At 45.1% G+C, this 288358-nt stretch overlaps 3 protein-coding genes across 9 annotated transcripts in view; 1 reads left to right on the top strand and 2 right to left on the bottom strand.

Annotated features, from left to right (window-relative positions):
- BICD2 (BICD cargo adaptor 2) overlaps nt 1-86898 on the bottom strand; it is a 112305-nt gene extending 25407 nt beyond the window's left edge. For all 4 annotated transcript variants that reach the window (XM_088478687.1, XM_088478688.1, XM_088478689.1 and 1 more), the window contains exons 1-2: nt 86458-86898; nt 11113-11325 (exon numbers count right to left, since the gene is read on the bottom strand). In XM_088478687.1, the coding sequence (XP_088334813.1) occupies nt 11113-11325; nt 86458-86733 (489 nt within the window). In that variant the 5' untranslated portion in view covers nt 86734-86898. The remainder of the gene's footprint in view (nt 1-11112; nt 11326-86457) is intronic.
- Nucleotides 86899-112016: 25118 nt separating this feature from the next.
- TMEM40 (transmembrane protein 40) lies at nt 112017-245497 on the top strand. 4 transcript variants are annotated; one of them, XM_088478685.1, is made up of 13 exons: nt 112018-112104; nt 114572-114613; nt 215488-215544; nt 217108-217247; nt 220744-220894; nt 223102-223203; nt 226404-226496; nt 228040-228102; nt 228952-229011; nt 233703-233774; nt 236822-236896; nt 239137-239196; nt 242486-245497. In XM_088478685.1, the coding sequence occupies exons 3-13, from the start codon at nt 215496-215498 to the stop codon at nt 242503-242505; spliced, it is 885 nt and encodes a 294-aa protein (XP_088334811.1). In that variant the 5' UTR covers nt 112018-112104; nt 114572-114613; nt 215488-215495; the 3' UTR covers nt 242506-245497. The 4 variants fall into 4 exon arrangements, with proteins under 4 accessions (XP_088334812.1, XP_088334811.1, XP_088334809.1 ...); XM_088478683.1 differs by having other exon boundaries at nt 112020-112104; nt 228949-229011; XM_088478686.1 differs by lacking the exon at nt 236822-236896 and having other exon boundaries at nt 112017-112104; nt 228949-229011.
- Nucleotides 244770-279313, bottom strand: TKT (transketolase). The gene is made up of 14 exons (XM_088478682.1): nt 279008-279313; nt 268522-268639; nt 267697-267810; nt 266087-266184; nt 261505-261696; nt 260237-260355; nt 259620-259810; nt 258175-258339; nt 255332-255488; nt 248177-248307; nt 247510-247593; nt 246528-246621; nt 246017-246139; nt 244770-245130 (listed from the first exon to the last, which is right to left on the bottom strand). Exons 1-14 carry the CDS (start codon nt 279112-279114, stop codon nt 244961-244963), a joined length of 1863 nt encoding a protein of 620 aa, XP_088334808.1. The 5' UTR covers nt 279115-279313; the 3' UTR covers nt 244770-244960.
- Between the last annotated feature and the right edge of the window lie 9045 nt (nt 279314-288358).

Genomic DNA, 288358 nt, shown 5'->3' with positions numbered 1-288358 from the left:
ACCGGATACATTTTCTATTTCATTGGCTCCTCCTGCCCCACTATGAGCAGTATTCAATCACAGCGGATCCGTGATACTTTTTCAATATGGAAGTACGCGAAAACGGGGGCCAGCGAAACTTGAACTTGAACAGGCGGAAAGCACTGTCAGATTTGGGGAAATCAGCCTGACACATGGGGGTTCCCTATGGTATTCCCCGATTTGGCTTGCTGAAGGTATTTGGTGTTTTGAAATAGCTGCTAAATAACGTATTTTTATACGAGGTGAAGAATAGTATTCAGGAGTATTTTTTCAAGAAAATTAGTTATCCCAGCAAATTTGGGGTACTTGAAAATGGGGGTCTGCATATTTAAAAGTTGCTAAAGTTAAGTTGAAAAAAATTGTGAAAAAAAAACACCTGCCGCAAACACCTGCAATCAAAAAAACACCCGGGGCATACTTGGGGGCCCCCCAGAATCAAGTTCGCTAGTTTTTAACTTTGCCCCCCAACATTTTTTTTTTTGCCCCCAAATTCAAAGTCATTTTTTGGGGTGTCCTTAAGTGTTTTTTTTAATTTTTTTGACACAGTTTACCTTTGAGGGACTGTCTGAAGGCTGCACGGGGTTCCTGCAACGTTGCACCCCAAAACCGAAAATTCTGTACTTTTTTCCGCCTGCTATTCATAGGCAAAACTTTTTAGCCTATTACACTGCATTGACTTTCAAATTGAATACGGAGTAAAACCCAAACAGGAGAAAATTACATCATCGGCGAAAAGTTTTCGCCAAAAAACACACAAAAACAGCTTTTCGCTTCAAACTGAATACGGCCCTAAATAGTAAAATGTGGATGGTTAAGGGAACCTTGAAACTAATGCCAATTGGGGGTGCAGGAGATTTAAACATATCTAGAATTATTGCACATATCCACAGCTACACATAGAGGTAACAATTGGAATATTCTGAATAATAATTAGTGCAAAGCAGTTGGATTGCTCAGCACATTACAAAACTGCTGTAAAACATCTATTTTCCAGGAGAATTTTCCATGCTTGAAACAGACAAAGACAAATTCACTTTACTCCAAGTACTGAATTAGAAATAATTCAGTCTTCTACATACAATAAAAACTGATTTTTTATACTGTCCGAATAATCTAATACTACTGAAGTACAAAATTAAACAGAATAATGCAATTCATACCCAATAACCTGAGTTTTATCGAATGATAATTATGTATATAATGCCTTTCTACAAAAAAAAAAAAAAAAGTCTCTTTTTTATATTACATTATTGCAGAGGATGACGCAGCCATATAGGCACGCTCACTTGCTGTCCTAAGTAATCTATCATATCAGTCCCTGCCTGTTTGGAGCTTACAGTCTAAATTCCCTATGGAACCAGCAAAAGTAGATTGCCATGCCCATTGCTATGCAAATGTTACACAAAGCAGCATATCTGTATGTAACAGTCACAGCTTAGAGATACAAGTATAGCCTATCCCACAGGTTCCCAAGCTCGGATCTCAAGGCACCCCAACAGTTCAGGTTTTAGAGATATCCATGGTTGAGCACAGGTGGTTAAATCAAACTGACTGAGATACTAATTAAGTCACCTGTGGTCAAGCATGGAGATCCTTAAACCTAGACAGTTAAGCTGGCCACTCATCTAAAGATTATCTGTCCAACCAGCCAACTAGTTGATTGGCTGGAATGAAAATCTGGTATGATATACAATCAGCAATTTGCTCCCAAACACTGGAAAATGGACAAAAACTGTTGTTTGAACAAATAGTTTAGATCAAACATTTAACAAACTTGTCTGACCGACCATTTTCATCTGTTTTCTGGCATTTAGGAGCAAATTGCTGATCATCATTTACTCCCATACCTTACCAGATTTTTATTCCAACCAATCAACAAGTTGGCTGGCTGGATGTAAGTTGGTCTAGTGTGTGGCCAGCTTAAGGATGACTAGATGACTGGGGCAGAACATTTCCAAAATGGAAGGTCTTGTGGGGCCAGCTTTAGGGTGCCTTGAGGACCAAGTTTGGGAACCTCTGGCCCATCCCATAGGGGGACAGTAATCACAGAAAGAAGGTACAAGTAACTAGCATTAGCGCCCTTCGGTCACATGCTACAGAATGCCCGATAATCTGATAGTATCAAATCAGAGAACAATGACTCAACAACATCTGATTAGAAATGAACGCAGGTCAACAGTAAGTAAAATCGTTAGTGTATATTATATGTTTTTTTTATTTTCTATAAAAGCTTGGAACATTCATGTAGCTGGACGTATAACCATAACGTATGAATCAGCAGCAAAACAGGCAGACCAGCTGCTCAGAGACATTTCACTGGCACCACCAAACTTGTCTGGCAGCTGGCTCACAGAACTCCTTCTTGCACTCTCTAGCCCTCTATCCAGGACTCTGCCGTTCTCTCCAGCTCTGCACGGTGGTGATCAAAGACAAGTGAAATAAATCTGTGTAGGATATACAGTATGTATATTAAAACTAAAACACAACCCCAAAGGTATGAAGCGGTGTGGGGTTAGGGGGGATTTTATATTACAAAATCCCTTTTTCATATCAAACCAACTTGTATTTCAGGTTTAGGGATCATTGGCTAAAAAATGTGCAGAAATTACTCGTTAAAGTGAAACCGCAATGGACTAGATCTATTTGACCTTTAAAGTCAGCTACATTTATGCAGCACAGCTGTTTAGTACTGATTATTAAGTCAAAGCTGCACTGCCACCTGCTAAAAGCCAGAAGCTGAACCCACCACCGCTTGCCAGGACACAGCAGTGAGATCATGAGTTAAATTCCTGGTCATTGCTAATTGGTGTGGAGTTTGTATGTTCTCCACGTTTCCTCCAGATGCTCCAGTTTCGCCCACATTCCAAAAGCATACCTGCAGGTGAATTGGCTTTGAAAAAAAACAACCCTAATGTTTATTTGTGTCCATGTGATAGACATCCTAGATTGTAAGCTCCACTGGGCCAGGGACAGATGTGAACGACTGAAATTCTCTGTAAAGCTCTGCCATATCCACCATTAAATGGCATCAGAGTGGGGGTGTAAGGCTGCATAAACAATCAACAGCGGCAGTCTCTTGTTTGCGCTTAGTAATTGCTACTCCTGTTAACACGGCCCCTCCCCCTTCCCATCTGGATTTCAACCAGGTAAAATGCAGTCCTTGTAAAAATGCTAACCACTGTTTACTAGCTACTAGTGCAGCTTTAAACTGTATGGGGGCTCTGCTTATTTTGCTTATACATACGTGTATGTGTAGCTGATGAGTGAAAAGACACATAATAAATATCATAAAAGAAATCTCACTAATCTGGCTTCCCCTTACTGTACAGCCTCTGGAACGCCTGTTTCCTGCATTGTGTGGCTTCCAGGAAAAATAGGATCCAAGCAGGCTGAGGCCAAACGCTACATTGGCACCATCTCCTGTCCCCATTATTCTGCTGTGTTGGGCCGCCAATGCCTTAAGCTGCGCATCCACCAGCAGATAATGGAACGACAGTACGATTACAACATTGTGATCGCACAGTCGCTCCTCTACCCCTGCAGTGCCTATACTGAACGATATGTCATTCAGTGCAGGCACCCTCCCTCATCCCTGAACATGGTCAATCTGTCGTTAACGGCTGATTGACCATGTTCAGGCGATGGTTTATATCGAAAACGACTAGCGGGAGCAAACATCGCTGACAGTTTCATGCACGATTAATGTGCGACTGAATGATAACCATATCATTTTAGTGGATACGGGGCTTTAGTCATAGCACACTGACTGCCCATACATATCAGATGCGGTCTCCTCCAAAACAGGTCCCCTACACTTCAGGTGAGCAAGTGAAAAAGGTTGAATAATCCTTTCATTTCAATCAGGAAATGATTTTTGTTTACATATTAGTAAATGCTTTAAGTGCCTTTTTTTCCTTAAGTGGAGTACACACTATACAATGTATTACACGATATAGATCGTTCTGACGCTGATTGGAACGATATCTTACTCGTATAGTGTGTACGCCCGATCCTTCCTTCATGGCGGTAGTTCTACTGTTCTGCATAGCACAACGTGGTACAGTTACGTGCAGCATGTAACGGCACATTGCGTTGTCATACACTGGATCGTGCAGTGTGTACAGTGCGTGCGATGTATCATTACATTGCATCATCGCTGGGTCGCACCATCGTATGGAGAGTACCCAGCTTTACATAGTATCAACGTCTATTTAGAGCTTAGTTAGACCCCTTCAATAATACAATTAAAAACAAAAAAGTGCATTAAAGCCATTGGGATGAGAATGAATGTATGCAGCCATGATGACATTCTAGCTTGGAGGGTACCAGCTCTAAAACTGATGGAGAGCAGATAAGTACGAGGCTTCTTGTTCTAATTTCTTTGACTGTATAAAAGAGCCGCAGTCTATGTGCCAGTGAATGCAAAGGAAACCACCATTATAATCAGTCTCCTAGACAATTAGCGCAATTATCACACACTGGAATGAAGGAATATTAGTTACATTACAAGTGTTGAATGAGTTATTCAGGGTAAGGGAGGGAATCAGACTAACCATCCAATTATCCGACATTTAAGAAAAAAAAAAAATCCAGAAATGTGAAAGAAGATTTTCATAGTGAAATTTAGAAAGAGGCATTAGCCAGGCAAAAAGCTGGAAAAACATCTGTGGTCTTTTTGTAGCTTTTCAGACAGAACGCATCAAGCTGTGAACCTTTGTTACACTGATATAATCAGGACAGAACTCTACAAAAGGCAATAATTACAGACATCCATACTCCAGTCTGAGGACGACTGAAGTCATTCAATCTGAATTCACTAGCGAGGAAACCTTAAAGTAGCAAATGTGTTCTGTTCGGGCATAGAACGCCTTCCACAGCCTGGAACGTATCACTTATTTTATAAAGGGTTCTTATTTGGATCATTTTATATGCCATGCTTCACAAAACACCTTGAGACCACCCATGCGCTGAATGTGCAGTGTTATTTTAGAAGGCTGGTGGAAGCCAGTCTGGTGTTTAGGATCTCAGCCACCTCCTCAGTAACTAGACTTATTAAATATTAAGTGTGGGGGGGGGGGGGAATTCAATTTTGCATGATGGCCATGAAGTGCCTTCACCAGTATCTTTGCTAGATTTCATAGGCACCCCATAAAGATGCGCAGGAAACTTAGCCAGGGTTGTGCGCCTCACAATTATACCCCTTTTACACCGGAGCTAAAACCCGGGCAGCTCCTTGGTGTAAAAGGAGTGAGGGTTGGATCGCCGGGTCGAGTGACCCGGCAATCCAACCCAGGTAAATAGCAGGGTTTAACACGGGAGTAACCTGTGAAACCCTGATGTGTGTACGGCGCACTCCGGGTCTTGATGACCTGGAGTGCGCCGCAAGCCGGGTGATTGGTCCGGCTTCAGTGGCGCTTGGAGATGACGTCATCTCCAAGCGTCCACTTTCACGCCGGAAAAGCCGGTCTATGCAGACCCGACTGCAGGTGTGAGCGGTGCCGACTCGGTAATATCCCGAGTCGGCACCGGCTAAATTCCGGGTCTGATCCGGATAGGAACCCTGTTCCAACTCCGGGTCAGACCTGGAATTTTGGTGGAAAAGGGGTATTATACACACACAATACCCTATAATGACAACGTGTAAAAAGTTTTTTGTAAGATTTTTGCAAATGTAATAAAAAAAAACCACACACTTAAGCTGCATACACACACACACAATGATTTAGTAAATGAACGATTTTAGCAAACTATTTTTTCATTTTTTCAAGGGAAAATTAACGAAAATAGTTTACTAAAATCGTTCAATTACTAAATATAATGAACAATTTTTTTGAACTACAAACGATTTTTGCATATTCCCTTACTGAAAATCGTTGAGTTGGTCAGTCTGACTGAACTACAAACGTGAACGCGCATGAACGATAGTCGTTCATCGTTTTATCTTAGACAGTGAATGATTTTTTCAACGATTGAATGATAAACGATATTGTTGTTCAAAAAATCGTTGTGTGTGTATGCACCTTAAGAAATCACATGTACATAAATATTCACGGCCTTTGCCATGAAGCTCAAAATTGAGCTCAAGTGCATCCTGTTTCCACTGATCATCCTTGAGATGTTCATACAGCTTAATTGGAGTCCACCTGGGGTAAATTCAGTTGTTTGGACATGATTTTCAAAGGCATACACCTGTCTATATAAAGTCCCACACTTGACAGTGCATGTCAGAGCACAAACCAAGCATGAAGTCCAAGGAATTGTCTGTAGACCTCCGAGACAGGATTGTCTCGAGGCACAAATCTGAGGAAGGTTACAGAAAAATATCTGTTGCTTTGAAGGTCCCAATGAGCACAGTGGCCTCCATCATCCTTAAATGAAAGTAGTTCGGAACCACCAGGACTCTTCCTAGAGTTGGCCGGGCGTCTAAACTGAGCGATCGGGGGAGAAGGGCCCTAGTCAGGGAGATGACCAAGAACCCGATGGTCATTCTGTCAGAGCTACATAGAATAAAAAAAAAAATTCTGGCGCCTGTATCCATTAACAATCCTCTCATTAGGATATAAGAGTTGCAGCAGATTAACAAACTCGGTGTGTGTTTGTAGTATAAGGAAAGCAAGGAAACAATTTAATCCGCGCTCTCTCTATATTAGAATCAGAAAACCAATCTATGTAAATATAAGAACGGATGGAATGTATATATGTTCACAATAAAAAAGTTTATTAACCACTATAAATAACCCATGTTATTGTAAATACTATGACATGAGTTGAAATAACAATAAAAACGCTGACAATAGAATAAAATATGAAATGACACTGTTATATATGAATATATTGATGTTGCTAATTACTGTGATCCATCACAGCTGGATACATATGATGATAGGTAAATAGTGCAGTCCAGAACTGAAAGGCTTTCTAGTAAGCGATGCTTTTCACACTTCCGCAGATATACAGAATATTGAAGCTAATTTATTAGCAGGTGAAAAATAGGATGATGCTGATAATCTATAGAATAGTGGAGAAGTCACGTATTCAAATAAATGTTAGATCATAAACTTCAGCCTTTTGACAAGCATTGATAGCAGTATCCGTATTTGTGATCACAAGCACTTATTTGTTCCCAAAGTTGTTTTAAATAGCCTTTCGCTGTAACATATTGTACATACACACATATTGGTCCATCAGAGTGTTTCTCCCGTGTTTAAGCTTAAACCTCTGTGAGATTGAGCACAGTCTCTGGGCAGAAATATCCAGACAGTGACCACTCAGCCAGGCAAATAACTAACACAGCCACAAGCGGATCTATTATATTTGTATTGTCACCTTTCTATGCAGCCACAGCTGCTCTTACCTTTCTTCCTTCTTATTTCACACTTCTACACTTTTCTCATTATGGTGGTGCCCTGGGGTGACTTGGCTGCGCTGATTTAGGGGTGTCCTGCGCTTTGATTTGAACCCTAGTATGTTAGGGACCTACCCTACAGAGGTTACCTGGATATTGTGGGTAGGCCATGATTATGCTGAAAACCTCTGTTGATTGCAAAATTTTATTGCATAATGTATTTATATATAATTAGTAATTTGGAGTTGTGCACTTGTGATTTGTCTGTTTCTGTGCCTGCAATAAAGTCTCAACAGGTAGCAACTCACACACACACACACACACACACACACACACACACACACACGGTGTGCAGTCCAGGAATCTTTCCTATACACTCCATGTATTATAATGTAGTATTTGGAGAAAGGAGTCTGTTTATATGGCACTGCATAGTGTAATACCCCCTTCACATCGCACACCCGGCTCTGACTCAGGATTTTGAAGCCGGGTCGGATTTGGCTGCGACCCGAGTCAGAACCCTTTCACACTGCACACTCAACTTGGGTTATTGCCGGGTTGGCCCCGTTCACACTGAACCCGGGTCTGCCCTTTAAAACCCTATGGGTGTCATTAAAAATTTACTTTTTCAGGCTCACAAAGAGAACATTACAAAAGGGAACACAAGGGAGGGTTGGGGGCTGCTCCCAGCATTGCAGGAATCATGGCTGATGGATTACCACTGTGAAGCCCTGAGTTCATGAGTATTTGTGCTTTATTGCTGTTTGATTCAGCCAGTGAGAGCATGATGCAGCTTCTGACAGCATAGTGCACAGTTCACTTCTTCATCACTCTGTAATGACAATAGCAATAATAACCCCCTTCAGGCTGCCAGAATACTGCCTCTGCTGTTGTCTGCAGTCTCCTGCCTGTGTCTGGCTGCTGACATCGAGTGAGACCCAGGAACATCCAATCAGTGTTGTTTGTGAAGACCAGGGTTGGATAACCCAGATTGGGCCCGTTCACACTGCACATGAACCTGGCTTGTTTCAGAGTTCAACTGTGGTCGATTGCAGGGTTGAATGCAGAGTCGCCAGACCCAACAAGACCCAGCAATATACCGGGTTACTTTTGCGATGTGAAAGTGGTTTGAGCGTGTATCTCATAACAAAACATGAAAAAAGTACCTATCAGGTGACATGTGAAATAAGGTCCCAGCACAGAGGTAGTGATGGTCTCATTAGGTGACAGGAGAAAGTAACAAGTGGTGACAAGTGTTGACGTTTGGAAGTCAAATTCAGATTAAAGGGCCGGGGTGTAGTCAGCATTATATTCACTCCTGGGAGCATTCACTCAATGCGAGTGTTATGAGGCTGCGGATCTGTGATATAAGGAGATGCTGATCGGAACATGCATAATGCAGACAGGCATTATATAAATCACTCCTAAAACCTAATGAGACAAGTTCACTTTAAGTCTGTGACCTTTACTTTATCATCCTTCTGCTAGCCAGCTGTGTCTGTAGTTATCTCGTACAGGGCAGCATATACACTGGGGCTCGGTGTCTGGGTTATTTGTGGGGTCATGTTCTCTTTTAATCCAGCCGTACCGAGCCCCCACAGCCTTGGAGAGCGTCAGGGCTGTGAGAGCAATGACAAGGAGCAGTAGAGGATTTGGCTGCAGTTTTTAGTAAGTAAACATTTTTAGTTTGCATTTAAATTGAGCTGCACTGTAATTCATGTCAAGCAGTGTTTGTATTTCCAGTTCATTAAGTAATGTCACCTTCCTGTCACTTCCGAGTGCCCCATGTTTGCAGAGTGCCGCGTGGTCAGCGATAGTCAGACAGCACACGTTCAGCCATGATTTGTACAACACAGACACTTCCAGCAAACATGACATAGCGCAGGGACTAAAATCTAAGACTAAATTATTAGCATGAATTAAGGGGCAAATAAACTATCATTTAAGGAAGGTTTATATTCACTTATATAAAACCTCTCAAATGAAATTGTTTTATACGCTGAGGGAAAACGTACAGCGATAACAGTTGTAGTTCTGCTGCAATTAAATTCATAAGTGGGTATTTTCTTTCTATGGGCTCAATTCTATTGATCGCGAAGTAAATAGCACAGGGAGGTAGCTCCCGGCGCTGTTGAGGATTTCTTCTTGCACCCCTCCAGGAGGCACGACCAGAAATCGGACAAAAGTACAGGCGCGATGCTGTTTTCTGCCCTTAGCGCCAGGAAAACAGCATCGCGCCGGGAAGTTTAGTTGCAGAATGCCCGTTCTCACGACTAAGCACCCTGTTTAAGGCACGAGGGTCGGGAGAACGGGCATTCTCCGACCTAACAGCGCGCAGAATTGAATAGCGCCGGGAGCTCCCTCCCGTCACTATTTGCTTCGCGATCAATTGAATCCAGCCCGATATCAGCGGTGCATAGGGTTGCCAGATAATCCCTTTTATGAATTACACAGACATTGTGGCTGTCTGACTGTTTCCTGCATTTCACCTGGTTTTAATCAATCAGCCACAGAAACTGTGTAATTCTATATATATGTCCCATAATAAAGGGATGTGTGTGTTTGGGGAGTCCTGATTGCTATATATGCAATACACTTTATTGAAAGTGATCTGCAGATCGCGTCGTAATGCAGGGGTGGGGAACCTTTTTTTTGCCGAGGGCCATTTTGATATACAAAACATTATTCACGGGTCCAGTGCATGCCACGCCCCTTCTGTGTGATGTTGCACTTGGGCAGGGCCACAATCGCCAGTGATTTACAGCAATGCCCGGAGCATCCTCAGGAGCTGTAAGGGCAACGGTGTGACTGTTTGAAGCAACCTAAGGATGCTCCAGGTAGCACTGCTGCATAGATTCTGGCTGCAGCGTGCAATTCTAGGCACCATGCTAGCCAGATGAGGGTAGCAGAAAAAAGCTCAGAGGGCCAGACCAAATGATTCCGAGGGCCTTATACAGCCCCCGGGCCTGAGGTTCCCCATCCCTGCTGTAATGGTTAGCATTACTGCCTCACAGCACTGAGGTTGTGGGTTTGATTCCCATTACGGCCATAACTGTGTGGAGTTTGTATATTCTCCCTGTGCTTTTTGGGTTTCCTCAGGGTGCTCCAGTTTCCTCCCACACTCAAAAAATATACTGGTAGGTTAACTGGCCCCCAACAAAAATTAACTCTAGAGTGTAGGAGTGAGCATGTGGTAGGGAATATAGATTGTAAGCTCCACTGGAGCAGGAACTGATGCGATTGGCCAAATATTCTCTATAAAGCGCTGCGAAATATGTGTGCGCTAAACTGGTAATAAATAAATGTTTAGGTCCAAGTTGACATGTCACATACACACCCGCACATGCTCAGTGGAGCCGGCCGGGAGGTGAGAGACAGCGCATCAGCACTAGCTCATCAGCTTCTGTCATTTCATAGACTGTGCTAGATAAATAATAGCTAGAAGCTCATTGGCTGCTTGGGCAACTGCTCTACTTTATCTCTCTCCAAGGCTTGATACATCTCCTCTGGACGTTTTATCTGAGTAACATTGGTCACCTTATGCAACTTTATCCTTAAAGTTAACCTTTCACTCGCACACAGAGGAGGCAGACATTTTGTAAGATGAACACTTATGAAAACGGATTCAGTTCACAAAATGTTTTTCTTCAATGTGTAGGTATCAGATACACTAAATAATAATGTGCCCCAGTAAAGTACCATCAATCCCACTAATCGCTCTGTGCGTAGAAATGCAGCGCTCATACCTCTCGCAGTTCTTGTGCCACAGAAACGAGGCGATCGTTCTCAGACAGTGTGTTGGCGACCACATTTCTTGATTGTTTCAGCTCAGTTTGCAGTTCTAGGACCTTTTTCATGTAATATTCTTCCTTGGTTGCAGATTCCTGAATGAGCGTTTCCTCTCGACTTTCCCCATCAGCCGCCACCTTCTTATGGTTACTATGTGCTTGTCCAAATGCCTGCAGGACCGAGATAAGACATGTTACACACTCAGCCATAGACATATAAAATTACCCACTTATTGAGCTAAATGAGAGGCGCAAATTATTTTCCTCATCCATGGTCTAGCTCGGGGCTAATTTACATGGACACATCCTGTGAGAGCAAATGAAAGAAGCATTAAAAATGGAGCTTAGAACTCACTAGCTCACATGTGTCCTATGCATAGCTGCCAGCGGAAAATACTTAAATCACAATAATTTCACACTTAAAGTAATTTGCAAATTTGTATACCCCATGCTTCAATGACTGGCCCTAAAGCAGAATGGCAATGGTATGTAAAGTGAAAATGATAATAGAATTATATAAAATTGTCCACGTCATCTACACATGGCAGAGGCAGCCATTTTGTAAGCCAAACCAAATATATTTGAGGATACAGATAAAGAATTCATTATGAATGTTCTGATGCCTCACAAATGCTAATAGCTCCTACTGAATTAATGGGGACTTACTGGTTCTCAAAGTATTGGCTAAACAATCAAATAAACATGCAAAATGCTTGAAAGGCACTACTAATCCATAACATAGTATTAGGGCCTGAGCTACCACTAGGCCAACCTATGCAGCTGTCTAGGCACCAGGGTTTAGTACATGTCACTCATTCTGTGCCTTTGTCACCGTGGTGCAGCGCATTATGTGCCTGCCGGCAGTTGGTATCTTTTTACTAATGAAGTTGCCATTGCTGCTCCTCCATGTTGGTAATGCCGCACCGGACTGTGATGTCCCAGCCTGGCAGCACATTCCCAAGATGGGGACAGGTTGCTCCCCACTCTCCATGCATGGCAAGTAATGGGATAGGGGCAGGACACCAAGAATTGTGATGGGGCCTGATGTGAAGTAAGGGGGAGGAGGGTTTGCTCCCTAGCGCCCAAACACGCTGGCAGTGTCTAGAAGGCATTTGCCTGCCAATCAATTCACATGTAACTGGGGAGGTAACAGACAAATTAAATTAAAAGGCTGCATTCTCATAACTCTGGTTTAGCATACCAGATTTCTGCATTTAGCAGTGTGACACGTTCAAAAATTCATTTTACCCAGGCTGAATAAGCAAAATGGCTTACTAAATTATTATATATATTATATATATATATATATAAAAACCCAAGGGCGACTTGTATCAACAGTGTATCAATAACCACAGACATGCTATAAAAACAATAAGGTGGTCCCGAACCAAAATGTAAAGTGTGAAGCTTATCTGATAACGCATAACAACTTCATGTAGGGCTTTCCATATACAAAATCTTCTTTAATGATACATAAAAGCTCATAGTGTAATCCCATTTAAATATACAGTCTATAAAATCGTTAATCACACGTGCAATAAATATTTTAGGTTGTGCTCAATAATTGTAATACATAAGCCAATTACACAGCACAGCCAACACATTTCGTCCTGATGCAAAAACAATGGCATCACTTCCTCAGGGGAAGTCCAAGTAACGCCATTTGTAGCGTCAGGATGAAACGCGTTGGAAACACATACAAACTTAAAATTAAATTGTATGTTACCCCCACCGACGCATACACAACATAAACTTTAGATCCTTTGTACCATAAATGTGTACAGAGGAAAAGAACACTGGAGAGTATTGTCAAAGTCAAGGACTCTGAAAAAATCTTATGTCCTGTGTACGCTATCAGCGCCGTGGTATCACATATGTAATAACAATAGGGTAATGATAGGATAGGCTGAGGGACAGAGAGTGTCTGTCCTTTGCTGACATCTAATAGCTAAGACTTAGCTTTTCTAATCAGATTCCATTTGATTTCAGATAAGGAAATCAGTGAAAATGAGATACGAAAACCCCACAGATCCCACCGAGACGCATTTAACAGGGAATACCCCAGGGAAATTAAAAAACATCACATTTCTCGCAAGGAATAAAATACCATCTGTGCAGGGTCTCTACAAATCAGTTACTTATTTACAAAGCAGCTTAAAATGTCTCCTAATACCTTATGTCTGCTTATATGTAAAGATGTATCGAAGTTTCTCTTACTGACATGATCAAAAGAAGAAATGTTTAGCAATACAATTCAGTGGTTGCCTTTGAAACTCCTAAAATGAAGGAATAGACAAATGGGATATAAATATAATGTCTCAGACCACCAGGTAAAGACATGTGAGACCAAATTGTTTAGACCTTATGGTTCCGAGTACGGAACCGGTGGGATTTCAGAGAGTTCGCCACTAAATTTAAGGCGGCAATCAGTTATAAGGGTGGTTTTGCTTCATTGGGGGGGAAGTCAATTGTTTTCACCTGCAGCTGTGAGTAATAGGCGGCTGACGGAACAATTCAATTGTTGCTCAGTTCAGGCCCGAATGCTGTGGATGCAAACATCTCTGCTAGCACTCTCCTGAGCAGAAATAGTCGAAAAGTCCAGTTTTTTGGTGCCCCCAAACTGCTGTTTTGGGCCCGATAACCAGGATTTTAGATGGGTTTAGCCATTTTACATGGCTAAACATGGTCTATTTGGGCGCAACATGCGCGAAAAGGTTTGGGCGTCCAAAACAATTCAATATGGCACCCCTATCTCCCATCACTTTATACGGGGCATTGGGCATTAAAAAACAATTTCCCCCCCCCATATAAGATAACCGCTTTAAAGTTAGCAGCAGACTCGCCGGTTCCATAACCTTGGAGCCTATTGCATAACCACCCCAGGCTTTTAGAATAAAAGCAGTATACTGTAAATTAATGCAAAGAACGAAGCTCTGTAGCATCAATTGTCATCTTCATTTCAAATTATAGATAAAATAGCAAACAGCAATAAATAGCCTTACATATCCACAATTCTGCACCGTGTTCTAGAACCTACAGAAACTTTAGTATAAAGTAAATATAATATCCTGTTTAAGTATAAACTTTTACAACTTACAAGAAGCCATTTTATTTGGAGCAATCCAATCACTTACCTAATTATTCATGCACCTCCAGCTATATGAAATGAGGACTCTCACCAGTAGAATTACACACATTTAGAAGCACAATAAATCTTTTTTTATTCTCATATAGACGAGTGAGTGAAGAGACAGACCGAATGAATTCTGCAAAGCCTACAGGAGAACAGAGTCCTCCAGCATTCTGCTCAATTCCCCCAAGTAGTGAATTTAAAATTAGATTGCAGACTCTGGAGCACAATTATTTTAGGTTGCCTAAAGCAAAGTGCTAAACAGATTATCTAGTTATATTCTGAGTTAATATAGTTCTGGGACTTTCCTACTCAACATTTTTTTCAGGATACCGTACTGGGGGAGATTTATCAAAGCTTACGTAAAGATTTTCTGTCCAACCATCCAACTAGTTGATTGGTAGATTGAAAATCTGGTAGGCTTGCAGGCAGTATGCAGCCCAGCAGAACTGGTCCAATTCATTTTATTTGAGAATGGACTGCCCACGGCACCCAGAGTGTGTGCTGTGGCACCCCAGGGTGCCTCGACACCCAGTTTGGGGCTTGTACATCCAATGCCCCTTATAGACATAATCGAGAATTCTGTGTTTTTGCCGGGGCTCAGGCAAACTACCCGGGTCTCGAGCAGAAACCCAGGTTTTTGCCGAGGTGAAAATCCCGGGTCTGAGCAGGGAAATTCCTGGGTCTTACGTCTATAAGTGGTATAAATATGCTCATTAGCTCATTTAGATAACTTCACAATCCAGCCAGCATCCTAATCACAGCCACGGCCTTCTCCCTGCTCCATGTCAGTGCTCCGTATCGGTGAAAAGCAGGGGCTAGCGAGGAAGAGACAGAGCACTTCTCAGTATGCCAAGCTCTACCTGTACCTTAACAGGGCGAACAGGAGGCAGGGGAATTTGCTTTATCCCATAGGCTGCAAAAAAACCAAACCTGAATTTAACAAAAGACTACGTCACCCAGGAGGTAAATGGACCTAAGGTGAAAGAATACAGATTACTTCAAGAAAAACAGTGATTTGCTCACCCCTATAAGGGTGGAGGGTGAATCAAGGTGGGTGGTCTGTGGGCATGGCGCTACAAATCACAATGATCATGCCATCAACAAGTTCCCCACCTACCCAAAAAAGTCACTTTTCAACCCGGTCATCTCAGATTTTCGCAAAATTTAGTAGGACGGCATAAAGTAACTTTTATATGTAAAATTTTAGTCCTCAGTGATACACAGTGTTCATGCTACAGGGTTGCAAGGTCAACTAAAACGAATCATAACTTTGCTTCTAATTGTGGTAGAACTTTCATGTTGGTCTTGTTTTGAAGCTAAGGGACCAGAGATTTCAGAAAAAATTCTTTGATATTTAAATATTGTCTTTTACATTTCAAGGTCACATGATGTGACATTTGACTTTGAATATCTAAAAAGCGTATGTTTAATGTTTTTGTACATAAAATATGAGATATGGTAAGAACTTACCCTTGTTATCTCTATTTCTACGAAGTCCATAGGGTTCCACAGGATACCTTGGGTATAGGTGTGACGTCAGTCGCTGGGCACCATAGAGTTAAGCTTTTCAGCCTCCCAGGATGCACTAAGGTCCCCCTCCTATACCCCGCCCCCGAGCCAAGGCACCTCAGTTAGTTATCAAGCCATAGGCCGGAGGAGGAGAAGGAAGAGAGAGAAAAAAGATCTGGACACATACAAGAATCACATTCTCACCAGAGGGAGACGGAAAACCGGTGACCAGAGCAAAGCCCATCTGCAGCACAGGTGCGACAGGGCGGGAGTCCTGTGGAACCCTATGGACTTCGTAGAAATAGAGATAACAAGGGTAAGTTCTTACCATATCTCATATTTTCTACTTCAGGGTCCATAGGGTATCCACAGGATACCTTGGGGATGTCCCAAAGCAGTATCCTTTAAGGGTGGGGACGCTCCTGTGCAGAAAGGAGAATCCGCCGCCCGAAGGAAGCATCCTGAGAGGCGAAGGTGTCAAACCTGTAATACCTCACGAAGGTATGGACAGAGGACCACGTAGCAGCCTTGCAGATCTGAACTGCCGAGGCACCACGTCGAGCTGCCCACGAAGGACCCACAGACCTAGTGGAATGAGCCTTCAGAGAAGGAGGGACCGGTATGCCTTCATGAAGATAAGCTTCAGAAATAGCCATACGGATCCAGGCTGCCAAAGTTTGCTTTGAAGCAGGCCAACCCTTTTTACGGAAGCCATAGAGGACAAACAAAGCGTCCGACTTCCTAAACGAAGAAGTGCGGTCCACATAAGTCCTTAAGGCCCGCACAACATCCAAAGAGGCCTCACCCACGGAAAGACCCGGTGAGTTAAAGGCCGGAACAACTATTTCCTCGTTAACATGAAACTGGGAAACAACTTTGGGAAGAAACTCGGGCCGAGTGCGGAGCACTGCCCTGTTCCCATGAAAAACCAAGAAAGGGGGTCTACAAGAAAGAGCCCCTAACTCAGAAACACGTCTGGCCGAAGCAATGGCCAGAAGGAAAACAGTCTTAGCTGTTAGCCATTTAAGATCCACTGAGCCCAGTGGTTCAAACGGCGGTCCTTGGAGAGCCCTCAGGACCACAGCCAAATCCCAAGGCGCCACAGGTGGAACAAAGGGCGGCTGAATGCGGAGAACACCCTGCATAAAGGTGCGCACATCCGGGATTGTAGCAATCCTACGGTGAAACCAGACAGATAGGGCCGAAACCTGTACCTTCAAAGAAGCAAGGCGAAGCCCATGATCTAGTCCCGCTTGCAGGAAGGCGAGAATCCGAGACAGACGAAACTCCCGCGGTGCATAACCTCTCGGTCGACACCACTGGAAGAACGTATGCCACACGCGATGGTATATCCTCGCGGAAGACGGTTTCCGAGCTCGTAACATGGTACGCACCACAGAGCTGGAAAACCCCCGGGACCTCAGCATGGCCGTCTCAACAGCCACGCCGTCAAAGACAGCCGAGTCAGGTCCGGGTGAAGGCAAGGACCCTGAGACAGAAGGTCCGGTCGTAGCGGCAACCGCAGAGGACTGTCCACGGACAGACCCTGAAGGTCTGAGAACCAGTGCCGTCTGGGCCACGCGGGAGCTATCAACAGGAGCGTCCCTCCTTCCTGTTTGAATTTCCGGATTACCCGTGGAAGAAGGGAGACCGGAGGGAACAGGTATGCGAAACGGAACGTCCACCGGACGGACAGAGCATCCACCAGAGACGCCCCTTCGTCTCTTGTGCGAGACCCGTACACCGGCAACTTGTTGTTGTGCCGGGACGCCATGAGGTCGATTTCTGGAAGATCCCACCTGTCCACCAGTAGTTGAAAAACGTCCGGGTGCAGGGACCATTCCCCCGGATGAACGTCCTGGCGACTTAGAAAGTCCGCCTCCCAATTTAGCACTCCCGGGATGAAGACCGCTGATATGGCCGGAAGATTGCGCTCCGCCCAAACCAGGATCCGAGAGACCTCTACGAGAGCCGCCCGACTGCGAGTTCCTCCTTGCCTGTTTATGTAGGCCACGGTGGTAGCGTTGTCCGACTGGACCTGCACCGGGCGACCCTGGAGAAACCGCTGTGCCTGCTGGAGAGCATTGAAGACCGCACGGAGTTCCAAGATATTTATTGGAAGCTCCGCTTCTGTCGGCGTCCACCTGCCCTGGAACAAGTGTGGACCCGAAACTGCTCCCCAGCCCCGAAGACTGGCGTCCGTTGTCAACAGGACCCAATTTGGAACCCAGAACGGACGTCCCTTGTTGAGGTGGGTCGTCTGTAACCACCACGCAAGGGACAGGCGAACCTCCTGGGTGAGCACAATCGTCTGGGACTTCAGAGACTGAGGCAGCCCGTTCCACTTGGACAGGATCAGGTGCTGCAGAGGTCTGGAGTGAAACTGGGCGTATTCCACCATGTCGAACACCGACACCATGGAGCCCAGTAACCTCATCGCCGAGTGTAAGGACACCCGGCGGCTGTGCAGGCAACTGCGCACCCTTGACTGTAAAGCAGAGATCTTGTCCTCCGTCACGAAGATCCTTTGCTGTCCCGAGTCCAATAAGGCTCCAAGATGCAGAATCCTCCGAGACGGGATTAGAGTGGACTTCTGCCAGTTGATTAGCCAGCCGTGCCGTTGCAGCAGTGCAATGGTCAGGTCCAAGTGGCGTAACAGGAGCTCTGGAGATCCTGCCACCAATAACAGGTCGTCCAAATACGGCAACATGCGGACTCCCTGCAGCCGCAGAGAAGCCGCCATGACCGCCATCACCTTGGTGAAAACACGTGGTGCTGTTGCCAGGCCAAAAGGTAACGCCCGAAACTGGAAGTGGTCGCTGCGGATTGCAAACCTGAGGAACTGTTGATGGCGCAAAAGAATAGGGACATGCAGGTAAGCGTCCTGTATGTCCAATGACACCAAGTAGTCCCCAGGTTCCAGCGCCAGAATGATGGACCGTAGGGTCTCCATCCGAAACTTCGGGACCCGCAAAGACTTGTTGAGTGCTTTGAGGTTGAGAATCGGACGATATGACCCATTGGGTTTCTGTACCAAAAATAGATTTGAATAGAAACCCTGGCCCCTCTGGGAGAATGGAACAGCCACTATAACTCCAGCCTGGAGCATAGTGTGCAATACCTTCCGCAGCTCCGTAGCCTTGTTCTGGTATGATGGGAGACCCGTGGTGAAGAAGCGAGCCGGGGGTCTGTGCCGGAAGGAGAGGGCGTATCCGTGGGAAACCACCTCCAGAACCCAAGTGTCTGTCGTAGTGGTCGACCAACACTGGGCGAACTGTAGCAGGCGGCCTCCCACCCTGGGATCCCCCAAAGGGAGGCCCGGACCGTCAGGCCGCAGGCTTGTCATCTGGCTTGGGGGCCGGACGTCTGGTACTCCATGCCTGCTTCCGGGGCTTGACCGATTTCTTAGGGCCAGCCTGTCGAGGAAACGACTGTGGTTTGGGCCTGCCCTGGGCCCTAGATGACCGAAAGGACGATGGTCCCGAACCAGAAGGAGCAGCGGCCGATGGAAGACAAGCAGATTTGGCTGCCGCCAGCGTGGCCACAATCTTATCCAGATCCGGACCGAAGAGAACTTCTCCGGTAAACGGCAACGCTTCCAGACCTTTCTTGGAATCTGCGTCCGCCTTCCAGGATCGCAGCCACAAGGTGCGACGAGCAGCTACCGCTGCTGAAGAAATTCTAGACACCAGAGTACTAATGTCTAGAGCCGCCTCGTTGATGTAGGTGGCCGAATCACGGAGATTGCCAATCAACTCCGCCTGTTCGGCCGGACAGTCGGATTCAAAAGAAGCCTCTAATGAATCCGCCCAGCGCTCCATCGCTCTGGCAACCCAGCAAATGGCCATAGCCGGCCGTGCTGCCCCCCCTGCAAGGGAATAAGCGGACTTCAGGCAGATTTCTACCTTGCGGTCCGTAGCATCCTTAAGGGAGGACATGGATGGCATCGGCAATGTGGCACTACGGACAAGACGGGTCACGTGAGAATCCACCTGTGGAGGGGATTCCCACTTGGCAAAATAATTATCCGCGAACGGATAAGCCACCGCCAGGCGTCTCTGCGGCTGGTATCTTTTGCCAGGTTGTTTCCACGCCTCCTCTAAATGGTCCACCAACTGACCCGAAAGAGGAAAGACTGTGGCATCGCCCTTCACATCTTTGAAAAAGGCATACTTAGATTTAGCCGCTGGGGGAACTTCGTCCTCAATCACCAAGGCTGTGCGGACCGCCCGAATAAGTCCAGGAATATATACTTTGGACTTAGCATCAGCGTCCTTAGTATGGAGAGGTTCCTGATCGTAAGGATCCAGAATCTCCCCATCATCAGACGTCCCTTCGTCATCCTCATAAGGAGCGGACAGAGACGCCACCGGCCTTTTATGAGGCCGCATCACAGACTCCCCTTGCAACACATCCGACAAGTGCTGTACAGAACTCGTCAGGGAGTTAACCCACGCTGGCTCCTGAGAACCCGGGAGCGGGGAAATAGGGAGACTGTGGGGTACCACCAATTGTCGTGGGAACCCCTGCATGGGTGACGACACCACAGACTGCTGGGACAAACCCATCGGAGTAAACGCGGGCTGCGGAGCTAACTGGCCCACTAAAGCTGTTAACGCCTGAGCGAAACAAGCCCAGGGCGGCTCCTGTACCGGTGCTGTAACCGTAATAGGCCGCGCCATGGACAAACACTGCCGGCAAAGGCCCTCCGCGCTACCCTCCCCCTCCGCTAACGGTACTTTGCACGTGGTACACTGTAGCCGGAGGGGAAAATCACTTTCAGACATGATGGCACCACGTATGTGACCTCTCTCACCAATTAAGTATTAAATAGGCGAGAGACCACCCTGCAGCACCGCACCGCACCGCAAGGGCTTTAGCAGAAGACAGGGACAGTAATAAAGCTGACAGTTTAGATGAAGAAAAGTTACAGGCAGCGCTAGCACAGTCACATACAATGCAGAGAAATAACAATTCCTGCACTAACAGCGCTGATCACTCAACTACACAGACACAGGGCCTGGTAGGACACAGCGCTGCATACACAGACCTGAGCCACAGCGGAGGAGAGGTATGCGGGGGGACCCAGACCACGATGCTTCCGTCCAGCGCTTCCAGCAGCGTTCACCATGCGTTCTGGAGAAGATGGCCGCCGAGGAGCAGAGAGGAGGCTGGCCTGGGGGAGGAGCGCTGCCACAGGACCAGTCGGCAGCATGCAGAGAGGGCTGTGTGCAGCGGGGGAGGCGCCGGCTGTGAGACAGGGAAGGCGCGCTCCCCTGGCATGCATTTAACCCCTGGGACGCCGCAGCGCTACCGCTCTGCTGCGGTCCGCTGTCCCAGGGGGTAGTGGAAAGCGCAGGTTGGTCGCCTGGCTCCACGCTGCAGCCAGTCCCCAGGGAGCCCCCTGCCTGGGGACTTAGGACCATGTGACCAGCGGGGACCCACCGCGGGACCCCGCTGCTTACCTTTGTCCCCCTTGGATCCGGCCATGGTCCGGAACATCTGGGGTCACCGCTAGCTGTGACCCCAGGTGCTCACCAGCATCCCCGGATCGGTACCGGCGTTCTGGTACCGGCGGGGGTGTAGGGAAGACAGCATGGACGTCAGGACTGACTGTCCATGCTGTACATCCAGATGTGCAGCCACAGCTGCACTGAAGAAAGCTTCAGGGGCTCTTCTAGCCCCCACTCCGACAGGTGCACCCGACGCCGGCCGGGCACCAAACTAAACTGAGGTGCCTTGGCTCGGGGGCGGGGTATAGGAGGGGGACCCTAGTGCATCCTGGGAGGCTGAAAAGCTTAACTCTATGGTGCCCAGCGACTGACGTCACACCTATACCCAAGGTATCCTGTGGATACCCTATGGACCCTGAAGTAGAAAGTATGTTATACACTTAAATACAATCTCGCTTTGGCACAAGTTTCATTTCGGGAAGCCTTTGAGAACAGGAGTAAAATAAAAATATTAAGTACGGCAACTCAACCCTTCTTGCACCAACTATGCAAATGGCAAAGTTCAGACTTGTCTTGTAGTGTCTCTCTCTGTGTTCTAGGGATGGCTATCGGTAGTTTACCATCGATGGCACCATCGGTGATAACCATCAATGGTAAAGTATCAATCTATTCAATGGTTTGCATCACTTGATGGCTACCACTGCCGTGTGTCTGACAAGCCGCGCGGGCTAAAAAAAAATGGGGTGGGGTGGGGTTTAGTGGCCAGTCAGTGGGCAGGGCTAAGTTCTGTGTCATGAGCAGGAAAAACCATCGAGTTCCACTTTGCCATCGATGGCATAAAAGAAAATAATTGTCTCTCTACCATCGATGGCAAACATCAACCATCGGTAGTAAACAATCAATATTTGTAAACTATTGATGGTCAATGGCCATCCCTACTGTGTTCTTCTCAGTCTGGCTGCAGCTTCTGCATTGAGACCTAGTGATAGAAGGGACTAAGGGGCTAATTCAGCAGATTCCAGATCATCGGGAATCTGCGAATGCGCAGGACCCATTCTGCAAGTGTGCAGAATGGGTCCTGCTAACAAACGCTAGCCCTTAATTGCCTCTGCCTGAATGATGTATCTTCCCCATTTTGCAGGAGTGGCAACCCCAGGATCTGCGTTGATCAACGCAGTATCCTGAGCTCGCAAGCTGGCCAGGCTGAGTAAGCTGAGGCTTACTCAGCTGCCCGGCCTCCCGGCACCGTCCACCATTGTGACCATGGATAAAAATGGATAAAAAGTACATTAAGACTCATTGCTGCAACCCATTTGATATTAAAGGACACAGTAGCAGTAGAAAACAATTATCAGGCACAGGTTCCTCTGCTGGAATATATACTTTAACTTTTGCAATATTTACAGCTTTCTTTTTGCAAGTTTTCTTCTTTCGTTCTTTTCCTCTTGATAGGCGATGCTCCCACACTGCTTACACTTCCATTTAATGATGGCAAAGCTGAATCAGTCCTGCAGGTTGCCACTCCTGTGTCACTTTCCTCATCAATTGATGTGCTTGGTCCTTCCTCTGCAGTTAAAGAATCATTTGATCACTTTGACACATGGCTGTATTTTAATCATCCATAGTAGCATCTTCCTTAATTGTTTTCTACTGCTGCTATGTCCTTTAATATCAAATGGGTTGCAGCACTGAGCCCCAATGTACTTCTTATCCATTTATCACGCTTTTCATCAAATTACTACTATTCACTGAAAACTGTATTAGATAAACCAGACCAGAGGTTCCCAAACACGGTCCTCAAGGCACCCCAACAGTTCAAATTTTAGAGAGATCCATGGTTGAGCCCAGGTGGTTAAATCAAACTGACTAATGTACTAATTTAATCACCTGTGGTCAAGCATGGATATCCTTAAAACCTTGACTGTTAGGGTTCCCTGAGGACTGCGTTTGGGAACCTCTGAGATAAACTGTCTTAGGCCCTCATTCAGACCCACTCGCAAGCGGGCGCACGTACGTTAGGCGTACGTACAAAAATATTTAAATTCAATGGCTCGCTCGTATTTTCGTTCGCATCTAAAATTCCTCCCAAAACTCTGACGACCCCTCCTCTAACTAACGAGCGTACGAAATAGCGAGCGTACATCCCCGAAATGGCTTGAAAGGAACGCACGCACAAGTATAAACAGGAAGTGGCCTTGTCAGATGTCGATTACCTGCTCCTTTATTCTGCCTACCTCCATCAATCGTATCATGCCAATCAATGTATCAATTAGCTTAATTGTTTGTTTTTTTTCAACACAATGAAAGAAACTTTACTCTTGTCTGTGTTTGTGTTTACCCGCAGAATACGTACGGATGAAACATTCGCTTGTATTGTTTAAAAAACATGTGAACCACAATTAAACAATTGTACTATTGCTGTGTATCCCCGCATATTTCCCTGGGTTCATTTCTTTATTTAAATTTGCTTACGCATGTCACTGCATCAAGCCTATCCTAACTCTCCAGAGATTTCTGGCCCTGTCGAACACATGACTCATACACTAACCAATAAAATTGCTCCTGTTAATTTCCAAAATACATTAGCCAATCAGAAAATTTTTACACACTTTATCAAAAATGATTTTTAAGAAAAACACCATTGCCATCATGAGAGCCTCCGCATTCACCAGGCGTGAGCTGCTGGTGCTTACGGAGGTCATGGATCGCCGGATCACCAGCCAGCCAGAACCCATGACCAACCGGCAGAAGCGCTCCGCGTATGCGGAGGTACGGTCCCGCCTGCGGTCCTTTGGATCACGCCGCAACATCGGCCAGCTGGAGCGCAGGTGGTCCGACCTGCAACGGCGAACGCCCCGCTTGCTGGCATGCTTTCGCATGCAGATCCTGGCAAGTAAGTGTTATGTATTGTGGTTTTAATGTTTGTGTTTGTGGGGCAAACTGCGTGTGCATGTTTTCATGTTTGTTCTATTTATTATTTGTACTCATATCTGCGTCTGCATGTTTTCCTGTCTGTTCTATTTATTATTTGTACTCATATCTGCGTCTGCATGTTTTCCCTCTTTTTATGAATTTTTAATTCTACTGCTTTTTTTTTTTTTATTTTTATTTTTTTGTTTGTTTGTTTGGCCGGATTTGTCCATAAACTAAACGCAATTTATTTGACATATTTTAGGGGGACAGCCAAGACTCCGCCGTCAACGTCGGCGTTCCCGCCCACTCTCCCCAACCCCCAGCCAACACTCCACCCCAAATCTTTCCCCTATTCCCCACTCCTCCCCATCCTTCCCAGACCCTCTCCCGGAAATGTCGGGACTCCTTCCCCTCCGTCCCACTTCCCCCTCTCCTCCACCCACCCCTCTTCCAATTACCCCCTCCCCGGAGTCCAGCATAACTCCGCCCCATTCTTTGGGGAATGACGGATCCTCCGAGGAGGATCATGGAGGTTTTGCCGGAGCTCCCGATTTTTTTCCCGGTATGTTTTTTATTATTTTTTTTTAAACCACAAACTGTTTGTATGTAATCATGTGTCGTGCCTTTCTTCGTGTTTTTGTGGCTTGACTTTTGTTGATTGTGAAGGTTTGCCTTTACCTCTTCCTGGTGATTTAAGCATACACATATCATACCTGTGGGAATTTGTACCTAGGCCTTGTATTTTTGCCAGCCCACACTTTTTATTTATGTTTTTGGGTTTAGGAGTGATTTGTTTTTTAATTAATGTTTTTCTGTGGAGTCCCTATTGTTGTATTAACCCACACACTTTTCTCACCCACAGAGGAACAGAGGCGTCGCCAAGAGGTGGCGGATGTTGTGGGGCAGATGCGCCACCATGTAATCGGCCTTCTGGTGGCCCTCGACCGACTGTCTGGCCTCCTTCGGCATTAGATTTTTTTTTTTTGTTGTATTTTCCCAATAAAATTTTAAAGACAAATATACGTTGTGGATCATTTTTAAAAACCAAAACCAAAATAGTTTAGCCTGACATAAGTTCCTGCAAGGATTTCCCTTTTGTAAAAGTTAGATTGTGTTTTGTCTTTGTATGTCAAACAGACACCAGAAACACATAACAGTAACAATGTAATTTCCCTTTTTGGGTGTAGTGTCAATTTCAGATTTCTACATTTTCCAGGTTCCTACTTGGTGCGCAAGCTGCTTAGGCCAATCTTACAAATCCCAAGGTTGGGCCAGGCTTCCTTTTGGTGTGGATTGGAAAGCTGAAAACATATTTCAGTTTTGCTCATCTGGCGTCAGTACTGGTTTACCCCTTAGTCAAATGTAACTTGTGTTAACCTGGTTACACTTGCTGTTAACGTCCCAAAAAAGGAAGACCATTTCACTCTTCAAACATTTATTCACCACATAACAGAGCAAACAAAGTGGTCACTCCCCAAAAAAATACACAGTGATAAATTCAAATACAACACATACCAAGAAAAAAATAAATAAAAACACAAAATCAAGAACTGGTTGACGAAGGACCATGCCAACATGATTCCACAAACATGGCGTTGCGATATGGGTTCCAGAATATATGCCCAAAAGGACCAGATCCAGGTTTGGTAAGGGTAGCAGGAAGTAGTGAGCGTTGGAGTGCCAAAGATTATGTGAACAAACAGAAGATGGTGAGAAAAATAAAAATAAATTAGATGTTTGCCCCAAAAAAAAAACACATTAGGTATAAACACTGGAGTTTTGAACAAACTTACCTAAAAAATCTGGCCACAACATCATCGCGTATGGCCCCCCCACATACTGACCTTCGACCAACCTCGGGGGGGCCATCCTCAGGTAAGGCATCCTCTGGCTGCATTGGGACACCACTCCTTATGGCAATGTTGTGAAATATCCCACACAGGACCACAATTTTAGACACCATATCCGGCACATACATGAGCTCGCCACCAGAGCGGTGGAGGCATCTGAATCGGCCTTTTAAAAGGCCGATACAGCGCTCCACCACTTGCCTGGTGGCTGTAAGTGCGGAATTATACGCACTTTGTGGCCCTGGTGTGGGAGCCAAATAAGGAGTGAGCAGCCAGGACATGCAAGGGTATCCACTGTCTCCTGTGAACAAAAATAGACCACATCAGGAACACTGTGTATCAAGCTTAACATTGTTATGTACTAAAGGTCTCCACTTACCCAGAAGCCACGCATCACCAGCTTGTAGGTTGGTTAATTTCTGCCATATCCCTGATTGCCGGATGACGAAGGAGTCATGAGCACTTCCGGGTAATTTAGCATTCAGGGACAGGATCTGGAGGGAGGCATCACATACCACCATTACATTCAGGGAGTGATAGTGTTTCCTGTTTCTAAATATGGCCTCCAGCCGTGCTGGAGGCTGAAGTGGTATGTGAGTACCATCCACAACCCCTATGATGTGTGGGAAGCCAGCTATTTGGTAAAAATTGGCCTTGGCCACACTAAGGGCACCCATATCCAAAGGCATTTGAATAAAATGATGGAGGTGCTTGAAAAGTGCCTCCATCACTGCCCTCAGGATCCGGGAAAAGGAGGATTGGGAGATGCCCGCCACTATTCCGACCGTTGTTTGAAACGATCCTGAGGCACAGAAATGTAACACCGCCATAAATTGCGTCAGTGGTGGTATTGCTGTTGGACTGTCAATTTGCCGCTCAAGATCACTTTCTATTAATGAGAGAGTGTCTATGATGATTTTGGGAGGTAGACGGTAGCGTCTTAAAACCTCATCATCGGGCATTCCAAAAAGGGTGACGCGTGTTCGAAATATCTGGGGCCTTGCATGCCTACGATGCCTACGCCTGGGACGAGTTTGAGGTTGGTCGTCTTCCGGGAGCAGGGCCAGAACAATTCGCCCCAGATCTATCTGAAATTCAAAGTTTACAATGTAAGGCTTTTGACCCACCCCAAAAGTAAGAAAAAAAAACTTAGCTTTCTGATACCATCCATAGCTGCTTACATGCCGGGGTATTGTCATGATATGTATAAACTGTAAAAAAGGCAACAATGAGACGTCAAAAATGTAAAGGGTTTTTTTTTAGGTAAAAAATTGTTGCAAGCCAACACAGAAAATAACGGAAAAACACATTTGCCCATCGCTGAAAACTACATTGCACACCGTACGTCAAATAGGGTTCAAATGGACCCAAAAAATGGAAAAGGGAAAAGCAAAACTGGATTATATGATGAATAAGCCGTCCAAAATGCGGTAAATTATTCGCAAATGCAAGTCACTACACCAACAGTCCAAAATGCGGAAAATTATTCGCAAATGCAAGTCACTACACCAACAGTCCAAAATGCGGTAAATTATTCGCAAATGCAACTCACTACACCAACAGTCCAAAATGCGGTAATTCATTCGCAAATGCAAGTCACTACACCAACAGTCCAAAATGCGGTAATTCATTCGCAAATGCAAGACAAAAAATGGACTTACCCAACTCGAATATATAAGATGTCCTCAAAAAACTTCTTTGGGTCCGAAAACCAAAAAAAACTAAAAAATATGAAATGAGTGTTAAACAAATTAACTAACCACAAAACAGAAGAATACAACAATTGGCCACAAATTTGAATGCACAAAACTTACCAAATCAGGAAAGGATGTAGAAAAAATGAAAAAAATGCGAACGTAAAAACCAAAGAAATGTAGCAAAAACAAACAAAAAAACAACTCTCCAAAATCCTCCAAACGCAACCAACCAACCAAATCCAAACCACTTCACCGACAACACTCCAACAACCCCACCTCGAATCCACACACACCAAGCCATAAATAGTGTTTATTTTCCCGCACAAATTAAGGATGAATCATAGGGACGCACAATCAATGATGCGGCCGCAATCTAACGACGCATGTATAAATACGTCACGAAATCACATAGAATTTCTGGATGATTTCATGCTGGAAGCAGAGACATGGCTTCAGACCAGGGAAACAATGGTCAAAATTGCGGCGGTAAGTCCTTCATGCATTTTGTGTCAATGAGTATTTTAAAACATAATATTGTGCAAGTTGTGAAGTGGCTAAATCTGCATATTTACCCAAATAGGTGAGGAGGATGACATGGAAGAGACTGCTGGCCCCAGTCAACCCGCCAAAGCTGCCAAAAAAAAAAGGCAGCCACATTTCACAAGCAAGGAGATGGAGGTTTTGATCCAGAAGTGCGTTGACATCCTGCCCCAGGCAGCCAGGAATATGAGCCAAAGCCAGAAGTGGAGAATGTGGGAGGAGGTCGCCGTTGCTGTCAATAGGGTGGGTGATTATGTCCGTCTAGCCCGGGATGTCAAACGGCGGTAAGTAAACACTTTCCCATCCTATAAACAAACCCCATTGTTAAAAAAAGGATAATGGTTCCAAATTCATTCCACAGATGGGCAGACTTCAAATATCGTCTAAAGCAAAAACTTGCCGACAGGGCTAGGCATGCAAGGGGGACAGGTGGGGGTCCCACCCCTGTGTCATTGGAGTTGACAGACTTAGAAGAGATGGCACAGGGGTGTGTGCAGGCTGTGGAGGTGTTTGGCGTGTCCAACATGGATACGGACATGCCAGACTTTGCGGCTCCTCATGTTGGCCAAGGTAAGTCTTGTCATGTCACCATCTCAGAAATGCTATTGTGCCAATATGTAGATTCTAATGTGAGTCTTTTCTCCAATTTCCTAACAGAGACAGAGGCGGATGAGTCTGCTCCAGAGGGGAGCCTTGGCCGCAGAATTTCTGCTGACTCTGCAGGGGAGGAACCAGTACATCCGGCTGAGGACCCTGCAGAAGCCAGTCCAGGGCGTGCCCCCTCGCAGGCAGTGGGCCTCCTCACAGAACTCAATTTTAAATCGGATTGCCATACGGAGATTCTGCAGAGGATGGACGCCAGTCTGATACGGGTGGCTGAGGCCCTGGAGCAAAATGCTGCGGCCAACGTGACCATTGCTCAGGCCCTGGCGGAAAATACCAGGGCCAACATCCGCATCGCCGATGCCCTGGAGCAGCTTGTTCGCCAGCACATGGTGGAGCCGACCTCCCTTCCTGCCGGAACATCCAGATCCTCCACCTCTGGCACAACATCAGGCAATCCTCCAAATGTGCCTAGCCCTGTGCCTAGTCCAGAGGCCACAACATCTGCCTCTGGACAGGCCAGCCCGATGGCATCCCGGACCCGGTCTGGCGCCCACCCTCACCCATCCAAACGGCCGAGAAAACGGTGACAGCAATGGCGACTTTTCCCACTTTCCTTCTGTGCTTGGCTCATATTCCTTTCTGGTCAAAACTTCCCTCTCCTTTCTTGTGAAATGTTTTTAAATTTTGTATTTACGATTATGTTAGTAGTTATGTTTTTTTTTTTTTTAGATCAAATATCTTGGCCACAAAAAAAGGCAATACAATATTATGCCAATTTGTTTGTGTGTAAACAATAAATTGTACAAAAAAAACAGACATTGTATTGTGACATTATTGTCCAAATGGGTTACATTTAATCCTGGCCTTAAACGCAAAAACTGACCCTCTTATGTTAAAAAAAAGGCCTCTTTAAGGAACGTTTAAAAAAACACATAGCGATGCAAATTCAACAGTAAACCAAAAAAAAGGGGAGCTAATTAAAAGATGATGACATTATTTTTACAATAGGCCATAACCACCAAATTGTAGCCAAAAAAAAAACCCAAAAATGTACGCTAATTGATTATGTAATCATGACATTAGCAGCTCTGATTTCCACCTGCGTACGCTTTTGTGCTATCCCAATAAACTGCTTTCCAAACACATACCAAGCCGGATTTCAATCCAACACTAATTACTTTACTGACCAGCCACGATTAATCGCAGCACCATCGTGGAGTCCCGGGACGGAGGAGAAGGCCATCGCCAATGTGGTCGAGTAATCCTGACCCTAAGCTGTGCGAGCATTTTGAAGGGAAAGCGGATGTTTCAGTGACGTATGAGACGGTCCGAACACATTTGACGTTCGCATCTGCTAATGTATGTACGCCCCAAAAACGCTTCGCCACGCCTGCGTTTTGTCATCTCCACCCCCGTCAACACCCAAAAACGCCCTGTTCTGTCAATCACATTTGACATGTCACTTCCTGTACGCTATTTTAGGAACGAGAGAAAAAAAGCTCGCAATTTGCCGTACGCGCATGCGCGGTGTAACCCCGACGCATGCGCGGTTAGTCAACATCGGAACGCAACGAGCGTACTGTTGTTAACGTGCGGCTCTGAATGAGGGCCTTAGTTCCTTGTATCATACTTGCCTATTCTCCTGAAACAGCTGGGAGTCTCACGAAACGCGAATGGTGCTCCCAGACCCCCAGAAAAGCAGGCAAGTCTCCAGACTGGCAAGGATGTCTTGTATCACTAGTTCTCAATGCAGAAGCTGCAGTCACACTGAGTGGTGCAAACCATCGATGGTTCACTATAGATAGTACAATTACAATTGATGGTCATCACAGATGGTGCCATTGATGGTGACCATCGATGGAAAACTACCGATGACCATCCCTACAACACAGAGAGAGAGACTACAAGAAAAATCTGAACTTGCCAGTTGCCTGGTTAATGCAAGACACCCCAGGCAGGAAAAAGGAACTGCACAGGTTGTGACAGGTGCAGGGTACTAGAATGAAGATTAGTGTTGCTGGTGTTACATGCCTAATGGTGAAAGCACTACTGATGGAATGTGGTGGTGTTACATGCCTAATGGTGAAAGCACTATGATGGAATGTGGTGTTGTTACATGCCTAATGGTGAAAGCACTACTGATGGAATGTGGTGTTGTTACATGCCTAATGGTGAAAGCACTACTGATTGAATGTGGTGTTGTTACATGCCTAATGGTGAAAGCACTATGATGGAATGTGGTGTTATTACATGCCTTATGGTGAAAGCACTACTGATGGAATGTGGTGTTACATGCCTAATGGTGAAAGCACTATGATGGAATGTGGTGGTGTTACATACCTAATGGTGAAAGCACTACTGATGGAATGTATTACCATCCTACAAGCAAACTTTCTTTTCAAGAAACTGAAATGTGTGGATTATAAGATATAATGAACTGGTTTACTGTATATTAAAGGAAAACATCAGTTCTCATCTTATAAATACATATTACTCTTTATAAATGCTTAAATCCTAACCAAAATCACAAACGCTCAAATAATATGCAATAGCGACCAGCTCCGCAGACTGAGGGGTCACCCACCAAGTATATCCATGTACACACTAAATAATGTGTACCCAGCGATGGTGTGATGCAATGTAACGATACATCGTATGCGCCATACACATTACATGATCTGGTGTGCGATGACACAGTGTTGTTGCATGCTGCATGTAACAGCAATGTGTAGTTCATTACATTGTCCCATCTGCTTTGCAGCACAACAGGTGGGATGATGCGATGAACGACCCTCGTGAATGTGCAATCGGGTGTACACGCTGCAGGATCGGTACATTATCTCATTCTGAGACGGAACGATAGATCGTATGACGGATCGTATAGTGTGCACCCAGCTTAAGACGCACACATCTTAATATTGATAGAGTTTATACTGTGCATTTTGCATGGAGTGCAAACAGTTTATTCTATACTCAGAGGGACTTATGACCACTTTGAGCTTGAACTGGTAGAAAGGATGATAGTAGTAGTAACAACAGCAGCAATAATAGAGAGAGCAGGGCTGCTGGAAGACTGAACATGGTAGACAAGGCTGGTGGATGGGTTATAGATTCCCTAACCCTTTCAGGTGCCAACAGGGCAGTATGGAATCTTCTATATTAGGGAGTGTGGCGCTATGTTGTGACATCATATCTAAGAGCCAAACCACCAGTCCATAACAAGCATGGCAAGATGCTGCCAGCTGCTGATTCTCCGCATCAGCAACCAGCGCTAAGTGTGGGGGCGCCGCAGTAACAATCAAGACAATGCACAAGCGAAATATTACTGGTGCTGTGTTTTAGGTGAGCCCCAACACAACAAGGTACCATAATGCAACTGCCTAAGTTCAGGGCCATAACTAGGAGTCCAGCTGTCCAGGGCAGAGGGGGGCAGCACTGTCTCTACCCCCATGGCATCTGCATTTGGCTTGTAGGGTGCCTGAAACTACCCTGCAGCCTAGATAGATGCTGCAGAGTCACTAATCAGGTCTTTAGGACGCTCCGGGTTCTCGGCTTCTTCCTGGTCCTGGCGGCCGCACACCCTTGTCATAACATCATGACGTCAAATGTGCTGGGGCGAGGCGTGCCCAGGGCACATTATCGCCCTGCTAGGTCACTGCCTAGTTTCCGCTTAGTTGCAATGCTTTTGGCAGAGACCATGAATAACAGTTGGCGGTGAAGGTGACAAAGTGTAATCTGCAGCAAGGTGAGAGCCTGAAAGCACTGTGCTGTGAGTGTGTGTAGTTAGTGGTGGGGGGGGGGGGGGGAGGTAGTTCACTGCACAAAATGTAAAAATCAGAAAGGATCCCCTTTACAATGTAAGCTCTCATGAGCAGGGCCCTCCTCCCTCATGTGATTTTCCTTCCCTTACTTATACTATAATCTATTCCATACTCCCTACAACGGCACATAACCCTTGGTTTCTGCCACCCTGCTGCTCATTTGAGTGGCATGACCTGTGATGCAGCAATGGTTATAACCATACTTGTCCTGCATGGTCTTGTACGGTAAAGTTGGATGCACACTATACAATGTGTGACCCAGCCGACGGTGTGACGCGGTGAACAACCACAATCCTGATTGTGCACGCACAATCAGACGTACCCCCTGCACGGTCCGTACAATAAGTCGTTTTAATCCACACTGAAACAGTATATCATAGTGTGTACTACCAGCTTAAGTCACTGTGTTCTTGTTTTGCTCATTAGTTTACGTACTTTGTTAGGCGCTGCGGAGCCCTTGTGGCGCCATATACATAAAGAATAATAATAATAATAATATACAACACCAGTCTACACTAGTTCTGCTGATAGAAGAGATGACATCTTGTTAACTACTGTTTGGGATTAGGCCACTGTTTGCTTAGCCAGGAATGAACAGACATAGGATGCAGATGTTTGTGGCCTATGCAGAACTGGATGGAAGTGAAAACCCCCTAATTTGATGGTGTAGATTTTGCACCTAGTGACTAGTAGCAAACAAGGAGCACATGCAGATGCAGTAACACATCCACGTATGTACTATTATAGGATTGTTCCTGTTTATGCATCTTTTGAGCAAAGGCCTGATTCAGAGCCGCTCGTAAGCGGCCGCTCGTTCGTTCCGACCGATGTTCGCACAACTGCGCATGCGTACAGATTTTAATACACATGCGCGAACCAGTCAGTGCGGCCGAAAATCGTGTGCTCGCTAAATAACGAATGCCTGCTATTTTGAGTGACAGAATGAGGCATTTGTGGGTGGTAACAGGGGAAGGTGCTTGAAAACGGGGAGTGGAGATCAGAACGCAGGCGTGCCTAAAGGTCAAAACGGGCGTTTTAAGGGTGTGCATAATTACTAAAGCAGCGTCATCGATCACGTCACTTGGTTGTTTTATAGTTAGAACTGCTCGCATGATTGTGGTAGGAAAAACCAACAACAAGAATAGCGAGCAGTTCATACGCCGTCCGATGTACTCGATTAATCTAATAAATAGCGGACATGACGTATGATGCGTGCGGCCAGGGGGCATTTTTTTCAAAATTACGTTCGCATGTTTTGTTCGCTCGTTCAGACAGAGGCGTCAACAGACCGCAAAGAGTGGACGGTTAATTTAAATAGCCATCCCCTTTTTCTGGACGAGCGAGCGCAAATAGCGTCCGGCTCTGAATCAGGCCAAAAGTTCACCCAATTAGGTCTAAAGTATACTATTAATTGATATCTGTATAGAAGCGATGTACACGCAGACTGTATATTAATGGCTAATAGAGGATGTGGTCTGTATGTTTAGCTTCATGTATAAATAAAAGCATTACAGAAATATCTGTTAGTAGCAGTGCAATAAGCAGCATTTGTGACTGGTGACTGCAGCTTGTATGACAGATATACACAGAGATACTCCTGATATTGAACTAAAGGATTTATGCTGCCTTTGCAATTGTTATCACCATAAGTGCACGCAGGAGTCTTCCATACAGCCGCGTGTCTGTTAATGTATCTAACCATGTGGGTGGGGGAGAGATGGGGCTTAAGGCCCCCATACATCAGGGAAAAATTGCAGCAATTGTGCAATTTGCAATCGATTGAAAAAAGAAAAGATTTTTATACACAATCGATTGCAAATTGCACAATTGCTGCAATCAATCTCTGATGTATGGGGGCCTTTACATAGGCCCTCATTTAACACTATTATAAGTACATTCTGCTAGAAGGTGCAACTATACATGTTGCACTGAAGTTGGGACAAATGTAAAATGCACAGATTAAAAATTGGGAAACCTGATCTTAACACTAGAGGGGTGGATTCTATTACGGTAGGCAGATTCTGCTCGTACCTCCATAGGCTTCTAGCAGAATCTGCCTTCTTCAGTTAATCACGAGTAAGTCGCTGGAACCAGTTCTGATGGCTTCCGCACATAACTGAACCTGCCCTGAATGCTGGATCCACACTGGCAGATATACTGGCCGATCAACTGAACGACCAATATATCATTAACCGATCGGCGGGTGTGTACAAATGATAGGTCTGAGAACAATTTCATTCACAGACATTTTGCGTGGGCTGAGCTGCACAGCCAATGCCCAATATATCTGCAGGGAAAGCTTCCTGGTATTTGTGGAATAAATACAAAATATATTGTTAAATTACCTTGGCCCCTCCAGATATGGGGGAAGAGCCCCAGCAATTTCCCCTAGGGAAACCCTAGACGATTATGGCCTCCTTGGTATAATAAAAACCAAACAGGAGCTTTAGTTTAATTTTGGTGCTCTGTTGGCCTTTGAATGCAGACTAAAATATAGTGACACTGGGTAGCACGGTGGCACAGTGGATAGCACTGCTGCATCACAGCACTGGGGTCATGGGTTTGATTTCACAACTGGACCATATCTATGTGGAACTTGTATTTTCCCCCCTGTTATTGCTGGTTACCTTTAAGTACTCAGATATTCTCCAACACTCCACAAACATAACAGCAGGTTAAAAAATAAATATTCTGTGTTTAGTATATATAGACTGTAAGCTCCAGGGGCTGGGACTGATATGAAGGATTCAAATATTCTCTGTAAAGCGCTGCATAAAATATATATTTTTTTATTTATTAAGAGCTACAGTAAGTGCTACAGTAAGTGCTACAGTAAGTGCTATAGAAAAGACTTCATAAATATAAAATGGCCCCGTTTCCAGTTTGAATGATTTTAACTCTTCCAAAAGTAATTTAATTGAGCTAATGTCGATACTATGAAGACACAGACAAAATGATCAGGGGAGACAAACCCAGTAATTCCCAAACATTAGATGATGACATAACCAGTGTGGTAACCATAAGGGGAGCCCAGTCCTGTGATCCCCAGTCATTACAGGTTATCGCACCCAGTGTATACTGCAGGCTACCCCAGATCTGGTGCAGCTATCTGTCTGCCGCTGCTGCAGTGCGGCCTGGTGCCGAGACACAGAAAATGGGCCATGCCAGTAATTCATAATTCATAGCAGCCACTGGGTGACTGGTCACTGACAGCCGACACACTGTTTATGAGGAGCTGGAAGTTGCCATAATGACTGAGAGCGGTAAGAGTTGTATACACATTTATAGTGAAGGAATGACAACTATACATTAGCACAGTCTGTGAGTAGTAACTTCTATTGTGTATATAATAACAAACAGCCACTTTCCTATCCAAGGTCATCTGAATGAGAGGTTCTCTCAAGAGCTGATAAAAACATAATTAACTGGGGCTGACTGCAGATCATAGAAACAGCTGGTTACACACTGACAGATATATTGGTCTATCAATTGATCGGCCAATATATCTGGTGCCCGTTGGCCAGTGTGTACCAGCTATATGTCTGTGAACGACGTCGTTCACAGACATATCGCGTCGACTGTGCTGTACAGCAAATGGACAGATATATCTGCAAACATATCTGTACATCAGCAGATCGCCCGTAGACATTCGGCGGCAGCCGCTGGGAGGGGGTCGCGGCGTGACCCCGGCTGACGGGAAGATGATGGTCGTTCAGTGTATATGAACGACCATCATCTACAGATATATCTTTGCAGTGTGTACCCACCTTTGACGGCAGATAAGAACCATATGGCCCATCAGTCTGCCCTTCATGGGGTAGGGATGGGTTAGGTTAGTGTCGGGTAGTTAAGGTAGGTTGTTAGTGGTTAAGGGTTGTTTGGGTATTAGTGTTGGGGCATTAGAGTTAGCACTAGGAATTTAGGGTATTAGGGTTAGGGGCTAGCGCTAGGAAGTTAGGGTATTAGGGGTTTAGATCGACAGATATAAACACAAAGTATCCGTAGAGTGCTGTTTGCATGGCAGAGGTTTGTTAGATTGTGAAAAATAAAATACATTTGGCATTTTCCTTATACAGGGAATTATAGAAAAATCAGCATAACAATATACATTCGATTAGATGATGAAGTATTATATACAAGTTTCCCGCAATTACTCTTGCAATGTGTGCACAGGTCTAAGTATGTATAGACAGCCACATGTGGAGTTGTCTGCTCCTATACATGCCCTTGGTTTGATGTCCATCATCATCATCATCATCATCATCATCATCTGGGGGCAATTGCTCCAACCCTATACTTGGAACTAGGCAAAGTTATGCTTCCATTAAACTCTGCATTGCCCACAATTCCATGAACACGCTCTCTCTAAAGTCTGACTATGAAATAATGCCTGGTTACAGCCCAGTTAGGCCCCTTCAGTCTGCGAATGAAATGCGTAGGTCGCTGGTGTGCGCAGCGTGAAAGCTCGCCAGATACACTTGGGCACTCTCATTACTCTGCATAGGTCTCAGTGGGTTTATACATAAAATGAGTTGGGGCCCCGTAAGGCACAGGCCACAGAAATGTATTGGAAAATAACCGCATAGTAAAACCCACAGGGAAATTGAATCTGCCCGTATGTGCAAGTTTGCTATGATGCTTTCCGTGAAGAAAAATGAATGATCAACACGGATGATATAGCGAATGTCAACTCTATCACTGGGGTGGGATTTTGACAGGAGGAATGCAAAGGTTGCTTTTTACTCAATCAATGTGCTATACAAGTATTGTAGATATGACATACAGTATATAACAGAAAGCATTATTGGTGTGATATACAGCAAGAATAATAAGCTGGGTACACACTGGAGCGATTTAGGTCATATATGTTGTTCCGATTCGTCCGGAAACGACCTATCAGCTGTATCGTTCAGTGTGTACGGCCAATCCGCACACTCCGGTGGTAGATAGCGATATATTTTGGTCAGCCCTGTTGCACTGCCAACTGGACGACATCGCATGCGGCACCGTGGAAGGTAATAAAGGTTGGGACGAGGGATCATTCCGTCCTTTATTGCATCGTTTTGATGTGTACAGCGGATACGATAGGTCGGCCGCCATATCGTCCAGGTACATATCACTCCAGTGTGTACCCAGCTTTAGGTGCACCCTGCTCCAGTATAGTATACAAATAGCATATGGCTGTACAGAGGAGTCATTGCAGTGCAACAGTGTTTTTACATTATTAAACAATCTGGCCTTCAGGGAGTGCGGATGCCAGACACCAGTAATCCCCCTTCCCCCACCTATCCAATATCCACATTACTGGGTTAGATTAACATTAGAATATATCCTGAGATTCTGTGAAGAAACCCATAAATGCTGCAAGGATTAAAGTTGGGGTCTGTATGTAAATAGTTTAAGGTCCGTTTTTACTGTTGAAATCTCTCATGATTATAGTCAGAGAATCTTGCTTAATAATGATATCATGCTTATACTCTGCTTCCATAAATTCAAATGCTACCGTTTATGCACTAATACTAACACATGCTTTAGAGAAGCTTTTTAAATGTGCTGTATTTTTTACCAATACCAATGTCATTGCCCTGGCAGCGTACACTAATGCATGAGAATTGTGGTTGTGCTGGATTCCAAAACTGCAAACGTGGCGTTAACATTTTAGAACGCAATGGTAGGAACAAGCCCATAGGAAGCCATACCACCTATATTAATGCCCTACTCAAGCATTAGATGATGAAAAATACATTACCATCAAATACTTAATGAGCCCTAAATGTAAACTCAGGAATTAAAGTACATACTTAAAATTTAACCCACAAAAAGTTGTTGGGGATGGGGGAGTATTTCCGAAGTTCTAAATGACACCACTACAAATTCCCAGTGAGACTGGACACTTCTATTATACCTCTTTTCCACCAAAAACCAGTCTCCAACCAGGGGCACTGAGCATGGATTAAGCACGGGTCGGAGTCGGGTTTAACCCCTTTTACACCGGCAGCTGGGCCCTGATTATTTGCAGGGTCCAATCGTTCACACCGGACCCAGGTCTCTGGCGTTACAGGGGACGCTTAGAGGTTAAAGGCGGGTATCCACTAGACGATATGCTCAATTAGCGATACAGTCTGGTGTTTCTCCCGGCAGTGATGTGCTCAATGTCATTTTAACGACATTGAGCACCCACACAGCCATGAGTAAAAGAATGGTACAACAACATCCTCCAAGAGCAACTTCTCCCAACCATCCAAGAACAGTTTGGTGATGAACAATGCCTTTTCCAGCATGATGGAGCACCTTGCCATAAGGCAAAAGTGATAACCAAGTGCCTCGGGGAACAAAACATTGATTTTGGGTCCATGGCCAGGAAACTCCCCAGACCTTAATCCCATTGAGAACTTGTGGTCAATCCTCAAGAGGCAGGTGGACAAACAAAAACCCACAAATTCTGACAAACTCCAAGCAGTGATTAGGCAAGAATGGGCGGCCATCAGTCTGTATGTGGCCCAGAATTTGATTGACAGCATGCCAGGGCGAATTGCAGAGCTCTTGAGAAAGAAGGGTCAACACTGCAAATATGACTCTGCATAAACTTAATGTAATTGTCAATAAAAGCCTTTGACACTTACGAAATGCTTGTAATTATATGCCAGTATACCATAGTAACATCTGACACAAAAGATCTAAAAACACTGAAGCAGCAAACTTTGTGAAAACTAATACTTGTGTCATTCTCAAAACTATTGGCCATGGCTGTACACTCTACAGCTACAAAGGTCCTATAAGTGTTCAATCCTGGTAGCGACCGAGGTCGGATTCCCTTGTCACTTGACCTGGGTTTTTTTTTCCCCCAAGGACCCTCTTACACCGAGCCGTGACCCGGGGTATTACTTGAAAATAAAACCTCTCTGTATCTATGCCATCATATACTGCTCATATTCCTCTGGAGAGTTTCTGATTTGTGGGAAAACATCAGATATTCCAGACAGATGTTTCGCAGTTAATTTAGACTGTGTCACATGCATCTGTTGCTGTATTATCCATCTACACATATAATAATGCTTAATAACAACACGATACTAAATACAGGACACATGCAAAGATACAGCGTAGCCCGATGGCAGCCATTCAATTGTTCCTGCCGATGGGCACAATAGCATGCTTCTGCACGCTACCTCCTGAGATGGCAAGCAGAAATCGGAGAAAAGTCCTGGTTTTGGGCGCCCGTGCCCAGGTTAAGCTCCATCAGTTTAGACAGGGGATAAGACGCGATTGGCCATGCAAAAACAATTGAATTCCCCCGTCTGTGCCTTAACGTCACAAATTCTATTTCTGAAGAGGAATCCAAAGGCATTTACTGTACTTTAGATCCTTACAAGAATTATGTATAAAACAACAATATTACAGATGTGTCCCCACATACAGGTATACACATCTTTGCTGCAGTCGTGCTAAAGAGCCCCTCTTGGCTCACCAGGTCCATGAGACTCTGCTGGTGCCGGGTGTCCAAGTCACAATGCGATGGGACTAGGACGCACCAGCAGACACTGCTGATTAATGTGATATGTGACACCTGTATATCTGTGTGCGACTGAGTCTGTATATGAACCACAACAGAACTTGGAATGAAAAGAGCTGCGGCTGCTACATTGTAGCACTCTGTATACAGAATCAGAGACTCGCTCGCACGCAGATATACAAGTGTCACATAGCAGATTAATCACATTTTTGGAATTGTTAAAAAAAAAAAGGGGAAGTAACTGTACAGAACTACACTTATATTAAAAGCTATTTGAAGCCTCAAACCAAAACTGTGGCAAAATATGACAGATCACCAAGCGTGCCTGGGAAGTCTGCTAATTAACCACTTGCATGTCAATGCCGGAAGTGGTTTGCGTTTAATCTGCTTTAACAACCTTCAGGGTTCTCTCCCCCCCCCAACTTGTTTATAAATAGAAAAATAATTTGTCCACACACAAATATGAGACCGAATTAGACGGATTTGCTCTCTAACAAGGGACGGGCAACAGACAGCCTCTTCCCATTTCCTCTTTTCTAATCAGCCCATGACCTCACATGTACAATATCAGTCATTTAAATATTGTATTCTGTCTGATCAAATTCAATCAAGGTTTTACCATTCTGAATGACCGCTGGCTGGCCAGCATTACGCATAAAGCATAAAACCGATCTGGTACAAAGCAAATCCAATTAATTGAATTCTATCTGTAATGTAAAACTCCGGAGTGTGGATTATTATCTTTCAGTCGAGCCCAAACAATATGCAGACAGTAGCAAATGTCAGAGGATGCCTAATGAAGGGCACACTGCCCTTTATTCTGATGCACGGCGCAGAAATCCGATGCCAATTGTCCTTTCCCAGTAGACCCACCAGAGGCTCGGGCTGCCTCCAACAGGCACTTGTGAGGCTTTTGTCAATGCAGGGCTCAGGTTACAACGCCGGGTACTGCAGAGTGAATAGCCAACCCCCCCCCCCCCTCCCCTCCCCAATACCCTCCCCCTTGCCAAACATCTACTGTATAAACCAGCCAACATTACACTACAACAAATAATGGGATAAGTACAGTTTTATGCTCTAAAAAAAAAAAAAAAAAAAGTTAAGAGTCAAACTAAAGTTATACAATTAAAATATATATTTGTTCCGTTAGCTCCCTGGAAAGGTTACTATTTTTTTAAAATGTATAATAAAATGTTCTCTTTTCTTTTTTACATATGTAAGATAATTCAAAAATATACATAAAACTCAAACTCGGCCGCGAGACAGTGTTGTGTGGAAGGGACCGTGATCATATTTTAACATTCTAGCAAATCTGTTTTCCCAGCTCTGCCAGAAGCAGATTCCAGGATAATTTGCAGAGCAAACATATACATGTGTACATACTTCTCCCCCCTATGTAAATGGAGCAGGATGTTAGCTTCGTCAGGTCCTGTTCATACATTCTTAGTAGGGCGCAGAGATGTGTCCACCTACTCTATCCTCCGTGCGCTACACAGAACGCGGAAGCTCCGTGTGACTCGGTGGCGCAGACCGTAATTTCATGCGACCTTTTACCTTCATATGCGCCTTATTTCCACACAGTAATGCAAATAGGGCGCACAAGCAGCTTCTGCTGATTAAAATATGCGGCATGCCTATAGTCTCTGTGCGACTGCCGATGTATCTAACGTAGCATTTCGCCTGCACAGTGTCAGCGGGGGTGATACTGACTTATTTTGCATGCGGATACACCCGTAGTCACACACAGAATATAGGCATGCCGTTTATCATTTTAATCAGCAGAAGCTGCTTGTACGACCTATTGGCATCAATGTGCGAATAAGACACATGTGAAAGTAAAAAGTCGCACAAAAAGACGCTCGGGGCTACAGAGTCACGCCACGGCAGGGCGCGACTAGATGGGTGATTTAAAGTAGGGATGTGCAGGCTCGGTTCTACTCGGTTCCGTTCGTTTTTTTTTACCGAATCTTATTGGCTATCCAAATCTCGTGACAGCTGAAACCCAATAAGATTCGGGAAAAAAAACCGAACGGAACAGAGTAGAACCGAGCCTGCACATCCCTACTTTAAAGTGAAAGGAGGCTAGATGTATGAGGACACTCTGTATACCATAACTATATAACAAGAACAGTGTCCTTCTATTGCTATTGCCGTCTCGGGAAGGTGCTACCAGGGGATGGTTACTGGGAAAATGTTTTATTACTGAAATAAAGTATTTTTCCACATTTAATATAATTAAATTTAGATCTCGCCCCACTCCCCTTAGTTTTTCCTTTAATTTAATAACATTTGTGAACTGGCAAAACCAAGATCTCGCATGTGCAGGGGGTACCAGGTCCGGACGGCAAAGTAATAAGAGCCTTTGAACAGCTGCCAGGCCGTATCCTCGGGATTCAGAGTATCATGGCAGTATTTTTAAGGTTAAATTGGGCTGGAAAAAGATTTCCTATTGCTGCGATAAGCAAGTCTTTTTTTGCAGCCAGGGTTAATAAATATGCCTCTAGATAACAGAGGGTCCTCCAGCAGTACTGAGCAGTGATGTCAGGCTTCTGTCACACAAACCTGTACCGAAACAAGCACCAGCCAATCGCTCTGCTAGAGTTCCCTCCCCTGGTACTCCCACCAGTTCCTGCTCAGGAGCCAAGGCCCTCAGCAAACTGGGCTGTGCTTCTACATTATACTACAGCAGGGATGGGGAACCTCAGGCTCGGGGGCCGTATAAGGCCTGCGCAATCATTTGGACTGGCCCTCTGAGCTTTTTATTACTCGCCTCATCTGGCTAGCAGGGTGCCTAGAATGGCACCCTGCAGCCAGAATCTAGGCAGCAGTGCCACCTGGAGCGTCCTTAGGATGCTTCAGATGGTCACATCACTGCCCTTACAGCTCCTCGTTGCTGTAATCACCGGCAATTGTGACCTGCGCCCCCATGTGACTTCACATGGAGGGGGCGTGGCCTGCACCAGGCCCGCAAATAATGTTATATATATCAAAATGGCCCTCGGCAGAAAAAAAGTTCCCCACCCCAGAATCTATGCAGCAGTGCAACCTGGAGCGTCCTTAGGATGCTTCAGATGGTCACACCACTGCCCTTACAGCTCCCTGGGGCATCCTCAGGTTACTTCGGGCATTGCTGTAATCACCAATGACTGTAGCCCCGCCCACGTGTGACAGCACACTGAGGGGGTGTGGCCTGCACCAGACCCACGAATAAGGTTATATATATCAAAATGGCCCTCGGCAGAAAAAAGGTTCCCCATCCCTATACTACAGTATACTCCTGCAAAATTACAGCAGTCTGCTACACCAAGAATCAAGTTGGTATTCTACATTTCTCACACCACGTAACAGCTGCAAACATTTAAAAACGGGGTCACGCAGTGTTGTAATAACGACAGAAATAATATTAACTGCTATTATTTTATCAGAAATTTAAAAAAAAAAAAACACAGAAAGCAGTAATAAGGTTCCAAATACAAAATAAATCAAAATAACAGTGTCTCCTAATTCCTGGATCATCATTGCAAAAGATTCAAGGCTAGGTTGATCTACCAATCCATAAACTTAAAATAGACTGTCAGTAATGCCCCCTTGGCACGCGAAAGTATTATAAACCTACAGTATTAAGAGAGTAACCATAAGAGCTAAGGAATGAAGACCAGTATCTCAGAGACCCATCTGGAGCACTCACCTTGTCTAATCTGGTACAGCGACACATTTGACAGCTCATACAGGCATTGTCACCTGATTGGCAGCTCAGTCTGTCTTCAATTACTATAATTAAATGAAAGCGCTAGTGGAACAGATTTACAGAGTATTGCATCTTATTAAAGCTACAGCGTGATATAGGTGATAATCTACACAGGCTCATCGCTGCTGACAAATCAGAGCACATGAGCTAATTATCAACACATTTCATTGATGATATCCGTTAGCAATGGGTTATAGTTGTGGGTTTTGGTAAACAAACATGCCGCAATTAATTACAAAAAAAAATAAAAAATCAACCCAAGTGATTCAGACATTTTAAAAAGTGTACTGATCAGAAGGAAGGTTGCCATGGAAACTCCTGACAGGAGATTGATTGAGATGTAACTCTAGCAGATTCCGCACCCCGAGTACTCCGCTCCATCCTTTGCACAGCATAAACCCTTACAGCCATCAGCCTGATTCCATGTCATGTTTTATTGCTCCTGTCTTATACTGAAACAACAGCTCTATGAAAAGCAGAGGCCATACTGTATAAAGACCCAAAACAAGTGACCTGTATACAGGACGACAGCTGCATTTTCAAATACTGTAGACTTGTGTTCTATGTGCCCCCCTTCTAACCTAGCCATAGCAATGATAGGGGGTCATGCAACAGCCTTTAAGATGCAGATTGGGGGGGAGGGGGGAAATTCCGGTGAGCCTGGCCATATTTTATAAAGAGGCAATCACTTAAAAAAAAGACAACACATTTTAAAGTGCCAATCATTTAAAAAATTATTGCTGCTAAAAATACATGCCCACCCAAATCGCTCCCGTGTCTGCATCTCGCAGGCTATTACATAAGCCCCATGAGGTCATATCTCACACCGTATGAGGTCACACTTATCCAATGCCAATACAGGGACTACTGCAAGGGGTCATTACACTTCAATATTATATATATATATATATATATATATATATATATATATATATATATATATATATATATATATATAAGAAGGAGTACTGAGAGAAAGTAATAGAGCGACTTATGGGAGGATAAACGTGACCATAGGTAAATATACACATTTCATATATACACATTAAGATCAGCGTTACGTTATTAGTAGTGAAGTTGTGGGATTCGCACACAGCTGGTGGAATGAAAACAAGAATTACAAAAATAAATAAAAAACAGATTGATCAGAATGGAGACAAAATTCCCAGCGATGACACAAGCTTCCTCTCCTTTATTAGGCAGTCAGAGACTAGAAATCGGAGATACATTTAATTAAATTTTTCTCTAAAATCGACAGACTGATAGATAATATGTTGGCGCTAGAGAGATAAAAGGTCATGCAAACTGGGGTGACGCTTAGAGTCTGCAGTCAGACTGTGCAATTTTTTACACGATTTGGCCATTTTCGATCAATCGTGTAAGAAGTGGCGTTTTTCTGGACGATTACGATGCCAGGCGTCGTGTAACGGCATTGTTGATTAACTGAACCTGCAGAAAGATTTTCGACCTATCGTGCACAATGGGACAGACATCGTTCGGTGTTTTGCTTGATGAACGATGCAATGTACGATGTGTGGACAAAGTCCCTGGCCACGGCCCTCCTTCATTCTGTGACAGACGAGGTGGAGGAAGAGAGCAGCTGGAAGCAGCAGTGTGATCCTCTGTCTGGGGAGATTCGGCTTTTCTCGAATAGTGACATATACATCGCCTGTACACAATGTCTTCTACTACAACACCAATGTACACCCTGCTACCAATATCCACTGCAGCACCAATGAACACCCTGCTACCAATATCCACTGCAGCACCAATGTACACCCTGCTACCAATATCCACTGCAGCACCAATGTACACCCTGCTACCAATATCCACTGCAGCACCAATGTACACCCTGCTACCAATATCTACTCCAGCACCAATGTACACCCTGCTACCAATATCCACTGCAGCACCAATGTACACCCTGCTACCAATATCCACTGCAGCACCAATGTACACCCTGCTACCAATATCTACTACAGCACCAATGTACACCCTGCTACCAATATCTACTACAGCACCAATGTACACCCTGCTACCAATATCTACTACAGCACCAATGTACACCCTGCTACCAATATCCACTGCATCACCAATGTACACCTTGCTACCAATATCTACTCCAGCACCAATGTACACCCTGCTACCAATATCCACTGCAGCACCAATGTACACCCGGCTACCAATATCCACTGCAGCACCAATGTACACCCTGCTACCAATATCCACTGCAGCACCAATGTACACCCTGCTACCAATATCTACTCCAGCACCAATGTACACCCTGCTACCAATATCTACTCCAGCACCAATGTACACCCTGCTACCAATATCTACTCCAGCACCAATGTACACCCTGCTACCAATATCCACTGCAGCACCAATGTACACCCTGCTACCAATATCCACTGCAGCACCAATGTACACCCTGCTACCAATATCTACTACAGCACCAATGTACACCCTGCTACCAATATCCACTGCAGCACCAATGTACACCCTGCTACCAATATCCACTGCAGCACCAATGTACACCCTGCTACCAATATCCACTGCAGCACCAATGTACACCCTGCTACCAATATCCACTGCAGCACCAATGTACACCCTGCTACCAATATCTACTCCAGCACCAATGTACACCCTGCTACCAATATCCACTGCATCACCAATGTACACCCTGCTACCAATATCTACTCCAGCACCAATGTACACCCTGCTACCAATATCTACTCCAGCACCAATGTACACCCTGCTACCAATATCCACTACATCACCAATGTACACCTTGCTACCAATATCTACTCCAGCACCAATGTACACCCTGCTACCAATATCCACTGCAGCACCAATGTACACCCTGCTACCAATATCCACTGCAGCACCAATGTACACCCTGCTACCAATATCCACTGCAGCACCAATGTACACCCTGCTACCAATATCCACTGCAGCACCAATGTACACCCTGCTACCAATATCCACTGCAGCACCAATGTACACCCTGCTACCAATATCCACTGCATCACCAATGTACACCCTGCTACCAATATCTACTCCAGCACCAATGTACACCCTGCTACCAATATCTACTCCAGCACCAATGTACACCCTGCTACCAATATCCACTACATCACCAATGTACACCCTGCTACCAATATCCACTGCATCACCAATGTACACCCTGCTACCAATATCCACTGCATCACCAATGTACACCCTGCTACCAATATCCACTACATCACCAATGTTTACCCCTGCTCTGCCAACGTTAACCACTATGCCACCAATGTGTATTAACCCCTGCCCCACCAATGTTAGCCACCAATGTGTATTAACCCCTATCCCACCAATGTTAGCCACTATGCCACCAATGTGTATTAACCCCTATCCCACCAATGTTAGCCACTATGCCACCAATGTGTATTAACCCCTATCCCACCAATGTTAGCCACTATGCCACCAATGTGTATTAACCCCTGCCCCACCAATGTTAGCCACTATGCCACCAATGTGTATTAACCCCTGCCCCACCAATGTTAGCCACTATGCCACCAATGTGTATTAACCCCTGCCCCGCCAATGTTAGCCACTATGCCACCAATGTGTATTAATCCCTGCCCCACCAATGTTAGCCACTATGCCACCACTGTGTATTAACCCCTGCCCCACCAATGTGAACCACTATGCCACCAATGTGTATTAACCCCTGCCCTGCCAATGTGAACCACTATGCCACCAATGTGTATTAACCCCTGCCCCGCCAATGTTAGCCACTATGCCACCAATGTGTATTAACCCCTGCCCCGTCAATGTTAGCCACTATGCCAATGTGTATTAACCCCTGCCCCGCCAATGTTAGCCACTATGCCACCAATGTGTATTAACCCCTATCCCACCAATGTTAGCCACTATGCCACCAATGTGAATTAACCCCTGCCCCGCCAATGTTATACCCCCTAGATAAGCCCGCTCCTATTGGCATTCCAGTAGATGCATCGTGAGTTGTTTGCTGCATCTATATTGTTGCCTCGTTTGTACAATCACTCCATTTGTTGGCACAAATCGTTCATTCAGAATTTCAAGGGAAATAGTAAATGACATTGGATCGTTTACAAACCACACAGTGTATGGGGGCCTTTAGATATTAACCTGCCAGTCTGCCTATGTAACAGCGCTCCATTACAGCCCAGCTCCACCCTTTCAGCTGTAACTGAAGATGTGACTGAAGTGCGTAGGAATTTGCGTTGCCCATTCTTGCATATGAAGCAAGTTACCCATCGTAGCCAGTGGGGCCGGATTAAGGGCCACATGGGCCTGGGGCTGAAAATGCATCATTTTTGTAAGAAGACTAGGAAACCAATTTTTCGATATATATCCCCAGTTAGTCGGCTGGTTGTCATACAGCTCCAGGTCTATTTTTAAGGAGACGTCTGGAGCTGGAGCTCCATCAGCCCCATTGTTATTCTGGCCCTGGCATCCAGGAATACATCCAACTCCCCATCAGGCCCTGTATAACCTATCATTTCACAAATACCAGCTGTAGAATGACTTCTCTCATCATATGGCTATCTGTGTGTGTGCGCAAGTGACATATTGTATATATATTTCTATAAAATAAAAACTGACACACAGCAGACTTCTCGTCTGTAAGAACAATGAACCAAATTCTATGGTGCTGATGAGAGCTGAATGCAAGTCATCCATAACTGATCTTGCACAGAACTAAAAGCGTATATCTACCCACATTAACTCGTACACACACACACACACACGTACAGAGCTCGCAGCTCCGTCAACGTCCCTCCCTAAACCGTGCCTAGTAGCGAACACCCCAATACTATCCAGTTAAGCCTATTTCGTTTCTTACGGCTTTATATCGCCCCTTCCTTGTATACGCTTGGCGCATGCCCACTGCAAAACCCATATGTTCACCAAACCAACCTGCATTCAACTCTAGCCCTTTTGTATCCTACATAATTAAGCAATTTCAGTTTCATTGCAGCCCCCAGGAAATGACAAATTTCCCACTGTGGCCCTTGGACAAAAAAAAAAGTTTTTAAAAATTATTTGTGCCCAGTTAAGGAGTTTCATTCCAATGTAGTGCACAGCACACAGATTATCAGATGTCTAGCAAAATAACTAATAAAACCTACAGCAAATAAAAGGACTATAATAACTAGAAATAAAGGCCCCTGAGAAACTGGCAAGATGCTCTTACTAAATCAAGGTTGTCCCAAACACAGTACAAGTGATACAGTACACTTACCAGAGAATCAATAAAATAACAGACAACTGAGATGTGTATCATTATTACACAGATATCCAATCTCAGCTTTATTCTTACATAAGGGGCTTAAATTAAGCCACAGTTTTGAGATTGGATATGTGAAACTAGCTCAGATAAAGCTGGCAGCGTTTATAATGCGTGCTATAATGTAAGGTGGTAACCAGCCACCATAAACGCTTATTTTATGTAGGATATCTCACACCTGAGCACAGGCGGCAAAAATCTAATTATCAGCACAGAACTGTTCTAACTATTTCACCTTTTTTTTTTCTCCATTATATGGTGGGAGTAAGAGTTCAGCCTGAGCGTAATCCCCAATTCTAATTATCTAGAAGGATTTTCTCAATAATGAGCACTGCAGTATATGTGTTATTTAAATCTGATGATCTGGATTTGTATGCACTGATTTAGCCTATTCAGATCTAGAACACACATCATAAAATGGGAACACTGCAGGAAAACAAAAAAAAAAATCTTGTCATCAACCATTAATATTTGGGAAACTGAAATGTTTCGGTTGCCATAACAACAATTATGTAGAAAAAAAATCTAGAATATACACAGTATATATGTGTGATAATAAATCAATGCGGGAAAAAAAAAATGACATGTACACTATAAGGATTATGGGCTTGTACACACATGCAAGTGGCACCCACAGTCAAAACATTGTCCCCCCCAGCTAGTGGAGGCTGCAGAACTGACACTTTCAACACTGAACCCTGTGAAGAAAGTGCCAACGACACACATAAATATTCCTTGAACAATGGACACTAGACAGTGCTACATCTATGGAGTGAATCAGTTGCCTGCACACAGTGGAAGCAGCCATTTTGTTTGCTGGACTATCAGTCCAGTCAAGAATGTAGCCCGTCCAGGCACTAGTAACTAGGAACAAAGTACAAAGCAAATAATGGTTTTGGCCAGAAAATGGTTGCATCCACTGTGTGTTGACAGAACAGGACACTCAAAAAAAGAATATAAACTTGAGTATTCGTAGTCGTGTGTCTATTAGTGTACTCTGGCACATTAGATCTGTACCTCTGCTCCAACAGTGCATCAAGCCTGGAAACAGTGTCATGTAATCACTAGAGAATATTCTTTTAGTTTAGTAGCATTTATCAGGACGGCACAGCATAAATAACAATGGCCGATCTTTGCTAATGGAAGATGGCTCTTGGCCATAGTTTTGGGCAGAAGAGTGAAAGGCTAATTAAATGACAAAACTTTTTTCAAACACTAAATTATCTGATGCTTTAAAAACTCTGCAGTGCTTTAATGTAGGGAGAGACACTTAGATAAACCAGTGGTGGGGAGTTGACATTGTGTTCTAATGGGAGATAAGGCCTTTGTGTGAAGCACAGGACTGAAGGAGTTAACGTGGATGTTTAGGCTGCATGAACTAAGTACAGTCGCTCCCTTTATTTCACCTTGGCAGCACTGTGATGGCTAATTAGGACAACCATGATCCAGTGAGGCAGAAAATCTGGACCTCCAGCAGTCACTGCTATATCTGCATGTGAATCCATTTCTGGGACATGACAGCCCCGGAGCTGCATCTCTCAGCTCCCAGCGATTGTCTAGTCAGGGTCAAGGACAACAAGAAAGAGTGATCCACATACACAGACCTTTCATATGTGAGGCTGTGGCCAGAGAAACCCAATACAGGAAGGAGTGACTTCACTGTAACCATAATGGAAGACAATCAGCAGGAAAACTCTCCGTCAGTGTGCGGGTATCTGCCTGCGATGTTCAGCTACACTGAGGCCCTCACCTACTGGCTTCAAGATGATGCTTTTACCAAGCTAGTAAAAAGCATGTATACAGGTATAGGGACAACCCAACGATCCCATAGCCATTTCTGCTTGTAGTAGGGAACATTAATAGGGCAGCTTATATACTGTCCACTCTACTTACCAACAGACATGGGGCCTGATTCAGAGCCGGATGCTCTGACAAGAGCGCTCGCTCTGAATCAGGGCCCTCCTACCTAAAATTGGAGCTCAGCGCTCGCAAGCGGGTCTGAATCAGGCCCATGGTCCGCTCTATTCGTCATAAGTGAACTGCACTGTGGTCAATGTAGCTAAACACAACAGACAGCCTTAGTGGCCAAATAAATAGGAAAGGTGACAGATTACACTGACGCAGGGCCGGACAGAGATAGCAGCACACACTGCGCTACCACACCACGGCGAGGGCGGACATTGGGGACTCAGGGCTCCTATAATTTCTTAGAATTTGTATAGTGCCAGCATACTCTGTAGTGCTCTATAATTGGGAACAATCACAGTAATAAACAAGACTGGGTATTCACAAACTGATAAGAGGTCCTTGCTCGCAAGCTGACAATCTATAACCCGTTTCAGCAGGCATGGCGCTAACAAACACCTTTACCAGAGACAAAAGTGTCCACACGTTTTGTTTTTGTTTTTTCACTTAAAAAAATAAAGAAATAAATATCATCTTAGACTGGGGATAAAGGAGCTCATTCAGACCCGATCGCTAGATGCGTATGCTTGCACCCAGCGTATGCAAATTCGGCTAAGTGACGACATGGCAGGCGATCGCACGCCAAGGCATAACCACGCCCACTAGGTCTTGGCATGTGATCACTTTGTGTATGTAGACGCCCACCAGCCTGTCTTAAGACGCTCACTAGCGCACTTCATCTCCAATAAGTGTATGTAACCATCGGTACATCGGATAGCATCGGAAGCGAACGCAGCGCTTGAGGTCGACTATACCGTACCTCAAGCACTGCGATCATTTGAGTGTAAAAAACAGTCAGGTGACGTGTACAATGACACTTCCCTTTAATTATGCACGCCTTTGAAATGGTGTTGGGACGCTCGGGCACACCTGCGTTCGCACCTCCACTCCCCCGTTTCTAGTGGCCAGCCCCTATTACCACCCACAAACTGCTTCTCCTGTCAGTCGCTCTGACTGTATATGCTCGGCGAGCAAATGCAAACCATCGGCATCTACGAGCGAACGCTTCTTAGCGTCCGGGTCTGAATCAGCTCCAAAGCGCGATTTGGCATGCAAACAATTGAATTCCGCCCAAAGACACTTTGCAGAGAGCATGAAGCAGAGGGTCTGATTGGGAACATGGGCTGGGCTCCTGTCATTGCACTGCAGACTGAAGGCTAAAGCAGTCTCTGTGTAACACAAACACAATCCTGCTGGAGACATGTGAAAAGCACTGTCTGACCTCTAGGACACAGCAGGAAGTGTAGGCTTCCTGCCCCCTTCTCTAACCTCATGTGCCACACACTCATTACCCAGGCCGAGAGGGCATCAGCCCAGCCCGGCACGCCACTGGGCACTGGCTTCTGGCTATTTTTAAAGCAGCTTGATTACAAATGCTTTCTGCTTGGAAGCTTAACACAGTCACTTATAATTTTACAGTCCAGCGGCAGACGAGGAAAGCAGGCAGGGTGACTGTGCTCTTCTAAAGAAGGTTTAAAGCCTTTATCTGCAAACAGACACAGCTTTTATTCTTCTCCCTAGGTCAACATAAAAAAAAATAATTACTGCTGGGCAATTATCTCATCAGAATGAACTTCTTTCTGGTTGTTACATACTGTACTTCACCATACAATATAGACACTCCTGGTCTGTTTTTACAGGAGCATTTTTGTTATACAGCCTTTGAGGGGGGCGGTCTGCATTTATACAGAACAAAAAGGACCTAGGGGTAAATTTACTAAGCGGCAGCTTGCAAAAACCACTGCTTCTCAGCATGTTTAAGCAGGAAATTTAAGACGGCAACATTACACAATGCAAAACTGGGCTTGTAGTGCTATGAATAGTATTGCCGTTATAAATATCTTTCTTAAACACAACGTAATGTACCGGCTATTCTAAGCCATCGCTTAGTAAATTTACCTTCTAAAAGTGATAAAGGCGATATATCATACTTGCCTACTGTCCCGGAATGTCGGGGAGTCACGGATTTTGGGGAGCTCTCCCAGACTACTGAGGGAGTAGGCCAACCTCCCCGACCTCCCCAAAAGAAGTGGTCGGCCCTGTGGCTCACTGATGCAAATCTCAGTGAAACAAGAGGTCATCATGGCACCTCCCTGCTGCATAATGCGATTTGCTGCATTTTAGGTAGGGGGGCCACAAAACACGCCATCCTGCCTTTCGCACCTTCCTCTCCTGCATCTCCCGGGTGGCCTGGATAAAAAGTCAGCAAAGTATTTAGAAAAGTACAGGGGCCACGCCGTTTTATATCTCAGCCTACACTGGCCACTCTAGGGATCTGATAAAAATGGACACAATCATGCACTCACGATGGTTACCTTCCAATTTATGTTTAAACTGGCGTTTGAAAACCTTCTGACACACACATTAGTGACCCCTCTGGCAGCTGGTGGGTTAAATTACTGACAGGGTCTTGTAAAACAAGACAGGGGCAGGAAGTCTCCAGATTTAGCCCACAGACCCCCCTACCCTGCGTCTTCCTTCCTTGCTAACACACAATAACATGGCACCACTCCAGTAGGCTGCACTTATCTGTGCCTTAATGACAGACTGTCCAGTCTCGTCTTGTTAATCCTTCCTTTCACCTCCAGAGGAAAACATGCTGTCTATCCTCTTATTCTCCTCAGCAGTGAGAGGCATGAGGCGGCCCTCTGAGCCTTTACCAATGGCCCCCAGCTCCTTACTGTCACATTTGTTTGTTATCACTTGTGACACTTGTTTAAAATGCCTACTGATATGTTATAGCAGATATCTTTGATTGAATGTATGTTATTAACTTATTACTGAGATTAATGGTAATATGTGGTCCTTTTAGGTGATCGACCATTAGGACCCTAAAGTGGATCTGGATGCCTATCACTGCTCTAAACACGTGGTAATGTAATCTATAATATACAGCCAACCAACATCATTACACAACTAAACATGGATAACATGAAGAGGCTAAAATATAAAGAGAACTGTGGTCAGAAAAGACATTTAAGAGAGAGAAAGGCCGGCCAACAATGCAAATAAATTTATACTAAAATGGGTTTCTTATACTGTACAACCTGAAACCACATGTGTATAGTAAAAGTAAAAAAAAATGTTTTTTACATACTGTATATATTTACATATACAGATAAATATATTATTACATAATATTGAGGATGTGCGCACATCCTTAAGAATGACAGTAGGCCACAGTCACATTTTCCCGTACAGCTCTATGAGGTAGGAGGGAAAACATGCCATGCTGGTGGCCACAATGTGACAGCGTTCTGACCCTTTTCCCCGGCACCTTTTGCCCATCGCCACTAACTGAAGTGCCCCCATAGAATAGAACAATTCATTTTGATGGCCACTGTGTTTCCAAACATTAGATGCAGCCCACATACAGGAAAGAGTGGTGGCTGATAACCGGAGGGTTCCTCCACCTGTGAGCACACAAAGAAATGTAAGTTATCTAGTTGATGTTTCACAGCTACACTATTATACTGGCTAAAAATCATCCCACTGCTGTACACAAATAACACAACAAAGCACTATGAATATTACAATAGTGTACCAGTACAGGTCATCGGCATAAAATACACTGGACAATGGCCCAAAACAATCATCTGTTTTCAGGAAAAAAAAAAAAAACACAGATTCATCCTCTTATGTAACACAGAGAAAGGATTTAGTTTTAAGTTAACTCCATTTAGGAGAGATTACTGTTTAATTGCAGCCGGAGCTGGCACACAGGACGCGACTGAACATCTTTTATGCACAAAGCCTTCTATAGTCAGAGACAACTGTGCGGCAGAATCAGACCAGACCCTAGAGACTGGCAGCTCTAGGGGCCGGCCGGGAATAGATGCTCCCATTAGCCAGACAGAAAACACAGGACTGTGAACGTTAAGACATTGGGGAGGATGGGAAGACGCCTACTAGTGAGACGGGCAGTTGTGCGGGTAGTCACTTACAGCTGTCATCTGCTTTACAGACCCCACAATGGATGGTTCAAAGTACATTTGCGCTGTAACTGCCATTTTAGTAAAAACACACACACACACACACACACACACACCTGCAGGTGTGGCACTAAGGAATGCACAGGTCAATGCACTGGTGTCCACCTGCTACAGGAATTACATGTACACTACAGGTAAAGTAAATGTGCCCCTTTTTGTGTAAAACAAAACCTTATTGTAATAGAATATGTGACCCCCTTCATCATACTAAACTATATAATGTTCCCTTTAGTATACAATTATCCAGTACCCCTACTTTGATTGTATCAACAGTGCAAATAGTTATAAAAATAATCTAATAAAATCAACTACTGATAAAAATGAAGTCATCACATTAAAGTGTAATGACGGTTGGCATGACCTCTGACCCCTTCCACACGTGTGTGTGTGTGTGTGTGTGTGTGTCACACACACACTTGAGCAATGCTGAGAAAAACAAAATCAAAGCAACGCTGGGCATTACGGCAAGTAATTAATCATATTGCCCTCATGTTCACTGTAGTGTGTTGTCTATAATACTTATTTCCCATTTTATCATCTTGATCCAACGTAATCCATTGTTTCAACAAAAAAACTCGCAACTACTCACCTGACTATTTAATTGAGAGCCAATCTGGAGCAATCTCTGATGGTGAATAATTGGCAGTTTTCCAGTGCCAATTATGAACTATAGTAAAATGTCCAGTTTTCAATCCGTCACATGAAGCCGCCATTTTAGTAAATAACTGCATTTTATTAAATATAGCCCTTTATGTTTTAGACTAAAGCTGGGTACACATTAGGACGACCGATAGATTTGCCGTCCTTTCTAACGATTGGCAAGTGCATACACACCTACCAAACTTCGGCCCGAAGTGTCGTGCTTGACATCACAACTTGGCGGGCATTTACATGTGCCCGCTCACTTGTGATATCACTCACAGGCAGCAAGTTTACGGGCAAGCAGCCGACCGCCCGTTCGCACAACTCGACGTGCAGATATCGCTGCAATCAGCTGTGCTGCACAACCACCACTATATGTCTGAACAATGTCGTTCACAGACATATCATCTGTACACACATGATATATTGAACTGCCTATATGTTGGCTAGGGTGTACCAGCATAACAGCTGATAAGTAGGTTGATCCTTATAACTGCACAAGTTTTAACTTCAGTGGCTGTTATGTATTCCATTGTGGAACCCTGTCAGAATAGATCACTTGACTTTAGTGGGCAGCGCTTGTTTATCAAGTATACATGTAGTTAAGCTAAAAGAGGTTTTGTGAGTTGACTAAAAAAAGAGGTTAAACCTGCAATATAAGTGAACTTTAACCAGATCCAAACATTCTAACCAGGACATGGTAACAATAAACAGCACTTCTATTTCATTTAATTGATCCACTCACAAACTTCTCTGAATCGTAAAACATTTAATAGACACATGACAATAAAATAAACATAATCACATATATAATTGATATCACCTAATGAATGTAAAATTGATTGTAATAAATATGACAGCTCTGGATCACTGGAATACAATGTATCTACAGCTAGATACAATTGTGTTTAATTGCTTCACACCACTCAATGTATCAATTGCTTTTAAAATCCAAGGGTTTCCATCCAAATATAGATGTTAAAATCGATACATACAGGTTTCTTTTATAAATGTGCTGTACTTGTTAACTTATGTTACTGAGGGTCCACCAAAGCACCTCTCCACACAGTAGGTTTTTAAATGGTAGCAACCTCCTTTTGATTAAATGTCCAAAATATATTCGTGGCTGGCTGCGATCAGTAGTGCGCCAGAACTTTATGTATAAAAAGAGATAGCACTCTGTGTAATTAGGCACACTTGCTTAGATGGTATCCGCACAGTGTGAACCTACAGGTACAGGTCACTTTATAATAGGAAAGGATAACAATCACTTAGCGGTTGTAGACAGTACACGTACCTGACCGGCACAACAAGCGGGCAGCGGCCTCGTATCCTTGCGGTAGTAGTGATGAGATATCGCTCTCCTTTCCTTTACATTATAGTACGTTGGAAGAACGACTAGAGCGATTAAAACTAGATTCAGGGAGCATAGACGCAATATAATTAATAGATTGCATAGCCATAGTGTTTCCAGACACTTTGCTGTGATACATGGTGGTGACCCGACAGGCCTGAAGCCAACAGTGGTGGAACATTTTGAAGGAACCAAAAGAGGGGGAGACAGGTTTAAAAAGTTAGTCTGGGTGAATCATCATGGATCTTCAAGTTGGACACGCTTCACCCCAAAGGTCTCAACATGGCATTGGATTATTCATGTATAGATTAAATTAGGGGAATTTATGGGGTCATTGGAAGATTAGAACATGATACTATTGCTCCATGCATTTCCCCCTCTCCTTTTTTGAGGTATAGTGTTAGGGTTCAGTGGAGTGGGAGGTACATGTGGAGTGGGGATGGTATCAGAAGTGGATGTCCGTCACTGTGATGGTCTGACACTCCCACGGATGTACCCCCTAATCCAGAGTTTGTCCCGTTGATTTAATGGTTGTTAGATGGATGTATCAGGGCTGGGCATTTTTTTTTTTCAGAACGGCCTCCTGGCCGCTCGCATAGCTGTGGGTGACCACCCACAACTATAGCGAGCGGCCATGATGATGGTCGCGATGGTCAAGACCATCGGGCTTGCGACGAGACCCTTGTGGTAGGGTCTCGTTGCCACAAGCCCCAGAGAGCTTTCGGCTCTAACAGAGCCGAAAGCTCTCCCACTGACATCACTTGTGATGTCAGTGGGGCCGGCCCCAGATGGTAGGCGTTCCCATGGGAACGACTCCGTCTGGGCAGCCCCGCCCCTGGCCCGCCCACCAAAGGGGCCGTGCTGTCACTCAACATCAACAGCACGCCCTCTTTGGTACGAGACCCGGAGCAACGGAGTGCCCGTCGCTATCCGGGTCTTGCGCATGCGCACTGGCCTACCATCGACCCGGTTGCGAGCACACAGCACTTGCGACCGGGTCTGAATCAGGCCCAGAGTGCTATCTCTTTTTATACATAAAGCTCTGGCGCACTACTGATCGCAGCCAGCCACAAATATATTTTGGACATTTAATCAAAAGGAGGTTGCTACCATTTAAAAACCTACTGTGTGGAGAGGTGCTTTGGTGGACCCTCAGTAACATAAGTTAACAAGTACAGCACATTTATAAAAGAAACCTGTATGTATCGATTTTAACATCTATATTTGGATGGAAACCCTTGGATTTTAAAAGCAATTGATACATTGAGTGGTGTGAAGCAATTAAAACACAATTGTATCTAGCTGTAGATACATTGTATTCCAGTGATCCAGAGCAGCCATATTTATTACAATCAATTTTACATTAATTTGGAGATATCAATTATATATGTGATTATGTTGATTTTATGGTCATGTGTCTATTAAATGTTTTACGATTCAGAGAAGTTTGTTAGTGGATCAATTAAGTTTAGTGATTTTTATCAGCAGCAGCGCAACCTAACAGTTTTTTCATTGCAGTTTTCTTTGTGTAGGTCAGACCAGCAGCTGACATTTTAGGCTTGCAGCGCTGCACTTGATCAGGTGTTCATCGGTATTTCTCACTTGATTTTCAATTTATCATAACTGTCCATTCTTGTAATTTTTTGGTACCATTTGTGGAGAGTTGAACTGAGATTTTCCTTAAATCTCAGTTCTTATTTGTAGTTTATGTTGGCTCAATTACTCACCTCTGTCCCCGGATTCAAACCTATCCAACTATCTGTGCCTCAAAAACATGGCTGGTCTGCAGGGTGTGTGTAGATAACTTATGGTGCAATTTAATATGCATAGCTCTGTGGGGTATGATCAATAAAACCAGCACGGTCTTCGTACTGCTCATTTGTATGTGAGCAATTTGTCTCTTCACACTGTTGAATTTAGACATCCTCTCACAGGCCTGAAATCAATCCTCCCTCTGGCTTTTCGCTCAGGCCTGAGATTTTTAATAGCTTCCAACAAACCAGGATCATAAATCTAGATGCACACACACTTGCTGTGAACTCAATCTTCTCCCACAATAAAAGGCACAAGGCACCCTGGTATCTGCAACCTGTGTGTGGCTAAACTTTCACCAGAAAGGGGTCTTTATAGATATGCTAAGGGAAGCCGCTAATTACTTTAGTGTGTGGCTGCCATTGTTCTTCCTCTAGAAAAATCTTTAAAGGGACAATAACTCCATATTTTATAAATATAAAAATGTTTGTATGAGATGACTTTACCTAGCTTCTATATTGGTGCTAGTCACCTTGCAAATCTCAGCAACCAGTACAGTTGCGATTAGTTGGAAGACCCTCCAACATGACCCCTTCCACCCGGTATAAAATACTCCGCTCCTGGATTTTTCCCTTAACCCTGCGTCAGGCGCACCTCTGGGACTCCCAGATTCAGGCACAGTGCGCCTGACATGCGCCTGTTATAAAATAGTCATTAGCACATAATTAACTCAATTCTAACGCTCTTAAAGTGATCAGTGACCTTCATTAGGATGTACAAAGAGAGAAAAAATGGAAATCTGATTCACAAAACCACATTAACCTTAAAGCAAGTAAAACAAAAAATACTAAATTTTAAGAGGCACAGTGTGCCTAAGAGGCCACCCTGGACAAACCTACATATTTCTGCAAAATACCCAAAACCTTTGCAATTTTCATTCACAAAATACACAAAATTGTGAGAAAATAAAAAGAAATACGTACCTTCAAAAGTCGAATGAGTTCGGGAGCAATGAGCCCGAGAGGCGGCGGGAAAATTGACTTGGGGGGTTTCAAACAGCACCTACAGATAGGAAGGTACTAGGAGGGGCAGGCCCCTGCGTCCCCTTGCGACGGAGAGGTGGGCGAGAACAGCTTTGTGGAGCCTGGCAGGCCAGCTGCGCCTGACGCAGGGTTGATTGCAGTCACCTGTGGTGAAATACCAGTCTCATCTATTAACTAGTTCAACACAGGTGGCTGCAATCATTAATTAGGTGGGAAATCCAGGAGCAGAGCATTGTGTATTGGGTGGAAGGGGTCATGTCGGAGGGTAGGAAGTTGCCTTCTCTTCCCCATAATAATTTTATAGGGGGCGATTCAATTGTTTTATAGGGGGCCCAAGCTAATGGGCGCCCGACGGAGCAATTCTATTGTTGTTCAGTTTGGGAACACATAGCAGTGGTTAGACACATTTCAGCTGTTTGAGCACCAAAGCAGAAGGGGGTTAGATGCTGTATACGGCTAACCCCGCGCTTTTGGGTGCGCATATATGGCACTGGCACCCAAAAAACGATTGAACCGCCCCATAATGTACTAGAAAGGGGCATGACTTCCACTGCAATGATATCATACAGAAAGACCAGCGTCTCTAACAATGCTGTGAGCCAGAACATGTCTAGATAGATGGCCAAAGCACTCCAATACTGGGGTTGTATAAATCCCCCATCCATCCTTAATAGTGGACCTTTAGGTTTGACTCTAGGGACGCTGTCTGCCAGGAACTTAGTGCTCATACACACAACTGTTATTTAGAACTAGAGAGATGGACGGAAACCGGGCACACTGTGTATTGCCCCCGAACTGCCCTATTACAACCCAGTTACACTTCTTGCGTTGGGTGGGTACACATTAGACGATCAGCAAACGATGCGATGGTCGTCCAGATTTCCCTTGAACTCCTGGACAAATGATATAGTGCATATACAGTGTGCAATCTACCAAACGATATATATCGTGCGTCGTTCGCTCGTTTCATCATTAACTATCCTCAGATTGAGCAGCATGTAGGGCCAACCTGAAGATTCGGCAGACGACGCGGGAGTGCGCATAATGTGTACACATTTCATGATTTGAACGATTGTCGCTCTGATCCCTTCAAATATCGCCTAATATGTACCCAGCTTAATGTACATGCAATGAAAATATGTACGAATCTGTATCATCCTTATTTACACCCTCAGTATATACATACTGTGCACATTCGGGTCTTTTTTTACAATTTATAATTACACAGAACATGTAAAAATACTGAATATGAACAACTCCTCTCAAAGACGGCCTATGACTGTCACTTGATTATAATTTGCCCTTGAACGTTAATTTGCAGGATACCAATGTGAGTAATGTTACTTGCACACGGCCTGTAACCAGGCAGAGGGCCCCGGCTTCATCTCACGCTATGCTCCCTCCTGACGTGCTGGTCGCAGTGTTAGGGATTGGGAGAACCACTGAACCCAGAATACCAGCTACTAATAAACATTCACCAATATATTAAACAAATGCAAAATAATATATGAGCGGAGATTTATTTCTGGGAAAATATTTTGTTATTGTTACATATACATCACATTTCTCTCTCAGTCTGAAAGGACAAGGGACAGTACAACTAGCACTACAGAGTAAAGTAATACTGTACAATGTATCACCATTTAAGTTAGTTCTGACAAAGTACAGGAAGTTTTATATTTATTTATTCATTCATTCATTGTTGCCAACTGCACCTAATTTCCAGGGACATTGCTAGGTTTAAAAATGCACCTGGAAATATTGGTTTCTGGCAATATCCCTATTTTTCTGTATTGACCAACTGCATAATATATCTATAGTGTTAACTCTAGCCTCGGCGCCGAAAAGGGGGCACGGCCATTGGAAAGGGGGCGTGTCTATAAGACGCATCACCTTTTCGTCACCCTTGGGGGCGTGCCCGGCACTTACGGACACGCCGGGCAGCCCCCGCTGCTGACAGGGAGAATAGATGCCTGGTGCATACGCCCAGCGTCTATTCACGGGCGGTGACCAGGTCACCGCACCTTTCCCCACCCGCGGGACACTGCGACCCGCGGGTGAAGACGGCACCCGCAGGCTGTGAGGGCAGGGCGCTTTTTGCCCTCCAGAAGGAGGACAGGGTGCCGCACTAAAACAGCTTAGCGGGAACGCTATATCCATTTTACTACTAATATATAGATGTATATGAAATTCTTACCATTTAAACTTACTCTACTGACTATAGACAGTAACATGAAAAGGAGTATTTAAAATGCAATAAAGTGCACTATAATCACATTAAGTAAACATGACTTAATGGTGATTGTAATACATGTATGTACTGGCTCAACACATGTTTTAACTTATCTGTAGCGCATATATAAAAGTCTATGGGCCCAATTCGGAGTCGCACACAGCAGCGTCTATTGGTGGTTGCCAGTCTGCAATTTTTTTTTTTTTTTTTTCTACATTGTATAAACATAACAAAAAGAGAAAACTACATATGAAGTTACAAAAGACATGTGAGCGTTGCCGACAAAGAACACATCAGCGAGTAACAGTATACTGTATATGGACAGAGGGTTATCAGTTACAGGCCAAGCCCGGAATCATAGGGGAAGCATATTAGCATCTTGTGCCTGGAGGTAAAGAGAAACAAACAAAAAAGGAAGAGAAAGTAAGAAGGGGCATAATAAAAAAACAAACAAAACACAACAAACACACCTGTATAAGGGAAATGGTAAATTACACGGGAGGACCTTCAACAGGTCTACGAAGGCCCAATGGAGCAAGAGTCCATCTATCCCATAGCTTGTGAAAATTAGGAAGAGCCTTACGACTAGTATAAAACATAACATTCATGGACAATTGTATCACGAACCAGCCCCCACCACTTGTGTATATCTGGAGGGTCTGGAGCACACCAGGAGGGGGCGCCCGTCTGCGACTTTATGCAAATAGCGATACATACAGCTTCCCTTGTGTACATTTGTGCAGCCGAATGTGCAAGGACAGAGACGCCCACTTTTAGCGCCTGTGCACACTGTAATACTGATTGGTGCGTCCTTATGCGTTACCATCGGTCGCAGCAGTCCTAAAGCAGGTGCAGTTTCTCCATCTGACCATAGCCTCCTATGCCTGCAGCGGTGTGTGTGGGGTGTGTGTGTGTGTGTGTGTGTGTGCGCGCATGTCTGAATGTAGCCGCTTGCATTGACACACCCGCGACACTCCCATATCACGCCCACTGAACGGACCATCTTCGGGCCCATTTCTAGCCACCGCCCAGGAACACCCATCACTTTTCCACAGCATTTCTCATACAGTCTGTATCGATCGCAACAGCGCCTTTGTGCGTATATTCTTTATAATGTAGGACTTTTTTTTTTTTTAGAAAATTCCACACATGCGCAGTTGCAAAAAAAAATAAACTATTTTGCTCAACTACGTGAATCTCTCTATTGCAGCAGCTCTGGATCAGGCCCAAAATAGTTTAGATTTCACCACTATTTGCATAAATTATTTCTAAACCAATATTTGCAAAAGTTAAACTAGATACGTAGCTCAAAAAAACAGGGCTGTAACAGGGCACAAATGTGCCCTCTGCCGACCTTGTCCCCTGAGCATGCGACATCAGAAGGGCCGTGTGGCGGAACTGTGCCATCCACATAGCCGTGCGCTATGTGGGCGGCATCGGTCGCACACCCCTATTTACAGTCCCTCCGGCACATACAACTTCCGTGGCATCAATTATAGTGTAATACAGTTTTATAGTTGTGCTTTGTACAGCTTTAAGGTTATGTCTGATGAATGGTGAAAAATAACATACAAGTAAACAACATACGCAAAACGATTTCCCAGTGTTGATCTAATAAAGCTGGACGGGATGGGGGTGGGGGGGACAGGATGGGGTGGGGGGACGGGATTAGTAGAAAGCGGTTTGAGACATGGGAAATATTTACACACAAACTCTGAAATACAACTTTGTACCAGGCCCCCATCCCCCACATGCTGTTGCCCATTTTACAGATATATTTTCACACTCATCCAATCAGTGATAATCCTTTAATTGTTCCATTGTTGTTAAATAGTGTCAAGCCAAATTAGCTTAGAGGGGCTAACAACTGCTCAGAAGGACTGCACAGTGTCCCCATTAAAAAGGTTACATGGTGATCCAGTCAAAGAGATTGTCTGGGACAGTATAGAAGAGGTCAGTGTAATTAGCTTGACCCCTCTGCAGGCAATTAATAGCGCAGACTTCCCTTAAATGCTTCCAAATAATAATAATTGGGTGTGCGGTGTGCTCGCTGTTTGGGAGCAATTAGTCTACATTGTCTAATAATCCTACAGGCAGACTAACCCTGAAAGTATCTGAGGACAGTCATTATTTCATCTTTCTTATGCATAGCACGTTTCCACGTGTCTACCATTGCAGAGAACATACATGATATTAATGAGAGATTAAACTCTATCGTTAGGTCATCTTTCAGCAAGCCTCCATGTTTCCCTCCCATCCCCCATCAGCCCAGACGTGTCAGTCACTCCTATTATTTAAGCGGGTTTCCCCCACCTCACCAGTATCACATAGATCAGCACCACTTGTGTGTTAGAATGAAATATTACAATGAGCACTGAGCACTGCCTCGGCCATTACAAATATTATACCGGTAATGAATGACTATTTTGAAAACCTGCCCCACATATAGAGGCAGAATAGGGTGTGTGATAAATTGTGACAGAACTAATAGCTACTGTATTTCTCCCTGTCCTGATTTTCCCAGTATAATACTTTTATTCCAAGCAGAATAGATAACGTGCGTTACTTAGTTTCTCAATAAATGAAACATTTCTAAGAAGGAGGACAGGATGGAACATTTTTCTATAATGGAAGTGCTTCATTTGAAACCTAATAAGGAAGCTTGGGGAAGAGTTTATGGCCTGCACAAGTTTAAGGTCCCTGTTTAAGGTGTCCCAGATTTTTCAAGTGTAAATGCTGAGAGCCCTTAGCATAGTACAAAGAGGAACAAGTGCAAAAAGAAAAAAAACATGTCGGAAAATAGCTCTAGAACACAGAGCTCCTCTTTTGATCAATTCAGATTGCAAACATCTGCCTGGGACTCCGGTTTCCTGCCCTCAAAAAAATAAAATCCCCCGCTGAGAGCTGGAAGTAAGTGTAAACATGTGTGCTGGCGGCCGGCTGGAGATTGTGTCTGCAACTCGTAATTTCAGTCAGGAGAATGTCTTTCACAAGGAACAGCCATCTTTGTTGTGATCTCTGAAGTGCACGGAGAGATTGAGCGATATCCTACAGCCAGACCCATTGTTCAGAGTCTTTCAGCTTTGCCCACACACCAACCGTCAGTCCCCCACAATTTTATTTCCCTGGAAGACAAATAAATAAGAGCATAGGAAAACTCCCATTGTTCTCCATGTTCACCTGGGCAGAGAGTGCAGGACGTGTAGGTCCAAGTTTATTGCTCATCAATCCATATCATGGGGTGATGACATATAGTTACTAGGCCTGAATTTAAAAAAAAAAAAAGGCCTATAGGCCGAGGACAGCAGAACTGAAGGGATGGCAGGCCTGCACTTATCTCCAGCACACGGTTGCTCAGTATATTCGATAAATGTAATATCTAATTTTATTTGCTTTTGGGGCTATAGAAAAATATGGAGGGCGCAAAATAACAGCCTATCACATCCCATTGGCAGGCCAATTACTGCAATATGGGAGAAAGCTCTTTTACTTCTTCCCCCAGGACTTCTCCTATATACCAGCGGAGAATGATTTGAAGTCCCTGGCTGGTCACACACACCATGCAGCTGCCACTGCTCACCGATTGGCTGCGAGCATGGCATCTTAGTGAGGTCATCATGGCACTACCTGTGCTCGCAGACTATCACTGACCCAGGGCAGCCTGCACGGTGTGCGATACTATCCAGGGACAACATTTCCTCTATTCACTGCTTGTGTACGAGGCAACAAACAGCAGAGGAGGAGGCACAATAAGCGAATGGGAAGATGAAGGGGGCTATCCAATTAGCCGTGATTGGCGAAAAACGGGGATTTTTCACCGATTAGCCCAGTTTTTCGCCAATCTTTTTTTTTTCCCCTTATCCTAGTATTTCGGCTGAAATAATAGGATATTTCTCCCGAAAACACATAGAATCCGCGATAAGGGTGCGGACCGATGTGTTTTCGCCATTTAGGTGGTGAAAAGACGGCACTTATCGTGGATTATTTTTTGGGACACAACAGGTCCTGAGAAATAGCCACGATTAGCGCTGACGTCAGGCAGCACTTTGGGGCTAATTGAATAGCCCCGCCGCGATCAATTAGCAGTGACTTTAGCGCTGCTAATTGGATACTCCTTAAATTATAGTGGGGCGATGGTGGAAAATAAATAAAATAAGAGAAGGAGACTAGTGGAGAGTGGGGTATGGCATGGTACAGGGGTAAAGAATGAATTACAAAAGGAGGGAGAGAGATGGGGGAGAGCGAGAGGTTTAAAGCATATATAAATTAGTAATATTATTTCTATTCTATTATATAGAGCCACCATATTATACAGTACTTTGCAGAGAAGGTTTAGATTTATTCACTTCTAGCCCACAAATACAACTAGCATCAATGTTGCCCAAAGCCACTACCTACTACCTGTAGTATATTTTTGGGAATATGGAAAGAAATACCTGCAAACACGGTGAGAGAACATACAAACTCCATCCAGACAGTAATTAATTCTATTTTTTTTTGTGGTGCAATAAAACAAGATAACATCTCAGCCTGCACTGACAGGCTTGTTCCAGCTTGTGTGTGTGTGTAATACATTTTTAATTGTTTACGGAAAATGTGGAAAAAAGTGATTAACAAAAAAAAAAAAGCACGCCTGTATCACTAGGACCAGCGGCGTTCATTCCTAGCTGTGTCACAGAGAGAACGGACGCCATTAAGGCCAGGACACATGCCATTAGCAGCCATGCATATTCAGGTCTTTCTCAAACCAATCTGACCTTGCAGAGTACACTTGCATCTGATGGCTCTTTGGTTTTAACAGCTAGGAATGCATAGTATGAGCAAGAAGATGAGGTTATGATATATACACACACACACACACACACACACAATTAAATAAAGCAACTTGATTAGCAAATGCCAGAGAGTGCAGACACACACTGTGGCCCTAATAAGAAAAATATGAATGCACAGTCACACTTTCTCAAAGTGTGCACTGCAAATGAGGCAACCAGAAGGGCTTGTGTGTCTGGTGCATCGGTGGGCAAGTCTGCTCATAGGACCAACTCAAAAATAGTAAATGGTAAAGAGAAGGGACGCAAAAAGCCGTCTAAGGGCCATATTCAATTTGAAGTGAAAAGGCGATCATTTATCACCGATGACGTCATTTTCGCCTATTTTCAATATCCCCGTATTCAATTTTCAAAGACTTTTCGGCAGTGCGAAAAGTCTTTGAAAAAAAAAAAACGGGGATAACTTTTCACCACTGAATAGGTGGTCGAAAACAAAAGGGCAGAATCCCTTGATGAAGTCCAGTAATGGATGAAATGCGTTGGGTCAGCTGCCTCTTGCCTGAAATGAACTGATCACAGATAAGCATCATATGAATTCTTTCAAGCTATTCTAATACATTTTAAAGCAATTTTAAAAAACTTTTAGAAACGTTTTTCTTAAAGTTTTTAATTGTTTATCATTTTTCATATGTGTGTACCCTCCTGTGCTTTTATTTATATTTCTATATTTGTACTATTAATTTACTGTAATTGTATATGCTTAAAAGGTTGTCTTTTTAAATATTTATTAGCACTATCCTTGCACTTTATATTGAAAATTTGCACATATGTGCTTATGTATGAATTGTTTGGCTAAATTCCTGTGAACAGGAACAAGATATCTATGAGCATTTATTTGTCTTTGTGTGTTTTCATAGTTTAATATTAAATTGAGGAATTTTTAATATTTTGTCACAGCATATTTCATATATTTTATTTATTAATGCATCATTTTTTGCACGTCTACACAACACTGGTTATAATGTATACGTTAGTCGCTTAAGACCTGGTATATTTAAATCATTCACATACAAGGGCCCTTCCAAAGGCCCATTCTCACTAGGTTTAGCTGACACCCTGTACAATTTGGGAGAACGTAGTACACACCATTATGGTAAAAATCCTCATCTGAGTGGAAAAGTTGGAGGGAGAGAGGGAGAGGGAGAGGGAGAGGGAGAAATAAAGGGGGAGTAGCACTCACCAGTCTTCTTAAAAACATCTCTTTATTGCATCTCAGTAAAAATGTTACATTTGTCAAGGTCTATTCACAGGACCGAAACGTCTGATTTTGAAATGTTGTAACATTTTTACTGAGATGCAATAAAGAGATGTTTTTAAGAAGACTGGTGAGTGCTACCCCCCCTTTGTTTCTACTTTTGCGTGAAGAGGATTATTGTGATCCCATATGGGTGTGTCACCCCAGCAAAAAAAAAAAAAAAAATTATATATATATATATATATATATATATATATATATATATATATATATATATATACACACACACACACACACACACATATATATATATATATACATACACACACACACAACACACACACACACACACTGCACCCCTGGGAGAGTCCCCTAAAGAAAAAAAAACTTTTTTTTAAAAAAAAAAATATAAAAAAAAAATCGGGACCCCCCCCCCCCCCCAAAAAAAAATAAAGTTTAAATATGGGGAACAAGTTTGAAACTAACGAAATTAATTCAGAGGGGATTCCCAAGTATGCGGCAGGTGTTTTCTTCATTGCGGGTAGTAGAATTTTAAAAATGCACCTTAGGGACTTAAAAATATGCTTGCACCCATTTTCATGTACCCCAAATTTGATGCACCTTTTTTTTTTTGTAACCGACATCGTTCAGACACATAACTGGTACACACTGGCCGATGCACACACACACACACACACACACGATATATTGGCCGATCAACTGACCGGCCAATATTAGCTGTCAGTGTGTACCCAGCATTATAGTATAGCGTTCCCGCTAGGCCCTGCCCTCACAGTCTGCGGTCGTAGTGTCCCGCGGGTGGGGAAATGTGCGGTGACCCGGATACCGCCGGAGAATAGACACCAGGCGCATGCGCCCGGCATCTATTCTCCCTGTCGGCAGCACTTGGGGGCTGCCCGACGTGCCCGTAAGTGCCAGGCACGCCCCCAAGAGTGACGAAAAGGGGATGCGTCTTAGACACGCCCCTTTTCCAATTGCCACACCGCCTTTACGGGTGTGCGCACGGAAGTGCCCTCTCTAGCTCCGGCGCCCTGCTTGCCGCTGGAGCTAGAGTGAACAATATGTACCCATCTTTAGTCTATGGATGCTATAGGGTACAGCACATTTGCACACAAAAAAAAGGGGGAGGGGGGGGTGTCACACAAAAACAAACAAGAGGTATATCTACCACGCATCATTTCTTCTAAGACAATTTAGGAGATGTAGAATATTATCCGACCACTGAGATCTATATAATGTTCTGCATGAATAATTCTATAAACATCCAATTGGCATATAGTTATCCGGTACTGTGGTCCTCTAGCCATGATAATCAAATAGAGAGACAGACAGACCTAAATCCTTTATTAATTTTGCCGCTCACCAGAGATACCATGCTTACTATGCAGGTGCACATCATTTTTCTTTTCACCCAAATGCTAAGACCAGTCTTATTCTACCAACGACAAGCCAAGACGCCAGACCACTTATAATGAGCGACACGTCAGGCCGCAGGGGTCACAGCTGACCATAAGAAGTGCTTCCTCTAGGTTCATTACAAGCAAGGGGGAAGGAGTCGACCACCCCTACATTTCATGAAGAACAGGACCACTAAAGGATCCGCTATCCTGTCAGACTGCTCTATAAAGACATTACCTATATGCAAGGGAGCACTAAGCAACACCTTGAAATATACCAATACCCCAAGGGGCGCAAGTCTGGAAACACATTACAGAAAAGGATTCTGGCCACATATGATCTCTGGACCTATCACAAGTAACAGCTAATGAAATAAACATTTTCTATGTACTACACAGTTCTTGCTTCACACTTCTCTATTTTATGAATGTGGTGAGGATTTTATCCATACAAAATGATTGTTTTTATAAGTAAGTGGCCTGGTTGCTTGGCTACCAATGGAAATACTTAGGATATGAATCACACATCATGGGGGTCTCTCTCCCAGCATCCGATTAGTCATTACTTACAATGCTAGATAGCAGGCAACGCATTCACATACAGACAGAACTCGCCAAGCTTCTATAAACCAGGAACAATGACATGTTGCTGTGTTGTCACATGTGCATCAATAATCCCAAAATTAATTCATGGAAATTATTAATGTATCCATTGCTAACATAAACAAAGCTGTAGTAGCCATTTTGTAAGCAGAAGAAATATTGGTGTATGGCCCTCGGAATCATTTGGTCTGGCCCTCTGAGCTTTTTTTTCTTCTAGCCTCATTTGGGTAGCATGGTGCCTAGAATGGTACCCTGCAGCCAGAATCTATGCAGCAGTGCCGCCTGGATCGTCCTTAGGATGCTTCAGACGGTCACACCGCTGCCCTTACAGCTCCCTGGAGCATCCTTAGGATGCTCAGGGCATTGCTGCAAGCACAGACAATTGTGGTCCTGCCCCTGTGTGATCTCACGCGGAGGGGGCATGGCCTGCAGCGGGCCCGTGAGTAATGTTATATATATCAAAATGGCCCTCGGCAGAAAAAAGGCTCCCCACCCCTGGTGTAATGTATTAAGAATCTGTAGTATCACCTGAACTTGTACTTATATGGCATGAGGCACAAACCAAGAAGAACCTCGTGCCTCAGTCACAGGACTTGTTCTTTTGACTATATTGGACGTTGCATTGCTGCTGCCCACTGTATGTAATAGAGTTTGAAAACAAGTGAATCACCTCCTGTGTGTCAATTTCAGAGATGGGCACAAGTCGGAACCAATTGCAGTTACTTTGCACCTAACCAGCCCTGTCCATGGTGCATACGCACACCTCTCCATAAGCCCGTAATTCCAGCGACATACCCTTACTAAATATAGCCTACACACGAATTACCATTACCACCAAGCTACGCCCCTTATAGCTGCAAGTGGAAATGCAACCAAGTCGCGTAAGGACTCTGTATCGCCCTTTGTAACATACGTTCAGCTACCGGGCATACACAGTACAAATAAAAACTACACAAGATCAATCCACAAAACAGACATGCATGCAACTGTACATCAGCCCCTATCGGTGTCATGCATTACATACAATAATCAAAGCACACCGTTCGGTTTTCTAAAGGTTTAGATCAGAACAACATTAACTGGCTTAAATGTATAGACATTTTAAGGGTCCTTATCCTCTGCACATGCTCAGAGTATTAAATAACAAAAGCAAAAAAAAAAAAAAAAACTGGAGACTTAGGGGCCTATGTATCAAGCTGTTTGTCACATAAAGTGATACAGAAACTGCAGTTTCTGCATGATTACATGTATTGATCCTATGTACTAATAACACAATGCAGGAGATTTCACAGAAATTTAGCACTTCAGTTCCCAGTCCCCATTATTATCAATGGGAACTGCGATCTGACCGTTATGTACTAATCTCCAGAACGCAAAGTTTTTCGGAGTTGACACCTTCTTCACATGGTGCAAACTACTGTAAACCTATGGAAGCTCCAGGTGCAGGAGAAAGATCTCCAAATCACTCCCCCGCAGCCCACGGAGACTGACGCTGTACGCATGCGCAATGTCAGCTTCTCCAGGAGAAAGTCTTTCACTTCTGGGAAAGACTTCTACAATTTGCAAGAGATATAACTCGCAGGGACAGCTGTTACCGCAAGCGCTGTCCCTATGAGTTCCCCTTTGAACATAGCAGGGATATCTTCATTAAAAATTTTAATTTCCCCTGCGAGTTGAGTAGATAATAATTTGCGGCAATACAGCGATTATTAGTACATAGACTTCTTAAACAGTTATTACACATTCATGTTGCAGGGTTGTCTTGAACAGCACAGTCCTTCCCCTCCAGGTAGTGTTGTCATAAGACTAGACTCAGATATTTGGCGAGAGCAGAGCTATATAGCTGCTATTAGTATGCTAGATGTTAAAATAAATTCCTAGAGCCCACTGGGTGTGTTTAAAGCTGCATACACACACAACGATTTTTTTAATGATTATCGTTAAACGATATAGTTTAACGATAATCGTTTGAAAAATCGTTCACTTTCTGAGTCAAATGATGAACGATTATCGTTCATGCACATTTGTAGTTTGTAGTTCAGTCAGACTTGTCAACTGAACGATTTTCATTAAGGGAATATGCAAAAATCGTTTGTAGTTCATAAAAATCGTTCATTACACTTTAAAAAATCTGAAACATAATCTGACAGAAAATCGTTCATAAAATCGTTCATAAAATCGTTGGTAACAAAATCGTTGTGTGTATGCAGCTTAATGGTGCATACACACGGTCAGATTTTTCCTTCAGATATGAACGATAACGATTTAAAAATCGTTCAGTCGTTAATATCTGAAGGAAAATCTCACATATCTGACATGCCTGAACGATGGACGATCAACGATGCGCGTTCCCGTTTGTCAGATAACGATATCTGACATCTGATGTGTTTGCAGTCAGACTTGGACGATTCCATTCATTTTAATGCAGTCAAAAATCGTTCAATCGTTCAAATCGTTCATCTGACAAATCTGACAAGTCTGACAAGTCTGACCGTGTGTATGCTCCATTACAAATACCCGGCTCCCTTATTAGGCGCAAAGAGGATTCGTTTTGAATTTTCCATGGCAACATCCACAGCAATTTGTTGGTGTTTGTAAGATGCAGAATTCATTCACTGTATACAACAAGGCAACAGCTTCATACATGAGGTTTTTTCCACTAGAAGACATCAAGCTGATAAGTTGGGAGATGGATATATTTCACTGTAGTTTTTTGCATATGTTGTGTGTGTTCAGTAAAAACCATGGTCTGCCAGTCAGCACAAAGCCAAACACACACAAATATAATGTAGCCTCTATATATTTGCACTTAGTAACATGGAAGTTGGCAGTTTGGTGGAGGTATAAAGAATAGTATTGTCCCTGCAAGGGCGAACGCATACAGTACCCTGCAGGAGAACAAGATCATGTTTCTAGTGTGTGTGTCATGTTATTGTTGTTTCTACGGATCCCCTTCAAATACAGGAACATCCGTACAGTACCAGAGCACAGCGTGCTAGATGGGCGATTTTATATGACACTTGTCTCTCTATGGTATAAATATACAAAGGACAGAAACTTTCACTACATTGTAAGTTGTAAACTTAATAGAAGTCGAGCTTGACCCATAGTCTACAGCAGAGATGGGGAACCTCAGGCCCGGGGGCGTATAAGGTCCGCGGAATCATTTGTTCTGGCCCTCTGAGCTTTTTTCTGCTAGCCTCATCTGGCTATCAGGGTGGCTAGAATGGCACCCTGCAGCCAGATTCTATGCAGCAGTGCAGTCTGGGGTGTGCTTAGGACGCTTCAGACCATCACACTCCGGGCATTGCTGTAATCTCTGGCGTTTGTGGCTCCGCCCCTGTTTGATGTCACACTGAGGGGGCGTGGCTAACACGGGCCGCAAATAATGTTATGTATATCAAAATGGCCTTCGGCAGAAAAAACGTTCCCCAACCCTGGTCTACAGCTAGGAAGAAAAAAAAAAAAAAAAACACATGTCATATTTGAAACATTATTAAACAACAGAACAAAATATTCAGAATATTATCGTCCAGTCTTTCTGGATACACAAAGTCTAAAAGGAAATAAAATAAAACGTACCTGTGCACTCTAATATAAGAACCTTGTGCACAACAACAATATATGTAGTTAAGTGAACCACAACCTCAAAACATGTTCTTAGCTTTTAGAGGTTCTTCACGTATAAGGGCAGCATGGTTGGTGTAGTGATTAGCATTGCAGCCTCACAGCACTAAGGTCTTGCCTATGACTCACCAAGGCCCTAATTGTGTAGAGTTTATATATGCTCCCCGAGTTTCCATGGGATTGCTCTGGATTCCTCCAACAATCCAAAAATATACTGGTAGGTCAACTGGATGCTGACAAAAAATTAGCCCTAGTATATGTGTGTGTGTAACCTCCACTGCGACAGGGACCGATGTGAAGGACTACATATTCTCTATATAGAGCCGCATAATATGCGTGATCTTAATATATAATCTAGAGAAGTGTTCCCATTTCTGGCGGGGATGAGTGGCATTCCTTGGTTCAACATGGAGCCATGAGGGGGATGGTTAGGGATTATGGGTAGGGATTGGAGGAGAGTACTTGCTGAAAGGAATGCCACTCATCCCCGCCAGAACAGCACCTCACGTGACCGCCAGGACCCAGAAATATATTAGTAAAGCCACTGTCTAAGGGTCAGAAAGAGAATGGGAACACTTCTCTAGATTATATATTATGATCACGCATATTATGCGGCGATATATATATATATATATATATATATATATTACACATACACATATATACACATACATACATATACACACACACATATACATAATGAATGTTCACATGGTAACTGTTGACATTCTGACAGGATACCGAATTTGGTTACTCATGGAAATTACTATGTCCGCAGAACTCATCCCGCAAATCACCCCTCTCTTACAGAACCATGGTCATTGAAGGTGGGCGTCTCAGGACTTGCACTGTCTGTTACACGCTAGTACACAAAGGGGTCTATTTACTAAGCAGTGTTAGGAGACAGAGTGAAAAGTGATAAGGTGCCAGCCGATCATCTCCCAACTGTCATTTTTCAAACACAGCCTGTGAGATGACAGTTGGGAGCTGATTGGCTGGCACCTTATCACTTTCTTATCACTGCTTAGTAAATAGACCCCAAAGGGCGGGATTCTCATATGCACCAATCCCCAGAAGGTGATGCATTCCGGAGCTTGGATGCGGTGGGTAACTCCATCTTCTGATGGCATTACCCTATAGACGCCTATGCGCTTCTTCCGCAGAGTCCTGTGAGAGGGATCCAATCGTATCTCTCCCAGCACCCTCCGCAGCACGCGCATCCTGCATAGACCCAGAAGTCTCTCATTCGCAAAGGACAGCTCTTACCGGGAGAGCGGTTCTTTGCCATTTTCTCCATGAATACCGGTGTAACTAAAGCCGGCATGCATGCGAAGGCTGGCGGGATGCATCACATCCTGAATGTGACGCCTCATGCATCCTGCCCAAAGAGAGGGCTGAAACTAGCATATGCATATTAGCGCAGCTGCCAACCCTGGAAAAAAAAAAATAATAATCGCAGCCATGGATGCATTAGCTGAATCAGGCCCTACTATCCAGACATCAGCGCCTGTCTTATGTACATGTCAATTAAAGTACTATATCGAGTACAAGTTGTATACTTTTACATTTTCTTTCAACACAGTCATGCCACATCTGCTGGCATAAAGCAGGTACGGGATGTAGTTATGAGACCGGTGGCCGGCGGTCTAAATCCCGCCATAGGACTTAAGATAGGTGATACTGACGCCTATCTTAATCCTGAGGCCGGAATCCAGAAGGACGCCAGCCTGAATGAGGCAAGTGCGGAGCACCCTTAGTGTTAGCCGCAGGGGGGGGGTGGGGGGAGGGTAGGTTTAGGTAGCATAGCGGTATTACCATTAAGTTTGGCAGGGGGGTTAGGGTTAGGCACCCCTAGGGGGAGGGTTAGGGTAAAACTACAAAAAGAAAGGGTTAGGGGATGGGATATCAACCATCTGGATGCCACGGTCAGTATTTTGACAGGAGGCATTCCGACAGCCGTCTTTACATACCGATTCCAGAAGGTGCATATAACACCGGTTTTACTGGCCTCACTGTTCTCTCCGAGCATGAAACAAACAGACATATATGCTACAGTTTTTAGACCTGGAAACAGCTCTCTGAAAGCTGCACAAAATCTGTATTGGTTTATTTGGGCGTATGGGAGGATAGCATTTTTTTTTTTTTTTTTGGCACGAAATGTGTCAAATTCTACATCAGCCCCACTGTGCAGGCGGTGTGCATATTTTTATACATAGTAACAGAAATGTGAAAGTTACAACAATATGTCACATACCACAGTACAAACCCAACCGATTGTGTCCACTACACCACCTATACAAACTCACAGCCGTGTGGCCGTTCATAGTGTAGATGTACAAAGTCTTTCGCTAGTTTATTATTATTATCCTTTATTTATATGGAGCTACAAAGGTTCTGCAGCGCCTTACACAGTAAATAAATGAGCACACAAGAAAAACAGTTAATAGTAATACAAAACAATGTAGGACAAGGACATGGTTTATAAACATAAGTTTGAGAGAACATATACAGACATGATATACCTGAACTGAAAAAAGGGTTACTGTATAACCGGTAAACACCTCAATGCTTGCCCCAGGGCTTAGTAACGATCTGGCACAAGAAAATATTTGACTTGCGTTACCTTTTCAGACTGCTGAATTCTTGTCACTAAATTGCTTCACATTCCTAAAATACCAACTATTTATCAAAGTCCTAATTATTTGTAGAGGGACACATAAGAGGGGCCTGCGTGAGCGCATGTACTTCAGACAAGACAGAACTGGAAAAATATATATATGATTTCTACAGCAACCAGATATAGCTAAGTAATGATGTGCCACTATGCGGAGAGAAGACCTTGTACTTTCATTTTCAACATTGGAAGTCTAACCAGAGACAACTTGTGATCTAAGTGACCCAATAACTGCCACCTGTAACCCTGACATTTTTACAATCGCTCACCGAGGACTATAATAACTTCATATACACCAGAAATTAAAAATAAATTATATACAGTATTATATCAAATGAAAATGTCCCAATTATGATCTCTTATCTTCCTGCAACTGCAGCACAGGGTATTAATATAATACAATAGAGAAATGCCTAATTACTTTGTATCCATATTAACTAGAGTGAATGCTGCAGTTTGTAGTCAGATCTATTTAGCTGATGGAAATATTACTAATTTTGCATATTAATGTATATGCCAAGAATGTAGTATTATAAATCCAAAAAATTTTTTTGTCCACCATTATATATCAGTAGTTTGGTCACTGAGGCCACCTAAGCAATAAAAACAGCAGCTTCCACTTGTGCATTAAAAAAAAAATAATATATGATATAGATATATATTTATTTATTTATTACACACACACACACACACACACACACACACACACACACCCACACACGGTGCTGTGCAACAATTTGAGACAGGCGTGAAAAAATTACTTCAAAGTAGGAATGCTTTCAAAAACAGAAGTGTTAATTGCATTTTGTTAATTGAGAAAAAAAAAAAAAAAAAGAAGAAATCCATTTGCCAAAATGCTGCCCCAAACTTGCAAGGAACCTCCACCATGCTTCACTGCTGCCTGCAGACTCTCATTATTGTACTCATTTTGACTAATATGTCCACAGCACCAGCTTCCATTTTTCTGCACCCCAGTTCCTATGTTTTCCTACATAATTGAGTCGCTTGGCCTTGCTTCCTTGTCAAGAGTATGACATTTTGGCCACCGTTCTTCCATAAAGACCACTTCTGGCCAGACGTGTAGATGGGTGTATCTGGGTCCCACTGGTTTCTGCCAGTTCTGAGCTGACGGCACTGCTGGAGATCTTCCGATTTTGAAGAAAAGTATGCATGATGTGTCTTTCATCTAATGCACGAAGTTTCCTTGGCCGACCACTGCATCTACAATCAACATTGCCCATTTCTTGATGTCCCCAATGCTGAGAAATACAGGCAGATACTTATCCATCATGCAATATCATCAGTAAGGCATCCGATTGGCTCCAAATTTATTCTGCAGCAGGTCAATAACCCCAAACATATACAGCCAATGTCATTAAGAACAATCTTCAGCGTAAAGAAGAACAAGGAGTCCTGGAAGTGATGATATGGCCCCCACAGAGCCCTGATCTCAACATCAAGCCTGTCTGGGATTAGATCAAGAGACAGAATGATTTGAGCAAGCCTACATCCACAGATCTGTGGTTAGTTCTCCAAGATGTTTGGAACAAGCTCCCTGCAGAGTTCCTTCAAAAACTGTGTGCAAGTGTACCTAAAAGAATTGATGCTGTTTTGAAGGCAAAGTGTGGTCTGGTCACACCAAATATTGATTTGAATTAGATTTCTGTTCATTCACTTTGCATTTTATTAATTGAGGAATAAAAATTATATTATAATATATATATATTTTCTTTTTTTTTCCATTAACACTTCTATTTTTGAAAGCATTCTACTTTGCAGCATTTTTTCCACAACTGCCAAAAACGTTTGCACAGCACTGTATATATGAAATTGTACACTTAAAATTGGATTAGAATTTGCATTTTGTGATGGTTTTTAAAAGAACATTGGTATGACATCTGGTGGCAATTTGGAGTGATTGATCTTTGAACTTTATTCCCTGGCTATGGGCAAATACATTCAGCATTTTGCAAAACTTCTCTGGATTCTTATTGGCTGAAGTTCTGATATGACAGCAGCCAATCACTACAAGATAGATTGCTGCAATTCATTGGCTTCCATCCAGCAGGCAGATCACTGCTTTGCCACTCCAGAGCACTGTACGTCTGCTAGAGCAATGGTGTTCTACTATGGATTTATTACCCTCCCATCAAAGCAAATATGTTTATACAGTATTGTTAATGTTCTTCATCTTTTATCAAACACCCCCTGTTCACAGTCTTGTACTGGTGCTTGGGGTTATGGCTCAAACTATTAACACAAGAATAGAAAAGTAAAATGTTTAAACAATTCCTACTATGTCCCAAGAATGTTGCTGCCCTACTCTGAGGGTATAAACAATCCGAAGGTTTGTGTTTCTACAATACCTTCCGAGGACGGCAAGAGACTACAGTGACCAAGCCAATTCTGTGTGCAGTAAATGATACAAACAACTTCTGCCCTAAGTAAACTTATCCAAGAAAGTGCACACAATCTGTAAGCAGCTACAAAGACCAATGCACAGTGTTTACCATGCAACAGACATTAAAGGGAGAACTCTTAAGGAGAGGGGAGCAATATTTGCTAAAATTGGGTGTAAACGGTGACAGAGGGTCTCATTTAGACCCGCTCGCGAGCGCTGTACGCTCGCAAGCGGGTCGATGTTACCCAAACGCTCACCGGGTCTCGCGCATGCGCACGACGGAGGCGCCTCCGTCGTGCGCATGCGCGAGACCCGGTGAGCGACGGGGAAGCCGTCGCTCGGGCTCTCGCACCAAAGGGGGCGTGCTGTCGATGGTGAGTGACAGCATGCCCCCTTTGTTGGGCGTGCCGGGGGCGGTAGGCGTTCCCATGGGAACGCCTACCGTCTGGGTCCAGCCCCACTGACATCACTAGTGATGTCAGTGGGAGTGTGGTTGGCTCTGATAGAGCAAAAAGCACTCCGGGCTTGCGGCAGATGAGACCCTACCACAAGGGTCTCGTCGCAAGCCCGATGGTCTTGACCATCGCGACCATCTTTTTGGCCGCTCGCATAAGCTGTGGGCGGTCACCCACAGCTATGCGAGCGGCCAGGAGGCCGCTCCATTTTAAGCTAGGCCGGCCCTGATTCAGAGCGAGCGCTCTGGTCAGAGCGTCCGGCTCTGAATCAGGCCCAGAGTTCTACCCACATCAAATATAGGGATCATCATCACCCCAGCTCTGTATATTCCTGAAAATACAAGTTTATAAATACAATGCACAACGGCAACCTGCAAAACGGTTATGCAAAAGCAGACCTTTGGAGACGATCAACTTAACTCTGCACCTCTGCTGCAAAGTTATATACACATCACTCCTCTGTATTCTTCAGGCACAACTTTTAAAAGGATGCTAAAATGAGCTGATTGGACACTGCCATCTACCCATACAGGTATCGAGCGACTTGCTGGAAGAGTGACTGTCAAACACAAACATTCAGTTGCCACTTTATTGGGTACACCCATTTGTTAATGCAAATATCTAAGCAGCCGATCAGGTGGCAGAAACTCAATGTATAAAAGCATGCCGATATGGTCAACAGGTTCAGTTGTTTTTGAGACCAAACACCACAATGGGGGAAGAAAGGTGATCTAATTGACTGACGTGGAATGACCATTTCCATCCACAGCAGTCTGTAGAGCAGGGGTGGGCAATAAGCGGCACTCCAGCTGTTGTTGAACTACAAATCCCAGCATGCACTGCAACAGTTTTAGCATGGCCAAATAGCAAAACTGTGGCAAGGCATGTTGGGATGTGTAGTTCTACAACAGCTTGAGGGCCGCTGAATGCCCACCCATGCTCTAGAGCAAGGGTCTTCAACCTTTTACACAGTGTGGGCCACATTAAAAAATTCAACGAAGCCCGAGGGTCACTAAGCTATACGCCACATAGTAGCACAATATTGATTCTACCAATTCACATTACACCACATAGTCGTGTCCTTTATTCATGTATGACACACAGCAGTGCCCCTTATACACAATGCCCACAGTAGTAGTGCCCCTTATACAATGCCCCCAGCAGTAGTGCCCCTAATGCAATGCCCCTTATGCAGTGCCCCCTGTAGTGGTAATATACCTTATTCAGTCCCCCCAGTAGTGCTGCCCCTTATGTAGAGCCCACAGTGGTAATGCCCCTTATTAAAGTGTCCCCAGTAGTGGTAGTGCCCCTTATGTAGTGCCCACAGGAGTGGTGCCTCTTATGCAGTGCACTCTATGCAATGCCCCCATTAGTGGTGCCCCAGCTGGCGGTGCAGGTAGGGAGCCGGGTGCCCACTGGTAACAAAATCTCAGCACGCCCGGCAAATGGAGCGTGTTAGTTGGCCGCGGGGGAAGAGCTCCCCCCAGTTGGCGGGCCACCCAATAGAGCTCCGTGGGCCATGGGTTGAAGACCCCTGCTCTAGAGTTTACAGAGAATGGTACAGAACGCAAAAAAACATCCAGTAAGCATCAGTTCGGTCTTCAAAAACAGCATGTTAGTGATAGAGGTCAGAGGAGAATTGCAAGACTGGCTTAAGCTGACAGGGAGGCTATGGTTACAGCAGTGGTATGCAGAGGAAGAACTCTGAATGGACAGCATGTTAAACCTTGAAGTGGATGGGCTACACTAGCAGAAGACCACATAGAGTTATTCTTCTCGTGCCATCTAAGAACAGGAAACTCAGGCTACGGTGGGTCCAGGCTCACCAACACTGAACAGCTGAAGAGTAGAAAAACGTCTCCTGGTCTGAGGGATATCAATTTTTGCTGCAACATGCAGATATGAGGGTCAGAATTTGTTGTGAACAACATAAATCCACAGAGCCATCCTACTTTGTGTCAAAAATCCAGGCTGGTGGTGTAAGGGTGCAGGTTTCTTGAAATACATTAGACCCTTTAATACCAATTGAGTGTTGTTCAAATGCCACAACCTACCCTAGTATTGCTGCTGGCCATGCTCATGCCTTTAGGACCAGTCTACCCATCATCTAATGGAAACTTTCAGCAAGATAACACGCTTGTTACAAAGGACAAGTCATCCCAAGGTGGTTCCACAAACACGGCAATGAGTTCAGGGTATTCCAGTGGCATCCACAGTCACCAGATCTCAATCCACTAAAACACCTTTGAGATATGGTGGAATCTGCAGCAACTGCATTACGCGTCATGTCAACCATGGACCAGACTCTCTAAGTAATGACTCCAGCACCTTGCTGAATCCATGCCATGAATAAAAAAATCTAGGGGCAAAAGGAGGGTAAACTAAAATGGTGTACCCCATAAAGGAGGGAATTCAATTAGAAGCGAGGGGATGTTGCTCCTTGGATGAGTGCCTGGAGCTATTCAATGGCCTGCGCTGTAATGCAGCGACTAGCAGATTTCTGCTTCCACCCACCTGAGGTGCCAGCAGAAATCCAAGCTAGCTAATGCCTCGGGGCTAGTCACGGTATTACCACATCAAAATCAGCACTTAAGTTGGAAAACGCAGTTTACTGCAACTCAGACCAAGGCATTAGTCGTAGTAAACTACATCTCCTGACTTAACAGGGTTTAAAATTGCTACATCCCCTCACGTCTAATTAAATTCCCCCCCAAGTGGCCATTGAGTGTAATATATGTATAAATATATATCCATATAATAATCGAGGATGACATGTCCCATCCGTGTCAGTGGGACTGCAGCGATGGAGACAGGACAGACCAGGAGAAGAGAACCCTGCACTGGCATGGCACACACACATATATATATAGTGTTCCTTCTAGCTCCGGCGGGAGGCAGGGCGCCGGAGCTAGAGAGGGCATGCCCGCGCGCGCGTTGCGTCCGAGAAGGGGGCGCGGTCATCGGAAAAGGGGGCATGTCTATAAGACGCGTCCCCTTTTCGTCACTCTTGGGGGCGTGCCCGGCACTTACAGACACGCCGGGCAGCCCCCAAGCCCTGCAGACAGGGAGAATGCGGGTCACCGCATGTTTCACCACCCGCGGGACACTGCGTCCCGCGGGTGAGAACGGCTCCCGCAGGCTGTGAGGGCAGGGCGCTTTTTGCCCTCCTCCTGGAGGGCAGGGTGCTTTTTGCCCTCCAGAAGGAGGGCAGGGCGCCGCGCCCCGCTAAAACAGCCTAGCGGGAACGCTATATATATATATATAACAAATCCGGCACTCAGACCTTGCTTGGGTGCCTTCCTGGCGATAGCACACCCCTAATGCAGCAAAACAAAAAGAAGGTGGCACTCCAGAACTGATAACTTAGTGAAGCAAAATATTATATATATATATATATATATATATATATATATATATATATATATATATATATATATATATATATATATATATATAGCCTATTTCTCTGCAGGTCCCTGGAGAACCAGGGGCATATTTACTAAAATGAGAGTTTTTAGAAATGGAGATGTTGCCCATAGCAACCACTCAGATTCTACTTAACATCCAACTAGCACCGTCTATAAGAAAACAGCTAGAATCTGATAGTCCACCATGGTCCTGCTGCACCACCACTAAACTCTGCACCCTCTCTTTTCTGCAAGTTACCTATCCTTCCCCCCCCCCACACCACACTAAACCTCCACCTTACCCACCACCTGCTGTCACCCTTCCTCATTCAGAAGCCAGCCACATAACCCCACACTCCTTATCCTCCTTCTCTAGATCAATAACACCTCCACACTACATCAACCCTAATAATCTCATTCTCTTCTCGCCTCTTAACTTTGTCCCTCTCTCCTGTTCCCTCTGGAAAGCCAGTTTTGTCTATAATAAACTGGTCTCCGTTCATGAGCACTTCATCTGCAATGCCTTGATTCTCCTTGCCATCACCAAACCCTGGCTATACCCCTCTGACACCACTGCTCCTGCAAAATTCCTCCGTCACTTGGCTTCCTGGCTCTTAATCTTCAAATGGGCCCTCAAGACCCATTTCTTCCTCAATGCTCTCCAGCGCCCATCCTAACCCACTACTCTATGCTCCTTCCTCACTATCTAGCCCATCTGTGTCACCCCTGTTTGTCTGACCCTCCCCTCAGAATGTAAGCTCTCACGAGCAGGGCCCTCTTTCCTCACGTGCTTCTTCTTGCCTTACTTTTACTTTCATTTACAGTGGCACCTAAAACTGATTACTGACACCCTGCTGCTTATTTAGGTGTTATGCAGCATTGTTTATAAATCATGTACTTGTCCTGCATTGTCTGTACTGTTAATAATTGTTGTCCTGTGTGCTCATTTGTTTCTGTACTTTGTAAGGCGCTGCGGAATCCTTGTGGCGCCATATAAATAAATGATAATAATAATAATAATAATAATAATAATAATTTCTAAAAACTCACTTTAGTAAACCTACCCGCCAGTGTCTGCCTCTCGGGAGTATTTATAAAGATATCAAGAAGTATGCATACAATACAATGATTCTCTTCCTGTTTTTCCAAAATTGTAATTTCCTATCTGTTTACTAGCATATTCTAATCTAAACAGCCGCTAAAGGAAGCAGAGAGAGATAAAAACGACACTGTAGATAGGGAATACACAGGAAAACCGAACTTTTATTTACCTCCATAACAATAAAGTGTATAAGCAGACATCTTTCTTACAACCATGTATCTAATTCTAGTTATCCAGTAGATGTTGCATAATGCTGGGACAGAAATTACTTGCATCCATTTCCCGGCCTGTTTATTTTTCCCCCTGCAGCTCCTTATCCATAGGAGGATGGAGGAGGGGAAAGAGGGAGCTGAGCAGATGCCTTGGGAAGGGTAGGCAGGCAGTGTGCGCAGACTCCCAGCACAGGGGATGATGCCACATCTTCTCAACACACTGCAATGAGTATTGCAGCACTGAGCTGGCTTATTCCAAGAGACGCCAAGGATGAGAGCATGGGACAAGAGGAACACAATGCATACCTCATCATAGCCATCAGGAATTTAGACACTTGGCGAACCCCCATTGTTTATCATAACATCTATTTAACAAAGACGTTTTCATACATGACTTCTTCCCACCAAATCACTGCAAGAAATATATTGCAAATTTGGTACGTCCATGTTTTTCCATGACAAGTCAATTGTGCAACATCATAGGGGAACAGTTAACCCTATGACTGCTGGCATGGCTTCCTACACTGGCCAGACGTCTTTTAGATGCTCGTACAGATGTAATTTATACATTGATAAAATCCACAGCACTTATACAAAAGACACAGTTCTGCACAGTACTAAAATGGCAGTAATGTGAAATATGTGCAGTATTGGTGTGAAGGCCAAGTGTAATGGGTGTGAGCTCAGTCACGGATGGTAGTCTGCAGTGCGGAGTCTGTCTGTGCATACAATAGGGAGAAGTCACTGGAGGACACATTGTGATACACTGAGTGGCATATATGTCTTTTTACAGGAGTATGAGGTGTACATTGGGAATGAGGTTACGCCTATTACTCTGTAACAGATAAAGTTGTCTGAAAACTGAGAGGGTGATAATATTTATGCTAGTAGGTGCAGGCTGCAACACTGAGGTTACTACTGAAGGGAGTACAGCTGGCGAAATTAGTGGCCAATGCAGAATCTGGGTGGTAGTGGGGAAAAAGAGTATATGGCAGTATTAATGCCACTGACCTAATATAAATTATGGGTGACTGCATGGATAACAATACCCATGCTAATGAGGGCTGTAAAAAAAAAAAAAAAAAAAAAAAAAAAAAAGGGGGAAGCAAGTGAATGTCAATGAGGCTGGAAATGTGTAGATGGCAATTGCAGTATCAGAAGGTGTCAGTAAGGGCAGTGATGAAACGGTCAGTGTAGGTGTCTGAAAACAGAAAATAACCAAACAACCAGTGTGGCTCATAAGGACAGTGGCAATGTCTAACCAAGAAGTTGCCAGTCTGCGCAGCACCCTCACAGTGATGGTGGCAAGCAGATGCCCATGTGCTGTATGTATTAGATAGAAATGAGGGTGACAGAGAGAAGATAAAAGGTATGTGCAGTCCCATGTGGATGGTAAACGCCAGCGATAGCAGTATGGGCTGTCCCTTGTAGACAGTAGGTGCTAGAGATGCCAGTATGTGCAGCCCCCTACGGATGGTGATGCCAGTATGTGCAGTCCCCTACGGATGGTGATGCCAGTATGTGCTGCCCATTGTGGATGGTGATGCCAGTATGTGCTGCCCCTGCCGATGGGGTTAAGTGACAGCAATGCCAATATATGCAGCCCCCTGTCGATGTGGGCAAGTGCCAGTGATGCAAATATATGCAGCCCCATGTGGATGGTGGTAAGTGCCAATGGTGCTTATTTGTGCAGGACCCTGATGCCTGTGAAGCCAGTATATACAGCCCCCAGTGTATGGTGCCAGTATGTGCAGCCCCCGTGGATGGTGGTACCAGTATCTGCACCCACCTGCAGATGGGGGTAAGTGCCTGTGATGCCAATATATGCAGTCCCCAGTGGATGGTGATGTCAGTATGTGCTGCCAATTGTGGATAGTGGTAGGTGCCAGTAATGCCAATTTGTGCAACACCCTGTGGATGGGGTAGGTGCCAGTGATTCCAGAATGTACAGCCCTTAGTGTATGTGCAGCAATCTGTGGATGGTGGTGCCAGTGGTGCCTGTATGTGCTGTAGATGGTGGTGCGTGCCAGTGATGCCTGTATGTGCTGTGGATGGTGGTGCCAGTGATGCCTGTATGTGCTGTGGATAGTGGTGCCAGTGATGCCTGTATGTGCTGTGGATAGTGGTGCCAGTGATGCCTGTATGTGCTGTGGATGGTGGTGCCAGTGATGCCTGTATGTGCTGTGGATGGTGGTGCCAGTGATGCCTGTATGTGCTGTGGATAGTGGTGCCAGTGATGCCTGTATGTGCAGTGGATGGTGGTGCCAGTGATGCAAGTCTGTGCTCGCTGCTTTCTCACCTCCTTAAGCTGCTCCAGCTCCTGCCGGACGGTCTCGTACTCCAGCTCCAGCTCATCGTACTGCTGCTTCAGCTGCTGCTTCTCATCCAGGACCACCAGCCCGTACTCGGCCGCTTGGATCTTCTCCCGGGTGGTCTCCCCCAGCTCCTGGAACAGCCGCTTAATTTCCGTCCTCAACCAGTCCGACCCCGAGTGCATGACCAGCCTGTCATACTCGTCCTCCTCCATCAGCAGGGCCATCCCTGGGCGGGGTGCAGGGCCCTTCTCTTCTGTCATCCAAATCTGCGAGGTGTCCTCCCTGCACCCCGGTTCTCAGCAGCAGCAGCGAGTCCCCCTCATCCTGCGCCCTGTGCTCGCCGCCGCCGCCGCCGACACTGCCAGGAATGCAGCGAGCCGAACCCTTCTTACAGGGATATGAAGAGGGGAATGTCTGACAACTACCCACACACAAATACGGTGCGGGAGGTGGAGGAGCGGTCGGGAGAGACGGCTTGTGGTGAAGACACTTTGCTAACGTTCCCTAAGTCAGCTATGGGCACTGCGCATGCGCAGTAGTGAGTCAGCGCTGGAAAGGGGCCACATTTATTATAGGCAACACTGGCAGGAGTCAGGACTCTGCAGCAGGGCATGGAAGCAGCAACATTTACTCTTCCCTGCTGAGTAGTGGGGAACGTAAGGTTCTGTAAGAGGGCTTTCCCTCAGCCAGAGCTTAGCTAATGTAAACAGGTTTTCCTGGCTATTGTTTTTCTGCAATAAAAAAACCCACCAGCGATCAATTTTTTAATTTTTTTTTCATTGCACAAATCAGATTCTACTTATCACTTATCCAGCACCTTCTAGAAGATAATAGCTAGAATCTGATTGGTTGCTATGGGCAACGCCTCCACTTCTATAAACCCACACTTTAGTAAATATACCCCATAGTGTCCGCTGAGATCCAGAGGCGTATTTATAATGGGTGCAGTGTGTGCGGGCCCACACCACACACCCTGCACCCATACTTATATTGTTTTTATACTTGCCTCTCCAGGGGCCTGTGTTCACGGGGAGTGAGAACGGGCCCCCTCCTCTCTTAATAGGCCCTGCTGAGATCCGTGTGTAAATTTGCAAAGATGGATATGCAGCCCAGCACATGTGCACAGTAAGCGCAAGATTGCTAGATTTGGCCGCATACGCAGTTGCAAGCGACTCACAATCAGGCAAGATGCCAGTTTAGGGGAATAGCTAATATTTGTACTTTAGTACTGTGTAGTATTAGATATACTTACACATTATTAAAGGAATGAATGTAATTATTGTAGGAATCACCTGTATATAAATGGTGTGAGTTTTTCTTTAGTCTTTTTCCCTACTTTTTCTTTCAATTTAACAATCACCCCTCTCATTTAAGGGGCTAAGAAAATGTGTTTACATGCTATATCATTATTTTATATGTCAGTGGCATCTGAACTAATGATAGATGATAAGGACTGAAACCTACAGGTGTTACTTACGTTTTTCTACGGTTTTTACTACTAGTGCAATGCATGTAAATGGGCTGATAAAGATAAACCATGGTTTTTAATTACCCTTTTACTAACAGATTTTGCTTTGCCTTTTTCCAAATACCACTTGATCCATTCATATGCATATACAGTATATATACACCACAGATACAGAACACGCATTTGGCTAGCCCACAGTGACATCCAAAGAGTCTACTAACAAACAGATGTGATACGTGTTTGCATTGGACTTCTGCCTTCACCGATGTTTTGCCATGCAAAAAAATTAAAGTCAGAGGCTATGAGACCTTACAGTTACTCTAAGGGTGCCTACACACACATAGCGATCTGCACACGATCCCACGATGTGTGCGATTTCCGCTGAACTCTCCCCCAGCAATCCTACACACGATTTGGAGTAAAAAGCATCCAATCTGACTTAAGATCTATCTTGCATCTTAACTTTTTATTTCCAGTGCATTGTGTCCCAGATTGTCAGATCTGCCCTACTGCACGGCAGATCCGATGATGCGATGTGCGACCAGCGGGGACGCGCATCACATCGTGATCGTGAGTGGGGACTCACGATTTTCTCTCAATTTGGCCATATTTTACACGATCTGTTGTTCCAATGTGTCGGAATCGGCCAGATCAGGTAAAATATCGCTATGTGTGTGGCCAGCATAACTGTAGGGTAGAGTCCATGGCTCTCCTCCATATCTTAAGGTGCCTATCCACGAGACGATTAAAATGAGCGATTGAATGACATCGATATCATTCGATAATCGGTCGATAATCATTTGCAGATTGTTTAAAAAATTGGTCTTTTAGATATTTATCATCGTGCAAACGATAAAGTCAGATTCAACATGTTTGCAGATGATTGATTGTGTCTACACTGAACGACTGCTCGTTCAGTGTAGCCACATCACAGACTGACAAACGACTGCACGATTACAGTGTCGTAATCGTGCAGTCTTTTGCCTGTCTTCTAGTGGATAGGCACCTTTAGATTTATGGGCTTACCTGTATGTATGGAAACCCCTGATAATGACATTATTGGGGTTTCGGGAGAGTGCTGTGTAGGAGTGATTTAACAGCTGGGAACCATTTGCCAAGGTGCGCCAAAAGGTTAAAGCTGGCCACACAATATCCATGAACAGCGTAGACCACATTGCCCTTTGTGGGCCCATAACAATCAATAGGTCAGAGAAGATCTGATATGATTAGACAGGATTTTCACCAGGTTGTGTTTTCAGTCCTTTCAGATGAAGCCACAACAAATGTACTAGGCGCTTCAGTAGTGGGGCTGGTAATGTCGGACCTAAAGCAGCTCACCAGAAAAAGGTGACTGATCCCTGGATAAAATAGCAAAAGAAAGGAAGAAAACTGGGAGCGCTAAAATGTCAAAAAAGTAATGGTGATTTAATATCTCAGTGATAATGTTAAACAGATGATATATGACAATACAAAATAAAATGATCAAATGACAAACAGTACAAAGAACAAAACTAGCAGCTGACAATACCCATAGGGCAAAACATAAATATAAAACACTGTGGGCCTGATTCAGAGCCGCTCATAAGCAGCCACTCGTTCGCTCCGAGCGATGTTTGCCCAACTGCGCATGCGTACGGATCGTTATACGCATGCGCGGACCAGTCAGTGCAGTCGAAATTCATGTGCTCACAAAATAGCGAATGCCTGATAATTTGAGTGACAGGAGGAGGCGTATGTGGGTGGTAACAGGGGAAGGTGCTTGAAAACGGGGAGTGGAGATCCGAACGCAGGCGTGCTTAAAGGTCAAAACAGGCGTTTTAAGGGTGTGCATAATTAAAACAGCAGCGTCATTGACCACGTCACTGGGTTATTTTATAGCCAGAACTGCTCACAAAATTGTGGTAGCAAAAACCAACCACAAGAATAGCGAGCAGTTCATACGCTGGTCGATGTACTCGATTAATCTAATAAATAGCGGACATGACGTAGGATGCATGCAGGGGGCGTATTTTTAAAAAAAACGACCGCAAGTTTTGTTCGCTCGTTCAGACCTAGAGGCATGAACAGACCGCAAAGAGCGTACGGTTCATTTGAATAGCCACCCCTATTTTCTGGACGAGCGAGCGCTAATTGCGTCCGGCTCTGAATCAGGCCCAGTGGCCACAGGTAATCAACACATAAATGCAATCCGACTGATATGTAATAGTGGGTATAAAAAAATTATTAGCAGCAGCAGATGATTAGCAATAGAATGTTAGTCCATATGTACAGCCATGATGCTCATAACAATCATACAATCCATACAATACGAAATGAGAGTTGTGAGATATGATCCTTTTAATGGGCAGCAGCAGTGAGTTGGTAGAAGTATTGTAGCAATCCGTGTAAAAAGTCAATTGAAAAAAATATATATAATGTTGCTACAAAACAAAAAGCTGGGTTTGGAACAAAGCAAAAATAAACAAATAAAAAAAGATAGATGAGAATGTCAATGCAGCTAGAGTCTCACATATGTGAGCATAAATGCTGTATTGTACCTGTGCTCGTAATGGAGACTGCTGAGTAAAGCCGTGTTGGTATATAGCCAGGAAGCCAGCGGTCGAAATGCCGACTGCCGGCTTCCCGACTGTCAAATCCCGGCAAGAGATTAATGATAGGCGTCGAAATCCCGACGCCTATCATTATGCCTACGTCGGCATACCGAACGAAGGAAAGCCGTGCACTGGGAGTGGACAGCCCGAGGGGGGAGGAGGGTTAGGTTAGGGGGTCTCGGGGGGGACTTAGTGTTAGGCACCTCCCAGGGAGGATTAGGGTTAGGCTAGGGGAAGGGAGGGTTAGGCACCCCCCCCCCCCTAAGAGGTTTAGGTTGCGGGGAGGGGGGGTTAGGTTAAGGCACTTACAGGAGGGAGGTTAGGGTTAGGCACTGGGGGGGAGGTTAGGCACCCCTAAGGGAGGGTTAGGGGGGAGAGGGTTAGGAATAGTTTAATTACTTACCCCGTCAGGATATTCTCTGGCCAGTTTTCTGGTGTCGGGATTTGTAACACATACCGATTCCACCATGATAACAGGTTACACTGCAAGTCAGTGATCACAGTCCAGGTCCGTGACTAGTGGCACGCCGTTGTGCATGGAGAGGCCTCTCCTAAGATCCAAATGCCATGTGCTTCTAAAGTCCTGTGCACACTACAAAACTACTCCATTGATAGACGGTAAGGATACAAAGTCGGTTGGTGAAAATCCAATCAGCGCAACCTGCTTCAACTAACAAGTGCTATCAGAATACTGTGCACATTAAGATGCTGTTCCATGGTGACTGCTTTTTAGTGAAATTTACTTCGGAATGCATCAGCCCGGGTAGCTAACACCAGTTAAGGATGGTGTTAGCCCATTGTAGCCTCTGGGCTACATTTCACAAAAAGTTCCCAGAGAGGGATCTGTAGGATTCCTCCATGGCACTCTCTACTCATGCATGCAGAACACCACAAATGCACAGCAGTGCGCCCAGCTTCCGACGATGTGTTACAAAAGCAGCAATAATGCAGCGTATCTACTACCCGATTACATAGAGCGATTGCACGATTACGACATCGTAATCGTGCAATCGTTCAGTAATCGGGCACACATAGGGCACACATCAGGGATGCAAATGTTGGAAACGACCAGCGATGCTCACTCCCGCTGGTCGTTTCTGACATCATCACCCGAACATGCTGGTCAGCCTGGCGATAACGTCAGGTTGAGCATGTTAGGGGATGATTGATGTGCCTATACTGAATGACTGATTGTTCAGTGTAGGTACAGCACAGACTGTGAAACACCTGCATGATTACAATGTCATAATCGTGCAGTCGTTTCTATGTCTGCTAGTGGATGTGCCCCTTAAGAAATTATAACTATCGGGTCTGAGACCTGATAATTAGTAATATGCCCCCTAGGAACAGTAGTTGTAGGATTTGTAAATGACTTTTAGGGGCAGCCGCTACAAAGCCCTTCCTTGGTGTACAGCTGGGTGCCTGAATGTGCAAGGACTGAGCCGCCCACTTTGAGCATCTTTAGATGTTTAAATACAACTTGGTGCACCACCATCGATCACACCATCGAAGCTTGCACCATACCCATGGTAGGTGCAGATTCTCCGTCATAGCATGGCCTCCAATGTGTGTTATGTGAGTGACACACCCGCAACACTCACATAACACACCCATAAGACCCAGCATCTCAGTGCATCTGAATAGCCACCTCCAAGTCACCGCCCAGGAATGCCCAATTACATCTATAAACATTTCGCAGACTGTACATCTAAATCAGGGATGGGGAACCTCAGGCCCAGGGGCCTTATAAGGCCCCCTGAGTCATTTGGTCTGGCCCTCTGAGCTTTTTTCTGCTAGCCTCACCTGGATAGCAGGGTTTCTATAATGGCACCCTGCGGCCAGAATCTATGCAGTAGTGCCGCCTGGAGCGTCCTCGCTGCTCTTACAGCTCCCCGAAGCATCCTCAGGATGCTCCAGGCATTGCTGTAATCACCTGCGATTGTGACCCTACCCCCGTGTGACATCACATGGAGGGGGCGTGCCCTGCACCAGGCCCGTGAATAATGTTATATATATCAAAATGACCCTCGGCAGAAAAAAGGTTCCTCACCCCTGATCTGAATCAATACAGCGATTCTGTGCACAATCAGGATGCATGAGTGGGGCCACTTATACCTCTTTTACACCATATTGCCGGGTCTGATTCGGGAGTTGGAACACTGTTCCAATCTAGATCAGAGCCGGCACAGAACCCTTTCATATTGCGGCGCCGACCCAGGATATTCCCGAGATGATGTAATCTCCAAGCACCACTGAAGCCGGCCAATCGGACGGCATTATCCGTGTCATCGTGACCCTGTCGTGCCATTTACACTGTAGGGTGGCACGGGAATGACCTGTGGCCAACCCTGCAAAGTAATCGAGTTGGATCCCAGGACCTTGGTGGATCTCTGTACACTGCCAAAAATCTCGAGATGATGTGGGTTTTTAGGTCAATGTAAAAGGGGTATGAGACATGCAGTAGAAAACCTTCGCTCCACAACGTCTGACATTGACAGTGTGTGCGACTCAGAATCAGACCCTTAATGAGAAGATAAGTAGCATTATTTACTAATTCACTCTGATTTGTTTCCTGCATTCTTTGTTTTCTGATTATAAACTAGCTGTAAGCAGCAAATCTGTTTCTGTCTGTTTATTCTGGCAACGTTTAAAATAACCTTGTAGATTTCCATCCATATTATAATTGTGTCAGCTAAAGTGTGTCAGATAAACCTTTCTGCAGATCCTTTGCCGTGATACGTGTGTGTTCTAAAGATATCTTTCTAAGCAGTTCTGTCAGATGTCCACAGTTGCCCATTTCCTAAGGATGCTTCTGGCATTGGAAGCAATTGGACACCCTTTTATCTCATTATCTTCATTTCAGTGCCATGGTTGCTGACATTGGGAACAACATCCGGAGAGATCAGAAGGACCTGATTATTTATTCAACTCCAGAATTGTCTTCACCTAGCTTAATGTAAAATTAATCAAGTTTAGAGACCTTAAAATATGTAGTAATTGTACATTAAAATTTGTACATAAATATGGCATGTTTAAGTTTGCACCCTGCAAATGTTGTGTCAACTTTGTATTACTGGGGGAGACATACTGTAAGTATACAGAAAGACACCACTTACCAGTTTATTAATCCAGCACTTTCTAACCTTCTGGCTTCTTTGTTTGGCTGTGACTTCCAATTCAAACCACACCTCAGCAGAGAGACAAGGGTTCTTCCCTCAGACACAGTAAATGCACAACCATGCTAGCATGCACAAGAATGGACTATTTAATCTTATTTAATTTAACTGATCTCAGCTGAGAACTGGAATAGGGCATTAAGATGGTTGTAATAAATGAAATGAGATGTACATGTACAATAAATTCACAATAAACTAAATGCAGTCTCATAATTACTGGTAGCTTTATCACTAATGAAAAATTAGCTGAAATCATTTTGGTCTTTATACTGCCAAACACAAGGTAGTGAAGAACCTATTAAATATCTCAGAGAATATTAATATAGAACTACAGACTGTTTTTTAAGAGAAATTCTATAAACCTGGATAGTCACATAAACCTAAAATATGCATTCTACTAGCACTCTATAATTGTCCCTTTAAGTATTATGTGATCCTTTAACCCAAATAGCAATATCCAGAACACTATGAAATCTGATGAAGACTCTCTAATACCCTTTTTCCACCTAAATTCCGGGTCTGACCCGGAGTTGGAACAAAGTTCCTATCCGGATCAGACCCGGAATTTTGCCGGCGCCGACTCGGATATTCCTGAGTCAGCGCCGCTCACACCGCAGTCGGGTCTGCCTAGACCCAGCTTTTGCGGAGTGAAAGTGGACGCTTGGAGATGACGTCATCTCCAAGCGCCACTGAAGCCGGACCAATCGGCCGGCTAGCAGCGCACTCCAGGTCATCGTGACCCGGAGTGCGCTGTTCCCATAGCAGGGTTTCATGGGCTACGCCCGTGTTAAACCCTGCTAGTTACCTGGGTTGGATTGCCGGGTCACTCGACCCGGCGATCCAACCCTCTGCCCTTTTACACCAGGGAGCTGCCCGGGTTAACCCTTCAAAAACCCGGGTTTTAGCTCCGGTGTAAAAGGGGTATAAATGACTTGAATGCTGGTAATCTGGGTCACATCTATGCATGTTGGGGCACTTAAAGTGTATACACAACTAGTTAGTCAGACAGCAATGTTGCAGCACTAATCTCTTTATATATTTGATAAATGAGAATGTCTGTTTGTTTGTCTGATTGTGATAAACTTCGGAACCACTGAACCGATTGTGATGCGTTTTTCACCATTGTATAGGTCATTTTCCCAGGCAGGTTTTAGGCTAAGGATCATCACGATTGGTCATCAGGGCCCTGTGTGCGGAGGTCTTTGGGGAGGGGTTATCTGCACTGCTCTCGGCAAGTCTACATTATTTTCAGCCCTATGCAGTAAAGAGGACAGCTGCCACCTGAGGAAACCCATTAGAAAAGCGCTGATGTACCTGCTGTAGAGGGACCCATTATGTGCAGTGATTGGTGGAGTTCCCTGTCATCTGGGGAAGCTGTAGCATTGTCCTCAGTGACGAGAATACTGGAGGCCAGTGGCTGAAGAGAACAGAGGGGCCGACTCAGTACAAACTTCTAGAGGTGGTTCCTGTGTAGGAAGCGCAGCTAAGTACAATGGAGCTGTTGTCCAAGTGGCAGAGAGAACCAGAGTGCAGCCCACTGAAAGAGGGAACCGACTGCATAGGGAGAGACAGATCACAGACATCCACCCGAGCGGAGCTGGGTATTGCAGCTAGTATGTATACAAAGGTATCACAAACAATGTCTATTCCACAACAATGGACGTTTATGGACATATAAATGAGTTTAGTTCACCAATGAAGTATACTGAGTCAGGACGCTATTTCCACTCCACTCCACTCCAAAAGGTAAGTACAGCTCTCACTTCAGCGGGAATATCTGTGAGGAACCACAAGTCTCAGCCAGTCTGCTCGTTGTAGTCTCTCTCTCAGCTGCTTATTCCTTTACATCACTTAACGCAGCTCAATGACGTCAACCAGCTATCTCAACGAATCCAACTGCTCTTTTGTTTTTTGTTTTTAAATCAATTATCTTTATAATGCCACTGGCCTCTATGTCCTTTTCCAAAATGGCCTAATTGAAGAGGACTCTCACCGGCCATGTGATGACTGTTGTCAGAATCGCCTGAAAAGTAATAGTTTGTGATGGTAGAATATTATCTGTGGGTGGGACAGATCTTTAAGTGATACCTCACAACCGCAGGGTATGTCGAAGCTGGATTAGTGGCTGAGACGGAATCAGCGTAAAAATTTGCGGGCGTGACGCCATCTTGTGAATGGCAGCTAGACTCCATTTTAGAAACAAGAATCTGCAAGAAGCCATTTTGCGACCAGCGCCATGTTAAGTTACAACTCACGAGCTAAGTACAGATGGCAATGTTTTTGATAATCTATCAAGGACAACTGGAAGAACAGCCTCCTGAGAAAAAGTAAATAGAATAGACAATGCACCAGAATACTGTGAGTGTTTTACATACAAATTGGGAATCCCTGTATGTAGACAAGTATAGTTGTGGCAATTGTAATATAACCCAGGCATTGATCTACACAATTGAATTTGTCTGAATCCTAAACAGGTTTTAGTCCCACACCCAGACAGAATGGCCCTGGCTTCACAGCTGGGGGTAACACGTTTGCATTGCAGTTTGAAACTGTGAGTGAGGAATGAGATGTGTGTGTGTATATATGTATGTGTGTGTATATATATATATATATATATATATGTATATACAGTCAGGTGCATAAATATTGGGACATTGACAGAATGTTCATATTTTGGCCTCTATTCACCACCACATTGGCTTTGAAATGAAATAAACAAGATGTGCTTTAACTGCAGACTTTCATATTTAATTTGAGGGTAATTACATCCAAATCAGGTGAACTGTGTAGGAATTACAACGGTTTCTATATGTTCCTCCCACTTTTTAAGGGGCCAAAAGTAATGGAACTATCAACTCAAAAGCTATTTCATGGACAGGTGTGGGCTATTCCCTCATTATTTCATTATCAATTAAGCAGGTAAAAGGTCTGGAGTTGATTCTAGGTGTGACATTTGCATTTGGAATCAGTTGCTGTCGACTCTCAATATGAGATCCAAAGAGCTGTCACTATCAGTGAAGCAAGCCATCATTAGGCTGAAAAATCAAAAGAAACCCATCAGAGAGATAGCAAAAACATTAGGTGTGGCCAAATCAACTGTTTGGAACATTCTTAAAAAGAAAGAATGCTCCGGAGAGCTCAGCAACACCAAAAGACCCGGAAGACCACGGAAAACAACTGTGGTGGATGACAGAAGAATTATTTCCCTGGTGAAGAAAAACCCCTTCACAACAGTTGGCCAAATCAAGAACACTCTCCAGGAGGTAGGTGTATATGTGTCAAAGTCAACAATCAAGAGAAGACTTCACAAGAGTGAATATAGAGGGTTCTCCACAAGATGTAAACCATTGGTGAGCCTCAAAAACAGGAAGACCAGATTAGAGTTTGCCAAACAACATCTAAAAAAGCCATTACAGTTCTGGAACAACATCCTATGGACAGATGCGACAAAGATCAACTTGTACCAGAGTGATGGGAAGAGAAGAGTATGGAGAAGGAAAGGAACTGCTCATGATCCAAAACATACCACCTCATCAGTGAAGCATGGTGGTGGTAGTGTCATGGTGTGGGCATGTATGGCTGCCAATGGAACTGGTTCCCTTGTATTTATTGATGATGTGACTGCTGACAAAAGCAACAGAATGAATTCTGAAGTGTTTCGGGCAATATTATATGCTCATATTCAGTCAAATGCTTCAGAACTCATTGGACGGCGCTTCACAGTGCAGATGGACAATGACCCGAAGCATACTGCAAAAGCAACCAAAGAGTTTGTTAAGGCTAAAAAGTGGAATGTTATGCAATGGCCCAATCAATCCCCTGACCTGAATCCGATTGAGCATGCATTTCACTTGATGAAGACAAAACTGAAGGGAAAATGCCCCAAGAACAAGCAGGAACTGAAGACATTTGCAGTAGAGGCCTGGCAGAGCATCACCAGGGATGAAACCCAGAGTCTGGTGATGTCTATGCGTTTCAGACTTCAGGCTGTAATTGCCTGCAAAGGATTTGCAACAAAGTATTAAAAAGTGAAAGTTAGATTTAGGATTGTTTAGTTTGTCCCATTACTTTTGGCCCCTTAAAAAGTGGGAGGCACATATAGAAACCGTTGTAATTCCTACACCGTTCACCTGATTTGGATGTAATTACCCTCAAATTAAATCTGAAAGTCTGCAGTTAAAGCACATCTTGTTTGTTTCATTTCAAAGCCATTGTAGTGGTGAATAGAGGCTAAAATATGAAAATTCTGTCAATTTCCCAATATTTGTGCACCTGACTGTATATATGTATATGTTAAGTCCATCATAGATGGAATCTCATGCATAAGCACCGCGCATTACGCACAGTTGAGCTGCTAACATTACGCTCAGTAGCGAATGCACAATATCCTGCATGCGAATGCTGTTAGCCTCATGCGCACACATCTGCCCCAAGTTAACTAGCGTCTTTCTATCAAACCCCACATACTTACACATTACATATTTACATACAAGGTTCCATAAGCTTTAAAGTATAAGATTCAAGTTTGTTCATTTATTATAATTGCTGTGAAATAAAGGTTATTTAGCAGCTCAGGTTTAATACATGATAAGTATGCCGTGCTTGGTATTATACTGATCTGCACCCTCTCCACAGCTTCCCGGTATCGTCAGTGGGAAGATCGCAACATGTACTCGCAACTTATGGGCCGCAGAGACTTCAAGCACCGAAATGTACATTATAAAACCAACTGTTAGGATTTGCATGAGGCGGGAAACAGAGGCAACCAGCTGTCGGAGGCTGGACTGTGTCTATTTGAATCAACCTGTTAAATGCTCTGTAACAGATGCGTCCCCCTTGGGAACCAATGGCATCATCAACAAGCCTTTCTATTGTGTTGTCTATTTCTGGGGGGGTATAAATATGTGTGCTCTGACCCTGGGTTTCAAGTCTTCTTGCTGATTGCTGATTGACGGAGGTTATCTTGCTGATGCCGGGATCTGGTCCAGAGCGCCTGTGTATGTATAACTGTACTTGGGTCTGTATAATTTCTTTGCGCTAAATTGTACTTAGTAACTGACTGTACTTTTACTTGAATAATACTTTGTGCTTTGGAACCACAGGTTCAAGGTCTGGAGTCTTTATTTAATGTATGACTGCGTACGCAAATTGCGTCAACCTTAGAGGTTTATAGGCAGGATATTAGAAGGTATAGGCAGGTGTGTATAGAAGTTAGAATCCAGAATCCTTAGGTATCACAAGTGTATCTCAGTTTATACTCTCTTTAGAACACTATGGTTTCCTGTCAGATAATCCCGCATTGTAAAATGTTTACTGGACCTTGACTAGAATCATACTGACCTACTCTCCTGCTGATAGTCCTGCGGAAAAGCTGTGAACCGAGTAAAATGTGAATTATTCCCCACTGTGTAATTCCTCCTGCACCTGCCAGCTGAACCTATCCCCTACGTATCTCCCAGAGGGTTGGGTACGGGATCCTGACGCACCCACTACTGGCGCTCAAAATCCCAACTTGTTTGAAATACTGACAACTGTAGGTAAGTACTCTAACCCTACTTCTAACCCTACCTCTAAACCAGTGGTCGGGGACCAGGGGTAAATTACCCCACATGGGGTAAAAATGAAATTCCTGGGGGTAATGGATGGATAGCCGGACATGCATATGAATCATTCTATAATACAGAATGATTCATATGCATGCCCGGCTGTGCCGCAGGGAGGCTCTAAGCCAGATGCCCGCTGAGATGTTATTACCAGCGGGCGCCCGGGTCCTTCCCTGCAGCGCCGCGTTAGCCGGATGCTGGAGTTCTCTTCTGAACTCCAGCTTCCGGCTCTCTCCATGCTCACTATGGGAGAAACGTCATGATGTCTCTCCTATAGTTCCGAGGAGCAGCTGGGCAGACAGGACGGCGGCGGATGCAGGAGCGGGGATAAAGGTAAGTGTTTTTTTTTTTGTACAAGCGGCACTACAGGGGCATTATATGGGAGCACTACTACACGGGCATTATGTGGGGGCACTACTACAGGGGCACTATATGGGGGCACTACTACACGGCCATTATATGGGGGCACTACTACAGGGGCATTATATGGGGGCACTACTACAGGGGCATTATATGGGGGCACTACATCCCCTATCGGAGGGGCCAGCAAGAAAAAGTAGGTAAGTATGATTTATTTTAAGAGGGGAATTTTGGGAGCAGATACATTTTTACTTGGGTTAAGGGTCATGATAGAAGATTTGCACATGTAATTTCTACTTTTCTATTTGTGCATCGGAGAATGGGCTAACACATATTAGGGCAATCAGATGTCAATTGATAACCCGACCAGAGTCCCTGAGGGCACATGAGGCTAGAATTATCAGCATACTTGATCATTCATTGCTATAAGGAAAGGTACATCAGGATATAACACATGGCCACTCTATCGCCCCCAGATTTCATGGTACTTCATACTGACTAAGCATAGTGTTATAACAACAACTTTTACATTTTCCTAGCAATTGTCTGAAAAATGTATTTGTTTTGAGAACTGTATAGAAGAGAATTAATTTATAGAGAGTATAACAGTCAATTAGAGAAGAATATAACATGTTTAAGAGGGATACGAAAGATAGAAAAGGGGGGTGTTGTGAATATAATTGTTGAGTTTTTTCATCGAGTTGGGAGGTGAGGGAAGCCTGGTGTAATAGTCACATCATCGCTGCCCCGTCACCCACTGTGCAAATGTGCAAATGGTGGCATTGTGCCACAGGGGACAGGGCAACAATGACGCAATTCACAGCAAACAGCATCCTTATGTTCCCAAAGTCCCAAACCCCGGCTCTAACAATCTCAGGGCCTGATTCAGAGCTGCTCGTAAGCGGCCGCTCGTTCGTTCCGAGCGATGTTCGCACATCTGCGCATGCGTATGGGTTGTAATGCGCATGCGCCAACCAGTCAGTGCGGTCGGAAATCGTGTGCTTGCAAAATAGCGAATGCCTGCTCATTTGAGTGACAGAATGAGGCGTTTGTGGGTGATAACAGGGGAAGGTGCTTGAAAACGAGGAGTGGAGATCCGAACGCAGGCGTGCCAAACGGTCAAAACGGCCGTATTAAGGGTGTGCATAATTAAAAAAGCAGCGTCATCGACCACGTCACTTGGTTGCCTTTTAGCCTGAACTGCTCGCATGATTGCGGTAGGAAAATGCTACCACAAGAATAGCGAGCAGTTCATACGCCATTCGATGTACTCGATTAATCTAATAAATAGCGGAGATGACGTATGATGCGAGCGGCCAGGGGGCGTTTTTTCAAAATAGCGAGCGCATGTTTAGTTCGCTCGTTCAGACATAGAGGCGTCAACAGACCGCAAAGAGCAAGCGCTTAATTTAAATATCCGGCCCCTTTTTCAGAACGACCGTCCGCAAATAACGTGCGGCTCTGAATCAGGCCCTCAGTCCGGATCCGGCAACTAGTGCAGGCGCGTCAATGCCCGGGTGCCGGGACTCAGCAGAGGAGACAGCATAACAGTCGGTAAGTTTAGTGCCGGGGCTGGTTGGACACATAAGGGGGCCTGGCAGGACACATAAGGGGGGCCTGGCTGGACACATAAGGGAGGCCTGGCTGGACAGATATGGGGGGCCTGGCTGGACACACACAGAAGGGGGGCTGGTTGGAAACATAATTGGGGCTGGCTGGACACATAAGAGGGGCCTGGCTGGACACATAAGGGGGCCTGGCTGAACACATAAGAGGACTTGGTTGTACACATAAGGGGGCCTGGCTGGACACACACAGAAAGAGGCTGGTTGGACACAAAAGGGTGCCTGACTGGACACATAAGGGAGGCCTGGCTGGACACATAAGTGGGGCCTGGCTGGACACATAAGAGGACTTGGTTGTACACATAAGGGGCCTGGCAGGACGCACATAAGGGGGGTCTTGCTGGACATGCAGAAAGGAGGGCTGGCTGGACACACAGAAAGGGGGGCTAGGTGGACGCACATAATTTGGGGTTAGCTGGACACGCATAGGGCAGGCTTAATATTTATTGTAAAAAAATTTTTTCTCTAGGAATAAGGTAGTGGGGGAAGTGGGGCCCTGCCGATTTTGTTAGTCCCGGGCCCCACAATTTCTGATGGCAGCCATGTATGGTGTATATGTAAAAGACTGCTTGAGACCAGGTGAGAGGTAATATCTCTAATGAGTATGACATTGGATTGGGTAGTGCTGATTGGGGTTTACTGTATAAATCATTTAGCATAAACGATTGTACTGAAATGTAATTATTATCAATAAAGTGAAACTGCCGCAAAAAATATAAAATACATGTTTCTCGATATAGGTGATTTTTAACTATTCAGAAGGGACAAGTAAACTACAGGTAGTAGCACAGCTATTTTGTCTTTTATTTCACACAGCTACCTCTTCTTTTGTATGGGTGAAGAAGCATTTAAGAAATAGTGGAGCTGATTCAGAGCCGCTCACTAGATGCGATCGCTCGCACGATGTGTATGCAAATTGCGTAAGCAGTGCTGCCGCACAGCAATGCATTAGCACGCCCAGTATTGCTTACAGAGCGATCACATAGTGTACGCAGACACCCACCAGCCTGTTTTAAGATGCCTACTTGTGCACGTCATGTCCAGAAAGTGTATACAACCATCGGTACATCAGGTAACATCGGATACTATTGCAGCGCTTGAGGTTGACCATACCCTGCCGCAAGCACTGCGAGCACTTCAGTGTAAAAACAAGCCAGGTGACGTCTACTATGATGCTGTCTAATAATTATGCAAACCTCTAAAACATTGTTGAGATGCTCAGGCACGTCTGTGTTTGCACCTCCACTCCCCCGTTTTTAATGGCCAGCCCCTGTTACCACCTAGAAACGGCTTCCCCTGTCACTCACTCTGCTGGGCTGTCTATGTGCAGCGAGCGAGTGCAATGTGAACTTTCGCTAAGGTATGAGCAAGCACACTGTGATGAATGCGCACAATGCATACCATCGGCAGCAGCAAGCATTTGCATCTTAGCGAGCGGCTCTGAATGAGCTCCAGTGATCATAGCATGCATCTCACCTGCATTATATTAAAAAAAAATTGTAAGGGAAGCTACAAAATCTAGGGATCTTAGACGTGCAAAGTTCAGAGAGAAACAGAAGTTTGTAGATTGGAGAAGTGAGCTAAGGGCATGAATCAACACAGATCGCAAGTCTGCAATCGCACGCACCCACATTCAAAGGAGTGCCGGGTTGCATACTGGGATCCATTCATATACCTCCGCCCCTGCTCGGCTCCTTCCACCAGATGTTGCGCATGCGTGAACCAATGTTTACGCATGCGCAATAGCACTGCTGAGTCAGACTCAGTGGTGCTAATCTTCACTGCTGCGAGAAGCAGGACTGAAGAACATGGCAGAGACAGCTGATATTAAGATCAGCTGTCTCCGCAATGTTGAATTGCTCTGGTGGCTTTGCTGAAGGAACTAAGGGCTTGATTCACAGGTTATAACAGCATTTAAAACATTGGATGCAAGCGCCCGATTTTTTAAATCTGCTCCTGAGTCCCATTAATTATGCGCGAGATGCAAACCAGAATTACATGGAGAGCCATGAAATTCCAATAGGCGTTCCTGGACGGTGACTTGAGGGTGGCTTTTGTCTGAGGACGTGGAGATGGACTTCTTGGTGTCAGGGACTACGGGCCTGATTCAGACCCGCTCACGAGCGCTGAGCGCTCGCAAGCGGGTCGATGGTGCCCAAGTGCGCATGCGCGAGACCCGAATAACAACGGCCAAGCCGTCATTATGGGTCTCGCACCAAAGGGGGCGTGCTGTCGATGTTGATTGACAGCACACCCCCTTTGGTGGGCGTGCCGGGGGCGTGGCTGCCCAGACGGAGGCGCTTCCATGGGAACGCCTACCGTCTGGGTCCGGCCCCACTGACATCACTAGTGATGTCAGTGGGAGTGCTTTTGGCACTCCTGGGCTTGCGGCAGCGAGACCCTACCGCAGGGTCTCGTCGCAAGCACGATGGTCGCGATGGTCTTGACCATCGCGACCATCATCATGGACGCTCGCATAACCCACAGCTATGCGAGCATCCAAGAGGCCGCACTATTAAAAAAAAAAAAAAAAACGCCCTGATTCAGAGCGGGCGCTCGTTCAGAGCGTCTGGCTCTGAATCAGGCCCTACATCCGAAGAAGCAGTTCCACAGGCACCATTGGCCATGTACCGTCAGGGTTGGTGAGAGGGGGGGGGAGCGGGTACCAATTACCCGGGCCCAGGCTTCCTGAAGGGGCCCTTTCGGGAGCCCGGGTCCGGCACAACTCCCCCCTACCTCTTTCATTACAGCAGCCCAGCACACGCTGCTGTGTGCTGGGCTGCACTGAGAGACTGCTCGTGGCGGACGCAATGCCGACTGCCGGCTTCCCGACTGCTTAATCTTGGCGAGGGTTAAATGACAGGTGTCTAAATCTAGACGCCTGTCATTTTACCGACGCCGGGAGACCGGCGCCCGGCATCCCATTCTAAGGGATGCCAGGCGCTGAGCGCGGACAGCCATGGCTGGAGGTTAGGTTTAGGGCTCCCAGGGGGAATTAGGGTTAGGCACCCCCCGGGAGGTTAGGGTCAGGCTAGGGGAAGGGGGGGTTAGGGTTAGGCACCCCTCGGGGGGATTAGGGTTAGGCACAGGGGGGAGGTTAGGGTTAGGCACACTAAAGGAGGGTTAGGGGGGTAGAATTAGGTTAGTTTATACTTACCTTTAGGACGATCGGGATTTCTTCCTCTGTCGGGGTGCAGCTGCCTAGATTTGAACCTCCGGCCATGGGGCTGGTGGTAAATCATACCGCATGCAGCCATTTGACACCTTTTAAGAACCCCCAGTTCTTCCTTATGGCCACTAACAGCCTCCTTTATGGTTCTGCTGTTGCCATTTTTGGGTGTCCAGGATGGTTTCTCCACTTTTTCATGCTTTTCTCATAGGTCACTTTTTGTAGAAGAGTCGCACAACAGCATTTCTAACTGAATATCGTATTTATTGGGTGCGTGCATTCACATGATGTATGTGAGTTTCATGATAAAAACTTACTTTCGCAAACTCTTCTATTTGATTTAATCCTCCAGATTGGTAAAAAAAAAAACAGATGCGGTGATCGCTATCACCATCAACATTTATGATGGCTGGCGCAGTATCTCTTTCTGAACTTTCTCTAATCATGGCCTCAGTGACTCACACATCTGCGTTAGAGAATGCTACCACGTTCACTGATACACCCGATACTCCCATAACACGCCCATTAGACGGACATTTCTTGCAATCACCACAAGCCGCCTCCCAGGAACATCCATGGCTTCCTGCCGCTAGCTCTATTGCAAGCGACTCCATTCGCAACAGAGGTCTCTGCGTACACTCGGTGGTACGCATTCACCATAGGGGGGTTCAGGTCTTTTCCTGCATGTGCAGTAGCCATTAATCACAAATAATAAAAGAGTTAAATTATAAAGAAAGGTAAAGCTGGCCATACACGGGACGATTGATCACACGATTTGGGCAGCTTCTACAGGTTGGACAAACCAATCGTTTGCAAATAGTTGTATTTTGAGTCTTCTGCGACCCCGATGCGCATCCCCGCCATCGTCTAGTTGGATCGCAGATCAGATGGTTTTGAAGAGAGATCTCAACTGATCGTGTACGATGTGATACACTTCTATGCATCTTATCCTATGATCTTAATGATCAATCGTACACCATTTGACCACATCTTATGAAGAATTTCAAGGGAAGAATTTCAAGGGAAATTGTACAACTGATCTTACCAACTTTGAATCTTACCATGTATGGGGCCTTTAGAAACACTAGGTTTGGGAGGTGATTTGAATCTGGGTACTCATTCACTATCTAATGTGTATTTTCCTGCCTTGGTTGAAGGCCCAGTCTGGTATGCGGCCATTTTTTACTATATGTTTCGATTGATGTATGTTTTACTTTGTGTCAAATAAATGTATCAGAGTTACTCTATGGTTGTTCCCCGATACAACTTTTTTTGAGGAATTGGTGATTTGGATAAAATCTGTATGTCCTCCGGTGAAGCAATCATTACTCATAAGAAAAATTTAAGGAGGAAGAAGTCCATATCACTCAGAGGGAGACGGACTACTCAATCCTACATGTACTGTAAGTAGGAGATAAAAATGTCATTATATATACAAAACCACTTTTCCAATAATACATTCTTCTCCTTTGTTTGAGGAACACTGGAACAAGGATCTTCCCAGAAGAAAGGTTTTCTGTGTGAGTCTCGTTTGAAAATTCTGGACTTTACTTCTCATTTGTACTTTGTATATATCTCAGGGAAAGGAGCGCTTTATTTTGTCTGTATGATATGTGGTGGGGACCACATCGTTATCAGGTAGTACTTTCCTCTTTGTGAGCGCAGGAGTCATATCATTTCTTTCTTACTAGGTTTGTTTACTTGATAATATAAGACGCTTTAGAGATCGGTGACCTAATTTACTATGCATAAATATATTTGAGATACAAAAGTTCAAAGTGCACTCACTGTCACATTCATTTACAGATATACCCTGGTACATGTTGAAGAGAGATCACCTGCACAGAGCATAAGGCCAGGTTCCATACAACTTGGCCAAGCTGAGCAGGTTTTTTACTCAAAATGTGCGTCTTACTCGCATAAATAAAACACCTAGAAGAGACAATCTACATTGCTGGCCCCATTACATTTTTTTTGTTGATTGTAGTGTACTCTGGCACTCTACCTTTATATTTATGCAGAGTGACCAACTTCTCTTCATGATTTTAGATGTTGAAAGTTTATATATACTTTCAACATCAGTTTTGATATACCCCTGAAGAAGTCCTGTTAAAAGATGAAACGCATTGGGTTAAGGTGTTTGTGTTCTGGAGAACCATCTGGCTTAACTGTCGTGTGCTCAAACCTTATAGGTGCAACAGGAGAAAAATGTAATCTCTACCCACTATAGTCACAATCCAATATCAGGTTAGATAAATTGATGTAAGCTTGTTTAATTATTCTTTTTATAAATAATTTGTTTTATGCTGAATAAAACAATTTTAGTAATATCTAACAAGTGGCTTTTAGCCTGTTTTGTTTGGGTGAATTTTCTGGTGTGAGGGTTTAATTTCAGAAGCCCCAAGGGGTGTACACATTTCCAAAGAAATGTGATATAATCGTTCTATATAAACAAGTGCCATATGGTGAAGATTTCAAGGATTCCCTTAAAATAATTTGTTCCTTAATTTTTATCAACTATTGACTGTTTTTATATATTGTATTTGAAAAGGTTGTTAATAAAATACACCATATTTTAAGTGTCGACGATCATTGTACTATTTTAACGCCCTGTCTGGTTGTATTTTTTGTGTGTCTTATTTCAGGCCCTACTAACTCTAAAGGGAGGTGCAGCTACTTATGCTTAAGCAGCCTAAATTAGTGTTTAACAGTCAAAAATGAGTGTCACCAACACCCATAGATAGAACCATACGAGAAAAAGGGACTGAAAAAACGGATATAGGTCGCTAATATAAATTAAAGAGTTAGATACAAAATACCATACGTTCCTTTTTCATTGGTCATAAAATAAACCTCTATATACCTATACCTGTTATACTTTGAGTGAGTTGGGGTACACTACTAGTTCCTCATCCTTGATGGGTGTGAGCACATAATGGTTGAAAACCTTGATGCACTTTATACCAAATGTTGAATTGTGAGTGGGGTACGTAACTTTTCACATCACTCTGGTACTATTCAAGCCTTCGGGCAAAATTTACTAAGCGGCGGTTTGATGACGGTTTCTATTCTATTTTAAACCCCGGGGATTTGGTGGCGGGTTCTATTCTGTTCTAAACCCTGGGAGTTTGGTGGCAGTTTTGCAGCAGTTTCTAAATGACAGCCCTGTTCTATTCTATTCTAAAATGTGTTTTGATGGTAGTTTTGCAGCGGTTTTGGCCTTAGTAAATCTGCAGATAGCAAAACCGCCTCCAAACCACAGTCAAAACACATTTTAGAATAGAAAAGAACATGGCTGTCATTTAGAAACTGCTGCAAAATGCCACCAAACCCCCAGGGTTTAGAACAGAATAGAACCCGCCGTCAAACCCCCTGGGTTTAGAATAGAATAGAAACCGCCATCAAACCGCCGCTTAGTAAATTTTGCACTTCTTCAAATAATTGACTTGTTTTTTTATGACAATATTACACATTGTTTTTTCTTTAATGTTTTTATCTTTACATGAGATCAATCATTAAATGAAGCCATGAAAGGAGAAAGATATCACTAACAGATCATAACCATTGAAAAAGGAGCGTATGGTATTTTCTATCTAACGCTTTAATTTATACTAGCGCCTATATCTGTGTTTTTTTTGGTCCCCTTTTTCTCTGTATACTTAAGCACCTATCAAAGTAGATTATTTGGCGAAGAAGCTTTGAGATGCGATAATGTAAGCTAATTGTCTAAATAATTTATGGGTTTCAAAAATGTCAAAAATCACAAACATTTTCTCAATACAACTGGTGCTTTAATGAAACATTGAAGAACAGGTTATTCACAAAAGAATATGTACAACTAAGTGACATAAAAAGAATGAAAAGAATGAAAAGTCCTGAATAATGTGTCAGAATAATGGGCAGCACAGTGGTGCAATGGTTAGCTTTGCTTCCTCATGACATTGGGGTCATGGGTTCGAAAAACATACTGGTCAAAAATGATCCTAGTGTATACACATGGTAATGAATATAGATTGTAAGCTCCACTGGTGCAGGGACTGATGTTAAAGACTAAGGATTCACTGTAAAACCCTGCAGACAAATAACACTGTACAACAAATTAATACTTTTAATTTGTTTCCTTTCTAAAAATAGTCATACATTACTAATTTGAGGTCCAGAAAAACTAAAATGATTTCAGAATGTTTTTACTAGCTCTATTTTTTGTGCTACACTACTTGCACTATACTGTATGTACATTAGTAATATAGTCATAGTGAAAAGCTATTTTAAAATAATCTGATATTTTCTTGATAGAAAATAAATAACAGTTGTTTTAATTCAATCAATCACAAATAAGAACACAAAACTAAACAAACATACAGCATACGAAACAAACATACAGCATACGAAACAAACATACAGCATAGGAAAGTACTATCTAATATAGTGGCCTATTCATGGGGGTGCTTTCTCTTTGCTTGTCGCTTGTACTCCTCTTCTGGGGCATCTCTTGTCACTGTCCAGCAGTAGTGATCACCTACCCTGATATCTTTGTTCCATTGCTGAAATGTCTTGGTGGAATCGCTCACTATGCGTGTCACTCAGTGCACCACAGTTATCTTGTGTGGGTAATCTCGTCAATCGCATGTATTTGAATAGGGGAGGGGACAAATAACTGATTCATTTAATTGGGTTATTAGGCCCCGCCCCCTCTGCGCGGAACACAGATTGCTGGTAAGATTCTCACCATTCTGCCCACTTCACTAGGAATACCCCTACATCGTCATACATGGGCTATATATCGGAACTCAGAGCTAACCGAGAGTTTTAAATGTCATATTCATTCTTTGCATGCTGAAATCAATTAGAAGTAACTATTTTCACATCGGAAACATTTTCATAGTTGTGCAGTGTAAGTGTTGGCTGTATAAATAACTGCATAAATAATATAGTGAGGTTGAATGCCTGCTTTTTTCAGTGTTTTGTAACCCCCGCTAGTTGGGAATAAACTAACCAGCCGCCTGCAAATGATAAACACCTTATGTTAAGCACAGGTTTTCCATTGCCCCAGGCTCCTATGTAGTGGAGAACTGGAAAATAATTTAACAAATGAGAATCATTTGTTAAAAATGTTTCCCTGACAGTGCACATAAAACAGACAGGAAGGAGCAGTACAAAACATTCATTAATAACTGTGGTACATTTAGATATATATCTCGCCGTTATTTTTATTTATTTTGTAATACTTTTATTTGTAGCCTTTGTTTACAGTGTATAAATCAGCCGTCAGAGCCCGGTCCTTTATTACATAACGTCATGGAGCAAATTGCAGGGATTAATAATTCTGTTGTCCGCTTTCATTATAAATGTGCTGCTCTTCATATACATTTCTACTAGTTTAGTAAATGCGATTAAATGAGTTTAATACATGTAGCGTTGCATGCATCTCCAAAGCATTTTGGGAATCTTGCCCAGACTTCATGAACAAGTTCCTGGTAATAGAGATACAAGGAATTTAGTGAAGAGGAGGTTATCTGGCTGCGGCTTAGGAAGCTGCTTGACCATTTGTTTTTACAGTAATCTAACAATTCCCCTTTCCATTTGCTCAGGTCTGATATTCAATTCAAATCCACCCAAAACCTAATATCCTAACAAAAATAAATAAATAAAAAGGATTGAAATATAACAACTTAACTAGTTTTCAGTGATCTAGGAGTCTATTTACTAAGCAGTGTTAGGAGACAGAGTGAAAAGTGATAAGAAAGTGGTAAATTGCCAGCCAATCAGCTTCCAACTGTCATCTCACAGGCTGTGTTTGAAAAATGACAGTTGGGAGCTGATTGGCTGGCACCTTATCACTTTCTTATCACTTTTCACTCTGTCTCCTAACACTGCTTAGTAAATTGACCCCATGGATATGTATCAAGTAGGGATGTGCAGGCTCGGATAGGTTCGAGTTTGCACGTGGAGTTCGGATTTTTCCCTCCAAAAAAACGGAACTCAGAACGAGGCAAAACGTCATCTTACATGGACGAACATCATCATTCCTGGTCTTTTGTCCAGGAATGATGATGTTCGTCCATGTAAGATGACGTTTTGCCTCGTTCTGAGTTCCGTTTTTTTGGAGGGAAAAATCCGAACTCCACGTGCAAACTCGAACCTATCCGAGCCTGCACATCCCTAGTATCAAGCCGTGTAAACAGTTAAGAAATGGACATGTGGAGTACTTGCCCTTAGCATCCCATCAGATTCTGCCTAGCATTTATTAGGTACATATAAAATGGTAGGTAAATACTGATGGTTGCTATGGACAACTTCTCAATTTGTCCACTTCCCCCTTTTTCTCACTGTTGATACACCTCCCCCCAAAGTATTAAACAAGGCGGAAAGTATCTAATTTAAAGTTTTTCCATTTCAACCTGATACACTTTAGGCCGATAGGGGGAGATGTACCAAGTCTTGGAGAGAGATAAAGTGGAGAGAGATAAAGTACCAACCAATCAGCTCCTGTCATTTTTCAAACACAGTCTGTAAGGCAGGGATGGGGAACCTCTTGCCCGGGGGCAGTATAAGGCCCTCGGAATCATTTGGTCTGGCCTCTGAGCTTTTCTCTGCTAGCCTCATCTGGCTAGCATGGTGCCTAGAATGGTACCCTGCAGCCAGAATCTATGTAGCAGTGCCGTCTGGAGCGTCCTCAGGAAGCTTCAGACGATCACACCGCTGCTATTACAGCTCCCCGGAGCATCTGCAGAAATCTTCGGGCGTTAGTTGACACAAAAAAGATTAGTATGTATGAAAGCAGATAACGTAGAGAAAATCATGTTTCTTTATGTTATCTGCAAACTTCTAACATTTTCACAATGGAAAATCATTCAGATGTTATTAAAAAAAAGACAAACGCACCTTTTTGGCTTATGTGTTTTTCGCATATTGGCAGCATTACCTGCCGGTATGCATACAAACTAGCGGTGGCTTCTGTGGGCGGCAGGCTGTGCACAAAATCTCAAAATGCTTGCAGGATCTTGACCCTGCGAAGTGGGGCCGGCCAGGAGGTAAGACACAGCGTATCAGTACTAGGCTGAGGTGCTGTGGGTCTTGCATTATTCTCTCCCCCACTGCGATGGCTGAGATGTTGATACATCTCAGCGTTATTGCTTAATGCTTCGCCTCGATAAGAGGCAAAGCAGACAGAGCCGGCCCTAGGCATAGGCATTACAGGCAAATGCCTAGGGTATTTGCAATGCCTTAGGGGCATCTCGCCGCTCAGCAGCAGGGCCCGCAGCCAGCAGTACTAATAATGAGTCACACTGACTCATTATTACAGTACTCTCTCTGCGCTGCCTGCGGCTGGCCGGGGGCCGTACCGAGGAAGGAGGAGGAGGGGGGGTGCCTTCTCACTATACATGACCAGGCTGTCACACTAGACTGCCTGAGACCCAACCCCTCCCCCCAGTCCACGCCCCCTCCTCTCCGTCTACTCTATTCTACCTGCACTCTCCTTTCCCTGCCTGAGACTCCGCCCCCTAACAACGGGTCCCCGCCCCTTCCTTTCCAGTCTAGCCCTCTCAGTCACTGTGTCACAGCCTCTCCTTTCATTATGTGCCATGGAGAGTGGAGACCAGCCCCAGCAGGGACCAGACATCCTCTTCCAGGAGAGGTAAGTGCCAGTGTCATATAGGGGTGGTATCTGTATGCAATGGGGAGGGGGTGGTGTATTAATGTAGTAGTGTGTGTGTGAGTGGGGGGGTATATTAATGTAGCGTATGTGGGGTGGGTGTTGTATTCTATGTGTATGTGTGAGGGGTTTGTTCATATTATCTGTGCTATAAGTTATATGAGGGTCAGTGATGTGCTCTGTTATATGGTGCTCACTGCAGGTCTCTGCATTATATGGCGCTCATTGTGTTATATAGCGCTCACTGCGACAGTCTATATTATATGTCACTCACTGTGACACTCTCTGCATTATATGGCGCTCATTGTGTTATATAGCGCTCACTGCGATGCTCTCTATATTATATGTCGCTCACTATGACACTCTGCGCATTATATGGCGCTCATTACAACTCTCTGCGTTATATGGCGCACGATATGACGCTCTCTATATTATATGCCGCTTACTGTGACACTCTCTGCATTATATGGCGCTCATTGCAACTCTCTGCGTTATATGGTGCTCACTGCAACGCTCTATATTATATGCCACTCACTGTGACACTCTGCATTAAATGGCGCCTTTGGATTATACGGCGCTCACTGCGGCACTCTCTGCATTATATGGCGCTCTTTGCAACTCTCTGCGTTATATAGCGCTCACTGTGACACTCTCTGCATTATATGGCACCTCTGCGTTGCACTCTGCATTATATGGCACTACTGATAACCTATGTGCTGTGAGGCCACCACTCACTAGTTCCACCACTGGGCTGTGGCAAGTAAAATGGACATGGGAGCACATGCCCAACTGCAGCCACTCCTCACATCTCACGGCTCCGCCTCCATCCATAGCCCAGCTCCCACCGAGGCCAGCTGGAAAAACAATCAGGGGTTCGCGCGACTGACTCCCTGGCCCTAAAGACAGTGAGTCTAAAGCTGGGTACACACTTAACGATGTGTACCCAGCGCGATATCGCTACCAGCGGGACCCAGCAGGGATCCCAGTATCGGCAAGTGCATACACACTTGCCGGTGCCTGGAGCAACAGAGCGACTGCGGGGGCCATGCTGCATTCCGCAGCATAGCCCTCACTGACGATATCACCCGTCGGACCTGCATGTAGGTTCAATGGATGATGCTGCTGTCGATGCGTTGGCTCGTGCTACATTCAGTGACGTAGCGGGTACACACTGGCCGATGTGGACAATATGTTGTACGATCCGCCAGATTGGACGACATAACGTCTAGTGTGTAGCTGGCATAGGGGCCCCATTTATTAACAAAGCTAACCACCCCGAAGCATTTTTATATTTAGAGTGGCAGTGGCACAAATGAAAATGCCCCTCCGGCGAGTTGCAGCAAAGTTCTCCTTGTCGGCCACGTCCTCCACATTAGGCTGCCAGCGATGGGCTTCTGTGTAATGTGCATGCACGACGGTCCAACTGCGCATGTGCATGCCACTTAACCCAGCGGGACCCGGTAGTGCCTGGAAGGCTTCACTGAAGCCAGAAAGGCAGCGCTGGATCCCCGTTGCGGGCAATGGAGACCGCATCGCTCTCGCCATCTAAAGATGGCGAGGACGATGCTGTGACAATAAGCAGTAATCTTAGATTATTGCTGTTTGTTAAATATAGAAAGAATGACATAACCCTTTTAGTGAGCGCTAAAGGGGTTATACATCATTCATAATGGGGCCCTAAGTAAGTCAGCTGAGCTCTCAGCTGGTAGAGGGGTGCTGCTGGATGACTGAGAGGTGCTGACTCTGCTGGGAAAGGGGTGCGTAGAGGCCATCCTGGCCAGGGATGCTGACTGTGCTGAATGACTGACGGGTGCTGTGCTGGGAAAATGGGTGCATAATTAATGAGCACAGGGGTGCTGGGCTGAATGGGTAGTGTATAGATCCCCTTCAATATTTGTACCTGGAAATGACATGCAGTGAGGGTGGAAGTTCCATGCCCATACAGGCCACAAACAGAAGAAATTTGTCCACTTGCGGGCTTGTTTCGCTCGCCACGCTTCGGGCACAGTGGCTCGCTTTGCTCGCTACAGTTTTATATACCCCCTTTATGCTTACGTGGTTAGTAGTGAATGACTTTGGGCAGTACCGGACAACATCAGGGTACAAATACTGAAGGGGATCTATCCACTACCGTTCTGAATGAGGGGTTCTGACTGCTTGATAAGGGGTGCATAATGAGGCATGGGGTGCTGTTCAGGATGTGGGGTGCTGGATGAGCCCAGGGGTGCTGTGCTGGGAAAAGGGTACTGGATGAGGCCAGGGCTGCTGTGTTGAGAGGGGTGCTGTTCTGTGAGGCGGGCAGTGAAGGGGCAGTATGTGGTGCTGTGAGGTGGGCAGCAACTGGATCAGTGTGTGTGCTGTATATATCTATCTATAGAGAGAGAGAGGGAGATGTTATAAATATGTAAAAATGGTGGCAAATGAATCACAATTTTATGTCCTCTGTCAGACTCCTAAAGAAAGAAAGAAGAGAAAAAAAGAAAAGGTAGAGGTAAGTGAAAACTGAGTCTCATGTTTGAAGAGGTGGGGGAGAGTGTCTGTAGAGTGTAGTGTGGTGGGATTATCTGCTAGGGGGCACCAGCCAAAATCTTGCCTAGGGCACCAAATTGGTTAGGGCCGGCTCTGAAAGCAGGAATAGCTATAGAAGCACAATAAGTACCACTATAGCACATTTGAGATTTAACATCACTAGTGATAAACATGCATTGCCAGGCAGGATGAGATGAGCAAGGAGACCCAGACAAGAAGACATATTTCCTATGGCTTGCATGTGTCCAATTGTGTTGCATAAAGTGCTTACACAAAATCATATAATATAGGCACGAGCAATGATGAAAGCACCTATCAGCTTCAGAGGTGAATCTGCAATCAGCGAATCAGAAGAGGCTACATAGTGCTGGCGACCACCATCATCAGCATCAAAAGCATGTACTGTATGTTTTCTCCTCATCCCTCAGGCCCACACAAGTGATACCGCCAGAGTTGGATAAAGATTTTGGGGTCCCTGGGAACTTGAGACATGGGCGTCCCAAAGCTCTAAATTAATAGCATACTGTAATGTCATCATGCAGGAGAGAGAGATATTTAAAAGCAGGTGGTCAGACGAATTCCACCGTAAAAGTAGTATTATGTATGTACTGTATGAATCAGGGGCGTATGTATAATGGATGCAGGGTGTGCGGTGCACACGGGCCCCTGGGTCCACACTGCACACCCTGCACCCATATTTTTTAATACTCACCTAATAGTCCCGTATCGGCTGTCACAACCCTGTATAAAACGCCTGGAAAATGGCCTCCACCTCCATTTTCCCGCTGTCCTGTGCATGCACAGTAGACTCCAGGCACAGACTAGTACACAGGGTCTATGGCTGTGGTCAGTACGCTGCCGGGGAGAGAGGAGGGGGCCCGTGTGCATTCCCTGTCTTAATACGCCCCTGGTATGTACGCATGTATTACAAAAGTAAAATGATCTATTAATATATACACACCTCATGGACAAAAATATGTGGACATCCCTTCTAATTAGGGTGTACGGACATTTCAGCCGCAGCCATTGCTAACAAGTGATAGCATGGAGCATACAGCCACAGTCACTGATCGGCAGTAGGATGGGTCATACAGGACTCAGGCACTGTCACAGGAAGCCAACTCTCCAACAAGTCAGTGCTTCCATTGTCTGCCCTCCTATGAGCAACAACAGCACAGGTGCAGAGTTTTAGGTCACACATGCTCACAGAACGCGGCCACCGTGTAATAAAGCACCTAGTGCCTAAAAATGAGCCATTCTTGGTTTTATCACTCAATACCTGCTACTAGTATGTCAGCCATTTATGTGCACATGCAATTCTTGTATTAAAGATAGAGCCCAATTCATCATAGTATATCCATATTAATATATTTAAATGGCATTTATTTAGACATACCTATCAATAAGGACACCACACATTTGCTTCTGTCCTGCCATTTTAGGGACAATGGAGCACAATAACATATACTGAGTATTCCATTATATAATGAAGCAGTGGCTGATGGGTCAGTGTTGTTGATGCCACCCCCTCCTTTCCCACTCACCGTGGGCATCCCATAAGGCTCTGTCCTTGTTACTTTCTTCCCGTCTTCCTCTAAGCCTCTTATCTGGTAGCGTTTATCAGCTCCTACCGCATCCACAATTGCAATCACCCCAACGATAACCAACTTTACGTCTCTTTCTCTGACCTTACCCCTTCTGCCATCTCCTGTGTCACCTCCAGCTTGTTAGACATAACTTCTTGGATGTCCCGTCACTTCTTAAAACCCAGCATTTCAAAATCTGAAGTCATCGTCTTTTTACCCACTAAGACACCCACTGCTCCCTCCCCACTCTCTCTCCATTGACAATTCCTCTCTCCTCTGTTGTGCAGGTCCACTGTCTGGCTGTCATCCCTGATTCTTCCCTCTCATTTCCACCCACATTCAGTCACCCTCCCAATCCTGCCATTTCTACCTCCATAACATTTCCACATTCAGGCCCTTTCTCACCATGGAAACCAGGGGCCTATTCATCATTACATAATTATCAATATTGATAATTAAGTTTGAATGCGCTGTGAGTTCAAAGAACCTTTCAGAGGTACTCATCATGCTGTATTACCTAAACTATCACTTCTGAGAAACTGCTCTTTCTGCGGAGTCTGCTTTTCGAAAGTGAGAGACTTTTTTCCTGCTGCTCCGATCTTCGTAGAGTCTTCACCGCCTGTCTCCAAACTGCAGATTCACAGCATGAAGACAGGCGGCAAATATTCTCGGAAGACCGGAGTAGCAGGAGAAAAGTGTACCATCGGTCAGAGAAGACAGATGGGAATAGAGGGGCCGTCCGGAGCGAAGACAACCACCACTCTCGCGAAGACTCCTCTCATGCTGCGGTGAGTGCAGTGGAGCGGGAGGATCGGCGGGTTTGGAGTTGGCAGCCACAGACAGCCAGAGGACAGCAGGGACAAGCTGCCTTGTAAACGGGGTCTGTACCCCATCTAAGTTACAGTTAAATGCTTTTTCGGAACTTCAAGAATTACATAATTTCATCGTGGGACATTTGTAACCAGGAGATATGCAGTTAATGAATGGCCCTGACACATAATTTCTACAACACTAGGTGAAAATGTTAATTTCGTAGAAATTAAGGGATGATGAATAGACCCCTTAACCTCACATCCATATACTCATCATATCTCATTAGACTTTTCTACCCTGCTCCTGCATCCTCTGTCTGCCAGTAGCTCCCCTGGCTGCCTTCCTATGCCACTCAGAAACAAGTTCAAACTCCTCTCACAGGGTTGGGTATGAAATCCCGGCTGTCGGGATGCCGCTGGTCAAAATCCCGACACCCATAGGGAAGACAGGTAAGTGTTTTTCTAACCCCGGTGCCTAACCCTAACCTCCCCCCCTAGTGCCTAAACCTAACCGCCCCCTCGCCGCACTCTAAAGCTAACACCCCCTCCCCGTTGCCTAAACCTAACTTCCCCCCTAGTGCCTAAACCTAACCTGCCCCTCCACGCACCCTAAACCTAACACCCCCTCAACGGTGCCTAACCCTCCCCCTAGTATCTAGCTCTAAACCCGCACCCTAAACTCCCTCTAACACACTGATACTTACCTTCAGGATGCCGGCGGTCGGGATACTGGTGCCTGGATCCCGACCTGTCGGGATTTCGGCACCGGTATTCAGACAATCGGCATCCTGCACGCCGGGATGCTGATTGCATCCCCTCTCACACACCTACAAATCCTCAATTATTTTTCTCTTCTACACATCTCTAACCTCATTCCCACAGAATAACAACCAGAAGAGTGCTAGGGTTCATCATGAGGAAGAAGGGCCTTGCTTGTGAGAGTTTAAATACTAAGAGAAGGGGTTAATAGTTGAAGGGTAAAGAAGAGAAGGTCAAGGGGGGAGGAGGAGGAGAAGAAGGAGGAGAAGGAGGAGGATAGGAAATTGAAGAAAATCTGACAGGTGTATCCGCATTTCTGTGCTTGTCTTCTTAAGTTCTCAGTTACACAAACACACTCCTGCTGTACTATGGTATGCCCCTTCCTTTCCCAGGTACACCTATCTAAGCATATGACGGGGCCAGTGCCAATCTGCATATAGGCATTTTGTAAGCATGAACAGTGCAAATTTTCCTATTTTATGCCAAATACCCCTATTGATATCAACAAAATAAAACGCTCTATTAATTTGACCTGTGGTGGACATAAATAGACTTACACTCATGTACTCTCTTCTACTACTCAGAGGACATTTCTTAAGGTGCCCACACACATGCCAATCTGCCCACGATCAGCCGATGTGTACGATTTGTGTACGATTTCCCTTGAAACTCTCCCCGGAAGCTCTGCACACGATCTCCACATGATTTGCACACAATTTGGTGTCCAATCTTCATACGATCTCTCCTGCATGCAGACTTTCACAGTGCATCGCCTCCTAGATTGTCAGATCTGCCCTACTGCACGGCAGATCTGAAGATGCGATATGCGACCAGCGGGGACGAGCATCGCATCGTGATCATGTAATCAGTGGGTTAAATAGTTAATTTCTACATAGGCATATAAGTTTCAAACATATATACCCCTTGCTAGACCTCTTTGAGGTTTGAAAATGAGATTGTACTATAATTGCAGTCTTTGCATAGAATTGTTAGATATAACCTTTTGAGGTCAAATAAGCCATAAATATTGAGGCCTAGCTCCTACCTGCCATTTCTACAACTAGAAGTATAATGAGCCATTCATAGCCTACATGTTCTTATCAGTTAGCTACATTCCATCATAAGCTGTGTAGAGGTGCTAAGCATTATGGGTAATTAGCAGTGATGTCCAGACTCTACACACAAAGGAGCTTTGAAACAGTTCATCTCCATACATACTAGGATACATCATTACTGTATCTCCTTGAGTTTATCTTACTGCTTATGGAGCATGTGCAAGGGAGATAAGTTTGGTCAATGCTACGTTGGACCAGTCAGTGCTTGGTACAGTACCTAGTTTGTAACTAGAATGGGCTTAATATCCAGCAAGCCAACACCGCCTTTTAGGGTATATAAACCAGAGGTACACAAAGGACCCATTAGCTCATGGTAGACCTGAGTCTGCAGTAGGGTGCTGCCAATGTAAATTGAATAACCTGGGTGTTGTGAAACGATGGGCTCCCCAGAGAAGATAAGATGAAGTACATCTTATGCTGAAGATGATGATTTACCTGTGTCATCTGAATACATAGACAAAAGTTGAGTATACAGTATACTTTGTATGTTGTTTGTTTATTGTTTGTTTGTACTTGTAAATAAAGTGTGTTCATTTGTACTCACTCATATTGGTCACATGTGTGTACTATTTCATTTCAATCAGAACAAAACCCACCGTTATGCACTTGGTGTCAGAAGTGGGATCGGAAGGGTTAATTAATTTGTGACCAATTGATTGATTCTGTAAAAAAAAAGTGCAAAATGATGTTTTGCTTTTTCTCTGCTGACCTGTATATTGCATTGTGTATGTTTTCTCTGTCTCATTCTTATGAGAAAAAATTGTGATTTAGCTTAAATAACACTGGATGTTGTTTTGTCTTTTTCTTTAAAAAAAAAAAAAAGAAAATTGAGAAAAATGTTTTACAAACTTTTGAAACATGTGAAAAATGCCAAGGGTAGATTACAGAATAAATTCATGAAATTTCTGAAATGTGTTAAAAAATCTCAGTGTAATCCAACTTGTTTTGGGACGCCTTTACAAAGTTGTAGTGATTTGAGCTTTTTGAAAGCTACCGATTTTGAATCAGATGAAATGCCATTTTGTGTTTCTGAGGATTCTGCCAGTCTGCCTTTGACAAATTCCATAGGGAGGGGGAGAGAATCCCCACACGCAAGAGTTAAAATGTCAACTGGTGATTTATTACACACATCTTGCGTAGAAATTTGTGAGTTTGAGATACAAAGAGAAGTGTATGAAGTTACGCAGAAAGAACTTGAAACAGAAATTAAACAATGTATTCATACTACAGAAAATGTGTTTGATCAGAGCAGTGTGATGAAAATTTCCGATTTCACAAAATGAGAAAATGTTGAAATCCATGAATGCAGGGAATATGTCCAGAAATCAGAATCAAAATTGAATGCAAATGAGGTTTCTGATAACATGCCCATTAGCTCGTGGTAGACCTGAATCTGCAGTAGGGTGCTGCCAATGTAAATTGAATAACCTGGGCGTTGTGAAATGATGGGCTCCCCAGAGAAGATAAGATGAAGTACATCTTATGCTGAAGATGATGATTTACCAGTGTCATCTGAATACATAGACAAAAGTTGAGTATACAGTATACTTTGTATGTTGTTTATTGTTTGTTTGTACTTGTAAATAAAGTGTGTTCATTCGTACTCACTCATATTGGTCACATGTGTGTACTATTTCATTTCGATCAGAACGAAACCCACCGTTATGCAGATCGTGAGTGTGGACTCACGATTTCCTCACGATTTGGCCATATTTTACAAGATCTGTCATTCCAATGCGTCGGAATCGGCCAGATCGTGTAAAATATCGCTATGTGTGTGGGCACCTTTACATACAGTAAAATTTACTTTTCTTGTTTTTGTTCTTTTTCCTCTACTATAACCAAATGAACTGTATTTTGCACTTTAACTGCCGTTCACTGGGACTCATTATTAATGTTCTGTACTATGGACATTTTTTATTAGGGACTTTTTCCTCTACTGTTACCAAATTAACTGTAATTTTCACCTTAACTGCCTTTCACTGGGTGGGACTCATTATTAATGTACTGTACTATGGCCATTTTTTATTAGGGACTTTTTCTTCTGTTGTTAACATGATAACTGTAAAGTGTATTTTGCACGATAATGCCATACAATTTATTTCATGGCTAATTTATGGACATGCAGGTTTACATGTTGTTTTCAGTACACTCTGGTTGCTAGCAGGCAGCTATAAATCACACTGTGTATATAATATATTATTTTATCATATATGGTATAACTTTACATTACAAGAATAGTGACGTCTTGAGTATCTAGGTAACCACTGTTCAGTTGGGAGCAGAGAATGAGACTGACACATCTCACACGCCTATTCGTGAATATGATGCGTAGTGAAAGCCTTTATAACAATAGGAGCGTTTGCGTGTACAGGTAACAGCAGCTCGCACAATAGGTGGGAGTATATGACTCAAACACCTCGTAACACACCAATTCACACAGGTAACACTTGTCCAGGTAAGACTCACAGTATTCTTACTGCATAGAGACAGCTGCTGCATGCTGACATATTGCCAAAAAAAACACTTATATCTAGATAATAACAAGGTATACAATATCAAATTTACAGTACAGTGTCCAATTTCAACTTCTACAATGATAAACTGTAGTAATATTATGCAGCTTTATGTAATCACACAATGATAATTACAAATAGCTGATTGTGTACTGTCTGTAACACAGTTTGGGAAGGCCAAGCATTGAATACAGTACTTTACAAATTGTACACTACATTGTACTGAATAATCCTGTCAAGAATGTGCACATGCATATCACCAAAAAGCCTATTTGTAATATTTGTGGCATATCCCCCCCCAAAACACCCATTTTCGGGGGATAACTGAAAATATTAAGGATCCCCCGAATGTATGAAGGTGGGACCACAGGAGATATTTTGATATGCTAATGTCCCTCCATTTCCAACAACAGCCGCAGCCCCCATAAATTTCTATGGGGGCTGCAAAGCTGTCAGACTTAGCAAGCTCCTGGATACAGGCCCTGATTCAGAGCCGCTCGCAAAAAGTGAACGCTCGCTCTGAATCAGGGCGGCCGCTTTTTTTTTTAAATCCGGCCTCCTGGCCGCTCGTATAACTGTTGGTGACCACCCACAGCTTTTGCGAGCGGCCAAGTGATGTCGCGACCATCGGGCTTGCGACGAGACCCTTGTGGTAGGGTCTCATTCCCGCAAGCCCCAGTGAGCTTCCTGCTCTAATGGAGCAGGAAGCTCACTACTGATATCAGGAGTGATGTCAGTAGGGCCGCCCACAAACGGCAAGCGTTCCTTCGGGAACGCCTCTGTTTGGCCAGCCCCTCCCCCCCTCCCCGCCTACAAACGGGGCGAGCTGTCGATCAACATCGACAGCCGCTCCGTTTGTTGCGAGCCCCGGAGCGAGTGAATTTCTCACTTGCGAGCGGGTCTGAATCAGGTCCACAGAGCTGCTGAAGCCTATGGGCTACATTTTGCAAAACTTATCTTGGGAACCCTCCTTGGCAATCTCTGCAGGCGCATGGTCAGTAGACCGCTCATGAGCAGGAGTCCCTAATGAGGAGTGAAGTGTCTGCTGATGCGATCACTTCACCTCTAACACATTGCAGAGACGGGATCCTTTCAGAGCCGCTGTCCCTGCATGTGTATATTAATAAATTCCGGCAGTATATAATTTCTTATTGTTGGGAATAGAGGCGATACGAAATTACAATTTTCAAGTCTGAAAACCAATAATTGATGAATATGTCGCAAAGTGAAAAGACAAAGGGGCCCATTCATCAACACTAAAATAACGTTTTTAAGGACATTTTCCTTAAATAACATTATTTTGGTATTCATGTAGCCACTTAGCACAGGAGATATCACATATATCTCCTTGCTAAGTTCCTCTGCGTTAATTTCCACACTCCCCATACATTAGTATGGGGATGTGGAAATTGTGGTATTCATCAAATTCCGAAAATTATAAATTTTCGGAATTTGATGCAGTTACTATTCGCCACTGTGAGGTGGCGAATAGCAGGTGAAACTTACCTGTATCCGCGTGTGCAGGTCCCCCGACAAGTCCCTCCGGCGCTCTGCTCCGTCCTCAGTCTCCGGAGGCTGGTCGGACATGTGTGCTTCCCAGCAGAGCACAAGAAAGTTTAGACAAAAAAAAAAAAGTTTTTTTTTTTTTGTAATCTGTCATGTGGTCTGCTGGGAAACTACATGACAGACCAGCAGGACGAAGCGGAGGGGGGTCGGGGGGGTACACAAACTTAACGCATCTGTAGGCAGTGCTGCGCATGCGCTGGTTTTACAGATGTAACAGCGCATGCGCAGCACTGTTTCCAGATGCGATAAGGTAGTGTAGGCAGGGAAAAGTATCTATTTCCCGAAAAGCTGTCATCGCAAAAATGACAGCTTTTCGGAATAGATACTTATGGAGAGGTGGAATGATGAATTCCACCTATAATTAGCTAGAACTCAATGAGAGTTCTAAAGCTAATTATCTCCAGAGAATTTTTAGGTTTAATGAATAGGTCCCAAAGACACAAATATGGGAAACATCAGTATGTACATAAACTTAATTACCTTTGTACAATGTTATATAAAATAAAATTGGAGCCTGATTTAATCGTGGAAAAAGGAGGGGGGTTTAAGCCCCTATTGTTCCTCAGCACACTGAATAATACCTGCAACAATATATGAAGACTATATGGTCATAGAAATTCAGAGATATTAGTTGCATGCATTTGCAAATATATGGGAGGCTGCTAGGCCACGTCACGGCTTCTCTGTTACTAGCAGTCCCTAACACTAAGGGGTTCACGTCCGTGGCGCAGTGCACCCCAAAAAAACATCCAGCCCAGGACCCCCCCAGGGCATCACACAAAAATGGAAAAAGAGTGACAGTGCAGTGTAAAGTATAGATGTGTGCGAGTAATCATTAAGTGTGGAATGAGAGGTTAAAATATATGTGAAAAAATACATGAATAATAAACAAACATAAAAGGTGATGTGAAAAGCAACTATGTGTATTAAGTGGTGTTGCCCTGAGGAGGCCCAGCCAGACCAGTCCCGGGAGCCCTACGCCGAAACGCTCACCCCAAATGTAAAATATACCAATTATAAGGCCTCATGATAAAGCCACATATATAATTTTGTCAAATGTAAGGCCTCATGATAAAGGCACATACATAAATGCATCCAAATTGAGAGCCAGTTTACCTGGGAGTCACCCCTGGGAACTCCAACTAGCACTACTAGAACCAGCATGCCCTACTAATGCTGGCTCCTTCATGCAACTCATAACAAACAAACAAAAATGGCAGCTACTCAATCAATCTAGCAGTACTAATCAGGTGCATGAAAGGGAGGGGTCATACTAAGTAGAAAAAGGAAGGGGGTTTAACACATTATTGTTCCTCAGCACACTGAATAATACCTGCAAAAATTTATGAAGACTATATGGTCATAGAAATTCAGAGATATTAGTTGCATGCATTTGCAAATACATGGGAGGCTGCTAGGCCACATCATGGCTTCTCTGTTACTAGCAGTCCCTAACACTAAAATGAAAAAAGAGTGACAGTGCAGTGTAAAGTATAGATGTGTGCGAGTAATCATTAAGTGTGGAATGAGAGGTTAAAATATATGTGAAAAAATACATGAATAATAAACAAACATAAAAGGTGATGTGAAAAGCAACTATGTGTATTAAGTGGTGATGCCCTGAATAGGTCCAGCCAGACCAGTCCCTGGGGGCCCTTCGCCCAAAAGCTCTATACTTTACACTGCACTGTCACTCTTTTTCCATTTTCGTGTGATGCCCTGGGGGGGTCCTGGGCTGGATGTTTTTTTTGGGGTGCACTGCGCCACGGACGTGAACCCCTTAGTGTTAGGGACTGCTAGTAACAGAGAAGCCGTGACGTGGCCTAGCAGCCTCCCATGTATTTGCAAATGCATGCAACTAATATCTCTGAATTTCTAGACCATATATTTTTGCAGGTATTATTCAGTGTGCTGAGGAACAATAGGGGGTTAAACACCCCTCCTTTTTCTACTTAGTATGACCCCTCCCTTTCATGCACCTGATTAGTACTGCTAGATTGATTGAGCAGCTGCCATTTTTGTTTGCTGATTTAAACGTGGTCATCATGCACATTTGCATGATGATCTAATGGCGATTGTGGCATGTGCATGTCACAGCTAACATGCACCTAGGTGCCCCAGCTCCCACTGAGCACAACGTGCACATTAGGTGTGATGTGCACTCGGGTGCTACTAGAGAAGAGGGCCGGGAACATAGGAGGATATTAGTAATGGGATGGAGTAGGGATGGCCATCGACTATCGATGATTTCAAAACATCGATAATGGCCACCAGATGTTAACTTGTTTTGACCTTGATGGCACAGAAACAATGGTTCTTCACCATCGATAGATGAATGGTATTTTATTTTCTCTTGACAAGACGGTGCTTAGCTCCGCCCCCAGCAGCCGCTAAGCCCCGTCCCAATTTTTGATTGGCCAGCGGCCCGCCGTTCCCCAACAGCGCTGGCCATCGAGGGGGTGCAAATCATCGATGGTTCACCATAGACACACCAATGGACACACCACCAATGGCCATACCTAGATGGGAAGGGGTAGAATGGGAGGAGAGTGGGCTGGGAAGAGGCTGGTGGGACGGGGGGCTGCAGCCTTCTGAGTTTAACACGGAAAATGGTGGGTCCATAACTACTAGTGTATATAAATAAAGTACTTATGTTTTGTTAATTTTCTATAAATAAAGCATAAGAACAAGAAATAGATATTTATTTCTAATTAGCGCATAGTTAAAAGATATACAAGTACTACGATGTGGCCATTAGTCTTGACAGCTGTACAATGTACCTGGCCCAAGAGTGGTTCCCAGTGTATGCTGGGAGCTGATCACATGACACTCACATCTAATCCCGAGGTAATTTATATGAAGCGTATGCCCCACCACAGCTCAGACTCCTGCCAACTGCAATAAATACTAAGATGTGCCCGGGAGGTTCTACCCAGGTGTTTTTTTTTGGAGTAGGAGAAAAATGAAACAATCAGTGGTCATATAGGGATTATATTGAATGGCAAATGTATGCTCAGCATTAGTTAATTGGCAGTGGCAGAGCAGGGGTTAAAGGCGAGCCGGACAACCTGCCCTCAATAACCTCTCAAACTGCTCCAAGCAGTGAGAATGGAACATTCCGAGATGACAATACACCCTGTCTGTGCTTCATTGTGTCACTGGCAGACAACACCCACTTTTCTCTGTATGCAGAAAAACAACTCAGTGTACGATTCTGATTCATTTAAATAATAAAACATTTTGGATGTATCACTGGGAACTTGGAAGATGCCCTAAAGTAAAATAGAACTTGCCTCATGGTAAAAGCTTTGTTTCTTGGCTGTACCACTATGAAATGAAGAATTATTATAGCTGAGCACAAAGGGATCAATTCAGAGTTGCACGCAAGCCTGCCACACTTACACGCGCATTGCGTCCATGCTGCTAAATGTGGATAATAGCCTTTATTGCTAGTTATACACATCACTGCAATTCTCCACTGAGCAGATTCCAAGATGATCGCATGTCAGTTTTGCTTGAGGATTTTACGTAGTATTGCTCGCCGCCTGCTGCGGAGCTGTCGTACACATCTGCGGTGATGCTCAGTCATACGCAATTCAGTCGCAACTCCACTTATGACCCCCGTGTTTTGGTTTTGGATCTAGATTCATCTTTGTGTTTTATTTTTGGATTCGGATAAAAAAATCGATAAAAAACATCTAAAATATCCGAATCCAAAACCCGAGTTCGGTTTTTAAATCCAAGTTCAAGATCAACCGGGACTCGGTTCGAACCTGGTCACAAAAGTGGATCCGAACCTTGACCCGGTTCTACTCAGATCCCCTAAATTCAAGTGTGTTCAGATCTCAAAAATCAAGACCCGCACATCTCTAGCTGAAAGGGTGTAAATGGGTGGTAACAGGCAGTGGCACATCTATAATGGGTGAAGGCCGCCCTCTCTGCAACCATTGCATCACCCAGCGGCCATCTGCACCATGTTTTGGTTGATTTATTTGGAAACAAATAAAATGTAATCACTGGAAATATGGAGCAAGCGCAAAAAGTAGTTATGTGCCATGTCTTCTGCACGTGCACCATGCTTTCAGGGAGAAGGAACCTAAGATTTGCACACAGGCCCCATCATGTCCTGAAATACCCCTGGTAAGTGTGGTGAGAGCGGGTCCAGGACCTGTCAACACACTGCAGGCTATACGGAATTTAACATAGATGTAATACCCCCAGGGGTCTTGTCCAACTTTCCGGGAGGCCAGGAGTGTCACCCAATTTTCAGGTGCCTCCCAGCCATTCCGGGAGGGTAGACAAGTATGCTTATATATCACCTGTCCTTTTGCCCTATCTCACCCTACAGTGGCCTCTGTTTTGATAAAGGGGTTGCTCAATGTTAGAAATTTTACTGTAGGGGCATCAAATTCGTCTTCATGTAATTCATGTTAGTTAGCACGCTCTAAAAATAACATCCTAGGTTTCCAGGAAGCTACAAGCATTTCAGAATTGTGAAACTTAGGAAAAACATTGGTATTCTCATTGATGGGAAACAGTGTAATTACAGAGAGGATAGTTTTATTCTTTTGAAGCCCGTAAAGTACTTTGTGAAAAAGCACAATCATAAATGCAGTCTGATGAGCTTGTACCAACAATATATAGTAACCCTGTATCTCTTACAGGGCAGGCCATGTTATGAGAATTTCCCTTTAGGGTGAACAATTGTAATAACGACTTTCACTTTGTAAATTCCTGTGCATGTTTCTTAAAACACAATCTATTAAGAACCATTGTCTTTGTACGCAGCAGCTGTGTTATAATAGGCAAAAGCAGCAGGAGACGTCTTATGTAGAACGGTGCCCATTGCCGGATCCTCTTATCCACGGCTGTGTCCGAGGACTCGGCACCTCCAGAAAACAAGACACCATGTTTTCTAAAGCTCTCCGTGTTGCAGTCCCTTTCCTGCCCCCAAACAGCCGTGCGGGGCCCCCTCATGCGGGGCCCCCTCCTCTCTCCCTGGTGGCACAAGGCCGACTTACGCGGCTAACCAGCCACCAGAAGATTAGTAGACTCCAGGCAATAGAGTGTGCCCGGAGTCTACTGCGCATGCACAGAACGCCGTAAAATGGCCACGGTGGCCATTTTTCCGGTATTCTGAGCAGCAGTGACAACCGACGCGGGACCTCGGACAGGTAAGTTTAAAAAAGATATGGGTGCAGTGTGCCCCGCACACACTGCACCCATTATAGATACGCCACTGATGTCACTCATGCATAGGTTTAGGGGGCACTGCCACCATCGGGTTTGCATTCAAATTCTGCTTAGAAACTGTAATAGACAACAGGAACAAAGTCGTCCTTCCTCCTGTCTAGCTGCTAAGGTGTCCCTTTGTTATTTTACAAATTTGACGAATGGGGTTACTCACTTGGCTTTCATATGTATCCACCCTTAATCTGTGAGTAGTACCTGAGGCGGAAGGAGCTGGAGGACTAAGCAGTCGGTTGAGAGCCAACACCTGTCTCATAGCTTATGCTGCCCCAGGGCTGTAAGCACCCAGCCTGATGTAACTATTTAAAAGAAAAACGTAAGTGACACTGACAATTGCCTGCAGGGTTCTTCTCAAGTCAGGTAGCATGGATACTTTGTACCTCATTCACAATTATTATCGACACACACCTTAAATTAAACCAACATCAGCATTTTCTTCATATACCATGTATACAGTGAGCACCCAGATTGCTGAGGGTGTGAAGGCAAAGTCCCTAAGAAACATTAATAACATAGCATAATATCTGCTCATGTTAGTTTGCTGCAATGTATGATAGTCGCAGGCACAATTTAAAGGATACATAAGCCAGTTCAGACTCAGAGTTGAATGTAAGTTGGACGTAATTGCTCCCACATTGAATGCGAGTTAAATGCGGATATTTGCCAGTATGCAGAGTTGTACAGATGTCTGCGGCCGGTGCTCCCTGTCCGTGTGCTTGGTTTCCTGACAGTCATCATTATCAGTACATACTTCCCTAAGCACTATACTAAGCAAAATATCCATCAGAAAACAGATGGAAGTACGCGTAGGTACAACACCGCATAGCGCACAATTCCCTCAATGCTCTGTCTCTGAACTTTGCCTATGTGCAAACATCCCATTACGAACCAGTTTCAGCCACACATGGAGACTGAGTTGCGTTAGTACTTTAGTACCCTCGGCTCCACAGCATACGCATTGCGAAAACATGTAAGACATGTCAGCCATGCCAAGTGCAAAATCACGGTGTAGATGCAATTTTGTGAGATCACAAATCTCACTGTGCACAAATGCAGCATTTATATTTTTTTTTGGCAAGGATTTGCGAATCAAGGTGGATGCATCTAAAAGGGAATAATAATTTAGCATCGTCTGATGGGAGGATTTAAGATGGGTACACACTACATGGGGAAGCAGTCAGGAAGCCAATGGACGTAATCCCGAACGCTGGCTTCCCGATTGTCTAATCCTGGCAAGGCACTAATGACAGGCGTCGATATCCCGCCGCCTGTCACTAGACCTATGCCGGGAGCCCGACACCCGACTTACCGATCGAAGGTAAGCCGGGCGACGGTGCAGACAGCTCCCGGGGGGGGACTTAGAGTTAGGCTAGGGGAAGGGGGGGGGGTTAGGGTTAGGCACCCACGGGGGAGGTTAGGATTAGGCACCCCCCCGGGGAGTTAGGTTTAGGCTCCGGGGAAGGGGGGGTTTAGGTTTAGGCACTAAGGGGGGGAAATAGGGTTAGGCACTTGGGGGGAAAGTTAGGGTTAGGCACCCCTAAGGGAGGGTTAGGGATAGGGGGGATTAGGTTAGTTATACTTACCCTAAGGTCGATCAGGATTTCCTCCTCTGTTGGGCTGCCACTGTCGGGATTAGAACCGCTGGCCATGCGGCCGGCGGTAAATCATACTGAATCCCACTAGATGATATATTGGACGATTTGGCGAATCGAAATGACAAATCACTCACATTGTCCAATAAGCACTATTGTGCGCTCTCATGTGTCGTTCATCGCATCTTCAGATCTGCCTGCAGAGCACCATGCTTTAGGTTGCGGCGGAGGACCAATATACATCGGGAAGTCGTATGCCAGATCGTGCTGTTTGTACGAACTTCCTGATATATCGTGCTGTTCCTGGGTACACACATTGTCTAGTGTGTGTGTACCCGGCTTAAGGTGGAACAGCAGTCTTGGATGAGTGCAGATTAGGTGCAGTAACACAGCTAGTTCCTGCTTGCCTCCCGAATATCTGGTGCCGCTCCCGCGCCCCCCCGCAGTATTGATGGAAACCCCCGCTGTGGGGTGAGGGGGTGACGCATTTCACGTAAACCTGTCAAACGCTTAAGATGATAGATGTAATATATACAGGCACAATGTCTCCTCTCTCTCATAACTAATTTAAAATATGAACAAAGTTTCCAAACAGTATTTTAGGAGAATAATGGGAGCATAGAAATTAAGGAAGGATATTGTCCTAGGATGGACTTTAAAAGTAACATTTCCATGACTGAAGTTGGGTACACACTATGCGAACTGTCTTATGATATCGTTCTGATCAGAACAATACAGTGTGTACGCCCTATTGTGCCGGTGTACAATGCATCACACAGTGAGTACGGGCGCTGCAATGTATCGTTCCATCAGTCATATTGTTGGTTGGGTACACAATCGCATAGTGTGTACCCAGCTTTACACATCAGCATTTCTGTTGATTCCACAAATAACTGGACAATTTAATGTTGCTCATTTTCTATAACTTGCAGTGTAATAGGATTAAGCTGGGCTACTCTATATTCCCATACATAAGTGTTTGTAACTATGGGACTTGCAGGAAGCAGGAGATATGAGCATAGCTGTACGGAGAGCAGTTTATTCCAATAGCAGAGAGTTTCCGGCAGGGTTACAGCATGCTGGCAAAGGGAAGCAATCGGGAAGCCGACTGCCTATATACCGGCAGCCGGCTTCCCGACTGTCTTATCCCGGCAAGGGAGAAATGCCGGGCGTCTAGATGTAGACGCCCGCATTTCCCCGACGCCGGGAGACCAGCGCCCGGCATCACGATCGTAGTGATGCCGGGCGCCGCGAGCGGACAGCCGCGGGGGGGAGGGTTAGGTTTAGGGCTCACAGGGGGACTTAGGGTTAGGCACCCCCCCGGGAGGGTTAGGGTTAGGCTAGGGGGAGGGAGGGTTAGGGTTAGGCACCCCCGGGGGGGACTTAGGGTTAGGCACCCCCTCGGGGGACTTAGGTTTAGGTAGCGGGGAAGGGGGTGGTTAGGGTTAGGCACAGAGGGGGGATTAGGGTTAAGCACTTGGGGGGGAAGTTAGGGTTAGGCACCCCTAAGGAGGGTTAGGGTTAGGGGGGTTAGGTTAGGTTAGTGGATACTTACCTATCCACGATCGGGATTTCCAGCGCTGTCGGGCTTCTGCTGCGTCGCACTCTGCTCCTGTCGGGCTGCCGCTGACGGGAATTTCATACCAATTCCCTGGCAAAGGATCAGGGACTACAACCAGGAGACTGGACAAAGCACCTCAGCTATAGGTCCAGTGTAAGTAAAGGGCCTTATGTACAGTTATTCCTATGTCTGCATTTCTGCATGCGCTAAATAAATGTGTATGGTCCACATGCAGATTTGGCAGCATCTTATGGTTGCACCTCCATATAATTGGAGCAGAGTATTGGGGCCTGGAAGGGGCAGCATACAGTAAGAACTTGTTCACGTAATTGCGTGTGAGGTGGCATTTATATGGCAGGTGCTGCTGAAGGACTGGTATAACGAGGCACAATGATGGGAATGATAACAGCATCTGATGTCCCACTGAGCATATACACCTAAATCTTCTTAATAACATTCGGGGTACAAGAGCCCCAAAGTCCGTTTCAGTCAGAACGCTGCCACTGATGCTGGGGCTCACCTCTGACCCTGGGTAGGTGTGGGCAATGACAGGGCAGGGTTAGCTAGTACACAGTATGTTATATTATTTTGTTTAGGGCAGGTGCCCAAGGGAGATAAAAGCGTCCAGTGTTTTCTGCTTAATAACAATAAAGTGGGACAAGAACACTAGACACTGGCACAGTTTCTAACTCTTGAAACTAATTTCCCAAGACACTCTTAATTTTTCCCATTATATTCATCATGACGGGAGCAGGGCCGTAGAGAGCCTGGCCGAGCCCCAGTAAATGAGGGGGCGTGGCCTAATCGCGGGAGGTGTGGTCACGCCCCATTGCCAAAAAATAATAACCAAATCACGCGGCGCTGTGCGCTGGGGAGGGGGGCGCTGTAAGCCCCCCCAGCCCAGTGCTAAGCCGAGGGGGGGGCGCAATCAGTGTGATCGCTCCCGCCCACGGCCATAGGAGCCTGCTCCGGCTGCCACAGCAGCTGCGAGCAGTCTCGCACTGCACCCAGCACAAGCTGTGTGCTGAGCTGCTGTGAGGGAGGGGGGGGAGGCTCCGGACCCGGGCACAGGCCTGGCCCATCTAGCAAGCCCGGGCCTGGGTAAACTGTACCCGCTCCCCCCCCTTCTCGGTGCCCATGGGCGGGAGAGACAGGATCTCCCCAGCATAGACCAAGCAGATGCAAATATAGGGGGAGGGTAGTGATTAGGGTCCATGGGAGCACAGTACTTGGTTCTGGTTTGCAGCATAAATGTGTGATTTTAAGACTTTCAACTATGCATAGGCATGGGAGTCTACTTTTTAAAATGCCTGGGGGTGCTCACATTATATCCATCACATAACTCATAAATGGCATGCATAGACATATCATATACTTACAGTATATGAGGGTAACATAAATGTTGGGGGTGTTCAAACACCCACAGACCCACAGTGCAGGCCCCTATGGTTGTGGGTAAGGTATAATTACTACTCTAGTGTGGGACTGGATTAATATCACTGTAACATGAAAATAGGAGGCACAGTGGCTTGTACAAAGATCATCTAGATATATGTGCAGGCGAGCTGATAGGGAGGTGTGTGGTTGATTGTATGGGCCAGCGGTGGCCAACCTGTGGCTCTTCCATTGTTCTGATGCGGCTCCCCTGACTGACACTGAGAACTGTTCAGAGGAGGCTCGTCCTTTGTTGCAGCAGTCTTCTCCGCTCCGGAGGCATGTACAGTATGGGCGATGTGGTGATGTCACGCCGCAAACAGGAGGCAGTGCTCAACTTGTGACTGAACCTGCAGCCAGAACCTACCTATTTTTTCATTATATTTGTGACATGTGGGGGGCTGGAGTGGCCCGTGGAGTGAGATGACATGTGGGAGAAGTTGGCTGGACTTTATTGGCCCGGGGAGAGGGAGGGTGGGCTGGAGTGGCACATAGGGGGCTGCTGGAGTGACACATGGAGGGCTGCTGGAGTGACACATGGAGGGCTGCTGGAGTGACACATGGGGGGCTGCTGGAGTGGCACATGGAGGGCCTGGAATGACACCAGGGGGTGTTGGTTTGTATTATGTGAATGTTTTTTTTTTTAAGTGGATGTGGCTTTATCAGTGTATTTTATGTGGATCTGTTTTTTAAAAAAAAAAAATTATATTGTTCAGGCATTTTCTTTCCCATTTATAGTTACCTCCACGGTAATTGTATGCATGCGCTTTTACATGCTCCTACAAACATCATGCCACGGGCTTGACATAACTGACCACGCCCCTTTTTGCACATGCGCCTTCGGTGCGCGTATGATCTCGGCTCTTTGCCATACATACAGATGTTTTGGGGTTCTTTGCATCTGACTGGTTGGCCACCCCTGGTATGGGCAATAGGGGCAAACAATACAAATGCGACTATCTGCGCAAGACCTTTTGGGGTAAGCAGTTAAATGTTCAGCAGCCGTATAAGCAACCTGAGGCCCTGTTTCAGAGCCGGACGCTCTGACTGAGCACTTGCTCTGAATCAGGGCCGGGCTATTTTTTTTTAGAACAGCCTCCTGGCTGCTCGCATAGCTATAGCGAGCGGCCTGGAAGATGGTTGCGATGGTCAAGACCATCACGACCATCGGGCTTGCGACAAGACCCTTCTGGTAGGGTCTCGTTGCCGCAAGCCCCAGAGAGATTTCGGCTCTAACAGAGCCGAAATCTCTCCCACTGACATCACTCGTGATGTCAGTGGGGCCGCCCCCAAATGGAGGTGTTCACATGGGAACGCCTCCGTTTGGGCAGCCACTCCCCCGGCCCACCCACCAAAGGGGGTGACCTGTCACTCAACATCGACAGCTCGCCCCCTTTGGTGCGAGACCCGGAGCGATGGTTTGCCCGTCGCTATCCGGGTCTTACGCATGCGCACGAAGGAGCCGGCTCCGTCGTGCGCATGCGATCTGGACCACCATCGACCCAGTTGCGAGCGCTCAGCGCTTGCGACCGGGTCTGAATCAGGCCCTGAGTCCCTTCCCAGTTGACAGGATAAGACAGAGATTTTCAACCTTTTTGAACTCGCGGCACACCGAGCAAATTTTTTTAAGTACCAAGGCACACCATCTGTCCCCCATGAAGAAAAACACGCACATTGGTCCCCACGGGGGGAAATTAAAGCACATTTATTGGCCTCCACGGAAACCAACAAAGCACATTGGATTCCACATAAAACAAAAATAAAACATATTGGCCCCCATTTAAAAAAAACAATCATACTGGTCCCCACAGAAGGGAAAATAATACACCTGGTCCCCACATAAAAATACAATTACACTGGTACCTCCAGAAGGCAAAATAAAACAAACTGGCCCACAAATGAAAAAAAAAAAAAAAAATCACACTATCCAGAAAGCAAAATGATATAAATTGCCCCCACATAAAAAAACACATTTACACTGGCCCCCACAGACAGCAACATAAAACATATAGACCTCATACCTGGAGCTCCCTGTCCCTCGGTAACGTTACTGGGCAGATCCTTCAATCCCTCAGCACCGGTTGGTGCAGGCTTGCAGCAGTCACATTCACTGCTCATCAGCAGTGTGAAGTACTGTGCAGGTGGGACAGCGACGCGGCGTGCGTGACCTATGATGTCACGCCGCTGCGTCTCCATTGGTATGGCCCGGGCAGCGGCTGAGCCACGTGGAAGAGCTCAGCGCTGCCCCGGCACAAAGTTAGGGAAATAAATAGATACAGCTGTGAGGGGCATCTCCCGGCGGCACACTTGGGAACCGCTCGCGGCACACTAGTGTGCCGCGGCACAGCGGTTGAAAATCGCTGGGATAAGAGCTAGAAAAAGCTATAGCTATGCTTATGGTGCTAAAACATTTTAAGATTAGAAAGAAGGAAGATAATTAAAACAAAGATAGTATAAGGAAGAAAAGTAAAAAGAATTAGAAAATTTCCCGCTCTGAGTAAATGGTTAAAAATATATGTATTTATTCTATAGCAAAGTATTCATAAAATTGTTTCACAAATAACAATAAATACCAGGTACCTGGAGATGTATAAACAACAATATATAATAAAAGCACAATTGCAATCAGTGATAAAATAGTATATAATGTGTCTGTTTGTATATATTCACACAACACACAAGGTGCATCTGCTTGTGATGCAAAGAATTAAACCTACCCGGCTTAGATAATGTCCAGGGACCTGTAATCCTTTTAAAACAGAAAATAGCATATATATTATAAACACTTCTGTCTCCTGTTACAATGTTAACCATTAGCCAAATGGCTGAAGTATGTTCCATAAATAATAGGATCGGTTATTCCATTTATATGTGATGTTGCTCCGTCTCCTGTAATACGGAGTGAGGTGGAAAGACCTTAGCACTGACTGGCGTTACCTGGTCTTTTCTTTTTCTAGCGGAGGTCAGATTCCCCATTTCTTCGTCGCCGCCTGTAATCTGGTGTGTAGCACCTCGGCGTCCTTATGCTAATCTCTCTGCGCCTGGTGTCGTCCGCACTATCCCGACTGCTTAGATGCCCGTGGAGCAAATAGAGGCAGCTTCCGGTCTGGCTTGTGCAGCCAATTTAAATGCAGGGGTTCTCTGCTTTCTCCTTAGTGAGCACAAAGTATCACAGTATCCAACCGGTTTCACCCCTCTGGGCTTCGTCAGGGATGCCTCATGTGCTTAAATGCAGCCCAGGCACCAGCGCCAGCCTTATTTAGGACTCGGCTCTTGCAAGCAGAGCCGTAACTAGGGTGGTGCTTCCTCTTCTTTTATCCCCAGCATCTCCTGTCCTGTCCTATCTCCTCCCTGCCCTTCCCCATGAGGCCATGACCCTTTTTCAGGTGCACTATCTTAAGTCCCTATTTAAAAAATGGGGGGGGGGGCGCTAATGCTCTCTCTGGCACAGGGCACAAAAACATCTAGTTATGGCTCTGCTTGCAAGAGAGAGAAGGGTCGGTCTGAAACCACTGTGCCATACATTTCCCAGTTTCCCTACAGAAAAAAATTACTATACTGCTATCAAGCAATGAGTAATATGAATCATTGTAAGTAAAGATGGATTTCATTTCTGAGACAATGGGCCTGATTCAGAGCCGCTCGTAAGCGGCCGCTCGTTCGTTCCGAGCCCTGTGTGTGCCCAACTGCGCATGCGTACGGATCATTATACGCATGCGCGAACCAGTCAGTGCGGCCGAAATTCATGTGCTCGCAAAATAGTGAGTGCCTGCTAATTTGAGTGACAGGATGAGGCATATGTGGGTGGTAACAGGGGAAGGTGCTTGAAAACGGGGAGTGGAGATCCGATCGCAGGCGTGCTTAAAGGTCAAAACGGGCGTTTTATGGGTGTGCATAATTAAAACAGCAGCGTCATTGACCACGTCACTGGGTTTTTTTTTAGCCAGAACTGCTCGCAAGATTGTGGTAGCAAAAACCAACCACAAGAATAGCGAGCAGCTCAGACCCTGTTCGATGTACTCGATTAATCTAATAAATAGCGGACATGACGTAGGATGCGAGTGGCCAGGGGGCGTAGTTTCCCAAAAAACGCAAGTTTTGTTCGCTCGTTCAGACCTAGAGGCATGAACAGACCGCAAACAGCGAACGGTTCATTTGAATAGCCACCCCTATTTTCTGGACGAGCGAGCGCAAATAGCGACCGGCTCTGAATCAGGCCCTATGTCTACTATTTATTTGAATCACCTAATGTACTGGGAAAGTCACTGACCTGTATTTGCTGATCTTTAAGGGGGGCATCCATTTAGCGATATTTGCAGGCGATTACACGATAACGACGTCGTTATCGTCCAATTGCTTGCAAAGCGCGCATGGATCGGGCACATTTAGGTCGGAAACGACAAGAGATGCGCGCGTCCGCTGGTCATTTCCAACATCTATCATCTAACATGCTTGTCTATCATGTCAGGTTCAGTATGTAGAGGATAATGGACGTTCCTACACTGAACGACTAAACGTTCAGTGTAGGCACATCACAGACATAGAAACGACATTACAATGTTGTAATCGTGCTGTCGTTTCTATGTCTGGTAATGGATAGGCACCTTTACTCTAGAGGAACCTGGGGATTTTCTTTTTTATAATATTGTTACACAGTCACTGACACAATAAAGTGAGACAGAGATAAGCAATTTTCAACCGTACAGTAGTGTCATTTTGTCATACAATATTTCAGTGTTGTTTAATCCCTATCTGTATGTTTTAAGGTTCCTTTAAGGTTCCTCTTCACCAGTAAATAATTAGAGCAATAACTGTTGTGAAGATTGCTGTAAAAAAAAAAAAAGGTTAAAAAAAATGTATTCTTAAATGTGTGAGGCTGGGGCCAGGCGTGTATGTGAATTCCATGACCAGGCGGAGGATTAGTCAGCAGCCTCATCATTCACCATTCAGGCACAGCGGTACTTGTGAGACATTTAACATTAGCAGACTCCTGCTTGTCTTGACTATCGCCAAAAGAAGAAGATCCCAGTCTGAGACCACAACCATTATGGTCGTACCCTGCCTCACTGCTACTTCTACCTAAATCGCCAGTTTGTAAATCTACCCCCTTGCTTGACTGGCATGATAACATTCACTGACTTGAGTCAGGTAATGGGATATTTGAAATGAGCTCCTTTACAGCGGGAAGAGTAGGCTCAGCTACATTGGAATCTGACAAGTAGCAAACAAAGTATTCTTGAGTCTATTCAGATAATTAACATTGTTATCCATCCATTTAACGATGCGGGGGACGACGGCACGATTACGACGCCGTCGTCTCCCTTGGGGTGAACTGCATACACTGAACGTTCGGACGTTCAGTGTATGCAGATCAATCATCCCCAAACATGGCAACCTGACAGCGGTCGTCAGGTTGACCTTCATGTTCGGGTGATGATTGATGTTAAAAACGACCAGTGGGCACGTGCATCGCTGGTCGTTTTTAACCTTTTACTGCCCGTTTTGCGGGCGATTACCAAGCGATGGAGCGATAACGACCGTCGTTATCGCTCCATCGCTAGATATAATCGCCTAGTGGATGGGCAGCATTATTCCCGGTGAGCGCCGGAGCAATCCATCATTGCTCTGGCGCGGAGACAGCTGATCCAAAAATCAGCTGTCTCCCTGCTCTTTTCAGAGTAGTGAAACTTATGCTGGCCGTACACTAGTGCGATTTCGGGCAGATTGTCCAATTTTCAACGAGTCGTATGATGAATCACGTGGAGATCGTGTATTTTTTAGGTAGGATACAATCCGATGCGCGCTCCTGCCCCTCTTAAAACTTATCGTATGATCAGATGTGCAGACCATCATATCTATATTAATTGTATGCCGATCGTGCCGTGTATTTGTGCATGCGATGCATCGCGTGTCCGACAGGCGTCATTTCAGTGACATTTTGAAGAAGTGTGTGTTCTGTCAATCACCTTCCCTCCTAAACTGCAGATCGATCGTGTGTCAATCGTGTGGCCGGGGCTGCCAGGGAGCTGCCGGGGAGTTCAAGAGAAATCGTAAGACAAATCTCTTCTTATGCTGGTCGTACTAGTGTATGGTCAGCATTAGCTTTGCCAAGGCTGACTCAACAGTTCTAGTGCGCCTGCAAGAACTAGAGTTCTCACAAGCACACAAAAGCCCCAGCGTCCAGCGGAAGGAGCCGGACTGGGGTGGATGGATCTGAAAGGATCCCCCCTTCACAACCTGGGACCCCTTCCCATAGTGAAGGAGCGGATTGGGGGAGTAAACGCCATCTGAAGATGGAGAATCCTCCCGCAGTCAAGCTCCGAAAATATCCTATTTTTGGAGCATGATGAATTTTGACCCCATACTAGTATATGGGGAGAGCGGGCCACATGGGGAGAGAAAGGTAAGCTGGAGATATCTGTGATACTAGTATATGGGGAGAGCGGGCCACATGGGGAGAGAAAGGTAAGCAGGAGATATCTGTATTACTAGTGTATGGGGATAGCAGACCACATCGGGAGAGAAAGGTAAGCAGGAGATATCTGTGATACTAGTGTATGGGGAGAGTGGTCCACATGGGGAGAGAAAGGTAAGCAGGAGATATCTGTGATACTAGTATATGGGGAGAGCGGGCCACATCGGGAGAGAAAGGTAAGCAGGAGTTATCTGTGATACTAGTGTATGGGGAGAGCGGGCCACATCGGGAGAGAAAGGTAAGCACCTGTTTTACCATTTTCACCTGCTTTTGTAGAAAATTAAGTGATAATGAATAGACCCCTATTTCTATAAATTTAAGTCATGAAAATAAAAATAAGCACCTTTTATAAATAAATATAATGCAACTCTTCCGATGAAGCAATCTGTTACCAGAACAGGGAGTAATACCTTGAGGTGCGATAAATATTCTCAGCTAATGGAGGTTATTATGGTGCAATACTATATAGGACACAGCAAAAGACAAGCCTTTTGACTGATGAATACACCCTTTTCGCCCTTTGGGCCTCATTCAGCAAGGATCGCCGATGCGATGACGGCTGCAATCGCTCACGCCAGTCTGCTGCAAAAGTATGCTAATGCATGCAATCGCAAAGCGCTCGCATGGACAACATTTAGACGCCCATTTCCCCTCTCTCACATCTGTAATACCTTGCAAACCTCCTCAAACATCTGAAACATTGAGTACCATCGACCACTCACGCAGAATGAGATCAACAGTGAGTACTCAGGCTGCGTAGGCAATCACAGAGGCTAATTTATGCACGCCCATGCAACCTCGTTCAAACGGTCAGGCACGCCTGCGTTTCTCCGACCACGCCCCCGTCACCACCCCCAAATGCTCACTGCCTGTCATTCATTCTAATATGGCTCTACGCGGCCTCCAGGATCGCAGTGGTGCCTTCGCACATGTGCACTGCGATGCATGCGCAGTAAGCAAGAATTGGCCATCTGAGTACACTTTAATAGCGATCCTTGCTGAATGAGGCCCATTGATAAATCATCCCCTGTGTTCTATACCTAAAACCACCTTTTAAGGATAGGCCGCTGCTTATGGGACATTGATGTATGCTTGTTCCCCAGGCTAAAATGTACACGCCAGAGCATGCAGGTAGACTGTCTATTATTAGGGGTGCCCTCTCTGGTGCAGGGCCGTCACTAGGGGTGTTCGACCAGTGCGGTCGAACAGGGGCGCCACCCATAGAGGGCGCACCCCTCCCCAACATCCAGAGTACTGTCCCGCTGTTCCACCTGTGGGCCGAAGCAGCCCGCGGGTGGTGAAATCGGGAGGTTCAGGACCCCCACCGCCGCAGCTGTGCAGCGGTGCCGGACCCCCGGAGTGTGAATGGAGGCAGCATGCATGCGCGCGGCATCCATTCACAGACGGGAGAGGGCTGGAGGCGGCCCAGCCAGTGACGGAGGGCTGCGCTTTACCCCCAACCTGACGTTATTTGGAGGCGTGCCATGCGGGCACGCCTCCAAATAACATCACGTAGGGGCGTGGCCTATGGTAATGATGCTAAGCCCCCAATTTTGGTCGCGCGCGATAGCAGGGCGCAGCGTACCGGGCTGGCACAGGGTGCCCAGACTTCTGGAGCCAGCCCTGTCCGGTGTATGTAGTTCTTGTAACTGTCTGTGTTCTGGGAAAGAATACACCGGATCTTATTTTGTGCTGTATATAATTGGTATACAAATCTATTTTCTGTTTACTGTGTTTTTCAGCAGTTCTACAGTAAAGCATGCAGTAATCAATGTGTCATAGTTTATAAAGACTTTTATTGAAATATCACAGACTTCGCATCCTCCACGCCTCACTTTTTTTTTTGAGAGCTGAAAGTTTCTGCTCACCCATAGCCGTAACAAGGGCTCTGAGTGCCCTGTGCTGGCCCCGCTCCTTTGCACATGATGTCATGAAGTTGCACTTAAGGAGGCAGGGCCACCGGCACCCAGAACTGCAGCAGTGCCCAGAGATTCTTGAAGACCCTTGGGGCAGCTGTAATTATGGCAGGGTGTCAGACAGGATTGCCGCAGCTATACTGGCTGCAGGGTGCTGCTCCAAGCACCCAGCTAGCCTGAAGCAAGGGCCGTGGGGTGGTGACGATGATGCCCAGAGCCCTGCGCTCTGCGCTGCCCCACCGGTCGCACACTCCTAGTTACGGCCCTGTGCTCATCGTCGTCCTAATGCAAAGAGAGTGTCTAAACCACAAAACATGGTATAGAGTATAGACCTCAGGCATTTTTGATGTAAGCATTGTGAGGTTAAATATTAAAGTGTTGTCTTTATTTGTAGCAAGCAATAACAGCTTAGTCATACAATATGAAATAAAAATATGTCTGGCCACGTTCTAAAGAATGTTGCTATAAACCCTTCGACCTGGCTAAATTCCAAAGGGAATCCTCTCTGTGGTGCATCCTGCACTGATATATGCAGGGGATAGCTGCTATCAGGATATGAATGAAACGTAGACTGTGTCCTGGCATTGAAGATGGAAATGTCATCTCTTTCTACACGGTGGTTGGGTCCTGCCTGACAGTGACACGTCTCTGTCCTGACAAGCAGAACTAAGGAGACCACGGATTAAGTCTCAGCGCTGGAGAGAGATGACTGCCCATGAAACAGGGAGACACATGGAAAATCTAATAGTGGACTGGCATATGATGTTGTCTGAGAATACCAAGGCAACGGCAGGACACAGAAAGAATCCGATCTAACCATCTGCTGCCTAAATCTAGGAAACAGGTGCTTGATACATGATGCATAAGTCACATATCAAATCCATCAGCAGATGGGACTTCCTTAATAGGAATATATCACAGACTTTAACCCTTACTGGACTGTACATATTAAATCATTTGCCATTCACTCTACAAGATTAATGGGTACTTTCGTATCTTTGCGGCCCCTGGTTACTCTACTTGCGTATCTTCACTATTCAGTGAAGAAACGTAAGTAGCGTAAACTTCTGGAAATACTATTCGGACCCTTGCGGGCTCGATGCGCTCGCCACGTTGCGGGCATGGTGGCTTGCTTCGCTCGCCACACGGATTTATTCCCCCTCCATGCCCACTTGGATGGTAGGGAATGATGTTGGATGGTAGGGAATGACGTTTAACACTGGCTAATAAGCTTGGGGGCCGCAAAGATACGGAAGTACCGATTAATGTGTTTCAGTATCGTAGACCCAGTGATGTATTTAAGATGCAGTCTCCTGGCACTCCTCCTGGGGTTAATCCTCGGTCAAATATTAGAAGAATACACTAAGAAAGAAGGGGATGCATAGTTAATATGTGCTCCTAATTATTTATATTAATGTACACAGTGGTCTATGGGCCTGATTAAGCAAGTAAAGCACGCACCCGCCCGCTGCGAGAATATGCTAATCAATGCATACGCGCGGAGACTGCAGCACAAGATGCAGACACCCAGCGGCTCATTAAGCCGCCCATCTCCATTTACTCAAAACCTGATCCGTACGCAAGATAGCGTAAACATCGGTAACATCGAGAACTATCGGACCCATTGCCATATTAGTGGTTGACCTGACCTGCCGCAGGATTTTGGCCGCTCCCTGTGTATGACGCTGCACTGCCTTAATTATGCACGCCCCTATAATGGCATTGTAATGCCTGCATTCGCCTGAACACCCCCCTTCACCACCCACAAACGGCACTTCCTGTCAATCAATATGGGAGGGGTCTGTGTACACACTTCGTGTAGTCTGTGTACCCTAACCCGATCGCACTGGCTAGTTTGCACACGCGCAGTGCGATGCATATTCATGCGAAGTGCGAAAACATCGGCCAAGTATATGCGTTCTCTTCTCTGCATTCGTTGCTGAATCAGGCTCAATGTAGTAAATCTTGGAGAGAGATAAAGTGGATGGAAATAAAGTACCAACCAATCAGCTCCTGTCATTTTTCAAACTGACAGTAAGGAGCTGATTGGTTGGTAATTTATCTTCATCCACATCATCGCTCTCCAAGGCTTAGTACATAGGGCCTGATTCAGAGCCGGACGCAAGTGGCTGCTCGTTCGCTCCGAGCGATGTTTGCCCAACTGCGCATGCGTACGGATTGTAATACGCATGCGCGAACCAGTCAGTGCGGCCAAAATTCATGTGCTCGCAAAATAGCGAATGCCTGATAATTTGAGTGACAGGATGAGGCGTATGTGGGTGGTAACAGGGGAAGGTGCTTGAAAACGGGGAGTGGAAATCAGAACACAGGCGTGCTTAAAGGTCAAAACGGGCGTTTTATGGGTGTGCATAATTAAAACAGCAGCGTCATTGACCACGTCACTGGGTTTCTTTTAAGCCAGAACTGCTCGCAAAATTGTGGTAGCAAAAACCAACCACAAGAATAGCGAGCAGCTCAGACCCTGTTCGATGTACTCGATTAATCTAATAAATAGCGGACATGACGTAGGATGCGAGCGGCCAGGGGGCGTAGTTATCCAAAAAACGACCGCAAGTTTTGTTCGCTCGTTCAGACCTAGAGGCGTGAACAGACCGCAAACAGCGAACGGTTCATTTGAATAGCCACCCCTATTTTCGGGACGAGCGAGCGCAAATAGCGACCGGCTCTGAATCAGGCCCATAGACCCCTATTTAAAGTGCCCAGATGAGTCTGCAGCCTCATGCCTATCATTTCACTAAGCACTGGCTGGTTTTATCACTGCACACATAAGGGTCTATTTACTAAGCCTTGAAGTGAACAGAGATAAAGTACCAGCCAATCAGCTGCTAACTGCCATGTCACAGGTGTGTCACATACGGTATCAGTCCTTCGACTCTGCGCTGACGTTAGTTTGCCTTTCTGGTCCAGGTTCCTTGTTGGCGAAAGTTGACATTGAGTCCACTTTCAAGTAGTTGCCCCTGCATCCGGAATCATTCCGTTTCATGGGATTTCGGTTACCGGATGTGTTTTAGTTGGACAAATGTCTCCTTATGGGCTGTTTCTTTGAGCGTTTCAGTTCCTTTCTCCATTGGTGTGTCGCAGTGGGGTCTGGTGAGACAGGCATAGCGCATTACCTGGACGGCTTCTTGTGCGTGGGTCCCGCAGGTTCTGATCGCTGCACTCGCCTCCTGTTTTCATTGCAAGCACTCTTCTCGGAATTCGGGGTTCCAATTGCACACGACAAGACAGAGGGCCCCACCACTAATTTAGTTTTCTTGGGTATCGAAATTGATACGTTGGAGGGTTTTTGCTGGTTGCCTCCAGACAAGATACGTCGTTTGCAGGTGGCTATCCTCCTCACGTTTGCAGGGGTAACGCTCCGGCAAGCACAATCCTTGCTCTGGCTGTTTATCCCGATGGGGAGGGTTATTTGTCGCAAGCTGCAGAAGGTCTTTGTGGGGCTACGTCGGCCACATCATTTTCTGCGGCTGTCGGCTGAATTGAAACTGGACTTGGCGGTTTGGGAGACCTTTTTAATTGGGTTTCACGGAGTGCATGTCTGGCCTTCGGATATTCAGCCTTATGCTTGCCTGCAGCTCTTTAATGATTGTGACCGGAAGCCTTTCGTCTAGGCCGGCCCTGGTCACGGGTTAGAGCTTTTGGACTCCCACTCACCGTCAGTGACCGCCTGTCACTGACTCAGCCCACTGCGCCGTGGGCGTTTACTAAAGCTGCCACCACCAAGCTCCTTTCAGCGGCACTTGGAACCACTTTTTACGTACAATCAGGCTCCTACCTCGGCACCTGGAACCGCTTCTGCTGCATATGCGTTTGATTAGCTGCAGACACACCTCCTGTTTGGTGTCGGCTGTTCCCACCTGATCCCTCGCAATGGACCAGGTCTGCACGGTAGCTTGGCAGAGTGCTTGAACTTGGAGATGCTGAGCTCTTACCCAGAACAGCAGGAGAACGGAATGGCATTTTGGCGCAATTCTGTTGGTCGCAGGGTACAGATGTAGTCGAAGTAAAGGCAAGATGTTTATTGCTCAGCGGTCTTTAAAAACACCCGTCCCTTCGGATTGAAGGGGAATAATCAGCATACAGTACAAGATGTTACAGGAATCTTAACAGCAGTTCTCCAAAAAGGATTGTCAAAGATGTACAATTTTACCAGGCACGAGGCCTCCTTTTAAGCCACTCCAATACACATCTCTACAGGGGGTAAGCTCGCCCTGTGGTTTCTAATCAATCATCCTAAGTGCATGACTGACCTGTGCATGTGCTGGCCACATGCACATTTAACATTGTCCCCTATGGACAGTGGGGAGTGGTCACTCCTTGGTGTCCAAGCCTGCCCACAGATCTCGGCACACCTACGGCTCCGACTCGTCTGGAAGGCACAAAGCTTTTGCGCCAAAAACAACTTCCAGGAATCTGCTAAGGGACCAAGCCTGCCATCTCCGCCTCAATCTGAGTTACACAGGTGGGCAAGCAGGGTCCTCAGGCATGGTTTCCTGGCCACGGAAGGGAAGCTCATTTGGAGCTCCCTGCCATGGTTAGCTGGCTGCCTTAGCCAGCTCCCTATGCACCTCCTCATACCACTTCCAGGCATGAGGCTGCATAGGAGAACATTTTATTCCCCTAGGGAAGAGGCTGGGGGACCCAGCAACCCACAGAGAGCTCCGGATCCCCTGGACCTTCACAGACCACAGGTAAGTGCACTCTTTACTTTAAATTATACACTTAAATATACATTTTACATACAATTTAAACACGTATTTGTTTATACACAGCAGCACTGCAGCTCAGGACTGCTCTCCTGGCTCAGTGCTACAGACACCTTCTATTATACATTTTATATGTTTTCTACATTGTACACTGCCCAGCACTCAGCGCTGGGCTCCACTAGCCCTGCAGTCTGGGACTGATGGGGGCTCTCTCCTCTTGCACTGGGGTATCGGGAGCTAGTGCTAGTGCTCCCGACCCCAGCGTGCAGCTATGGCGGTTCTCCCCTTGGTGCCACGCACCGAGGGTTAACTGCCAGCCCTGCTGCGTTGTACAGCTGCAGCGCCGGGAGCAACGCTCCCGGTCCCCAGCGGTCAGCACCACCTGGGGGAGTTGGCTAGCCCGGTGCCCCCCCCCCTGAGCCACTTAGCCCTGCAGCCTCAAGAGGTGGCCCGGGGGCTGTAGCACAACGCCCCCCTGGCGCCTACCACCTTGTCGGGTAGATGGGGTGGCAGCCCCCAGCAGTCGGCATCCCGCCCTGCCCTCCGCTGCCTGGCCGCAGTAAGCAGCCGGCACAGAGGGACCAGCGGTGTCCCTGTGGAGCTGGGACGCCTGGAGTCACACTCCCAGGTCCCAGCGTGGAGCGCATAGCGGCTCCCTGCACTCCGTGTCCTCTGGGGCACCGGGAGCCAGGCTCCTGGTCCCCAGCGTGGAGGTATCACTGCCGCTCTGCCGGAGATGATCCAGGGAATGCGGCGCTGGCAGACAGCCACCATTCCCGTGCATCGCGCCGGGGTTTCAAACTGCCATCGCCGCTCTGCCGTAGCTCACCTCCGGCAGCATGCGGCGCTTCAGACATACCCCCGGTGCAGCGCACCAGGGGTTAAACCACAGCACTGCCATGCCTACAGAGCGGGTCCAGCCGCGGCAGCACAAAACAAATCCCCCCACACACCCAGTGCCTAGTGCCGGTAATACATTCAAACATGGCGCTAGCGCCCTTTGCCTCTTTAAATATGGCGCTGCAGCACAGGGGGTTAACCCTTTCAATGCTGCGGCCGCCATTAGCCTCGTGTGGCCAGCCTCTGGCCACACTGATGCTGCAGGCTCGTCGGGTTTTGGATCTTTTTTGGGTGGCGATTGGTGTTTTTTGGCTTGGCCGGCGGAATGCGTGCAGGCGGGACGGATCAAGAATTTGCTCCTGCTTGAACTGTTTCCCATAGTTGTGGCCTTGGAGCTATGGAGTCCTCGGTTACATGACCAATCCGTCGTGTTTTGGTGCGATAACCTGTGTGTAGTACATGCGATCAACAACCAAAGATCGTCATCGCTGCCAGTGTTGCGTCTTCTTGCTTGGCTGGTGCTGCGCACTTTGCAGTTTAACATTCTGTTTACAGCCCGTCATGTGCTGGGTACTGATAACTCCATGCAAGATTGGCGGAGGTGTCACAAATTGGCGCCGTCCGCGCCATTGATTGGTGAGCCTTGTCCATTTCATTGTTGGCAGATCATCAAGCCGGAATGGAAGATCTCACACGTCAGTCCATGGCCCCATGGACTTTGACTGCTTATCAGGCATTGTGGCGACAGTGGGAGAAGTTTTAGCGAAGGCGGAGTTCGTCAGGTAGATCCCGTTATTCTCATATGGTCGCATTTGTGTGGTATTTGTTTGATTCCGGCAAGTCGTGGTCTTATGTCGCCCAGAGACTTGCCGGTATTTCCTTCTTTTTGCGCTTAGCGGGCCTTAGATACATCACTAAGGGTTTTTTAATACAAACGGCCCTTAGGTGTTGGTCTCGCGCTATGCCTACGGCGGACGATCAGCGTCGTCCTATTGGCTCTGATTTGTTGTTGCGGCTATGTGATAGCTTGTCAGTAATTTGTTCATTGCAGTTCGAGGTTCTGTTATTCCACCTCGCTTTTGCGAAGGCCATTCACAGGCCTTTTAGCCTTAGCGAGCTGGTCGCGGCAAGCCCAACCCCCTCTGCTTCGTTCCCACATTCTTCTGTGCAATATGATGTTGTGCCAGGTTCGGCGATCCAGACCGACCAGATTGGTAAGGGTCGTTGGGTGTCCCTGGGGTCCTGGCCTGATGACAGGGGGCCTGATTCAGACCCGTTCGTGAGCGATGAGCGCTCGCAAGCGGGTCGATGTTGCCCAAGTGCGAATGCACACGACGGAGGCGGCTCCGTCGTGTGCATGCGCGAGACCCGAATAACGACGGCCAAGCCGTCGTCATGGGTCTCGCACCAAAGGGGGCCTGCTGTCGATGATGATTGACAGCACGCCCCCTTTGGTGGGCATGCCGGAGGCGTGGCTGGCCAGACGGAGGCGTTCCCATGGGAACGCCTACCGTCTGGGGCCGGCCCCACTGACATCACTAGTGATGCCAGTGGGAGTGCTTTTGGCTCTGATAGAGCCAAAAGCACTCCAGGGCTTGCGGCAGTGAGACCCTACCGCAAGGGTCTCGTCACAAGCACACACTGTATGCTGGGCTGCTGTGAGGGAGAGAGAAGGGAGGGGGGGCGGCGCTGAACCCGGGCCCCGGCCGGGCCCCTCAGGAAGCCTGGGCCTGGGTAAATAGCACCCACTCGGCGCCCCTGAGGGGCCCTATTTAGTGTTAATTATCCATCTTGGCGGCAATGATTTGGGACAGCCAACCTCTTTAGAGCTGTGTCATGCTATGGTTCATGACTTGAGGGAGATTGTGCAGCTGTGGCCTACATACATGGTGGTGTGGTCCTCAATCATCGCCAGGCTCTCCTGGCGCTGTGGATATAGGGGTCTAGTTACTAAGCAGTGTTAGGAGACAGAGTGAAAAGTGATAAGAAAGTGATAAGGTACCAGCCAATCAGCTCCCAACTGTCATCTCACAGGCTGTGTTTGAAAAATGACAGTTGGGAGCTGATTGGCTGGCACCTTATCACAGACTTATCACTTTTCACTCTGTCTTATAACACTGCTTAGTAACTAGACCCCATAGTGCTATGACGATGGACAAATCCAGGAGGACGGTGAACAAATGGGTGGCCAGGAATGTATTGGAGATGGGTGGGCTGGTGGTGCATCATCCTTTAATTCGGATCCAAGATGCCCATCTTTTTCTTAGGGATGGGGTTCATCTGACTGAGGAGGGTATTTTTTTGTCTATGGAAGGCATTGTTTCAGTTTTGGGAGGTTTAGTTAGGTAGTATGGTGGAGGCAGTGGCGGGCTGGGCCGGGGGGCAGGGTACCATGTGCCCCCTGGGCCGCAGCGTCATGCGGGCCGCGGGCAGTCTGTGTCACTGTGACACAGACTGCACCGCGTGTGTAGAGCTACACAAGTGACAAACACACAGCCGCCGGCTCCGGCAGCTGTGTGTTTGTTTTGATCAGCAGCCAATGAAAGTCTGAGAGACTCTCATTAGCTGCTGCTCCTGCGCCCACTGCAGGAGCCACTCTATCTTCCGGCTCCCGCAGTGGGCAATGGGAGAGGAGTCATGATGTCATATGACGTCTCTCCCATAATGCAGAGCGGCCCGGCCCGGGAAGGACAGACGGAGGAGCGGATGGCGACGGCGGGAGCGGGGATTCAGGTAAGTGGGTTTTTTTTGTTTTTTTCACTACGTGTGTCTACTGGGGGGGAGGATGGTGCTACAAGGGGGAGACCACTACTGGAGGCACCACAAGGGGGGAACCACTACTGGAGACACTGCAAGGGGGGGACTACTACTAATGGTGGCAATACAAGGGGGGGACTACTACTACTGGGGGCACTACAAGGGGGGGGGGGACTACTGGTGGCACTACAAAGGGGCAACCACTACTGGACTGGGGGCACTACAAGAGGGAGACCACTACTGGGGGTACTACAAGGGAGAGATCACTACTGGGGGTACTACAAGGGGGAGATCACTACTGGGGGCACTACAAGGGAGAGATCACTACTGGGGGTACTACAAGGGGGAGATCACTACTGGGGGTACTACAAGGGGGAGATCACTACTGGGGGCACTACAGGGGGGCACTACTATTACAAGGAGGACTACTACTACTAGGGGCACTACAAGGGGAGGGGACAACTACTAGGGGCACTGCATAGGGGGGAGGGGACTACTACTAGGGGCACTACATAGGGGGGAGGGGACTACCACTGGGGGCACTGCATTGAGGGACCACTGCTGGGGGCTCTATAAAAAGGGCAATACTGGGGGTACTGCATAGGGGGGAGACTACAACTGGCGCCACTATTTAAGGGGCACTGCATAAGGGTTACCACTATTGGGAGCACTGCATGGGGTGTGGACTGCTACTGGGGACACTATATAAGGAGCACTGCATAGGGGGTACCACTAATGGGGCACTATATAAAGGGCTTACTACTGGGGGCACAAGGGGCACTGCACAGGGGGGACCACTACTGAGGGCACTGTATAAGGGGCACTGCATAGGGGGATCACTACTGGGGGCACTACTGGAGGACTGCATAATGGGGTCCTCTCCTGGGGCACAAGGGGGCACTGCATATGGGCACCACGACGGGGATGTTCCTAATCTTTATTTTTACTTTACATTAATCCCATATGGACCCACCTCCTCCCTGGAACACTTGAGGGGGGGGCGCCGTAGCATGCACATTCTTCGGGCACCCTGGCTACACGCTACCCCTCTGCCAGGGCCGCCTGCATGCATTTGCCCCTCAGGCTAAACGTTGCCAGCCAGCCCCTGGGTGGCGGGCTAGTTCTTTACTGAGAACCGCTGTGGCGGGAAAGACCGGCAATATTCAAGCGTCCATCTTGCGGCAATATGAGCGGTGCACACCCCTTCAATGCTCTGGTTAGGCTGATTTCACCCTACTGGTACTATGGCACAAAGATGAAGTCAGACCACTATACCACACACTACCATCGCTGAATCCTCTTGGCTGTCAAACATCGGGTTCTGAAACCCGGCACTTCTGATCGCGTCTATACCCGAAATTTAAAAGGGAAATTCTTTTACTAGTCTAATTTTGCTAGTAAAATCATCGCCCTTTTAAATTTCGTTCATACAAACGTCTGGAAGTGCCGGATTTTAGAGCATGACTGTCACGATCAGCCGGTCCTCTGATACCTCATTCATAAACAGCAGGTCGTGTTTATGGTCACTTCAGCTCTCACGGTTAATAACACAATTCAACCTGCCACCACGAAGGGTTCATTTTTGATCCCTTACTTTCTCCTTATGATTACAGTACCACAATTATTATTACTCAAACAATAATGTCACACATAGCCCTTAGCAGTCCTACAGGTATATAGGTTCATGGAAAGAAATTACACTAAAATTAAGGATTTTAATCTGAGTACATAATAACTCCAATGCGTTTCACAAATACAAAAAATTATAAAATAAAGGATTAATATACACAAATAGTTTCAAGAAACTAAAATGAATAACACAGAATCTCTAACGATGGGTTAGGACCCTGCAGTGAAAGAAATTGAAAGACCAGAATAACCTCTGCACCAGTAATGTTGTATTTCTTATTCTATTGTGAATGAAAAAGCCCCTTATTTAAAATAATATGAGTTCCACATATTATATGTTGCTAATATAATTTGGGGGTGCAGCCTCCTGACAACTAATGGCGATATTCAAAACAAAAAAGAAGATAGAAGTTGTCCTGTTTGTGGCGCACTGTTTGTTACATTGTTTCTTAGTAAAAATTTATTATTATCAGCACTACCAATAAAATACTAAGGAGTATTAATAATGGATATGTAATAATAATTAATATAAGAACCTTGTTGCAGTAATGCAATACTCAATTTGAACTCTATAATAAGGATACAAAAAATTGTCATCATAAACTGAAGATAACACCAGTAACATACTTACATGCCCAGCAGTTAAACGTGTATATTTTACCCAATAGAGGGTGATAAAATTTGCAACACATACTTGATTTCCTATGTTGATGACTAATCCTATATTCATGAACAATAATATCTGTTTTGTCAGTTTTGACCAATTGAATTGATTATAGAGATAACCAACATTATAATTTAGTCATAGGAACATCACTGCTGGATTCATACCAATATATAGATTTACATCTAGAGTGGGAATAAACACCAGCGATACATCTTTTTATTTTCAAACACTTAGTTTATTAGGTATTGTCTTCACCATTGTATGTGTGTCTATATGTGAGTTTTTAATATTTCGCTGTATCTTGATCAATATTTTATTTGTAACCAATAAAAGTTAATTTTTACTAAGAAACAATGTAACAAACAGTGCGCCACAAACAGGACAACTTCTATCTTCTTTTTTGTAGTGAAAGAAATTCAAATGAGAAACGTTTGGTGCATCCCAGACTTACAGACTCTCCTTAGGTAATGGACAATAGGTTAGGGGAGAAGTTGAGTCTTCGGGCTATATTTACTAAAGTGCAAGTTTATAGAAGTGGAGATGTTGCCCATAACAACCAATAAAATTCTAGCTATTCTCTTCTAGAAGGTGCTAGATAAATGATAAGTAGAATCTGATTGGTTGCTATGGGCAACATCTCCACTTCTATAAACCAGCACTTTAGTAAATATACCCCTTATGCTCTGCAGACTTGTTCCTAGCCTCTACCTTTCTGGCTACTTTCTGTGAGGAAGCAAATTAGGTCTCACACCAATTCTCTTATCAGAGGGTCAGATTTCTCAGGCAAGGGGAAAAGGTTGCATCACACTTCAAGGAGTTTGTTAGAAGTTTTTCACATAACTTTTAGGACAGGACCTTTGATTTCTAGATCAAGATATGGGACATACAGTATTTGATCATCAAACAGAATGACTGAAGTGTAGGGCCGGTAAAAGTAGGTACAGTTGGAGGATCTGAAAACCCTTTAGAAGTACGCCCTGGACCCTCATGTGTGACTTATATCACTGTCTTTTACAACTAGCCAAAAGAGCTGGAGCCTTGCTGCCCTGCTTTCATTGACAGATAAAATACTGGCCTCTTATGCAAACTGAAATAGGTCACAAGTAGGTTATACAGTTATTACACATTAAGTTATGAAATTTACAATGGCCTATGGTTACTGCCGGGCAGAACCATCACACGGACAATTAGTAAATAAATGCCTGGTGCTTTTACTAAGTGGGTGGGATGTTGAAAACAAAATATTATTTTTTTAGGTTTACTGCTCCTTTAAGAAGCCATATTCCTAATATACCAGTTGTCCCAATAAAAAGGTATAGGGGTAGATTTACTAACAAAGACAGTGCATTCCAAGATATATTGCAATAACCTCAAAACAAACAATCAGAGATAAGCTTTTAATAGTCTAACCTGCTCAGGACAAACCAAAGATAAGATCTAACTCATACTTGTTTACCCTCCCGATTTGGTCGGGAGCCTCCCGAAAATTGTGTGCCGCTCCCGACCTCCCGGGAAGGCAGCAATCCTCCCGGCTGCCGCCCACCCCCCCTAGCCCCCCCGCAGTAACCTTAGAAAGCCCTGCAGCAGGGTGGGGGAGGGGGGGCGGTGACCAAAATGATGTATTATCGGCATTATGTAGCGGGGGCGGGGCCAAAATGATGTGATCATGTGGCCTCGCCCCTCGCTCCGCCCACAAATACACGCCGCCTGGCCAGCCCCGCCTCCTAGCGATGGCCACACCCTCTGTCATGCCGATCTGGCTGCTCCCTCCCGTAAGGGGCAGCCAGAAAGTCGGCAAGCCTGATCTAACTTGGTGATGCACTCTCTGTATTCATGTGATTGGTTATTATGACATTGGGCTGTTGAACTAACAACTTTCCACATTAGTTGTAAGAGTTTGTCTTTATTATTGGGTACATTTATTAAATAATGCAAATTTTCCCTGTTAAATATCACCTCTTAACACCGCTATCTGGGACAACAAGAAATTAAGCTATACTTTTGAAAAAGCATGTCAGGGAGATTGTGATAGCAACACCTATGAGCGCGGCGGTAAAGTGGGCATGTACTGCTACATATGAGAGGCGTGTCATACAACTGACTTACATCCACATGTAAATGAGCCCTAAAGCAGTTAGGAAGATCTACAGTACTTGTTGATGAAAGCACTAATACTTTTCAAAAAATGCATAGGGATCATTGTGCCTTATAACCAATGCAGGGAAATTATACTAATGACTCCATTTGAATGTATATATCTCTGTTTTTTTCTTTTATATAGCATCTACATAATGGGGGTAAGGTGCAATCAGGGAGATCACCCAACTCTTCAGGGAGACAGGGAGATTGCTGCTATTTCAGGGAGTGTTGGCAAGTATGCATACGATGCTGTCCTGGCAAACAGAAACCAGAACAGTGGTATATTTCACTATCACTATACTGCCAGGGTTGGACCACTGCCCATACCCAGCCACTCATGCCAACTTTGCAGTGGGAGAGAGAGGAGCTCCAGCCTCCGCAGGGCTTTTGTCATAGGGAAAGGCGGCTAATGCCATTTAATGACAGCCTTAGTGAATGGGGGCAATCTCCGAAAAGTACAGTTAAATACCCCCATGTACCATTATCCCAAATTATGAGCACGATAGTAGTTAGTGAATGTTTAGGAAATGTCAGAGATATCTTTGATTTCTCCAGTGTCACTGTAATATTATATAGGAAAGTTCATTCTGCCATAATACTGCAAAAATGAACGTTTTTCCAGAAGGTATGTCTTAATATGGTTAAATAAATAGGCCCCTATGTATGATTATATTCAGTGCTGGAGCAGGGCCCTCTGAACACATGATGTCACAACTTCACACCATGGGGCCGGGCTATTAGCACAGGGAAGTACTTCACTAGTCTGGGCGGCTGTGCAAGCTGCAGGGTGCCTGCCCAGAGTCTCCAAAGGACGCTCTGTGCTGCACTGAAGCAGCTATATTGGCAGTGCCAAGCAATATACAGAGGCCATGGGGCAGTGATGGTGCCAACCCTAGGGTCCTGCACCCTCGGCAATGGCACTACTTGCACACCTCTCTCTACAGCCCTAATTATATTGCTATTAAATGGTTACACTTTCCTTTTCTTTCATTCTGAATGAGGTCATACAAATACTTTACGGGAGACATGTTTCACAAGTGTATAGAAAGCCATTGTTAAATATGATCCATACTTATTTGTATATGATCTACTGTGATGGAAATACATATATTTGTTGAGCCACGTTGATTGTCCTATGTTCTGAGTTTCACAGCAAAATCTCACTTGTAATGTCAAATACAATTGTAGGAACATGTCTCAGTGCTGTTTTGAAGTTAAATGAGAAAAACAGAAAGAGGAGTATCCCCTAGATATCCCCCAGCACACTAAATTGTATCTGCAACAATACTTGAAAACTATATGGTAATAGAGATTCAGAGATATTTGTTGCATGCATTTATAAGCACATGGTAAGCTGTCAGGCCACTTCACGGCTTCTCTGATACTGGCAGTCCCTACTCTGCAAGATAACAGTGCCCACTCTGGGCCATGTAATTATCTGTTGTAAGGCCACATGATAAAGACACATACAGAAATACATCCATATTGAGAGCCAGATTATCTGGGAGTCACCCCTGGAAACTCCAACTAGCACTACAAGAGCCAGCATGCCCTCCAAATGCTGGTTCATTCATGCCTCTCAAAACAGCAAACATAAAATGGCAGCTGCTCAATCGAGGTACAATTTAGTGTGCTGGGGGATATCTAGGGGATACTTTCTGTTTTTCTGTTCAGTATGACCCATCCCCTTCATGCACCTGAAGAGTATTGCCAAATTGATTTGAGCAGCTTCTATTTTATGTTTGTTGAAGTTAAATGATTAGGCTTAATCCTTAAATGCAGCCGCACAACAACCATCCTCCACCACGTAAATATCCGCATGTCTGCGATGACACATTGCTGTTTTATAACACATCTTATGCTGCAGGCCAATGGCTCGCTCATTTCATTTTCAACTGGGTAAGCGGAACTATGAGATGCCTTTCAGACTAGCATGATGTGCCTGGCAAACATAGACACAAGCACAACGCTTTCAGGACACGGGTTCTCACATCATGTGGGTAGCCAGGAGCAAACACTATATAATTACTGGGAATACACCCTATATGTACACGAATGCAGACATGCCTAAACCTGGGATGAAATAAACAGCAGCTACACAGATCTGTACACTGCACTAGGCTGTCTCTATTTATAGAAGGACGCCTGCCTGCAGGTATGCCATTATTTGTGTTAAAGGGACAGTATAGTGAAGAATAGATTTTCATAACAAAACATTTTCTTATGCCTATTGTGCTCAATAGAACAAGGATGTCTAACCCTAACCCTCCCGATAGTGCCTAACCCTAACAATAACCCTCCCCTAACCCCCGTTACTTACCTTCAGGATTCCGGCACCGGTATTTTGACCGTCAGCATTCCGCACGCTGGGAACACACACACACACACACACGTGTAACAGTTATAGAAAACTTTCAGGACTCTCCAAGAAAATGGATTTGGACACCAAGGGGTAAATTTACTAAAGTGAAAGTTTTTAGGAGTGGAGATGTTGCCCATAGCAACCAATCAGATTCTAGCTATTATCTTCCAGAAAGTGCTATTTAAATGTTAAGTAGAATCTGATTGGTTGCTATAGGCAACAACTCCACTTCTAAAAACTCTCACTTTAGTAAATTTACCCCCAATCCTCTTATACCACATTCATGCACTTAACTTGAGAGCTCCTTGTCATTCAGTTACATTATCCTTTATTTTAAATCACTTATTTCTTTAGCAATCATACCCAGGACTTGAACCCAGCACCTTTCACATTGACAGGCAGGAAGGCTCCTGTAAGTACAGGAGAATATGGGCACCTTCAATTACAACCTCCTTTATTTAAGGCACACATTTTAAAATAGGAGATGCCAGGGATCAAAGAAGAGGAAGCTACAAGTGAGAATGATTATAAACAGAAAATTAAAAAGCGCCCCAGAACAGCACCCTCTGCCCTGCGGTGCCCAGTGCTGTGGCACATCTGCACCACCCTAGCTATGGACTTGCTCAAGACTTACCTGTTGAGGTAAGGTGCATAGGTGCATTTAATTAACGCACCTATACTTTCATAATACTCACTGGTTAGCTATTTTTTATGTATTATGTTAATCCTTTATATGTTTAGTTTGTATCAAATGTTATTATTCTGCAAAAAAAAAAATGCAATATAGCGCAAAATAAATAAATTATATAGGCAGTAGTTGTAAATCTACAATATGCTGGCACCAAGAGAGAGTGAGAGCTCAAATTTTTAATCCTGGAAGCAGGGCTGGCTTGAAGCACGTTCTTTGCATGCGGCTGCACAAGGGCCCGGCTCCAGAAGAACCCCTCCCTCCACCTACCCGCTGGGATTAGTATAAGCTCAGCGGGGAGCGGGGAGGTAAGGGGCGGAGGGGGAGGGAGATGGGAGGAAAGGGGCGGAGGGGAAGGGTACAGGGAGTGAATGGGTGAAGGGGGAGGGAAGTGGCGACAAGGCAGCACAGGATGGCGCTGGGTGCCGAGAAATCTAGCACCGGCCCTGCCGGAAAGTATTACGTTACATCAACAGAAAAACATAGGGGTAAATTTACTAAAGGTCGATATTAATTGATTTTAATCTATTTTAAATCAAACTAAATTGATGTTGTGTTTTAGGGGCTAAATCACTCATTGACTAACATTTAAAAATCATTATAAAAAATTGTCTGTTAGTCAATGTGCAATTTAACCCCTGAAACACGACATTGATATAGATCATTATTCATCGATTTAGATCGATTTAAAATCGACCTTTAGTAAATTTACTCCCTACTGTATGATTGGGATTTTATTACACACAAAGTGCTACCTCTAGTGGCTGATTATTTAAGTACCATAATAGAGTTCAGTGACTGAAAATACTATTATTACAACAGAAAATTATTAAAATATTGCCCATTGTCTTGAATTTGGGAAGTGTGTGTGCTTTGGGGATGCTGCTGCACAAAGAGGGGTGGGCAGCAGCACCTCTAGTGTAACACATTCCCCTCCCTCACCTCTATGGTAATACATTACCCCTGCTCACCTCCCTTGCCTCTCTTTCCCTCTCTTTCTCTTTCCTATTACCCCTTTCCTCACCTCATAGTAACACATTTGACATCCCCCTCCATCACTTGTGCAGTAACACATTCCCCTCCCATACTTGTGTAGTAATATTCAATATGGGAGCCACACCAACTGCCAGTGATGTTTGGCAGCACTTGGGGTGACAGTTGGTGTTTGAATACTGAACTGTGCTGCAGCCACAATGAGTCATTCAGTCAGGACATTGCACAGGGGGAGGAAACATTTTAGCACTTTTCACCCCCTTAGGAGTCTAATTTAAAAAAAACCCTGCTTAGTGGGCACCTACGTCATAGAAGTAATATACTCGCCGATTTTTCATGTTTTTAGGTCCAAGGGTTTCATGACTCCCGATAAACGGGTGCAACTCCCTGCCCCACGGAAAGGTAGGCAAGTCTCCCGAATGTGGCCGATCCCCCCCCCCTGCGAATACCCGCGATTCACGCTGAATCACATAATTTTGGCCCCGCCCCCTGCTTCGCAATGCCTGTTTTATCGGCATTGTGTTGTGGGGGTGGGGCCAAAATGATGCGGCCCCACCCCAGTCACGCCCACAAATGGCATCTGCCCACCGGCCACACCCCCGTTTGCTGGCCACGCCCCCTGCCCTGCCAATCTGGCTGCTCCCTCCCGGAAGGAGCAGCCAGATCGTCAGCAAGCATGCCTTTTATCCATCCATTCATTAGTGTACTTATATTTTGTTGTTAGATTTATTTGTAGTTATAGGCCCGTGGTAGACTTTATAGTTATGAGGATATGACTTAGGAGATATATAGATATGCATTTTTTAAGACTGATTTAATACTGACGTTTGTATTATACATCAGTTAATATTTATGTTTACCATTGCATAATGTTGATAGTGGCTCCTTTAGTGGACATATAATTAATTTAACACATACTATTGCCAGGCAATGTCCTATATAGCAGTATTATGTTATGTTGGTTTGTATATATACTGTGGTCCCAGAGACAGAACTATGGGAGACAATAGAGGCGTCTGCCGCCGGGCTCCAGCTCTGAAGGGGGCACCTCCTCCATTGTCCACAACATATTCACCCCACTTAGGGCTGTAACTTTGTACCCGGAGTGTACCGTCATGGCCCTTCACGGCACCTGAGAAGCCACCGTACACTAGAGGAGAGCTCCGTGTCAGACCATCGGCTGCTACCTTTGTCTATCTATAGCCTGTCTGCATGTGAATTGCTACATTACAGTGTCAGCGGCTGTGACGAGGGGGCACCAAATTATAACTTGCCTCCGGGCATCTGGGATGAACTTACGCCACTGTGTGGTCCAATTTGTATTCTTGTTTTATTATGATTTTTTAGTTACTATGGTGATGGGCACTGAGCAGTCTGAGTGATGAGGTCACTCATTGTGCGCCATCGGTCTGGGTGAGCAGTCCCGCTTCCGGTCTTGGCGTTCACATGGAGCACTGGGATGTTACTAAAGGTAGGATTGTCTTTGTTGATTTTAGCCTGATGACAGTGCCAGTATAGCAGAGGCCCGAAACTTTGCTGTTTATATTGATTCATTAAATTTGGATACAAGTACCACGAGTGCCACGTCCTGTGGATAAGTATGAGATTTATACATGCGGGCACCGGGTCACTTTAACTTTTACCTGGGCGAGCCGGACCCATTGTGTTGTTATTATGATTGCGGGGTATGCAGATGGTTCTAGCATTGCTCTTTAATTGTCAAGGCTCACCAGAGTTTATATCGTTTTACACAGTGTGTTCTCCAGTTCAGGCTGCTTTCATCAGTGGATGATTTTAGACTGCACTTACTGTATATGTAGGCACGATTGCACTTTGTATTTTGATATTGGACGCTGCTGATATTTTTTTATGCTGCTATTCTTTTATTGCTGTTATTCATGTCTGCTGCTATTTGGACCTCTGTAAGTGTTATTTTTGGTCCTATATGACATAAGGAACCATTATCCTTATGAGATATATCTATTAAGCTATACCAACATACTTATTATTGTTTACAGCAACATTGGTTTACAAAGCACGGACACTTTACCTGAGATATATTTATTTGAAAATTGTTGCCAACTTACTTAGGTATTGCCTATAAGAAATGTACAGTATGTGCCTTTTTAAATATCCATTGTCCATAGAAAATGTACAGTATGTGTCCTTTTAAATATCCATTGTCCATAGAAAATGTACAGTATGTGCCCTTTTAAATATCCATTGTCCATAGAAAATGTGCAGTATGTGCCTTTTTAAATATCCATCTTACCCATTTCCAATAAGCTGTGCAATAACCCACTGCAATATGACTCAAACTAATGATACACAGTGGTTTCTCCTATAATGCATATGAAATAGGAGACCTATTCTGTTATTCGGAACCTGAAGTTGAGAGTATACTGTATAAAGAGAAACTGACCGAACAGAGGGCCTGATTCAGAGCCGGACGCTCTGACCAGAGGGCCCTCCTACCTAAACTTGGAGCGGCCTCTTGGACGCTCGCATAGCTGTGGGTTACCACCCACAGCTTATGCGAGCGTCCATGATGATGGTCGCGATGGTCAATACCATCGCCACCGTCGGGCTTGCAACGAGACCCTGCGGTAGGGTCTCGCTGCCGCAAGCCCAGGAGTGCTTTTGGCTCTATCAGAGCCAAAATCACTCCCACTGACATCACTAGTGATGTCAGTGGGGCCGGACCTAGACGGTAGGCGTTCCCATGGGAATGCCTCACCATCGACAGCACGCCCCCTTTGGTGCGAGTACCCGAGCGACGGCTACCCCGCGAGCGGGTCTGAATGAGACCCACAGTGAAGCAACTAACTGTGAGGAAATTTACTGTGAGCTATTAAAAATGATAAAAAAGAAACAGATGACTATTTCTATTGTTTATCTCTCAGTGACTATTATAGAGCCAAGAAAATTCCTCGGGGTCTCTGAGTAAGGAATTGCCCTACAATAAGTCGTAATGACCCCAACTTTTGCAAGAAGTGGGAAGGCAAATGGAATAAATGCTCCATGGATTACTCATAATCTAACAATGTACTAAAGAAATGGATGGGCTTAAAGAGAAAATCACAGCATTTGCAGTCATACATAAACCAATCTTAGAGACTGACAGTGATATCAACTTGTATGACAAACTTAATAACCAAATACAGGTATATAAAAGGGATCATAATAATCATAGAGTGCATAGATGGGCCGACAATGCACTGAAGTCCGATGCCAGAAAGCCATTTTTCCGTAGAAACGTAGAAAGATAAAAACAGAATGTGACCCTGAGTCCTCATATGAGTTCACATCATCCATCATCCGCTAGTGATCCAGATACACCACAGGGGCCAAAAAACTTGGAGGGCCCAGTGGGAGTTACGACAAGAGCAAAAAATCTAGGAGGAGACGCAACTATACGCGACGCGGGCACCAGTGGCAGAGGCAGAGCATGTGGAGGGAGACCTCCAAGGGGGCGCAAAATGTAGTGATTACTCTTTCTGCATATGAATTGACTCCTTTGGAGGAAGATATACTGTCCAAAGGTTTATCATTCGTACCAACCAATACCCCAGATAAATTTCAATGGCAAATAGAGAAATACCGACTCAATCGTCAGTTGAAACTTAAAGAGCACTTTGCGAAAAATAAAACTAATTCTAATAATATGACCACCTTACCACAGCAATTGATTAAATTGCAACCTAGGCCCACCTTTGACCCAGTATCGGCCAATCCGACCATTAAAACATATATTTGACTTATGGACCAACAAGTGGAGCCGTATCTCGATAAAACACCTACCAGAACATTTTTTACAAAGAAAGAATGGTTAACACTTGAGCAGCTGGCCGATAATAAGAACCTAGTCTTCAGGCCGGCTGACAAAGGGGGAGGCCTGGTGATCTAGAATACGGTTGACTACCTGGCTGAAATAGAGCCACAGCTCAGTAATACCAAGACTTATAGGATATTGGATGGCGATTCAACCAACATCTTTAAGAAAACAACTTAATGACATCTCACAAGGTGCAGTGCTAGAAGGCCGTATCTCTTCAGATCTTATGACTGCTCTAATACCTGCAAACCCCATAGTGCTGATCCTATACACTACACCTGAAGTGCATAAAACACTCCTGAATCCACCCTGGCGACCAATCATCGTGGTGACAAAATCTATTTGGACTCACTGTGCCAACCATGCATACAGGAACATCAGTATTACCTACTCGATACAACTACATTATTACAACATTTAAGGGATCTCCCCACATTCCCGGAGGACATGTTACTACATAATATAGCGTGGACGTCACAAGCCTTTACGCGGTTATCCCGCACTATATGGGTTTACAAGCTGTGAGACGTTTGCTTACCGGTCACCTGAGCTACAAAAGACCTGATGTAGATTTGATTCTTGATCTTTTTTTCCTCATCCTTACTAATATTTTTTTCTTTTTGATGGAAAATTCTTTTTGATGGAAAATTCTTCTTGCAGCGTGTTGGTTGTGCGATGGGGTCCAGTGCGGCCCCATTGTATGCCAACATGTATATGTTTGAGATTGAGAGAGACATATTTTTTTCTGACAATTCCATCAGTAACAGCATTTTATATTACAGAGGTCACAAAGATGACTTGAGGATTAGATAGTGTTAACTGTAGAAATTTTTTAGAGCAGGGGTGCTGAACACTGAGGACGATACATCTGTGCACATCAAAGCAGAGCCATAACTACAGATTTTGATGCCCTGTGTACATAAAGAGCATTGGTGCCGCCATCCACAACTGTAGCAGGGAGAGCACTTAGCGAAGATGTTTGTCAGAAAAAAACAGGTGTGGTCTCGCTGGGAAGGGGAATAGTGCACCCAATTGAAATTATGCCACACAGTAGTGCCCCTTCATCACATTACACTGCACAGTAGTGTCCCTTACTCAAGTTACGCCACACAGTAGTAATCATTATAAACATTATGCCATACAGTATTAGTCCCCTTTATACATTATGCCACACAGTGATGCCCATTATACATTATGCCATACACAGTAATGCCCCGTATAACACATGCCACACACAGTAATGCCCCTTAAACACATTATGCTACACAGTAATGCCCATTATACATTATGCCATACACAGTAATGCCCCTTGTAACACATGCCACACACAGTAATGCCCCTTAAAACACATTATGCCACACAGTGATGCCCATTATACATTATGCCATACAAAGTAATGCCCCTTATAACACATGCCACACACAGCAATGCATCTTAAAACACATTATGCCACACAGTAATGTCCCTTAAAACACATTATGCCACACAGTATTGCCCCTTATAACACAGTAACACCCCTTACACATTATGCCACTCCATCTTTTCCCTCCAGCAGCCTCTTACCTCCGCTCCCCCAGTTGCCATCAGCTGCAGCAGGCGTGTATTTGGTGCCGGGCCGCCAGCGCAATGGCATTCAGCTGCAGCCAAGGAAAGACAGTGCCCCATCTTTTCAAATCTAGCGCCGGTCGTGAGCCAATTGGAGCTCGTGGATGCAGAGCTGCTGCTAGTCCGCGAGTTACGATTGGTTTGCGACCGGTGCCAGATTAAAAAATTATGGCGGTACTGTCTCTTAAAGGCTTCTAATGCTGCATGCCGGTGCGCCAGCTGTAATCAGCTGGCGGCCCCGCACCAAATACACACTGCTACCCCCTGTGCCCCCCTTCGCAACACTAGCTGGATAGACCCATTTGGCCATTGTCTACGCTGCACTGTGCATACATACCAGCAATGGGACCTTGCATACTGTATGTCACAACAGACTAACAATTACCTGCCTCCCCCCGGCCGGCTCGCTTTGCCCCTAAACCCCACCATTTCTCTGACCTGTGAGGTCACCCGGCACATGCACACAAATGACCTCCTTTCTGAATCCACGGTAAAACAGAGGACGGGAGCAGACGATTAGACTGCCGGGGCCCTAATTTTTCAGATCACATCACAGTAAAGTTACTGTAAGTATACATGAATTGCTACTTTACAAAGCCATATATCGCATCAAACTTATGTGATATATAGTGAAATGTAACAATTCATATCCACAGAACTACATGAATAGACCCCTTTATCTCTCTCCACTTTTTTCTGTCTCCAAGGTTTGATACATCTCCCCCAGATACTCTTATAAGTGTAATGAGAGATGGACATAGCGCCTCAGACATCTCTATGATTAGAAAGCATTTCATCGCTCTGCACAGCTGATTTGCAGGATAAGTGACTAATGGGTTTGGTATGGGAATCTTCTGTGATGTGTGGGAGAAGATCTGTTCAGTAATAAATGAGGTCTCTGTGCAATAATAAGCCATATCTCTGTGCAATAATAACCATATCTCTGTGCAATAATAGGGGGAGTTGGACAACAGTGCATTTCAGCTTACGATTTTCCAGTATATATTGGTCCAGGGGTGGTTTAAGAGAGGAGGGGTCCTGTGTCACCTATAGGCTGTGACTGTGCCTGCCACCAGAGTTGTCAAATTAGCGCGGTGGCCGCGGGCAGCTTTAATATGGCCGTGGCTTGTAATTTACACAGAGGCCCATTCGCATTCACTAACGGGCGGCACGCTGCCCTCTACTGGCCGACGCCCATAGGTGACCGCGCCATTTTCAGAGTGATATCTGCAGCACTGGACTTCTGTGAGGTAAGTGTATGGGCGCAGGATTTCCGGTGTGGGCCCCCTGGACTCAGGCCTCCTACACCTTTTATAGATATGCCCATGTATTAGTCTGAGGCTGCAATATAGACTGGTAAATGGAGGAGGTGCAGGCAGACTAAGGAAGTCCTGGGTCCAGGGCCAGTTCTAGACATTGTGGAGCTCAGGGCGAAAGTTCACACTTTTTCTAGATGGCGTTCCTCTGCGCGCTGAAAGCGCACGTGCTTCCGGAACACCCCCAATTCATCACACTGTGGGGCATGCCCAGCACTTACGAAGGTGCTGGGCTTCTCCCAAGCTCTCCCCTCGTGGCGAATAATTGCCATGTGGCAGTAATGCACCTTACACAGTAATGGCCTTTATAACACATTATGCCACATGCAGTAATGCCCTGTATAACACATTATGCCACATGCAGTAATGGCCTCTATAACACATTATGCCACACGCAGTAATAACCTGTATAACACATTATGCCACACACAGTAATGGCCTTTATAACACATTATGCCACATGCAGTAATGCCCTGTATAACACATTATGCCACATGCAGTAATGGCCTTTATAACACATTATGCCACATGCAGTAATGCCCTGTATAACACATTATGTCACATGCAGTAATGCCCTGTATAACACATTATGCCACATGCAGTAATGGCCTTTATAACACATTATGTCACATGCAGTAATGCCCTGTATAACACATTATGTCACATGCAGTGATGGCCTTTATAACACTTATGTCACATGCAGTAATGGCCTTTATAACACATTATGTCACACGCAGTAATGCCCTTTATAACACATTATGTCACATGCAGTAATGCCCTGTATAACACATTATGTCACATGCAGTAATGCCCTGTATAACACATTATGTCACATGCAGTAATGCCCTGTATAACACATTATGCCATATGCAGTAATGCCCTGTATAACACATTATGTCACATGCAGTGATGGCCTTTATAACACTTATGTCACACGCAGTAATGGCCTTTATAACACATTATGTCACACGCAGTAATGCCCTTTATAACACATTATGTCACATGCAGTAATGCCCTGTATAACACATTATGCCATATGCAGTAATGCCCCATATAACACATTATGCCATATGCAGTAATGCCCTGTATAACACATTATGTCACATGCAGTAATGCCCTTTATAACACATTATGCCATACGCAGTAAGAACTTGTATAATACATTATGCCACACGCAGTAATGCCCTGTATAATACATTGTGCCACACACAGAAATTCCCTTTATAATACAGTATCCCCAATTCAAATTACGCCACACATTAGTCCCTTATTCATGTTATGACACACAGTGGTGCCCCTTTTACACAATGCCCAAGTTAGTGCCCCTTATACACAAGGCCCACAGTAGTAGTGCCCTTAATACAATGCTCACAGTAGTAGTGCCCCTAATACAATGGCCCCGGTAGTGGTGCCCCCCATGCAGTGCCCTGATTAGTAGTGCCTGCAGTGGTAATGCCCCCAATAGTAGTGCCCACAGTAGTAATGCCTCTTATAGTAGTGACCAAAGTAGTAATGCCCACTATAGTAGTGCCCACAGTTGTAATGCCCCCATTAGTAATGTCCCCTATAGTAGTGCCTCCAGTAGTAATGCCCCCCTATAGCCATGCTCCAGCAGTAATGCCTCCTATAGCCATGCCCCCAGTAGTAATGCCCCTATAGTAATCCTCCCATAGCCATGCCCCCAGTAGTAATGCCCCTCTATAGCTATGCCCCCAGTAGTAATGGCCCCCTATAGCCATGCCCCCAGTAGTAATGCCCCCCTATAGCCATGCCCCAGTAGTAATGCACCCCTATAGCCATGTCCCCGTAGTAATGCCCCCTATAGCCATGCCCCCAGTAGTAATGCCCCCCTGTAGCCATGCCCCCGTAGTAATGTCCCCTATAGCCATGCCCGCAGGCCTCCCTTCTAAAAAAAAAATAAAAATACAATTAAAATACAAAACACAATACTTACCTTAGGCCCCGCTCCTGCGTCCGCTGCCATCCGGTCCGACCGCGGCTCCACCACGGATCTATGGGAGAGACGTCATGATGTCTCTTCCATAGTGCTCTCTGCTGGAGCCGGAGCTCAGGAGTGAGCTCTGGCACCTTGGATCTATTTGAGAGACGTCATGACATCCCTCCCATAGCTTTTGGCTGCTGCTGCAGGGAGGGAGCCGGGTGCCCGCTGATAACAAATATCAGCGGGCGCCCGACAAATGGAGCCTCCCTACGGCGTCTAGCGTGGGGGGATTGTCACTGGTGTTTTTTTTTTTTTCTTCTGGGATTTTTTTTTTTCTGGGGACTCAGTGGCGCCCTCTAGGGGCCCGGCGCTCCGGGCGACGGCCCTGTTAGCCCGCCCCTAAAACCGCCACTGCCTGGGTCACACATTGTACCAGGTTCCTGGGACTACTGGTTATAACAGATGCCTCCCTGCCCCCACAGTACAGTTGGTCCCTGGATTATACTCAAGTAGCTACAGAAGCAAAAGATTAAGGTTTTAGGAACCCATTTATTAATAATTACCTACTCAATGCGATCTGTGCATGAGCCTGTCCCTGCGATGTGCTCTCTTCACTTTTCTTTCAGGACTCCTGCGCATGTGCGACCTACTCACCACAAATGTGTGGCGGCCATTGCCGGAGACGGTTCTCCCAGGAAATTTTGCGAAATTTATAGCCATTTTCAGATGTTTTCAGGGTGTTTTTGGGAATATGCCACAAATATTTAATGATGAATAGGCTCATACGAGTGGTCTTTACAGTCCCCATGGCTGTCACAGAGGGCGGGAAGTATTAAGCATCGCATCCGTGATTACTGCGGTATGTACCTAGAAATGCGATTTACATGTAAAGCACAGCTCTCTCGATAAGAGTTGTCCTTTGAGATGCCCCCGGATAGAGGGACTTCAGAGTTTAACACCCAGAAGTCCATCTGGCGTCCTTCTGCGCATAAGCAAAAGAACGCGGGCCGCAGGGGGGGGATGGGAGGGATTTGATTGGAACCCTCTCAGGGGACGCATCCCAAAAAGAAGCCTAAGCTCCGGTAACTCCAGCTCTCTCCCCTGAATGCCAGACCAAAGCAGACCGGTGACCAGGGTAGGGGGTCCTTCCGGGTGGGGGGATGTGCTTTCGGTAGGCTGTGTGATGTCACAGCTGTCACCGGGGAGACAGGCAGGGAGAGATTACAGCCTCCCCATATCAAGCGGGGATGAGGTAAAAACCAGAATGGTCCAGACCATACGCGGAGGCTGTATTCTCTCCCTCCCTGGTGACCGCTGTCACAGACAGCTTCCGAATAGTACCGAATCAAGATGCTGTAAACGGGACCCGGTTCGGAAGGCCGAGGTTACCCATTTCCACTGAGTCTGTCCAGGGTTTACCTGCATAAAAACCTGCTCAAGACCCAGGAAGAAATGTCGGGTCAATTGACCCAGGATTTTTTCCTAGGAGCCTTTTCCACTGAGCCGCTACCCGAGTTGACACGGCAATAACCAGGGTATTTTGGCCAGTGGAAAAGGGGTATATGTAGAAAAATATATATTTTCACATTGAGGAGACTAGCACAATAATTGTATATCAACTATATAGGTTTATTTATTAAAAAAAATGTATGTAGCACCAGCACACTGTCCATTGTATGCAATGCTGATTACGCGTGCAGAACGAGCGATTGTTTTCCATTGCGCAGGCGTATAAGCTGCATTGTGATTAGGGATGCACAGAGGAATTCATTGCAAAGTGAGTGACAGGCTGTCACCATTTGGGGGTGGTGGGTGTAAGAAGGCAGGCGTGTCTGTCCATTTGAACGCAAGTTTTTAGTGGCTTTGTATAAATTAGTCACTCTTATTGCCTACACAGCATGAAAGCTCTCTGGCCCTCATTCAGAGTCGATCGCTAGATACAAGCGGTCGCTCTGAATGAGGGCGGCCGCTTGTGGTGTGAAGTGCGGCCTCCTGGTCAGTAGCTAAGCTGTGGTTTACCACCAACAGCTCTAGCAAGCGACCAGGTTGATGGTCGCGATGGTCAGGACCATCGCGACCATCAGGGCTTGCGATGAGACCCTAAGGTTGGGTCTTGGCAAGTGCAAGCCCCAGGGAGCTTCCTGCTCTGATCGAGGAGGAAGCTCCCCACTGACATCTTTGCTGAAGTCAGTGGGGCCGCCCCCAAACGGCAAGCGTTCCGTCAGGAACGCCTCCGTTTGGCCGGCCACCCCCCCTGCCCGCCTCCCAAATGGGGCGAGCTGTCAATCACCATCAGCAGCTTGCCCCCTTTGGTGTGAGACCTGTAGCAATGGAGCGCCCGTCGCTAGCCGGGTCTCGCGCATGCGCACGTCGGAGCCGTGCGCATGCCCATTTGGCAAACATCGACCCGGTTGCGAGCGCTCAGCGCTTGCGACCGGGTCTGAATAAGGCCCTCTGTGTGCAGGGAGACTTGCAGTGTTTGCAACTGGTCAGACTTGTTGTAAATGCTGCGTGATTGACCAATGTGCATTGATGGTACCGATGTTTACGCAGAAGAGCGACATTGGACGGATATGAGAAGGCGGCAGTGGGCGTCTTTATGCCAGGTGATCTTTGGCAGGCATTAGAATACTTTCGCAGCTGCGTTCCATGCAAAATCGCAGCAGCAATCGCATTAACGTATGCTGCTGTATCAGTCCCTTAGACCTCAGAAATACATGTATCCAATACTAACTTTGAACAATAGATGGCAGTAGTACTCTAGGTATAGCATGTGAACAGATTTTTCCTTGACATTGGATCTATGGGCCTGATTCAGAGCCGCTCGTAAGCAGCCGCTCGTTCGTTCCGACCGATGTTCGCACAACTGCGCATGCGTACGGATTTTAATACGCATGCGCAAACCAGTCAGTGCGGCCGAAAATCGTGTGCTCGCTAAATAGCGAATGCCTGCTATTTTGAGTGACAGAATGAGGCGTATGTGGGTGGAAACGGGAAGGTGCTTGAAAACGGGGAGTGGAGATCAGAACGGCAGGCGTGCCTAAAGGTCAAAACGGGCGTTTTAAGGGTGTGCATAATTACTAAAGCAGCGTCATCGACCACGTCACTTGGTTGTTTTATAGTTAGAACTGCTCGCATAATTGTGGTAGGAAAAACCAACCACAAGAATAGCGAGCAGTTCATAAGCCGTCCGATGTACTCGAATAATCTAATATATAGCGGACATGACGTATGATGCGAGCGGCCAGGGGGCGTTTTTTTCAAAATTACGTTCGCATGTTTTGTTCGCTCTTTCAGACATAGAGGTGTGAAAAGAACGCAAAGAGCGAACGGTTAATTTAAATATCCAGCCCCTTTTTCTGGATGAGCGAGCGCAAATAGCGTCCGGCTCTGAATCAGGCCCTATCTTATATTTTCTTAGAGTTTATTATGGTCTGAGGACCTGATTCAGCAAGGAACGCTATTCTAATTATACGCATGCAATGTAGTTGCTAATATCAGCGGTGATATGTAAATGTTTGCAGTCGCAAAGCGATCTCAGCTTAACATGAGGACGCTCACTTCCCCTTACTCACATCCGAACACTTGGGCAACATAGCAAAACAATCGGTAACATCGGATCCATACGCACAGTTAAGGAAGGTCAGACCTCACTCAGGAATTGCTAACTTCAGCGCACGATATGAGCCCTCAGGCGTCTTACCTCTTGCGATCCTTGCTGAATCGGGTGTGGTATAAGAGATAGACAAAAATTAGTTAGACAATGTCTAGATCTACCCCAGTTGTTAGACAGTCAATAGATCGACAGGTACAAAAGGTCGACAGTTACAAAAGGTCGACACACTAAAGGTCGACATGTAAGAAGGTCGACAGGTAGAAATGGTCGACAGGGTCAAAAGGTCGAAATGGAAAAGGTCGACACGAAAATGATCGACACATTTTTTTAAAATGTTTTTTGGCGTAAGTACCATGCGGCCCCTTGCGGGCTCGCTGCGCTCGCCACGCTGCGGGCACGGTGGCTTGCTTCGCTCGCCACATGGATTTATTCCCCCTCCATGCCCACTTGGATGGTAGGGAATGACGTTGGATGGTAGGGAATAACGTTGGACACTGGCTCATCTTAAGTGCCTAACCCTAAACCTAAAAAAAAAAAGTCGATAATTTTTGTGTCGACCATTTTCATGTCGACCTTTTGACCCTGTCGAACATATGTACCTGTCGGTCCTTCTTACATGTCGACCTTTAGTGTGTCAACCTTTTGTACCTGTCGACCTTTTGTACCTGTCGATCTATTGACTGTCTAACAACTGGGGTCGATCTAGACATTGTCTAACTAATTACTATCTATCTACAGTCTGGCACCTGCTGAATCAGGCCCTGATATTGTAATTACATCCAATTATCTTCTGTAATAGCTGAACAACACAAGTGTTCACATCTAAAGTTACAATTCATTATCTCATACATTGATAAATTAAAGTGCTATACCTACTGAATAATCCTGAAATGTATAATATTTTATAGCACCCCATTAGCTCTGACTTTTCATGGGATGTGATAAACAATGTACTCTATGAAATCTACACTTCTCACCTCTACATCAGAAGATAAAGCTATATACACTGTGTGTGTGTGTGTGTGTGTATATATATATATATATATATATATATATATATTGTGATAGGATCACTGGTAAAGTGGTCTGTGGCAGGTACATTTGTCCCAGATTCCTGTCTTATGTGTTTAAACCCCCAGGAGAAAGTCTGCAGTGTAGCAGGCTTGAGTCTCGGCTTTTTTGAAAAGCCGGTTTGGGACCTGGGAGTTGTGGGTGAGAGGAGATGGAGGGCTTCACCCACGGCCACTCCAGGTTTTGGTTCTCGCAGCCAGGTAACAGGCTTGTTAGGGTTTCCACCTGAGAGTGGCCAATATAAGCCTAGTGTGTTTAGGGCTGAGTGTCTCACCTGGGAGAGCAGACAGGGAGTTTGCTCAGAGACACTTGAAAACCTAACTGTGAGTGTTGTGCTGTGCCTTTGTTGCTGGTGAGGGCATTAGGCCCTGCCAGGTTCTGGTAGTGAGGGAACCACCTGTGAAGTTAGTGCCCCGACACGGCTAGGATTTATGTTTATGTTTTCTTTATGTTATTTCTGACATTGTACAATAAAGACTGGCGCCGACCAGCTTGTAGTCGCATCCAGACTGGTGTGCTGCTTCCCTGCTGCTGTGTGTGTGTGTAAGGAAGGAGTCCCCTACCCAGGAGAGGGACCTCCTAATCTGACTGTGTCACAATATGGTGGAGAATGCGGGTACCCACACACACTGAAGTTGCAGCGAGTGGAAAACTTTCCGTTTAAAAATTAAAGGGACAGACACCCAATTGGTGAGTGTGGAAATAACACTGTGTCCTTGGAGTCCCATAGAGGAGGCGTCAGCCAATGCTCAGAGAGGCAAGGTTCAGCTTCCAACCTACACCCCAGGACAAAATGGAGGACATTATTAAGGCCTTGCTCCAAGATACAGCAGCTCAGCAGGAGACAAACAAACTTCAGCAGGAAGCTACCTGGGCTCAGCAGGAATCCACCAGGGTGCAGCTGTTGGCCTTGGAGACAGCCCAGAGGCAACAGGTCGCCGTCGAGGAAACCCGCCAGGCCTTAGCGGAAAACAGCCGGGCCTCAGGGGAAAACAGCCGGGCCATAAAAGAGGTGGTACAGCACCTGGTCGCCCAGCCCAGAGATGTTACTACTGGTCCTCCCACCACCACTCACTCCATACGAGCCAGTCACTTCCTCCAAAAGATGACTTCGGGCGATGATGTGGAGGCCTACCTCACCGCATTTGAAAGAACGGCCGAAAGGGAGAGTTGGCCCAAGGAGCAGTGGGCAAGTCTGGTGGCACCTTTTCTGTCGGGGGAGCCACAAAAGGCCTATTTCGACTTATGCCTGGCTGATGCCAAGGACTATAAAAAACTAAAACAGAAGATCCTAACTCGCTTGGGAGTCACCACCTTTGTTCGTGCCCAACGGGTCCACCACTGGGAGTTCCATATGGACAAGCCTCCACGTTCACAGATGCATGACCTCGTCCATCTGTCCTCAAAATGGCTACAGCCCGAGACGCTGACGGGACCACAGATCGTGGAAAGGGTCGTGATGGACCGGTACCTGCGATCATTACCTGTGACTCTGCGCAAGTGGGTGAGCCATGCAGACCCTAAGTCCGCGGACCAGTTGGTCGAGCTGGTGGAGAGGTACGTGGCGGCTGAGGAGCTGATGAGTATGCCCCACCGAGCCCCGATGGCGCACCGGCGAACTCCCACAGACACTGGTAAGACTGTTCCAGTGGAGAAGGGTGCTGGGCGGTGGAATGTACCTAAGACTGAGGGTGTACAACCTGGAGACAGGCCTGCCAGGCCAGGAAGTTTCTTGCCCCGTAAACGACTAGACATTAATATGACTCAGTGTTTCCGATGTGGTGGCTTCGGCCATATTGCCGCTAATTGTTCACTTACAACTGAACCTATGCAATGTGATACTGCTCATGTCTACCGCAGGGCGTCTTTCTTTGCACAGACAGCCTGTACGGCTGACCGGCAGGCTGAGACTGATAAGCACATGTGTGTACTCACTGTAGATGGCAACCGAGTAGAGGCACTGTTAGACTCTGGTAGCTTGGTGACACTTATGAAAGCTGAGCTGGTGAACCCCTTGAGGCATAAGGGGAAAACTGTTGGTGTGACCTGCATACATGGGGATACTCGATATTATGTTACTGCCGAGGTGAACATCGAGACACCATGTGGTTCTGCTATAGTTTCTGTGGGTTTGGTGCATGGTCTGATGTACGATGCAATATTGGGGAGAGACTTTGCTCACTTCTGGAAGTTGTGGGAAAGCCGTTTTGTTCCAGAAGTGAACAACCCCGATCCATTTGAGAAGGTTGTCTATGTAGTGGAGGAGGGAGTTTCTTCTGAGTCAGAGTTATTCCCTTTTTCTACTATGATTGGCGAACTAGAGAATGCAGAGCGTGACGGTGGCCCGCCAACTGATGTGCCTCCCACTGAGGTGGGAAGTGTTGTTGGGCCAGTGGATCGTCTGCCTGATTTAGAGGTCAGAAGAGAGGTCTTTGCTGTGGAGCAGTTGAATGACCCTACTTTGGTAAAAGCCAGGGAGAATGTAAAAGTAGTTGATGGTAAACCCGTAGACCCTGATAGTCCTTTGTCCTATCCCCACATGGTAATGTGTCAGGATTTGTTATATCAGGTGACTAAGAAGGGGGAAGATATTGTGGAACAACTAATAGTTCCCAAAGCCTACAGAAGAACAGTGTTGGATCTGGCCCATGGTCATATAATGGCAGGCCATCTAGGGGTAGAGAAAACCACTGAGCGAAAAATGCAGAGGTTTTTCTGGCCCAGGCTTCATAAAGAGGTATCTGACTTTTGCGCATCCTGCCCTGAGTGTCAGTATCATGCTCCCAGACCACATTTTAAGGGTCCACTAGTTCCATTGCCTATTATAGAGGTGCCGATAGTGAGAGAGCACCTGGAACAGGCTCAACAGGCACAGCAGAGGGTATACAACCGCAATGCTCGGTTACGCAGCTTTGCTCCTGGGGACAGAGTGTTAGTGTTGGTTCCCACTGTGGAAAATAAACTTTTGGCTAAATGGCAAGGGCCCTTTGAAATCTTAGAAAGAGTGGGGCAGGTCAATTACAAAGTTTACCAGCCGGGGAAAAGAAAGCCGGAACAGATATACCATATAAATCTGTTAAAGCCCTGGAAAGATAGAACGGTACTGTCGGCCGTGTGAGCCCCTCCAGTAAATTCAGGGCCCTTAGTTCCCGAAGTGACAGTGGCAAAAACCCTGTCGGCAATTCAACAACAAGAGGTCAAGGAGTTTCTGATCAGAAATAGGGTGCTGTTCTCTGACGTACCTGGGAAAACCTCGGTCGTTAAACATGACATCATCACTGACCCAGGGGTTAAAGTTAATCTAAAGCCCTATAGGTTACCAGTAGCACAAAGAGAATCGGTGTCGAAAGAAATTAAAAATATGCTAGAGTTAGGGGTTATTGAAGAATCACATAGTGAATGGTCAAGTCCCATTGTGTTGATTCCAAAGCCCGACGGGAGTGTGCGTTTCTGCAATGACTTCCGAAAGTTGAACAGTGTTTCAAAATTCGATGCCTACCCGATGCCACAGTGGAGAAGGAGGCGTTGGCCATAAAGTGGGCGTTAGAGGCTCTCAGGTACTACTTGGTTGGAAGAAAGTTCAAATTCACCACTGGCCAATGCAGACGCGTTGTCACGCGTTCATTGTTTGGGGGCTTCAGTTGTTCCGCCCCACAGGTCGAAACAAAGGGGGGGATATGTGATAGGATCACTGGTAAAGTGGTCTGTGGCAGGTACATTTGTCCCAGATTCCTGTCTTATGTGTTTAAACCCCCAGAAGAAAGTCTGCAGTGTAGCAGGCTTGAGTCTCGGCTTTTTGAAAAGCCGGTTTGGGACCTGGGGGTTGTGGGTGAGAGGAGAGGGAGGGCTCCACCCACGGCCACTCCAGGTTTTGGTTCTCGCAGCCAGGTAACAGGCTTGTTAGGGTTTCCACCTGAGAGTGGCCAATATAAGCCTAGTGTGTTTAGGGCTGAGTGTCTCACCTGGGAGAGCAGACAGGGAGTTTGCTCAGAGACACTTGAAAACCTAACTGTGAGTGTTGTGCTGTGCCTTTGTTGCTGGTGAGGGCATTAGCCCTGCCAGGTTCTGGTAGTGAGGGAACCACCTGTGAAGTTAGTGCCCCGACAGGGCTAGGATTTATGTTTATGTTTTCTTTATGTTATTTCTGACATTGTACAATAAAGACTGGCGCCGACCAGCTTGTACTCGCATCCAGACTGGTGTGCTGCTTCCCTGCTGCTGTGTGTGTGTGTAAGGAAGGAGTCCCCTACCCAGGAGAGGGACCTCCTAATCTGACTGTGTCACAATATATATATATATACACAGTCAGGTCCATAAATATTGGGACATTGACAGAATTTTCATATTTTGGCCTCTATTCACCACCACAATGGCTTTGAAATGAAACAAACAAGATGTGCTTTAACTGCAGACTTTCAGATTTAATTTGAGGGTAATTACATCCAAATCAGGTGAACGGTGTAGGAATTACAACGGTTTCTATATGTGCCTCCCACTTTTTAAGGGGCCAAAAGTAATGGGACAAACTAAACAATCCTAAATCTAACTTTCACTTTTTAATACTTTGTTGCAAATCCTTTGCGGGCAATTACAGCCTGAAGTCTGGAACGCATAGACATCACCAGACGCTGGGTTTCATCCCTGGTGATGCTCTGCCAGGCCTCTACTGCAAATGTCTTCAGTTCCTGCTTGTTCTTGGGGCATTTTCCCTTCAGTTTTGTCTTCATCAAGTGAAATGCATGCTCAATCGGATTCAGGTCAGGGGATTGACTTGGCCATTGCATAACATTCCACTTTTTAGCCTTAAAAACCTCTTTGGTTGCTTTTGCAGTATGCTTCGGGTCATTGTCCATCTGCACTGTGAAGTGCCGTCCAATGAGTTCTGAAGCATTTGACTGAATATGAGCATATAATATTGCCCGAAACACTTAATTCTGCTGCTTTTGTCAGCAGTCACATCATCAATAAATGCAAGGGAACCAGTTCCATTGGCAGCCATACATGCCCACGCCATGACACTACCACCACCATGCTTCACTGATGAGGTGGTATGTTTTGGATCATGAGCAGTTCCTTTCCTTCTCTTCTCTTCCCATCACTCTGGTACAAGTTGATCTTTGTCTCATCTGTCCATAGGATGTTGTTCCAGAACTGTAATGGCTTTTTTAGATGTTGTTTGGCAATCTCTAATCTGGTCTTCCTGTTTTTGTGGCTCACCAATGGTTTGCATCTTGTGGTGAACCCTCTATATTCACTCTTGTGAAGTCTTCTCTTCATTGTTGACTTTGACACAAATACATCTACCTCTTGGAGAGTGTTCTTGATTTGGCCAACTGTCGTAAAGGGGTTTTTCTTCACCAGAGAAATAATTATTTTGTCATCCACCACAGTTGTTTTCCATGGTCTTCTGGGTCTTTTGGTGTTGCTGAGCTCTCCGGTGCGTTCTTTCTTTTTAAGAATGTTCCAAACAGTTGATTTGGCCACACCTAATGTTTTTGCTATCTCTCTGATGGGTTTGTTTTGATTTTTCAGCCTAATGATGGCTTGCTTCACTGATAGTGACAGCTCTTTGGATCTCATATTGAGAGTCGACAGCAACTGATTCCAAATGCAAATATCACACCTAGAATCAACTCCAGACCTTGTACCTGCTTAATTGATAATGAAATAACGAGGGAATAGCCCACACCTGTCCATGAAATAGCTTTTGAGTTGATAGTCCCATTACTTTTGGCCCCTTAAAAAGTGGGAGGCACATATTGAAACTGTTGTAATTCCTACAACGTTCACCCGATTTGGATGTAATTACCCTCAAATTAAATCTGAAAGTCTGCAGTTAAAGCACATCTTGTCTGTTTCATTTCAAAACCATTGTGGTGGTGAATAGAGGCCAAAATTTGAAAATTCTGTCAATGTCCCAATATTTATGGACCTGACTGTATATTAAGGATTCTGGATTCTAACCTCTATACACTCCTGCCTATACCTTCTAATATCCTTCCTATATACCTCTAAGGATGACGCAATTTGCGTACGCAGTCATACATTAAATAAAGACACCAGACCTTGAACCTGTGGTTCCAAAGCACAAAGTATTATTCAAGTAAAAGTACAGTCAGTTACACGCTATGATCTAAGTACAATTTAGCACAAAGAAATTATACAGATCCAAGTACAGTTATACATACACAAGCGCTCTGGACCAGATCCCGGCATCAGCAAGATAACCTCCGTCAATCAGCAATCAGCAAGAAGACTAGAAACCCAGGGTCAGAGCACACATATTTATACCCCCCCAGAAATAGACAACACAATAGAGGAGTTTGTTGCTGATCCCATTGGTTCCCAGTGCGGGTGCATTTGTTACAGGGCATTTAACAGGTTGGTTCAAATGGACACAGAACAGCCTCTAACAGCTTGTTGCCTCCTCTATTTCCCCTGCATGCACAAAAATACATTTTGGTTCTTTATGTCTTTACGGTCCATAAGTTGCGAACGCATGTTCCGATCTTCACAACGTTGATACCGGAAAGCTGTGGATAAAGTGCGGATCAGTATAATATCAAACACAGCTTACTTATCATGTATTAAACCTTAGATACCAAAATAGTCTTTATTTCACAGCATTTGTAATAAATGAATAAAACTTGGATCTTTTACTTTATAGCTATGGAACCTTTTGTGTAAGTGTGCATTATGTAAGTATTAGGGATATGGGAAAAGACGCTAGTTAGGTTTATCTGATTGGGGCAGATGTGCATGCATGCAGCTAATAAACAGCGTTCGCATGCAGGATTACATATATACACACACATACACACACACACATATCTCATTCCTTACTTACAGTTTCAAACTGCAATGCAAATGTGTTACCCCCAGCTGTGAAGCTGGGGCCATTCTGTCTGGGTGTGGGACTAAAACCTGTTTAGGATTCAGACAAATTCAATTGTGTAGATCAATGTCTGGGTTATATTACAGTTGCCACAACTATACTTGTCTATATACAGGGATTCCCAATTTGTATGTAAAACACTCACAGTATTCTGGTGTATTATACTTGTCTATATACAGGGATTCCCAATTTGTATGTAAAACACTCACAGTATTCTGGTGTATTGTCTATTCTATTTACTTTTCTCAGGGGCTGTATTTCTAGTTGTTTTTGGTAGATTATCAAAAACATTGCCATCTGTAAGCTCGTGAGTTGTAACTTAAAATGGCGCTGGTCGGAAAATGGCGTCTTGCAGATTCTTGTTTCTAAAATGGAGTCTAGCTGCCATTCGCAAGATGGCATCGCGCACGCTAATTTTTACGCTGATTCCGTCACAGCCACTAATCCAGCTTCGACAATATATATAATTATAAGGGCACAGTCGTGCCCTTATATTAAGGTTGAATCTAAAAAAACTGAATTCTCCCATAGAGAATTCCGGAGGGGGGGGCAGGGTGTTTAAAGGGCTACACCTCAAAAGCTACTGGAGGTACCAAGCTGAAATTTGGCATGAGCGGATAGAACTGTTGCTCGGTGCTGCATGACAAATTTCAGGGCTAAACATTAAAAATGAGGATTTGGGAGTAATCCTAAATTCCAACTGTCAGTTTTTTCTGGGGTTTGTCTTATGATGTAGCTATTGTTCCAGGGTAGGGCCATTTGGGGTTCGGGTAATTGAGAATGTTACAGCTTTTAAACTCGGTGAGTTCCATCTGTGCTGCTGTGTTTAAGAAAATTAAAGTGTTAGGCTAGAAAAAAAGAAAAACTGGCGGCGTGCCCCCCCCCCCGAAATAAACAACCAGCACTGGGCTTTGTAGACCATCCTGGTGGTTCTAAATACAGGGGACAAACAATGTAGGGGTATTCAGAACTAGTCCTGGTTGCCAAAATACAGAGGGCAAATGACGTAGGGGTCCCCTGTATTCAGCGCAACCAGCACTGAGCTCTGAGCTGTTCCTGGTTCTGGAAATACAGGGGGAAAAAATGCGTAGGGTCCCCCTGTATTTACCAGAACAAGCACCGGACCCTTTCTAGCGGGAGGGTAATGCCACAGCTAGGGGAGCCCTTTCACTGGGTCCCCCAGCTGAAGCATCACCCCTGACCACTAGTCAGCCCAGGCTGGTGGGTGCCGGGTTGATTATGTAAAGTGTGGTGCAAGTAAAGAGTTAAAATATTGTCTTTTTCTGTGGAACTACAGTTCCCAGCAAGCCTCTCCCATATGCTGGTACTTGGAGAACCACAATTACCAGCATGCAGGGCATTACGGGCCCGCTGGTACCTGTAGTGCCAAAGCAAAAGCAATATTAAAAAATCACAGAACACACACACCCTAGTAAAATGTAAACTGTTATTATAACATACATGCACACAAACATATACACAGACTATCTCACAAACTCACCTACTGTATGTATACCTGTAGCCCATCAGTCCTCTTCTCCAGTAGATTATCCATAGGGTGCCTGTAATAAAATATCCATACTCACCTCCTCCTATGCGTGGATCAGGTCCTCTTCATTACAAAGTAGGCAATCCAGGATCTTATTATTTATTTTTGTGAGATTATATATGATCTCTGTGTTTGCTGGGGGATTTGGATGGGAAGTGGATCCTAACAGGTGTTAACAATTTACATGGTTGATACACCACTGTGCTGGTAGCATATAAAAAGAGGTCTGTGTGGAGTTTTTAATCGCTCTTTGATAAAGCCCCAGATTTGTGGAGCGAAACGCGTCAGCAGAAAACATTTGAACCTGCTGGAATAACCTAAATCCATTTGAGAACCTGCTACACAATTACATTCCGAGATGTGAGACCCGCGATCCCAGCAGACACGCGCTGGCAGTCGGAGTGGAGGCCGGAATGACCCGGCTGGAACAACATCAACGCTTCGCAAGGTTAGCCGCTCTACCCCTGGCTCTCCTGGTATATCAGCCTCCTCCGACACCTGCACGCTCCTATATTCACTTGGATGTGGACTTAACATTACGTATTTGAACCCCACATGATGTTGTGTCTCAGAATATGAAGCTCTACGGAGCACGTTACGATTGAGCACAAGACACTTTAATCCCTGGTGAGATCATTGAATTTACAATATATGTAGGTGTGGATTTTTATGGAATAACCCACGTTTTCAATTGGATGATAACAATATCCTGTACAAAAAAATGTTGGGACCCACCTCCTTCAGCGATCCTTTTTTAAATATATTGGTTCATTGTGTTTAACAAACTTTACAACAATTCAGTTTTTGTGATTGTTTTATTTATATTGTTTATTCAACTGAACAAATATTAGTACAATTATATTTTTTATATATTGTGTTAATTGTGTTTCATTCACATCGATCTTCTTGGAAGTATATATTCGCGCAGAGATCTACATTTATTACAATCCAGGATCTTGGCAAAAAAAATAAAAAATGAAGTACCTGGACCCACCAACAATAATACTGTCCTCTAAGGACAGTATTATCTGAATGACAGTACAGAAATCCCTGTGTGGAACCGCTCATTGGCTGAGAGAGGCGAGCCTTCCGTCTCTCAGCAAATGAGCGGTTCTCACCATTAACTTCAATGGTGAGAACCGTGCATGTTCATTTAAAAAATGGCGCCTCAGCGCCATTTTTTAAATTCAAAGATGAGCACAGCGAGCCAATCACTGCTTGTGACGTCATCACCCCACCCCCTCGGCTGGCTTATATAAGCCAGTGTGAGGAAACGGCACGGCAGTCCGTCAACGGAGGGGCAGCAGAGTAGACCTGCCGAAGAAAGAAGATGCCAGGGAAGTCCTGGATGGGCGGCGACCATGCAAAAGAGCTTAAAGGCCGCCGTCCTCCAGGTGAAGACACCGTGGAAATCTTGGGGGAAGCGGCAGCTATGTAAAAGAGGTTAAAGGCTGCAGCCCCAAGGTGAAGGTGCAGGAAAATAAAATATTAAAACAATCGGTGTCCTTGATCTATTTTAATATTTATTTTACTGGGGTACTATATGTACCAGCAGGCCCTTAATCATCCGCTTGCTGGTACTTGTGGTTCTCCAAACACCTGCATGTGGGGGAGGCCTGCTGGGACCTGGAGTCCTACTGCAAAAGACAATATTTTTACTTTCATATGCACCACACTACACTATCAACCTGGCACCCACCGGCCAGGGGTGCTGAGGATAGCCCTGGGCTATCAGTCCAGGCCTGGGGTGCCCTGGAGAAGGGGACCCCTTTATGAGGGGGTCCCCAATTCCCCAAGGATCCCCGGCCTTGGCTGACTAGCGGTCATGGGTGATGCTTTGGCTGGGGAACCCGGTAATAGGGCTCCCCTGGCTGTGGCATTACTCCCCCACTAGAAAGTCTGGTGCTGGTTCTGGGTAATACAGGGAGACCCTAAAAATTTTTATTCCCCTGTATTTCCAGAAACAGGACCGGCTCATAGCCCAGTGCTGGTTGTGCCTGATACAGGGGACCCCTACTTCATTTGTCCCCTGTATTTTGGTAACCAGAACTGGTTCTAAAAGCCCGGTACTGGTTGTGCATCATACGGGGGCCCTTACATCATTTGTCCCCTGTGTATAGCACCACCAGTACTGGGTCTCCAGAGCCCGGGGCTGGTTATTCCTAGGGAGGCAGGAAGTTTTTTTTTAAAATATACTTTTATTAATTTTTTTAACACAGATGCATGGACGGGTCTCATTGATCCGTCCATGCATCTGTGTCTTATTGATTTTTTTCCTAATGCATGCCACACGGATCACACTGATCCGTTCGTGCATCTCTGTTTCATTTATTTTACACAGATCCCTGCATCATGGACCTCACCAGGGGTAGAACTATGGGAGACAATGGAGGCACCTGCTGCCGGGCTTCAGCTCAGAAGGGGCACCTCCTGCATTGTTCGCAACATATTGACCCCAGAGTATACCGTCACGACCCTGGAGTATACCGTCACATGGCATCCCTTCCCGACACCTGAAAAGCCACCATACACTAGTGGAGAGCTCCATGTCTGACCATCAGCTGCTGCCTTTGTCTATCTATAGCCTGTCTGCATGTGAATTGCTACATTACGGTGTCAGCGGCTGTGATGGCGGGGCACCAAATTATAACTTGCCTCCCGGCGTCTGGGATGAACTTACGCCACTGGATCTCACTGATCCGTGTATGCAGTCAGCTATCTTTAGATCTTGCACAATAGTTCCTAAGTCAAAATGTGCTGTTTAAGCACCATATCGTGTCCTGGAGTGTCGGGGGGTGTTCAAGGGAAATTGTTCACGATATTGCATCGTTAGCACATTGTTCCAAGTGTAGGGGTCTTAAGAAGCAGTTCAGGGCTGGTATTATCAGCGCCACTAAGCCTTTCTGTCCACTGCTACTGCCCCTGTGCACTGCCCCACTTCCGCCACTTCCCCGCATGCCTGCAGCCTGCCTCCTCAGCCATCTCTCTATCTGCACCCCCAAAACACCTACTGTGTGCTGTCCCCTTCACCACCAGCGCTAGTGTACCATTTTGTTGCCCTTCTCCCTGCAGGTGGCCCGGTTTGCTGATCCCATCCCTGATGGTTAATAAATTATTTAAAAAAAGCAATGAAATTCCATAGACAAAAACCCTTACAGTTTCACATGTCCCATTAAGGTTTCTTAGACATGATCTGAAATTTCACAAAATCTATAGAATTTCTGCCAATCAAACTTAAAAAAGCAATGAAATTCCAATCATTAAGGCTGACGCCTTAATGGACGTGTTCCTTACGCAATATATATATGGTATGCCATCACACCCTGTGGTTAACTGCAGATTTAGCACTCTCACAGAGTGAGATTGCTGTCACTCACAAATGGTGGAGCTGCTAATTCACAGAATTGTGTTCTCATTGGAACACACATATGCAGTGTATGCAACTGAGGTCTGAGCAGTTATGTGGCACACACATCGCACTCAATGCCCACAATCTTCCCATTCGTTCACCATCCCACTGGGTTCCAACATTCTTCTCACTCCATACATCCATCTCATTCAAAATACACATTCAGCTCCCTAATTTCTAAAACTATCATACTCTGTCTATGCATGTACACTATCTTCGCCTCCATGCTGCTATAACTTCCCCAATCCCTACAGCTGTGTGGTCTCCTAACTGTGCTAGTTCTTTATTCCCTCATCTGCACCAATCTGTCTTTCCCCATCCATGCCACCCTGTCTTCCTGCATCCATGTCACTCTTGTTTCCTTCCATCTGCACCACCACCTTCCCCCAGTCACACCACTCTGTCTTCCCCTCATCTGAGGCACTCTTTCTTCCTCCATCTGCACCACTCTGTCCCCCCCCCCAACTGTGGCAATCTGTCTTCCCGTCTATCCGCACCAATCTGTTTTCCCCAATTTCTACTGATGTGTGTTCTCCTATTGTGCTAGTCTGTATTCCCTCATCCGTACCAGTCTGTCTTTGCCTATCTGCTCTGCTCTGTCTTCCCGCATCCATGCCACTCTGTACCCCCATCCACATTGTTCTGTTCTTACAAACCATGCCACTCTGTCTCCCCTGCATCCGCACCACTGTTTTCCACGCATCTGCATCACTTTGTCCCCCCATCAGCACCACTGTTTTCCAACCATCTGCATCACTTTTGCTCCTTCCCATCAGTGTTGCCTAATCTCCCCCCCCCTCTCCATGCCTATATGTCCCCATCCACATCACTCTGGGCCTGATTCAGACCCACTCGCGAGCGCTGAGCGCTCGTAAGCGGGTCAATGTTGGCCCAGTGCGCATGAGCATGAGGGAGCCGGCTCCGTCATGCACATGCGCGAGACCCGGATAGCGATGGCCATGCCGTCGCTCCGGGTCTCGCTACAAAGGGGGCGTGCTGTCGATGGTGAGTGACAGCACTCCCCCTTTGGTGGGCATGCCAGGGGCGTGGCTGCCCAGACGGAGGCGTTCCCATGGGAACGCCTATCATCTGTGGCCGGCCCCACTGACATCACAAGTGATGTCAGTGGGAGTGCTCTCGGCTCTGATAGAGCCGAAAGCACTCCAGGGCTTGCGGCAATGAGACCCTACCACACGGGTCTCGTCGCAAGCCTGATGGTCAAGACCATCGCGACCATCTTTTTGGCCACTCGCTATAGCTGTGGGTGGTCACCCACAGCTATGCGAGCGGCCAGGAGGCCGCTCTAAAAAAGAGAAGGACGGCCCTGATTCAGAGCGAGCGCTCTGAATCAGGGCCTCTGTCTCTTCCCCAATCCACTCCACTCTTATCCCATCTGTGCAGCTCTATCTTCTGCTCAGGCCTCAGTTACATAGACTGCATGTATGTATTTCAATGAGCACACAAGTCTGTGAATTAGCAGCTCCACCATTTTGTCAGTGACAGCAATCTCTCTGTAAGAGTGCTGAATCTGCAGTTAACCACAGGGTGTGATGGCATACCATACCAGTATTGCGCAAGGAACACGTCCATTAAGGCGTCAGTCTTAATGATCTGAATTTCATTGCTTTTTAAGTTTGATTGGCAGAAATTCTATAGGTTTTGTGAAATTTCAGATCATGTCTAAAAAGCCTTAATGGGACATGTGAAACTGTAAGTTTTTTTGTCTATGGAATATATATATATATATATATATATACACATATATATATATATATATATATATATATTTATAATATATATATATATTATATATAATATGCAAAAAATTTATGAGAAGGGGGCGCATCATAGTAAAAGTTTTATTTATAACAAGAGAAATATCTAATATTGGTATGACAATGCTCGTTCCAAGTTAAAAACTGTGTGGGTTGTTTACCACATAGTTTTATATAATAATGCACTGGTAGGGATTACTGCACCATCCTTGGGTACATACCTCACGCTGACAGCCTCCCTAAAAACTGCTCCGTGCTGGAGCCACACTGACCTGAGCCGCAGGGACATTCCAAACCAGAGCAGGTGTTGTCACAAGGTCACACTTAACACATTTCATCATCGACTTCGTCATGGACTTTCTAATATCTGCTTTTTAAGATGTCTGCTTACTGATTGGTTAGCAGTGACAATAAAGGCAGCCGATTATGTCACAAGTGCCAGCCCTCTGAAAAGGTCATTGGCGAAATGCGTCAAGATTAATTTTGTGTATTACAATCCGCATGATAATATCTGCAATATACTTTGCCATAATGTAATGTTTTGTATATGACTGACTGGCTCAGCTCCCTATCTGTAATCTCCCATATCAGAGGGTGGGTACACTGGCAAACTCAATTCACAAAATGCAGCAGGACTTTGAAATATAGAAGACACTCAGCAGATACGGAACAAAACACCCGTCATGGAATTACTGTAATAAAAAGTATGTGTAAGAATATAAATGCATTACATAACTGCATGAGTTACCATATAATTGCTTCCCTGTGTTTGTGTCATTTTGTCAGATCAGAAGTTCCTGTTCCCTACTAAGAACTTTCCAGTATTTCTTGTTCACAATATATTGTGTTTGATACACCTCAGCTTTTGTAATAGTAATAAAATACAACAAATATGTGTATGAGTAAGTGCTGGACACGGGACTTGTGTATGCACCAATCAGCCAGAACATTAATATCACTGTCTAATATTGTGTATGTCCAACAGTAATATCGCACCACCAAAACAGCTCTGAGACCCGTCGAGGCATGAACTCCACTATGCGGCCCCATCTTCAAGAAAGGGTGCCGAAGAGTTTAGTGGCACTGACCTTTCCGACAGCTGCAGCTATGGATTTCGACAGCTTCACCACAGAGCACTTGCCCTGGCTGTCAGTACCACATTAAAAAAAAATATATATTTTTTTTCTTTTTTTAAGAAAGCTTAGGGTGCTGCTGGGAGAAAATGACCGGAGCACAAAAGAAAATGTGATTCATTAGACCAGGCCACCTTCTTCCATTGCTCCATGATCCGCTTCTGATGCTCATGTGCTTGTTGTAGGCACTTTTGATAGGCACTCTGCCCAGTCTGCGGGTATGCAACCCCATACGCAGCAGGCTGTGATGCTCTGACACCCTCTTATCATAGCTAGCAATACATTTTTCATCAGTTTGTGCTACAGTAGCTCTTTTGTGGGATCAGATGGGTTAGCCTTCGCTCCTCACGCACATCAATGAGCCTTGGCCACCCATGACCCTGTTGCTGGTTCAAACGCTTGCTAGGTACTATATACTACATACTGGGAACCAGAGCCGTAACTTGACTTTTTGGTGCCCTGTGCCAGAAAGAGCATTGGTGCCCCCCATTTTTCAAATAGGGACATATCGCACCCAAAAACGAGGAATGGCCTCATGGGGAAGGGCCAGGACAGAAATAGTGGAGAACAGGAGATGCTGGGGATGAAATAAGAGGAAGCTACAAGTAAGAATGATAATAAACAGAAAATTGACAGGTCTGAACAGCGCTCCCTGACCTGTGGTGCCCTATGCCATGGCACTGGCCGCACTACTCTAGTTATGGCCCTGCTGGGAACAGGGCCATAACTAGAGTAGTCCTGTCATTTTGGAGATGGTCGGACCCAGTCGTGTAGCCATCACAATTTGGCCCGTGTCGTAGTTGCTCAGATCCTGCTTCCAGTACATCAACTGTAAGATACATACACACTTACCAATCGCCGGCCCGATGTTTCGTGCCTGATGTCACAACTGGGTGGGCATTTACATGTGTCCTCCCCAGTTTTGATGTCAGTCACCCGCACCCTCTGCAGCAAGTGTACAGGCGGTCGGCTGACCGCCCATACTCACAGTATGATGAGTCATTATATCTGCAGATATATCGGCCATCGGCTGTGCTGCACAGCCGACGTGATATGCCTGTGAACAATGCAGTTCACAGACATATCGCTTGTACACTGGCTGACGCACACACACGATACTCTATATCGGCCGTTCAATTGAACAACTGATATGTCGGCCAGTGTGTACCCAGCATAACACTTCCCACGTCTCATATCTTGACAGGTTCCATTGTAATGAGATAATCAATGTTGTTCACTTCACCTGTTAGTGGTTGTAATGTTATATACTAGAGGCCCTATGCACCCCTCCCCTTCAGAATCTTTGCCCCTGAGAGACCCCTTACCACTTTTTTACTTTGTATGGAAGGAGTTAGGGGATGGGGCGACAGATGGGGGGATATCAGTAATGTACACTGCAGGTAAGAAATTATTAGACACACTTACTGTAAATAAACAGATTGTGTATGGGACTTAAGTGAAGGGTCCCATACATCTGCGACGGATCGCGGAACATCGATATCCGCCGGTTGGTATTTCCGACCGGCGGAACGGTGTTTCCGATGCCATCGCTACATCGCGACGATCCATCGCAGATGTATGGGGACCTTGACACCACCATATTCCAATCACTACACGGACTGTGCTTTTTAACCCCATGTTCTGTAATTACTTCATACTCTGGTGATAATGCCGGGCCTGTACTTATGATATTGTGTTGTACAGGTTGGGTCTCTCATATCCAAATATTCCGAAATACGGATTTTTTTTTTTTAGCATGACTGAGATAGTGAAACCTTTGCTTTTTGATGGTTCAATGTACACAAATTTTCTTTAAGGCACAAAATAATTGAAAATATTGTATAAAATGACCTGCATGCTGTGTGTATAAGGTGTATATAACACATAAATGCATTCTGTGTTTAGATTTGGGTCCCATTCCCAATATATCTCATTATGATATGCACATATTCCAAAATACAGAATATTCCGTTATCCAAAATACCACTGATCCCAAGCATTTTGGATATGGGAGACTCAACCTGTATTTACAGTTAAGGTTATGTGCTGCCATGTTACAAAACCAGTTGAATATGTACTTTTAATCATCATGTCCCTCTAGAGAGCATACTCTAGCACACATTATAAATGTTCAATATGGGTGGCCTGTACTAAATGGAAAATGTAGTAAAAACCACGTTTTCGGGGGAGTGGCTTGGAAGCCGAAGAAGAAGGCTGCATGGAGTCGGGGCTCTGTCTGACCGGAGCCTGTTAGAGCGGACCCTCCAGTCATATCCTGCTCTTCCTGGCTTCCTTGCAGCTATTTAACATCACTGCCCCCAGGGCGGGTGTTCCTCGGGCATGGCGGGACTCTGACTCCCGGGAACGGGCCGCCGGAACTCGCGGCCTATTGAAGCCGTGGTCTAGAGTTCTGCACACCTAGCCCGCTGACGCAACTCGCAACGCCGGCTCTCAGATCACCTGCCAGCGGATCGCGAGTAGCGAGGGGATCACTCGGGGACGCCGCTGGACGGGTTCCCGCCACCGCCACCGCACAGCAACATAGAGGGCAGACGCTATTGCCCTAAAAGATCTCCCTAAAGACGGCGCTATTTTGCAGCTGCTGTGGATAAGGTAGTGTGTATCACCAGCTATAATACCACATTATAGGAGATAAGAAAAGCTAATTACACACAGAAATTCTTTGAATATATACCCTTCTTAATACGAATGACAGCAGACTGTAAATCTGGCAATACTTCTATACATCTCCTTTTCTCTGGGGAATTACTGCTTTACCAACTTTTAACACCAGATGAAGCTACCACCCCATTTTTCAAGTTACTCCATAATCAATTGAAATGTAAAGGTTCTCCTATTTGTGATTACAGCCATTTCTAAGCAACATACTCCTCAGTAATAATTACCATTCCCTGGTGAAACTTCTGTCCAATCTCTACATGGATAAATTGATGGCTCCACAACCTACCCCTAAGACAAACCGGGCCAGGGGCAACAATAAACGTACAGACCAATCCACAGATTCTGTGGAAGACATGCATCATACACATAGTTCTGAATCCGCTATTACCCATACCCCAGCAAGTTCGGTTCCTGCTCCTCTCTCGTATTCGGAGATCGTCAGAGCTATCAAAGAAACCGTAGAACCATTACTACAACACCAAGCAGACAAATTCATGGGAGCATTGGCCGATATTAAGACACAAATGTCTTCTATCTCACAACAAGTACGTGAAAATGAAAATAGGATCGGGGTCAACTTTCATGAACTTTCAGAACTAAAACAAGTTGCTGCCATGTCGACTACTCAGCAACAATTATTGTCCAAAGTAGACGATCTGGAAAACAGGTCTAGACGCAACAACCTCCGACTTCTGGGTCTCATGGAAACAATTAAAGGCTCCGATCTCACTAAATTTCTTCAAACCGATCTTCCTGAGTTACTCGGCATCTCGGCTGAACTAAATAACTTTGAAATCGAACGAGCACATAGATTAGGTCCTTTTCGAGATTCTAACACCTCACGCCCTAGAGCTGTTATCTTTAAATGCTTACATTTTCGTCACAAAGATCTTATATGGTCGACTGCCCGACAGAAGGGTCCTATTCAGTGGGATGGCCAACGCATTCTCTTATTTCAAGACTACTCTGCAGAGGTTGCCAGAGCCCGTAGAAACATGTCCCCTATCTGCTCTCAACTTATCAAATCAGGGACTCGCTTCGCTCTCCTATTCCCAGCTAGACTTCGCATTTTTTCCCCTCAAGGCCCTAAAGATTTCACAGAGGCTGCTGATGCCCAGGTTTTCCTCAATGAAGAAAAAGAGTCTTCTGGCCACTCCATGATGGATCATAATGACTGACCCAGGGATGATGTCACGTACCCACTTTGATGCTTTTATCAGGTTTTATTCCTACTCTTAAAATATATCTATAGCCTGATTCTGGGTTATAATTACATATTTGTGATGTTGCTTCATAATTACTATTAATATTGCTTTTTTAATTTTCAATTGGCTGAGATCATTGATCACAGTCCAGGTGATATGTTTGCATTTGAATTGCAATTTCTGCGTATATGTATCTGTTTCATTTTCTTTATATTTCTATGTCTGTTTGTTTGTTTGTCCTTTTACATTGTATGAGACACAAAATGTATAACCTGCACAGCCTGTCTACTATTTACTGGTACTATGGGGTGTACACTATTACTTATATTATAGTTTTTTACTACTTGCATTATCTAATTTCCATATCATGCGATGCCTTCCCACCTTAGATTTTGCACCTGGAATGTCAGGGGGATTCACTCGCCAGTGAAAAGAAAACGCATATTGACATATCTTAATAAGCTTAAATCCGATATTACCTATTTGCAGGAGACTCATTTGACTCCCACAGAGCATGCCAAACTCAACACACACCACCACCAGGTATTGGCGTTATCATCGTATGGTTCTAAGTCACGTGTAGTGACAATTTTAATACGTAAGGGTATTCAGTTTGATATTCATTCCACTGATGTAGATCAAGATGGCCGATATATTCTTATGGATGTCACGCTAGATGGCACTAGATACTGCTTATGTAATGTCTACGGTCCCAGTACATATGACAAAACCTTTTTCTTAGGATTGACTAACAAATTATGTTCCTTCGCAGATTCTAAGATTATACTAGGGGGTGATTTCAACCTGGTAGCCTCCCCAATCTTGGATAGAAAAACTTTCTCTCATACCTCTCCCAAACAATCAAAAGTAGGTTTGAATTATATGGCTGCAGAATTGAATTTACTAAACGTGTGGAGAACGTGACACCCCACTAACTTAGAGTACACGTACTATTCAGCCACTCATAATGCCTTTTCTAGGCTTGATTATTTTTACTTATCTAACTCACTATCCCCAATGATTATTGATACATCGATTGAATCTATAGCTATCTCAGACCGCGCACCAGTGTGGGTGGATGTACAGGGGAAATTCCTCTTAGGATCATATTCTCAATGGCGGTTCCCAGCAAAGCTAGCTTCATCCCTTAAATTTAAATCAGTGCTAGAGTCAGCCTGGGCCAAGTACGAAAGGAATAACCAAATACATAAGGATAATCCATGTTTATATTGGCAAACCGCTAAGGCGGTGATAAGAGGAGAAATTATATCTTTTATGACAAAATATAGGGCTGAACAAGACGCCACTTATAGATCTGCACAAACGTCCTTAACATCTGCATTTCAAGCTCTAAAGGCTTCATCCTCACCATTGACTAGAACTACATATAATGAATGCAAATTACACTTTGACCAAATCCTTATTCAAATGGATGAGAAATACATATATTCGGGTAAGCTACATTTCTTTAGATACGGCAATAAACCTAGCCGGCTCCTATCAAATATGCTGAGGGGAACCTAACAATATTGCAGCACCCGATATATATCATTAAAAAAGAAACGTTTTGGGAATCACATATTTTGCCTCAGATTTCCTCTATACAGGCTGACAACCTGATCGACAAAATTACACATGAAGAGGTTGATCAAGCTGTCAGATCCCTCAAGACGTTCAAGTCCCCAGGCCCAGATGGTCTTAGTGGGGAATTTTTCAAAATGTTGCATCCCCAAATCACAGAGACCTTAACCAATGTATTTAACTCCATAATGGATAATAGATTAATTCCTCAATATTTTAATTCGGTCATTGTAAAAGTTTTACCGAAGTCAGGTAGGGACCCCCTTTTGCCTTCCTCATACAGACCCATTTCTCTACTTAACGTAGACTATGGGCCAAATGTAATAGGGTGAGAGTTTAGAAAAGTGAGAGTTTCTGACACTTTTTAAACTTTGCCAATGTAATAGAGTCCAAAAACAAAGTAACAGAGCGAACTTGCATGTTTTTTTAGACTTAAAAAACTCTCACTATTTAAAATCTCATTCAGATGTTTTCCCATTTTGAAGATAAAACTCAACCAATGTGAGAGTTTACTGCTAATCTCTCACATTTTCTAAACTCTCACCCTATTACATTTGGCCCTATAAGTTGTTGACAAAAATTTTAGCAGAACGGTTGAAGGCGATTCTCCCGTCCATCATTCACCCAGATCAAACCGGGTTTATTTGTGGCAGAAACTGCGTCACAAACATTAGGAAGGTCCTTCCAGTACTACAATCTCTACAAGACGGTGAGACGGGTGATCCCAGGTTTTTGTTGTCCTAGATGCAGAAAAAGCGTTTGATATGGTAACCTGGGAACACCTGTTTGAATCTTTGCGTCGTTTTGGCATACCCACCCTTTTTGTTGAGGTCATACGGTCCTTATACACTTCTCCCCTTACCCAGATCCTCACTAATAGATATTTACCTCCTGTATTTTACACACAGAGAGGGACGAGACAGGGTTGCCCGCTATCTCCACTCCTGTTTGCGATTGCGCTAGAACCACTGGCGTTAGCAATAAGACAAAAAACGGACATAAAAGGTATTAATATCAGAAACCAAACATGTAAATTGTCTTTATTTGCAGATGATATGATGCTTTTTATATCTGACCCCCTACAATCCATTCCTGCACTTCTGGATCTAATTATCATGTTTGGCTCATTCGCAGGTTATCGCATCAATGTCAGCAAATCTGAATTACTCCCTATTAATGCATCTACTTTTCTAGCCACATATCCTCATATAGCTTCTCTTTTCACAATTGCAACACATAAATTAAAATATTTAGGTATATTTATACCAGCCCAATTATCATCCCTATGTGCTATTACTTTTTCTCCATTATTGAATAAATTAAACTCCCAACTCCAGAATTGGAAAGATCTTAAACTCTCTCTACTCGGACGAGTAACTGTGATAAAGAGTGTGGTGTTCCCAAAACTAGCCTATCTGTTACAAACTTTACCCATTACTTTAACGAAAGCAGATATATTGAAGTTTACGCAAATCTTCTTTAAATTTATTTGGCAATACAAGAAGCCTAGAATGCCACGTTCTCGAGCTTATTTACCGAAAAAAAATGGAGGGCTGAGCGCCCCAAACATCTCTGCCTTTGCGAAAGCTGCTCTATTCCGATACATAACAGACTGGCTACTACATACTGACCACTATACTAATCCTGCTTTGGAGGAAGCTTTATTCTACCCCTATGCCCCAGCAGCTTTGCTGCACTCCCCAAAAATACACATTCCTATGATGTTTCGCTCTAATATTTTATTCTGGGACACTTACATTACTTGGCTGAAGGTGAACACACATTTAGGGAAGAATCCTTTTTCATCTCCTTATATCCCCTTGTGGGGTAACCCATGTTTTCCCCCTTCACTAGACATTCCTCTCTTTAAACTGTGGAATCAGAAGGGTATCATGTCTATTAGGGATGTATTTGATCCAGGTGGCAATTTGCTCTCCTTCATACAACTACAGGATAAATTTGGTATGCCTCGCTCACAATTTTTATGTTTCTACAAGCACGCCACCTTATTCAGTCATTAGATAACCCTTTATGGATCTCAGTTAACACGGACACAATGGGTCGCATTTTACTCCTATGTCGCTCAACCAAATTTAGAATAGCTCATCTCTATAAACATCTGATAGAAACGCCCACGCATGCTTGGTCGGCAGTTGCGTTTGCTTGGCATACAGAAATACCCGAATTGTGTGATTTGGAGCCAATTATTATGAATTTGGATTATGTTTTACCCTGCCTTAAGTCAGCGAGACTTCAAGAAATTCACCTCAGAATTTTAAATCGTACATATATGTCTCCTGCCCAAAGGAAACATTTTGTGCCATTGGAGGAGGGAAACTGTGTAAAATGTAACTGCTCTAATGCCTCTCTCTTGCATAACCTCTGGTATTGCAGAAAGATCCATAGATTTTGGAACAACATCTAAACACCACGCTGCACCTTAAACTATCCAAAAATGCAGCAGCTTTTATTTTTGCAGAATTTTCAAAATGGGAGACTGAGGACCTCATTCAGAGTCGGTCGTTGCGGCCGCACGGTCGTACGCCACCGATGTTCGCTAAACTGCATATGCGTAAAATTCGCAATGCGCGTGCGCAAACTAGCTATTACGATCAGAAATTGCTCTCTCCTTCAACTTGGCCAGGTCGTTAGTTTGAGTGACAGGATGAGGCGTTTGTGGGTGGTAACAGGGGAAGGTGCTTGTGAACGGGGGAGTGGAGATCCGAATGCAGGCGTGCCTGACTATGCAAACGGCGTTTTATGGGAGTGCATAATTAACTAAGTAGTGTCATGGCACATGTGACATGGGAGGTTTTTACACTGACTTGTTCGTAGTGCTTAAGAGAGGGCATGGTCAGCCTTAAGCTCTACGAGCAACTCCGATGGTTCCCGATGGTCTAGATTAATCCTTGTATGCCCGGAGATGACGTGTAATGGGAACGAGAAGGGGGCGTATTTTTAGTCTTACGGCGGCATCCTCCCCTCGCTCATCCAGCTAACGATCCCATCTTAACGACGCAACTTGCGAGCGCTTCATTTGCATATCCGGCCCCTTTTACCTTACGACCGTGCGGCCGCAACGACCGACTCTGAATGAGGTCCTGAGTCCTTCCTGGATCCGTGGAAACCCGCTCTGAGGGTCATGGTTACAGTGGCTAAACAACTTATTCTTAAGTACTGGATCTTAAGATCAGCACCTACACTAACTGAATGGAAAACTGCGCTGCTGGAGGTTATTTATGCAGAGAGATGTATGGCTATTTTTAATATTGAAAGAGGAGTGCAGGTTTTCTCCAAAAAATGGGAACCATATATACAATGTCTGCCGACTCAGATTCAGAATAACCTATGGAAGGTTTTTGAACATACGGAATGGTTTATGCTAAGACGTATCACTTAAAATAACTTCGGGTATTACTATATATGTGTCTTTCTCTGTGAAATCTCCCCTGGACAATATACCTCTCACCTTTTGCTATTGATTTGCCTTCCCTTCTTTTACTTTCATTTACTCTTTTATTCCCGCCTCCCTTTTTCTCTCAATGTACTCCCCCGTTGACACAGATTAGATTGATATAATAGTAGGCTGATGTATGGATGTTGATGTGATAAAATATTAATTAAAATATTAATCATCGTTTGTACTAGCTATACGGGTTGTGTAGTTTGGAAGACATTGATTATACATTATACTGAGTTACCATATGGTGTATTATTTTGATTCTTCTACAGTATATGTAAATTTATATACTAAACTATATTCAGGTATTTTGTCTTTTATGTATTCTGAAATAACTTCGATTTATGTTTGTTCTAATTTTCAAAAATTTGAAAAAATTAACAGTAATTCTGTATATTGTTTGTTCCAAGAAACAGACTAGTTGTTTATCCGATAATTTTATTCAATTTTTTTTTCTTTCTTGGATTGTACAGTGTATAATTGTACCATTGCTGTTCAATAAAAAGATTTAAAAAAAAAAAAAAAAAACCCGTTTTCGGCGTTTTACAGCATTTTCAATATGTATCATCACCTGGCTGCCGGGCTATTGCTGGCGTTACCCTATAGAAGCCCATGGGCTTCTACCGCATCGTGCTGCTATGAGGGCATGGCCCACGGCCGGCATGTCAATCTGCGCATGCGCAGATTGACTCCCGGGTCATAAAGCCAGGAAGTCCAGGGCACAGCACAAAGCACAGGTCTTATCGGAAGAGCTGTCCTTTGCGTTACTGATCGCATATGTTAGTGCATATGCCATCAGTAGGGATGCGAAGCATGGCGGGATGTACTCCGCAAGGTTAGTCCATCCCGCCCAATGTGTTTTTTCCTATAGCATGTCTCTGCTCACCCCCATACTCTGTTTGAATCAACGTTAATATTGGCAATACATGAGATTGTGTTTTGTTATCTGTTACGCTGTAGGTGAAATATTCATGTTAGCCCTTCAGATTGTTCACTTATGCTAAGGGAATAAGGGCTTGATTCAGACCCGCTTGCGAGCGCACAGCCCCGAAGCGAGTGAGAACTTCTCTCACTCCGGGGCTCGCTATAAAACGGCTGTCGATGTTGATCGACAGCTCGCCCCATTTTGTAGGTGGGGAGGGGGGGTGGATGGACAAACGGAGGCGATCACGAATGATGTCAGTAGTGAACTTCCTAGAACAGGAAGTTTACTCGGGCTTGCGGGAACCAAGACCCTACCACAATGGTCTCGTCGCAAGCCCGATGGTCACGATAATCACGTCCATCGCCAGGCCGTCACGAAAGCTGTGAGTGGTCACCCACAGCTATGCGAGCGGCCTGGAGGCGGATTTTTTATTTAAAAAATCCGCCCTGATTCAGAGCGAGCGCTCGCAAATAGCGAGCGCCTCTGAATCAGGCCCTAAGTCTATGTATATTCTAGATCAGTAGAAATCATACATCAATAATTAGATTATCAAGTTATGTAGACCAGACTATTGTGTAACAGAAGCTACCATAGGCGTCTTTATAATGGGTGCTAGGTGTGGGGTGCACATGGGCCCCTGCTGCTAGGGGGGGCCCACACCACACACCCTGCACCCATAGTTAATAATATACTTACCTCTCCGCAGATTCCAATGTGCTGCTCCGCAGCACCGAACCGGCGCTGCAGACCAACAAAAACTCACTGGGAAAATGGCGGCACCCATTTTACCAGTGATCTGAGCATGTGCAGCAAAGATGCCCCCGGGAAAATAGGCGCGGGTGCCATTTTCCCGGAGACCCATACATGTGCAGTAGATTCTAGCATGAAGCCAGAATCTACAGCGCTTAGTGCTCTGACAGAGAGGAGGGGGCCCAAACAGAGACTGCACACAGCCCCCCCTTCCTCTTAAAATGCCCCTGGAAGCTACCTTTGTTTACCTAAACCACAGGAGATCTAGCTAAAGCCTGGTGCACACTTGGTTGACCCGTTGACCTATCTGACAATTGGTAAATGCATATGCACTTACCAATTGCCTGCCCGATGTTGACAGCTCAACTAGGTGGGCATTTACATTTGCCAGACCAGTTGAGCTGTCAATCACCGCCAAGTGCCTGCAACATGTGTGCTGGGGATCGTTCACATATATCGGCCATCTGCTGTGCTGTCTGTGAATGACGTCCTTAGCAGCCTGCCTTGCTGAGAGTCACTGTCCCTAGGCTAAGAGGTGATACTCTGCCAAAGACTCATTGTCGGAACTATCATGTGGAATTGCTGCATTGTGTTACTGAAGTGTGCTGTGCCTTTTATTACCCATTCTTTTCTATACATCACAACAGATTTTCATCTACTACTGCGCCTGGTTGATCTGCATCCCCGTATCTTCACACCTATCTTACCATTATTATCCAATAAAGGAAAAGGGGGTGTTACATTTATATCGTCAGGAAAAGTAAGACCACTTAATAGGTGAAATGATGATATTCATTATGGGCTCTATTTATTAACATAATTTTCACACCCTTTTCACATTATTTTAGTATCACCTATAGTTATTACAGGGCAATTGGACCAGAATTTATTAAATTCTACTCCAACCCCTAAGTATCACTTATTTTTAGTAATCAGATCGCATGTAATGGGAAATGTGATCTGACCAAAGTTACTAAAAATAAAACTGTAAAAAAATATCGGGGAAAGCCCTGTGGTAATAACGCCACCTGGAGGTGGCATTATCCAGGGTCTCCCCTGGTTACCAGGCTCCTGCTCTGCTCTACCGGGCAGAGCAGAGCCGGGAGTCGGTCCCAGTAATCAGCTGTGTGGTCTAAACAGACCGCAAGCTGATTGCTGTAAAAAAAAAGGAAAAAAAAAATTGTCAATTTTTTTTTTACTTACCTGACTCCAGGGACCGGTGATCAGGCCTCCAGTGATGTCTCCCCTCTGGTCAGCTGGTCTCCCATAGAGCACTGCAGCCCGGTCATCAGGTGATCGGGTCCCAGTGTAGTATGGGAGATCACCTGATCGGAGGCATGGAGGACATCACCGGAGGCCCGGATCATGCAGGTAAGTGTAATTAAGGAAGAGGGTGGGTAGCGGGGGAGGAAGGGGGGTTGCGTGGAGTCCGCAATCGCGGGGGGTGGGGCTTAGCACCGGGGGAGGGGCCAGCAGCGGCAGCCGGATGGCGCATGCGCGGGCACTTTGTCATGGTATATTTTGTGTAGTAAATCCCTGTGATATTGCCTGAATTCAGTCGATAATATCACACTACAATCTGCATTCAATATGCGGATTGTAGTAAATAGAGCCCTAAGTGTTGTAGGCTCCCCCAAACTGTTGTCCCTGTAGGGGACCACTGATAGGTCATTTAATGGTAATGTCAGTCATGCCCTGCAATATATGCTGTTTACTCTCAATATGTTCTCCTTAAGTCAGCTAGCCATGATTTCAGCAATACAACATCTTCACAGGTTAATGTAACAAACAGCAAACAGATCGAAAATACATTGACTAATCGAATCATAGCTTTTATTAATGTACATTCCAGCAGAATTCCTGATCTCTGGTTGATAAGGATCACATCATTATTCACAGCTCTGGACACAAGAAAAACTATATCACTGGTTTATATACATGATTGGTGTGGGCAGAGCCGTAACCAGACTTTTTGGTGCCCTGTGCCAGAGAGAGCATTGGCGCCCCACCCCCCACACACATTTTTTAAATAGGGACATAAGATAGTGCACTTGAAAAAGAACCATGGCCTCATGGGGAAGGGCCAGGGAAGAGATAGGGGAGGCCAGGAAATGCTGGGGATAAAAGAAGAGGAAGCTACAAGTGAGAATGATAATAAACAGGAAAATTGACAGGCCCAAACAGCACCCCTTGACATTCGGTGCCCTGTGCCATGTCACTGGTCGCGCTACCCTAGTTACGGCCCTGGGTGTGGGATGGGTATGGGATGCCGGTGCTCGGGATCCTGGCAGTCAGAACCCAAAGCCAGCTTCCAGACAGGGTTATGATAACGACACCTGTTGGTAAGTATCCTAACCCCACTCCTACCCCTAAACCTAGCCCTTAATCTCCCATACCTCTCAAGATGACCCTCTCCAGGAGGGACACGATGCTCTAGTCCTGGACTTCCCTGGTAAGAGGTGGGGCTGCAGCGCAGTTCAAAATTCAAATAGGGGAGCCACACCAACTGTCACTTCACACACTGCCATACATCATTGGCTGGGGCTCACTGGCAGTTGGTGTGACTCTCCTATTTGAATTTTGGACTCTACTGCAGCCCCGCCTCTGGAGCCGCCACCAATCATAAGTTACCAGGGAAGTCCAGGACCAGAGCAATGTGTACCTCCTGGAGAGGGTCATGTTGGGAGGTATGCTCTCCGCACTCTAAACCTAACCTCCGCCCCCAGTGTCTAACCCTAATCCTCCCCCTAGTGCCTAATCACTAACCCTCCCTCTAACCCCACTACTTACCATCAGGCTGCCGGCGGTCGGGATGCCAGCGTCGGGATTCTGACTGGTGGCGAGATCCGGCACCGGCATTCTGAGTGCGGGCATCCCGACAGCCTAGATAATAACTACATCCCATTATGATTCATTGCTACTTGCTAGTGTAAGAGACAGCATTGGCAAGGGGATGGTAGGTTTAGTATGGTGCAATGTAGCAGGGGAGCGAGTGTGTGGGTTAGATATTGTATAGAATGCAGTAGGGAGCTAATAATAAGCCCAGATAGGACATATGGCTGTGGAGAGGGGGATATGTGTTAGATGGTGGAGGGGAGAAAGTTGTATATTTAGCTGATGAAGGTATATAATAGAGTGTGTAATAGGGGATGTGTGTTACACAGCAGGTGGGTGTTATGTGATTAAACAGATATGGGGGAGATGTATCAAATCTTCTAAAGAGTAAATGTGGAGAAATAAGCCTTAGCAACCAATCAGCTTTTAGCCATCATATTTCAAGTAGATTCTATTGAATGATAGCTAGAAGCTGATTGGTTGCTAGGGGTAATTTCTCCACTTGTCCTCATTATAAGGTTGGATACATCTCCCCCATAGTAGTGAAGATGTAAGTGGTGTGTGGTAGATCATGGTAGTGGTTATGCAGGTATATGTGTACGCACCAGAGTGAAGCGATGCAGGAATATGATGGTGCGTGTGGTTAGTAAGAAAGGGTACATGATACAAAGATTAGGGGCGAAAGACAAATATTCAGAAGAATGTAAGATGTCAAATATATATTTTTTTTAAATAGTCATTTAGTGAAGGTTAGAAAGAAGAATAGTAGAGTAATGAATAGATGTCATGGATAGTAAAATGATGGTAAATGAGAGAATAAATAAAATACATAAATAATAAATATTTCAATAAATAAATGATTAAATAACAATATACAGTATATATCAAAAGTAACCAAACGCGTTTCACTCCCAGCCTTCATCAGGCATCTGTCATCTTTCTGGGGTGGGGTCACCTGGTATAGTGGAGCCTCTTAGAACTACTATATCTATGCAACTGGTATCACCTTCCTTATTAATGACAACTTTTCCTATATTTTTTCCTAATTATTGCATATATGACCCTTATTTTTGTATTGAATAAATCAGATGAATGTATTTCCCTATTATGTGATGTGCAGATATCCACATCCATTATAATTGTGCCTAAAGAGAACAGAAGTCATCACATAGAATTGACCTGCTGAGTATAGATTACCTCCAACCTCCTCTTTAATGTCATTTTGTACAGTTTGTGTGAAATCCTCACTTGCCACTCCGCGCAGTTTATTATAACATCTCCTATAAAAGAAATGAGATCTAAAATAGATCATTTGGGGAAAACATGAATCATGTGCTTTTTAGCATTTAATCCACTGAAGTGAATTTCCAATCAGCATTTGTTTACAGAAAAACAGGCGCTATCCACATTCAGCGCCATTTCATCATACAATTATATAATTACATAATACATGTGTTCCAACTTCCTACATGTGCCGATAGCTGAAGAAGATGTCTTTCTGCTTTATATGAAATTCTGCTATCAACCTGTCCAGACAGGACGTCACTGGTAGAATGTGGTCTGGTTGCATTTTACAAAACTATGATTCAGTATGATCTCTCGTCTCCCCGCCCTGACACATTTAACCCTGCCAATGCAATCCAGTGTTAATAAACACAAACATTTACAACATGTTGTTGTCCTTAATCCCTTTGGTACTGCAGTTGTGTAAGGACATGTCTTTCCTGCCGAGGGTACTTTAAGAGGAAAAAAATGGATCTTTAAATAATAATCTTATTTCATAAGAGTTATCAGGAAATTCCATGGTAGTGCCAATGAGTGCAACACCCAGAGGCAGGGCCATAACTTGGGTGGTGAGACCTGTGCCATGGCACAGGGCACCGCAGGGCAGGGGGTGCTGTTTGGGCCTGTCAATTTTCTTGTTTATTATCATTCTCACTTGTAGCTTCCTCTTCTTTTATCCCCAGGATCTCCTGGCCTCCCCTATCTCTTCCATGACCCTTCCCCATGAGGCCATGGCCCTTTTTTGGGTGCACTATTTTATGTATCTATTTGAAAATATTGTGGGGGGGGCACCAATGCAAAAAATAAGCGAATTATTGCAATGCCATTGCAGCCTAACATAAGGACACCCACATCCCCTTACACACATCTGTAATACTTAGCAAATAGCAAAACCATCGGTAACGTAGAGTACCATCGGTCCCTCACGCAGAATTACAGCAGCCCTGACCTTACTTAGAAATTGCTAGCTTCATTGCACGCAGTGGGAGCTCAAGCTGCTTATACCATCGCAATGGCTAATTTATGCAACTGCGTTCAATCGCACTAACATGCCTGCGCTTCTCCAACCAACCCCCATCACCACCCCCAAATGGTCACTTCCTGTCAATCACTCTGCGAGGGGTCTGCGAAAACACTGCCATTGCAGTGTGATCGCAGTGAGCTCTTCTCGAACGCGCATTGAGATGCATACGCGTATGCAGAACTCAACAATAGGCCGATTGCGTGCGTATTCGCTGTTGCCATCGGTAATGAATCAGGCCAGAGTTCTTTAGCAATTCAATTACAGTCCAGCTGATGGACCAAGAGTGTTAAACTGTCCCTATGCATACATGCCGATATCCTGGCTGCCCCTTCCGGGAGGGAGCAGCCAGGTCGGCTTAGCAGGGAAGGCGGGGCTGGCAAAAGGGGGCGTGGCCGCGACAAGCCGTGCCATTTTGGGGCGGAGCCACTTACTTGCATCATTTTGGCCCTGCTCCCGCTACACAATACCGATATTTCCGCCATTGTGGAGCAGGGGCAAGGTCATGATGACGCGATTCAGTGAGAATCGCATCATCAGCCCCCCCACTGCGGGTTTTTGGGTAAGTATTGCAGGGGGGACTTCAGGGGCCGGGAGACATGTCTACTTTTCCGGGGGGCCGGGAGCAGCACCCGATTTTCGGGAGGCTCCCAACCAAATCGGGAAAACTGAAGTACAGTTGACACGATCGTTGGGCCACTGATAGCTATGTGGTATGTCTGTTCACATGCCTTGTGAATAAACCTGTGGATTCATCTAAACCCCATCACCACTGTATGTGAGTACCTCTGGGGCTGAAAGGAAAAAGGAATTTGGATGAGCAAACAAGGATATTAATCTATACATTCATACAAGAATATATTGGGTACACATAACCACTAATACGAGGTTCCCTATATTGGAAATACTACACTATATTATTTTTCTTTTCCATCTGGCTCTGTCAAGAGCCTCTTCTCATCAAGGTCCTCTCTGGCACCAGCAACCCGGGTCCTGCCTTGTTCATTCATCCACCAACAGGATTTTCAGATAAGCCTTAAAGAATTTTCTTTTGGTACGCACATTATTATTTGAGCACGGGCACATTTATTTTTAATTTATCACACTATTTGACGCTTGTCCTTTCCACCCCATTCTCCAGATTATTATTTCGTCTGACTGCCATACAGACATACGGAAGGGACCACTGCCTCCTCTTATTTGAAGGATTCAAGTGGTTGATTGATCATCCATACATATGACACTTGCACTTTAAAGTCACATTCAGGACAGTACACCGTGCGCGATCCAAGAACCATCATCCTCATATATATATATATATATATATATATATATATATACACAGACACATATATATAGGCTGCACCCACAGGACTGATAAAGATTCTATAATTCATAGTCTTAAATGCCAATGTTTCAATCTCTTTATTAGAGATTTTTCTCAGGGAAAGAGATTGAAACATTGGCATTCAAGACGACCTGTGAATTATAGATTCTTTATAGGTCCTGTGAGTAATATATAGGTTGAAGACTGGACCCTGAAGTACAGCTGTAGCCTTTATTTGTTTACATTATTCCTTTGCTATAACCACATTCCATTGATCCTGAAAAGGACCCCACTGTTTGCTAACATTCATGCAAACAATGGCACAACTACTGTGGGTGCAAGGGGTGTGGGTGCTATGGTGCCCGAGCTGCCTCTGTGGCCCACTGCTCCCCCTGCACCTAGTCACGCACAGAAGGTGGGTTGGTCCAGTCAGGGCCACCGAGGTGGGCCTAGGTGTCAGCGGTGTTGATTTGGTACCGTCCCACCAGATGATTACAGCTGGTGCACTGGCAGGCAGACATGGAGAAACAGTGCGGATGTCGCAAAGCAATCAGAGCTCGCGGACCAACAGCCAATCACTAGTGGCAGCTCCTGATTGGCTGCCGGTATGCGAGCTCCAATTGGCTGGCGACCAGTGCCAGATTTGAATTGCGGCGCTGCTGCCTGTACTTGCAGCCACTTTTAGGGATTTTGTGACAGTGTGTGGCCCTGACAAAGTTCAAACCTAGGCAAAAACCTAATCCTGGCCAAACTACACCACCCTGTTAAATTAGGTGGAGCTATGTACAAAACTCTGCTTGTGTATAAAGGACAGACAGACACGCTTTTTCGCTTATTATATAGTGTGCTCCTGTGGACTATATATATATATATGTACCTCTTCTAAGGATTGTTGAAGGCACCGGACAAATTATACGTCTGGAACCGTGAGTGCATACATTAGTACATATTTGATATATAAATATTATATCTTATATATACTGTATAATTTGCTTAGTGCCTTTGAATTTGAATAGACTAATTAAGATATTAATGTTTTTCTTTTGAGACGGATTTCAATCAGAAATAAATTACAGAATTTTGAATAAAACTGTTTGATGAGAAAAAAAATCGATAAAAACCATAATAAATGCTTTAGTATAGCTAACCTGAAAGAAAACTACCAGAACACAGAGCTGGCACAATGACCCGGGGGAAGCGGGATAGAGGGGCGACCACCGCGAGCTGCTGTTCTCACGCACATCTGGTGGTCTGTGCTCTCACATGGACCCGGCACCCTAGCCATGTTCGGACACTGTTTATGTTCTGCCCAGTTCAGCTCCTGATTGGCCGCCTGGCTGCGTGATGCAGCTATTATATAACGAGGGAGGGCGCCACAACATGTGAGGCTGCTGCTGTAGGGGGCGCTCTTCACTCACCTACCTTCTCCAACACATCGATTCCAGGCTCGCAACTCCCAATCCAATCAGTACTGGGTTTGCGCCTCGAAAGCTACGCCTCTTTTTCTGCTTTCCACTAGAGCTGCCGGCAGTCGCTGATTGGCGGGAGGCTGGGAGACGGTGAGGCGGAGTAACTGTACATTATCATTTGTATCTATAGGGGCTCAGCATGCAATACCCCTGGAAACAGTCCATATTGCTTCTGTGTCCATGGCCAAATATATCAACAAGTCGATTCCAGACTCACAACTCCCAGCCAATCAGCGCCGTGTTTGCTCCTCGAAACCAACGCCTCTTTTTTCTGCTTTCCACAAGAGCTGCCGGCAGCCACTGATTGGCGGGAGGCTGGGATACGGTGAGGGGGGTAACAATGCATTATCATTTGTATCTATAGGGGCTCAGCTTGCAATATCCCCTGGAAACGGCCCATTTTACTTCATAGTCCATGGCCAAAAAATATCATCGCACTTACAAATTGGCAAAATGCTACAATAAAAAAGTCCCCAAAAACCATAAAAGGACGTGGCCTAGCTGGTTATGTTTCACACACATCTTTTATTACCCGGTTACATCATATTAACACATGATCCAGCCTTTATCTAAAGCATTTTCCATACGTATGTTCTGGGTTAAAATTGGCAAAATGTTTGCCATGGGCATGCTAGTATAGTTTATATATTACAGTAAAGTTCTGCATTATATATGCTGGGAATTGTTCATTCATATGATTATAGCTGGAATATATATATTTTTCCTATCCTCCTTGGTGACAATGTGTAGCGTGTAGATAAGTGACACAGAGTCAGCTGTGACATCAGGCAGTACATAGAGCAAGAGCCCAAAGCCAGACAATGCAGAGGGCTGAGTCTGTGTAAGTGTCTCTTCCTCCCATCAGCTATCAGGTTTAACCACATCCACTCTCCTCACACCCGCACAGGTGAGTGCTGGAAACCTTTCTGTATATTCTGGGCTTTGCTTGTCAATATTCATGTACAACCTTGTATCAGTCAGGCAGACTGATATTTGTTCAAACCTGATTCTGTATAACTATTACGTGAATGTAGTATAATCACATTGTAATCTGATCTATAATGCGTTTCCATACCTGGGCATTTTAGGCAGTGATCAAATCCAGGAAGTGAATTATTTCAGTGCTTCCATGTCTCCTACAGCTTCCTGACATAAGATAAACTCCAGGGCTTCCTATGTTGTTGCAGAGTCATTTTGTTTCTGGCTGACTTATTATTTGCGTCATTTTAGTATGTATTATAAGGACCATGTTACATTTATTTATGAACACAATGTATAGAGTATGCTGGGGATTTTGAGTGTTGTAGTCAGTTTAGAACAAATTAGAAAGATTCAGGAACTTAGCAATGGGTACAAAAAAAAAAGAAGTTACATTTATTAAAGTAATGCACAATTTACTTACTACTAAAATGCTCCTATAATGCTGTCTTGCCTTTGCAAAGGTAGTCTCTCAGTTACAATGAATTCACATTTTATGGGGGAATTCAATTAGCCAGAGGATATAACCCGCAGATAATTGATCACGCCACGTGGGAATAGCTATTCAATGAATTAACCTTTTCCCCGCGTAAGAAACCAGAGTTTATCGTGCCCTAACCCATGGATTCCATGTAAAGTGCAGAATCAATGGGTTTTCCTGGAGCGTTAAACCCCCAGTGGGCGCCTTTATCGCTGATTTTTCCTCTTAGGTCCTCAAGCTGCGAGCAACAGTCCACTTCTGGGTCTTAGGGGAGATTTAATAAGCTTGGAGATAGATAAAATTGTTGAAGATAAAGCACCAAACAATCAGCTCCTAACTGCCATGTTACAGGCTGTGTTTGAAAAATTACAGGAGCTGATTGGTTGGCACTTTATCTCTCACAATTTTATCTTTTTTTCTGAGCATTATTAAATCTCCCCCTTAGTGCGCAGGGTAAACCCCACTGATTGAATCAGCCAGCGCAGGTAATTAGCACCCCACAGCAATTGGATTTGCCCCTAAAGCTGGCCACACACTAGACCAACTTTCATCCAACCAGCCAACTAATTGATTGGTTGGAATGAAAATCTGGTAACGTATGGGAGTAAGTGATGATCAGCAATTTGCTCCTAAATGCCAGAAAACAGATGAAAATGGTAGTCAGACAAGTTTGTTAAATGTTTGATCAAACAACAGTTTTTAGTCTATTTTCCGGCGTTTGGGAGCAAATTGCTGATTGCCATTTGCTTTCATCCCTTACCAGGTTTTCATTCCAACCAATCAACTAGTGGGATGGTTGGATGTAAGTTGGTCTAGTGTGTGGCCAGCTTTAGTGCTCATGTTCGTTCCTGAGGAGAGGGTCTCCTGTTCTTTTAATCAGAGAAGAAGGTATTCCAAACTCTCTCTCTGCTCACTGCATATGTAATGTGACTGTGGTTGCCATGGTAATCATGTGAGATTCCTTAAGTTGTAAACTATTAATAGCAGCTTAAAGAACAAAGCAAATTTTAAAGTACTGCACAACACTGCTATTTTTCACCTACTACATGCTAGATTTACCAGCATTGTGCAGCAGTTTTGAATCCCTTAAATCACATGCCATTTAGGTGAAACCACTTTTGCTAATGTAAAACCAAAAACCCACTCATTGCCCACCATACAGTTGAGCAGTTCACCACAGAACAATATGGCAAAATTTATGGCATAAAATATAATATATTTTTTTAAAGGAATGCAGCTTTAATATATTGTAATTTTTCTCCGTAGTTTCCCTCCTTACTTTTTGGACATGTATTTATTTATTCAACATTTCAATATTTTTTTTTACAAAAAAAATCTGCTTTATAGATAAAACTGCACCAAATGCAGTGCCATGTGCCAGAGCAACACAAATAGGCAATTGTGATGGTCTAAATGCATGGCTAAAGGTGCCCATACATCTGTGACAGATTGTCGCGATATTGCAATGCGATCGGAAATGCCGATCTGCCGGGTGTAAACGCCGACCGCCCACCATCGATGTTCAGCGATCTGTCGCAGGATCGCTGAAATTTTACATGTTAAATGTCCCAGATTTGACGATCACGATAATTTTTTGATCATGGTCGTCATAGCGGGAAAACCCAACATGTTGGATTTCTGCGATTCTGCGATGCCGGGTTGCAGCATCGCAGGATCGCGGCAATCTGTCGCTGGTGTATGGGGCCCTTTAGATTCAGTAACAATAAAAGCTACACACGTGCTGAGTTGTATTGAAGCAAAACAGACATACACTTTAAAAGTAGCAGACATTTCAGGGTTCAAAAATCCCCTTCTTGAGGTGCAAAAAGATGTACAGTATGTATTCTGAAAGCTGTACGTGTCATTGCTACTCTGAAATGTAATAGTATAGAAATGGATTTGTGAACAGGAATTAGCGAAACGCATTATTTGTGTTACAGAGACTTTTGCTGAATGTCAGTTCTTCCTGCAGTAATCTACACTACTCCAGGGCACCTGAGTATAGGTTTGTTTCTGGACGATCAAGTTTCAGAGTAGCGATTACATTCTCAGAGTACTTTATACCTCTTATAGGGTTGGGTATGAAATACAGATGGCTTAAAAGTCGTTGGTTCAAATCCCGACCATGGAAGCCCAACACATCATTATCCCGACGCTGGCTGGTAAGTATATTTAACCCTCCCCTCTACCCCCCTAACCCTCCCTTGGGGGTGCCCAACCGTAAGACTCGGGGGGTGGTGCCTATCCCTAACCCCCCCTCCCTGCCAGGGCCGCCAAGAGCCAAGGCGGGCCCCTGTAATAGGGGGCGTGGCCTAATCTCGGGAGGCGTGGCCACGCCCCCTTGCCGGAAAAAAAAGAAATAAAAAAGATTTGCAGCGCCGCAAAGCGGCACTGTGCACCGGGGAGGGGGCCGCTCTGAGCCCCCTCAGCCCGGCGCAAAGCCAAGGGGGGCGCGATCAGTGTGATTGCTCCCCCGCACAGGCATAGAAGACTGCTGTGGCTGCTGCTCAGCAACCATGACCAGTCTCCAACTGCAGCTCAGCACACGCTGTGTGCTGGGCTGCTGTGAGGGAGGGGGGGCGGCGTCGGACCCAGGCCCCCGCCGGGCCCCTCAGGAAGCCCTGGCCCGGGTAATCTGTACCCGCTCCCCCCCCCTCTCGGCGCCCCTGCTCCCCGCACCCTAAACCTATCCCTCCCGGGGGGTGCCATCTGTATTTAGATGCCTATCTTTAGTCCCATCCTGGGCTTTCAGGGTCGGGATTCTGGTGGTCGGCATTTCGACTGCCAGCATCCTGACTACATCCCCCTCTTATACCCTTTGAATGTCCGTCACATTATACAGGGGAGGGGCCCTAGACTGCACACCTACAAGTAATGAGAGGTGTTACCTACTGAGACTGCTGATACATACACATACAAATAGAATATAGCTGCACTTTTCAAACATTACTATACAAAATTATAATACATTTAGCATTAAATAAGAGAGGTTTTTTTACATAATTTTGGCCAAAGTTATTGGCTTACCCACTACGTTCAGGTAACCTCATCATCGGGTAAGTCTCTAACATTCAAGGGGTTTCAAGCCTGGGGCGCGGGACACCCCCAAGCCAGCCCAACCAAACCACCCCAAGGCACCACACTAGTGAAAGAAGATAAGTGAAGTGTTAAAGTGTATCAGTAAGGGCTCTATTTACTACAATCCGCATATTGAATGCGGATTGTAGTGTGATATTACCGAGTGAATTCGCATTGCGAATTCAGGCAATATCACAGGGATTTACTATAAATCCCTTGCAGGGACAGAGCTTGCGATAAAGCTCTGTCCCTGCGGATCCCATCCGCACTCTAGTCGCGGTATTTTCGGAAAAAATACCGCGACTAAGAGCCCGCGCATGCGCCGACCGACCACCGCTACTACCCCCCCACTGACGCTAAGCCCCGCCCCCGGCACTAAGCCGCGGACCCCCGCGACCCCCCCTCCCTTCATTAGACTTACCTGCATCCTCCTGGCCTCCGGTGATCTTCTCCGGGCTTCCCGATCAGGTGATCTCCCATACTGCACTGGGGCCCGATCACCTGATGACCGGGCCCCAGTGCACTGTGGGAGACCAGCTGACCGGAGTGGTGCCATCACCGGAGGCCCGATCACCGGTCCCTGGAGTCAGGTAAGTAAAAAAAAAAATGTTTAATTTTTTTTTCTTTTTTTTACAGTTATCAGCTTGCGGTCTGCTTAGACCACATAGCTGATTACTGGTACCGGCTCCCGCCTCTGCTCTCCCCGTTAGAGCAGAGTGGGAGCCCGGTAACCGGGGGAGACCCTGGATAACGCCACCTCCAGGTGGCGTTATTATCACAGGTCTTCCCCCAGTATTTTTTTACAATTTACTTTTAGTAACTGTGGTCGGATCACATTTCCCATTACAGTTATGGGACCTGCGATCTGCTTTACTAAAAATAAGTGATACTAGGGGTTGGAGTAGAATTTTACTAATTCTACTCCAATTGCCCTGTAATAACTACAGGTGAAACTAAAATAATGTGAAAAGGGTGTGAAAACACCCTTTTTCACTTTATTTTAGTAAAAATAATGTTAATAAATAGAGCCCTAAGTTAGAGCAGCTAGTTTGTGTTAGGCGTGTTACAGGGGTGAGAGATAAATATGTAAAAGATGTTACATATATATAAAAAAAACACAGAGTGATATAAAATAAGTGTTACAAAGTGGTGCAGTGAAGCAGCCTAGCCAAAGTAACTATGGGGCCCCTGTATGTATGTCCGCCACATTAAGAAGTATGAAGTACATGGCTGTTGATTAATGTGACATCATAGGGGTGATCAGTGTGCAATTTGATGCACGAATCTCCATGTGGTGTTGTCAGCAATATTAGTTTTAGAATATATGAGCTTGAAAAACTCAATTAATGTATGTAACTAAACTCAGTGCCATATAGATGGGACATTTGAGATTGCAGCAAAGTTCAATTGTGATTATTGGAACCGTAATTCACATTTATATAAATGCAATTATAAGCAACTTTTGTGGTTGCTTGCCTGGGTTCTTAAAATTAAAAATTATGTTAGGATTTTTTTGATAATTGCTAATAATTGTTATCTAAATGCAATTCTTGTTTATAAGTTGCACACCATGGAATATATAATATGTTACAAGATTTTCCTCCCTTGTCCAGCTTGCTGGGACTGGATGAGAGAAACCGATAGGTATAAATATGTACACTTTCCACCTAGGGCCGGCATTGGTTGATGTATACATCAGATTCACAAAGGCCATTAACTAAAAACACCTTGAAATTCCTTACATGGAATGTTGAAGGGCTGAATACCCCTATAAAAAGGAAGAAAATATTGCGTCATTTAAAACCTTTCTCACCAGACGTGGTATTTTTACAGGAATCCCATTGGAAGCAAGGAGATTCAAATACTCTTAGGGACAATCGGGTAAAGGAATTTAAAAGCGCATCTTTCACTACTAAAGGGGTGATTATTTTATTTAGCAAATGTATTACTTATGAGATATTAGATGAAAAAGCTGACCCAAATGGTAGATTTTTATTTCTGAAAATACGGATAGAGGGTGACATATTTACTTTTGCATGTATCTATGCTCCCCCTGGCCCTAATACATTCTTTTTTTCAGACATATACTCTAATTTACAAGTTTGGGCAGAAGGAACTCTAATATTAGGGGGCGATCTTAATGTGACTATGGAACCCTCTGTAGATTCTTCAGGTAGCTCAGGGGAGGAGGGTCTAGACGTGGTACACCACCCACTCTATCGTTACTTATAGACACATTCCAGTTGATAGACCCCTGGCGTCACTTACATCCCGTGTCCAGAGAATATACTTTCTTTTCCCATCCGCACAACTCATTTTCTAGGTTGGACTATTGGTTGATCTCTGAGCCCCTGCTACACAGAGTGTTAGACTCCGAGATAGCGGATATCCTGATATCTGACCATGCTCCAGTGTGGTTTTCTCTCAGTTTACAATCCCCTACTCTCTTTTCACATAATTGGCATTTTCCAGACTATCTTTCCTCCTCGGAGGACTTTAAACAGCAATTAATAGGTCGTTTTCAAAATTACATAGATGACAATATAATTCATAAACAAGATATCAATCTTCCCTGGCAAGCCTCTAAACCAGTTATGAGGGACCATGTGATAGCCTATGTCTCATATAAAAGGAAATCTCTCAAGCAAAGGTTCCAACAGGCTAGTGCCCCGGTAGCCAGAGCTTATGCTAAACTGGTGCAGGATCCCTCTGACTCCCATTCCGAGAGATATCGAGACGCTAAGGCTTTATATGACCTGTTATGTTTGGAACAAGCCCAAACTAACCTTAATTTTCAAAAGAACAAATACTTTCGTTGGGGGAACCGTCCTGGGAAACTCTTAGCAAGAATGGTAAAATCTTATACATCATCTAAACCTATTTCTTTAATTAAATTAAACACCTCCGAGTCCACTAGGATGCCTGATAAAATAGCGGAGGCATTCTTACAGTACTATGAAACATTGTATCGGGCACCTATGGACGACTCAGATAAGGGAATGGAATTCTTAAATCAAACAGGATTAACTAAACTCACATTATTAGATAGGGAGAGTCTTTTATTACCTATAACAGAGCAAGAGATTGCCTCTATTATAAAATCGTTACCCACTGGTAAAACCCCGGGCCCTGATGGGCTGTCAGCAGCGTATTATAAATTACTCATATCACAAGTCACTCCCCAACTTTCAGTTTTATATAATTCAATACTTAATGGGAATCTGGCACCACCTACATTCAACACTGCACGTATTATAGTTCTTCCGAAACCTAATAAAGATCCTGCCCTGGTCTCCTCATATCGCCCAATTTCTCTGCTCAATCAGGACCTGAAATTGCTTTCCAAAATTATGGCCCAGCGTCTACAGTTACTGCTCCCTAAATTACTACATCCGGCTCAAACAGGCTTTATTAAAGGACGTCACTCTACTCACAATATCCGCACTGTTTTAGCGGCAATGTACCAGTCACATGTGGAGAGAGGAAAGAGACAAATTGTGGTGAGTTGTGACACTGACAAGGCATTCGATAGAGTGTCTTGGTCTCATTTAATACGTATATTTAATTACCAAAGGTTTGGTCCTGATTTCATTCATATATTCAAAACACTATATCAGGATCCGAAAGCCTTTCTGACAATAAATTCTTTAAACACCCGACCATTTTGTCTGACTCGAGGTATGAGACAAGGTTGCCCGCTCTCACCACTACTTTTTGATTTGGCCCTAGATCCCCTACTACGTCATTTTGAAAAGGCAGGGGGCTGGCGAGGCATTTTCTTGGCAGAACATGAGATAACATTTTCGGTCTTTGCCGATGATCTTTTATTGTATTTTGCTAACCCCAGGGAGGCTATACCGCTCCTCCTGCAGATCCTGCAAGTATTTGAGGAGATAGCGGGTTTTAAAATTAATTATGTTAAAACTGAGGCCTTGGCCTTTTTTGGGGAGGCTAGGGCAGGATGGGGAGACTCCTTTCCCTTTAAATGGGCAGATAAATACATCACTTATTTAGGTGTTAATGTTCCTTTACATCCTTCTCAATTGTATGCTGTTAACTACACCCCACTGTTATTAAAAACATACACAGATTTTAATAAATGGGCCCATCTCCCATTGTCCTATATAGGTAGATGTCATCTTTATAAGATGATTAGTTTCCCTAAATTTCTTTACATTCTCCAAATGCTACCACTTATCCCAGATAAGAGAGACCATAGACTTTTTAATCAGGCTTTACAAAAATTCATATGGGCTGGAAAACGTCCCAGGATATCACTGTTTAAGTTGCAACAACAGACACATATGGGAGGGGTAAATCTACCATGTCTTAGACAATATGCCCTGGCCGCTAATTATCGAATAGCAATGGACTGGATTGGAGGTCATAACACTTACACCACGTACTCTATGGAACAGGCATTTATTCCTCACCATAATTTGGTCTCTTTTACATACCCATCCTCTTAGTTTACCTCCCGCAGCTAAAGAAAACATGTTAATAAATACGACATGCATAGCATGGCGAGTTATTAGAGCACAATTTCACTTATCCAAGCAGTCCTCACTATTTTTACCATTATGGGGCAACCCATCTTTTCCACCTGGCAATTCAACCCAATTTCAACGCTGGCATACTAGTGGCATTAGATATATTTTTTCGGCTTGCGCCTTCAGCACGCGCACATCGGGGTGGGAGGGGGGGGGCTCCCTTTTCAAATTTGCCCTGGGCTCCAAATACCCTAGTTACGCCACTGCATACTACACCCCCAAATTGAAATATATTATTGGAGATGCACCTAATGCCAATTGTTATAAATGTTCAGCACCTGACGCCGATATAGTACACTGCCTGTGAGATTGTCCACGTGTACAGGTTTTCTGGGATGAACTTAATAGCTATATAAAAGAGACTCTAAAAATTGCTTTTGTGCTCTCTAAAGATTGGGCTTTCTGGAATATAACCACAAACACACATTCACAGGGTTTGCCAAAAGGAAATAAGTTACTTCTGACCAAATTGACTGCAGCTGCCAAGAAGATCATTCTCTCACAATCGATTGAACCCAACCCACCTACCCTTACATTATTACATCCTAGAATAATATTTCTGTTTACAATGGACTGGACTGAGACGTCCACCAATAAAGAAAACCGTACTGAAAAGTTTTTGGTACATGGTTACCTTATATTCATACATTATCCCCATCACTTAAGGATTCTTTACAGAGATGTTTCCAACTAACATCATGGTTTAATTTGGAAGTACTTGCTAATGGTCCTCCCTTTTGATTTTGATCCTGATTATGATTTATGCTACAACTGTAAGACGGCCCGTTAATGTTAATGGTACTGATAATGGTAATTATGACTGTAACTAAATATGTAACAGTGTTTGTAACTATTTCTTGTGTGCACAACTGCAATTTATATCTGGATTTATATACTGCAAATATTATAATTGTTTTGTTGGATGATTCTCGGCAATGTGTTTATCATGCTGAGGATTATTTACGATATATTTGTATTACAATATGTCATTTTCCTAACAATAAAATGTTTTTCCAAAAAAAAAAAAAAAGTATAATTGTGAATCAATGCTGGAACATTTATTATCTGTACTGTGCATGTACTCTGCACTGAATACCCCAACTGGGCCAATGCTAACACATAACATTGCATTAAATGCACGTAATCCAATAAATTAATTCTAGGAATATTTTTTAGACATAGAACTGTGTGACTATATTTCTAATATTATTGGCAGCGTGCACAAACAGTCTAGTGAGTGTACCACTTACCGCTGCTTAGTGGGAGATGCCACAGTCCTATTAGCTGTTGTACAAGATGTGTTTCTCATTGTCTGCATGTAAGTCACGTTTTGTAAATCGCCAAACATTCCAGGAAATAAAAATCAGAATACAGAAGTAATAGCCACATCGAAATTCACCTAGTACTGTACACATCTGCTCGCCTCAGCCACATATCCTTCATTGAAAACTACCCTAAATATAAGTGTCACCCTGTTGACTTTCAACAATTAGGACTATTAAGGGTTATGGCCTTGGCATATTATTATTCACAAATTAATTAACTAACTGCTCAGTATTAAACCACTATGGCTGAAAGAAACAGAGAATGCAAATGTCTCATATTCTCTGTAACATTGATCGCCTGCAGAATATATGTAATATTTCTTTATAACTTATTTATATTTTCTATATGTTGCAGCAATCGATATGAGCTCTGAGAAACTCTCACTTCCTGACCTGACCCAGGAGCAGCAAGGTACTGCAGAGGAAATGTTACTAATAGTGTGTCTTCTGTATTCAGCTAGGGGGCGCTCTGTGTCTATATACCCCAGCACCAAAAAGGGTTAAACCTATTTCTTTTAGGCAAGGGGGTTCTTTTAGTAATTTTTGACTTAGCATATGTTTGAGGTTAAATGATTTGTTTTATTATGTATGATTCGTCGACATCAATGCCTCAGAATTGACTTCTGTGGACATACTCAGGGCCTGATTCGGATCGGTACGCAAACGCGATGGTTTACATAGATCCGATGTTTGGGGATTGCACATGTGCAGAATGGGCCCTGTGTGATCACTTTCAGTCCCCTAATGATTGACATGCTGCAGAGTTTAGGGGGCAGAGACCGGGACCGTTCTACGGGGGGTGTAACATCCCTGTTTTACAGGCGTTCCAAGCCAATATTTTTGCAGTTGAGCAATAATCGGCAATCTGCGCATGCATTAAGGTACATTACTGTTGTCACTTGCAGTGACGTTTTACTCGCAGTGTGATTAGCAATCACGGAGCATTTGGGGGAGGTAACGGGAAGTGGCAGCATAGAACCCTCGGCGCATGGCAACCATTTGCGGGGCATGTCACAGCCTGCGGCTGTTATCCCTTACGCTGCGGGCGCCTCAATACAAATCCCGGCGGCTGTGATATTTGCATATTTTCGCACAGTGGGCCTGATTCAGACCTGCTCAGGAGCACACAGCGCAGGTCAATGGTCCCCCACTGCGCATGCACACGCCGGAGGCAGCGTCGGCGTGTGCATGCGCGAGACCCGGCCAGCGACGGGCGCTCCGTTGCTACGGGTCTCGCACCAAAGCGGGGCAGCTGTCAATTGTGATTGACAGCTTGCCCTGTTTTGGAGGCGGGCAGGGGGTGGTGGCTGGCCAAACGGAGGCATTCCCGAAGGAAAGTCTGCCGTTTGGGGGCGGCCCCACTGACATCACGAGTGATGTCAGTGGTGAGCTTCCGGCTCTATTAGAGCCGAAAGCTCACTGGGGCTGCGGGAACGAGACCCTACCACAAGGGTTTCGTCGCTATCCCTGATGGTCGCAATGGGCCCACAATTCTGACTACACGCCCTTGTCACACCCTCAGTACACTCAGGGTCTGATTCAGCAATGAACGTAGACGCGATTTCGCACGCACCTGGTCTTTTGTTTTACACTACGTATGCATCACAATATGCGTGCGCACATCGTCCGCTGTGATTGGGTAGCGATCGCTGGGAGCACGCACTCTCAGCACACAACGATTGACAGGAAGTGACTGTCTGGGGGTGGGGATATATTAAGCAGTGACAAGAGTGTAGAAGTGGACCAGTGGAGCAGTTGTTCAAAGCAACCAATCAGCTTCGAGGTAGCATTTTCTAAGTTCTTTCTATGAAATGATAAGTAGAAGCTGATTGGTTCTGGGCAACTTATCCACTCTTTTAACTGCTTCATACATCAACCTCTATTATCACATTATGTACAGTAGTCTAATACAGTATAAACATTTCCACTTTAATATTGTATTAATGTTTTTCATGCAAAATTTACTTTTCTTTAGATATTTTCCAGAAAGCTTTTGCCAGCGACCTAGAAAATTTAAAAACAAATGCGGCCATTTCCCCGTCCTTCTGTGATCTCTTTGTATCAATCAGTAAAACTCCTTCATTCTCCTTCTTTACTGATAAGGAGGCCCAGGTGGTGAGTATTTGTGATGTGATATCTGTGAATGAGGGGCCTATTCATCATCGATAAATTTCCCGGTAACCATGCTGAAACGCTAGTTTACGCATGTTTTAGTTACGAGGCCATTCATCACACTGGGTCCGATAGGACCACCTAATATTCAGCAGACTCCAAAAACTTGTTCTCGGATCCCCAGTCCTTCCTATGGGAAGGAGTTCCGGGGATGTGAAGAGGGATCCTCCACAGCCTCCTAACTCCCTGGCGGCTTTGCGCGACCTCGGGTCAAGCATGCGTAGCCGCGCCAACGGTGTAGAGGTAAATAACGCAGCTACTTCTGTAGCTGCGATACTAACCGAGGGGACAGCTGCTTTTTGGAGCAGCTGTCCCCGCACTAGAGCAATGATGAATTACTCCGGTGTCACGCTTCCCCCGCTGTGAGTTGGATACTTAAGTAACCCTCACAGCGAGATAATGACTTAATCATCGGGGACCATACGGTCTCCGATAATGAATAGGCCCCTGGGACCACATATTGCACATTGGTCATTTGTGTATTATAGAATGTATGGTCTGACTTCGCACACATGTTTAAATTAAGCCTTAAAGGTAAATAGCCTGTATGTATCACAAAATTATTTGTACTGATGACATATCATGATTAAGTTATTCCTATTATGTGTTACACTTTCTAACTAAAACATGTCTGTAAAAAAGCATGCTTATTAAAGGTGATCACATCACTCAGAGGGATGCAGTCACAATGTTCAGTCAAAACGTTGACACCCCAATGTGGACAGTTATGATGTCGACATTATTCATATGTCGACATTGAAAATTACATTTGCAGAAATGTCGTCATGTTTAAAATGTTGACATTTGAAATATAGACGTGAAATGTCAGCATTCTCAAGGATGCTGATGTTAGAGCGGATAGTTAGAGTTAGGCTGCGAGAGCAGAGAGTTAGGTATAGGCTGTGGGAGTGGAGGGATAGAGTTAGGCTGCGAGAGCGGAGAGTTAGGTATAGGCTGTGGGAGTGGAGGGTTAGAGTTAGACTGCAAGAGCGGAGAGTTAGGTATAGGCTGTCGGAGTGGAGGGTTAGAGTTAGACTGCGAGAGCGGAGAGTTAGGTATAGGCTGTCGGAGTGGAGGGTTAGAGTTAGGCTGCGAGAGCAGAGAGTTAGGTATAGGCTGTTGGAGTGGAGGGTTAGAGTTAGACTGCGAGAGCAGAGAGTTAGGTATAGGCTGTCGGAGTGGAGGGTTAGAGTTAGACTGCGAGAGCAGAGAGTTAGGTATAGGCTGTCGGAGTGGAGGGTTAGAGTTAGACTGCGAGAGCAGAGAGTTAGGTATAGGCTGTCGGAGTGGAGGGTTAGAGTTAGGCTGCGAGAGCAGAGAGTTAGGTATAGGCTGTTGGAGTGGAGGGCTAGAGTTAGGCTGCGAGAGCAGAGAGTTAGGTATAGGCTGTGGGAGTGGAGGGCTAGAGTTAGGCTGCGAGAGCGGAGAGTTAGGTATAGGCTGTGGGAGTGGAGGGTTAGAGTTAGGCACTAGGGGGAGGAAAGGGTTAGGCTGCGGGAGTGGAGGGTCACGGTTTGGCTGCGGGAGTGGAGGCAGGGGCGTATTTATAATGGGTGCAGGGTGTGCAGCACAGCCTGCACCCATACTTTTTTATACTATACTCTGAAGTCCCAAGGAGTACCGCTACATAAATGCTTTGAAAATGGGCGCAGTGGCCATTTTCCAGGCCTTTTCCGCATGAGCAGTAGGAAATCATCAGGAAAATGGCTGCCTCGCCATTTTCCCGGTGACCTGCGCGTGTGAAGTAGACTCCGGGCACAGGCTAGTGCCCGGACTCTACTGCTGCTGCTGATGGCAGCCAGAGAGAGAGGAGGGGGCCCCGGATGGGGAATGCACACAGGCCCCTTCCTCTCTTAATATGCCCTTGAATGGAGGGCTAGAGGGAGGAAAGGGTCAGGCTGCGGGAGTGGAGGGTTAGGGTCAGGCTGCGGGAGAGAAGGGTTAGAGTTAGGCACTAAGGGGAGGGTTAGGGTCAGGCTGCGGGAGAGAAGTCTCCCACTGCAGCTCAGCAAGTGGGGGGCGGCGTCGGGTCTGGGCCCTGCCGGGCCCCTCAGGAAGCCCGGGCCCGGGTAATTTGTACCCCGACCCCTCTCGGCGCCCCTGGGTAAGGGTTAGGTTGCGGAAGTGGAGGGTTAGGGTCAGGCTGCGGGAGGGGAGGGTTAGGGTGATGCTGCGGGAATGGTTAGAGTTAGGCACTAGGGGGAGGAAAGAGTTAGGCTACAGGAGCAGAGGGTTTAGGCCGTGGGAGGGGAGGGTTAGGGTCAGGCTGTGGGAGTGGAGGGTTAGAGTTAGGCACTAGGGGGAGGAAAGAGTTAGGCTACAGGAGCAGAGGGTTTAGGCCGCGGGAGTGGAGGGTTAGGGACAGGCTGCAGGAGAGAAGGGTTAGAGTTAGGCACTAGGGGGAGTGTAAGGGTTAGGCTGCGGGAGTGGAGGGTTAGGGTCAGGCTGCGGGAGGGGAGGGTTAGGGTGATGCTGCGGGAGTGGTGGGTTATAGTTAGGCACTAGGGAGAGGAAAGAGTTAGGCTACAGGAGAGTAGGGTTCGGCTGAGCTAGTGAAAGATTAGGGTTGAGCTGCAACAGTTGAATGTTAGGCACCAGGGGGAGGAGGAACTTTAGGGTTAGGGGCATTACTCACTACTGGATACCGGAGGTCATCATCCTGTCACTGCCGAACCCCAAAGACCCCGCTGGAGCTGCCAGACTCGCCGAACAAGGTATGACACTGCTGGACCACCAGGACTGTTTTGTTGTCATTCTAATCATGTCAACATCTCATCAGTGTCAACATGGTCCGTGTCGACATTCTGCTGATAGACACTATGATCAAGTCGACATTCTAATGTGAATGTCATCAAAATATACCTAACTCACGCTCAGAATGTATGTAGGGAAGAAAGGCACAGAGGAAATAATTCTATGAAAGGTCATACACACAGAGAGTGTGTCTGTACAGTGTTATTAATAAATGTGGAAGTTGCATGTTCCATATAAAATGCAATTTTATACAAATACAAATTAAACTGTCTAAATACAAACAACTGTTGTTTTTGCTTTTACAAATCAAATGGAAATCTTCCTTCTGCAGTAGTCCAATGGAGATGCCAATTAAGATAAGGTGCGACTGTTACACCTTAAATGAAGTCCCAAAAAAATGTGTAATGTTATACTATAATGTTACTTTAAAGGGACTTTAACCATATAGGTTTAGGTTTCAATTGTATATGCTAAACAACTAATGTAAAATATTCCTGGTATTGACCTGTAACTAGTTCCGATGATGTGCTAGTAAACTACTTGGGGCAGGCTATGACATCATAGGGGGCAGAGGATTGACAATTTAACAGCAATCACATTGGTAGCAAATGTTTTCATTATGCTAGTCACAATTATGCAAATTGTATTTTGAGGTCACAGACAAAAAAAATGTTTTATATATCAGATTGTTCAGCTCACTGACCCTTCCCGCAAGCCGGCAGCTGTCCTGAAGTCCGTGGATGACAAAGGTCCACAAGCGATTGCTCTATTTTACCTGTTATTTCACATGAATGCTGAGACGGCCTATGCTGAGCTGCCCAGCTGCAAAGATAACGGTATTTATTTTGTATATATCATTTTGAATTTCTATAATATAAAAATGATAATGTCTCCTCCTCTAGAACTCTGTATTTTAGTTTCTGTCTGCTGATTAATACAATTTCTACTTCTAAAACATAGCCTTTACTGGAAACGGAAGTTACGGAACCAAACCTGAATAATATACAATTTTATGTGGCCATTGAGTACGAATAGCACTTTGCCCCTAGAAGCAGCACTCTGGTTGGAATAGAAAAGCCGGGGCTGAGGTGATGGCCTGGGCCCCATAGTAGCCCCATTCTCTGCCCTTGCTACAGCTACCCTCTCGCTGTGACTGGCAGCTGGTCTGCCAAATAGTATGCACAGTGACACAATCCTTTCAGTAGATTGTTTCAGCAGATGCAGAGCTGAGAGCTGCTGCAAAACAGGACAGGGGTGGAGTGGAGGCATAAAATGGGTCCAAGTCTCGAGCAGGATTGTGTCAGCAGTCTGGTCTAGAGTTGGATCCCCTGAGAATTGGACCAATGTGTACGCATCTTAAGTCATGCAGCGTCACATTAGATTAATAATCAGTGGCGTCCCTCCCCACGGTGACAGCTGGTGCGGGGAGGGATGCCTTGTGCGCGGCTAAGCCACGCGCCCCCCTGAAAAGGGTGTGTGGCCTCGGGTAAGGGGAGTGGACTCGAGTAAGGGGCGTGGCCTCGCGGCCCGAACCCGGTGCCCTGCCCATGTAGATTATGGAGAGTGGTGGGGGGTGCCGGAGGTGCAGGCAGTGCAGGCTCCCTCACTGTGACAGGATCTGAATGCTGCACTTAATGATATAGTGCAGCACCCGGCTCCTGTCACTGAGGGGAAGACTGCACCTTGGTGTCACCCCTCGGCGGGTGACACCCAGGTGCAGCCCGGAGCCCCCTTGTGACGCCACTGTTAATAATTAGCTTTATCCATTGTTTCTAAGTTAAAATGAAGGGAGTTGTCTGTAGGGATAAGGGTGACAGGCCAATATTTGTTATATGGTTCTTACCTTAAGATGTGATATAGATTCTTTTTCTGAAGATGCAGCTGTTCAGGACCTTTTTGGAAGATGTAATCCAAAGTCCATATCAGTAGTTGTTATCCAAAGTCACTTACATAAAACAGGAACTACTCAGAGAGCATCAATGTAGGACAAAATGTCACTACAAAATGGCTGCCAGTAGCAGGACATCCCTTATATAGGGCTGTGACCTGTATTGTGACATCACAATGCATGCAGGCAACAGCTAGAGATGGCTGTAGTTTAGTTCAGCTCTGGGCCCAGATTACCTGCAACCAGGGCTGGCGCTACCATTAGGCAGCTGAGAAATGTGGTGGGAAGGGAATAGAGGGACAAGACCTGAGCACTGGTCAAAAAACCTCATGTGAAAAAAACAAAAGAAGGAAGATATGATGGATATTCTACCATGATACTTACTGTATATGAAAGCAATATTCATAAATGGTTCACAGAGGTGCTCCCATGAGAGTAAGTAGAGTATACAGAAGTAAAGAGAACAGTACTCTCCTTTTAGGGGCACTAATCCATCATGAGTCATTCTGAAATATGATTAAATATATTAAAAATGATAGAAAAAAACCTACATAAATACGACACAGTTACAACATAAAAATAAATAATGACATGAATAAATATTATCTTGTCATGTTAGATATATTCAGGGTCTCACAATTGCTGAAATAATACAATATCCAGTCAGACCCTTCAGACATTATGCCAGATTAGTACATATAAAAATAATTATATTTATGTTTAAATTGGGAACAGTAGGCAAACGTAGTAATTTGTCCAAAGTATAATCAACAATTTGTTGAGAGATGATACAATACTATCCCCTGGCGAAAAAAAAAATAGGATATAATTCTATATAAATCAGTAGGAGCAATTCCTAGATATAAATAAACAGCGATCACCACGACAACTCCAGATATACAATAATGTATGCAGTGCAGTCAATCAATAGTATTGGCCTCAAATAAGCAATAAATATCTCCACAGATATGGCCCATTCTGTAGTTGTGCTGAGTAGCTCCATACATTGTTACTGCCTCAATGAAGATACACCTGTTATACATGCTAACAAGCAGCGCCACCTAGAGGATCATAACCAATTTGCAATTTTGTATGAATCAATTGACAATAGATAGACTCTAATATTAACTATTATGTGGTTTCTGGTCATTGTAGATGAGAAGATGGAGCTTATATCGACGCTGAGAGACAAATTTTTACATCGGCTGCAAAATAAAATGGCAGAAATAATGCACACGTCTAAAGCGCTATTACAAGGTAAGTTGTGTGTTATTATCTATGCTCACAAAGGTCCTGATTCAGAGCCGCACACAAGGCCTTGTTCAGTAGTGCACGCTAGTGCATTGCTGAATGCAGGTTCCCGATGGTAGGGAATCTGCGTATGCGCCGGACCCGTACTGCGCATGTGCAGACCTGGTCCTACGTGATCACACGCTGACTGGCAGAACACTCTCAGTGATTGACAGTCTGCTGCCCTTTGTGGGTGGGGAGGGGGCAGCGACGGCATCAGTTTCCCGAAACAGAGGCATGTTGCCGCTGTGTCGGGTGGGGGGAGTGAAGAGGCCAGAAACTCCGTCAGCTGACGGAGATTTGCTGGCCTCTCTCTCTTATCTGCGACGGCCAGCTTGCGTGATGCCATGGGTCACTAAGCCAGCCGATGTTCTCGCAGATTATCCGATGCTGCGTTGTACAATGCAGCTTGGATAAGTAATGCATGTAGGCGGCGTAATGCCTCCTGCTGCATCACCATAATTGCAAGGACAGAAATGCAAAGCTGCTGTTCACGCAATTGAGCGATTATGTGCAACTGCGCATTTGTGGAAAATTCTGACATGTCCTATATGCGTTACCCCGAATGTACACACAAATGTGCTAATGCGATTGATTGAGATGGTGAAAAGGTGATGGGCAGGGGCGCTACTACCGGCAGTGCAGCCGGTGAACTGCACCGGGGCCCGCCGCAATATAGGGGTCCATACTGTCTGTATGGCAGGCAGCAGTGCAGCGGCTTGCCGGGCAGTCATCAAGACTGTGACTTACCCGGCCTGCAGCTACACGCAGGTGACTGGAGCACAGTGCAGTCAGTCTCAGCACTGCAGTGTACTACTGGGTAATAAATCCCAGTAGTCTCTGGAGTGGGGTCAGAGGAGCATGGGCTGAGCTCGGATTGGATGAGCCTATCACATGCTCCTCTGACCCAGCTGCACAGCCTCATGGGTGTGACTCATTGTGAGGCTGTGGAAAGGTATATTTCCCCTTCAGATATTGTACCTGGAAGTGACGTGGACTGAGGGCGAAGTGCAGTTTCCTGCCCACACAGTCCAGAAAAAAAATAAAGTTGGCCCCTCGCGGGCTCTCTTCATTCGCCACGCTACGTTTGAAACAGGATAATATTCCCCCTCTATGCCCACTTGGATGGTAGGGAATGATGTTGGACACTGTCTGATGATGTCAGGGTACAGAAACTCAAGGGGATCTATCCATTCCTGTGAGGGCTGTGACTGCTGCTCTGCCAGCTGCCTGTGGATGCTGCTGGTGAGTACACACGGTGGGCACTAGAGGTGGCATAATGTGTGGGGACTACAGTGTAGCATAATGTGTGGGCACTACAGGTGGCATAATGTGTGGGCATTACAGGTGGCATAGCGTGTGGGGACTACAGTGTAGCATAATGTGTGGGCACTAGAGGTGGCAGAATGTGTGGGCACTACACGTGGCATAAGTTGGGGGGTGCTACAGTGTAGCATTATGTGTGGGCACTACAGGTGGTATAATGTGGGGGGTGCTACAGTGTAGCATGATGTGTGGGGCACTACAGTGTGGTACAACTTGTCGGGCACCCACTAATGTGCAGATGCGCTGAAGGTGCGGTCACCTCTGTGTCGGAAGCAGCTGAGGTTGGAGGTATCCACCCTCCGTATAAGATTTGATCAAAATAGTAAATATACCTAAGCGCTAACCTAGATGTGGCTGTGTAGGAAATTATTCACCAATAGTGGTGTGCGGTGGAAGGAATAACAAAGCTAATAGGGTTTTACAATATATTTAATGGTATTATATGTATATTTGTATAGTGTATGTTACCCAGAGACAGGGGCATATCTATAATGGGTGCAGGGTGTGTGGTGCACACGGCCCCTAGGTCCAGGGGGGCCCACACCGCACATCCTGCACCCGTATTTGTAATACTCACCTCTTTATAGAGTCCAGCATTGGCAGTTGCAGCGCTGTACAAATCACCTGGAAAATGGGTGCCGCAGTCATTTTCTCAGTGTTTTGCGCAATAGGGAAATTGCCAGGAAAATGGCTGCCACAGACTAGTGCCCAGAGTCTACTGCTGCACTCAGTGCGTTGAGTGAGGTGTATCTTTAGCAGAACAGATAGTGACAGCTTAGCAGGCTTGCATTGCAGAAATGTGTGGTTATTGATTCACACAAGGACACAGTCAGTGATGTCACAGCAGCTCAAGTGACAAAGCTCAACATTTTCACATGCATTAGATCCTATTAAGACACTATGGGGTATATTTACTAAAGCTTCTAAAGGTTGGAACACACCTGACAGATATATCTGCAGATTGAGTGCTCTGCAGATGATGGTCATTCATACACACTGAACGACCATCATCTGCATGCTGCACGGGTCGGGGCGGGTAGGGGGCATGGCCTAATCGTGGAAGGCGTGGCCACACCCCCTTCGGGAAAAAAATAAAACATTTGAGGCTTGGGAAGGGGGGACTGTGTGCCCCTCAGCCCGGCACACAGCCAGTGGGGGGACTCGATCAACGTGATCGCTCCCCCCTTTGGCATAGGAGACTGCTCTGGCTGCTGCTTTAACAGCCTCGGACAGTCTCCCAGTGCAGCCCAGCACACAACAGCGTGTGCTGGGCTGCTGTGGATGGGGAGCTGAGCCGGACCCGGGTAAGTAGTACCCGCTCGCGGCTCCCCCTCCTCTCTGCACCCCTGTGTACGGGCGATCAGCTGATATCCCGTACGCACTTGTCGATGGACAGATATGTCTGCAGACATATCTGTTCATTGGCTGTGCAGCACAGCCAATGCGATATGTCTGTGAACGACGTTGGGGGCACGATATATTGATCGGCCAATATATCGGTCAGTGTGTACCCAGCATAAATCAGACAAGTGGTGATGTTGCCCATAGCAACCAATCAGATTCTAGCTATCATTTCTCTATTGCATTCTAGAAAATGACATACAATATCTGATTGGTTGCTATGGGCAACATCACCACTTGTCTGGTTTAGAAGCTTTAGTAAATATACCCCTAGTGTCGGCTGATGTTGGAGGAGTTGTAGTGGAGTAGGGATGCAATAATTTACTAACAGGCCTGCAGAGTAATGTCAGGTGAATACTGACAAAATTTATCATTTAGAGGTTAGCAGAACTAAGACCTCAGGACAATGTAACTATTTCTGTAATGTTATTACATTCCAGGTGTTGCTAAACCCACTGCCTCTGTGGCAACTGTGAGGCCACTTATGGCCAGCAACAAGGAGGAAGATATCTCAGCTGATGCCTCTGCAATTGGTAGGTCTGTGTAGCCAAACTAGACTACAATGTTTCAACATCACTCTCAAGAAAGAAAAATAGATGCCAATTGCCCGGGTGGTATCATTACTTATTTGTACCAGCCTCTCATCATTTATTGCTGACATATTCATTCTGTAGGGCTGTGCGATTTTGGGAAGTAATTGGGTAATGGAACAACCATGTATTTAAAATTGGACTATAATTTTTGTTTATTCAAGAATATTGTTAGTTGAGTTAGCCAGACATTTGGCTGTATATTTATCATAGTTCAACTTTGACTTTTGTGTTATCTTTCATTCGATTTGCATTCGATTTTCATTCGATTTTGCATTGGGAGATTTACTAAAGGTAAAATCGAATGAAAATCGAACATAAATCCAAATGCCAGTCAAATCTCACTCAAAATCGAATACCAGCAAAACGTTGGTACTTTTACATAGACCAACATGGAAAGCCCTGATTTACTAATATTTGATTTGAAATTGAACACCAAATCAAATATTAAATCCCCAAAATAATAGACCTGCTTCATGCTGGCGATTTTAGCATGTACAGGTGTGAATTACACATGCATGCACAGATCAGTGAGATCCGTACATGCTTCTGTTTGTAAAAATGTGGCAAAGTGTTAAATTGTTTTGAAAAAATGATGTGGCATCCCCCCCTAAAAGCACAACCAGCACCCGGCTTTTCTGAGCTGGTCCTGGTTGTGAAAATACGGGAGACAAAAGACGTAGGGGTCCTTTGTATTTTGCACAACCAGCACTGGGCTCAGTGAGCAGGTCCTGGTTGTGAAAATATGAGGCACAAAAGATGTAGGGGTCCCCCATATTTTGCACAACCAGCACCAGACTCTTTCTAGCAGGGATATAATGCCACGGCCAGGGTACTCTTTCACCGGTTCCCCCAGCCAAAGCATGATACCTGAACATTAGTCAGCCCAGGCCGGGGATCCTGCGGGAGGTGGGAACCCCCCAATAAAGGGGTTCCCCCTTCCAGGGCACCCAAGGCCTGGGCTGATAGCCCGGGACTATCCCGGGGCCCCCTGTCCGGTGGGTGCTGGGTTGATTGTATATAAAAATAGAATAAATAACATTGTCTGTTACTGGAGAACTAGAGGTCCCAGCATGCCTCCTCCACATGCTAGTACTTGGAGAACCACAAGTACCAGCATGCAGGGCATTAAGGTCCCACTGGTGCCTGTAGTTCACCTGCAAAAGAAATATTAAAATAAAGACAAGACTCACACACCGTGACAATAGAACTTTATTACAATAACACTCACACATACTCACCTACAATCCATGTACACGTCCTCAAAAAAATGTGAAACCCCGAGCCCACGGACATAATGAATGACAGCTCAGCTGCAGCATTGCACTTAGAAATGCATGGGCATTATGTAAAATAAAAAGCTTACAATGTAACCTAGGCAATGTAAGATGCTGCTGCACCTAGTGATGGGAATGCCATTGGTTACATTCACACTCCTCAGCAGCATCAGGCTGTTCAGTAAACTAGGCTGATTTATCTTTAACAGAGAAGAACAGCCGGGAAGAGAGAGACATCGCTGAGGATGAGAAATTTGCTCCTAATGAGAAAGGTAATATTTCCATGTAGGACCTTGTTTTCACCCTGTTGTCTATTAATTGTATTCTCTGGAGACAATTTAGCAGTAGGTTTCATATGTTGTTGTTTTTTTAAAGCCAGTTGCCTAAGAGCTAGACTTTGTACCTGGATTATTGGGATGTCAGTGAAAATCAGACTTCAGTTTAAGGTACCAAGGGCCTGATTCAGAGGCGCTCGCAAAAAGCGAGCGCTCGCTCTGAATCAGGGCGAGCGCAGGTTTTTATTAGTTGCGGCCTCTTGGCAGCTCGCATAGCTGTGGGCGTGGTAGGGTCTCGTGGCCGCAAGAGAGCTTCTGGCTCAAATAGAGCTGGAAGCTCTCTCACTGACATCACTGGTGATGTCAGTGGGGCCGCCCACAAACGGCAGGCGTTCGCATGGGAACGCCTCCGTTTGTGAAGCCACCCCCCCGCCACACCTACAAAATGGGGTGAGCTGTCGGTCAACATCGACAGCTGCCCCTTTTTGCGCTCGCTCGCGCACGCGCAGTGCACACGCCGCACGTGCGCACTGGGCCACCATCGACCGGCTTGCGAGCGCAATGTGCTTGCGAGCGAGTCTGAATCAGGCCCCAAGCTTGCCCAATATTAAGGAACCTCCACTTGGATGAATCAATCTTATGACACTGACCCCAATGCCTGCACAAATCCTGCAGAATACACATCTCTGTGGCCAATCTCGAGAATGGCAGCTGTTCCAGGTGTAATCCCCAAGTGTTACATTACAATTATATTCAGTTGGGTATGAAGACGATTTCACGCTCTATTGAGTATACCATAAAATAATGGCGTCTGTTTTGTGTTTATCCTATTGTTATTTTCAGTAGGAAAACTCGGGAAACATCAAGCGAAACCTCTGAAAAAAGGATGGGGAATAAAGAAGGATGGTATGAAGTCTGGTCTTATATGTACTTATTTACTGTGCAAACATTGCGGAGGCTATTTTTAGAACTATGGGATAGGTTTCTGGGCTAGGTTATCATGTGCAGCTCATGCCTCACCCCCAGGGTTGGACTGGCCCACAGGTGTACCGGGCAAATCCCCGGTGGAGCAGGATCATGGATTAACTTGGGTTCTTGGTTTGTTTTTATGAAAACTACACGTAGATTAGCCCTCCTGCCAACCATAGTAGGTGGTCCCGAAACACCCCTGTTCCTCTGTAATGGTTGGCCAAGTCTCTCTGTGTTGGCTGGTCACACCCCTTCTGGTGGCTGACCACACCCCTTTTCTTGGGCCCCTACTGCTGCATTCCCTAGTGAGCCCTTTATGCCCCTGTACGACACTGCTCACCTCAGCATTACTTATTTAAGTTTATGTATTCCAATGGTACCCATCTTTGGCATACAGCAGTATCAGGCAGGCTGACCTAATATTCAGCTTATCAATGGACTAGGATCTATTAACATCACTAAGGCACAAAGTTCCACATACCTCAGTTAGTGTTCAGTCTAGCTCCAGCGGCACAGGGGGCGTGACCATTAGAAAGGGGGCGTGTCTATAAGAGGCATCCCCTTTTCTTCACTCTTGGGGGCGTGCGCCCGGCGTCTATTCTCCGGCGGTGACCGGGTCACCGCACATTTCTCCACCCGCGGGACACTGTGACCCACGGGTGAAGACGGCACCCGCAGACTGTGAGGGCAGGGTACTTTTTGCCCTCCTTCTGGAGGGCAGGGTGCTTTTTGCCCTCCAGAAGGAGGGCAGGGCGCCGCGCCCCGCTAAAACAGCCTAGCGGGAACGCTACCTCAGTGATGTCACTAGCTCCTAGTACAGTGTTTCTCAACTCCAGTCCTGAGGAAGCCCTAACAGTGCATGTTTGACAGATCTCCTCGGTATCACAATTGAAACAATTACCTCCACCTATGGCTCTTTTAAAATGTGTCAGCCAGTAATGACTACACTACCAACTAGGAGATCAGGAAAACTTGCACTGTTAGGAGTCACTGAGAACTCCAGTTGGAAAGCACTGTCCTAGGAATCTGATAGGCTGCTTTGTAATGAATGGTAGTTCAGCTCTGAAAATGGCAAATTTTATTGTGGAAATGTAATGGGCACTTTGTAATAGTGTTTTTGATGTAACAAAATAGAGCATATAAATTCTTTATTTATGAAACATGTTACCGTAAACAGGCGCACGTCCCTATTTGTGTTTTGTAGATTGTTTGCGGGAATGTGGTCTATGATAGGAAGGTGCACACCAGCTAAACATCACCTCATAATGCTTCTTCCTACTATCATTTTTGCACAATCACTTTTATTAGTTACAACTTTTTTTTTAATTTTTTTATTAAAATACTGCTCTCGGCACTCTACCTGAAGTCATGGCAATGAGAGAATACCAGTACTGTCTGTATTTCATGGGTCACCATTGTACAATGTACTACTAATTACATTGGCTTATGTGCACATGTAACTGCTATTCCCCATATCCGTTCCCCCAGTGAAAGTGATTACTATTGTGCCATCTATGAGGATATGTGAAAGTCAGATCTCTTTGTGGGGTGTATAATGCTCTGCTCACACCTGCTAAACCACAAACGTCCAGTCACCACCCTTTGAAGTGTATTAGAATGTCTCTTCCCAAATACAAAGTCTCATTTTTGCATTTGGAAGCGGAGTCTGGTGCATTACTGGGGCTAGCCGTATTTAGCAAGGAACCCCCTGATTTTCCAACAAGACTTATAAGAAGGGGGCATATTTTTGCTTTACAGCAGCTGCCACCACCTTGGCAAATTGTTAACCCATAAAAATGGGTGCCGTGAGAAAAAGACTGGTGCACCACTTCACAAAGAACACAAGGTGGCATTAGAGATTTGGGCTTACACTATAGGACAGGGGTGGGGAACCTTTTTTCTGCCAAGGACCATTTTGATTTTTAGAAAATCATTCGGGGGCCATACAAAATTATTAACTTAAAATTTGCCTCCTATATTTGGTTAAAAAACGTTATTAACTCACCCTTAATGCGATGGCTGTAAGTAACTGCTTCTCTTTGGTATGTTGCCAGGCAGAGTCTGGAGGGGCAGTCCCTATGGATGTGTGACAGGCAGATTGATAAGGCAGCCCTGGGGTCCTCTCATTCCTAACCAGCCTGATGACAGCACTGACTGTACACACCCCCTGCTGTGCCACCACTGCCTGCTTGCCCGCCCTGTTAGGGTGAGACCCTGCACGCCCCTGCACTAACCAGCTCAATGGCAGCCATGTGACAGCCCTGATTCCCCCCGCTGCCCTCCTGTCGCCGCTGATGGGGAGAGAGCCCTGCATGCCACTCAATGACAGCCCTGACACCCTGATCCCCCCCCTGTGGTACCTGCCGCCGCTGATAGGGAGAGAGACACCCTCCTGACACCCTCCACCGCTGCGCTACCTCCCGCCGCTGATAGCCAATGACAGCCCTGACACACACACCCTCTCCCTGCTGTGCTACCTGCCGCTGCTGATAGCGCAGCGGGGGGAAGGGGTGTGTCAGGGCTGTCAGTGGCTACCAGCTGCCGATGACAATCCTGACATCCCCTCTCCCCCGCTGCGCTACCTGCCGCCGATGACAATCCTGACATCCCCGCTCTCCCGCTGCGCTACCTGCCGCTGCTGACAACCGCTACACTACGCTAATTCTGCTGCTGCCGCTGACAGCCGGGCGGGCCGGATGATTTCACCTTGCCAGCCGTATACGGCCCGCAGGCCGGAGGTTCCCCACCGCTGCTATAGGACTTAATTACTTTTTTAGAAACCTCCCAAAATGTACAGTAGTTGGATCTTTTTACATTACTGTTATGTCTTTAGGATCCACCGTCTTCATCCTATTTAAACATAATTTCCTTACTAATAGACTTGAACTACCAAGAAAGTAGGTGCTGGAGATTTTCGGAGGGGCGTGTCCTAGCTTGAATCTAAATTGCAGCATTAAAATAGAGCTGTCCAGCATTTGTGGGCTACATACAAAAGCAGCCAGTATTTACCTTGCATGCAAAATAATAAATCGCAGTGCTTGTCCAAGTGCAATGTTTCTCCTTATTGTTTATTTTTTGCTTTCTTCCCAACTCAGCATCGGCCCTAATTTGTATAGTTACAAGTAAAGGCAGCCATATACTGTGCAGTTATTGGCCTGATCACACCCAATAGATGTACAGTGTATGGCCACGATGCATGAGAAATAGTTCAGCATGCTGGACAGATTTGATAATTGGTGTTTGGATCTGACAGTGGATATACCCAGCATTGGATATATACACCAATTATCTGGCAATGTCAGATAATTAGCCTGTCTGTCTGATGGTGAGTATTATTTCAAGGTCAAGCATAACAAGAACACTTCAAATGTATATAGCAAAAGAATATAAACATGGCAAATGTACAAATGAATTCTGGAGATGTACACTAAGGCCCTGATTCAGAGCCGGACGCTCTGACCAGAGCGCTCGCTCTGAATCAGGGCCCACCTCCATAAATATGGAGCATCCTCCTGGACGCTCGTATAGCTGTGGGTCACCACCCACAGCATATACGAGCGTGCAGGATGATGGTCGCGATGGTCTTGACCATCGCGACCATCGCCACTGCGTGCAGAAGCCTGCGGTTGAGTTTCTCAACCGCAAGGCCAGGAGTGATTTTGGCTCTATCAGAGTCAAAATCACTCCCACTGACATCACTAGTGATGTCAGTGGGGCTGGCTTCTGACGGTAGGCGTTCCCTTGGGAACGCCTCCGTCTGGCAGGCACGCCCCCGGCACGCCCACCAAAGGGGGCGTGCTGTCAATCAACATCGACAGCACGCCCCCTTTGATCAGACACTACGAGCGAAGGAAAGTCCTTCGCTCGTCGCTTCTCGCGCATGCGCACGACGGAGCTCCCTCCGTCGTGCGCATGCGCAGTGCAGACCATCGACCCACTTGCGAGCGGACAGCCGCTCGCGAGTGGGTCTGAATCAGGGCCTAAGTGTATTACATTTCTATGGCTCACTTTACACTGCTTTTTTGTGTGTGTGGTACTTTATAGATTTATATTAGATTCAATTATGTGCCTATTCCATAGGTCTGTATTTCTTAAGCTGGGTACACAATTATAGATATATCAGCCGTTCCATTGAACGGACGATATATCTATAGTACATCGGTGGGTGTGTACACCCGATATGCCTGTGAACATCGTTGCTCACAGACATATCGGATCGTCCCTACAGCACAGCAGATGGGCGATATATCTGAAAGATTTATCAGTCATCTGCTGTTGTGTACGGGTGACCCACTGATCGCCCGTACCCGTGCCGCAGGGAGCCACCGATAAGTGACAGCTCAACTGGGCAGACAAATTTAAATGCCCGCCCAGTTGTGACATCAAGCCCAGAACATCGGGCAGACGATTGGTGTTTATGCACTTACCAATCGTCAGATAGATCGATGGGTTGGCCAATCCATCGATCTAGTGTGCACCCAGCTTTATACGCTCAAAATAGAGGCCCTGCCCAGTTCGTATGTGACATAAATTGAACATGTTCTTTAATTTAATGGCAAACTGAGACGCAAATAAAGACTTAATAAGAAAATAACTTCATACAGTTTTTTGGTTTTTTTGTATCTTAGATGAATTTTTCCATTTCGTAATTGTCTGTTTTGCACTGGGAGCAGTTTTGGTGTCTGAATACTACTATTCAGGTAAGAGTAACACATTGAGGCAACAGGTGGACTCGCCAATACCTTAAAGGGAATCGGTATGTAATACCAGTGGCCGCAAAGCTGGCGGATCAATTAACGACAGCACTAGCCCGGCAGGCGTGAATATCCCAAATGGCTAAAGAGGTAAGTAACCCTAATCTCCCCCCCAGTGCCTAACCCTCTAAGTGCTTAAACCTAATCCCCCCTTCCCCGCTGCCTAAACTTAACCCTCTGGGGATGATCCCTAACCCTAACCTCCCCCCGGGGCTGCCTAACCCTAACCTCCCCCCGGGGCTGCCTAACCCTAACCCCCTTCCCCTAGCCTAAACCTACCCCTCCCAGGCAGGTGCCTAACCCTAAGTCCCCCCGGGAGCCCTAAAACTAACCCTTGCCCTAGTGGCTGTCCACGCCCGGCTTACCATCGTTCGGTATGCCAGGCGTCTGGCTCCCGGCGTAGGTCTAATGACAGGCATCAGGATTTTGACGTCTGTCATTAGTACCTTGCCGGGATTAGACAGTCGGGAAACCCGTGGTTGGGATCTCATCTGTCGGCTTCCCGAATGCTTCCCCCAAAAGAGAGATCTGCACTTAATAAAGGACCATGAAGCCTAAACAATGAAATGTTCATACATTGCACAAATCTACTAAGGGACTTGTGGTCACTTGAATGGGCCCCTTATTGTAGGGATTCTCAGTGCAAATATGTATTTGTATTTTTTATAGATTTTTTTATTAATGTTAATATTGTTCATTTTGTAAATATATATTTTGCTAGCCAGAATGACAACTATCAGCACTGCTTATATTTTGCCTTTTTGGTTATTGATGTGTAGTTTTTCTAGTGCAGTATATAAACTGAGCGTAAATGTCTGTTTGCTTGCTGTTGCCAACAGTTCATTAAACTGAGCACTGGTCTTCATCAAAGTCAGCTTTTGTTCTGTCTCATGTGCCATATCGGTGACATTGTGCTCCAGCTCTGTCAAAAATAAAATTTAATAGAGTACTCTCTACCCACTCCATTACATACGTCTGAAGTCAAACCTGAATTTCTAATGGTACAGTGGATGAGATGTACTAAGCCTTGGAGAGTGATAAAGTACAAACCAATCAGCTCCTAGCTGTCATTTTTTTAAACAAAGCCTTTAAACTGACAGGAGCTGATTGGTTGATACTTCATCACTCTCCCCTTTATCACTCTCCAAGGCTTTGTACATCAGGTTAAAAAAAAAGTCACAAATTGCATTTAATGACACAAAGCAAATGTACAAGTCTGTCACTCACTCTCTGCAACCTGATATAATATAGAAAATACCTACCTCCTAGCAAGGCAATAAACAACAAATAATCCAGGCACCAGCAGGGGTGTATAAACAAACTATCCTCTGCTGGTAATCTAAGATGCACACCCACAAAGGGGCTTTGCTAAACCTCTTACAACAAAACGCATAAAAAGACAAGATAGTAGGTGGCGCTCATCACTCACTACAGTGGATCATAATTCAATAATTTATTGATACAAATCAAACATATCTTAGTTGATAAATAGCCAACGTTTATAAAATTCCCGGGAGTGTGGTTACTAATACACAAATATAAAAATTAATATTGTATGAAAAAGAGCACATAAATCTGATAAAACCAGGGCATACTGTATATATTAGCTAGCTTATGGCAGGCATCAAAATAATTAAAATGTTCGATATAAGTAGGATATCTCTCCAAGCAAGGCAACCTGCTTTAAATGGACAAATATTATTATATTTATTTATTAACAGTTATTTCCATTGTGCACACAGGGCCTGATCCAGCAAGGATCACTATTCTGCTGATGCACACGCAACGCAGTTGCTAATATCAGCGGTGATATGCAAATGATTTTATTCACATTGCGATCGCAGCCTAACATAAGGACGCCCACTTCCCCTTACTCACATTCGTATACCATCGGTAAAATCGGGTAACATCGTACCCATACGCACACTTGCACAAGCCCTGACCTCACTCAGAAGTTGCTAACAGCCACGCATGCTATGAGACCTCAGGCTGTAGCAGTGGATAATTTATGCACGCCCCTGCAACGCCGTTGAAACGCACTGGCACGCCTGCATTCGCCCGATTCCCCCCATCACCACCCACAAACAGCACTTCCCGTCAATCACTCTGCGATGGGTCTGCATAGCCCTGATTCCAATAGTTAGTTCGCGCATGCGCACTGCAATGCATACGTACATTTCTTCTAGGTGTAATCTGTTCCACCCAGGGTAATCCTACGTAGTGCGCCCAAGAGGGCTGCCTCATCTGATACCTTTCGTGGGAGGAATATATAACCCATGGAAGTTATTTCCCAAAATGTCTGCACCAACCCCCTGCATATGCTTATTGTGCTCTCTAGGTTTCGGTTGATTTTAATTATCTCTGTGTGGTTTTCTATATTTTGCAATAACAAATCCCTGTATCATGTACCATGTTTTCTGATGTCTGTAAAGCGACTTTGAGTCCTATGGGAGAAAAGTGCTATATAAATAAAATGTATTATTATTAGGGATGTGCAGGCTCGGTTCTACTCGGTTCCGTTCGGGTGTTTTTACCGAATCTTATTGGGTATCAGCTGTCACGAGTTTTGGATAGCCAATAAGATTCGGTAAAAACACCCGAACGGAACCGAGTAGAACCGAGCCTGCACATCCCTAATTATTATTATTATTATTATTATTAGAAATGGCAGCTTGTGAATACATTCGGGAGACTGTACGCCATCTCCGGATGGCGTACAGTTACACTACCAAGTTTGGAAAAAAATGACATCATTTATACGTCAGACTGTGGAAACTGCAGTACCGATGGAGAATTGTAAGGATATATCAGTGATATCTCCTGCATTACATGCTTAATGATGGGGGTTGGATGTATCACACATCGTATTTTGAATGCGCTACATCCTGCCACTTGCTGCTCTCCCGATAAGAGCTGTCCTTTGCAGTGTGGTTTATTACCGGGGATTGATACTTTCCGCAGCAAGTTTTGATTTTCTTTTTTATGTACTTCAGATTGGACAGTTTCTGCTGGGATCGGCTTAATTGTATTTGCCACACTGGAAACCACTGGGATCTATTTTGGATTAAGTAAGGAGAAATGATGGGAGGTCATGGGAATGTCCTGTGTGTGAGATACAAATGGTAAAACACAATCTATATTAATATAGGTATAATATAAACTCCTGTTAATAATAGCTGTATGCACAGTAAGGTTTTGTTCTTTCTACTTTATTCTGTTGGGAAAACTAGTATTTTATTATCTATACTAATGTTATAAGAACGTTGTGTCTGTTTGTTCCAAGTTGACGCAAAAACTACTGAACCGATTTCCATGAAAACTGCATCATTTTGTAGTGAAAACTCCTATAAATAATCTGCACTTTGTTTCATCTCGATCTGTCAAGTTAAAGCTGATCAATAACAAAAAAAAAAATGTATTGATATCATCAATGTAAGAGATAGGTGTGGCACCATGCGCGCGGCCGGTAAGGGGAGGAGGTGCTTTGGGCCCGCGTTCATTTGAATAGGATAGGCTACATAGCAGTCTGTGCACAGGGCACACAGTGACATTGGTGTGAGTGGTGGGTGAATAGGATAGGCTACATAGCAGTCTGTGCACATGGCACACAGTGACATTGGTGTGAGTGGTGGGTGAATAGGATAGGCTACATAGCAGTCTGTGCACAGGGCACACAGTGACATTGGTGTTAGTGGTGGGTGAATAGGACAGGCTACATAGCAGTCTGTGCACAGGGCACACAGTGACATTGGTGTGAGTGGTGGGTGAATAGGATAGGATACATAGCAGTCTGGGCACAGGGCACACAGTGACATTGGTGTGAGTGTTGGGTGAATAGGACAGGCTACATAGCAGTCTGTGCACAGGGCACACAGTGACATTGGTGTGAGTGGTGGGTGAATAGGACAGACTACATAGCAGTCTGTGCACAGGGCACACAGTGACATTGGTGTGAGTGGTGGGTGAATAGGATAGGTTACATAGCAGTCTGTGCACAGGGCACACAGTGACATTGGTGTGAGTGATGGGTGAATAGGATAGGCTACATAGCAGTCTGTGCACAGGGCACACAGTGACATTGGTGTGAGTGGTGGGTGAATAGGATAAGCTACATAGCAGTCTGTGCACAGGGCACACAGTGACATTGGTGTGAGTGGTGGGTGAATAGGATAGGATACATAGCAGTCTGTGCACAGGGCACACAGTGACATTGATGTGAGTGGTGGGTGAATAGGACAGGCTACATAGCAGTCTGTGCACAGGGCACACAGTGACATTGGTGTGAGTGATGGGTGAATAGGATAGGCTACATAGCAGTCTGTGCACAGGGCACACAGTGACATTGGTGTGAGTGGTGGGTGAATAGGATAGGCTACATAGCAGTCTGTGCACAGGGCACACAGTGACATTGGTGTGAGTGGTGGGTGAATAGGATAAGCTACATAGCAGTCTGTGCACAGGGCACACAGTGACATTGGTGTGAGTGGTGGGTGAATAGTATAGGTTACATAGCAGTCTGTGCACAGGGCATACAGTGACATTGGTGTGAGTGGTGGATGAATAGGATAGGTTACATAGCAGTCTGTGCACAGGGCACACAGTGACATTGGTGTGAGTGAAGGCGCTGCTGCCACCAGTCTGTATAGCGCTGCTGGTCACGTGGGCCACTCACACGGCAGGTCCCCTATGCAAAGCAATATAACTAGAGCACTTCAAATAAAAACAATGTTGGCAGAAGCAATTTAATTGTAGGCGAAACCGCAGGCATCAGCTACAGTAGTTAGAAATATAACTGCATTTACTCCTATAAATTACCTATATCCAGGGGTGTCTTTAGAGAGGAGGGGGCCCGTGCACATTCCTCGCCGGGGCCCCCTCCTCTCTTCCCGGGAAGCCGACTAGCGCGGCTGGCCAGCCACCGGAGCATTAGTAGACTCTGGGCAGTAGAGCTTCCCGGAGTCGACTGCGCATGCGCAAAACGCCACAAGAATGGCAGCTGCGGCCATTTTTCCAGCTTTTTGTACAGCGCTGACACCCTCGGAGAGGTAAGTTTTAAGTAATATGGGTGCAGGGTGTGCACACGTGCCCCACTTGGACTCGGGGGCACCCATTATAGATACGCACCCTGCCTGTATCCATTTTATATGGTGTCAGAACTCCCTGGTGTTTTGTAATAATCACATAACTTATATTAAGAAGTGCATTATCCCATATATAAGAATACATATTTTCTCTACTGGGATTTCTGGTAAAAAATCTAAACCATGTTTACTTGTGTGCTAAACGCCTGTTTTCTTCTTCTTACCAGTTGACAGAATCCGGACTATGGTAGAAGAGTTTCTACCTCTCTTCAGAAAATATCCACTAGGTAAATGTTCTAACTCCAGATACGCAGCAATACATTCACATTCTGGGCATGATGCCGAGTGGGACATAAACTGAGTACAGAAGTCTGGCTACACGCCCACGACACTCCCATAAGACAAATCTTTTCCGTGCCACCACATAATTAGCGCCCAGTTGCTGCCCAGAAACCCCCATTTCACAGACAGAGCGATCCGGCCTCTAAAATGAGCGATCTGTCCGCTCTCGTATCCTCCATGAAGGTGCGTGTGATGCATGGTGCAGCGCATGTGCGGTTTGCAATGGCGTCTTGTGGCGCATGCGCAGTCTGCTGACAGTTTTGTTCCTGCATCCGACTCAGAATCAGGCCCGCCGTATGCACGGAAATAAACGTGTGCAGAGTTGCACGCATCTAGCAGTGCTCCTGCAGCCTAGGGGCCTGATTCAGAAGGGCACGCTATAGGCAGCCGCGACTGCATCTTTTATCCAAGTGCAGCTGCATCTTTATGCTAAAGCAGCTGATGGGATTCATACAGAGATGCCCATCGGCAGTGACACTAATCCACCACTGTCTGCATTAAGATGCACCATCCAGGGCCGAAACAGGGCACAAATTCGCCCTGTGCTGGCCGGTGACGTCATATTGCATGACGTCAAGCAAAAGGGGCAGGGTGGCAGCACTGGTAAGTGCAGCGCTGACCGGGCATCCTGAGGACGCCTGTTCGGCTGCACAGATTGCAGTATGCCCATCTGGAGCGTCCACAGGATTCTCCGGGCGGCATGGCAGAATCGTCCTGGCTGCATGAAGCAAGTGTTATGAGGTGGTGATGGTGCCACCCACAGAGCCTTTGTGACCTGTGCGGCAGCACTAGTCGCACCATTGAAACATTGCACAGCCCTATGGAGGCGCATAATCTCTGTCTGAACAAGATGCCATTGCTGACCGTGACAAGTCCGCCTCTGGCTAGCCACCCCTCTGTTACCAACCAGATATGCCCACCGAAATCGCTTCTCTCTGTGTCCCAACTTGTTCTGGGGCTCCTGGCAGTAACCATCCGGACGCAAGAGCAGTGCGGCTCACACACGTGCAGACTGAAAACATTGGCCGCTTGCGTGTGGCATCAATACTGCATCCACCTCTGAATCAGGTCCTTGGTTTGATATTAGTCATTATCCTGAGTGCACACTTGGGCCCTCATTCAGAGCCGCTCGCAAAAAGCGAGCGCTAGCTATGAATGAGGGTGGCCGCTTTTTGTTTTAAACCCGGCATCAGATTTTCTCTCTCGCTCCGGGGCTTGCGCACGCGGCGCGTGTGCAATGCCCCACCATCAATCCGCTTGCGAGCGCATAGCGCTTGTGAGCGGGTCTGAATTAGGGACTTGGTGCAAAAGATACACCTGGAAACAGCTTTATTTACTCTTATGCCCAACACCGCATGGAGTGCTGATGTGTGTCAACCCAGCCTTACTGAACTTCGCCCTGTCACAGCTCAGCTACGCCTCCTCAGCTATAAGGGTACATACAGCCGAAATGGTTACACCTCTGCATCGTCCGTCCTTGTGTACTCACAGATCTGGAGCATCTGCAGTGTCTATACTGTTCAACTTAGCATCAGACTCTCTGTGTTACCGCAGACTCCTCAAATCTGCAACATCATTTACTGTATATATAAACATGCACATAAATTTTATAGAAGAAAGTATATGGTCACATCCTGATGAGCAGGAGATGAAGTGGGCGGGGAGAGAACAACCTGTTACCAAACCAGAGGATTAGAATAATGTTAACAGCATCCTATAGAGATAGATGTATAGAAACATAGAATTTGACGGCAGACCACTTGGCCCATCTAGTCTGCCCCATTTTTAAACCTATTGTTACCTCAACCCTTATTGATCCTTACTTCTTCTGAAGCATATCCTTATGTCTATCCCATGCATGTTTAAATTGCTCTACTGTCTTAGCCTCTACCACCTCTGATGGGAGGCTATTCCACTTGTCCACTACCTTTCCTGTGAACTTTGTGAAGTAATTTTTCCTGAAATTTCCCCTGAACCTACCACCCTCCAGTTTCAGAACATGTCCTCTTCTTCTAATACTTCTCTTTCTTTGAAGAATGTCTCCTTCCTTTACCTTGTTAAAACCCTTTATATATTTGAACGTTTCTATCATGTGCCCCCTTTGCCTTCTCTGCTCCAAACTATACATATTAAGATCTTTTAGTCTTTCCTGGTACGTTTTGTGGTGTAGACCTTACACCATTGTAGTTGCCCTTCTTTGTACAGTCTCTAATGTATTAATATCCTTCTGGAGATATGGCTTCCAGAACTGAACACAGTATTCGAGATGAGGACGTACCAATGACCTATACAGTGGTATTAGCACTTCTTGCTTTCTGCTACTGATTCCTCTCCCTATGCAACCAAGCATCTGAACTGCCTTCCTCATTGCTTTGTATCAAACAGTATACGTTCATTATCCCGACAACAGGGATTCCGGCATTCAGAATGCCGACGCCAGAATCCGGACACTTATCAGAATACCGGCGCCGGCATCTCAAACGCAGGAATCCCAAAGATAAGTTGGGGGGGTGGGTTAGGGTTAGGCACTAGGAGGAGGGTTAGGTTTAGGGTGCAGGGAGGGGGAGTTTAGGTTTAGGCACTAGGGGAGGGAAGGAGGAAGGCAAGTCAGATGCTTGGTTGCATAGGGAGAGGAATCACTAGCAGAAAGAAAGAGGTGGTAGAGCAATTTAAACATGCATGGGACAGACATAAGGATATCCTTCACAAGAAGTAAGGATCAAAAAGGGTTGAGGTAACAATATGTTTAAAAATGGGGCAGACTAGATGGGCCAAGTGGTTCTTATCTGCCGTCAAATTCTATGTTTCTATGTTAAAGCACCAACCAATCTGCTCCTGTCAATTTTTAAACACAGGGGCCCATTTATCTGCAAGTGTTACCATACGCAATGCGTTTTAAAAGACATTGCATATGATAATGGTGCTCCAGCCAATCAGCTCCTGTCATCTGTTTGAAAAATGACAGTTGGGAGCTGATCGGTTCGAGCCCCATTTATCATACGCAACGAGTTTTCAAGCGCATTGCGTATGATAAAACTCATTGATAAATGGGTTCCGCAGCCTGTAAAGTGACAGGAGCTGACCGGTTGGTACTTTATCTCTCTCCAAGCTTTCATGAATACCACCACAAAGCGATGTGGGAATATTGTGGTGTCAAATGCACCTCCCATGTGAAACAATGATTATATATCCAATTTGCTGGATTAAATGGTACATTTGTGTTGTATATTTCAGGATCAAACAAAGAAGCATAGCCAGATCGCCACTAAGGACAGCTACAGATATACTTCATGGAAACCTTCTTATCATGTGACCGAACAGAAAAACTGAAGCTGTGAAGCGCCAAGCTGGCAATTGGAGGACATTGTATGAGAAAGGACTGGGCAGCAAGTATCCACCATTTCTGGACTGGAGGATAATGTTGGCGGGCAGCCCACAGCCTTTTCCTGACCCGGAGACCTACAATGTACCCAAAGCCTACTTAAATGAGAAAGCGGCATTACTGTTTGGGTATTGCAGCTTACGTATGTCTTACAGTATGTCATCACAATGTAACACAAAACGTTTATTTCAGCAGAAAATATAACTGTTATATCTAACCTACAGTATCTGTGTAGATAACATCTGATATATAGTATGTGAAATAAGGTTGAACAGATGGACGTATGAGCTCTCACTACACAACAACCTGACAGGCAGCTGTGACTACAGTTAAGATTCCCACACATACTGTATAACAGCAACCGAGCGGTTCAGCAACATCAGTGGACAATTTGGCAACATACATGTGTGACCGCTTTACACAGAACAGCCTGAATCAGTCAGAGGATGTCCGACTGTATTTCCGTGTTTCAATAATGTGTCCTGTCTACTCACATCTACACAACTATTATTGTGCCCAGACAACTGGTGGAGGAAATGATACAGTATGCTGCAAAACAACTATTTGGCTTAGGGTCTTATGGTGCCTTTTATTCCCCAGTGCTGTTATCTGGTACATGGTGCTCTAGGGACCATGGATCTGTATAACTATTGCCTGTGCACACATAGGAATGAATGTTTTTGCATAGAGCAGTCGCCTTAGGTCACAAGCTAAACAAAGCTCCATCTCCACAGCGCTGTCAGTAAGCGGGATATGTGTGTGACAGTCATTGGCTGCAGTGCTTACATGGTACTGGCAGATCTAATAGAAGCAGGTTGCAGGAGTCAGGGAAATGATAGGGTGCCCAGCATGAGTAACTGCATATACTCAGAATCACGGGTATAATCCTAACAGATGAAGTGCCAGGGCTTTGCCGGTCGCCATGGAAACAGCATATTGCAGCAGGCATGACACATTGGTGCGAGTAATCATCCAAGTTAGTGGCAAGGCAACATCGCCACTTCTAAAAACTCCTCCCTTTAATTTAGTAAATTTACCCCTGGACCTGATTCAGTGGTGGACAGTAATGCAGCCGCGACTGTCTTTTGCTGCAGCGCAACTGCGTCTATATGCTAATGCTGCAACCGATGGGATCTGTACAGAGACACCCACCGGCTGAGGCGCTAATCCGCATTGAGACACACCATCAGCCGCACCATTGAACATTACACCAGCCCTATGGAGTCGCAGAATGACCCTCTCAACATGGCCGCCGGCATCAGTGCAACTGCAGCAAAAGACGCAGCCGCTGACCGCGACATGCCCATGTTGGCTAGCTGAAATTGCCTCTGTATCCAAATTTTTTCTACTGCGGTTGTCAGTAACCATACTGCAGACTGAAAATATTGACCGCTAGCGCGCGGCATCAACACTGCGTCCCACTCTGAAATAGGCCCTGTAGGTTTCCCTTTCGGTGATTCACCCTGGCAATAAAACACATTGCATAGCTAAGCCCATACCCCATTACACCTGTACCCAGAATCAAACGGTTCTAAGCCTGACACTGACAGTCTCAATACAGCAGCACCAGCAGCAGGGGAAGGTAGACATGCCTTTTGTTCGGATATTTACCTACACCCTGAGAAATCAGTCAGAGCTCAGGATTTCAAGTGATTCCAAAAAACATGACATGGTAATAGGTAACGCCTATTCTCTAGCATACATTACTGCTAAGACAGGACTTTATTCAATGTTTTATTGATTGATTCAAGCCACTCATGTGGAATGTAGGAGAGACTATCTCGTACTGGCCACCTCGTGCTGTTTGCGAGGCCAGTAAATCTGCGTCCTCCGAAACAGACCCTGGCCTCGGTACTCCCAGAATACGGAGGCCACACGGGCCCCTTTTCCGGGAATGCAGACCGGCAACACACCCTCCCCACCCCCAAACGGCCGCAGCATGTCAATCATGCAGTGGTTTGGGGGAACTGCATGCTAACACGCAGGACAGGTCCTGCGCATGCGGAGACCCTTAATAATCTGAGATGTACGTAAACCATCAGTACATACCTAAATCAGGCCCATTGTCTATCATTGCGATGGATGTCAACTACCGTAGGTCAGTGAAAGTCATCAGACAGAACCACAGTACACCAATAACTTTAGAACAGATTTTAATGTGTGAAATTATAAACATTAACTGTCCATTGAAATACAAAACGTCTTAGCAAGGAGCCTTTATATTGTTCAGAAGCTTTATTTTAATGACATTGCGGTTACTAGAATACTATATTGTGTATCATCTCAGAATTTGAGGACATTGTCAAGTTTCCTCCTCAGTTAAGGGTTTAAGTAATAATTTTCTTGACGGCTTCCACAATGGCCTCTTTGTCAATGCCAAACATCCTGAGCAGCTCAGCTGGCTTACCGCTACGGGGAACGCCAGATACCGCCAATGATTTCACTGTAATTCCGGGCGTCCCATTCAGGACAGCAGCCACTGCTTCTCCAATGCCACCTAAACAATCAATATCAAATAGGAGTCTTTTATCCATATAAAATATCTTAGTTATCTTGCACCTCTGAATAAAAGGAATAGTTACAAAGTGGAGTCAGCCATTTTGTGGAGTAAACCAATATTTATGAAGGTGTGGCCTGTCGCTCACACCTCAGTCATGTCACTGGCTCCTGGTGAGACAATAAGTTGAATCCTGCTCCAACAATAAAATGGTTGCCACCACTAGGTGTAGATAACAGGTTCATTTTGAAAAGCAAATAATTCAGCTGCCAAATAAAATAGTTTTCATTTTTTTCTGGAAGAGATTTCATTACAGACTGGGTACTATAGAACATGCGTCTGAAATTTGATCCTCAAGACACACTAACAGTCCAGGTTTTAAGGATATCTGTGCTTGAGCACAGGGGAGAATTACAACCTCAGTCATTTTGATTTAACCACCTGTGCTCAAGCATGGATATTCTTAAAACCTAGACTGTTAGTGTGTCTTGAGGCCCGAGTTTAAGAAGCACTGCTATAGAGACAGAAACATGCTGCAACATACAATTCTATTACTAAGGAAACACATGTTAGAAGCCATACTGTATGACAGCTGACTCAGCTGATGTAACCACTAGTGCAGGGGTATTTAACATACGGCAATCCAGCTACTGTGGAGCTACACATCCCAGCATGCCCTGGCACAGTTTTAGCACGCTCTAATAGCAAAACTGTGACAGGGCATGCTGGGATGTGTAGTTCCACACCTGCTGGAGGGCTGCATGTTAAATAATCCTGCAGGATCTCTATGGGCAATGTATTAGCAAAAACACTGTTAAAAGCACTTGTAGTAACTATTAAATATTGTATTATAGAAAATAAACTAAAGATATCAGACATGTCTTACCTTCGTGGTAATGATCCTCCACGGTTATAACTCGGCCCTTAGTGGCTTTGGCACTATCAAGGATGGTTTGTCTGTCCAGCGGTTTAATGGTGAATGGGTCAATGATTCGGATATTTATTTTTTCTATGAAAATGAAAGAGATACTTAAATGAAGAGTGAATTGGTCTAATTTATCATGTTTTAATATCTACACACTGAACAGCACGGTGGCACAACGGTTAGCATTGCTGCCTAACGGTGCTGAGTTTATGGATTTCATTTCAATCAGGTCCTTATTATTATGTTCGGCTCATGAATAGGCTGTAAGCTATATTGCGGCATGGGCTGATGTGAATGATACAGCACTGCATAATATGTAGGTGCTATATAAGAAACTGATAATAAATAATAGAAACCGAAACAGATGTTTATGACAGACGCTGGAAATAGTGCCCTGCAAGGGCTCATTACTCCGTATTTGGTGGAGATGCCCCAGTCTCACAGTCTTTTTACAATAAAAAAATAAAGTTACCTTTCTTAAGCTGTTCTGCCGCAGCGAGCGCCTCATGCAGAGTGACACCAGCTCCGATAACCGTCACCTGATCATCCTTGCCCTGATGCACCACCTAATACACACACACAACAGACACCCATCAACGGGCAGCAGGACCTGGGTAACAGTGGTGCAGGTGGTTGATGACTGCAGGAGGAAACCAATATTCTCATTTTATGAGGGACATAAGAAAGTCCCTATGAGTGTCCTATGGCAGACAATGAATGACTATGTGACATTCTGTTCAGGCTTCAGGAGTCTTTATATACATCTAGGTAATCTTTAATTAGCGCCTAACAATGTAAGAAAATGTCACAAAGTGTCAGCTGTAGTGTATGCCACATATGCTAGACAATCATAAAGTGGACATTTATCATGAGAATCTTAACATGGTTGTCATACTGTTTTTCTTGTCATTAGCCTAATGCTAACCATATGTCTCCGGGAAATTTCGACAAAGTCAACATTTACTATGTCGACATTTTGCAGGTGTCGACATTAGTGACATTAGTGAGCCCCAACTCCTGCTCTGGGCACCTGACTCCCTTCCAGATGACCTATCCCATGATCCATGACTTGTCTCCTCCCTCCACTGACCTAACTTCTACCGTTCACAGGTATTACACATCCCACGGTCACATCTCTGCCCCCCCTTACCTGGCTACCCCAAAATATCATGACCCCACCTTCATTACTCTGCCCTTCCTTTGTGCTCCAACAGTATTACCCCTCCCTGACCTGAAGTCACCAATGACCCAAAAACCTGCCCCCTTAAATCATCCCACTCTCATCCTGACTTGTATTTCACCTCCAGTAACCAAAATCTCACTCTCCTCAGCTGACTCCATACAAGCTAATACCAAACCCACTAACCCCTGTGGCCGCACTCCTGCCCCAAAACCTGACATCTCCAATACTAAGTACATGAGAGCCCCCCCCACTACATTATACAAGTACTTACCTTAGCGTGTCCAATCTTAAATTCCTCATTGTTGTTGTAAATAACAGCGTTCTCTGGGCGACTTGTCCTTATGAAGCATATTCCCTATGTTACAAACAATATTTCAGCTGAGTTTGTCTGAAGGTGCATACACACGTAACGATTTTTTGAACGATTTGTCATTAACGACGTCGTTATCGTTAAATCGTTAACAAAAAATCGTTCAGTTTATGAGTTATAACGATGAACGATAATCACAAATGCGCACTCCCGTTTGTAGTTATCGTTCATCGACCATTTCAGACTGTCCAACATGGCGATTTTCATTAAGGGAAGGAAAATTATTCGTTCATCGTTCAAAAAATCGTTCATTACACTGCAAAAAATCGTTCACTTCTTCAAGGGAAAATCTGACAGAAAATCTGATAGAATATCGTTGGTTACAAAATTGTTACGTGTGTATGCACCTTTAGTCACATACACAGATACTGTACAGTCTTCATGACTAAAATCATGTCAGCATGAGTCTGACACATTTACCAAGCCATATATCTGGAACAAGGGCCGGACAAGTCCGCTATATGAAAATAAATGAGTAGTGTCCTGGTGGATGCTGAAACCACTGTACCATGCTTACACAAAAAGACACATTAAAAATAAAAAGATAATAATATTTTTCTGGACCTACTTTTGTGTTTGCAGCAAGCTCGACTGCTTTCTCTGCAGACACTGCGTCGCTGGGGTAAAAAACAGTTGCAGTGGGGACAACCCGGAACAAGCTCAAATCTTCCAGTCCCATCTGAGATGCTCCATCCTCCCCTGGGAAAATCAAAAGTGTTTAATAGAAAAATGACAAATAATTTACACTGAAATAGCATCTTTACTCTTACATAGTTAAGGCTATTCTATGGGTTGGACTTATATTTGTGAAAAAGCCTCTAGTTTGATAGGCTGTATTCACATGAATGAATGGTTCAGCTAACAAAATGGCTGCTTCAAACAAGTATGGACAGAAAGACAACACTATCACCGCAGCAGGCGATGGAAGAGCTCCTATCTTTGCTCCTTTCTACAGTTCAGTATTTACAAATAGCCATTTTGAAGCTGCCATAATGCAAATGGATGTATATAAAAATCCTGTTAGATAGGGGTCATGTTGGAGCCAGGCTGGATAGTCACCATAGAGTGAACACTGAAATTAGGAATTGAATAGACCCACAAATATAGGAAGGTTGATGTTTAAAATATTTTTGTTGTTTTTTTTTAAATGGTTGTTAAAATATGACTGAAAATGAAAATGTTGCTGTGTAATGTTTTGTACACAATGCTCTGCTCCTGGACTTCCTACTTCATTTATGATTGTGTCACCTGTGTTGAACTAGTTAATTGATAAGAATTGTGTTTAAACACAGGTGACTACAATCATAAATATAGTGGTCAGTCCAGGAACAGAGCATTTTGTAGCTGGTGGTGTGGGAGGGTCTGTAATACTTGGGAACATCGCAGGCCATGAAGAAATTGATGCAAAGGGAACACCAGGGATCAAAAAGGGCTATGCAAGGTGAGCAGATGCACAAGATGCAAATCTGAAGGGATTGCAGGAAATTAATATTTTAAAGTTAATTTGGTTAAAATTGAGGGCTGGGGAGGGGTAATTTCTCTATAATGTGGCAGACTGGTGCCCTAATATCGGGTAACTTTTTTTTTTCTCTTCAGGGAATACAATGTAGGTGATTCAATGAAATGAGCAGTAATTTTTGCTGTTAAGCTTTTTTCTTTGCCTTTTGTGTCTAACATTTAAAGTGATAACATGTGACTTTTTACAGTGTACTAGCTGGGATACCCGGTGTTGCCCGGGTTGAAGACCCCACTGTTTGCTAACATGGATGCAAACAGTGGTGAAACTACCGTGGGTTCAAGGGGTGTGAGCTGCCTCTCTGGTGTGCCACTTCCCTTGCACTCAGTCACGCACACAAAGTGAGCCGGTCCAGTCTGGGCCGTCAAGGGGGCCCGGGTGTCAGCAATGTTGATTTGGTGCTGGCCCGCCAGCTGATTAAGGCTGGAGAACTGGCAGGCAGTCATGGAGAGAAAGCGCTGCTGGGCACGAGGCAATCAGAGCTCACGGACCGATAGCCAATTAGAAGTGGCGGCTCCTGATTCAAATTGTGCCGGCGCTGTCTGTCCATGTCTGCTGCTGCATGCCGATGAGCCAGCTGGCGGTCTGGCCCCAAATCTACATCTGCTGGCTGCTGATGGCACACAGAGGGAGGCGAGTGACTGCTGGAGAGACACGGGGAGATGAGTTGCTGGGGGGGCATAATATATAAGGGGCATTACTATTGTGTGGAATAATGTGTTATATGGGGCACTGCTAGTGTGGGGCATATTCAATTGGGCACGAGGTTTAGCGAGGCTAAATCCTCACGCCCCTTGCGCCCAATTACGGAATCCCGCGGGTATGCGCGCTCCCGATACCCGCGGGATTCAATTTAAAAATAGTTGATATGGGGTTTTCATAATTGAAAACCACGCACTGCGCAAATTTATTATATAAAAAACCCCACTTACCTGCGCGGGGTTCTCCACGGCTCCCGGTGGCTTCCCCTCTCTCTTCTTACTGGAGAGGGGGCTGCTGGGAGTCCTGGGGGATGGTGGGAGGGGCAAGGGCTGCTGGGAGATGTAGTTCTCCCAGCGTCCATTCCGGGGGGACCACAGTGAGACTGGGGGGGGCACACAGACACCGGGACACACGCACACAACACTTATACACACTGACATACTCACCGCTGCTGCAGAAGACCTGGCTTCCGATGCTGGATGAAGAAGAAGATGCAGAAGACAGCACTGCAGAAGGTAAGTAATTAAGCTAATTGGATACCTCCAATTGCTTAATTAGTCCTCAGGGGAGGTGCCGCCAGGGTGTCAGAGCAAGTCCAGGTGATTCCTCCTAAAATCAACGATTTAAGGAAAAATCACTCTTGCTCAGGAGGTGCGTCAAAAAATACCTCCCGGCGTGAGTTTTAAAACAAAACATGCACCTAATAGAATAGCAAAAAACCTGCACCTGCAGGAAAAACCTCACAGGTGCGGGTTTTTTCCTATTCTCGCAGCCTATTGAATATACCCCTATTTGGCATAATCTGTAAAGGGTATAATGTGGTATAATGTGTAAGGGCCATTACTGTGTGGCATAATGTATAAGGGGCACTACTACTGCATTGCATAAATTGTATAAGGGGTACTACTGTATTGCATACTCTGAATGGGCTGTGTGGCATAACCTTAATGGGGTCTGTATGGGGGTATGGAGGGGGTTTACCTCTGGGGGCCCTTTTAAGATCTTGTTATGTGGCCCACATAGTTCTAGTTATGCCCTTGCTTGCAAACACAGAGGCTCTGGATTTAATATGAACTTGCATGAGTCATCAAGTTTACTTAGACTGTGAGGTTAATAGGATAGTTTTGGAGCTTTCTCACAGGTTTTTGTCAGACTGCCAACTTACACTGGAGCCACCAGCCCCGGAACCTGTGTAATTTAGGTGTCCCCATTTTAGGGATTGTGTGACAGTGTGTGGCCCTGACAAGTTCAAACCTAGGCAAAAACCTAATCCTGGTCAAACTACACCACCATGCCAAATTTGGAGGAGCTAGGTCGTGTATAAAGGACAGACAGGCAGACACACTTTCTCGTTTATTATATAGATAATGCACTAATATATTTATGGTACGACATGTCTGTGACAGACATTTAAGGGCACAACTTAGCTTTGATCAGCAGAATACTTTTGTCCTAGCTCTGAATACACCTGTGGCCTTAGATATGGCTGTACATACACATTGTTGGTAAAGTGTTCAACTGATTTAGACCCAGAGCCGTAACTAGACTTTTTGGTGCCCTGTGCCAGAAAGAGCATTGGCGCCCCCCTCATTTTTCAAAGGGACATAATGCACCCAAACAAGGGCCATGGCTTCATGGGGAAGGGCCAGGGAAGAGATAGGAGAGGCCAGGAGATGCTGGGGATGAAATAAGAGGAAGCTACAAGCAAGAATGAATAAAACAGAAATTTGACAGACCCAAATAGTGCCCCCTGACCTGTGGTGCCCTGTGCGATGGCACCAGCCGCACTACCCTAGCTACGGCCCCGTTTAGACCAGATCACTCTTGGCCAAGCTAATCATTCTGTGATGCCTGGAACATGTCCCAGTATTGCTGGTGCTATCACTGTGTGTGATCAATGTTATATACATAAGGAGGAAATATTTGGCTAAACGTTTTGATAGCTTGGAATAGTGGGCTCTGAGGTTTTATTCTACAAACTTCATTTCAGACCAGTGTTAGTTTTCTGTGCAGCATGTCATGTCATAAGCTTATAGAGGACATGCAGATCTACCTGCAGCCACCACTCTTCTTGTATTTGGAAGCGGGAAGTAAAGAAAGACGAGAAAACTAAAAGAAAGAAAATTAGGATCTAAAGAGTTGGCACAAAGAATATGAGAAGGTAAAAAGGTGTGGACACAAAAGTAGGATGGTACATTTGTCTATATAATCCCAATATATGTAAGTGTCCTGTCACTGTAAAGCTGCTGAAAACATTTGTTTCCGCCTATAAGCCTCTCCCTAACTGGTGATGTAACTTTACACAACAGACCACCAAACATTGCTTTATTTGCGATGGGAAACACGTTTGCAGAGGCTACGCAGACCCCGAGCGCAGTGATTGACAGGGAGAGCTGTTTGTGGGTGGTGATGGGGGGGGGGGGGGGGGGGGTCGGGTGAATGCAGGCGTGCCAGTGCGTTGGGATGGCATTGCATGGGCATGTATAAATTATCCACTGCAACACCATACACAGCCTGAGGCCTCATAGCGTGACCTGAAGTGAGCAACTCCTGAGTGAGGTCTGACCTGCCTTAGCTGTGCGTATGGGTCCGATGTTACAGATTATTTCGCTATGTTGCCCTAGTATACGGATGTGAGTAAGGGGAAGTGGGCGTCCTTATATTAGGCTGTGATCGCAATGTGATTGCAAACATTTGCATTTCACCGCTAATATTAGCAACTGCGGTGTTCTAGCAGAATAGCGATCCTTGCTGGATCAGGACCTGAGTACTGTTATTTTGTGCAATTAAATGCCCTTGTTTGTTTATACCATTCATTTAGCTATTCCATGGTTTCATGAAATGAAATACACATCCCCTCAAAGTACTGTCTACTCTCATGTGTCCTTTCTATGATACATATACAGAGGAGTTCTTGCTTACTGGCCCGGCGTGACTAAGATGCTCTGAGAGTAGTAGTGTACTGTAAATTGTGCGTCTTATTTGCATCTGAGCTCTTTGACGCGACTGAAGCAACAGTAAGAAAGGACACATCTGTAATGCATGGCAGTAACAGGACGTGAGTGACAAAATCTGTTTTATTTACATTGGTTCAGCTGCGCTTACTATATAAATGTGCTTCTTCTGTATAAATGCACTTAAAGTACAGTAACAATCTGTTCATTGTACATAAGTAAAATTTCCCCCCAGATTCCCATTTATGCAGAAAAACCACCAAATATGCACAATCTCACCTTCAGGTTCATTAGAATATCAGTGACATGAAATCACGTTCAAAAATTACTCAAGGGCAGATGTATCAAACCTTTGTGAGAGATAAAGTGGAGGAGTTGCCCATAGCAACCAATCAACTTCTACCTGCCAATTTGTAGACTAATACCCCTTTTACACCTAAATTCCGGGTCTGATCCGGAGTTGGAACAGGGTTCCAATCCGGATCAGACCCGGAATTTAGCCGGCGCCAACCCATGATATCACGGGTTACTCCCATGTTAAACCCTGCAAGTTACCTGGGTTGGATTGACGGGTCACTCGACCCGGCGATCCAACCCTCTCCCCTTTTACACCAAGGAGCTACCCGGGTTAACCCTGCAATAACCTGTGTTTTATAGATGTACTAAGCCTAGGAAAGAAAGTACGAACCAATCTGCTCCTAACTGTCATTTTTCAAACACCTTCTAAACATAAGCACAGAATCATAATAATAATAATAATATTTCCTTATTGTATTGGTTTCCAATTTCCATGTTTATATGCATTGTAATACCAAAGGTTTTTTTAATGTGCTTTATCTTATTACATGTTTATTGTGTGTAACTATCATTAGCCATTAAAAAGTTTTTTTACATAGCATGAATACATGAGACTATTATTTCTGGTTGATACATGCACAGTCTATTTGTACATATCATATTTTTCAAATACAGGGGTCTATTTACTAAGCCTTGGATGGAGATAAAGTGGATGGAGCAGGGGCGTTTTAAGAGAGGAGGGGGCCCGTGTGCACTCCCTGTGCGGGGCCCCCTCCTCTCTCCTCGGTGGCCGGCAGCCGACTGATGCGGCTAGCCAGCCACCGGAACCTTAGTAGACAGCGTGGTGGCCATTTTTCCAGCGTTCTGTGCATGCGCAGTAGACTCCGGGCACACTCTATTGCCTGGAGTCTACTGCGCATGCGCAGAACACCGGAAAATGGCCGCGGCAGCCATTTTCCGGTGTTCTGAGCAGCGCAGACAAGTGACGTGGGACCACGGACAGGTAAGTCTAAAATAATAGGGGTGCAGTGTGCCCCCCCTGGACACACTACACCTATTATAGATACGCCACTGGGATGGAGATAAGGTACCAGCCAATCACCTTCTACCTGCCATGTCACAGGCTGTGTTTGAAAAATGACAGTTAGGAGCTGGTTGGCTGGTACTTTATCTCCATCCAAGGCTGGTAAATAGACCCTACAGCCTGTTAAATAACAGTTAGGAGCTGAATGGTTGGTACTTTATATATCTCTCCAACATTTAGTACATCTACCCCCAAGCTAGATAAATGATAGCTACATGCTGCTGGGTTGCTATAGGAAACTTCTTCACTTTACTCTCAAAGGTTTGATACATCTCCCCCTCAGCGAATTAGATTAAATAACTCCTCATATTTCTCATATGGAACACTGGGCCTGCTTCAGAGCCGGAGGCTATTTGCGGCCGCTCGTCCAGAAAAAGGGTCTGGCTATTTAAATTAAGCGCTCGCTCTTTGCGGTCTGTTGACGCCTCTATGTCTGAACGAGCGAACGAAACATGCGCTCACTATTTTGGAAAAAACGCCCCCTGGCAGCTCGCATCATACGTCATCTCCGCTATTTATTTGATTAATCGAGTACATCGAAAGGCGTATGAACTGCTCGCAGTGCTTGTGGTTGGATTTTCCTACCGAAATCATGCGAGCAGTTCAGGCTAAAAGACAACCAAGTGACGTGGTCGATGACGCTGCTTTGTTAATTATGCACACCCTTAAAACGCCCGTTTTGACAGTTTGGCACGCCTGCGTTCGGATCTCCACTCCCCGTTTTCAAGCACCTTCCTATGTTACCACCCACAAATGCCTCATTCTGTCACTCAAATTAGCAGACATTTGCTATTTTGCGAGCACACGATTTTCGACCGCACTGACTGGTTCGCGCATGCGTACTAAAACCCATACGCATGCGCAGATGTGCGAACATCGCTCGGAGCGAACGAGCGGCTCTGAATCAGGCCCACTGTGCTTTATATTGTGCAGGTGTTTTATATTGTAAGGTGCTTTAGATTGTCCTAAACAGAGCTCCATAAAATGTATGTCCTACTATTGAAGCATGTAATGGGTGAAAAATCTATTTATGCTAAAAATGGAAATGACCAAATGTTACTCCCACAATGCGATTCTCCTCAACAGTAACACCATTCACCTATACTAACCCATGCAAACCCCATAGAACAATACACACCTGCTGTAATGGAGCTGCAGAGTGACACTCACCTATAGAAACCCCACAGTGTGACCCGCAAAGGTTGATGTTGCTCTCCGAGATTGCTGCCATTCTGATCTGGTCAAAGGCTCTGGTGAAGAACGTGGCAAAAGCACTGGCAAAGGTGACGGTACGATCACGAGTGGCGCAGCCAACGGCAACACTCACCTACACAAGACATAACCTAACATCACAACAGCTGTATAATGTACAAATTATATTTTCATTAACACTGAGTTCCCATGTCATCTATTCATAGTATAAAATAAAGTCCCTGGCAGGCGTCTGTCTGTTTGTTCGGGCTTATCTTGAGAACTACTGGGCGGATTATGATGCACTTGTCACTATTCTATAGAGCATTTGCAGAGGAAGGTTTATATGTATGAAACATTAATGTATGACAGATGGAAGCCAAGCAGTGACGATTTTAGTGAAGCAAGTCAATGAAAAACGGACGTCCGAGCGCTTTCTTGGCTTACGCTGCCTAAACCGTTAAAGATATATCACAATAATTGTATTTATTTTATACCATGGAGAGATTGATACATATTATCCCGTTTCTAGAGAAAGATTGATGTAAGCCCTGATAGAAAAAGGGAAAGATCTGAAATTTTGTAACATTCCTGTTTTATTTATGTGAAAAATTATTCTTTAATGTCAAACAAGTCCAATTCCCGGTAAGAGCCTGCTTTGGCATGACAGTAATTAAAGCACAGGAACACACACTTATACCCCTTTCAGACATCTCGAGAATCCCGGGAATTTGGCCTGCCTCGGCCAAATTCCCGGGTACCCGAGTCTGTCTGAAAGGTGCCTACCCGGGAACATGTTCTTTAGATTGTTCCCGGGTAGCCGTCCCTGCAATCGACCAGGGTTTTTCCCGGGACTTAAGTCCCGGGAAATTACCCTGCTTCTGTCTGAATGGTGCTACCCGGGAATTTACTACTCCTGGGCAGCACCAAGCAGCTTTTACATTGACAGCGCAGAGCGTCCTATAGGACGCTCTACGCTGCTGCTCATTACAATGAGTTGACAGTGCAGAGCGTCCTGTAGGACGCTCTGCGCTGCTGCTCATCACCCCCCGCACCGGTGGCTGTGGCGCTGACAAACGAGTCAGCGACCATGGCTGGATCCTCACACCGGCGCTGGAGACCGCCGGTGGTTTGCAGCCACAGCGGGCCGCCCGCACTCCCGCTGGACCACCAGGGTAGATAGGAGTTATTATATTATAGATAGAGGCTGCACTTTGATTGGATGGCTGCCTGCTTCATGATGATGACATCATCAGCGGCAGCCGGAGAGGGGATAGGTTAGGAAGAGCAGAGGAGAGGCAGGTAATATTTAAAACTAAAAAACCTGGCTTATGTCTGAAAGGGGTCTACCTGGGAATTTCCCGGGTAGACACTGCAGTGTGAAAGGGGGGTCTCGACCAAATACCCGGGAATTTGCACAGGAGAAATTCCCGGGTCTGAGCAGGAAATTTCCCGGGTTGTATGTCTGAAAGGGGTATAAGGGGTATACAATAGGGGTCGAGAAAAGCAAAAATCCTGCACATGTGAGGTTTTTCCTGCAGGTGCAGGATTTTTACTATTCAATTAGGTGCTGATTTTTTCTTTTTTTTGCACGCCAGGAGCTTTTTATTCTCACACCTCCAGAGCAAGTGTGATTTTTCCTAAAATCGTTAATTTTAGGAAAAATCATTAATTTTAGGAAAAATCAGTGGGACTTGCTCTGGGACCCCGGTGGCACCCCCCCTGAGGACTAATTAAGCAATTGGAGGTTTCCAATTAGCTTAATTAGTCCATAATTACTTACCTTCTGCAGCAGGGTGAGTATGTCAGTGTGTGTGAGTGTTTGTAAGTGTGTATGAGTGAGTGTGTGAGTGTCTGTGTGCCCCCCGCGGGAACAGGTGCTGGGAGAACTACATCTCCCAGCAGCCCTTGCTCCTCCCACCAGCCCCTGGAGCCACCCACCAGCCCCCTGGACTCCCAGCAGCCCCTCTCCAGTGAGAAGATAGAGGGTAGGCCACTGGGAGCCGTGAAGACCATCGGAGACCCCCGGGCAGGTAAGTGCAGAATTTTTTAAATTTAACTTTTCCCACAGCGCAGGGTTTTCGGAGCTGAAAACCCCCGCAACCACTTTTTTTTAATTGGATACCGCGGGTATCAGAAGCGCGCATACCTGCGGTAATCCAAAAATTGGGCGTGAGGTTTTTTACCTCGCTAAACCTCGCGCCCAACTGAATATGCCCCTTAACGTGGCTAGAGTTGACCTGAGTGGAGACTGTTTTTCTCATGGACAACTTTACGTTGCCCTTTTGACTGACACGTCAAAACGAAATCTTTTCGTTGACGTCAGGAGAAAAAAAAACAACTTATGACGTCCACAAGGCAATCTTATAAGACCTCGGTTAAAAAAAAAGACTATTGCCGTAAATTTAAAATTGCTCCTGTGCAAAGCCGGGGCGGGTCGCTAGTTGCTTATAATTGGCGAGTGTATTTTAAGATCTAACATTTGCGCCAGACATATGTCAGGTGTACCAGTATGTACACATACGCCCCTCGATAGTCTTGAGATTTGGTTTGCCTGTGTCAGTGGCAATTGCTAAAGTCATATTCCCCAATCTGTAGACAATACAATGGTGGTCGTGTCATTGTGGCCCTTCACCCTACTGTTCAACATCCCAATTCCCAGCATTGTAAAGTGGGGACAGCGCTGTGATGGTGCATTTCAAATTGTACAATACTTTGTATAAGACTGTCCACTGTAAATGCTACTATAAAAAGTCAATTGGAAAAGAGTTGCTAGCTGTGCCATGTAAACACCCTGACCATGTGCATGAAAGTCTACGTACCATGTTTTGTTCAGCGATGTAGCATTCAATGAAGCGGTCTGGATGTTCCTTTTTAAAGAGCTCTGAAAAGGTGGAGTTCTTGGTGTCACCATCCAGGGCAACGACCCTATCATTAGCATGGCCCAACTTAGCTAGCGCCAGCCCGTATGCCTTGCGAGTTGCAATCTGAAAAATAACTATTGTTAACACAATTTAATGACGAAAAGACAGCGTTATTCCAAAAGAAGAAATGTTAAATAATCCGTAAACTGTGACCTATGGAAAAGTACATAATAAGCTATAACCATAATCTAGCTCTTTGTGGGGCAGAATCATATGTACAAGCAAATTGTGTGAGGAGTTTTGTATCTTATTTGCATGGCTAATATAAATTCTTCAAGTACCATGAATTAGGAGTCAGAGGGAAATGGTTGTGGTATTTACAAGTTCTGATAAGAGTCAGAGGGGGCGATTCAAATGTTTTTTTAGCCGTGATAATTAATGAGCGCCCAGTGTTGCAATTCAATTGCTCTGGGCACTCATTATCATCCTCTTCACATTGGGTTTAGCCGTGTAAAAAAGGCTAAATCTGTCCAAAGTTCTGGTTAGGGCGTGCTAACTGCGGTTAGCACGCCCTAACCAGGTGGTTTCTCACACATTTCTGCTAGCACCTTCCTGAGTGTGCGAGCAGAAATGCCGGTGCCTATCATGCCCTCTCGTGCGTCTTAAAAAAAAGCCACGGGCAAAACATCTGAATCGCCCCCAGAGAGCACAGGATGTACATTGTCTCACTGAGCAACTGTTAAGCTGGGTACACACCTGAGCGACCAGGAGATCTTGCGAAAAGATGATTAGATGTAACGATATATCGTGCCCGCGCGCACACTGCACAATTAGCTGCATGACTACGCGATATATCGTTACAGTATTAATATTAGCGAACCGCAATGTAGATTCCATCGTCGCCCTTCTGATGGTCGTTGCCATCCATCATAGATCGCAAAATTGACAATTATATAGTATAGTAAGCACCCACCTTTAGATGGACACATTAGCTGATCATATGATAGATTAGGTCACTGGCGTATCTATAATGGGTGCAGCATGTGCAGTGCACACAGGCCCGAGTCCAGGGTAGTCCACACCCTGCACCCATGTTAAATACCTCTCCAGAGTCCCACATCGGCGCTGCAGCACAAATCCCTGGGAAAATGGCTCGGTGGCCATTTTCTTGGAGATTTGCACATGTACAGTAGAGATCCCTGCACCATGTTACTGGAGACCTGCACAATGTCAGTGTCTACTGCACTGCAGAGAGGAGGGGGGCACTGCAGAGAGTCTACTGCACTGCAGAGAGGGGGGGACGAACTGAGTCTGCCCTTTCTGCCTTAAACCGCCCATGGATTAGGTACAATATAAGATTGGTAAAGTCTGTGCTATAATTAATTTAACGGGCTCTCCTTCACCTTGTCTCCCAACTTGAAATTAGAAGGAGGCAGCTTAATATCCTTAATGCTGACGGCAGGTGCATCTTCCACGGGGAGGGCTGGGGTCAGTTTCTTATTGTTTTGGATCTTGCATTCTATCTCCTTGATAACTTGCTCAGCCAAGTCCTTTGGAAGTGGCTTCCCATGCCAGTTCTCCTTGTCCTCAACACCTGCAACAACAAAACAACCCAAGTGAGATGAGTTTATTTATCAACGGAAGATAGAGCACTTCTACAGGAAACCCGGTTACTTCATATGAGACTCGCCCCTGACATGCTAGGGCGCTGGGATCGAGGAGAAGCAGAGAGCCCAGAGCATCCTAAATACAGGTGCTACAGGGCAGTGACAGTGCCGTCCACTAGGCCCAATGCCTTGGGCGGTGGCACTGCTTGCCCACCACATGTTATGGCCTTGCTGTTATATTCCCATTGCTGGGAGTGCTTCATTGCATTGGCAAGTTATGGAAGTTGTTTTGCCATTGAATAAATATATTTGCATACAACAATATCAATCTTGCACCAATGAACAACTGCGCGGTTGGTTAAGATGCCAAATGTTAGAATGATGACGCTCCCCATTTAAGTAACTGTGTGTACCTGTAATCCCTTTGCCCTTAAAGGTTTTGGCAATGATGGCAGTGGGCTGGTTCTTCACGGTGCTGAATGCCTTACACAGCTCTTCCACACTGTGACCGTCCACCACAACCGTGTGCCACCTAGAACATACACGAATGTTAAATCAGTGAGGGAAACTTTAGAGATCAATGTATGAGACTGGGGGGCAGATGTATTAAGCTCTGGAGAGTGATAAAGTGGAAAGTGATAAACGACCAACCAATCAGCTCCCAACTGTCATTTTTCAAACACAGCCTGTAACATGACAGTTAGGAGCTGATTGGTTGATCGCTTATCACTCTCCACTTTATCACTTTCCAGAGTTTAGTACATCTGCCCCACTGTATGACACTGACATGCAAACAATGGAAAAGGTTGAACTACCACATTCTGTAAGCATAAGTACTTGTATAGGTATTAAAACCTCATTATAACAATAAGTGGATTCACTTTTCATAACGTTCCAAGTAGAGGGTACTGGAGGTGTCTGCTGCAGATGTACAACTGTGATCTTTACATATAATTATTATCTTTTATTAGATAAAATATACTTTGTAGCACTGTACATGAAAGAGGAAAGGGATCACGAAACAAATAAATGTCATACAATTACATAAAACAGATGTATTAGTACATATAATTTTATGCCATAGCCATTTATACGCTGACAGTGGAACCATTGACATTTCTTTGTATAGTGCAATAATACAGTATAGCAGTTGTAGCAAACACTTTACTGCCCAGAAGCAAGCACACTGTAGTCTGTAGTCTGCAGCATGCTACAAGATACAAAATGATTTGTTCTAGTAACAAGAAATGTGCTACCTATATATACTGTATATCCCTCAGTTCAGCCTGATTGTCTCAGTGTCTCAGGAGCGGATGGGCCAAAGTACTTCATGACCAGTAACATCACTAGTTCCCTCTCACACTCCATACATAGAGGTGCACAGGAACAGTAGCGATATTTGGGTACAGTATTAAATAATAATACACGCAGTCATACTAACCAGAAGTAGATCGTACTGAATTGATTTCCCCCCTAAGCATCTTAGATTAATTTATGCATACATACAACCCCCCACCCCCGGTAAAACTGTACTGAGCAGTGCAGGAAGAAAGCCCAAAATTTTATACCCAGGTCCGTGGTCCTCTAGTTACACCCCTGCACAGAAACCTTACTAAACACGCTGTAGTATAACTACCCAGTGACAGTCCATCGTTTTACATCCCATACAAACGTCACTTACCCAAAGGCCTCACACCGTTTCTGATAGATTTCGACTTTGTGCTGAAGTGGGGCAGGATCGCTTTGTCCAAGGCGGTTAACATCTATTATGGCCGTAAGATTGTCCAACTTGTAAAAACCAGCAAAACTCATGGCTTCCCAAACAGAACCTTCTGATGTCTCCCCATCTCCAAGTAGACAGTATGTTCGGTAACTGTAGATGTTACAATAATTACAAAGTAAATATCATATCTAACAATATGGTTTTCACTTTAATGAAATCACGAGCAGTTTACGCGGACAAAACTTATTATTTACTAATAACTTTAGGCCGGTGCAAGGAAACCAAGAATATATTCGCCTGACCCCAGTGTGTAAGATTCGTTTGGTACTAGTCCTCATTTTCAGGGCATACCTGCACCTAGTCTATGCTATTTGCTAAAGAAACTTTAGGAAACACGCTTGGAAATGTATCAAACCTTGGAGAGAGATAAAGTACTAACCATCAGCCTATAACTGTCTCTTTACAGGTTGTGTTTGAAAAAATAGCTGGTTGGTTGGTGCTTTATCTCTCTCCAAGCTTTGATATATCTCCCCCCACAGTGAGTAAACAAGCAAGATTTGTTCCATCAACTGGCATACATTCACACCTTTTATGGGGCTGATTCATATGAGAATGCAAGTTTCTTTTACGGATGAGGAATTGTACATGTGTTGAAGTCGGGGCACTGGCCTCAATGAGTGACTACAAATTTTAAGCAATCTAACTTTCGGCTGAATGTATGTGCATGGATAGCAAAGGACGCTGGTTAGGTCCAGAACGAGGTGATGTAAAGGACCTTTACGTCACAACCATGTGACCCATTGCAAAATGGGGGGGGCAAGTTCAGATCTGGGGGCCAAAAGTGTCCACTAGCCAAGCTTTGGGTACGGTGGCTCGCTTTGGTCACCACAGGTTTACATTCTTCCTCTATGCGGCTGCCCATGTGGATAATAACACTGGCAGAGGACTGGCCCTCCTGTTGCGCTCACGTGATGTGAGAGGTCCTTTCTCCAACTTGGATCTAGCAACAACCAAAGGACGCTCGCAAACAGGTGAAAATTTGAGTGAGGGCGTGTTGTTGGTGTGTACAGGGCCCTTGATACAGCCGCGAGGCCCGGGTACTGAAGAGGCGTGGCCAATTACAGGTAACGTATCCAACACCACCTCCAGCAAAGAATTGATGGAAAATACTATACGCTGTGCCACATGCTGCAAAGGGGGACATTTGTCCCATTCAGCAGCTGGCCAGGGCCCCTGCTGGGCCTCCCCAACAGACCCCGGTAATTACTACCCCCTCCTCTCAGCGCCCCTGGGCGTGCAGATGACTTGCAGACTGTGCAGAGTTGTACGTATGAGAGGTCAGGCTGATTTCAGATGGATCTCTTGCACCGAGAATAAGGTTGGTACAAATGTGCACTGATAGAGATAACGGCTTTGACAAGTGGATGGACTGGGGCGGTGTGGTGGCATAGATGCATCCAAATCTGCATACAAGCGAAGATCTGCATTAATTCTGAGCACACGGTGCTTACACCTCTGAATCAGTCCTATAACTGTGCCCCCATAACTGTGCAGTGTTAAACTATTACATTTTACACAGTCTCCAAAATATTGTACCTCAATCAATGTTCAAGATGAGCGTACTGGTAGTAGGAGTCTATAACCAGAGCCATAACTAGACTTTTTGGTGCCCTATGCCAGAAAGAACATTGGCGCCACGCTCATTATTCAAAGGGACATAATGCACCCAAAAAAGGGGAATGGCCTCATGGGGAAGGGCCAGGGAAGAGATAGGAGAGGCCAGGAGATGCTGGGGATGAAATAAGAGGAAGCTACAAGTGAGAATGATAATAAACAGAAATTTGACAAGCCCAAACAGCGCCTGTGACCTGTGGTGCCCTGTGCCATGGCACCGGCCGCCCTACCCTAGCTACGGCCCTGTCTATAACACTCACTAATTAACACTGCATTTGGGAGCAAAACTGCTTGCTGTAGTTTACAGATAATTTTGCACCTAAATGCAATATTAATAAATGAGCTGTTAAGATCATAAAGAGGTTGCCTGTCCTAATGTCAGATCAAAGCGTTTCTGTTTGATGGATGCATTGTAACTACCCATGAGAAGTAAAAGGTCTGCCAGCACACAAGTTTTTAGATTTATAAGAAATGAAACCTGAAGTAATTTTTACAGATGTTGGCTGGTGAAACATGTGCTTTCATCTGCAACTAATTAGCACATTATGTAACCAGGTTTTCTCATAATAGAAGAGTAAGAACGGGATGTGTGGATTCTTCTGTGTGAAAAGAAACCTCAGCCAGTTCCTGCACAAAGTTCAAGTGAGGTAGAGAAAAGGCGGGAAAGTTATCAGAGACTGCGAGCCGCTGCCAAGGTGCAGCTCAAACAGACACTCCTCAGTAAACAGAATCCATTTCCCCAGGATTTATTAAGGAGATGAAAATTATTGTTGTATGAGCAATAGCTGGGGGACATTTCTAATAAAGGTCTCAAGGATTGAGATAAGGGAACGTACCATCTATGAGTGGATCTGGGATGATAAAAGTTCAAGGGGCCTATGTATCAAGCCATTTTTTACATAAAATTATGCAGAAACTGCAAGTTCTGCATAATTTTTATATATCGATCCTATGTACTAATAGCACAAGTGCTAATTAGCACTTCAGATGGCAGTCCTCGTTATTATCAAAGGGGACTACAATCTGACCCCTATGTACTAAACTCCAAAAAGCAAAGCTTTTCGGAGTTTAGCACCAGTAGTTTACACCATCTCTAGATGGTGTGAACTACTGTTTGTCTATGGAGGCTCCAGGGGCAGGGGAGAGATCTTTCAATCTTTTCTCTCGCAGCCTGCCGGCCATCCCCGGAAGCTAACACTGGGGCAGATGTATGGAGCTCTGAATAAGTGATAAAGTGCAGAGTGATAAACGACCAGCCACTCAGCTCCTAACTGTCATGTTGGTGTTTGAAAAATGACAGTTGGGAGCTGATTGGTTGGTCGTTTATCACTCTGCACTTTATGATTTCACAGACCTCCATACATCTGTGCGCATGCACAGTGTCAGCTTCCCCCGGGGAAGTCTTTCACTTCTCAGAAATGCAGGGGATATAACTCACGGGGACAGCGGTTACGAGTTCCCGGTAATACATAGCCGGGATATTTTCATTAAAAATTTAAATAATCCTCGGCGAGTTGGACCGTTAATAATCGCGTAAGTACATACTGTAGACCCCTAAATCTGCCTGAGGCGTTGAGAGTCCTGCGAATGAGGTGCTGTTTGTGGCACTAGTGTGCAGCCAGTGTAATTGTATGGTCTTAGGAATAATTACACTGATTGTACAAGCTGCTAGGGAAAGATAGAGACCAGAGGGAAATTGAGTAGTCAGTGAAGGTGACACATTAGAGACTGAGGGGTAAATTTACTAAAGTGAGAGTTTTTAGAAGTGAGTTTTAGAAGAGATGTTGCCCGTAGCATCCAATCAGATTCTAGCTATTATCTTCTAGAAGGTGCTAGTTAAATGTAAAGCAGAATCTGATTGGTTGCTATGGGCAACATCTCTTCTAAAACTTACTTCTAAAAACTCTCACTTTAGTAAATTTACCCTTGATGGTATGGTAATATAATTGACACATTCTGGGGCCTATTCATCATAACTAAAAAAAAATCGATGGAGGTAATTAGGTTTAGAACTTGCATGGAGTTCTACATAATTACCGGAGGAATTCATCATTCCTCTTCTCCATACCTCTCTATTTCGAAAAGCTGTAATTTTAGCGATGACAGCTTTTCGGGAAATAGATAGTTTTCCCTGCCTGCCCTAAGTTACCGCAGCTGTAATCGGTGCTGCGCATGCGCTGTTACATCTGTAAAACCAGCGCATGCACAGCACTGCCTGCAGCTGCAGTAAGTTTGTGTCCCCCCAACCCCCATCCCCCCTCTGCATACCTCCCCCCTGTCCCGCACTTACCTGCCTGCTACAGCTCCTCCGGCTCCAATGGCGGCTCTGTCACATGGTCTCCCAGCACACCACAGTACAGTTTAGAAAAAAAAAAAAAAGTTTTTTTTTCCTAAACTTTATTGTGTTCTGCTGGGAGAACACAGTGTCAGAGCCGCCATTGGAGCCAGAGGAGGGATAAGGGCGACAGAGGAAGACGCCGGGGGACCTGCCCAGCTGAAAGCAGGTAAGTGTCACCTGCTATTCCCTACCTCACAGTGGCAAATAGTAACTCCATCAAATTCCGAAAATACATAATTTTCAGAATTTGATGAATACAATAATTTCCATATCCCCATACTAATGTATGGGGAGTGTGGAAATTAACGCAGGGGGACTTAACCAGGAGATATCAGTGATATCTCCTGTGTTAAGTCTCTTCATGAATACTAAAATAATGTTAATTAAGGAAAATTTTCTTCAAAACTTTATTTTAGTGTTGATGAATAGGCCCCTCTATATTTTGTATTGAGCTCACTTTAATTCAAAGCACAGATCAGTACACACACACACACAATCAATTCTTGATGGGTGACAAGATGGTGTTACCTGGCTTTGTCAAAGTATTTTCCAGTGTAAGCCATCCCAGCAGCTGCGCCCAGCCCCTGTCCCAAAGATCCTGTGGCCACATCTACAAAGTCTTGTTTCTGAAACAGCAAGCATGCACATTGGTGTTACAGTGCCTGTTATCATACAATATACAACAAATACATACGGTCCTTTTATAAAGTGTGCAGGATAGAAACTGAAACAAAACTACTGTAGTTGCACATGATTGTAAAGAACAGATAAATAACTTATTGATTTTATAGGGTGACTGTTTTCAAATGATTACAACAAGTGCATCTAATAGATCCTTTGTTAAATAATAACACATGACAGTGAAAATAATAATGTGAAAACCAGCTTTTAGCAGTGAAGTCAGGCTAATGAAAGCTGAACCCGGTGGATCCACTTTTATTAAATATAGGTAATAACATTTAATATAAAATGCTAGATGTGGAACCAGATACGTGCATGTAAAAGTGACATTTCTACTAATAAAATACTCTTGTCATATTGTAACATGTATTATTATTCTGTACTATAACACAACCGTATGATTACTTTGCATTTCTCACACAAAATACGTACATACAGGGGAGCTTATATCGCTGTTGCAGAACTCTGTGCTCAATTCATGAACTGATGTTTTAAAGAGAATACTGTTATCAACTAACTCTGCTTAATTATCAAAGATTGTAAGGTAAGTTGGGAGGGGTGTGATATGTATTACCGCCGGGCGCATGGGCGGCGGTTCAATTCCCGACAGCGGCTGCCCGACAAAGGAGGAAATCCCGATTGTCCTAAAGTTAAGTATCAACTAACCTAACCTAACCCCCCTAACCCTAACCCTCCTTAGGGGTGCCTAACCCTAACCTCCCCCCCATGTGCCTAACCCTAACCCCCCCCTCTAAGTGCCTAAACCTAACCCCCACCCCTTCCCCGCTGCCTAAACCTAAGTCTCCTGGGGGAGTGCCTTACCCGAACCTCCCCCCAGGGGTGCCTAACCCTAAGTCTCCCCTGGGAGCCCTAAACTTACCACCACGGCGGGCTGTCCACTGCGGCACCCGGCATCCGCTTGATCAGGGTGCCGGGCGCCGGTCTCCCGACGTCGGGCACATTACAGGTGTCTACATTTAGACGCCTGTCATTCGTCCCTAGTCGGGATAAAGCAGTCTGGAAGCCGGCAGTCGGCATTTAGACCATCGGGTTCCAGTCCATATCCCGTTGGGAGAGGAGCATTCTCTATTGGGGGAAAGGGCCGTGTTGGAGAGGTAAATTATCAGGACACCGGAAAACCATTGCTTCTAGTGTGGATGTGGCCCTGGTAGCCGGAAGACCCCTACAAAGGAACAAGAACAGGCCCCATCCGTTCTGCTCTGGATATCCCGTCAGATGTGACTAGTAGCGGTCCTCCAGCTCCCAGATATTCTTTCATTCTCTAAAAGCTGTGAACCCCCACGTTTAGCAATGGTAGCATGGTGTTGCATGGTTTCCATACTGGGATTCGCATTCTGTACTGGGTATGTCAGGTGTATCCTTGCCCTATAGTCCCTTGTGGTCAGGTGATGCACAAACACAAGCTAATATGGAGACTGAATTTGCCTAGTACACACCGGTACGGGATGACCCTCCAATATAGAGTCGATCTTCCTCAGGTTTAGCAGTTCTGATACAGGCAGAAAACCGGCCTCTGCCCAGGCTGCGTACAGAATTGGTGCCGCATGACCCTGAAAGGAGAAAAACAGCCTGTGAGCTTAATGTTCCCATGAGGTTTAATCTCTGTGAGTTTTAGAAAAGACAAAACAAGCTGAAGGATTCTGGTAGCGCCTGTGTGATGGGCTAGGTGCGCCCGTACACATCTTATCATACACGTGCAGGACTTGCTGGGATTAAACATGGCTATAACTTTCCCACATAAACCGTCTAGTAGCAAAATGTCAACATAGCTGCAAAACAGACAACAATACCGCAGGGAAAACAATTCTAGAGATCAGCATGGGAAGCTGGGTGCTTCCAAAGGGACCAATAAAACATATGGTGATTATGGGCCTGAATCTGAAGGCCCCCATACATCAGCAATTGATTGCAGCAGTCGTGCAATTTGCAATCGATTTGTGTATAAAAATATTTCCCTTTTTTAATCGATTGCAGATTGCAGAATTGCCACAATCGTTTGAAAAAGGGAAAGATTTTTATACACAATCGATTGCAAATTGCACGATTGCTGCAATCAATGGCTGATGTATGGGGGCCCTGAGTCGCACTTCATTCAATTTAAATTACCAACGCCTAATGCGATCATAAATCCTATGCGACTATCTGCCCGTATTCTGAGTTGTTAGTGTCTACACATTAACGCCCATTCAGCCATTGCTGGCTGTGGTGTATGGGCGAGATGCGGCTGCATTCAGATTTGTGTGCCCTATGTCGTTACATACCTTAGACATCACAAAGCGATCATTGTTGGGGTTCTTGGGATCCTGAGGCTTATACTTCATTGTGTGGAAGAAGAGCACAGACATGATTTCGGCCGCGCTGCAGCATGATGTCGGGTGTCTGGGAGGGAGAACAGAACATTTCATCAGCATTTTGTTTTTAGAAAATATTTTGCAGTCAGCTACACGAACCATCTGATGCACCTTAGCTTTTCTCAGGTTCATAGTGATAAAAAGAGGCATAGCAATAGCCATCATGCTGCGTGGCCAGGAGGCACAAGGTGCCCGGTCAGGTTAAGACCTTCAGACTAATATGGGCACTTTGCAAGCTCATGTATATTTTCCTTTAGGAACTTTTACGCCGTGCCCTCCTGCACATAGCGGGGCATACATGCTCTGTAAACTCTGCAAACAGCAATCTCATACCTCTTTTCCACCAAAAACCCGGGTCCGACCTGGGTTTTGAGACATGGTTCCAACCCAGGTCAGACACCGTTTACACAGCAGCATCGTTATTCTGGGATATTCTCAGGTCAGACCCATTCACACTGAACCTGGGTTTGCCCTGCTAAACTTGTGAGGTCATAAAAAGTGGGAGGTGACTGCTCAACAACCACCAATCAGCTCATTTTAGGCATGACCCAGGTTGGATAACCCGTATTGTGCAATTTACACTGCACCATTACCCAGGTCCATCCTGGGTCCAACCCTGGTAGCTACCTGGGATGGATTGCTGGGTCATTTGACCCGGGTTATATTTCAAGGACCCTTTTACACTGAGCTGCGACCCGGGTAGACCCATCAAAAACCCAGGTTTTTGCTCTGGTGTAAAAGGGGTAAGAGAGGGAATCAGCGTTTGCGTGTCTGCTATGATCTGGAGAGAACAGTGTAAAAGCACAGAGGGGGAGGTTTGTGAAAGCTTGGAGAGAGAAAAAATGGGGAGAAAGTACCAGCCAATCAGCTTCTAATTGTCACTTTACAGGCTGTGTTTCATTTTTTCTTTACGTAAAAGGTATATTATGGCATTCCCAGCTTAACAAGGAAAACTCCAGATACCTTAAAGGTAGCATGACTAGATTCTATGTACAGCTTAATTAGGAAAAATGAATGAACAATCTTGAAGATTAGCTGGCAGCAATGAACTGGAACGTGTGTCACTTGTCAGTGGGCAACAAGATGTGTCTAACCATGCCCTCCACCTTGGGTATTATACCCATCCAATCACAGCACATTAACATATACAGCACATTAACATATACAGCACATTAACATGTGCTAATTCAGGACTAATAATATGCAGCCATTTAGATGTTCATGTGCCAAAATGTATTAAAAGTACAATATCCTTTACTCCTTTCTGTAATGGAATATTTTTTTTTTATTTCAGTGTGAGAGGATTGCGGGAGGAAGAGGGAAAGCGAATCAAGCTGGGTTCCAAAAAGTCACTGGACAGTAGATGCCATATTTTACCAATTAATATCCAATAACCAGCAATTACCAACAAGAGCTTTGGTGATGTATGCCATCCGCTACATTGTTTCACAAGATTAGACAGTATGGTTCTTATGGGGTAACCAAACACTGTACAGTGCATCCGGAAAGTATTCACAGCGCTTCACTTTTTCCACATTTTGTTATGTTACAACCTTATTCCAAATGGAATAAATTCATTTTTGTCCTCAAAATTCTACACACAATACCCCATAATGACAAGATGTAAAAAGTTTTTTTGAGATATTTGCAAATTGAATTAAAAAAAAAATCTCCGAAATCACATGTACATAAGTATTCCCAGCCTCTGCTCAATACTTTGTTGATGCACCTTTGGCAGCAAACACAGCCTCAAAACTTTATGAAAATGATGCCAGAACCCTGGCACACCTATCTTTGGGCAGTTTGGATGGGAAGTATCGGTGCACAGCCATGTTCAATCGGATACTCTAGGAAGACTCCTAGTGGTTCCGAACTTGAGGCCACTGTGCTCATTGGGACCTTCAAAGCAGCAGATATTTTTCTGTACCCTTCCTCAGATTTGTGCCTCGAGACAATCCTGTCTCGGAGGTCTACAGACAATTCTTTGGACTTCATACTTGGTTTGTGCTCTGACATGCACTGTCAAGTGTGGGACCTTATATAGACAGGTGTATGCCTTTCAAAATCATGTCCAATCAACTGAATTTACCACAGGTGGACTCCAATTGAGCTGTAGGAACATCTCAAGGATGATCAGTGGAAACAGGATGCACCTGAGCTAAATTATGTGCTTCATGGCAAAGGCTGTGAATACTTATGTACATGTGATTTTTTATTAAATTTGCAAAAATCTCAAAAAAACTTTTTACAAGTTGTCATTATGGGGTATTGTGTTTCGAATTTTGAGGGCAAAAATGAATTTATTCAACTTTGGAATAAGGCTGTAACATAACAAAATGTGGAAAAAGTGAAGCGCTGTGAAAACTTTCCGGATGCACTGTAATTACCTCTCGGGAGAGTTTACTGTTTCCCTACATAAGACTGCATAAAATCCCCATGCATGTTAGAACTTACATGGATTTAAGTACATGCTGCAAATACTGATTACTCATCGTTACAGTGCAGAACAAATGTTAGCTCAGAGGTTGGCACACACGTATATGTTACAATTGTTATTCCGGCTCAAATAAAAGATCAAACTCAGGATTCTACATGCAGCTTTACCGAGCCCAGTCCTGCAAACATCACTCATACTTAGCCAAGTTCTGCAGCTGCCTCCTCTTCACAGGCTGAAATAGGGACAAGCACAGGTAAAATACTTCCCTTCAGTATGGAACGTATGATCAGAACATAACAACATCAGATGCCTATAGGATATTACCACTATCTTTATAGTATGTAATAGGTCTGATTCCCAGTTGTACGCTAATGCCACCACTGCTGCATCTGAACATATGAAAGTGTCGCAGATGCCGGGAGACATACTGAGACACCCACTAGCGGCTTTGCAAAGCCAAGCATCTGTGTAATAAGTGTCAGCATCTGCGTACAAAGACGCGGCATTGGTGGCAGATCATATGATTGTGCCAGTCCTGATTGAGTCTATAGTCCCGCAAAAAGAATGTGGGAATTGAGACGCCAATGCTATATTTCTGCTGAACAGGATCGCATACACTGGATCTAACAGGTCCCAATGTGGCCTGCGGTCCTTGCCGGCACTTCCCATTACCTCCCCCAAATGCTCCCTGACTGTCATTCACACTGCGAATAAATAGTCGCAAACTACTATGGTAACGGTCCTTGATGCATGTGTAGTGCGATTCATACGCATTGTGCAGATGGCCGATAATTGCTCAACTGCAAAAACATCGGCATATCGGGCATCTCTGAATCAGGCCCAAAGAGAACAATATCTACATTAGTTAAACAAAAAAAAAATCTGTTCTGTATCAAAAATATAAAATAACTTTTGATTGTACCATTGTGTCACTGGCTTCATTTACAAACCAACTAAGTAATATATTTTTATTACACGTAAATTGGATTTACAAACAATAGATATAACCACTAACAATCCAATGCAAGAAAGAATAAATACTGTAATTCTATTTGACAAGAACTGACAATCTAAGGGGCAGATTCAATTAGACGCGGGGTTGTCCCCACGACTAATTGCCATCCAAAAATCTGCGCAGCGCAGGGAAAAGCTATTCAATTAAATAGCCATTTCCCCACGCCGTAATATTTGGATCTCACGCACGTAAACACATTGATTCCGTGTAAACTGTGGAATCAATGTGTTTATTCCCCGCACGCGAGTCCAATTTGGTTGCATTAACGTGGAGTTTACCTCGTACCACCAGGAGCTGCGAGGTAAAGTCCGACTGTGGGGAATCGCGTGGGGTCTCGGGAACTCCCGCGCGAGGAATCCCCACCAATTGATTTGGAACGGCATTTATAGAAGATAGCCAGGAAAGAAAAGTCATTGTATTAAACAGAAAGTTGCGGTCACGTAGATGTAAATAAATCATAGTCATCTGCAGGTGCAAGCAAATCCAAATTTATCTGCCATCAAATGTCTATATTTCTAGTTACTTCAGTATGTCGCCAGCAGATAGGAAACTCTGAATTTCATCATTAGTGAAATAATTCAGAACCATTGTTATCACTTGCTGTTAGTAATAACTGTTAGGAATTGTGTTCCCCTTGTGCATTCCTTACACAATCGCCGCTGTGTCATAACAGGAACACAGTGCCACAATGTGGTGTTTGATCACTCAGTATTGCGCTAATGATATTGTTTCGTATGAGTTAACATTATACCAAGAATTCCAGTGGTATTAGTAGAGTAAACTCAGGCTGACAGAGCTGTTTTGGACAAGGCAAGTAAAGATTGTTTACGGGCCTGACTACCCACCAGGAATGAGAGAATGCAAACTCATCAGAAACTAAAGCTACAAGGGCAGAATCCATTTGGCATTATACTTAAAGGGAAATGGAGGCCTAAGCAGCAGCAGGGTCTAGAATGCATTTTCTGTAAATGGGGAAATATTTTTCAGCAATCAAGCTCATAAAACACTGCATGCAGCATTTTCAGATTCAAGCTATAGGGGTCTATTTACTAAGCAGTGTTAGGAGACAGAGTGAAAAGTGATAAGGTGCCAGCCAATCAGCTTCTAACTGCCATCTCACATACTGTGTTTGAAAAATGACAGTTAGGAGCTGATTGGCTGGTACCTTATCACTCTGTCTCCTAACACTGCTTAGTGAATAGACCCCGTAATTTTATAGAATGTACTAAATGATAACTAGAATCTGATTGTTGCTATGGGCAATTTATCCACGTGACCTCTTAAAAAGGTTTAATACATTGGCCCCATAATCTGTCACCATTTCAGAGGTTGTGCTGGAAAGTGCAGTGTTCAAGTGCTTATGTGTGACCACCCCAAGGTATGGGCAACATTGTTTTCATGACAATAGATCTCCCACTCAAAGCAAATATTTAGAAACAAGATGTCATTGTATCTATAATGGCGTATCTATAATGGGTGCAGGGTGTGCGGTGCACACGGGCCCCTGGGTCCAGGGGGGGCCCACAGTGCACACCCTATATAGTTATACTTACCTTTCCGCAGTCCCCAGAGTGCTGCTCTGCAACGCCAGCCTGGTGCTGCAGGGCAGCAAAAATTAGAAGGACAATGGCGGCGTCCATTTTCCTGGTAACTTGCGCATGCACAGTAAAGATATCCCCTGGAAAAGGCGTGGACGCCATTTTCCTGGAGACCCGCACATGGCACAGTCGATTCTGGCACCAACCCAGAATCTACTGCACTGCCAGAGAGGAGGGGGCCCGCACTGAGTCTGCACACTGGCCCTCTTCTCTCTTAAAACAACCCTAGGGGAGGTGTATCAAGCCTTCTAAAGAGTGGACAAGTAGAGAAATTGTCCATGGCAACCACTTAGCTCCTAGCTGGCATGTATCATGTACATGCTTTTTTGAAGGTTTAACACATCTACCTCATAGGTAGGTTTAGTTTACCCTTTACAATAAAATATAGAATTACTGGTTTCGGGGGAATTTCTAATATGGACTTCAACAAAGTATTATATGAATGTTGTGTCAGACAAACACGCAGAGCCTTACGAAAAGCTGTCATTTTGGCGATGACAGCTTTTCGGGAAATAGATAGTTTCCCCTGGCTACTCTAACTTACCGCAGCTGTAATCAGTGCTGCACATGCTCTGTTACATCTGTAAAACCAGCGCATGCACAGCACTGCCTACAGCTGCGGTAATTTTGTGTGTCCCCCCGTCCCCGACTGGCATATGGTAACACCATCAAATTCCGAAAATACATAATTTTCGGAATTTGATGAATAGCATAATTTCTACATCCCCATACTAATGTACTAATGTATGGGGAGTGTGGAAATTAATGCAGGGGGACTTAGCAAGGAGATATCAGTGATATCTTCTGTGCTAAATGTGTTCATGAATACTAAAATAACATTAAATAAGGAAAATGTCCTTAAAAATGTTATTTTAATGTTGATGAATAGGCCCCTCTCTCTGTTTGGGGTACTTTCAACACAGTTATTTGTACACCATGCATACAGGAACAATAATTATTTCCTCGGATTGCGGTCACTTATATTGTGTTTCTTCTGCTTATCTGCTTCTTTCAAAATTATCACCTCAAGTTTCAAGTGAACTTCCTTCATGTTTTTGAGATAAACTTCCTGAAACAATGTGAAAGAGGCTTTCGGGGTTGGCTCATATAAACTTGACCAAACTATTAAACCTAAATAAGGGGTCTATGTAGTAAGCCTTGGAGAGAGATAAAGTGGATGGAGATAAAGTACCAACCAATCAGCTCCTGACTGTGATTTTTCAAACTGAGGGGTCTATTTACTAAGCCTTGAATGGAGATAAATAGATAATGGAATCCATATGTAGCCGGAGTACTCACTGCGTGCAGGAAGTTTAGCAACTTCTGCGGCAGGGTCATGTCAACCACAAGTGTGTGTGCGCAGCTCCGATGTTACCGATGATTTTGCATACTTGCATATTAGCACGGATGTGAGAAGAGGATAAGGGGGCGGCATTATGTAATGCTGGCCGTCTGCATCTTGTGCTGCGATGGCAGAGCGAATGCATTCATTAGCATATTGTCGCAGCGGCCGGTTGCGTGCGAACGCAGCATTGCGATCCAACCGGAATCAGGCCCTTAGTACATAGAAATTAAATTACAAATGAACCATTACTTCTGATAACTTTTTTTTTCACAATTAGGAGTACTATACGTGAAGTACACTAAATTACATGTAAACATTTCCCCAACTGCTCCTGTCATTAGCCTCCTCATTAACTTGCCTAGCGCTGCTCCTCGCAGTGAACTATAAGGACCAGCATGTTCTGCCAGCAAAAATACTTCTTGACCCTCAGTAGGGAATAATTATTGTTAGCATTATTTTTTTGTTAATAATAATAATTATGATTAGAATTATTATTTTATTTGCATCTTAGCCATTTATAGTGGCTGCCTCCCTTGTACGACATGTTGATATACAAGTTATGCAGCTGTCAGGACATTAGAGGCCGCTGGTTATGAATGGAGAAAGAATATGGAGGGATTTCCATGTACTTGGTATGTCTGGGACAGAATAAGCTGATCTGCTTGGGCAGGACGGAATCAGAGGCTGGGAGATGGCGGTGGCCTCAGGACATCTGGCAAGCCAGCGTACCAAAGGCATCTTGTGTTTGTTATTCATTCGCTCTGACTGCTATTCTGTGTAACAAAGGCATACACTTATTGTGCTGTAGGCCAGAAACCATTCCTGTTTCAGTCTGAGGCAAATGGGTTGTATGTATTCTTCTACTGTGGAGATTTGCTCTGTGGAGTATGGGAATAGGCATACACACCTTATATACATACATCTGGACTTATTATTTGTAATATCGCAAAATCAAGTTTTAATTTTTTATTTTATTTTGGTGTGAAGATCTAGAGGGCCTATTATATGGGCAAAGAGCTCCTTAATAAAATGTATCATTTTATCAGATATGCCATTTGTAATTGGTATTCTAACCAAATCAGAATGGGATGTAGTTAGCAGACCAGCGGACGGGATACTGCTGGTCTAAATCCCGTCATCGCAAGCCCGACACGAGACTTAAGATAGGCGTTGAAATACCGACACCTATCTTAATCTGGATGCCGGAATCTAGACAGACGCCATCCGGAACAAGGTAAGCCGGGGCATTTTAGCTGTTAGCCACGGGGGAGGGAGAGATTAGGGTTAGGCAACCCTAGGGGGGGGGGGGATTAGGGTTAGGCACAAAAGAGGGAGACTCAGATTTATGCACCTCGGGGGGAGGGTTAGGGTGCGGGGTGGGAAGGGTTAGGCTACAAGAAGGGAGGGTTAGGGGGAGAAGGGGGAAGGTTAGTATACTTACCCGACCATTGTGATGCTGCTGTCGGTATTTTGACAGGAGGCATCTTGACGGCCAGCATTTCATATCCATTCCATCAAAACATATGATAGGTTACTAGTGGCTTGAGTATTTTATCAATTGGAGATAGGTCCTTTTTCTTGCATTTTTGCAAGAAAGAGTGCAATTTCCCAGTTCTCAAAATGTACTAAGAGCCATTCATTGGTGAAAGCAGCACATTTTTCATGTACGAATACCACCATAGCCCGCTAAGGAGGTGATGTGTGCACGCAATTTATCAAATGATGAAAAGCTCTGCTTTTCAGCACTTGTCTGAGAGACATAATGCTAGCTAAGAATGACGTTACGCACTCTTACCTACTACCTGGATAGGAGAATCAGCAGAGAAGGATTTTTTACCTCCCTCTCCTAGAGACTCCTGGTCTAAACTCCTTCCCTGGTCTCGTGGCATTAGGTAAATGGGGTATTGTTTCACCATAAAACTGATGAGGAACTAGGAAAAATAAATCGCCCGAGGGGTGAGTTAGCCCAACAACCCTCCAGCAGAGAAATATTGATACATATAAATGGAGTCATGCCAAGAAAAGCTGCAAAATTGCAAAACACTTGGCGCCAAAAAACGCTGAGTATTAATCAGTGGCGGCACTGGGGTCAGTGACACCCAGTGCGGTAAATAGCCCCTGTATGCACGCCGGAAACACGTGCATCCGAAAAAGAGCCGTGGCCTTGCAGGAAGACAGTGTCTTCTTCAATCCGGAATCCTGAGACTTATTAGAATACCGGCGCCGGCATCCCAACCCTGGAATCCCGACAGTAAGTACTGTGGTTAGGGGGAGGGTTAGGGAAAGGGGTTAGGGTTGGGCACTAGGGGGAGGGTTAGGGTTAGGCAGCGGGGAGGGAGGGTTAGGTTTAGGCACTAGGGGGGAGGTTAGGTTTAGGCACTGGGGAGGGAGGGTTAGGGGATAGGTTAGGCTTACTTACCTGGGGGCATCGGCATTCTAACCTGGTCGGGATACCGGCATAGGGATTCTGACCGCCGGGTTTCCGAGTGCCCGACATCCTATACCCAACCCGTATAAACTCTATGCATCCTATTGTATAGATAAACAAACAACACTTTGGGGTATATATAATAGCCTGCGAGTTACAGAAAACTGACTAAGCTGCTACAATTAAAGGGATGTGGTCATAATACTGTCAGTCGGAATGCCGGCACCGGAATCTAGGCTGTAAATACTGGGGTTGGGGGGAGGGATAGGGTTAGGCACTAAGGGGGGAGGGCTAGATATCGAGTGCAGGGGGTGGGAGATTAGGTTTGGGCACTAGGGTGGGGAGGTCAGGTTTGGGCAGCAGCGAGGAAGGGTTAGGGTTAGTGGTAAAGATACTGACCGACAAGTGTTGGTATCCTAACCATCGGGATGCCAGGGTCGGGATTCTGACTGCCGGGATCCTGAGTGCCGGCATCCCATACTCAACCCATAATTAAATCGGCACTTTTTTAAATTAAAAACTACATTTGTTTATGCCTTTTAAACAGTTTACGCTTTAAATATAGTGGCTAATTTAGGAAATCTCATGCCTGCCTGCAACTTACAGTCTATTACATATATCCCTTTGTAACTGTCATATAGAATTAACAAGCATTTTATGCATCTCAAATCAGCACCTGTAATATCCTGCCAAACACGTCCCAGGGCACTCCTTTTCCTAGAGGAGCTAATAAGTTTCTTCCGTCTTACACAAGAAATATTCAACTGATATTTGGGAGAGTAAATATTGTATTCAATACAAGTATTGAATAAATGTTTTCTTCAATTTTACAGAATTTATTATCTGATCTATAGGATAAACATTACATATTTCATAGATGTAATACTTTAATTACCACCTATATGATTATCTATCTATCTATCTATCTATCTATCTATCTATCTATCTATCTATCTATCTATCTCTCTCTCTCTCTCTCTCTATCCATCCATCCTACAGTAAGCAGTACATCTCTGTATGAGAACAGAAACCACACAACTTCCCTGTCAGTCAGGTAGCTCTCTCATATTACACCTGGAGGAAGCGCTTATTAGTTTGGAGCAGATTATGTTTTTTCTTTTTTTGCAACATATTTATATTATAAAGTTACACACTTGTAACTAAGCTACAACACATCTCTCACTTGACCAGGCTGTAATAAACTTTCTTAAAAACATGAGTTGTGAAACTTACAAATGTAGTTATCAATAAGTTATTTTAGAATTCAGGAGGCGCAAATAATTGTACATATACTGTTTGTATTAAGCAAAATTACACGTGGGGTTCAGTCTCCTACTGTACAGTACATCCAGAAAACACAGTAATCATAGCACTGACTGGGGAAGTATAGCTATAGGTTTCCAGATATAGATATCGAGAGAGAATGTAGATAGATAGACAGACAGACAGACAGACAGACAGAGCGAGCGTGTGTGTGGTGGTATAGTGGTGCCCAGAGAGTGCCCGATTACCACACCTGAGGACTAGGTGTAAGTCTATGGCACCTGTGGTGGGCATCTCCCCAGTGACTCACCCTGAGCCCGCCGCGGTGGTGGCCCTGATGGACAGGACCCGCAGCCGGTTGGCAGTGTCTCTCAGGGCCTGCAGGGTCTGCTGGTCGGGTTTGTGATAATCCGCCATGGAGAGGGCAGCTGCCGGGGATTAGAGAGACGTGTGCGGGCACTGACAGCTGCAGCAGGAACACACGGGCCGGGCAGTGCGGCGGGGGGCAATAAAGGCAGCAGCAGAGGGGAGGGCGCAGGCAGGGGGCCGGGCACTGGGTGGAGCACGTTACACACAGAGGAGGGCGTGGGGCATAAGGTAATAGATACACACAGAGGGGTAAAAGGGGACTGGCATGTAACATATATTAGAGGGTGGAGTACCCAAGGTGGGACATTGTGGGGATTGGCACAAGGAAGGGTTAGAGGGGGTGGCACACAGCTGAGGGGGAGGTGATAGGGAAGTAAGGAGGAAATGACAGAGAGAATTGTGCAGAATACGGGGGTTGTCTGCAGTATTGCACAGTACAGCAAGAAGCTGAACATGTGCAATATAGTACTGTACATGCACAGTCATCAGGGCCTGCACTTATTTGCATGTCGTTATTAATACTATAGCATAGAAATACTTAAATAGATTTGCACTCACTGTACATGTGCACAGATAATCAGGATCAACAATCCAAGGCTCTATGCAATCCACTATTCTGAATTGATATAATCATGTAGAATATTACTATAACCAAGGCCCTATATGTGTGGAGCCTGTATGTTCTTCCAAGATTGCATGTTTTTATTTTTCTCGAGGTGCTCCAGTTTCCTCCTATAGTACTAAAACATACTAGTACATAGGCAAACGTAGGGGGGGGGGGGGGGGGGGGGGGATCCGTCTGCCTGGAAAACCCCCCTCCCCAGAAAACACCATGACCACAATAGAAATATAATAACATTTTACTAGTGCTGCATGTTCTTCTCAGTATCTCAAATTAAATAATTAGCACAACCTGTGGATTGTTTAACATGTATCAGCCAGTAATAAATAACCTGTGCACCAACTAGGAGATCTGGAAAACACGCACTGTTAGGGATGCACTGCTGTAGAGCCCAGTATGTACATTATGTCCAGGGCAGTGCTAGGTTCTTCTACTGCTCCTCCAGGCTCCCGGACATGCTCCAATAGTCTGGAATGGTGCCCACATCTAAAATAAAACATTCAGCTCAGAAAGGATGGCCCTACTGCCGCATTTAATACCTTACTGGCCCTGTATATGCTGGAATTATGACACATAATACACTTTGTATGGCTGGTTAAGTACTAATTCTGCCCTCTTCATGGACTGGCCACACTCGTTCTAAAATCAAGCATTTGGAAACACCCTTCTAGAAATCCTGCGTTTGCCAATGTAGTAGGATAATTGGCTTCTGATAAAAACTAAACCTAGGGACATATTCAATTGGGTGCGAGAATAGCAGAAAACAGCACCTGAGAGGTTCCTGCAGGTGTTTTGCTATTCAAATAGCTGAAAACCCTGCATCCACTTCTTTTATATTGGATACTGTGGGTATCGGGAGCGCGCACACCTGCGGTAATACAAAATTGGGCGCAATGTTTTTTTTACCTCGCTAAACCGCGCACCCAATTGAATGTGCCCCCTAGAGTGTATGTGTATACATGTGGTAGGGAATATAGGACCTATTTCAGATCCGGACGCTAAGAAGCGTTTGCTCGTAGCTGGACGATCTTTGCATTATGCGCATGCGTACACATCGCAGTGCGCACACATCGCAGTGCGCCTGTGCGAACCAGTGGCGAGAGATTGGGAAGCATTCGCTCGTAGCACATAGACTGCCCAGCTGAGTGACAGGAGAAGCCGTTTGTGGGTGGTGAGAAGGGCTGGCCATTAAAAACTGGGGAGTGGAGGTGCGAGCGCAGGCATACCGAAGTGTCTTAACGCCGTTTCGGAGGCGTGCATAATTAACAGGCAGCGTCATTGTACACGTCACCTGGTTGTCTTTCACACTGAAGTGCTCACAGTACTTGCAATAGGGCATAGTCAACCTCAAGCTCTGCTTTCGCATCAGATGGTACCTGATGTACCGTTGGTTGCATACACTATGACGTACGCAAGTGGGCGTCTTAAGACAGGCTGGTCTGCATCTACATAAAGCGATCGCACGCCTGGACATAGTGGGTGTGCTTATGCCTTGCCGCGCCGTCACTTGGCCAAATTTGCATACGCTGGGAACGAGCGTACGCATCTAGCGAGCGGGTCTGAATCGAGCCCATAGTTTGCAAGCTCCACTTGGGCAGGGAATGTTGTGAATGATTAAAATGTTCTCTGTAAAGCATTGCGTAATATGTGTTCGCTTTATAAATGACTTGTAATAATAAATACATAAATAATAATATTGGGTCATAAACACTGACCAAAAGAGACCCAAGTCCGTCTACTCTAACCATGTGTAATAACTGAGAGTAATGCTGCCCATCCACTACTAGATGCGGGGACGACAGCACAATTACGACATAGTAATCGCGCCGTCGTCTGCCTAGGGGTGAAGTGCATACACTGAACGTTCAGACGTTCAGTGTATGCAGATCAATCATCCCCGAACATGGCAACCTGATGGCGGTCGTCAGGTTGACCGTCATGTTCAGGCGATGATAGATGTTAAAACGACCAGTGGGCTTGTGCATCGCTGGTCGTTTTTAACATTTTACTGCCCGATTTGCGGCCGATTACCAAGCGATTGAGCAATAACGACGGTCGCTATCGCTCAATCGCTAGGTTTTATCACCTAGTGGATAGACACCTTAATAACTGCTGTCAAATACACCTCTCCATCAATCTATTCAATCCTTTATATTTTGGGGAATAAATAATACTGTGAAATTTTAACACATCCTTGAAAAAATAAAAAAATTATCTCATCCAGAATGAATACTTTAATAAGAGACACAACCTATTTTTTGGATATATTACTTTACGTATAATACAATCAGGAAACAGGTACAGTACATTTTAATATCACCACTTATTTTTCCTACACACCATTTCTTATATTTGTTTTTATATATTTCTGTTTTTTAAACAATTTGATAAGAATAAAAGTTATATTTTATTATTATTTAATGAATGTGCACCTCACATGACAGTACTTTTTTGTCTCCTTGGTTTGCTATATATTGATAATATACGTAACTGTCAGTGGCAGCAGCTCCCATTTTAGTACATATCCAATATGACAATTTTAAAATAGATATTTAATACCTGGTGACGTAACACTTATTAATATTTCCTCTGAATAGAAGAACGATGCATTTGGTGAAAACCTGTCTTTGGAACTGTAACCCAGTTATGACAGAGGTTACAAGTAGTCAGACCTAAGAATGGATAGTACATTATTATTATTGGTTGGAAGGACCTGAGAGCTCCCCTACATCTTAATTTGTTCTCATTATAATCTACCTGCTGGGGTAAGGAGAAAATAAGAATCATAATAATTCTTCTTTAATATGTTGATAAATTAATTATGTAGAGAACAGAATATTTTTGCTTTTAACACAAATTTACCAATGAGGTTTTATTCAGGGAATCATTCATATTTGCAAACTTCTATACTTCCTCCTCCGGGCGAGTCCTGGAGGGTACAACACTCTCTCTGATGGGGGGATGGTGTGGTGTCGCACGCATCAAATAAACAATATAATGTAAAGTCACATATTTTAGGAAAAACTCTCAGAAATAAAAAGACAAGGTACAAGGGAGTATGAGTAAGGAAACTCACTGTACCTTTGTAGGGAAAACAGTGGTAACTATCAGGGAGAGGAACCAGTTCAGCACTCAATGGGGCCCATTTATCAATATTCGCTTGTGCACTGCGATCAGGGCATGCCAGTAACGCCCCTTATCGAATTGCAAAAAGACTATCGGCCGGATGTATCATCAGGGACATGCATGGACACGGGCTCTGAAAGGAGCCCGTCCTTGCGATGTCTCCGGAGAACTACCGGCCAGTGCAGGGGGTGAGCGCATGCGCCATAGCCGGGGAGGGTTCCAGCGGATCCCTCTGCCTGCTAAAAGTGCGCGGTGTAGCCCATAGGCTACAGCGGCTAACGCCAATAAGGTCCAGGGGTGTATCTATAATAGGTGCAGGGTGTGCGAGGCACACTGGCCTCTTGGTCCAGGGGGGCCCACACCGCACCCATATTATTAATACTGACCTCTCCGGAGTCCCACGTCGGTGCCATCAGCACTATAAAAATTGCCTGGAAATTGGCTGCTGCGGCTATTTTCCCAGCATTTTGCGCATGCACAATACGGAAATTGAAGGGAAAATGGCTGCTGCACCATTTTCACAGTGACCTGCACATGCGCAGTAGATTCTGGGCACAGACTAGTGCCTATAGTCTACTGCTGCGGCGCTGCCAACCGGCAGAGAGAGAGGAGGGGGCCTCAGACAGAGAGTGCACCCGGGCCCCTTGCTCTCTTAATACGCCCACAGTTCCATCGTTCATTACATCACTCAGTGTGAACCCACGGTAATTATATGTCGGGCCTACATATCACCCGGGTACACATCGGCAGGGTGTGTACCCAGCAAAACGTGCACTGGGCATCAGGGGTGTATCTAGGGATCCAAGTGCCCCTGGCAATGTAATGTACTGGTGCCCCTAGTAGTAATCCCCCTATGCTGCATTGCCACCAGTAGTAGCCCCCCTATACAGTGCCCGCAGTAGTAATTCCCCCTATTCTGCATTGCCCCCATTAGTAGCCCCCCCTATACAGTGCCCCCAGTAATAATCCCCCCTATGCTGCATTGCCTCCAGTAGTCCACCCTATACAGTGCCAGCAGTAGTAGACCCCAGTAGTAGTCCCCTTTACAGTGCCCCCAGTAATAGTACCCAGTAGTAGTCCCCCCTATACAGTGCCCCAGTAATAGTACCCAGTAGTAGTCCCCCCTATACAGTGCCCCCAGTAGTAGCCCCCCTAAACAGTGCCCCCAGTAGTAGTCATCCCCTATACAGTGCCCCCAGTTGTAGACCCCCTATACAGTGCCCCCAGTATTGGCCACCCCTATACAGTGCTCCCAGTAGTGGCCAACCCCCATAAATTGCCCCCAGTAGTGGCCACCCCAATACAGTAGCGGACACCCCCTATTTCAGTGCCCGCCCCCTGTAGTGCCAGGCTTACACACACAAAGAACAAAAAATACAATTCAACTTACCTGGTTACCACTCCTGACGCGACCGCCGCTGTCCGAGTCCCGGCCCGCTCTTCTCCTGCATGGGAGAGAGGTCATGACGTATGACGTCTCTCCCGTCACATGCTGCGGGGGGAGCCGGAACACGGAGCTCATGAGTGAGCTCCAGCTGGCTCCCTCCGCGGACTATGCAGCAGCTAATGAGAGTCTGTATGACTCTCATTAGCTGGCTGCTAATACAAACACACAGCCGCCGCTGGCGGCTGTCTGTTTGTAAACTGTGTAGGGCAGACCGCTACTCACTGCGGTCTGCCCTACACTTGTGGGGCCAAGGACTTGTCCACCCTTTGGCTACTGGTGGCACTGCCGGGCGGCGCCCCCCCTTTGGTCGGCACCCCTGGCGAGTGCCATCCTGGCCAATGGGTAGATACGCCCCTGCTGGGCATATACAGTAAAATGCAATTGCTCAATAAACAAAAAAATGGCAGCTGCTCAATCAATCTAGCAGCACTAAGGTGCATGAAAGGGAGGGGTCATACTAAGTAGAAAAAGGAGGGGGGTTTAACCCCCTATTGTTCCTCAGCACACTGAATAGTACCTGCAACAATATATGAACACTATATGGTCATAGAAATCAGAGATATTAGTTGCATGCATTTGCAAATACATGGGAAGCTGCTAGGCCACGTCACGGCTTCTCTGTCTCTAGCAGTCCCTAACACTAAGGGGTTCACATCCGGGGCGCAGTGCACCCCGAAAAACATCCAGCCCTGGACCCCTCCCAGGGCATCACACGAAAAATGGAAAAAGAGTGACAGTGCAGTGTAAAGTATAACTGTGTAAGACTAATCAATGAGTGTTGGAAAAAGGGGTTAAAATATATGTGAATTATTACATGGAAAAAAATACAAACATAATATGTGATGTAAAAAGCAACTATGTGTATTAAGTGGTGATGCCATGAGAGGGCCCAGCCAGACCAGCCCCGGGGGTCTTACGCCCGAACGCTCACCCCAAATGTAAATTATACCAATTATAAGACCTCATGATAAAGGCACATATAAATTTTGTCAAATGTAAGGCCTCCTGATAAAGGCACATATATAAATGCATCCACATTGAGAGCCAGCTTACCTGGGAGTCACCCCTGGGAACTCCAACTAGCACTACTAGAACCAGCATGCCCTACTAATGCTGGCTCCTTCATGTCACTCATACCAAACAAATAAAAAAATGGCAGCTGCTCAATCAATCTAGCAGCACTAATCAGGTGCATGGAAGGGAGGGGTCATACTAAGTATAAAAAGGAGGGGGGTTTTAACCCCCTATTGTTCCTCAGCACACTGAATAGTACCTGCAACAATATATGATGACTATATGGTCATAGAAATCAGAGATATTAGTTGCATGCATTTGCAAATACATGGGAAGCTGCTAGGCCACATCACGGCTTCTCTGTCTCTAGCAGTCCCTAACACTAAGGGATTCACATCCGGGGCGCAGTGCACCCCGAAAAACATCCAGCCCTGGACCCCTCCCAGGGCATCACACGAAAAATGGAAAAAGAGTGACAGTGCAGTGTAAAGTATAGCTGTGTAAGACTAATCAATGAGTGTTGGAAAAAGGGATTAAAATATATGTGAATTATAAAAAATACAAACATGCAATTGCTGACTGACCAGTGATTCAGTGCAATGCTAGTATAGCAGTTCTTCTAGTGTATTTTTACTTAGAGCATTTACTCTTTTTATTTTTACACGGAAACAGATCTGCTCTTTATTTGCTTTATAATGAAGGATAATTTGCAGAGTCATCCTAGATAGCACAATCCTGCTCAGTAACAATACATGCATTAGGTAGCATGACAGGAACCTGCAATGTAATGTCACATAGCTGTTACAGTTCTAGGCTTTGACTTTCAGCTCTAACATTCCAATAAACTATTGATTTTACATATAATTCACCTTTTATTCAAAATGAACAAGGGCTCTTGTCTTGTGGCATTCCTATTTTCTAAAGTGGGCTGTTCAAACAATCCAGTTTGGGCCATTAAAAAATGTATGTACCCAGCAACGTCATACCCTGTTTTATACAAGAACTATTTACCCAGCACATTCATACTCTGGGGCTGCCAGGACTAATGAGGGCATCACACATGCCATTGCCACTTGTTTTGCCCCAAAATGCACAGTATGTCTGACAATTATGCAATCAATGAGATCACTGTCAGGCATGCTATAAAATAAATGTGTCTGGCATTTGACTGTCTCCCTGTACCTAATGTGCAATAATATGGCCCCATGTTATTTTGCTTATCAGAAGGGCAGGATCGGCCGGTATGTGGCGAGCAAATATCGGTCAATTTGAGACCTGTACTTTTCCCTTAGTGCTGGATGTTAATGAAAGAAGAGCTTTAAGAACACGTCCATTCACATTGTTCTTGTTGTAATTTAGGAGCTGGTACATGAGTATATAATAAACTATACAGCAGGCCTGGCCAACCTGTGGCTCTCCAGCTGTGGTGAAACTACAAACCCCAGTATACTCCTCCACCGATCACCTGTTGAAGCATGCTTGGACTTGTAGTTTCACAGCTGCTGGAGAGCCACCGGTTGGCCTGGACAGCACTACAGCTTATGCAGATCAGATGCCAGTAGTATGTGGCAAACCTGTTTCCTTCCTCTTCATTGAGATGCGAGGTGTTGTGTTTGCATAAGATCTGATTGCCTAATAACTGGACAAATCAAGCAAAAATGAACTGATGGAAGAGCTGTGACACCAGTACGGTTTCTCTGTGCGCCCCAGGGTCAGTGAAGATATAGGATTCCACGTGTCCATTCTAGACATTAGTAACAAAAAATAAATAATAAGCATGTAAAACGAGGCAAACTAAAGCTGGGTAAACAGATGTGTGTACCCAGCGACAGCAGATGTGATGGCATGATATGACAGGCTGTCCGTACACACTGCACAACCTGGTGTAGGACCAGGGCCGGCCCTAGCCCAAATTTTTTGGTAAGCGAGTATATTTTTTGGTGCCCCCCTATGCAGTGCCCCTTTTACAGTGCCCCCGGTAGTGGTCACCCCTGTGCAGTGCCCCTTGTGCACCCAGTAGTAGTAAGCCCCTTATATAGTGCCCCCAGTAGTGGTACCCCCTATGCAGTGCCCTTTATATAGTGCCCCCAGTAGTGGTCCCCCCTGTACAGTGCCCCTTGTGCCCCCAGTAGTAAGCCCCTTATATAGTGCCCCCAGTAGTAGTCCCCCCATGCAGTGCTCCCAATAGTGGTACCCTTTATGCAGTCCCTTTTAAACAGTGGCCCAAGTTGTAGTCCCCCCCTATGCAGTACCCCCAGTATTGCCCTTTATATAGTGCCCCCAGTAGTGGTCCCCCACTTGTAGTGCCCATAGTAGTAGTCCCCCCTCTTGTAGTGCCCCTAGTAGTAGTCCCCACAGTGGAGGTTCCCCCCATGCAGTGCCCCCAGTAGTAGCCCCCCTTGTATTGCCCCCAGTAGTAGCCCCCCTTGTAGTTCCCCCAGTAGTAATCCCCCATTGCCCCTAGTAGTAGCCCCCCTTGTAGTTCCCCCAGTAGTAGTCCCCCTCCCCCCCGCAGTAGAGACACACGCAATAAAAAAAAAAAAACACTTACCTGAAACCCCGCTCCTGCCGCTATCAGCTCCTCCATCCGTCCTCCCGGGCCACTTTGCATTGTGGGAGAGACGTCATGACGTCTCCCATTACCCACTGCGGGAGCCGAAAGATGCCCGGCTCCGGCATTGGGAGCAGCAGCCGATGAGTGTCTGTCTGACTCTCATCAGCTGCTAAAGCAAACACAAAGCTGCCATCGCCGGCGGCTGTGTGTTTGTCACTGTGTAGCGCTGACCGAACTCCATCCGGTCAGCGCTACACACGCGGTGCAGCTGTGTCACAGAGACACAGTCTGTCCGCGGGCCCGCATGATACGCAGCTGAGACGCCCTCCACTACGTGGCGCCCTACGCAGCTGCGTACCATGCGTAATGGGAGAACCGGCCTTATGTAGGACCACCTGATATATCGTTCCCCAACTGCATTCAGAGGTATGGTATCAGCCACCGGATCTTCTGATCTGCCGTGCATGCACAGCAAATCAGAAGAAGCAATGAATGAGGTACGGGAGCGCGCAATCACCTGCACACACTA

This window comes from Taudactylus pleione, unplaced genomic scaffold, assembly GCF_031769625.1.
Source record: "Taudactylus pleione unplaced genomic scaffold, aTauple2 ptg000217l, whole genome shotgun sequence".
Taxonomy (NCBI): domain Eukaryota; kingdom Metazoa; phylum Chordata; class Amphibia; order Anura; family Myobatrachidae; genus Taudactylus; species Taudactylus pleione.
This window is presented reverse-complemented; position numbering and strand designations above follow the sequence as displayed.

What these genes read in the sequence shown, in the direction of transcription:
- TKT (XM_088478682.1), bottom strand. Translation starts at nt 279,114, where the DNA reads ATGGCGGATTATCACAAACCCGACCAGCAGACCCTGCAGGCCCTGAGA. An exon ending in TGGAGGGTCATCCCGTACCG is followed by an intron (nt 266,185 to 267,696) that starts GTGTGTACTAGG and finishes TTGCTGTTTCAG; the next exon opens with AAACAAGACTTTGTAGATGT. An exon ending in TAAGGGCAAAGGGATTACAG is followed by an intron (nt 259,811 to 260,236) that starts GTACACACAGTT and finishes TTGTTGTTGCAG; the next exon opens with GTGTTGAGGACAAGGAGAAC.
- TMEM40 (XM_088478683.1), top strand. Translation starts at nt 215,496, where the DNA reads ATGAGCTCTGAGAAACTCTCACTTCCTGACCTGACCCAGGAGCAGCAA. An exon ending in GCCCAGCTGCAAAGATAACG is followed by an intron (nt 220,895 to 223,101) that starts GTATTTATTTTG and finishes TGGTCATTGTAG; the next exon opens with ATGAGAAGATGGAGCTTATA. An exon ending in ATGGGGAATAAAGAAGGATG is followed by an intron (nt 229,012 to 233,702) that starts GTATGAAGTCTG and finishes TTTGTATCTTAG; the next exon opens with ATGAATTTTTCCATTTCGTA.